This window comes from Onychomys torridus, chromosome 12 (assembly GCF_903995425.1).
Source record: "Onychomys torridus chromosome 12, mOncTor1.1, whole genome shotgun sequence".
NCBI lineage: Eukaryota > Metazoa > Chordata > Mammalia > Rodentia > Cricetidae > Onychomys > Onychomys torridus.
In genome coordinates this window covers 70,890,650-71,179,007 of record NC_050454.1, presented here as the reverse complement: position 1 = coordinate 71,179,007, position 288,358 = coordinate 70,890,650, and the positions used below count along the sequence as shown (strand labels likewise).

General features: G+C 47.4%; 6 protein-coding genes and 1 pseudogene across 24 annotated transcripts in view; 2 read left to right on the top strand and 5 right to left on the bottom strand.

Moving 5' to 3' along the window:
* Cldn14 (claudin 14) overlaps nt 1-13,041 on the top strand; it is an 87,788-nt gene extending 74,747 nt beyond the window's left edge. For 3 of the 4 annotated variants that reach the window (XM_036204191.1, XM_036204193.1, XM_036204192.1), the window contains one exon: nt 11,700-13,041. In XM_036204191.1, coding sequence (XP_036060084.1) covers nt 11,781-12,500 — 720 coding nt within the window. In that variant the 5' untranslated portion in view covers nt 11,700-11,780 and the 3' untranslated portion in view covers nt 12,501-13,041. The remainder of the gene's footprint in view (nt 1-11,699) is intronic. The other variant, XM_036204190.1, reaches the window with a different exon arrangement.
* A 12,287-nt stretch (nt 13,042-25,328) lies between these two features.
* Nucleotides 25,329-46,438, bottom strand: Chaf1b (chromatin assembly factor 1 subunit B). 3 transcript variants are annotated; one of them, XM_036203163.1, is made up of 14 exons: nt 46,378-46,438; nt 45,733-45,919; nt 45,031-45,163; nt 43,262-43,379; nt 42,199-42,302; nt 39,248-39,344; nt 37,100-37,184; nt 36,574-36,667; nt 33,432-33,501; nt 33,262-33,353; nt 30,992-31,154; nt 29,314-29,745; nt 26,253-26,347; nt 25,329-25,535 (listed from the first exon to the last, which is right to left on the bottom strand). In XM_036203163.1, the coding sequence occupies exons 2-14, from the start codon at nt 45,856-45,858 to the stop codon at nt 25,423-25,425; spliced, it is 1,722 nt and encodes a 573-aa protein (XP_036059056.1). In that variant the 5' UTR covers nt 45,859-45,919; nt 46,378-46,438; the 3' UTR covers nt 25,329-25,422. The 3 variants fall into 3 exon arrangements, with proteins under 3 accessions (XP_036059056.1, XP_036059058.1, XP_036059059.1); XM_036203165.1 differs by lacking the exon at nt 26,253-26,347 and having other exon boundaries at nt 25,437-25,535; XM_036203166.1 differs by lacking the exons at nt 25,329-25,535; nt 26,253-26,347 and adding an exon at nt 28,441-29,072.
* Nucleotides 46,439-62,282: 15,844 nt separating this feature from the next.
* On the bottom strand, nt 62,283-106,683 carry Morc3 (MORC family CW-type zinc finger 3). 5 transcript variants are annotated; one of them, XM_036203653.1, is made up of 17 exons: nt 106,529-106,683; nt 99,072-99,144; nt 96,858-96,990; nt 95,436-95,650; nt 93,562-93,709; nt 91,672-91,819; nt 85,517-85,645; nt 84,816-84,935; nt 84,031-84,128; nt 77,680-77,784; nt 75,473-75,595; nt 75,292-75,366; nt 73,508-73,553; nt 71,386-71,549; nt 66,688-67,570; nt 64,793-64,950; nt 62,283-63,447 (listed from the first exon to the last, which is right to left on the bottom strand). In XM_036203653.1, the coding sequence occupies exons 1-17, from the start codon at nt 106,565-106,567 to the stop codon at nt 63,294-63,296; spliced, it is 2,811 nt and encodes a 936-aa protein (XP_036059546.1). In that variant the 5' UTR covers nt 106,568-106,683; the 3' UTR covers nt 62,283-63,293. The 5 variants fall into 5 exon arrangements, with proteins under 5 accessions (XP_036059546.1, XP_036059542.1, XP_036059543.1 ...); XM_036203649.1 differs by having other exon boundaries at nt 73,508-73,550; nt 106,529-106,672; XM_036203650.1 differs by lacking the exon at nt 106,529-106,683 and adding an exon at nt 104,929-105,459.
* Nucleotides 106,684-125,779: 19,096 nt separating this feature from the next.
* On the bottom strand, nt 125,780-232,558 carry Dop1b (DOP1 leucine zipper like protein B). 9 transcript variants are annotated; one of them, XM_036203367.1, is made up of 39 exons: nt 232,388-232,556; nt 231,853-231,946; nt 228,884-229,048; nt 207,683-207,864; nt 206,865-207,035; nt 200,276-200,465; nt 198,673-198,771; nt 197,887-198,010; nt 196,247-196,356; nt 195,610-195,724; nt 191,360-191,480; nt 189,512-189,631; nt 186,319-186,421; nt 185,492-185,683; nt 183,409-184,081; nt 181,949-182,220; nt 181,425-181,577; nt 180,275-180,375; nt 179,520-179,710; nt 171,951-173,580; nt 170,765-170,876; nt 169,096-169,284; nt 167,825-167,947; nt 167,279-167,413; nt 163,424-163,479; nt 162,430-162,465; nt 161,820-161,924; nt 161,667-161,733; nt 147,814-147,958; nt 135,879-135,961; nt 135,262-135,371; nt 135,013-135,159; nt 133,505-133,566; nt 131,959-132,087; nt 129,784-129,920; nt 129,195-129,250; nt 128,458-128,616; nt 126,967-127,096; nt 125,780-126,286 (listed from the first exon to the last, which is right to left on the bottom strand). In XM_036203367.1, the coding sequence occupies exons 3-39, from the start codon at nt 229,019-229,021 to the stop codon at nt 126,035-126,037; spliced, it is 6,918 nt and encodes a 2,305-aa protein (XP_036059260.1). In that variant the 5' UTR covers nt 229,022-229,048; nt 231,853-231,946; nt 232,388-232,556; the 3' UTR covers nt 125,780-126,034. The 9 variants fall into 9 exon arrangements, with proteins under 9 accessions (XP_036059260.1, XP_036059262.1, XP_036059261.1 ...); XM_036203369.1 differs by having other exon boundaries at nt 135,879-135,958; XM_036203368.1 differs by lacking the exon at nt 232,388-232,556 and adding an exon at nt 232,072-232,148.
* A 5,128-nt stretch (nt 232,559-237,686) lies between these two features.
* Nucleotides 237,687-244,489, bottom strand: LOC118594326 (carbonyl reductase [NADPH] 3). The gene is made up of 3 exons (XM_036204195.1): nt 244,037-244,489; nt 242,556-242,663; nt 237,687-238,178 (listed from the first exon to the last, which is right to left on the bottom strand). Exons 1-3 carry the CDS (start codon nt 244,482-244,484, stop codon nt 237,742-237,744), a joined length of 993 nt encoding a protein of 330 aa, XP_036060088.1. The 5' UTR covers nt 244,485-244,489; the 3' UTR covers nt 237,687-237,741.
* Nucleotides 244,490-255,576: 11,087 nt separating this feature from the next.
* LOC118593879 lies at nt 255,577-262,694 on the top strand (annotated as a pseudogene).
* A 15,365-nt stretch (nt 262,695-278,059) lies between these two features.
* LOC118594075 (carbonyl reductase [NADPH] 1-like) lies at nt 278,060-282,394 on the bottom strand. 2 transcript variants are annotated; one of them, XM_036203864.1, is made up of 3 exons: nt 282,055-282,394; nt 280,506-280,613; nt 278,060-278,608 (listed from the first exon to the last, which is right to left on the bottom strand). In XM_036203864.1, exons 1-3 carry the CDS (start codon nt 282,392-282,394, stop codon nt 278,172-278,174), a joined length of 885 nt encoding a protein of 294 aa, XP_036059757.1. In that variant the 3' UTR covers nt 278,060-278,171. The 2 variants fall into 2 exon arrangements, with proteins under 2 accessions (XP_036059757.1, XP_036059758.1); XM_036203865.1 differs by having other exon boundaries at nt 278,061-278,608; nt 282,115-282,394.
* Nucleotides 282,395-288,358: the final 5,964 nt, after the last annotated feature.

Below are 288,358 nucleotides of genomic sequence, written 5' to 3'. Positions count from 1 at the left end.
GTCTCCACCCCAGGGATGTTTAGAACAGTGAAGTTCGTAGAGACAGTGGGATGGTCAGCACTGACACAGAAACAGGGGGAGGGGAGTTGCTTAATGACTCCAAATGTTCATTGGCGGTCACAAAAACATTTTGGAGGGCCGGGCAGTGGTGGTGCATGCCTTTAATCCCAGCACTCAGGAGGCAGAGGCAGGTGGGTCTCTGTGAGTTTGAGGCCAGCCTGAGCTACAGAGTGAGTTCCAGGACAGGCTCCAAAGCTACACAGAGAACCCGTGTCTCAAAAAACCAAACCAAACAAACAAAAACCCACACATTTTGGAGATAGAAGTTGGCATACCCTCAGTGCCCAATGTGAGTGACTCTATACACTTAGCGGCAGAACTATGCTCTTAGATGATTCTGTGAGCTGAGGATCCCAGAATAAAGAAGAGCCACACCTGGATCAAAGTTTCTGTGAGGATGAGTAACTGGTCAGAAGTTCATGACTGAGGGAGTTAGAATCTTACAGCTCCAGAGCCAAATTATTATTATTATTATTATTATTATTATTATTATTATTATTATATTTTTAGTTTATTTTGATGTGTAGTAGTGTGTGTCTGAGTGTGTGTATGTGTGCATGAGTGTGGAGACAAGAAGAGGTGTCAGACCCCCTGAAGCCACTCAACTTGGGTGCTGATGTCTAATCTCAGGTCCTCTGCAAGAGCAGCAAGTGTTCCTAACCACTGAGCTGTCTTTCCAGACTTCCTGGGACCATTTTCCATCCCCTTGAGATTCCTTCACTGGTTCCTCTCCACCTGACCTAACGTGTTTTCCCATCACATATCGTTCCCTGAGAGCTGGAGAGATGGCTCAGTGGTCAAAACATGTGCTGCTCCAGCAGAGGACCAGAGCTGAGCTCCCAGCATCCAGCTCAGGTAGTTCACAACTTTCTCTTACTTCAGTGCCAAAGATTTACCACGCTATTCTGGCCTTCAAAGATATCCGCACTCATGTTCACACACACACACACACACACACACACACACACACACACACACACACACACACTTTAAATATAAAGTAAGATCTTTTAAAAACAAAATAAATTACTTACTACTTTTATCTTCTCTCTGCTCAGGACTTCCTAAGAATGTTCAGTGAGTGCTGAGAAATCAACACGTTCTCTAAAGGGCGGGGATGGAATGTAGGCCGTAGAGTGCTTGTCTGGCACACAGGAAGCCCTGAGTTCCCTCTGGAACACCAAATAAACAATGCACAGTGTTGCACACCTCTAATCAGCATTCAGAAGGCTGAAGGAGGAGAATTCAGTTTGAGGCTAACCTTGGCTACACAGCGAGCCCCTCCTCCCCGTCCCCCCTCAACTCAGGGGAAAAAAGTCCCTTCAGAACATTTGCATCTTATTGTCAGCGCTGGCACCCAGCAGACACCAGTGTTCTTCAGATGCCCCGTCTCGGCCTCGGCCTACCTCCAGGGAGGCCCATTTTCCATGACTCCATCTCAGCTCATGGGAAGTCTTTCCATGGGACGGAGGGTGCAGATGGGTCAGAAACTGTCAGGCCTGAGGAGACTCAGTGAAGCCTGTGGCCCAAGCACAAGGACCTGAGTTGCATCCCTAGGGTCTCCACAAAGAGCTGGGCACCGTGGAAAACCCAGAACCTCAGGGCTGGGGAGGCAGAAACAGGCAGATCCCAGGGGCTCCCTGGCCAACCAGTCCAGCCAGTCATCAAGTGCTGCCACGTATAGTGAGAGACCCTGCCTCAAAGCATAAGGCAGAGAGTGGAAAAGGAGACACTGGATGTCAGCCTCTCATCTCCACATGTACATACATACACACATACATTCAAACAGACAGACACACACACACAGATACACACAGAGACAGACACACACACACTCAAACACAGACACAGAGAGACAGACAAGACACACACACACAGATGCACACAGAGACAGACACACACACACTCAAACACAGACACACAGAGAGACAGACAGACACACACACACTCAAACACAGGCACACACACACAGAGACAGACAGGCACACACAGAGAGACACACACAAACACAGACACACACACACAAATAAAAAAATAAAATGAGACACAAAACTTTTAAAGATGAAACAGACTCTAAGCTGCTGCAAGCTCACACTACCACCCGCCAGGTGCTCCCTTCCTGTCTACACCATTGTTGCTTGGGATGAAGGGACCAGGCTGAGCCATGCCCAGGACCATCTGCCCAGCAGAGATTTTTCACAGCATCCTCTCTAACATGACTGATGAGTGCCGAGGGAGGTTCCTGAACACTTAGATTGATTACCGTAGAGGAGCTAATGGAATCAACCAGAAACTCAGTGGTTCTCAGCATACCTTGACATCCCAGAATCACACCCTGGACTCCTGAAGGGTCTGGAGCCATTCCTAGCCGGGCCAGGTCTCTGCACCACCTTGGAGGTCTCAAGGCCAACATCTCCCACCTCTCAAGAAGGCTGTCTTCTCCCTTCGGCTCTTACCTTCAACTCCCATTGTACCGCCCCTCATTCAGCACGATGCCCCACTGACCTACCTACTCAGTACCGTTTCCTACCTACAGACATCACCTGAATCAGCCACTAGGCTAAAAACAACCAGAAAAGGAAGTTGCTCCTTCCTCAGAATTCACTGGCCCTTTTCAGTATTGGGAAACCAAATTGCTCAATAGGGGAAAAAAGTCCAAAGACGTGGGGACAACTGTCAGGTGGACAGTTCAGAGTACATGTCACTGTGGCCGCAGTTGGCATGCAGGGGACCTTTTTACTCATTGACAGGAGTCTGGTGACTTTTCGAGAAGCCGACAAATAAAGCCAGAGCCGGGAGGTCAAAAAAGGGTGACAGAGCAGTGGAGCGGGGGACACGTCACCTGCCGGCCACAGAGACCCATTAGTCGGCCATGTGTAGATGTCTCGGGTGTTCTTGTTCCAAATGCAGATATGACATTTCCGGTTCATCTTGAATGCCTGCTTCAGCAAGGCCACCTGGTAGGATGCACCAGATAGTTAATGTTAACCAAAGGGCATGTGTGCCCACGTAGGCTGTACTCAGAGACCGTAATTGACCAGACAACTGTCTCTCAAACACCCTGGCCTTGAAGCTTCCGGCTGGTGAATGAGGCAAAGCTGGAAGACCTGCCGTGTGCCTGTGGTATCCCTGTCGCTATCTGAGTCAGAGCCAGCTGTGTTCCAGAGCAGCGAGGTGGATGAGACTCAAGGTCTTCTGTGAGTGAGTTGGAGTGACGGGCGTTGGCGGTCATTTCTCTCAAAAGCTGGGCCCCTCCCTCAGGTGTGTGGTGGGTGAGTTGGAGGCAGGTCAGTGACCTGGAGAAAGGGAGCATTCTCCAGGTGAAAGAGTCATTGTGGTCCTTGGGCCTGGGTGTCTCTGGGAACCATAAGACACTAGGACTGGGGGCAGCCAAGATGTTGAGGACCCAGGGAGAGCAGGAATCTGGTTCCACAGTATCTGGGCAAAGCTCTCTCTTCATTGCTGGACCTCAGTTTGGGAGCAAGGACTGAATCCGTGGGATGTTCAGGACCTTGTGTCAGCTTGGGAGCTTTACCATGACTGTTTCCTCCTCCTGCTCTGACTCCCTGTGGAGAGAGTCAGCTCTGTTCAGAACTGCTACCTGAGAGCATCCTCCTCCTCCTCCTCCTCCTCCTCCTCCTCCTCCTCCTCCTCCTCTTCCTCCTCCTCCTCACAGGAACCTCTCTGTGACCCCCAAGCACACACACATACACTTGGGAGAAGGAGAAATGAATCGGTTCGGTTCCTCTGTCTGTCTGTCTATCATCTATCTATCTACCACCTATCATCTCTCTGTGTGTGAATGTGAGGATGTGTGTGTTTGAGTGTGTGTGTGTGCACATCCATGGGGAGGCAAGGAACTATCCACCTTATTGTTTGAGGCAGGGTCTCTCATTAACCTGGAGCTCACCAATTAGTCTAAGCTGACTGGCTAGAGAGCCCCAGGGACCCACCACCTCCCCAATGCTGGGTCTTTAAGCTCTGAACTTCTTGCCTGGCTATTTTAATGTGAGTTCCAGGCATCAAACTCAGGTCCTCAAGCTTGCACAGCAAACACTTGACTGAACCATCTCTCCAGGCTTTTTGGCAGTCTCTTAAGAAGGATTTAAAAAATGGCGTAAAGTGGAAAGATTCTGTGCTAGTTTATATAAAATCCTCCACTCCCTTGAGCCCCACATCCTTAGCAGCTGTCTTCCCAAGTCAGGTGACAGAACTCTGGACAAGGTAGAAAAGGAAGCAGGATTAGCATCCTGAGAGGGTCTCCAAACTAGAGATATCTGGGGTTCTGGCTTTTAATTCCCATGGAGAGCTTTCCATTTTTGAAGGTTTAAATCCTTTAGGTACTAGGTTTGGATTTGAAGTTGGTAAACTAGAGCATCACCCACAATGGCGGACCCGAGGTCCCCATCTGGGTCTGAGGCTGCCTGTGGGCTCAATGCTAACTTGTGCCTCTCTCTGGCTGGCCCCTGATCCTTAACAATGATTGAACTGGGCATTCAGGTTTTCCCTGTATTATCTCGGCATCTTCTTCACAGCTTAGGAAGCCTCTGCCTCGAGGTGGGTGGCGATGAGTCAGGCTGAGCAGTTGGCCTCCAACGACTCAGGCTGGGAGGCAGTGCTGGCCTCTGCCCTTATCCGGATCCCTGTGATCCACCAATCTTGGAACACTTCTTGTATTTTACATACTAATCTGTGCAGTGAGATCGATGCCTCATGAGGCATCTGTGGAGAAAACTACACAGGCAAAGAAAAACAAGTTCATCTTTGGGAGCCATGAAAACATTACCGATCTAGTGACTTTTCTCGTTGCGGTAACAAAAGCAGTTCACGGCAGAGAGGGGTTTACAGTTCGAGGCAAAAAAGCCATCACCTCAGGGACATGAGGCAAAGATGAGTGCTGCTCCCTTTCACATTCAGACAGTGCTCCCAGCCCCTGGAACAGTGCTCCCAAAGTTCACTATGAATCTTCCTCCTCCAATTAACCTAAACCGAGAGACTCCTTTGCAGAGACATGCAGAGTTTGTTTCTAATATTGGCTCTGGTGCTGTCGATTGGACAATAGTAACCATCTCAATTACTAACAAGTATTTCCTGTTGCCCACCTTTTAAAATAGTTATTTATTCAGGCAGGACACGCATGTGGAAGTTACAGGACAACTTTTGGGAGTCAGTTCTCACCTTTCATATTGAGGCAGGTCTCTCTTGTCCCCGATGAGACACTGTGTACTCCTGGACAGCTGGATCAGGGCGCTTCTCCTGCCTCCACCTCCCATCTAGTCATAAAAGTACTGGGATTGCAGATATAGGGTTCCAAATCCAGACTCTGTGTGGGTTCCAAGCGTAGAACTCTGGTCCTCCGACTTACGCAGCTAATGTTTCTCTAAGCCATCTCTCTAACCCTGATTTGGGTGTGTGCATGTAGATAAAAAAAATCAATGAAGTTTAATATGTTCATGTTGTTTGTTTGTTTGTTTGTTTGTTTTAATTGTTTTCTTGTCTACATCAGACCAGATCTCCTGTAGTACAGAAATAGATCAAAGTCAAGCTTGTACCAAGGCCGTCCTGAGTTTCAGACAGTGGATCTTGCCAGCTCAGGAGTGATTCTTGGCCCTTTCAACCCAAGCATTCCTCCGTCTGCCTGATGTGCGTATTTCTTATTCAGGCAGCGAGTCCCCACACTGTTTGCCAAGACCATGAGCTTTCGGGGGGCTCAGCCAACAGCAACAGCAAGAGGGGAGCTCCCGCCAGGGCCATGTGATGGCACTGCCGAGTCTGAACAGGCAGTCCGATGGCTGCCCCTGCATCTTGCTGTTGAGTGACTATAAAGAGAGGAAGAGAGGAGGAGGGTTGCCAGCTTCACTCCCAGTGGGTGGGCCATCATGGTATCCCACAGCTTCTCCAGGGCAAGAGAGACATGAAAACTGTGACAGGGAGCCCCGGGTCTGTGTCCACTGACCGCTCCCGGCCACCGGAGGCCGGCGACAGCTTTGTCCCAAAAAGCTTCCGGTGCCGTCCAATGGACAATAGGAACCATCACGATTACTAACAAGTATTTCCTGTTTTCCACTGTTTAAAGTATTTATTTATTTAGACAGGACGTGAATGTGGGGGTCAGAGGACAACTTTCGGGAGTCAGTCTCATCTTTCACCCTGTTTAGGCGGGTCTCTCTCATCTCCCAGGCTGTGCTGTGATCTCCTGGACAGCTGGATAAGGGAGCTTGGACTATATTGACGGAGGTATCCAGGCTACACTTAAGGAGAAAATAAGCCCATGAAGCCATATTTTTTATACCACAGAACACTGTGAGAGAGTCCCTGCTCCTTTCAAACTCCCAACCAGATGTTCTCGGCTGTGTAATAAGAGGAAAACCCCAACACACGCCCAAGGAGCCAGCCACCCTGTGAAATGTTCACTCAGCTGTGAGCACTGCCGGTTACTGCCGCCATCTTGAAATTCCCAGTCATTTCTGAACAAGGATCTGTGTTTTCATTTGTAATGGGTTCAGCTTGAAAGCAGGCAAAGGTAACACCTAGCACCCAGTATGCCTCAGAGAAAGTGCATGCCTTGATCACTGTGTACACATGAAAGGCAAGCCAGAAAAGCCACATGCTACCTTCTCTCTGGGTCCTTGAATTCTACAGGGAAATCTACAATCTGAAATCTCATCAGTGACTCAGTTAACTTTAAACTTCTAAACATGTAAAAGGTATAGACAGGGCTGGATGTAGCTCAGTTTGTAGAGTGCTTGCCTGGTATGCATGAAGCTCTGGGTTTGGTCCCCAGGACTCTACAAACTGGGTGTGGTGGTACACACCTGTAATACCCAAACTCAGAAAGTAGAGGCAGGAAGATCAGAGATTCAAGGACATCTTTGGCTACAAATCAAATTTAAGGCCAGCCTGGGTTATGTGAGACTGTCACAAAATGAATCAGTTAATTAATTTAGTTAACTGAAAAGTCCACATATTGAAGTAGCATCGGCTAGTAGAATGCCTGTTCCAACCTTCTGCACCATAAGCCAGGCCTGGTTGTGCCTGTCTGAAATCCCAGCACTGGGCATCGGGCAGCCTCAAGAGTGTCAGAGTCCATCCTTGGCTGCATGTAAATTTGAGGCCAACCTGAGCTACGTGAGACCCTCACCAAAAGAAAGAAAGAGAGAGAGAAAGGAAGGAAGGAAGGAAGGAAGGAAGGAAGGAAGGAAGGAAGGAAGGAAGGAAGGAAGGAAAAAGGAAAGAAAGGGAGAGAGAGAGGAAGGAAGGAAGGAAGGAAGGAAGGAAGGAAGGAAGGAAGGAAGGAAAAAGGAAAGAAAGGGAGAGAGAGAGGAGGGATGGAGGGAGGAAGGAAGGAAGGAAAGAAGAAATCCCGTATTGCTTTAAATGTTAACTTCACCCAAAACACTGTAACAAGGGCACAAATGATACCTTGGACCAGATATCTAGACATCCAGAGAACTAACACCACGGCCACAACCCTGCATCATCCCATCACCCTGTCTTCACTAGCCATTGTCTGGTTGCCCAAGGCCATCAGTCTCAACGTCTGTCTCTCACCCTGTCAGCCTCACCCACCTGGTCACAGCTCTTCCAGCATCTCAGCCAAGTGTCACAGTCTTCTCCTCTTTGGTCTGCCTGCTCAGCCCAGTCACTTAATGACTTTGAACTTGAACTTTCCCACCCTTCAATGAGAATAACAAAATGCACATTGCAGATGCTTAAGAACCCACCACCGGTGGAAACACAAGGTCCGAGGACCAGGGACACTGGGCACTTTCACCTGAGGAGTCCCTAACCCGGACTCAACATGCAATCTCAGAGAACGAGATAGAAACAGCTTCCACGGTGTTTCATTTAACATCGGTAAATCTTTGCTTTACATTTTCATTTGCACATTTGTAACTGTGGCCATATGTCCCCAGTTCAATGTTCAAACGAATAACTTTCAGAAGTTCACAAAATCCACAGGCCAGCTGTGTTGTCTTACCCTTGGAGGCTTCCAACCCGGCTGTGACAGAATCCTGTGGCTTGGTTTGGGGTTTTCTCTTCCCTCCCTCCCTCCCACTCAGCTGTATGTCTGTCTTGATCTTGGTCCTAACTGAAGGGGGCCCCACTGAGCTCTAGTACATTTCTTTTTTTTCTTTTTCCTGTTTTTTTTTTTAAGCTGAGAATTGAACCCAGGGCCTTGTGCTTCCTAGGCAAGTGCTCTACCACTGAGCTAAATCCCCAACCCTGCTCTATTACATTTCTAAGGTAAAGCCTGGTCAACCACTGAGTCACCTTATCCACACCTGGCCCACACCCCAAATTTGGGTTTTTATGATCTATGAAACCAAGACATGTTGATTTAAGGAAAACTGACAGTGATTCAGACACTGTCAAAGGGGGTTGTGATGGGACTGGAAAGATGGCTTCCTGGTAAAAAGCACCTACTGTCCTTCACCGTATCGGGTGAATCATACTGTATTAACTCCAGTTCCAGGGGATCCGACCCCCTCTGACCTCCATGGGCAACACACACACACACACACACACACACACACCACGGTGCAGGCACACATGCGTACACATAATTAATAATTAATTTTTTCAAAAGAAAGGAGAAAGAAAAGCAGACAACCAACCTAAGAAGGACAGCCAGCCAGTGGTTGGGTGCAGGCAGCAAGCTGAACACATACCTTAGCCTCAAACTCTTCCTAGGTTAAATTATTATTATTACTGTTATCATTATTATTATTATTATTATTATTTAATGTGGAGAAGCCTAGTCATTTGATCCCTGTGTGGGTCACTTAGACAAAGCCTGTCTTTGAACTTCATATCTACAGGAGATTTTCCAGATCTTTCTCCTCGTTTTCTGTCTTCCACATTTAGGGACACGAAGGCAGATGCTGCTTTGTTTAATGTAGTGACCAACTCAAAGCCACCAGATTTTTCAGCACTCTGCCCTGGAGGAGGCTCACTCTTGTATTCAGACTTGGGTGTGTTTTTCTCTAACTTCCTGGGCTAAGTAGACAGCGCTGGGGGGGGGGTAGCTGGAGGGAGGATGAGTAACTGGGGTTAGTGGGGAGTAGTTGGAAGAAGGGGGAGTAGCTGAGGAGGAGGATTAGCTGGAGGAAGGGGAGTATCTGGGGGAGGGGGAGTAACTGGAGGGAGGGAGAGGAGCTGGGGACACTTAACGAACAGAAATTGATTCTAGAAGTCTGGGACCCAGGCTTCTCAGGGGTGCTCCTCCTGAGGGCTGTGAGGGGCAGCCTGTCCTAAAACTGTCCAAGCTTCTGCTGGCTGCTGGATCTGGAACATTCTGGGCTTCTAGATGCATCACTCCAAACTCTGCATCAATCTATGCACCATGTTTTCTCTTAGACTTCCGGTGTCTTCTATCTTCTCATAAAGACACTCATCTTGGCCTGGAGAGATGGCTCAGCGGTTAAGAGGGCTTTGCTCTTATAAGGCAGGTTTTTGAAAAATGAAAAATAACCTCGCATATCTATGCAACTAGGGAAAAAACAGCTATAAAAACAGGTTTTTTTTTAAACTGAAATTCAGTTATTTCATCCTAAAAGGTTGACGATCTACATTCTTAAAAATTATTCATCTAGTATGTTATACATGTATGTATGTGCACATATGTGGGAGGACGTGCAGATAGACATCAGGGGACAACGTTTGGATCCCAGGGATCAAACTCAGGTCCCTCAGGCTAGGCAGCAAGCGCCTCTACCCACTGAGCCAGTTTGCCAGCCCTAATCTGTATTTGTAAAGAATTTGAATAGTGGGATGATGCCTCCTGGGAAACGCTTAGAATTCCTGTGATCCAGGTGACTTTCGGGGCTTTACACCTAATCTGGTGGCTCTTGCAGCTTACCAAAGTAGAAATGACCTCTGAGGTCCTGCACCCCGAATTGGTTTTCATCTGACCACCATGAGCTTTCCAGTTTAGAAAGGACGTTTTCTTTACTCGAGTGTGCAGACATGGGGTTAAGCTACATCGTGTCATTTCTGTGTGACTGGGGAAGACAGCTCCCACAGGTGTCCCGAGTGAGCACAGTAGGCTCGATCATGTCGTTTAGCTCTGCTTGCGTAATTACCTGCCTGTGATTCTCCCAGACCTCGGGAACGGCCTAGAAAATCCTGTCAGTTTAAACCATCAGTGCCTGCAAGGCTTACAGGAAACTTGAAGTTATAGAAAGTGTGGAGCTGTAACAACTGTCTCTAAAACTCTTTAGGGTGCAGGGAAGCCTCCTGAAATACACACACACACACACACACACACACACACACACACACACACACACACTCACACACACACACATGCAAGACCCCATGCCTTCACCTTGTCAGATGCCGTGCTGCCCACCTGGCCCACTGAGGGCTTTCAGAACCTTTGTCTTGGACCTGCATCTCTCCTGCAAATGTTTCCACAGGCCTGTGGGGAAAACAGTAGCCCATAGGGAACTCCAAGTCAGGCTGGGTGAGCCAGTGCACACAGCTCCAGCAGCAGGCAGGGCCTTCCTAGGCAAACAGCAGTGCGGGGGAGTAGCCTTCCGCTGCAGCCCGGGAGGAGAGTCACGTGCCTTCCAAGGAGTTTCAGTTACCACGTTCTCTACAGAATGGACAGCCTTAAAGTGAGGATCGAGGCCAGCAGCCGCTGCTGCTACTATGGGAGAGAGAGGGGAGCTGGAGGTGGGGGGAGGGGGCTCATTAACACGTCTTAAATTAGAAAATCCTTTAATTAAAAATAGCAACCTACTGATTTCTAAAATTAGCCCTCCTTGCTTTCCATAAATACACACTGAGACCTCCCCAGACTGGTCCACTCACCAAGCCTGTGGGCTCAGGCCGGCAAGCTTTCCTTATGGTCCTTAATGAGTAACTTCACAAGAAAGGGTTGGATAGGCTCTAGAATTCAGGGTCAGGGGTCAGCCAGGGAGCCCAGTGTAGTGCCACCTGGAGCAGCTGAGGACCGACCTGACTCCTGCTTTAGGGAATTCCCCACCCTGGGCTGCTTGTTAGCAAGGCAGAGCTGGGCCGAAGCTGGGCGGGTGGGGGCTATACCCTGTTACAGAACCTAAGCTCCTGGCCACCTGGGAATCCTGTCCCTGGGCAGGAGTCAGCAACCTTGATGTCACATCAGCTCTGAATTCCAAAGCAGCCTCTGGGGTGCCTGAGAAAGTCACCGCCTTAGAGACACAGCCACCCAAGGCTGTTCTTCCAGTCAAAACCGGTACACCTTGACGCGTGCCAGTCGGTCCAAGCTGTGTGGATAACATTTGTCATCTCTAATTATTGACCACACAGTAGGAAGGTCCAGGTGTAACAGAATCACCAGAGGGTAGACAAAAGGCAGAACTTCCTCGATGTGTTTCCCATGAGTAGGTCCCAGGAGGCATTCAGAATGGGGGCTCCCAAGTGCAATTCCCTGGGGGTCTCCAGGAAGCACAGGCTGCTGGGACCTGCATCTCTCTCTTCCAGATCTGTGGTCCACCCTGTGAAGTCCCCCAAACCATTTTATTTTTAGGATATGTTAATTATCATACCAACTGCCTATGGAAAAGTATTTGGGCGACAGAAATAAGTACATTGAGATAATATTTAACCCAGTTCCCTTTTCTCACCCTCCCTCTCCTCCTCGGCTTTATTAGGCCTCCTGCGGGCACCTAAGGACCAGACCCACCCCTGGGGACCTGGGCGCTGCCCGGCGTGGCTAGCGGGAGCCCTTGGCCATGGCCAGCACAGCCGTCCAGCTCCTGGGCTTCCTGCTTAGCTTCCTGGGCATGGTGGGAACGCTCATCACCACTATCCTGCCACACTGGCGGAGGACGGCCCACGTGGGCACCAACATCCTGACTGCCGTGTCCTACCTGAAGGGGCTGTGGATGGAGTGTGTGTGGCACAGCACCGGCATCTACCAGTGCCAGATCTACCGCTCGCTGCTGGCGCTGCCCCGGGACCTGCAGGCAGCCCGGGCACTCATGGTCATCTCCTGCCTGCTGTCGGGCATGGCCTCCGCCTGCGCTGTGGTGGGCATGAAGTGCACTCGCTGTGCCAAGGGCACACCCGCCAAGACCACCTTCGCGGTGCTGGGGGGCGCGCTCTTCCTGCTGGCCGGCCTGCTGTGCATGGTGGCCGTGTCCTGGACCACGAACGATGTGGTGCAGAATTTCTACAACCCGCTGCTGCCCAGCGGCATGAAGTTCGAGCTCGGCCAGGCCCTGTACCTGGGCTTCATCTCCTCATCCCTGTCTCTCATCGGGGGCACCCTACTCTGCTTGTCCTGCCAGGATGAGGCCCCCTACAGGCCCTACCAGGCCCAGTCCAGGGCTGGGGCCACCACCACGGCCACTGCCCCTGCCTACCGCCCACCAGCAGCCTACAAGGACAACCGCGCCCCCTCGGTGACCTCAGCCTCGCACAGTGGGTACAGGTTGAATGATTACGTGTGAGTTCCTTCCCAGGCCTCCGCCAGGGCTGCTGGGCCCCGAGGGACCGCTGACGGATGCAGGGGGTCGCAGGGATCCACGTGCATGTGTGGAAGTGAGCCCAGAACACAGGGAAGGGTGCTCTTCAAAGCAAAGACTTCTAAAAAGTGCTGTTTTTGTATTTATTCTGTGTATTTATGTGAGTGGTCTCATAAGCGCTCAATAAAGAGTGACTTGGAAGCTCGGCCCGTGGGGTTGGTTTGCGGGCCCAGGAACAAGCAAGCCCCTTGGAGGCGGGTCTGTGAGGGGGACAGCAGTAGGTCCTGCATCAGGTATGGAAAACCTCATCTGAGCCCTAGGGATTTGGAGCACCCTGGTTATGCAGCCACACTCAGGATGAGGACCCCTGAGCCTGACACTGGAGCGCTAGCCTCCACTAGTGCATGATGGGAAAATCTGAGAAAACCGATCGCTGAGCCCCACCCCCAGGAAGTCACAGAGCAAAAGTAAAGAGGTTGCTGTCTACCTGCAAAGCATTCTCATTTTAAAATAATGTATTGGTGTGTGTGTGTGTGTGTGTGTGTGTGTGTGTGTGAGTGAGAGAGAGAGAGAGAGAGAGAGAGAGAGACAGAGAGACAGAGAGACAGAGAGACAGAGAGACAGAGAGACAGAGGAAGAGAGAGAGGAAGAGAGAGAAAGAGAGAGAAAGAGAGTCTGTTTCTGCCACCGTGTGGGACTTGGGATCAAACTCAGGTCACTGAGCCTGCCCAAACACCTCTCCGCACTGAGTGATCTTGCTGGCCCAATAGTTCCCACTTTAGTGAGCTAAAAAGCGAAGGGTGTCTGGTGCCTCCACTATGCATTGGCCAGAAGTTCAGTTAGGAGTGCTTGGCCCCCAGAACTTAGTTGAATTTACTAGACTCTTTTCTGGGGTGATCAGTCCTAGTTGTCATGACAACAGGTTCTAGAGGGCTTCTTCAACTAGGAAAAAAAAAAAAAAAAAAACTCCTAGAAAGTTGGGTGGGGCTTGAAAGCTTCCAGAGCCCTACTGTCTGTCCTTTCTGGTTTCAGTCACATGACCAGAGAGCTGAATAATGTCTCCCCCAAGCTCCCTCCCACAGCCTAACCGTGGTTCTAGGCTCCCCTCCTTGCTCGGCCTCAGCCTCGGCCCCAGGCTTTGAGTGTGGAGGAAAGATCCACAAGAGAACTACAATGGAACAGGGGAGCTCAGTGGCTCTGCCTGGGGAGACCCTGGACCATGATCACAAAGGTGAGAATAAATATCCAAACGGGAGGTGAGAGGGGGCTCCCTACCCAAGTCCTAGACTCAGACAGGCCTCAGGGAACTTCCTCACCCCTGGATTAGCTACTTTTCTAATAATAAACATACCTGCCAGTGACTGGGGATGAGGCTCCATTGGAGAGTGTTTGCCTAGCATGCACCAGGCCCTGGGTTTGGTCCCCAGCACCCCATAAAACTGTGTGTGGGGATGTCCCAGAAATTAGAAGAGGAGATGGAAAGATGAGAAGTTCTTGACTACACAGCCTGTCAAGGCCAGTCTGGGCTGCATGAGACCCTGTCTCAGAAATGAAAAACAAACAAACTGCCTGTTAAGATGCAACTCAGGGCAATGTGCTTATTGTGGCTACGGTCTAAGCGTCCAGTCCATCACGGCAGCGGGATGGTGATGCAGCTGGTTACATGGAATCCAGTCAGGAAGCCGTGAGGGAGGAATCCTGGTGCTCAGCTGGCTTTTTCCTGCTCTCAGTCCGGTGCCCACAGGACAGTGCTGCCTATGTTTAAGGCAGTTTTCCTTCCTCTGTTAACCGGTCTTGAAAGTTCCTCACAGACATGTTAATCTCCTAGGGCAGTGCTTCTCAACCATCCTAAAGCTGCAACCCTTTAATACAGTTCCTCATGTCGTGCTGACCCCAACATGGCAATATTCATTCCTACTTCATAGCTCTGCTTTTGCTGCTGTTACGGATTGTAATGTAAATATCTGCTACGTGACCCCATAGGGGTCATGACTGGCAGGTTGAGCATCACTGTTCTAGTCAAGTTGACAACCAAACACTCCCTGACGTCAAGCTTTGTCCTGATATTGCGGGGCTCTCTAGACCCTCAGGTCCCCAAATGTCGGGGAGAACCCAGCTGCTGTTTCTAGGCAGGCAGAGGCTCCTAGGGGTGGTCAGAGCTGAGGAACCTCTTTGTTTCTTGCAGCCAGTCCGACCTACAAACTCTGTCCATGAGCCTCACAGGGATCTCCTGGTGTCTCAGGGTCTCTATGGCTGTGACAAGACATCATGACCAAAAGCACGTTGGGGAGGAAAGGGTTTATTGGGCATACACTTCCACATTGTAATCCATCACTGAAGGAAGCCAGGACAGGAACCCAAGCAGGGCAGGAACCTGGAGACAGGCACTGACGCAGAGGCCATGGAGGGGTCCTGCTTACATGCCTGCTTTCTTATAGAACCCAGGACCACCAGCTTAGGATGACACCACCCACAATGGACTGGGCTGTCCCCTATCAATCACTAATTACAAAAATGCCTTACAGCCAGGTCTTTTGGAGGCATTTTCTCCATTGAGGTTTGTAGTGGGTAGCCATTCCAGCCTTGGCCTGGAAGTTCCAACCCCCACTGAGGCTTCGGTAATGGTCACGCCTACAAGGCAGGGCTGAGAGAGGACGCTGAAGACCCAGGATCGAGAGGAGAGGCTTCTCTTGGTTCCAGGACCCTGGACGCTGGAGGTAGACCGAGCAGAGTTCTCCAGAGAACACCGCCAGACTGCGCCATACCTTTGTCAGACCCTGCAACCTATCCCTTCATTTGTAAGTTACCCCACAAAAATAAACCTCCCCTTTAACTACGTGGAGTGGCCTTAATAATTCCACCAATAGAGGTTCCCTCCTTTCCAGTGACTCCAGCCTGTGTCAAGTTGACATTAAACTAGCCAGCACACCTGGCAACATGAGGTAGCTAGTCAGATAAGAGTAAGTTTGGAGGTCCCTGGGGATGGGCCCTCCCTCATAATCAGCAGCTTGTAAAATGAGGAACTCCACAGAAGGAGAGCTGTGTATACAACTACGTGATTACTGCAGAAGTAAAGGGGGGCTGGGGAGATCTGAGTTTGTCTCTGGCCTTGGGTAGAGATACAGTGATTCTCAACCACCTGGTCACTAAGGATGTGGCTCAGTTGGTAACATGCTTGCCCAGCATGCATGAGGCCCTTAGTCCTAGCCCCAACATAGCTGAGGGTCACCGTGTATGGTAACACTCACCTGTCACCCCAGAATTTGGGAGGAGGCAGGAAGAGCGAGGCATTTACTCTCACTCTGGAGAGCTCAGCACTTGCCGTTCTTACAGAGGATCTGGATTCTGTTCCCGACACCCACATCATGGCACACAACCATCCGTAACTCCATTCTAGAAAACCAACACCCTCCTCTGATCTCAGAGAACACCAGGCACTCATACAAGCGTGCAGATAAAACACCATAAAACAGATAAATCTAAAAAGAAAAAAGAAAGGCTATCCTTGATTACACAGCAAGTTCAAGGCCAGCCTCAGTTGCAAACGATAAAACATAAATAAAATTCTTTGAAAAATGCAAAAATAAATAATAAAAAAAACGAAAACTCCTTGGATGATTATTAGATTACTATACAGCCAGAAGCACTCTAGTAAAGAAAAACATGCTATAGTCCCTTTCTTAAGAGTTCATCTAAATGGGTCTCTCAGTCACCCAGGCAGGAAACCAGACCTCAAGCAAGCTGCCTGACCTAGAAATGTTCAGGACAGGAGAAGGTGGGCTGGAGAGACGGCTCAGCAGATCAGAGCACTTGCTGCCCCAAAAGAAGTTTGGACCCCAACACCTACATCAGGCAGTTCATACCAGCCTGCAACCACAGCTCACACATGCACGTACGCACATGCACATGCACATAGAATAATAAGTCTAAAAATAAAAAAAAACCGTAGAAAGTGGATTTGAACCAGCACTTGAATCTGGATGATGAGGCAGGGCTGTATGTCAGCACCAGCACAGGATCCCTCCAGCCTAATCACCATGGGAATCCTGACCAGCACATAGGTGGTTTGCGGCTGTATGCGGAGCTTCCCAGAACTATCATTCATAGATCATGGGGGTGGGGTGAGGGGTGGGGGTCCCGACTACATAAGATGAAAGGTGACATCAGGAGAAACAGAAAGTGACACGAGAGATCTACCCCAGACCTAACAGGAAGTGGGTCTGCCCTACACCTGGCCAACTAAACCTGGGAGTAGATCTGAGGAAGACTGGGTTTCCTCCTGCAGGTAACAGCATGTCCCAACACTTTCTCGTTTTTCATTCACCCCCAGGACAAGTGTCTCTGCCCCTCTAAGCCTCTTACAATTAAGGCTATCACCATGGAGTAGATGCCACGCCATGGGTAGATTCCACCTCCTGCTCAAACCTTCAGGACTAGGTCTTAACCAAGATTGACTCCTTTGAGGCACCACACAAGACCTCAAGTGTCAGAATGAAAAGGAAAGATGAGTCAGCCTCAGACGTGTTCCAGGAACCCATTGTTACAATGTGGTATGAGTTACAGCGCTGCCCCTGTGGACTGAGAAACGCTACATTTGGTTCTCTCTGAACTTGGCTCTGATCCTGAGAGGTCCTAGTCAGCCAAGCTTTCTGGGTCCTCCCTCCTCAGTTCAGGCTGCCTAGGGGCCCTGGCAAGAAAGAGCCTAGTTTCAGAAGTGAGAGACCAGCCTATATATGCACAGGCCCTGATATCTCCTCCACCTACCCTGAGGAGAGACACTGGAGTCTTCCACCTCTGGATCCCTGGAGAAAACACCCTTTTCTCAGTGGATCTCGAGGAAGCCATATCCTCCCATGGGTCTGTGCCCTCGTGTACTGGCATCTGCCTCCCCTCTCCTGGACCTCATAATGCTCTCATGGGTTGGGGCTTTTGAAATCTAAGACCTCTGACATCTCCCTGAAACATCCTAACTTCACGTTGGCTGCAGTGACCTCAGTGGTAAGATGATAAAACTAAAGCAGTCCAGAATTTGTACAACAGGCATTTACCTTAGTGATAAACCAGAGACAGAACCAGGCTTTTGACCTTCAAACTGGGTGCCTGGGTCACAGCTCCAGGTCAGGTTCCTCTGGCTGGGGTTGGCATGTTCCACAGACTGAGGCGGGAAAGAGAACACAGCCTGAGTTTGAACCCCAGAAACCCACAAGGTGGAAGGAGAGGACTCCTGAAAGCTATCCTCTGTTTCAGGGGTCATGTGTTACCTGAAACCCTTACACACACACACACACACACACACACACACACACACACACACACACTTGCACACGCGGACGTGGAATGGCCAAATGGTCCCCATGGGGGAGAGGAGAAAATGAGTATGGTATGACCGCTGAACTGAACGGGTTTATCTGAGACTTGAGGTCTGTTTCTAGCTGTACCACAGGAGCTCAGGGCATGGCTCAGCTGATACAGTGCTAGCCTAGCATACATGAAGTCCTAGGTTCAATCCCCAGCACCCCCTATACCGGGCATTGTGGTACATACCCAGTACTCGGGAGGTGGAGGCAGGAGGGTCAAGAGTTCGAGGTTCAGAAGTTCAGTCATCCTTTGGCTATGACTGGAGTCTGAGTGAGGCTTGGGATACCGGAGACCCTGCCTCAGAAAATACATAAATAAAGGTCTTAGAGTCCTCAGACTTTCTCTCCTTAAGAGAAAGGAAAAGAGAAAGAAAGCGGGACAGAGATAGAGACAAAGGAAAACATTGTAATCTGAATTTTAAAAAAACAACAGTCTCTTACTGGGCAGCTGTCCAAAGGAAAACATAGAACTTCATCTAGTAAATTATTTTAAAATACACCAACAGGCTCTGCAGGTGCGTGGAAGGGGAAGGCATTAGTAAACCGCCCATTTCCTGCCGGAGAGGGGCCAATGGAGGTCACCCCATAAATCACACCCCCCCAGGCTAATCACCTGCCTCTTCCTCAAGTCTCCTCCTGCTCAGCCAGCCTCACACAGGCAGGTAGGCAGCCCAGCACAGGTCTACCTTAATTCCGCTCTTCGGAGGGCCTTTCTACTGAAATGCTCACCACCTTCCCCGGCGGCTGGCAAGCCTGGCAAATGATTAACTGGCTGGAGTGCTCCCTCTGCCAGGGCAGCCTACCAGCTCCTGCCCAGGGCATCAGCTGCCTCCAGCTTTGGGGGGTCTGGAAATTCTTTAGTCATCTCAGGCATTTTTCCAACATAAGGCATTTGCATAGACTTCTCATCTAGCCTAGTAACTAGAAAGAAAAACAAGAAAGGTTTTGGTCCAGTAGCTTCAACAGGTGTCTGAGGAAGTGGAGGCTTGCCTTGGGTGGGTGTCCCATGACCTTGTCAATCATGAGCTGCATGAGCAAGGGGGCCCTGGGAAGTGACGTGGGAATGGGAAGCCTAGGGGCTGTCCTTGGGGGTGCTCCACCCAGACCCTCCCTCCTGTACTTACAGCCACACACCTTTGGTTTCTGTCTCTTTTTAGTTTTTGTTTTTGAGACAAAGTCTTGCTATGTAGCCCAGGCTAACTTTAAACTAAATCCTCCTGCCTCCGTGTTCCCAGTGCTGGGATTAATAGGCCTCCACCATCTCACCCAATGATCTCACATGTTTTTATTTTTACAAAATCAAAGCTGATTAAAGCCGGGATGAAACAGCAATGAATAAAATGTAAAAGATGAAAAAATCAAGTGTGGACAAGGAGGAGCAGCCACAGCTTACAGCTGTGGAGATGAACTAGGGTGATGACCTTGGAGGCAGTGATAGGGTGTGTTCATCCCAGTGGCCTCTGTGGTGGACACTTAGAATCAGGATGGGTTTTGTTGAGCTCTGTGCTCACAGCTCACAGTGCTGGCCCATTTTCCTCATCAGTCCATGGACTCTGCTGTCATGGTTACATTTTTATTCCCACGGCCTTGTGCATTGTAGTTGACCAACAAGCCATCTGAGGCTGAATGTAGCTAAATGGCTTTGTGCTGGGCAAAAAGGACCACAGCAAGTAGAAAATAGGCCTCTATTGCCACAGGTTACTCCATGGCGGGCCGTCAGGTAAGGTCAAGCCTGAAGCAGAGATGGAAGGAAGCAGAGATACAAGTAATGCATTTTTAAAGATTTATTTTACTTTTAATGTGTGTGTGTGTGCGCACGCAAGTGCAGTTACATGCAGAAGCCATAGAGGGCGTCAGATCCCCTGGAGCTGGAGTTACAAGGGGTTGAGAGCTGCTTGGCATGGAGCTAGGAACTGAATTCAGTTCCTCTGCGGGAGCAACGTTCATTCTTAACTGCTAAGCTCCCCCTCCAGTCCCCAAATCCCCACAAATCCCAAAAAGTGAAATAGAAACTACAGGCACAACCATTTTGAAATAAATAAAACTGAAAGTAATAATGTTGAAGCAAAAAAGAAATTAAAGCTCAACCTATTGGAAATGTAGAAGCAAAAGTCTCAGCCTCTCTCTCTCTCTCCCTCTCTCTCTCTCTCTCTCTCTCTCACTTTAAAGAGGTGCTCAAATACAGTGACAGCCTATCTAGGAAGTTACAATAGCAAGGTTACTGTATGAAATCCCTACCAGGTGGGCAAAGCTGAGGCAGACTGGTAATCATAGGTGTGAACGCTTCACCAACTACACATCAAACACTCTGGGGGCAGCATGAAAGTTCCTACAAAAACAAAAACAAAAAACCCAAAAAACCTCAGGAAGAAGAGGAAGGAAAGACTGATGATGAACCCAACATTTACTGACTTCTGAAGGGCAAAGTAGAAAGTCGAGACCAGTGTGTTTAGAAGGCGGGTGCTGAGGAGAGCGTAAATAACAGTTAGCAGCGAAAGCCAGCAAGGCGGCCCAAGGAGGAGAGGGGCTGCCAAGTGTGAAACAAGAGCTTAGCCCACGCCTACAAGCTGTCCACTGACCCACACACGCACTGTGGCACGTGCCTGCCCACACATGTGCACTATGCACACGCATACTAAAAAAGGGGGGAAAAATGTAACTAAAAACGCTAAATTTAAAAAAAAATACACATGGCGCTGGAGAGATGGCTCAGTGGTTAAGAGTACTCTTCCAGAGGTCCTGAGTTCAATTCCCAGCAACCACCCGTTGTGAGATCTGGTGCCCTCTTCTGGCCTGCAAGGATACATGCAGACAGAACACTGTATACTTAATAATAAATAAATAAATAAATAAATAAATAAATAAATAAATAAATAAATAATCTTAAAAACAATACACACACAAGAGCTGAGCAGCGGTGGCACAGGCCTTTAATCCCAGCACTGGGAAGTCCACGGAACGCCAGGGTTCTAGTAATACTGTACCACTCTTCCCACCCACTGAAAAGTCAAACATACTTTTACTGGGCATATTTATATGTGACCTTTGTTTCAATATTTTATTAAATTTTACATCAGCAGTTGTAACAAACTGACCTGTTTGGGGACTATATTTGTAAGGGCATGTGTATGCGTATGTGTGTGTGTGAAGAGAGGGAGCAGAGCTTGATTTAATTAGCTTAGTGTGCTGACCAGAAGGGATTAATACACTGAGTTATGCAGAGGAGAAATCAAAGTAAATTATGATTAATGACTTCAGGCCATAGGGCCCAGCTAGCGCTGGAGAAATAAAAGAGCCTGGAGACACAGAAGGCCCCAGGAGCAAGTGCTCAGACTGCCGTGGGAGCCACCACACAGTCCCACAGCTGTGACTTTGAACCACCCAGAGAGGTGTGTGTGGTGTGCAGCCAGCTGCAGCAGCTGAAACTAATTCCCACTGTGCTGGACAGCTTTCTGTCAACCCGACATGAGCTAGTCATCTGAGGAGGGAGCTCGTTTAAGAAAATGCCTTCAGGGGCTGGAGAGATGGCTCAGAGGTTAAGAACACTGGCTGCTCTTCCAGAGGTCCTGAGTTCAATTCCCAGCAACCACATGGTGGCTCACACCATCTGTAATGAGATCTGGCGCCCTCTTCTGGCCTGCAGGGGCACATGCAAACAAAACACTGTATGCATAATAAATAAATCTTTTAAAAAAGAAGAAAATGCCTCCATGAGATCGGATTTGCACAAGTCTGTAGGGCATTTTCTTAGTGATTGGTGGAGGAGGACCATGGCGGTCCTGGGTTCTATAAGAAAGCAGGCTGAGCAAGCCAGTAAGCAGCACCCCTTCATGGCCTCTGCATCTGCTCCTGCCTCCAGGTTCCTGCCCTGTTTGAGTTCCTGGCCCTGACTCTCCTCAATTCACCCTTGGTTGTGGAGCTGGGCCATAAACAGACTGAGGAGTGCTGCTCTGAGGAACAGCCTTTGCAATCAAAGGTGGGCAGGTCCACCCACTCCATCCACACCGTTTGTCTTAGCTCAGCAATGTTGTCCTGGGAACCCGGGTCGCAGTCGCATGGCCCCAGCGGTTGAGTAGAGGCAAGCCAAGCCAAAGGGAGGATGGAGACAAGTCTGGCAGCCTGGGACTCAGGAGGGTAGAGGTGGTTCAGGTCCTTCATTTGGGGCTGGGACACTTGCCTAGCAGGGCCTGAGTATTACATGGGTCTGTGGCTAGCTGGACTGTTTCTTCCATTTGTCCAGCTGCCAGAAAACGGGGGCCCCAGATAAACCCAGAGTGCTGGCCTTAGAAGAAAAAGGAGCTTCATGGGCAGGGGCCAAAAGCACAGGCCCTGTTTTGTCCCCCCTGCCAGGTGGCTCCATGGCTCTGCCTCCTGGTTTCCTCCACCCAGGGAAGTGCAGGGGTTGGCAGCTTCTAGGTCTGAAGGCCCCCTCTCTCTCTAAGGGTGCTTAGCCTGGAAGAGAAAGCCCACAGGAAGTGGAGTTGTCTTGAGTGCCGGGGAGGAGTGTGGACTGCTGTGTAGGTCTCGGCAAATGCAAGCTGAACTGGGGTTTGACTCAGCAGAGGGTACGGCCACCTGAGGGCCCCCGTGGAGAAGCACCCAGCCCCTCAGCGGTGAGCTCCTTGTTGCCAGCCGGAAGCTGAGGCTGGGTAAGAATCAGCAGCAGGGACAGATAAACCACCAGAGCTTTTGATTAAATGTGTTTGCTCATCGGGAAGGAACGGCCTCCATCTTTGAGGCAGTCAACTCTAGTGTCCAGTCTTTTCGTTCTGAAGGTGAGGAAGGACATCTGGATGGAGGGATTCTACTCAACATCTGGGAGGTAAATTAGCCAGACTCAGGCTGCAGACTGCTCTGGTCTAGGCCTGTTCAACTCACTGAGGCACACACGCTTGATCTCAGTTCCCACTGCTGTCCCGAGTTGGTGGCTAATTTTCTGAGTCAACTCTGAGAGTGTTTTAGATGCAATTAAAAGTTAAATCCCTGGATTTAGAGGTCAATGGCACACGCTGCTTGTGCACAGGACCCAGGTTCCGTCCCCAGTTCCCCACAAGATAGCTGATGACTGCACTGGGGGTCAGATGCCCTCTCCCGGCCTTCCTGGTCACCAGGTACCCATGCAGTGCATACACACACGTTCAGGCAAAACACTCATACACATCAAATATTCTTAAAAAGTTTAATTTCTCAAGTCTGAGCGTAGCGAGAGGTCCCGAAGAGCATCGCATCTGGCTTGAATTCTCAAGTGTTAGCATCTGGGCTTTGAACTACCATTTCTGATTGTTACTTTTTGTTGGTTTGAAGTGTTGATTTTTTTTTTTTTTTTTTTTTTTTGGACAAGGTTTCTCTGTGCTAACAGCGCTGCCTGTCCTGGATCTCACTTTGTAGACCAGGCTGGCCTTGAACTCACAGAGATCTACCTGCCTCTTTCTCTTGAGTCCTAGGATTAAAGGTGTGCAGCTTTGAAGTGTTTGATTCTTATCTGGGTTCTTCCTAAAGGACTCAGAGCCTTTTCAAAACTTAGTTATGGGAGGACTTGGAAAAGCAAGATGCCTCACTGCTGAGAATTGTTAGGGCATCTGGCGCCTTCACACAGCCTCAGAGGTTTTGATCTGGGGAAACTGAGTTGCTAAGAGGTATAAACAGCATGTAACAATAAAAGAAGTTTTTCAAAGTAACTGTCAGTCCACCAGCTGATTCCCCTGCTAAACCTAAACTTCGCCTTGGAGTGACCCTTATTCCCTCACGGACCCACACAAACCAGAACGCGGACACTGAGTAAGCAGCCTGTCTTCCCCAGAGCAGTGGAACTACACCAACACCTGAGGCTGAACTCCCCCTCTAGGCACGAGAGGAGCCTGCAGCAGCAGGCCTGCTTCCTGCCATCCTCCCCAGTCCACGGCCACCCTCCCAGGTCCATGTGACCCTCCCCGGTCCACAGCCACCCTCCCTGGTCCACGTGACCCTCCCTGGTCCATGGCCACCATCCCTGGTCCATGGCCACCCTCCCTGGTCCATGTGCACCCTTCCCACCAGCTCTGTTCTCTGGAGATCCGGGAGTGTCTGGGCAGCTACATCTGCACGTCTGTTACGGGTTTCCTGAGGTCAAGTCCCACCTGCCTTTCTGAAGTGTATCCTCCAGCTCCCCAGAGGGTAGCCCTCAACGCTGGCTGCCCTGGAGCCTCTGGGGGTGAGTGCTAACTGTTCCTGGCTCACCCACAGAGGCTGACTCTAATGACCAAACCACACGGGGGTTGATTTTATCCTGCTTTCTGAGCAAAGCAGGCTGGGATCCAATGGTGATGACACTACTCTAGGGTGGATAGGCAGGGGTGGGGTGGGGTGGGAAATAAGAGAGAAGAGGGGAATTTCTAGGGAAGGGGAGACCAGGGAAGGGGCGCTGCCAGGACCTTCCTCTTCTCCTCTCCTCCAAATTCATGTCTTCCCCAAGGTCTGACTTGACCAGAGGCCGAGTTACCTAGAGCAAATCCCACTTGAGATGCCTTTTGAGGACAACATCTGAGGACACCAAGTCAGTTGAGTATTCAGAAATAAGTTCCCCTGGGTGATCAGTGCTAAGTACTCCTTACCACATCTTTACAGACTCTTCAGAGCCCAGGTTCTGCTGGTGAGCACGGTACATTCCATGCAGGACATGAGAGGCCACACTGAAGAGATCGCCTCCTCAACCACCACTCAGGCTGCTGAGAGGGCTCAGCAGATAAAGGAGCCTGCTGCCAGGCCTGGAGACCCGAGTTCAGTTCTCAGGACCCACTGTCAAAAGAAGAGACCCGGCCCCAGATTGTTCTCTGACCTGGGCATGTGCACAGGGATCATACGTGCACACACATGCACACACGCACAAACAAAGCAGAGGAAGCACAAATGAACCAATGAGCACTCACACATTTCACTTTTTCACTCATAATTCTCTTGCATGTGTGTCCAGCTCTGGCCACCAGGCCTTAAGCTGACAAGGCCAGGCCGGACAGCCCTCAAGGCCTCCGAGCAGATTCAGTGAGCGAGTGACCTCCAGTGGCCACTGGGAGCACTGCACGCTTCCACTGGAATTTCTCATTTGTGGTCCAGGTGGCCAGCCCTTCCTGTCTCTTCTCCTCTACAAATGTGCAAAGTCCCTCAAGTGAAGGGACCCAGGTGCAGATCACATTTCCTAGTCTCAGAAACTCATCAAAGAGGCGTCAGCCACATGGCGGCGCACGCCTTTAATCCCTGCACTCGGGAGGCAGAGGAAGGCAGATCTCTGAGTTCAAGGCTAGCCTGGTCTACAGAGTGAGTTCCAGGACAGCCAGGGCTGTACCCTCTCAAAAAACAAAACAAAACAAACAAAAAAGAGAGGTACTGGCCTCACTCCACAGAGTCCCCATAGAAAGGGACGACAGAAGAAAGGTACACAGGCTGCTGGAGCAAAGTCGGCACACACATTTCTCTATGGGAATCAATTCACGGGTATTTATTCCGCTCCAATATCACTGTAACCAGCCTCAGCTCTTGGGCCTTGTGCACACACGGGTGCCAGGCCCCGGCAGGCCTCAAGAAGACTTGGGAGCCTCATCAGGACCCAGGGTTTGGGCACCTCCTTCATGTTCCTGAAGTCTGGGCCTTTTCACTTCAGGAGGCTCGTCCTGGGGCTCTCCAGGCATCTCTGAAAAGTTAACAGACATAAGGTTAGCAAGCAGTGAGGGCCAGTCAGGTCAGGTAACAGGAAATACAGAGTCAAGATGAAGGGTGAATGGCCTGCGAGATCCAGTACCACAAGGAACAGAGCTACACCAAGGTGACTGCGTGTCAAGACAGCACACATCTGCAACAGGATGTGACAGTGCAGTTAAAACTGCAGATGTAAAAGGTGGCAATCAGGTGGGGACTGGAGAGGTGGCTCAGCAGTTAAGAGCATTGAGTGTTAGTATCCGAGTTCAATTCCCAGCACCCACATGGCAGTTCATAACTGTCCGTAATTCCAGTCCGAGGGGATCTGACGCCCCTATACATTCCTGCAGACAAAACCCAAAGTACATTAAATAAATAAATAAATAAATAAACAAACAAACAAACAAACAAACAAACAAATAAATCCTTAAAAAGAAAAGGTGGCATGAGGACGTTATTAAGCCCCCTACAGTACTCTCATCTGCCCCAGATGTCAGCTGGCATGAAGTGGAGAGAACCATCCCCTAGAAGCCGCTACCATTCAGTGCAAGGATCACTTTACTCTGGTAAGGAAAACGCCACCACGTCCAAAGGATGGTCGCGACAGGACACTGGCCTTCTCAGAGCTTATCTTTATAAAGTCAGGTGTTAACCTCCAAAAGAACACATCCTATCGATGAAATGCCCGCCAAAGCCGGAACAACCCTCTTACCTGGCTCCATCTCTTCTGTGGAGGAGGGGGCAGTCTGGCTGGTGGGCAGTGGATTTGGCGCAGCGTCTGCTTTTAGCGGTGTTAAGTTTATTCTCCTTAATTAGAAAAAGTAAAGGGGGGGGGGCTGTTCCTTAGTGTCAGAGAAACTGTTTAGGTATAAAGCTAAGTTTCAAAACCATCGAAGAAAATACATAGATTTTCCCCCAGAGCACATCCAGCAGGGTCTTAAATGCTGTGACATGCTGCCATGCCCAGTGTGGACAGTGTTCTCGTGGGAGGCTCTGCCACCACAGTGCATACTCAACCGTCACCATAACCAATCACCCAAGTTCCAAAAGCTGAGCTCTGCTGGTAGGAGTCTAGCTCACACCTTGCAGAATGTGAACCCAAAACACACATGATCCTTTTTTAAATTTGGAGTTTTGCTTCCCAATAACTAGTGTTTTCTTTTTAAAGTTAAAACTGCAGGGAACTTGGTAAATGGATCAGAAGACATCAAGAGAAGCAATTTAACACCAAAAATATCTCAAAGAATGCCTTCCCATACCTAAAAGAATCAGAGTATTAAAAACACATTTTGTGCCCTATGGTGGCGGCAGTGTATACCTTTAATCCCAGCACTCAGGGAGGCAGAGGCAGGCAGATCACTGAGTTCGAGGCCAGCCTGGTCTACACAGCAAGTTCCAGGACAGCTAGGGATACATGGTAAAATCATGTTTCAAAACACCGAGAAGAAAAAAAAAAATCCCCCACATTGTGGGGTTGGAGACGGTTTAGCGATGAGGCGTGTTTGCTGCTCTGCCAGAGGACCCACATACAGTTCCCAGGACTGTCGAGGATGTCTAGAGGACCTGACACCGTTTTCTAGCCTCCAAGGGCACCTGTGTGCACACGAGTATGTGCACTCATGCGCACGTGCACCGTTTTTTAAAATGCATTCTTACTCTATACAAAATAGATTTCAAAAGAGCCAAACATTATATTTGAGTTGTATTATGAATTCACTAATAGTCAGAGAAACACAGCAAGAGACTGGGAGGCAAGGAGTGGGAATCCAACCTAGCAGCCCACACCTCACTGAGTCCTCCTAGAGGATGAGAAGGAAGAGAGACGGGCGGAGTGGGCAGTGAAGTGTCAGGGGATAACTGGGCATCAGAGATGGAGAAGGAAAACCGAGGCTGGCACCTCCTAGTGCAGAAGGATGTGGGCAGCAGCTGTCTGCAGCAGGAAATGCTGGCACAAATGCATGCTAGCAGATGGCTGTGGCCAGGACATCACCTGGGAGGCCCCAGCCCCCCGACGCCCACAGCCAAGCAGCTCAGGCAGATGCGCACACAGGAGTTCTACTCAGCCCTGACGGAGGAGGGAACCCCCATTTGTGTCAGTGGCTAAGCCTGGAGGACTTGCTGAGTACAAGACCAGGATCTCCCCCAGATGAGGGATCAGAAGGGTTGCGCTCATGGATTTTTCTTGGGGGTAGGGATGGGGGACTGAGACAGGGTCTCGTATGTACTCAAGCTGGTCTGGAACTTACTATGTGGTCCAGGATGCCCCAGACTCAGTCTTTCTGCCTCAGCCTCCCATGGACTGATCTCATATAGATAAACTGGAAGTATGATGGAGGCTGGGGAAGGAGAGGGATGAGGGAGGCTCAGCAGCCGGCAGTGTCACTGCTAGACAAAGAGTAAGTTTCGGTGGCCCAGCGCACAGCAGAGGGACACAGTTAATAATGCGGATGTGCTTAAGAGCAGAGTCTCAAAAGGCTACGTGCTTGCTTAGGGATGGAAATGCTAAATGGTCCAACTTGACCCATACACAACGTACACGCATACCAAAATATCATTGTGTGCTGGGTGTTGGTGGCTCACGCCTTAATCCCGGCACTCATAAGGCAGGGGCAGGCCTCTGAGTTTCAGGCCAGCCTGGTCTACAGAGCAAATTCCAGCACAGCCAGGGCTACGCAGAGAAACCCTGTCTGGAAAAAAAAAACAAACTCAACGTGTCTAATGCACTAATCAAAATTAAATCAGGAGCTGGGAATGTAGTTCACTTGGTAGGGTACTTGTCTAGCATGGACAGAGTCCCCAGCAGTACATAAGACTAGATGACCCCAGCACTCAGGGGACAGGGCAGGAGGATTGCAGAAAGTTCCAGGCCAGCCTGGGCTCCATGAGACCCTGCTTCCATTTTAAATAAATAAAGACTTGAAGTTTACAAGGAACGCACCTGTGATGGTGCGGACCTGCAAAGGCCCCAGTAGAAGGTCCCTGGGCTGTGGTGTTATGGGAGGGGGGTCCAAGGGACGCTGTTGGGTCACTGAGGGCGCCCTGGAAGGGGTACAGGGACACCGGTTCCTTCTTTCCTGCTCTATCCTCTTGGCCTCCATGAGGTGAGCAGCTCCCCCCGCAACACGTACCCCCCACCATCCCGTAGTGACGCGGCCCAGAACTAAGAGGCATTCACTGTGGACCGATTCCTCAGAGCCCGTGAGCCAATCAAGGCTTTCCTTCTCCTCAGTGACTGGTTCAGGCAGTTAGTGAGTGCCAGAGAGCTCCGCGATGCAGCACTCCGGTCATTTCCTACATGATGGGGTGCCTGGTGCCGCTGGCTGAGAAGAGGGCACTTCCTGTCCTTGTACGCTTATAACCTAAGCGGAAACAAACCCCTGCCAGAGAACACTACCGGGGCGGGGGTCACAAGACCAGGACGACAGAAGACGCATTCAAATGGGTCTCAGCAAGATTCTAGCGTCACCAGGAGTAGGTATCCAGGGCCTCCCCCAGGAAGCGGGCACGAAGATCTCAAAGGGCAGAGTGTGCTCTGGAAACATGACAGCAGAGTCAGGAGATAAGGCAAGAAGACAGAAGAAAAGACCCAGGACCCGCCGGCAGGGGAGGCAGGCCACCTGGCGCACATCACAGATGGTACCATGGGCAGAGGCTGGGCTTTACCCCTAGGTAGGACATACAGGTCCAGAAGGAGGGAAGTGGCCCCCTTCAGTATGTGCTGTGCTGGGGCTCATTTCCCAACGACAGTTTCCTTTTTTGTCAAATGCTCTTACCGGGGAGTGGTCTTGCCCCAGGACTGCAGCGTGTTCAGTGTGACCCTCCGGGGTTGGGGGGCTTTTGTGTTTTGACTAGCAGGCTGCAGGGTCTTCTCCTCAGAAGGTCGTGGCAAAGAGCTTTTGCCAGCCGGAGTGGCTGAGGGACTGTCCTTGATGGCAGACGGAGCTGGAGACTGTGTGGTTGGTGAGGGGGTGGTACAGGGGCTGCTGGGGTCTTGGATTCTGCCCGTGGGGGTTCCTTCGACTGATCTGGACCCTGGTGAAGATCCCTGGTGTGTCTGGCTCTTGGTTTTCTTTGCTGTATCAGGAGTTCTTATGCTCAAAACTGGCTTCTCCTTCAAAGGTATGCCAAGTTCACCCTTCTCGAAGGTCACAAACGAGCAATAACCATCCGTGGAGGAAATGGCCAGGAAGGTCCCATCACTGGACCTGTGTTCCCAGAACAAGGAAGAAGTCAGTTACTGACGTCTACAGATCATGCTCACACTTCCACGACCAGGTAGGAAACGGAAGTCGGAGCCGATCACAAGTTGTGTTTGTTTGAGGGACCACACAACAGACGGTTTGAACAATCTCTTCAGGCACGCAGCGTCCTTTCCCAATCCCACCTCCTCCCCGGAGCCACTGTGATCTATGTGAGGTATCTTTTCTTTTCTCAACATGAAGAATAAACTTAGGACGGGGAGACAGCTCAGTCAGTAAAGGCGCTTGCTGTTCAAGTGATGATGAGCTGCTCCTGGGAGCTACGTGAGGAGGCAGGAGAGAACCAACCCCACAGAGCTGACCTCTGACCTCCATATGTGAGCTGTGGCACACCCCCCACACACACACAAAATAAAAAAATCTTATATAAAGAAATTTAAAGCAAAACAAAGGTCCTACAGAGGTAGTTCGGTTGGTAGAGTTCTTGCCTAGTGTGTTTGAGGCCCTGGGTTCAGTACCAGGCATGAACTGGGCTTGTGGGTAAATGCCTCTCATCCCAGCCCAAGAGAAAGGGAAGCTGGAGGGTCAGGATTTCAAGGTCATCCTCAGGCACTGAATAGTTAGGCCACCCGAAGCTACATGGCACTGGGGGAGAGACAGGAAATAGAGATGAGCGGCCAGGCTCGCTGGGGTACAGAGAGAGCCCAAGGCAATGGAGTCTGCAGGGAGCTAAGGCATCCGAGGAAGGGCAGCGTCACGTGATACTGGCAGGTGCGGGCTCTGACCAGTAAGTCCCCAGGGCTTCCCCTCAGCTTACTGGGATTTGACTGACCCCACAGGGCTATGTGCACGGCATCAGAACTCACTGCTGGGAAGAGAGATGGCTCAACATGTCAGTGTCTGTGCGCAAGCCCGATGACCTCAGTCCAGATGCCTGGAACCGTGTGGAAGGAGAGAACAGACTCCTGCAAGCTGTTCTCTGATCAGATGCATGCTATGTTCATGTATGCGCATGCGTGCACACACACACATGCATATGCATACACACGCATACACACACACACACACACACACACACACACACACACGCATGCATACACACACACACACACACACACACACACACACACACACACCCCAGGAACAAAACAGAAACTGGTGAACAAAACCAAATTGGAGATCTGTGGAGACAAAACACTCCCTCACAGAGAAGCCCCACCTCCTCCACATCCTCTGTCTGTTAGCTACTCACCAGGAAATGTCACTCAGGGTGTGGTAATGGATGTTAGACACGTAGCCAAATGGGAAAGGCTGCTGAGTGTCATAGAGCAACACGGAGTCCTCGGAGGCCACCGCAAACACCATCCGGTAGGGCAGGCTCACCAGCTCGGGGCTGGGCTCCTCTGAGGCTTTCTCTGTAGGGAGAGGACAAGCTGACTGAGGTGCAGAAATGGAGTTCCCAAAGGAGAGTGAGTCCCCCCAAGATTCTGCCATGTCACTAGGAGCTAGTTTACTATAAGCTGTACAGGCGAGTTCAGTCCCTGGGCTGGCAAGACGGATCAGTGGGTAAAGGCAGCTGCTACCAGGCCCGCCAATGTGAGTGTGATCCCCAGGACCCACATGAAGGAAGGAGAGAGCTGACTCCTTCAAGTTGTCCTCTGACCTGCACACACACAGTGAGGCACACAACCCTCAACAACACACCTGCACATAATAATAAAATAAATTTCAATAAAAAAATTCAGGCCAGGTGTTGGTCCTGAACACCTTTAATCCCAGCACTTGGGAGGCAGAGGCAGGCGGAGCTCTGTGAGTTCCAGGCCAGCCTGGTCTACAGAGCAAGTTCCAGGACAGCCAGGGCTGTTATACAGAGAAACTGTCTCAACAAACAAAACCAAACAAAAAGAGAATTCAGCTCCTTCCATTTATGTGAGAAAGAATAAGAGGCCCAATCAGGAACCAAGGGTTTCTGATTGTTGAGAACCTTCTAAGAAGTGCAGCTTTCTGTTAGGAGAACGGTTTCTTTCATTTAGAGAGTTTATAGAGTTCATGAATTGTTTCCTTTAGCAAGTGATTGTTTGTCTCTTTGGGGGGAGGGTGTGACAGGAGTGTGTTCGTGTGTGCACGTGAGCACAAGCCTCACTCTCTAGCCCAGGCTGACCTATAACCCCCATACAGGCCAAGCAAACTTCAAACTCATGGCAGGACTCTGGGCCTGCCTCCCAGTGCTGAGATAACAGGTGTGAATAACCATGCCTGCTCAAGTCATGTTTTAAAGCTCTATGCAGTTAGCAATGTCATTTACATTAAGGTAAAAAAGTTTAAAGTTGGGCTGGAGAGATGGCTCAGAGGTTAAGAGCACTGCCTGCTCATCCAGAGGTCCTGAGTTCAATTCCCAGCAACCACATGGTGGCTCACAACCATCTGTAATGAGATCTGGCGCCCTCTTCTGGTGAACTGGAATATATGCAGATAGAACACTGTACACATAATAAATAAATCTTAAGAAAACAGGGACCAGAATACTTTCCCCACTCTACTAGACTAAGACACTGGCCAGCAGGTGGTGAGGGACAGTGACCCCAAGAGTGAGCAAGTACACAGAGTCCACAGTCACCTCCAATGGCTGCAGGGCAAGCCCAGGGAAGGCACAGACCCCAGGCCCGGCTTCGGAGATTCTCAGCTGAAAGCCTGGACCTCAGAGCTCAGGAAGACCAAGACAGCTGGAAAGCTCCAGGCTACAAGTGAGTTGTCAGCTCAGTGCGGACTGGAGCAGGCCAGCGGAGACACTTCTTGAGACTGAGGAAGAGCCTCGGCGGTGTGTGCTTCACACAGGCCCAGGAGAACCTCACAGTCACTGGGCATCAGTTAGTGTGCAAAAGGCTTTGCCTTAGGGTGCAGAGTGTGTTGTGAACCAAATGCTGCCTGGTCCTATTTAAGAACCTTAAAAGCAACAGCCCAAAGGATCAAAATGTTTCTAAGCAATATTAACTTCATCCCTGAACAAACTTCAATACTTTAATACTCTGGGACACCTAAAACTGGGTGTGGTGGTGCATGTGAGACCCCAGTGTCCAGGGCTATGAGTCTGAAACCAACCTGGACTACACAAGATCCAAAACAACAAAAAGCCTAGTAGAAAAACAAAATGAAACTAGTTCATACTAATGTATTTTTTAACGTTGCTGTAGACAAGAAGGCGTACTCTTGACAATGAGAATAAAGGCACACTATGCATTATGGGACACTACACAGGAATATGCGTATGTCCAAAAGGTTATGGGAAGGACTCTTGATGTCTTCACAGCAAATGTCAACATCAATGAGACACATCCTGATTTCAACATTACATTGTACACACACTGAAACATCATAGGGTGCCCACATAAATACACCATTTTTACATGTAAAAGGAACAAAATTAAAAATCTGACCAAATCCGCACAGCTTTCTCCACAAGACAGCCACCGAGTCCCCACCCCAGGGAAAGCACACACCCCACACACTGTGGTTCTGATGTACCTGTTTCCGCCACTGGCCTCAGTTCGAAGTAGACAGGACAGCAGCGGACAGCGAGCGTTGCTTTCCCAGGGCACGGAAGGTGGGCAATGGGCCTGCAAGGTGGACCACAGGTTAGCAATGGGCACCGCTGCTCGGCAAGGCAAAACCGAGACAGTTCCTCAGCCGCGTACCTTTTCAGATGTTTTCTGGAGAACACATACGTTGTGTTTGTCACATTTTCACCAGATTCCATACATCCAGCTGGGGAGCAGGGGGAGGGAAGAGTCATGGTTACACTGTTTCCCAGCAAAAGATCCCAAGCCTTCCCACCTGGCTTGCAAAATATTCTTCCCCTCCAGTGGCAAACTGACAATGTTTCTGTGACAGAAACACACACAAATGTTCCCTTTGTCTGGTCCCACTCAGCTCCAGTTCCACTTGCCTGTCACCTCCACCTGAGGGAGGAAGCCCAGGGCAGGAAGACCGTGGAGTCAGGAGCGTTCACTTGTAAACCCTGTGCTTGAGAACAGAGGCAGGGCCAGCAGGAAAGAGTCCACCAACGCTGCCCATCGGACTCTAACCTATGAGACCCACCGAATCCATCCTCCTCCTCCTGGCCAACCATCCCCCCAACACCAGCAGCCTCTAGAGAAACAAGCACCACCTACACCAGTTGGAAGAGCAGACCCACTCTGCTGACCAATCCCCCTACCCCAGCTTCCTCCCCGTGAACAGCCCTCTCCAGCAACATCAGCAGACTATAGGCACAGGCAGCACCCACACCAGCTGGAAGAACAGGCCCCAGAGGCACAGATAAAGCCCATATCAGCCAGAAGAACTGGACGATATGCGGGATCTATACACCCAAACCCCACAAACCTCACCAGAGACAGCCCTACTGGACCTGACAACCGCCAATCACCAGAACCCTTGGCCATTCACGCCAAAAGATAATAAAGGAAATAGACCAAAAAGGAACAAGAGACCCAACCAACAAAGACATCACAAGAACCAACACCTGTACCTGTAACTATCCCAAACCCAGACGGGTAAACCGCAGTGTAAGAATACATTTAAATCAACATAAAGAGCAATGTGGAAGCTGGGCAGTGGTGGCACACACCTTTAATCCCAGCACTCGGGAGGCAGAGTCAGGCGGATCTCTGTGAGTTCGAGGCCAGTCTGGTCTACAGAGCAAGTTCCAGGACAAGCACCAAAACTACACAGAGAAACCCTGTCTTGAAAAAAAAAAAAAAAAAAAACAGAGAGAGAGAGAGAGAGAGAGCGCGCAATGTGGCACCATCAGAAACTAGTGGTTCTACAACAGCAAGACCCGAATATCCCAACGTGGATGAGGCAGAAGAAAACAATCTTAAAAGTAACTTTATGAAGATGACAGAGGCCCTTAAAGAGGACATGAAAAATTCCCTTGAAGAAATTGAGGAAAAGACAAACAAAAGATTGGAAGAAATCAATAAATCCCTTAAAGAAAGCCAAGAGGGCAGAGACAGACCCAGCTGCCGGCACCCCACCTCAGAGCTCCTAGGTCTGTTCCCGGAATTCAGACCTTGGCCGTCCATCTCTCCAAGCCAACCCTTGGGTTGTCTGGAGACCTAGCCCATGCTGCAACCTGCAGCCTCTTGCAGAGCCTGACTGTCACGTGGTATCAAACGTATAAGCATACTATACGACATGTAACCGACCATTCCAGAACTACAAGGGACGCGTTACTCTTGCTTTTGCGCTTCGCTAGTCCCTGTCCACCTCTCCTCACTACCCCACTGTGACAAACCAATGCTGGTTCTGTCTCCCTGGGCACATCCAACAGCTCACCACAGCTCAGGCACACACACTCCCACAGGATGGTCTTTTCACTCTATCTGTTGTAAGAAGCAGAGATTTACACTGCTTGTTCCTGTCAACAACTCATTAAGTCGACACACAGGGCACTGAGGCCTTTTTTGGTCATGCTTCAATACTTACTGGTAGAAAACTACCATCTTCTGTTGAGAGGTACTGATTTGGGGGCTTTAGATATTTTGGCATCCCAGGTTAGTCTAGAACTCACTACACAGCCAAGGATGACCCTGAACTCCTGGTTCTCCTACCTCCACCTCCCAACACTAAGTGATGAATTACAGCCAAGTGCCACCACATGGAGCTGACATACATGCCTAGAGATTCCTATGCCCTTTCCTTGCTGAGGAACTGTGTCTCAGATGTAAAACAGGGATTGGATGGCATTAACTGTTACCAGGCTGCATTTGAAACACACTAACGAGCCCCATTCCCAGCATACCCACATCCTGCACGGCAGTAACGGGAACTGTTACTTTCTTCAATCTGAAGAGAGTAGCAACGTCTACGCTGTCACCACAGTTCAGTTCTGCCTTTGCCTGTTTCTGGGAGTCAGAACCCGTTCTTGGAGGCAACTGGACCCTTCCTTCATCACTCTATCTACCTATTTACGGTGCTAAGGACTGCCCTCAGAGCCTCACACACGTTAGACCAGCACTTAACCAATGAGTTACAGCCAGTCCTCAGTTTTCCTTAGGGCTGTCTCCGTTTGTGTTTTGTTTTCTTGCCAACTGAGAGGGCTGCTGCATAGGATACATTGTATCAAAAGCATCAGAGGCCACTTCTATCGTGTGTCACTGACATGGCCGGTTACACAGTTACCATATGAAAGCTAAACCTTCAGAGCCAGGCCTGGCGGTGCACACCGATAACCCCAGCAATCAGGAAACAGATGGGGGGGGGGGGTCAGAAATTAAGATCATCCTCAGCTACATAACAAGTCCAGGGCTAACCTGAGCTACACAAGACCATGACACAAGACAAAACAAAACAAGTTCTGGGATACAGATGTAGCTCAGTTGGTAGAATGCTTGCCTAGTATGCTTGAGGTCCTGGGTTCAAGTCCCAGTACTGTTTAAACCATGCGTGTTGGTGCATGCCTGTCATCCCAGCTGCCCGGGGTGGAGAAAGGGAGGTGGAGTTCTAGGTTACCCCTAGATACACAGTGAATTCCAGGTCTGCCTGGGATGTGTGGAACAAACAAACAAAAATTAGGACAGACAGATGGGAATGTGTAAGAGCTAAAACTCTTCTAAGTAAAATTCATCTTAAGAGGAAACACCGCTCCAAGCCTCTCAACTCCCAAACTTTTGTGAACATCAAAACCATGACAACATGCAAGGGCCAGGGTGGCAGGGTCTGAAGTCCCGAAGGACACTGTGCAGACAGTCCGCTCTGCTCACGCTTGCCAGAGCTGAAGTGTCGCAGTGGGAACACAGACGTCCCCATGCTGCCATCACGTGTTGTCAGACACACCTGGAGTGAGAAGCAAAGATCCGTCTGGAGTAAAACTGAGTCTGCGGAAGAATGACTTCATGCTGTCGTCATGAAACATGCGGAAGCTTCTTGCCTGTGGCACACAGAGCCTGAAGTCATTCCAAAACATCTCACGCTCCACAAGGGCTCACCACCTAGAGCTAGCATGCTGAGAACTGAGGTACACCAGTCAGGAATGACTACCCAGAAACACAGAATTAAATCATCCATGAGAACTGGTCGGCCAAGGAGACAGTCCAAGAGGAAGCCTCATTAGCTGGTTCACAGGTCCGCAAGGGTTAGGAGTCCCCAGACCTCAAAGTATGGTTGAAAGGGAATGGTGAAATATTCTATGCTGGGCTGGCAAAATGGCTTGGGGTAAAAGGTACTTGCTGCCAAGCCTGTTGACCAGAGTTCCATCCCCAGGATCCACACAGTGGACTCAGAGAACTGACTTCTGACCTTCCTAAGCCCACTGGGACATGTGCCCACACACAGATGAAATTATAATAAAAGTACTTCCTACCTCTCCTTCAGGCCCTAGTCCAGATAGCATCTTTGAAACGTTGAAGGCCACCCGTTTCTTCTGAGTGCTATAGACTCGCAGCACCCTGAAGAAAGAGAAGTCTGAGTCGACTGGACACAGGAACTGGATCTCTAACAACTTACTGCCCGTCCGTGCCTGCCACACAGCTTCCGCTGAACCGTCATGGACAACTAGACTTCACTGAGGGATTCGGAAGGAAGCACGTAAGTATGCCACCGTGGGGAAATGGGACACACGTTTATTTTCACTTCGTTTCCCTTACTTATCTCTCACTGAATGAACAGTGCTGCTCCCCACATGAGGAAGGTGAAGCCGCAGTTCTGAACCACGATGTCTCGCCCAATGTCAGCACATGTGACTAGAGTGAGGTCTGTTCTTCGTGGACAGTCTGTCTGCAGAGATTTCTAGCGTAAGGAGTACCAGACATGTGATTCCAGCACATGGACAGCTGAGGCAGGAGGCTCACCATGAACTCAAAGCCAGCCTGGGCTACAGAGGGAGACACTGGAAGCTGAGGCGGGAGGGTCAGAAAGACATGGTTGTGCTCCTCTCGCCCTCTAAAAGAGCAAGGATGGAAAACGCCAGTGAATGAATCTTGCTCCCAAGTTACATTGTTGCCACTAATCAAATTGTTCTCCCTCACCCACCTCAAGGAGACATCAGAAAATGAACGCATTCTGAACAGGAGTGTGGTAGTTTGAACGGAATTAGCCCCCATGATCTCACAGGGAGTGGCACTATTAGGAGGTGTGGCTTTGTTGGAGTGGGTGGGGCCTTTTGGAGGAAGTGTGTCACTTTGGAGGTGGGCTCTGAGGTTTCTTATGCTCAGCATACTGCCCAATGAGTCAGTTTAGTTCCTGTTGCCTGCAAGATGCAGGATACTCAGCTATCTCTAGCACCATGTCCGCCTGCATGCTGCCATGCTCCCTACATAATGAACTGAACCTCTGAAACTGTAAGCGAGCCACCACAAATAAGTTTCCTCTCTAAGAGTTGCCGTGGTCATGGTGTCTATTCCCAGCAATAGAAACCCTAACTAAGACAGGGAGCATCTACAATAAACAGACATATTGTCCTTATTTTCAGGGCCATATTAAACTCAGTGTTTAAATTAAAAGCAGCTGAGGACTGGGGCTGTAGCTCCATTGCCCAAATGCTTGCCCAGCATGCCTGATGCCTGTCTTCAGACCCCAGCACTGCATAGCCCTGGGCACTGTAGAGCAAGCTGAAATCCTAGCACTCAGGAGGGGGAACAAGAGGGTGTGAAGTTCCAAGACAGCCTTGGCTATGCAGAAAGTTTGAGGCCAGCCTGGGCTACATGAAACACTGCCTCAAAAAACAAACAAACAAAAATAAATAAATAAAGGGCTGGCGAGGTGGCACAGTGGTTAAGAACACTGGCTGCTCTTCCAGAGGACCCAGGTTCAATTCCCAGCAGCTACACAGTGGCTCACAGCCGTCTGTAACCCCAGTTCCAGAGAATTTGTCTCCTGTTTTCTGACCTCTGTGGGCACACATGCAGCCAAACATTCATACACATAAAAGTAAAACAAATAAATCTAAAAAAACAGTATATAAAAGCCACTATAGCAGTAAACATGATCAGCGTCAAGTGTGGGGTGCTTGCCTAGCATCAACAGGTTCTGTTTGATCCCCAGCACCTTACTAGATGTCTCCTTGAAATCAAGTGGGGTTCAGTTTAGTTGATGCTAAAACGTCCTTCCTAATGGGGTGGGGAGACGGCTCGGCGACTAAGAGCGTGCATGGCTCTTGTAAGGGACCCCAGTTTGTTCCCAGCACCGACAGTTCCCAACTGCTTGTAACTCCAGTTTCAGGATCCACTGCCATCCTCTGGCCTCCAAGAGCACCAGGCACACACATGGTGCACGGACACACATGCGGGCACACACACATGCGGGCACACACACAAGCTCCTTCTACATTAATTCCCCCAGCCAATAAAGATTCAACGCTGTCAGCTCTGCATAAGGCACCTGGCCTAATTGGTCTCTAATTCCTGTCTTGTCAGAAAAAGCAAAACAAAAACAAAAGCCCAAACCAGACTGTCAATCCCCTTAGTGAGGCCTTGATAAACTCTCTGCAAAACCTTTCCTGTTACTTACACACCTGTCACAACTCAGGGTCGCAACGTATTGGCCCAAAGGGTCCCAGGTAACTCCTTGTACGTAGCTTTTATGTTCGTTGAAAATGGAAATCTTCTGTCCTACAAAGAAGCACACAAAAGCATTACCAAGACGCCCAAGAAGTGCACTGCATGAACTAAGACTTCCACTCTACCACCCAGTTCCAGTCCTCTCTTCCACAGACAGTCCAGAGAGGCTGTGTTCCAAATCCTGTGTCAGGCTTGAGGGGCCCAAAGATCACGCCACACAGCCCCACCCTCCAATCACAGCAGTCAGAGTAAGGGAGCGGGCATCTACAGCAAGCGTAAGGCTATGTGGGTCAGTGTGAGAATCAAGAGACCTGAGTTCAGTCCTCTGGGCTGGGTAAGAGGGGACGGGGACAAGAGCATCCCTCACCCTGTCACAGCTGAACTGCTAATGGTGGAGAGAGGGGTCAGGAACAAGGGGAGGGGGAGAAGGAGCCACAGTACAGAGAGCTCTGTAGGTCAGGAACAAGCCGGGAGGACCCACAGCTGGAACTGACCTGTGTTTCCAAGAGGAAGCTGAAGCCAGATGTGCACACCAGTAACCACTTGGGAAAAGGAGGGTAGGGGGATCCAGGGTCCAAGGCTAGCCTTGGTTACAAAGAGTTTCAAGACACCCTGGGCTACCTGAGACCCTGCCTCGAAAAATTCAAACAAACAAACCAATAGACTGAAGTTTAGAAAATGGGACAGGAAGAGTCAAAAGCTAGGTCATATACATAGACGGGTGGAGGGGGCTGGAGCTGGGCAGGCTAGCATGGACACTCAGTGGGCAAGCCAGCAGCACAGAGCTTTACAGGATGAAAGGAAAACAGTGAGGACACTCAGTGGGCAAGCCAGCAGCACAGAGCTTTACAGGATGAAAGGAAAACAGTGATTAAGCTATAACTACTGACTAGCCCCCAAATTACTAGTATACTTCACTCAAACTATGCAATATTTAATAATTTAAGTTACTGTGGGAGTCCACAGAGGTTTCCTAGTGAGATCTGAGCTTGCTTTACCAGCAGGGCTGCCTAAGAGAACGACGGACCACGGGCCTGAGTACTTGGAAGGGTCTACGCTTGGCTGTATCGAGCAAGGGGGAGGTCTTTTGCTCCACCCCTGGGCATGGTGATAAAAAGCCCTTTGGAATAAAGTTCTGGGCGGTGGGTTCAGACCCAGGCCCTCCCGAGGCTGTCCTGGTTTCTGTCTTTCCTCTCGTTGTCTAGGTCTCTCTTTCTAAATATTTCCCACTTCTCCCTCCTCAAGAGTTCCCTGGGGTAAAAGTGGGAGCAGATCTGCCACCAGTTACCATTCAAAGGTTTTAGCCATTTGAAAGCAAACAAAAGAGCAAGCCCAAGGCCCTGGGTTCAATACATGAGAGGGGTGGGAAAGAAAACCTCCTCCAAAAAGTGGTCTACAGGTTGGGGATTTAGCTCAGTGGTAGAGCGCTGGGTTCGATCCTCAGCTCCAAAAAAAAAAAAGAGTGGTCTACCCTTCATTTCCCCAACTCCTTCAGCTCCTTCCCATCCTCTCATCCACCCCAACTTCCTCATTGCCATCTCACTTCCACACCCACCACCCACCAGCACCGCTAACCCAGTGCCTATGACCCACCCAGCACAGGGTCATGCTTCAGCCTAATTCATTCTCTCTCTCTCTCTCTCCCCCTCCCTCCCTCCCTCCCTCCCTCCCTCCCTCCCTCTGAGACAGGGTTTCTCTGTGTCGCCTAGGCTGTCCTGGAACTCACAGACTAGGCTGGCCTTGAACTCACAGAGATCCGCCCGCCTTGGCCTCTCAAAAGCCGGGATTAAAGGCTTGCGACAGCACCGCCTGGCTGCTTCAGCCTAATTCTAATTGTGCTGTCCTCCTTCCTCAATCGTAGGGATTGAAAAGAGCACTCAAGGGGGCCTGTGTAGATCGAAAGTCAAGAGAGGAACATGAGGACAGGCCTGCCAAGTGCAAGGGTTTGAAAAACAGGCCTGAGGCCAGGGCTGGGAAAGAGAGATGGGACACAACACAGATGCCAGCTGGGGTTTGTCCCCAAGGGTGAAAGGGGAGTAAGGGGGTCAGAGGGACAGGCTCTGATGATTTAGGATCATACTGGGGACAAGCTAGACAGAGGACAGCAGGCCAGAGGGAGCATGGTTGTTCAGTAACACTGGCCCCAGTTGGTGGAACTGTTTGGGAAGGATTAGGAGGTGTGGCCTTGTTGGAGGAGACGTGTCACTGGGGCTGGATTTTAAGGCTTTAAACGGCTGTGCCATTTCCAGCTAGCTCGACCTTCCCTCTCTGCTTCACGGCTGTGGAGTAAGATGTAAGCTCTCCAATGTGGCTCAAGTGCTGTGCCTGCCTGTCGCTGTACTTCCCGCCATGACGGACGTGGACTCTGACCCTCTGAAACCATGAACACCAAATTAAACACTTTCTTTTATAAGTCGTCTTGGTCTTGGTGTCTTATCCCAGCAACAGATAGGGGATAACAAACCAGAGGGAGAGAACTCTGGGACCTGGGGCGGGGGGAAGAGGGAGGTACCTCTCAAGTAATAGCTCTGGTAAACAGGATGCAAGAGAGGGACACATCATTGAGGTTGACACTGACAGAAGAAGTGATGGAGGTCTGGGATGAGGCCTTGCTTCCTGCCTCTACCAAAACTGCTCCCCGCTCAGCACCCCTAACCTAACATTTCCCACCTCCTCATAACAGCAAAGGTATACCAGTCGGTCTAGAGCTCAGCAGGTCGGAGCACTTCCTGCTCTTACACAGGACCCCAGGTCAGTGGTTCCTAGTACCCAGACTGGGAGCCTCACAACTGCCTACAACTCTATTTCCAGGGGATCAGCCAACCTAGCCTGGACTCCACAACACTGCACACATAGGCACATACACACATACACATAATTTTAATAAAATAAATATCTCACTCACCTTTGCTGACATCCCATATGATAACTGTGTTATCCACAGAAGCAGAGGCCATCAAGTTCCCATCAGTTGCCCAGCAAATGTCATACACATCTTCTAAGTGGCCCCTAAAGCCCAAAGACAGAAGAAACAACATTATTTCTACGGAAGAGAAAAGCTCTCAAAAAGTTCAAAGTCAGGGGCCATTCGTTCAAATGAGATTCTAGAAAGTCGGTGGGGATGGTCAGCCCTGGCTACAAACGTGTTTTCAAGGATAGCTGTATTTAAAATAAGTCAAAGGGCCTCAAAGGCCTATGTGGATAATCCCAGCACTGGGAACTTCGGTCAACAGGATGTAATTCAGCCTGGGTACACAGCTAGGCTGCCTAGCTCAAAAACACCAGTTGCGGGGTTGGGGATTTAGCTCAGTGGTAGAGCGCTTGCCTAGCAAGTGCAAGGCCCTGGGTTCAGTCCTCAGCTCTGGAAAAAAAAAAAAAAAAAAAGACAAAACAAAACAAAAAACACCAGTTGGTGGTGGTGGTGTTTTTTTTTTTTTAACCAAGGAAAATCTCATAATAGAAGGAAAAATCTATTTTTATCTGTTTTTAATCCTTTATTATCTTATGAAGTAGGCAAAAGTTTTAAGTTAGGCACATGAACATTTTTGTTTTGTTTTTTTGAGACAGGGCTTCTCTTGTGCAGCCCTGGCTGTCCCGAAACTCACTCTGTAAAACAGGCTGGCCTTGAACTTAGAGATCTGCCTGCCTCTGCCTAAAGGTGTGTGCCACCACCATCCAGCAGGTACACAAAGGCTGTAAAGAAGAGTCACTCCAGCTGGAACTTAAGCACACTTGCTGCTCTTTCAGAGAAATCAAATTTGGTTCTCAGCACCAACGAGTACCATGGTATCCCCTGTAACTCCAGTTCCAAGGGACCCGACGTCCTCTTCTGACCTGTGCAGGTACCCACACACAATGGCATGCACTCTCACGCGTACACATAAATAATCATAAATTCTAAAAAGTAATAAAAAGAGATCTTTAATTTAAAAAAAAGGAAGGATAACTCCCACAGCCCCTCCCCTTACCTCAGGGTTTTTACCACAGTCCAGTGCTCCTTATTCAGCTGAGCCTCATCCTCATCCTGAAAGGCGGTCTGCTCTGGCTCCTTGCTATCATTCACCTTCCACAGCAGAATGACGGCGTCTGTGGAGTGAATCGCCACAGCATGAACAAGGCTTCCCACGCCATGCCTCCTCCATCTCTGGAGTTTTAGGGTGTCTGTAAGTTTTATGTTGCTCAGTGGACACTCCAGCCATGAAGTCATTCACTTCTAAGAATATGGACAGACTGCATGATGGTATGTATGTGCCTGTAATCCAGCCTTGGGGAGTCTAAGCCAGGAGGATCAGGCATTCAAGGCTAGCCTTGGCTACATGGTGAGTTTAAAGCTAGCCTGGGCTACAAGAGACCCTATCTTAGAAAAACACAAGAATTTGAACAGGATAAGTAAATTTGCCTTCGTCACTGAAGCAAAACAAAAACAAAACCAATTCATAATAGACCCGACTTAGGATCATCATACATATAGGCGTCCTGGGCCAGCTAAAGACCACTTCAAAGTAACCGACTGCATCGAGAAACCAGAGAAACACTTACAGACAGCTGATCAGAACGAGGAAAAGTAAGGGTTTGCAAACCACTGTGCTGCATACCCATCTCACAGGTTCCCTGTGAGGACTGGATGGGGCAATCCGCAGAAAGCCAACATGGTGGCTCGGACCCGGACACATCCCAAACCTTAGACAGACACCAGCAATGGTCTGAACCTGACTTTTCCCTGCTGACTATAGGCTCGCCATATAACCTACCATGTGATCCTTTCAGCATGTCCAGGAAGGCGATGGGATGAGTGAGCAGGAAATAAGAAACAAAAGCAGCTCACTCAGAGCCACCTGGAATCCCACCTCACAAGCTCATCATGGAGCCTGCTGGAGAGGAGGCAGGCCTGGGAAGATCAATACTCTCCATGAGGGCACTAGAGGGAGATTTTGGTCTTCAAGGCTAAGGGGCTTTGTAAAAGGGGAACTGTCCAGGGCCAGTTCAGAGGAGACAGCCTATAGTCTCCTCAATGCTGTTCCACGCACCACTTTCCTGTAAACGTGTATATGCATGTACACTGTATGCGTGTGCACAGACACACACCCACACATTCTGGGCGTCATGACACAGAATTCCATCATGACTCTTTTTCCAAACAAAAACCATGATTTGCTTTACCCTCTGTGTCCTCTAGAGTATTGAATATATGGTATAAAGATTACTCTTTCTGTGTCCTTTTTTCCATCATACCACAGTCAGACAGTACAAATCAATCTACCCCAAACAGGCACAAATTAGGGAAGATTATACAGAGGTGCAGGCCCACACCCAGCACCGTAGACAGGCTCAGCACCATCCCCGGGCCAATGACAGTGTCACTGCGTGTCAACTCTTCCTACCACACCCAACCAGCCTGCAGGGGACAAAGGCGGAAGGAGCTATTTTCAGACGTATCTTCTGAGTGTAATGCTGTGTCCTCCATCGTCAGGCGCTGATACAGTCCAAAAATGTTACTTATTAAATCATTTGAAAGGCATGCAGGGAGGGTCAATGACACCCGAAATGGAAGACACAACTATCTCAGGTCTCATTATTTGACTTTCTTTCCTTGACAGATATTTATCCCAGGCTGGCCCTTCAATTCTCAGTCACCCTGTCTCAGCCTCCAAGATGCTATGGTTGCAGGCCCACGTCACCTCCAGCTCAGAAGTCACTATTAAGTGTCAGGTGAAGGGCTATTAAGTACAGTACTTACCATCTCCTCCAGATGCTAAGATCTCCCCAGTGGGAGAAAAACGTACGACATTGACAGCTTTGGTGTGCCGAGCAAGATTGGAGAGAAATTCCACAATAGCCTTGCCATCTGGCCCCTTCTCCACCTTCCAGATCTGTTGACAGCAAAATATTCACAAGAGAAAGACACTAGCCACCTCCTCTTTCCCTCTCTCTAGACATCTATCTGTTTTCTGGTAGAAAATGCAATTTCCTTTGTGAAACTTGGCAAATTGAAGGAAGTGTTAGCAAAAATGTAAGCCAGCAGTCCCAGGCCCTGCGATCTTCCCTTCCAGTTCTTTCTAGAGGAAATGGGCACGGCACAGGAACTCCACTCAGTATTTTGACAATGTCTCACCTAGCCCAGGCAGGCCTCAAACTCACTATCGCTGAGGAGAATCTCCAACTTCGGATCCTCCATCCTGTACCTCACAGGTGCTGGGAGTTCATGCCAGCAACAGAGTTCATTATTCTAAGGGACTGGGAACCCACTTGTAACAAAGTAGAGAATGTTAATTAAGAAAGCCAATCTCGCCAGCACTCCTTGCTTATCCCAGACCTGAGAACTTAGCATTCTGGGCTAGGTGGCAAACCGACTTGAGGTGCTGGCTTCAGTTTCAAATAAAGGAATGAAACCCTGGACTCCACATAGGACTTCCCTGTATCCTCCCACCGGCCCATTTACCCTGACGGCGGTGTCCACGCCCGCGGAAGCCAGCCTGTGGATCCTCCAGGCGGCACCATGCTGGAAGTCCAGGCTGTACACTGGCTCCTTGTTGTGCCAGGCGATTTCACACGTGATCACTTTCATCCTCCCAAGTCCCCACCGGGCAAAGGGAGGCTGGAAACGTTAGCCGAGTTAAACAGCGACCCTGGAACAGCAAGGCGAACCAGGTAAACTGCACTGCAACGCAAGCTCCTACCGACGCGGGCATCTGCGAGCCTCAGCTAAAACGCTCACACCGGCACTGACTTCCACTACTTTACCGTTCCGGAAAAAGAAACCAAATACCCCAGATGGAGGCGAGGCGGGGGGTACAGCGCATCCCGCCGAGGTGGGGTCCAGGGACTGGTAACCGGGTACGGGCAGTCACCCTGGGCAGCGGCCTTCCGGGAGCGGGGCTGGTGGGGAGGGGCGCGGGTTCGGGCGGCACAGCGGGGCCTGGCGGGAGGCGCGCGGGTCCGGGTCCGTTCGGGACTGCGGCCTGGGACGGACCGGCCTCCGCCTGTGCCCGCGCCCGCACCGTGATCCCACCCCGCAGTCCCGGCGAGCAGCTGCAGCCCGACCCGGTTCAGAGGCACCGAAACCCGGGATCAGCAAGGAATTTACCTGCAGGGACGCGGTCCGCAAGGAGCCGCCACCACCCGCGGCTTCCCGCGCGCCGAAGACCACGCCTCCTAGAGGGCGGAGCTACGGACGCTCCTCCTCGAGTGGGCGGGGCTGTCTCCGAGCAAGGGCTCCTGCTGGGCGGGGGTCCTAGGGCGTCCCTCCCCCTCGTGGGCGGGGCTGTCGCGACACGGAGGTTTCCGGTGGGCGGGGCTCTGGACGCCCCTCCTTCCCGTGGGCGGAGCTGTCGAAGCCCGTGGCTCTTGCTGGGCGGGACCCGGAATTCTTTCCCCGCGCCTCCCGAGACCGGGCTGGACCTACTTTGGAGGTGCAAACTCTACATTTTCGCGGTGTTTTTCCAGGCGTCGCCGCCGCCTGCTCAGCCGACCCGGGGCTGCCCGCGGGGAATTTACAGTCTGGAAGAAAAGCCAGGCTAGCGACGCAGCCCAGCCTACAGTGGCCGGTTCCATCACCAGACCTGGACTGTGATCCCAGCACTCAGGGGGACCCTAAACTCAAGGTTATCCCCAGCTATATAGAGAGTTCCAGGCCAGCCCGGTCTACTTCAGACTAAACAAAAACAAAAGATAACACTTATTATAGGACAGATGGGAAACTGGGACTCATCCAATAGCACCAGATAACATCCACCCACGTATTTGAGAGCTGTCACTCCCCACCAAAGATCCCAGAGTGCCTCTGGGGTTCCAACTGTCAGTAAAATAGAAACTGTTTTCTGCCCTCTCCTAGTGATGTGAGCCTGGCATAGTTATGATATTAATCCAGCCCTCAAGAAGTAGAGGCAGAAAGAGGACCAGGAGTTCAAGGCCATGATGATTACATGCCAAGTTTGAGGCCAGCCTGGGCTACATGAATGTAGGAAATCAAGTTGTAACTCCCACTCCAATTATTTAATGGTTAATTCATCCTCTGTGGTCTTTCTTAATAATTTCACATACTTTTAAATAGCAAGACTCTTTGTCTCCTTTGGTCCTGACTTCTTATAGGCCAGCATATGAAAATTACATTTTTTATAAAGAATGAATTTCAAGAGCTGGAGAGATGACTCAGTGGTTATCTTCAAAGCACTTCTGCTTTGAGAGAGGGCCAGGGTTCAGTTCCCAGCACCCACATGGTGGCTCACAACTATCTTAAATTCCAGTTGCAGGTGATCCAACTCTCTTCTGACCTCCAAGGGCACCAGGCACATGCATGGTGCACATACATACATACAGACAAAACTCATACACATAAAATTTAGAAATCTAAAACGAATTAAATTATAATCGACCTCTGACAGAACAATATTTACATTTTCAGTTATTATTTATTCTAAGACAGGGTCTCTTGTATCCCCACAAACAGTATAGCTCTCAAACACATGATATAGCCAGAGAATGACCTTAAACATCTGATCCTCCTGCCTCTACCTCCAGAATGCTGGGGTTACAGGCCTGAACACTCACCATGGCTGGTTTATGCTGGGAATCAAACCTCGCCTTGTTACCTGAGCTGAACTACATCCCCAGCCCCAAGTTATACCTTTAACAGTAGAAATACAGAATAAGTTTTACAACAAAGCAAAACATACAAGATAGAAAGGACCAGCAGTAAAAACCCAACTGTCCACTCTTTATTTGTTTTTGTTTTGTTGTTTTTTGAGACAGGGTTTTTCTGTGTAGCTTTGGCTGTCCTGGAATTCACTCTGTAGACCAGGCTGGCCTCAAACTCACAGAGATCCACCTGCCTCTGCCTCCCGAGTGCTGGGATTAAAGGTGTGTGCCACCACCGCCCAGCCTTTAACTATCCATTCTTGATACAGCGTGTGGAACTTTGTGACAAAAAGCTACATCATCTTAACCTACTTATTCAAACCACCAAAACATTTCTCAGTGCTGTTTGCATAAGAATTCATTCAGCAGCATCAGTAAACCCAAGCCGTTTTCACCCACTTTTTGATGTGAGACGCTTGGTTTCCTGGTTTGCAATCGAGGAATATGTTCTTAGAACTGTGTAAAGACACCACTTCGTTATCAGGAACCTGGAGCTCTGAAAAGCCCAAAGCCTTCATCCACTTGAGTCTCCATGCAAAAGTGGTTTCTCAGCTGCTAGTTCTGCAAATATGCCTGTGCTCCAAATTTCAACTGCAGTAGTGTGCCCAGCCTATCCTGGCAATACTATACCATAGTGTTACTGCTTCATATGCTCTCTCTCTCTCTCTCTCTCTCTCTCTCTCTCTCTCTCTCTCTCTCATATAGGTATTCCAGGAGCTCTGCCAAAAGCAAGATGTGCCCACTTGTGTAACAGTGGTACCATTGCTATGGGGGCAACCAACACCAAAAGATGTGCCCATATTTTAGTTACATTGCTATTGCTAGGAAGAGACAGCATGACCAAGGCAATATATATGCTATTAGGGCTTACAGTTCCAGAGGGTGAGTCCCTGATCATCATGGCAGGCAGTATGGCAACAGGCAGCCAGGCAGCCAGGCACACAGGTACACAGGCAGACAGTCAGACAGGCACACATGCAGACGGTCAGACAGGCAGACAGTCAAACAGGCAGACAGGCAGACAGGCAGACTGGCAGACAGGCCCACAGGCACACAGGCAGACAGGCAGACAGGCAGACTGGCAGACAGGCACACAGGCACACAGGCACACAGGCAGACTGGCAGACAGGCACACAGGCACACAGGCACACAGGCAGACTGGCAGACAGGCACACAGGCACACAGGCACACAGGCACACAGGCACACAGGCACACAGGCACACAGGCAGACAGGCAGACAGGCACACAGGCACACAGGCACACAGGCACACAGGCACGCAGGCACACAGGCAGACTGGCAGACAGGCACACAGGCACGCAGGCACACAGGCACACAGGCATGCAGGCACACAGGCACACAGGCACGCAGGCAGACTGGCAGACAGGCACACAGGCACACAGGCACACAGGCACGCAGGCACACAGGCACGCAGGCACGCAGGCAGACTGGCAGACTGGCAGACAGGCACACAGGCACACAGGCAGACTGGCAGACAGGCATGGTGCTGTAGCAGAAGCTGAGAGCTTACAACTGATTGATCCACAAGCATGGGGCTGAGAGAAAACTGAGAATGGTGTGGGCTCTTGAATACTGTTGAGCTGAATTGACGGTGAAAAGCTGCCTTCTAAATATTTGTTTGTACCCAGACTAATACTACTCTCAGCCTTAGGGAAGCCTCTCTTTCTAATGAGTGGGTGGTGAATGCAGATTCATGCCTTTACAAGGGGTTCAGAAGTAGTGGTGGATGAGTAAGCTTTATGCGGAGGGTATGTTTCAGAGGTGGAGTGTGAGAGTTAGATGGTGGGCAGAAGGGCTGTAAAATGTCATCTCCTAGGCATGACAGAGACACTGCGGTCACAAACTGCACTAAGTATGCACAAGGATAGGCCAGTCAGTAGTCAAGCATGCACAGGGTGGAGGCAAGGCCCCCCTCACTGATAAACTACTTGCTACTGTCAGGGAAAGACAAGAGCATTGTGGATGATGTCCGCCCCACAAGACTCCAGTGGATAGTCCCAATCCAATGGTCACACAGATGGCCCTGGTTAACCTAACTTCACAAAGTAAAACCAAAAATGTGATCCCAGGAAAGGAAGGGGTAGGGATGAGGAGGAGTGGATCAGGACAGCAGAAAGACAGAAGGAAATTGGAATATATTATACACATGTACAAAACTGTCAACAAAATTAGTTACAAAAGCCCTGGTGAGGCCAAGATCAAAAGGTTTTATTTGTCATCAGTGGAGCGTGTTAAGTCTCTGTAAAGAACTCTTCTGGAGTGACAAAACACACACCCCTGGAGTGGCACAAGATTTGCTCTCCTCTGTGTCTGTGCACACCATTGTGTGTGCATTTATGTGGAGGTTAAAGTCCTTGAAGTAGTGACCACTTTTTTTTTTCAAGACAGGTTCTCTCATTAGCTGGAACTCAGGAAGGCTAGGCTGACTGGCCAGAAAGCCCCATGTAATCTGCCTGAACTCCCAAGGACTAGATGTCACAGCCCATCTGGATCTTTTTAAAAGGGATCTGAGCATCGAACTCAGGTCATGTCCTTGTGCAAACACCGTGTCAACTATTACTCTAGCCCTGGTACAAATGATTCACGTCACGTGAAGAGTGACCTGCCATGGCAGGAGGGAAGGGTGTGATTAGTTCATTTCATGAAGCCCATGGAAAGGAATGCAGGATAATGTGAGAAATCCACAGAGTCTATTTAATGAGCAAGGGAATTTATTAGAGGGTAATACAGCACGGGTATTTATCATAGGGTCCAGGAAAGCCAAGCTATGTCCCACACTGATCTTCTTCCAAGATCTGCCTTGTCAGTCCCAGCACATATGTGCATCCCAGGTCTTAAAGGTCCCTGGTGGCCACACCCCAGGGGCATGTACTTCAAGGTCATAGGCAGGTGTAGCAGTTACCTGATGCCTCACTAGGGATGGTGCTTCAAGGTCATACCTAGAACAGCTACCCACTACATCTCTGCCTTTTGTCTAAACAAAAAAATTCTAATCTAACACAAAACTGGAATGGATTGTCAAGTATTGTCCGGGAGAAATAAGGAGTAATGATCTAAACAAAAATGGATCTACAACCAACAAAAACAATATCAACAAGGGACACATACTAAAATCCAGAGATTTCCAGAACATAGGGAAATAGCATGTTACAGAGATTATTCCAAAACCTGTCCTATCCTGAAGAATCTGAATCTAGTGCTTACTATGTTCTGGGTAAGATACAAGAAAATTGTAGCTGTAACTATTAGTCTTCAACATCATTGAAGACCTGAGAAGGAATATAATAATACCTGAGAAAATGAGAAATGCACACAAGCTAATTTAGAAAATCTTGTGAGAATAGACAGAGACAGCTGGCAGCCTGGGGCACCCAATTTGGCTACAGGCCTAGAATATCTGACAGACCATTTTCAGAAGCAGGAATTTTGAAAGACCATCTTATCCTGTCTTGACAGAGTTTGGTAGTCGCTTTTCCTCGTGTCCCACTCATCCAGAAAGGAGAGCATTTGTACTGTCAGCAGTTGAGGCAAGGGCCATTCTTTGCCCAGGAGGCCATTTTGTGCCAAGAAGACAAATTTTCAAACGGAAATGTCTTAGAAACCCAACATTCTCTCAGAATCAGATCAGTACTGCCAGGAGCAATCATGTCTCACATCAACAGAATTCTAAGTTATCAAAACATTTAAATGCCATATTCTCTAGGTCTATGAAATGTTTGAAGATTACCTATCCAGTTGAACTAAGTATCTGTAAATCTAGACAACCTAACTAACATAACTATAGAAATTACAAGCATAGGTGACTATAAATCTGTAAACCTTATCTACCTAAATTACCTAAGGACCAAGGCTTCATATAAACAAGGTAAACATTCTGTAAACAGATGTACAGTAAAGGACAATGACCTCAAAATTGTGATGATACACAAAATATCTTAAATAGAGGTAGAAATGTATAGTGCAATATGCAATATGAGAGCAATATCCTTAATATGTATCAATATACAAATTATCCTAAATAGAGGTAGAACATACATACAGTGTGACAAATATAATTTTACATTTGTATAAATATACAAAATATTTCAAACAGGAGTAGGAATATATGTACAATATGACGAATATAGTTTTGTATTTGTATCAATATAGAAATTATCTTAAATAGGAATATAAAAAATAATTTACATTTGTATCAATATACAAGAATCCATAACAGTGCAAATTATCTAAGGCTGATGTTTTGCTAAATTAATGTATTAGTATATACAATAATCTACCTTAATATCTTCCATTCCTCTTTTTCTTTACTTAAGGAGAATATTTAGTCTAATTTTTATTTTTCCACCCCAACCCTATAACCATTATCCATAACCTAGAAAAAAAAATGAAACCTTTGGGAGAGGGGGCATCATTTTTTTAGAATTGTTTCCTCTTGTTAGGAGGCAACCATATCTCTGGGTTCCTATAAGAAAGCTCAGATAGTTAGGTCTCAACAGGATGAGCTGTAGAGTCTGCAGCCAGTCTCTGAGTCATGGGTGAGGTTGTCTGAGATTCTGGCTAGAAGTGTAGTATGATGGGCCATCTCACCTTGGAACTGTCCTGGAGAGTTTTCAGCCCAAAGTTGATCATTGAGTAATGTTCATTGGTACCATGGCATCATTCTGAACTGGGTAAAGTTGTTGTTGTGGGGCCCCATCTTCCTTCTGGAGACATAAGAGTTTGCTATTGGAAAGACTTACTTTTCACTGTGGAAAACTTGAACATTATTAATATCAAAATGGAAAGTTTGGATATACTCTGGATAGAGAAAGGATTCTCTGAAAGCAAGGACAAGCATGGAAAGAAATAGAATCTTGACAACAATGGCCCTAGATTATTGGTTTTCTTCTGTCTCACACCAATTGGCTCTTCCTATATGAGACAGGAATCCCCAAATTTTTCTTTGAGCAACATGCTTGGGTTTAGAGAAGCCAGCTTTGTTTATTATTGAATCAGGACCATAACTATTCTAGAGTTAAAGAGATAATGATGTTAGGCAGTTAGATATTACCCTGAAGTATATATTGGTACCAATAGGTCTTTCTTTTTTGCTGTAGATGTCTAGGTGTCCAAGGCCTTACGATTTTCAGAAGATGGATATTCCTATTATCTTGTAAAGACAAAATAGAAAACCCTGCCCCAACCCTTGTTTGTTAAGTTTTTCTTACAGCTTGTAAAATTGTCACATCGGTGGATGAGCTATTACTACTCTTCATCTGTTCAAATCAAATTTTTATTAATTTGGTTGGTATCTATAGTTTTTCTTCTCCTGTAGAAACAAAAGCAAAACCACTTCCCCAACATAGAACATATCCTGGTGTCCATCCCGAGGTTAACATGTCTTTGAAGTAAACCAGTTGGTTTAGGAGTTTTGTCTGTCGTCCAATGTCTCTCTGCAGCTGTTGTTCCTTTCTCATCAGCATTGAGACAATTCAAGGTTAATAAAGTTACGTAATCTATTTTAGGGGTCATGTTATCTTTTTCTGTTTATTTAACATATCCTTTAAAGTTTGATTAGATCTTTCTATGACTGCTTGGCCTGTGGGATTGTGTGGTATACCTGTAACATGCTTTATATTGTAATAAGCAAAAAACTGCCTCGTTATATTTGAGACATATGCTGGGGCATTGTCAGTCTTAATTTGTACAGGTTCCCATGATAGCCACAATTTCCAATAGGTGTGTAATCAGCCTTTTCAGAACTCTTAGGAGTTGCCCATTGCAATCCTGAATAGGTGTCAATGGTATGGTGTACATGTTTTAATCTTTTAAATTCTGTAAAATGAAATATCTCCATCTGTCAAATTTCATTTCTTTGTATACCTTTTGGATTGCTTCCTGCAGGTAATGGAGTTTGGTTATAGAAGGAACAAGTAGGATGTATTTTTATAATTTCTTTGGCTTGTTGCCAAGTGATGGGAAAGTTCTTCAAACCCTTGCTATTTACATTGTTTTTCTAATGAAATTCTGAGGCTTCTAGCATATTATCTATTAATAGCTGATCAATCTCATTATTACCTTGTGCTAGAGGATCTGGCAGATCCGTATTGGATCTGATGTATGTTACATATATAGGATGTTCCCTATTTCTGATGACTTCCTATAATTGTATAAATTGTGAAGTTAATCCTGTATTATTATGAATAAATTTAGCAGTTTCAATATGTAAAACTACTCTCTCTCTCTGTATATTGAGAGTCAGTGACTATATTGAGGGGGTCTGTGAAGTCCTTTAGTATTATAAGAATGACATACAGTTCTGCCTTTTGTACAGAATTGTAGGGGCTTTGAACCATTTTACTTGTCTCCTGATTTATATTCTGCCTTTCCTGATTCACTTGTATCAGTATAGAATGTGGGGACTCTAGAGATTGGCTTTTGCCATATAATGTGAGGAAGGACCCATTCAGTTCTTGTTATGAATTCTATTCTCTTGCTTTTGAGATAACAATTGTTAATCTCTCCCAAAAAAGTTACTGCAGGCTCTTTGTCAGTATTCACTATCTTTCCATAAAGAGGAAATCTCTTCATTTGTTAAAGGCATTGGAATTTTGCTGGGTCCATTCCTGTCAATTTATGAAGTCTTAATTTTCCTTTTAGAATCAAATCAGAGATCTTTTCTATATACGTCTTTAACTTCTTACTCGGTTTACATGGTAGAAATATATATTCCAATATAATATCTTCCCTTTACATCAAAATACCTATGGGGGAATGTATAGAGGGGATTATGATCAGAATGCAGTTAAGTTCTGGATTCATACAACCCACATGTGCCTCTTGTATTTTCTTTTCTACTAAAGCCAATTCCTTCTTAGCTTCAGCTGATAATTCTCTTGGATTAAGTCCTTGTCCCATTTTAGGGTATTGGCTAAATTTGCTAGTCCATCTTTAGGTATTCCAATGATAGCCCATAAGTTGGAAATGCTTCCTAACAATTTTTGAAAATCATTGAGAGTCTGCAATCGATCTCTCATGAGTTATACCTTTTGGGGGTATAATTATTTGGAGATCTATGTTAAATCCTAAGTCATTAATAGAATTTCCTCTTTGTATCTTTTTAGAAGTAATTTGTAGTCCCCAGTGAGGCAAATTTTTTTTAATTTCTTTAAACATATTCTCTAAGGTACCTAACTTTGGATCAGCTAATAAGATATCATCCATATAATGATAAATTATGAACTGTGGAAATTTCACATGAATTATTTTCAATGGTTTTTTTTTTGCATAAAATATTGGCACAGGATGGGACTATTTAACATTCCCTGTGGGAGGACCTTCCATTGATATCTCTTGACTGGCTGAGAATTGGTATTATTAGGTACTGTTAAGGCAAATTTTCTCTATCCTTTTCTTGTAGAGGAATGGTAAAGAAACATTCTTTTAAGTCAATAAGTATAATAGGCCGTTCTTTGGGTAATAGAGTAGGCAAGAGCATCCCATTCTGTAGGGAGCCCATAGGCTGAATTACTTTATGGCTCTCAGATCTGTCAGCATTCTCCATTTACCAAATTTATTTTTAATAACAAATACAGGAGAATTCCAAGGGCTGGTAGATTCTTCAGTGTGTTGAACATTTAACTGCTCCTGAACCAACTGTTCTAAGCTTGTAGTTTCTCCTGTGTCAAAGGCCATTGTCCAATCCAGACAGGTTTATCAGTTAGCCATTTTAAAGGTAAGGCCATTGGTACTTCTGAGTGTTCAACAGCAGTTGTGCTGTTTATGTACAGCCTGAATGGTTTTTTTTTAATAGTATCTATAATATTATTCTCAGAAACATGAATTGGTCTGTATTCCTTTTCAGAGAGTATAGGAATTCTAACCTGGGTATTCCACTGCTGTAACAATCTCGGCCCCAAAGATTCACCACTACGTTTGCCACATATGGCTTCGCCCTTCCTCTCTGTCCTTCTGGCCCTATGCATTCAACCCATCTTGAACTTTGTTTTACCTGAGATAGGGTTCCGATCTTTAGAAACTGGACATCTCTCCCTTGAATTAGCCAATTTGGATGCCATGATTTTGGTGTAATTATAATCATGTCCACACTTGGGTCTACCAGGCCTTCCAGAACATCATCATTAATTTGTACTCTAAGCTTTGGTCTTTGTTCATTTATGGAAGTCAGCCAAAATATTTGCTTTATGGTGTGTTTTTGGAGTTTTTGATCCATCTATCAGAGCTGTTCTGTCTTCCAGTGCAGTATCGTTCTTTACATTAGACACTCGGTTATTTAATTGTCCTGGAGAGGAATTTCCTCCACTGACTGGAAATTTTTGTACCACGTTCCATGTGGGACCTGTGAGAGGCCCTCTGAGGCATTTCCCACTGGTAAAGGGTTGCCTCGTACATATATTGTTGATCTGCATTCATTGATCCAATGTCGGCCTTTGCCATGTCTTCTGCATAATCCAGAGGGTTGGGGTCTCCTGTTTGAGTTATTTCTAGAAGCATTTCTTCTAGGAGCATCCTGTGTACAATTTCTTCTCATATGACCTGGTGTACCACAGTTAAAACATTTAGTACCGTGAAGCCTCCTACTACCTCTGGACATCATCTCTCCTATCCAAGCCTCATTATTATAGTTGAGACTTAACACTGTTTATATATTGAATCCATTCCTCCAAAGGTGCTGACCTGACTTTTAAAGGTGTAAGTATTCATTTGCATTCTGTATTAGCATTATCAAAAGCCAAGGATTAATACTTGTCTTAATCCTTGGTCTGATATCACCTTGTTTACAGCCATGGTCAGACTTTGTAAAAAAAAATCAGTAAATGGTCCTTTTGGCCCTTGGAAAACCTTCGTATGTAGCTCAGTTGGTTTCCCTGGTTCTGGAATTTTTTCCCAAGCATTTAAAGCTGCTGTACAGCATATAAAGATACTGTATGCTCATCAAAGGTAGCTTGTACATTTATGTGGTGATATTGTGTTCCCCAATATATTGTGCACCCTAATAAATTTATCTGGGGTCAGAGAACAGAACACCCACTAGACAGACATAGAGGCCAGAAAATGGTGGCACACACACCTTTAATCCTATCACTTGGGAGGCAGAGATCCATCTGGATCTCTGTGAGTTCAAAGCCACACTGGAAACACCCAGGCATGATGACTCATGCCTTTAATCCCATGAAGTGATGGCAGAAAGCAGAAAGGTATATAAGGTGTGAAAACCAGCAACTAGAGCTGGTTAAGCTTTTAGGCTTTTGAGTAGCAGTTCAGCTGAGATCCATTCAGATGAGGAAAGAGGCTTCCAGTCTGAGGAATTGGCAAGGGGAGGTGGCTGTGGCTTGTTCTGCTTCTCTGATCTTCCAGCATTCACGCCAATAACTGGCACTGGGTTTGCTTTTATTAACATGACCTTTTAAGATTTGTGCTACACATTTATATCAGTGAAATAGCCCTCACCAAGAATTTGAACTTGGGAGATCTCAAAGCCTCAGATCTTACCTTGTTATTCAAAGACTTTAGCCTCTTCTCTCGACCAGCTTTTCCATTGTAATTGCTGGCTGTATTCTAAAACAGCTGAGATTAACTTATTCCAATCATCTGGTATGATTCTATTTGTAGAAGACCATGTGTTTAACATGTTTTAAATATGTTGAATGTATGCCATAGGTGACCACCATTTTCTTAATGTTTTTAAATCCCTTATATGAATAGATTGCCAGATATATTCTTCAATGCCTCAGGATGTTTATTTATCATCTCCTGGCTTCTCACATATGGTGACTGGATAAGCCATTTTATAAGGGCCACCTGGCAATGTTATTACTTGTATGGCTTTTCCCTTCTGCTTGTTAGTTTCTTTGTAATCTTTACTGAGGGACCCTTCCAAACCTTGAAATCGATTCACTACCACCTGTTGCAGTGTTTGATTCTCCTGTTGTAAAGGATTCTAGAGATTTCATGGAATCATGCAATTTTATATGTCCATCAGAAACATACGATTCCAGACTTTATTCTATCAGCTAGCGATGATCTTTCCTCCTTATAAATTATCTGAATGGCATTAAGATTGCTCTGAAAAGTTATCGTTTTATCCATTAAGTATTCATATTTATCATCAAAAGAATTAAATCTGGTTGTCCAGTTATTATTAATCTACTGAAGTTCTTATAGTAAGTTAGCAGATTACACAGAAAGAATCCACTTTCTTAAATCCTCATTAGTATTCTGTAAAGCCTTTTAAGTTCTTGTGGTAGATTAGCAAGTTCCATAGAAAGAATCTATTTAAGTCATTATTACCAGGCTGAGTCTATTTAATGAGCGAGGGAATTTATTAGGGGGTAACTCACTACAGCACAGGTATTTATCAGAGTCTGAGAAAGTCAAGCTATGTCTCACACTGATCTTCCAAGATCTGCCTAGTCAGTCCCAACATCCAAACTACAAGCAAGCTAAGAGAGCACCACATATGTGCATCCCAGGTCTTAAGAGTCCGGAAGTGTTATGCCCTGGGAAGAGGACATGTACATGAAGGACACAGGCAGATGATGTAGCTGTTACCTGCTGCCTCACTGGGGCAGTTCTTCAAGGTCATTAGCTAGAATAGCTACCCACTACAGCAGTAGACACAACCTGCTGGTATGTTAAGTATGTACTTTTTTTTTTTTCCTGTTTTTTTGAGACAGTTTCTCTGTGTAATCCTGGCTGTCCTGGAACTTGCTCTGTAGACCAGGTTGGCCTCAAACTCAGAGATCCACCTACTTCTGCCTCCCAAGTGCTGGGATTAAAGGCGTGCACTACCACCACCTGGCATGTAAGCACATCCTGAATGTAGACTTTATTCGGTGTTTTTCCAGTAGACAAATTCCAGAGTTTCAGTAATAGCTATCTTTGGTTTTCATGGCCACTTTGCCCAGGCTTTGTGTCTACCCCTCTTACATACAACCCCTGTGCTGGTTTGACTAGGAATGGCCCCCATAGACTCATGTGTTTGAACACTTGGCCCACAGGGAGTGCACTATGCGTACGTGTGGCCTTGTTGGAGGAAGTATGTCACTGTGGAGGAGGGCTGTGAGGTCTCAGATGCTCAAGCTCCACCCAGGGTGGCAGGGTGGCAGGGTGGCAGGGTGGCACACTCTCCTGCTGCTGCCTGCGGATCAGGATGTAGAACTCTCAGCTGTCTCTCCAGCACCGTGTCTGCCAGCATGATGCCATGTTTCCTGCCATGATGATCGACTAAACCTCTGAACTGTAAACTAGTCCCAATTAAATGCTTTCCTTTATAAGAGTTGCTGTGGTTATGGTGTCTCTTCACAGCACTAGAAACCGTAACTGACAACCCCCTAGTATCACCTACAATTTTCCCATTTTATAGTCTTAATTATCAACATGTTACAAAAGATCTTGGTTTACTGTTTAGTGGGGTTGCACTGGCAGTCAACTTGACTGTGCAATAGTTCCTTTCAAGAGCCCTAAAATTAACATTGTAACCGAGAACCTTAATTCCGAGAAGCAATGGATATGGTTACACTTTCTTTTCCACTAAGCTGACATTCATGGTTTTGGGGAACTGTGGTTCAGTGCCCAAAAGACAATTTCAGGATCTAGGAATGCACTGAGACTCTCTTAAAAGAATTCATGCATGAAATAAAGTAACTAGTACTTTCTGATAAAGCCACCTGGATTTTATCGGAGTGTTTATGGACACATCAGTACAAGCTTTCAGATTCGTTACAGCAGCAAAATAACCCAACGTCAAAGGGCAGGCAGAGAAAAAGGTCAACACTCCCAACCTAAGGCAAAGTGCAACTGTCCTTTTTTATACACGTCCATTACTAAAAATCAGTAGTATGTACAAATCTTGGGGGGCAGAAGAGGAACAACTCATACACTTACTGCACAAAGGAATATAAATCCCTGCAACAGTTCTTTGAAAAACAGTAAAATGTACATTCTCCAACCCTATCAATATTTCCTGCGAAGAACTTACACTCCAGATATACTTGAAAAGGTAATTTGGTATTTATTCACTTGCATGGTATTTTTGACACATTAAAAGACAAATAACATATGCATGGCCCTGTTTCCAATCCCTACACAGCAAAAGGAAACCACAAATGAAGACTTGGAGCACATTCCTCTCAGAGAATGCAGCTAAGCCCCCTAGCTGTCAGCAGTGCAATGCAGCCTGCCTTGAACCCTTCTCAAGAAGTGGTGCTGAAATGTTACCAGCATCTTGCTAAGTACCACTGTGTAAGTTGAGACATAAATTCAGTAAGTATATGAATGTTTCTATGTATGCAGCTATTTCTGGAAGGCCATCCTCAATGGAGTATGGCTTCAGACGATGAGGAGGCAGTCTTCACGATATCATCATTCCATCACACTTCCCACTGGAGTATGACTCACTCTCTTTTCTTGCTTGATTGTTCAATTCACAACCCCCTTGAGTACAGTGCTTATGGGTACACATCCATGAGCTACAGAATACAGGCTCATCACCAGTGGCAGCTGAAATTAATTGGGCAAGTATTTTTTTTTTTTAAATGCTTTTATTGCTGGCCTAGTAGCACACACCTATAATCCCAGGACTCGGGAGGCAGAGGCACGTAGGCTGCCTACCACGGGTTCTAAACCAGACTGTTTTACGGAATGAGTTCTAGGTCAATCAGGGACATACAACAAAAACAAAAAAAATTGTTATTGGGCCTAGCCCCCAAAGACTGTTTAATAATGGGGTGCAAACAACTTTGGGAGCTCTAAAAACTCGCCATATGACCTCCCTGAGGTGGCCCAGTGCAGATCACTTTTAGGTGTGTCCGACAAAGCCGTAACAGCTATACACATGGGCAGCACAAGACTGTTGCTGCAACACTGCTCCTTCTGCTACTCAACTGTATGCTTCCTGTGACTTCACGGATGACGACCTTGTGTCAGTGTCAGGAGGAACAGGCCTGGAACATTCACGGACAGAAGTGTGAAAATCAAAACATCTGAGATGATGGGTGGTGTCACAGAGGAAGCAGGCACAGAAGGAATCTGGAGTCCAACCCAAGGACACAGGGATATATGCACACCACTCCTATTCTGCGTGGTCTCAACTTTTACTCAGTCTGCAGCCTTAGCTGACTAAAGCGGGTTCTGTTTGTGAGAGACTCTATATTACTCTGGCTATCTTGCTTACAGCTGTGTATATTGCTCTGTATAAATAAAGTGCTGACTGGCCAGTAGCCAGGCAGGAAGTATAGGCGGGACAAGCAGGGAAGAGAATTCTGGGAACAGGAAGCCTGAGTCAGGAGATGCTACCAGGTGCCACCATGAGTACCAACATGTAAGATACTGGTAAGCCACAAGCCATGTGGCAAGGTATAGATTTACAGAAATGGGCTAATTCAAGATGTAAGAACTAGATAGCTAGAATCCTGAGCCATTCGGCCAAACAGTTTAAATAATGTAAGTGTCTGTATGTTTATTTTATAGGTGGGCTATGGGACTGGCTGGGGCTTGGCTGGACTGGAGAGAAAAACTCTAGCTACAGTTTCTGTTTTGGATTGCGCGTCAGAACAGAAAGATTGTTCATCTAATCCTGTGCACCAGTGAAGCCCAGTATTTCTCTTTATCTCCATCTTTCAGCCTCTTTTGCTAAAGGGTGAAATATATGAAAACACTACAAAGAACAAGTTTTATAAGCAAATTATTTTAGGAAGCCTATGATTGATTTCTCATGAAGTCACATCATAGCCATATAAAATACATATTCAGGGGTACAGCCAACCAAAAGAAAGATGGCATCTTCCAAGAACCCTGTACACACCTCAAGCATTCACAAAGCTTCTATGACCTACATAGGTACTGTCACTCAGGCAAGATGAATGGATTACACAAAAACTCCCATTTTGGGCTGGGAATGTGGCTCAGTGATAGGAGTACAGAGCTCCAGATTCATCCCTAGGACTGTGACAGTCTTCCTGAGCACACAACTCTCACCCTCCAAAAGCAGTGAGCCTGGCATTACAGAAGGGAAAGTCTCATAAGAGCATAGCTCATAATTAATACAGTAAACCAAGTCAACTGAGGGCCCAGTGGGTATGTGCTTAAATATCTGAATTAACACTGATTCTTCAAAAGCATGTGAGGATCTGTCATTACATACACTTAGCACAAGAGAAAATCAGCTTGACACCAAAAATAACTATCACCTTTATCAAGTAAATAAAAACAAAAACTTCATTTATTTGCAATATCCAGAAGGTAATATACATAAAGACTCAATGTTGTATACAACAGATGTGTAACTAACCACACACACAAAATGAATATGTACTGAATTTTCAGAAACAAAAGTTAAAATAAATAGCAACAATAAAACTTTGGAAAAAATAACACATTTCAGTTGTGGAAAATATGATTCTTAATTATATACAGTTCATATGTAATAAAAGGCCATCTCCTCTTTTCAGATTGCACAAAACTTGGGACCAGTAATAGCATGTTTTATGGCATGTGACACTGTAATTGCAGGCCCGTTTGTGATTAACTCCAGGATAAAAACATGTACATTCATAATATAGTAGAAGATATGCAGTACTGTTTGAGAAAGACAGCCTTCTCAGCTCACGTTGACCTGCAGTAACCCTACAGAGGCCATACAGGAAATTTCACAAAAAGAAATCTCAAATAATTATTGTGCCCACTTCATGCTGAATCAACAGCCAAAAATGGGCTTCTAAGTAAACATGGTTGTCACTGGATATTTTTAACACTTTAAAGATCTTTCGTTGTCCTGGAAAACATTTGACTTGAAGACTAGCAATCTCAGCACAAGAAAAAGCCAGGCGAAATGAAGCTAGCTTTGGCTTTCCTTTCTTCTCTATGCAGAATGATCTCCAACAGGAGTTTGCAGAGAAAAGCACTAGCCTCAGCTCCCTTGCAAGCAGTCCTCATCAGGAGGGTCACTACATTATTGAGAATATTACTTATGCTCATTTAAAAGAAACAACAGTAGCAACATATCCATTTACATTATGGCACAGCCCTCAACTTTGAGAAAAATACATTTTAGGGAGCCAGAAAAATTGCACAAACCGTAGGAACAACCTGAAAACCTCCTGGTGAAAAACACCAGTCTCTAGGCAATAAAAAAATACATGTGGGCTCAATACAAATATTTACATTCAGAACAGAAGCTAGGGTAGCTACTAAGTTGCTCGATACCAGCCAGTCACAGGTTATTTCAAGAGTGTCCACAGGAGCTGTGACTCTAGAATATGCATAGAATACCGTGGAGATGCGGTCCTCCAGTCTGCTGCCTGTCCAACTCAACTTCATCGTGAAAGCTGTAACCACGTGTCTGCACCTTAAGTACTGCTGATCTCGCTCATCTGCTCCACCACTTGTCCTAGAATCTCATCCACTACATCAACGTCATAGTTGACCTGCTGAAGATCCAGATCAGGCACAATCATGGCTAGCAGCTGTCCTACATTGACTCGAAGAGAACGAAGTTTGAGGCTGCAAACACAAGCGTTAACTGATTAGATGAACACTGCAATATAAATGACTTCTCTTATAGGACTTAAAAGTGAAAATACAAAATCCTCTGTGGAATGATACAGAATAAAAAGAACAGTAGAAACTCCCTCAAAAACTGGATTTAGGGGCTGGAGAGATGGCTCAGTGCTTAAGAGCACTTGCCTGTTCTTCCAGAGGTCCCGAGTTCAACTCCCAGCAACCACATGGTGGCTCACAACCATCTCTAGTGGGATCTGATGCCCTCTTCTGGCATAAAGTTGTACATGCAGATAAAGCACTCATATACATAAATAAATAAAAATACCTTTAAAAAAATAATTTAAAAACAAAACAAAACTGGATTTAATTCAATAACCAATTGATTCATCAGATGCTAGGCTAACTCCAAGTAGAAGTGTTCCATTAAACTAGAGGCCCGTGAGATAGCCTGGACTAGGAAACACACAAATCAGATGTTATTTCCAATTTGCTGTCACCTAAGAAGACAGCAGCAATATGTGAGAACACTAAGAACTAAAACACTGAGCTTTGAATTTCACCTTCCCCTTGTAGGAAAATAACCTGAATTATACTTTAATCATGTTAGGAAAAAACTTTGTGGTCAAATAAGTATCCAAAACCGTGTTTTGAATACCATTAAGCGGGCTTTGTTCATCTGTGAGATTTCTCTAACGTGTGTCCCAGCAGGTTAACTGTCAAGCTGGTATAGCCTAGGTCATCTGAGCAGCTTCAACAGTCGGGCTGGTCTGCACGAGTGTCTAAGGACAAGAGACAGGATGCAAGCCAGCAGCAGCCTTCTGCCTCAAGCCCCTGCTCTGATCCCCTCGTGGAGGGACTGCAACCTGGAAGCTGAAGCAAAACACTCTTTACTCCCCAAGCTGCTTTTGGTCATAGAAGAAGCCAACTGAGATCGGGGGATAATTCATTTATTGTTTAGACTTGTAGCTCATACACAGAACCCTGAACCCACATAGTAAATAGCTGAGATCCTGTATCAAAAAGAACAAAACTCACCACCACCACCTAAAGCTAAACAAAAGCCCAAACCTGAATACCCAGCTTCTAATAGAGTCCTATGTCATGATCATGGTGAAATTCAGCCCAGTGTTCACTTTTTTTTTTTTTAACCAAATAACCCAAACCATTTCCTATCCCTTAATTTAGCAACTTGAAGCAGTGGCCCCTCTCTTAACCTTCCGTATCAGAAGTTCTGCCAGGACCACAATGTGTGTCAGTGACTATAGAGAAGAGTGCCTACAGAGCGTGTGTGAGCAGAGGTAACTAGTGAGCGGACAGCCCCCACTCTGCAAACAAGCTCCAATACCTTTCCCCATCCACACAACTGACGGATTCCTCAGCATTGCTTGAAGTTGAAACATCTGCTCCTGCCGGCTGACTTGTGGACTTCAACTGTTCAATTTCAGTTTTGAGTTCTTCACACTGAGAATGAACATGTGATTTCTCTATTTCCAATAACTGAACCTGACAAGAAATACATTTTATAAGCATAAAATTTTAAAAATACAGACCAAGTGCAAGTCTAATCATCCTGATAAAATTACCAGCTGCTGAACATTCCAGCAATGTTCTTTTCTTTGTTCTTTTCTTTCTTTCTTTCTTTCTTTCTTATTTATTTATTTTATTTTTCGAGACAGGGTTTCTCTGTGTATTTTGGTGCCTGTCCAGGATCTCACTCTGTAGCCCAGGCTGGCCTCGAACTTGTGGCTCTGCCTCTGAGTGCTGGGATTAAAGGTGTGTGACCCACTGGTGGCGGCTATCTGTAGTCTCTGGGGCTGGGGATACAGGGTCTTGCCCTGATAGGAAACCTATCACTGAGCTACATTCTAGTGCTCAGTAACTTTTCATTAAACAAGTTTCGTTTGCTTAAAGTGTTATTACCATTTGACACACTGTAAGTGGACCCTAGAAGAGTGAAACACAAAATGTTAATGCTGTTGTTTGAAAAGGCTCTCATTTCACCCACGTGATATTATTAACTACAATAAGAGCGTATTAACTTACTAGTTTTATCATTTAACACAATAATAACCTATCATTCAGAGTGCACACAGGCTGGAGAGATGGCTCACTGGTAAAGAGCACTGGCTGCTCTTCCAGAGAATCCCACAACTACTGGCAGTTCCTTGGGGGGGGGGGACCCCACACCCTCCATGCACCAGGCACCCACAAGGTACAACATATACATAGAGAAGAAAACTCCTACACACATAAAATAATAAAGTAAAACTTAAAAAGTTAACGCTACATTGGATGTGGTAGCATTTAGAAGGGAGAGACAGGTGAATCTCTGAGTTTGAGGCCAGTCTGGTCTACTCATCAATTTCCAGGACTGCCAGGGCTACACAGTAAGACCCTATCTTAAGATAAAATACTCTGCAAATCTGAAGTAGGACATATGCACAGGTTATCATTCATATCCTGATAGCTAGTGCTTTTCTTTTTCCTCCGAAGACAACACCTTCAGTAACTGCATTTTCCAGGCACCAATTAGCCCGGCAGAATATAGACACTGCTTTCCTGCGATGGCTGGACCCGAGGAGCCGTCTGGATCACACCGCACACTAAGGAGTGAACCAGCACCGTACAAGGAGCCTGTGTCTGGACTGTAGAGTTACCATTTTGTTTGGACTTGTCACTCACCACCATCACTAACCATTGGCCCCGTTTTCTGGTCCTCTCAAACCTCTTTCTTTGCAGGGAGGAGGGATGGATGGCCAAGGAGGGGGACACGGTCTTATGTAGCCCAGGCTAGCCTCAAACTTACCAGGTAGTGAGGATGACCTCGAACTCCTGATCTCTGACTCCATATCCCAAGTGCTGGGACTACAGGTCTTTATCACAGCTGGTTTAACACACAGCATTAATGTATTTTACTTACTTGTTACTGGCATGTGTGTGGAAGCCTGAGGCAGACATTACTCTCGACTCTTATTTACTGAGGCAGCATCTCTTGACCCTAGAGCTTGCCGACCCTAGATAAACAGCCACACCCACTGGGCTTATATGGAGGTGGTGGGATCCGAACTTCAGTTCCCATGCTTATAAGGCAAGGGCTTTATTCACTGAACCATCTTGTCAGTCCCTATTTTAGACATCTCTAAGAATCAAAAATGCGTCTCCGTATCCCTGTGGCCATGAGGAGGCCGGCCTCTCCCCAGTTAAAGAGCCCGTGATGGCTGGTGACTAGCTGGCACTCACCTCACTTTTGTACTGGTCCCTCTCGACAATGCACTTGTCCAGCTGTCTGAACACGTCATCCAGCTGCACAGCCATCTCATCCATCTCGCTCTTGCTCTCACCACCGGAGCACTGGCTGCACTCAGTCTTCACATGCTGCAGAGTGCTGCACTGTTTCTTCAGCCTTTCAATCTCTTCCAAAGCTTGCTGATACTGGGACCCTACATGGTCTGGGCTTTCCGATTTCCCATTGACACTCTCAAGTACAAACACAGCGTCGGTTTCAGTGGACTGGTGGCAAGTCTCCTTCTTCACACACTTGTCATTCATCTCCAGTATCCTCTGCTGTAACACTTTTATTTCATCAGTGTACATGTCACACTGTCTCTTGTAATTATCTCTTTCTTGTGTGACTGAAAGCAGCTCACTCCTCAGTTCCTGTAACTGACGGCCAGCATCATCCACTGACCTATCCAAGGTCTCCTGCACCTTGGCTTCAGCATTTACACAGGAGGACAGTGTCACTGGATCACTCGGCACACCCATCTGGTCTTCCACACTTTCCTCCTTTTTAACAATTAAACCTGGCGCGTCAGTCTGCGTGGAGACAGCAGTGCCCTGGTCACCCCTGGAGGTGGAGGTGCTTGTTGCACTGGCCTGGGCACAAGGTTCAGGACTGCCTACAAGTTCAACCTGCATAGCACTTTGTTCAGCGTGGCTCTGCTCCGGCTTCACTTCAATGTCGTGATCTACTGCAGGTTTGGGAGTACTATTTTCTTCTAAGATGATGACATCTTCATCATCATCATCTTTGTAAGATTTTGAATTTTCAAATGGAGGATTACTTAATCTCCGAGTCTTTGCATTCAGAATTGATGAACGAGTACTAAGTCTCCGTTTCAAGCTGGAAGAAATTATAGACATAAAATGTAAGTTTGTAAAACATGGGCATGACAGGATATAACTTTCCCTGTTTCTGTATCAAAATATATGACAAAAGCAATTTAACATGGGAAGGGCTCATCTGGCTCACAGTGTGAGGACACACAGTCACCTCGGGAAGGGAACCATGGCAGCAGGAGGTTCAATGGGGATGGAAACAACAGGCAGAACATAGGGCCAGCATACACCCTCACATCTATCCCCAGTGAGGTACGATTTTTCAGTTTCAATCTTCTAAACCAGCTCCACTAAGGACTCCGTGCTCAAAGGCCTTGAGTGATCATCCCAACAAGGCACTGTAACAACTCTCTCATTATTGTGAAATTTAAGAAATGCCCAGGTTCTTTTTTCAATTATCATACTATTCAGTCCTAATGTTGAATTAATGATACAAATTACTTTCTCTTTTACTATTAGGAAATAATTGACTATTGAGATGTCGAGATCTCTCTCTCTCTCTCTCTGTTTTTTTGTTTTGTTTGTTTGTGTGTTTTTCCCTTCAAGGCAGGGTTTCTCTGTCTATCAGCCCTGGCTGTCCTGGAACTCACTGTGTAGACGAGACTGGCCTCGAACTCATGGCAGATCCACTTGCCTCTGCCTCTTGAGTGCTAGCATTAAAGGTGTGAGCCACCACTGCTGAGCTCTTTTGGGTTTCTAAGACAGGGTTTCTCTGTGTAGCCCTGGAACTCATTCTGTAGACCAGACTAGCCTGAATTTGGGCCTGCCCTCCTCCCAGGTGCTGAGATTAAAGGCGTGCCCACCACCGCCCACCAATGATCTGTTTCAAGTACCAACTGTCTATGCTGACAAGCATCTCTTCACAGGCAGTTTCTAATCACTACAATAAATACAAGCCCTAAGTCAGAGCCCTTCTTGACACTGTGAGGGAGTGGCAACAACGTTTTCAAATGCCACCATTTCCCTAAACAGTGGGCACAGCCCAACAGAGTGAGTCTCTATTATTGTGTGTCGAGAGCTAGTCTGGTCCAAGGTTTTCACTGAAATACTGCAAAGGAATGTAGTTCCTTGTCTAAAAATCAGGAATGAGCTTGGTAGAGCCAGTAATGGCCTGGGGCCAGGCAGGGCCTTAGGGGACTGTGGATGCTGAGAACCCAAGTCTTCCTGCTGTACAGGGCTATGGCCATCAGTCCTCAGGCTGCTGGGTGCAATCTGTTCCCTTGTGTAATACTGTCGGACTAGCTTCCTATTGATGCTGCCCCAGCGCATGACAGTTTCTGCTGTCCCGCTCTCCCTTGCAGGAAAACCTGTACATGCGATGTTGTACTGAGCTACGTGCCTGGTTGGCATACGACATAGCCCGTGCCAGACCTCCTGACCTCAGCTTTCCTATCTTCTTCACCTTCTCATCTGCTGCCCATCTCCCACTTAGGACCCCATCATTGAAGGATGACCTGTTGGCCCAAGTCAATTTCATGTAAGATGATTCCCCCAAATTGGAAATTGTCTTGAGGCTGGGGAGATAGCTTAGGAGGTAAGAGTACTTGCTGTTTAAGAATGAGGACCTGATGCTGGATGGTGATGGCACATGCCTTTAATCCCAGCACTTGGGAGGCAGAGGCAGGCAGATCTCTGTGCGTTCAAGGGCAGCCTGGGCTACAAAGCAAGTCCCAAGACAGCCAGAGCTGTTACACAGAGAAACCCTGTCTTGAAAAACTAAAAAAGAAAGAACAAATGAAGACCTGAGTCCACATCCCCAGCACCCAAGGGAAGAAGCTGAGCAGGTCCTGCAACCCCAACACTGAGCACTAGAGGGTGGAGACAGAGAGACTAGGGACTCAGTGATACTGTAAGACTCCTGAATCAGCCTTCAGGCACTTATGAGGAATTACCAGAGTTAGGTTCAATGCTGTGGCAAGGATTGCCTCACAGCGATGGGTGTACCTGGGCTTGGCTATTAGACTGCACAGAAAGGAGAAAGCTAGCCGAGCACTAGCATTCACTGCACCTGAGTCCCGACTCCAGATGCCCTGTGACAACATGCAACAAGTCCCTGCTGCCACAGCTCCCCTGATGATGGACTGTACCCCAGGCTGAGCCACAATGAACCTTCCCCAGTTGTCTTTTTAATTTTAAAAATTGTGTGTGTGTGTGTGTGTGTGTGTGTGTGTGTGTGTGTGTGTGTCTAAATGTTAGACCTGTATGTCAGACCCCCTGGGAATCCTAACGGACAGGCGGCTAGTGCTCTTACTCGCTGAACCATCTCTCTAGGCCCCTTAGGTGGCTTTTGTCAGGGTGTTTTATTACAAGGACAGAATAAATAACTAAGATGGTCACTGGCCATTATAAAGGCAGTGATTGTATACTACATACTGTTCACAGGCCCCAGACTGACACAACTGACACCACGTCAGAGGCGCCATTCTGAACACCCGCCAAAACAGAACAGAAGATCTACTCCACCACAGACTAGGTCCACAGGTCCAGGAAAGATCTACTCCACCACAGACTAGGTCCACAGGTCCAGGAAAGATCTACTCCACCACAGACTAGGTCCACAGGTCCAGGAAAGATCTACTCCACCACAGACTAGGTCCACAGGTCCCAGGAAAGATCTACTCCACCACAGACTAGGTCCACCAAGGTCCAGGAAAGATCTACCTCACACCACAGACTAGGTCCAACAGGTCCAGGGAAAGATCTACTTCCACCACAGACTAGTTACAGGTCCAGGAAAGATCTACTCCAACCAACAGACTAGGTCGCACACAGGTCCAGGAAAAGATCTACTCCACCACAGACTAGGTCCACAGGTCCAGGAAAGATCTACTTCACCACAGACTAGGTCCACAGGTCCAGGAAAGATCTACTCCCCACGCAACAGACTAGTCCCACAAGGTCAAGGAGGAGATCTACTCCACACAGACTAGGTCCACAGGTCCAGGAAAGATCTACTCCACCACAGACTAGGTCCACAGGTCCAGGAAAGATCTACTCCAACTAGGTCAGGTCCAGGATCTACCACCACAGACTAGGTCCACAGGTCCAGGAAAGATCTACTCCACCACAGACTAGGTCCACAGGTCCAGGAAAGATCTACTCCACCACAGACTAGGTCCACAGGTCCAGGAAAGATCTACTCCACCACAGACTAGGTCCACAGGTCCAGGAAAGATCTACTCCACCACAGACTACTCCACAGGTCCAGGGAAGATCTACTCCACCACAGACTAGGTCCACAGGTCCAGGGAAAGTCCCCATATGCACTACCCTTGCTTTTTTGCTTCTGCAGTTCTGCTTCTTGCTAACTAACTTGCTAACTCAAGTGTGTCAACCAGGGTGTGGTTTCTGTGGCTTGTGCACAATAGGGGGTGCTCAAACAATTAAACTGTAGCCCTAGGTCTCCCGTGCTTCTTGCTTTGAGATGGGGTGTATAAAAACCTAGAACTCTTACTCTGTAGCTCCAAGTAGACTTTAGTTACCCAAGGAGCTAGGATTATAGGCCTCTGCCACCAACCCAACAAGAGGTAGAGATCAGATCAAATCACACATCCACAACCATGTGCCTGTAAAATCTTGCTGTCCCCACCCTCCAAAACAACAGTCTTACATAGGCTGGCCTCAACTCTCCACAGGCAAACATGAACTTCCTGAGTGCTGAGATTACCAGTATGTGCTATTATACCTCTCAGTTAATGTTTTTTAGCTAACATAACTATGTAGTTGAAGACAATAGGGAAAATCCTTGAGAATTTTCACATTCATGTGAACTCTAATTTCTTAGAATTGCATTATTGCTGTACAAGAGACACCACTAACCTGCTGCTCTCAGGTTCAGACTGAGGTGAAACAAGGTGGTTACTTATAAGCCTTGTTGTAAAGGGACTCCCAACTTCTGGAAGATGTGGTCTTGGAAGATTCTCCTTCATAGGAGAAAAGCTCTGACTTGAAACACTTGTTGGATACAATAACTCAGGATTAATCTGTTGGAGGAAAAAACAAAAAGGACCTTAAAGGAACTATTTTAATGTAATAGTTACCAAACACAAGATACATACAATCTATTTTCCTTTTACCCTGGGAGATACTGAGACTCATCCTAAGCGTGTGGATCTCTTTTTAAAAAAAAGATTTATTTATTATTTATACAGTGTTCTGCCTACATGTATGTCTTCGAGCCAGAAGAGGGCACCAGATTTCACTAAGTATGGCTGTGAGCCACCATGTGGTTGCTTGGAAATGAACTCAGAGCGACCTCTGGAAGAACAGCCAGTGCTCTTAACCGTTGAGCCATCTCTCCAGCCCCACATGTGGATTTCTTTTGCTAATTAGAAATGGGTAAATAGACCAGTAAACTAATCCAGCCTGCTATGAGGGTAGCACGGTTTCACATCTTATTATCGTTTGTATATGTGCACGTATATGGTTGTGTGTGCATGTGTGCACATGTGGACTTAAGCTTGTGGAGGGCAGAGGCCAATGCTGGCTGTCTTCCTCACTCTCCAATTCATGTTTTGACACAGGGTCTCACTGAACCTAAAGCTTGCCCATTTGGCAGGAATCGCTGGCCAAAAACTTCCCGGGCACCTGTCGTCTCAGCCTTCCAAGCATGGGATTACACTCACTCACTGCAAGCAGTTTCTACCTGGGTGCTAGGCACCTGAGCCCCAGCTCCTCACACTTGCACAGTGTGCACTTGGCAGACTGAGCCACCTCCAGACTCCAGTGTGACATTAAAGGAGATAAATAAATAAACATACAAGACAGACTGTAAGTGGCCACAAAGGCAAAAGAGATTTGATAGGCTGTGAACCTAACATACACACAGCTTAAAAATAGAACAAAAATATTCTTTTGAAAAACTGAAATAAAAGTGAAAATAATCATACAGTACTTTCAAAACCCAAAGTCATCCCACTGTTCTTTCTCCCACAGTCCTGTACTCCCCACACCACACTAGAAAGCACTGCAATGCAAGTAAACCTGGGGGTGTATGTTTACTTTACAAGGTAGAACAAAAACTTCCTGTCCAAGAAATATTTACATTCATCCAAAATATCCCACCCACCCATAGCTTATCAAACTGTCTGGCCTCCACCTCACAACTCCCTTGTCAGCCTCCCCCACATACAGCTCTCTAATAACAAGATTCTTTGAAATCCAATCCCTGCTGCCCTTATACAAAGTGGTGGAGCCACCCACTGGAGCCAAGTCAACCTACAGGAGCCACACCCTTAAAAAAACTGACTCCTGGGACTGGAGAGATAGCTCAGCAGTTAAGAGCACTGGCTGCTCTTACAGAGGACCCTGGTTCAATTCACAGCCCCCACACGGCAGCTCACAACTGTCTGTAACTCCAGTTCAAGGAGATATGACACCCTCACATGGACTGCACATAAAAATTAAAAGGAGTTTAAAAAAGAAAGGAAGACATAAGGAAAACTGGCTCCCCTAGTGCCATCAATGGCTGTTAGTGCCCCTCCCTTCAAGTGGGAAGCTGACTAGTCTGACCGTGTGCTGACAGTCACAAAGCTCTCCATCACTCTCTCCTCCTGGCCCTCTGGTCCTCATCATCTTCCCACCACCTCTTCCCTGATGTTTCCTGAACTTGGGGGAATGAGGATGAGATCCATGTCCCATTATGGTTGTGCACTCCACAGACATTTATTCTCTTCATTTCAGCAATTCTGAGTGCCTGACAGGATTCTGACAGGCTACCTTACCTCGGTAATACACCACTAGATATTAACAGGACAGTCTGAAGACACTGCTGGCTAGGAACATTAGGGGGAAGAGCAAGAATGGGCACCAGAAAGAGAGTGTGTGAGTGCAACCAGTTCCTTTCAAGTGGGTATAAAAGTCCAAAACTTTAGAATTCAGCATCAGTTAAACCAAGTACTTCTAAAAATTAAGACAGATATAAAATGGAAGGATTCGTTACCTGAGGGATCATTTCCAGGTGTCTGATCCTATATTTCTCCTTGCTGCTTTAAAAGATGAAAAATGAACATCTTGATATTTAGCCTATTAATATTTCCACGATCCTATTTTCAAATGATGTATCTATTTCACTACCAAGTTACTCAAAATATCTACAATAAACTTAGCTTTGATTTCATTATGATCATTGGTGAACATTTAGACTATGGAGTACTCCCCACCCCATACACATTCTCTCCTTTAATTAAAACAAAACAAAAACAAAAATAACTTAGTAACAACTAATGTCTGCCTGAGCCACAGATCATAAAAAAGGACATTAAAGGCTTTAAAGTGGTTTCATTACTTCCAAAACCACTCTAAAATTATGTAAATACTAGCAGACTACAGAGGGTGGTGCTGTGGTGACTCAGCAAGGCGCCTGCTAAGCAAACCTGAGAAACCAAGCCTGAATGCCCTAGACTCCAAGTACAAGGTGGGCATGGCATACATCTAACCCCAGTGCTGCAGAGGTGGGGCCTGGAGGGGCCCTGTCATTCACTGGCAGGCCAGTCAAGCTAAAAAAAAAAAAAAACCAGGATGGGAGAGCCTGGTGCAATGGTGCACACCTTTAATCTCAGTACTTGGGTGGTAGAGGCAGGAGGATTTCTGTGAGTTTGAGGAAAGCCTGGTCTACACAGAAAGTTCTAGGCCAGATGGGGTTACATAGTAACACCCTGTCTCAAAACAAAAACACAAACCAACAAAGAGAGCAAATGAAGGAGATAGCTGACACTGACATGTGGTCTCCATACATACATACAAAAGGTTCTTAGCCTTCTATGTTCAGTGCATTATGGAACTGCTCCATATCTCATCTCCACTTCCTGTTCACCCCTAGTCACACTGCTTGAGCCGTACAAATGACTGTACCCACATACTACACTCTGACCACCCGGCAGACTGGTTATAGAAATGACCTCCTTCAAGAAACTTCCTGGTCCACACCATACCTGCCGTCCCTGGCCAAGCCAGAACTCCCCTTTGAGCTCCTAACACAGGACTGTGCCCTTTACAGACAGACTTCACTTGTTTTAATGTATGTATGTTCTGGTGCATGTATGCCTGCGTACCACATGTGCACTGCCCTAGGAGGTCAGAAAGAGGATGCTAGGTCCTCTAAGACTGGAGTTTCAGGTGGCTATGAGCTCCCACGTAGGTGCTAGGAGTCAAATCTGGGTCCTCTGGGAGAACAGCTTTTTAACCTGGGAGCCATCTCTCTGGACCCAGGCTCTTCAACTTCTCAGTGTTAACGTACATGTCACCTTTTCTGTCGAGACGTAGCTCCTAACAGGAGTGTTTCTGCACAGCTCATCCAATATAGCCCCAAGTCAAATTCTTCTTCGAGGAGGATGTGCAGCTAGACCACCAGCAAAGCGGGTCCTCAGAGCACCCGCTGACACACGCAGCCTGCTGGACTCACCAACCTTCAATCACACCTGTCCCGGGCAGTTCAGACAGAGACACTGCAGGCACACCAGTGCTCTTCACAGGGATCACGGCTCACCACACTCTACAACACTGCAGACACACCAGTGCCCTTCACGGGGATCACGGCTCACCACACTCGACAACACTGCAGACACACCAGTGCCCTTCACAGGGATCAAGGCTCACCACACTCTACAACACTGCAGACACACCAGTGCCCTTCACGGGGATCAAGGCTCACCACACTCGACAACACTGCAGACACACCAGTGCTCTTCACAGGGATCAAGGCTCACCACACTCGACAACACTCACGTCTTTTTGTAGGTTTTCTCGTAAGTGGGATGTACCAAGTCCTCATCTTCAGGTTCTTCTGGAACTTCACAATTTCTAAAAGGATGAAGATGACAGGATAGTAACCCACCAGCAGTCCTGCCCACACCCTCCACCAGAGCTTTCTGCCTCTCCAGAAGGGGCATTGCCGTCTGTTTGGTACCTGAACTGTGGGTCAGGGTTATTGTAGCAGTACCATTTTTCTGGAAGCTGATCTATTCCATCTGGTAATTTTCGCCACTTTAGACAAGAATCACACTGAACCCATGTCTGATCAGGGCGCTTCCTTTAACAAAACAAGAACAAAATATTAAAATGGAATTATAAACTCAAGTATTCCATTATTTTCTACATTGTTTCCACACTAAATATTTCCTTGTCTCCAATCCTGAAAACTGTGTGATCAAACTGTATTTAATGTATAATTAAGTTTTTAAATGTTGGCGACTTTGAAGAGGTTAAGGTCACACACCAATTTTAATAGAACGAATATTTCTTTACTCCTAGCCCTCGGAAGGCAGAAGAATGTCAGTAAGTTCTAGGCCACCCAGGGCTATAGTGAGGCTCCGGCTTGGGGGCTGAGAGGGGAGGTGCTGATAATGCGTACTTTTAACCCCAGCACTTGGTAGGCAGCAGAGGAAGGCAGATCTGAGTTGAGGCCAGCCTGGTCTACAGACCAAGTTCCAGGACAGCCAGAGCTACCTAGAGAAACCCTGTCTTGAAAGACGTGGGGGAAAGTGAGGGAGAAGGGGAGGGGGGTTGTCTTAAGAAGAGGTATATACAGCCAGCTAGAGAACTCATTGGATAAGAGCACGTGCTTCTTTCTAGGGGATAAGAGCATGTGTGCTTCTTTCTAGGGGACCCAAAGTACAAGTCTCAGCACACACTTTTAACTCACAATCATCTGTGACTCCAGTTCCAGGGCATCCAACAGCGAGGTGGACACCAGACACTCATGAGGTACACAGGCATGCAAACAAAACAACCATATACTTAGGTAAAAAAATTTTTTAAAAATTATGAAGACTCATTTTACACAAGACTTTCTCTTTGTTTGAGACAGGGTTTCAACTCTAGACTAACTTCAAACTCTGTAGACCAGGGTGACCTCAACTCAGAGATCCACCTACCTCAGCCTTCCAAATACTGAAATTAAAAGTGTACGTCACCATGCCCAGTTGGCTTCAAATTCTTCACCTTCTAGTCTCTGATCACTGAGTGCTGGATCACACAGCTGACTCAACAATAACATTTTCTTTGCTGTGAACGTTTGTGTGCATGTATGCTTGTGTGTGCACATGTGCTCGTGGAAGGCAGAGGTCAACCTCCAACCATCCTATTTTTTGAGGCAGTTCTCTCGTGGGCCATGTAGGCAAGGATTACAAGTGCATGTTCCCATGCCCAGCTGTCACACCTGGGTTCTAGAATCAAACTCAGATCCTCATACTTGCCAGCAAGCACTGTATTGCCTCAGCTATTTCTAGCCCCTCACCAATAACTTTCCAATGCAGGTTTTAAATAGTGGGTAGAAGCAGAGCATGGGGCACATGCCTTTCATCCCAGCACTTGGGAGGCAAATTTGAAGCCAAAGTAAGCTTTGCTGCAGTCCACCAGAGCTGAACTACAGCTCACTGGCATGCTTGCCTAGCAGTGGGCCCAGGGTGAGGCTCAGAGGCAGAACAGGCACTCTGTATAAACAAGGCCTCCTTAGCGTAAAACATCAAATGAACTCAATGTTTATAAAATTAAGCAATTAAACTAACCCTTGTTCCCTCAGATTCCTAGGATCCAAATCCTGGCAAGGTCTTCATGCTCCCAAAGGTCCAGGCCCGGGACCTTTCTATTGTTGCCTATCGCTGCATAGGGATTTTACTCACTGTTCATTTGTAGAATTATTAGTATGTGCTACATGTCCTAATGAGCACACGCCAGGCATTATACTGTACAATTCTTTTTCTTTTTTTTTAAACTTTATTGTTTCATTTTATGTGTATGAGAGTTTTGCCTGCATGTATATCGATGCACCAGGTGAGTAGTTGCCACAAGAGGGTATAGGAGTCCCTGGGACTGAGTTAGACTGTTGCTGAACCACCAGGTAGGTGGTGCTGGGAGTCAAAGCTGGGTCCTCTGAAACAGCTCTTAACACTGAGAAATCTCCAGTTCCAGGTCCTTCAACGCCCTCCCCAACCAGGAATACAAGTGGTGCACAAAAACATACATGCAGGCAAAACATACATACACATAAAATAAATAAATAGATATCTACTCACTAGTGTGGAGTGTTTATTTACTTCCTTATGTGAGCCCTACACTTGTGCAAAGCCACAGACGCACCGTCACCTTTCAAAGGGCCTAGCATTCAGTACTTACTGTATGTCTTCAACTGGCAAATTTAGAGGGTATTCTGCATTTTTTTTCACTTTCATTTCATTCCAGTAATCATTCAGCTTTTCTCCTAATGCTAGTATTGTAAGCCTTAAAAAATAAATCATAACATTAATTCAAGAAAAAATAAAACATCAATTTAAGATCAATTTTAAAAAGTAAAAATAATCTAACGATTATAACAATATTGTGAGCAGAAACAAAAACCTCCAATTGTATGACTAATAAATAACATTCAAGTATGACACCTTTCTTTCTGCAAAGATCGTTGTAAATTCCTAGATTATTGGTGGGGGGGTATGCAAAAAGTGAGGGAAAGGGACAGGGAGGACTGGAGGCACAGCTCAGCAATAGTGTACATATCTAACATGTATGAAGCACCCAGAAGAAAGAGCAGTAGATACTAGGACCCACCACTGCTGAGATGCATGCTATTGTCTTATTTGGGGTTTCTATTGCTGCGACAAAACAACATGACCAAAAAGCAAGTTGGGGAGGAAAGGGTTTATTTGGCTTATACTTCCAGATCATAGTCCTTCATTGGAGGAAGTCAGGACAGTAACTCAGGAATTGCTGGAGGCAGGAGCTGATGCAGAGGCCATGGAGGGTGCTGCTTACTGACTTGCTTCCCATGCTTGCTCAGCCTGCTTTCTTATAGAACCCAGGACCACCAGCCCAGGGATGGTACTACCCACCATGGATGAGCCCTCGCTCACTGATCACTAAATGAGAAAATGCCTTACAGCTGGGTCTCAAGGAGGCATTTCCTCAACTGAGGCTCCTTCCTCTCTGATGACTCTAGCTTGTGTCAAATTCACACACAACTAGCCAGTTCAGCTGTCAAGCAATATACTGAGAGAACCAGAAGCCCCTTGCATTTCAATGCCAACGAATAAAGCCACTGCTTCACAGCTTTTTCTTCCTTTCTTTTTTTCCTAGTTTTTCATCCAGAAATTCACTATGTAGACCAGGCTGACCATGAACTCAAAGATAACACCTACCCCTGCTTCTGAGAACTATCCCCCATGTAACTTATTCCCACTTAATGCCCAGCCGGAGGCTTTGTTTTGATCCCTCAGGAAGGGCTTCTATCAAAGGACACACAGATGCCCTAAGGGCAGCTCATCTTCCTTCCTAATATCACACCTGTCTATACTTTTATCATCAGTTACATAACTCAAGCTATTGAACTACATTTATTTCTCCTTAGTGGGAAGAAGGCTTCGAAGGGCGTATATTAATAAACAATTTCACTCAGCAGACTACTGGTTTTCAAAAATAGCCAATAATCTCCACAGCTATCAAGTGATTTAAGAATGCCAACCCTGTTACATTTGTCAACATCTACCAGGTCCAGGCCCTTTTCATTTTTTAATTTTTGTCTATGCTACCAATGTTTTTGGTCCTACATAAATAACCTGCCTAATTGGGATGGGATGGAATCAGTGGTAGAACACCTGCCCAGCAAGCTTGAGCCCTTAAACTCTATCTCCAGGACTGCCACAAACTAACATTTTTAGAGACAATCACTTTCCTACTATGCTATAACCTAGGAAATAAACTGTATGCTCAGATGCACAAAAGGCCATCTAGTTTTAGGCCATCTGTCCATCATGCTACCAAAATAGACTTCTTAGTTACTACAAGTTTAGTGCAATCTAGCAATGATTAAGGGAATACTGTGAAGAGAAGAAAATCCCAACAATGAAAAAGCTGGGCATGGTGGTGCATGCCTTTAATCCCAATACCGGGCAAGTAGATCTTTCTGAGTTCTAGTCCAGCCTGGTCTACAAAGAGTTTTGGGACAGCAAGGGCTAAAACAGAGAAACCCTGTCTCAAAAAAACAAAACAAAACAAAAACAAAAAGCCAAAACAAACAAATAAACAAAACCCAAACCAAAACACACCAATAATGCATAAACATTCAAAATTAGTCCATATGCTTTCTTCTTGTAGGGACTTACTGGACAGAATATAAAGCAGAATATAAACGCACATGTGTTTCAAGAAATCATCTTCAATTCCATTCCACAATGTTTTATGGTTTAATTTATAGGTCTCTCTACTCTCAGATAACAGACTCTTCACAAAGGTGATATTTTTTCCCTTACTCCATTACTACTATTATTTTATTTTTGAGCTAGAGTCTCACACCTCATTCTGCAGACCAGAGGAGTCTTGCATTCAATTCTCCTGCCTCAGCTTCCCTATTACTTGGATTATAGGTGTGAGTCACCAGCCCAGCTAATTGTTACTGTTCTTTCCAGTCTCTTAATATTTGAATTAAATTACTGATATTAATGTGTGTATCACGACACATATGTGGGTATAGAAGTTGAAGTCAGAGGACCAGGAGTGTTGTCCTCCCACCTTTCAAACTCGGGTTGCCAGGCTTGTGCAGCCAGCACCCCCTCCCCCGCCAACCATTATGCCAGCCACTAGTCCTTCACTTCATTTACCTTCCTTGAATTATTACGTCAGCTATTGCCCTTGGAACAATGGTGAACAGCTAATATTCCCATTCATTCTCACTCTTAGAGGAAACCTACCACTAAGTTGGTTTAGAAATGTTACTCACTTCCTTTATAAATTCTCTCAGCTTAGCATGCCCTTCAATTGATGGTTATAAGTGGTTCCTTTAAAAACCTCACAAATGGGGGCTGATTATGGTGTACACCTTAGACCCCAGCAACTTAGGAGGCCAAGGCAGGCAGATCTCTGAGTTTGAGGCCAGCACCAAAATCAGATGGCTTACAACCTCCTATAACTTCAGCTCCAAGGGATTCAACCTTCTTTTGGACTCCGTGGACATCTGCATTCACATGTGCAGAGATCCACACAGACACACATATGTATACATATTTAGAAAATAAAAAGGAGAGAAGGCCCACACTACAGAACTTTAAAACAGTGAGCAACTCATATAGAAAAGGGGCTGGTCTTCTCTTCCATCTCAGAATATTTATCATCTATCCCAAAGTGAGCAAAATATACAATTCTGCAAAACTCAAGTCCAAGTGGATCAAAGACCTCAACATAATCCAATTACACTAAAGTTAATAAAAGAGAAAGTAGGAAGTACTCTTGAACGCATTGGCACCGGAGATCACCTCCTAAATATAACACCAGCAGCACAAACACTGAGCACAACAATTAATAAATGGCACCTCTTGAAACTGAGAGGGCAGTTTTTGAAACTTTTGCAGGGCAAAAGACACAGTCAATAAGACAAAAAGACAGCCTACAGAATGGGAAAAAAATCTTCACCAACCCCACATCTGACAGAGGATTGATCTCCACAGTATATAAAGAACTCAAGAAAATAGACATCAAAATACCGAACAATCTAATTTAAAAACGGGCTAAAGAGCTAAACAGAGAATTCACAAAACAAGAATCACAAATGGCTGAAAGACATTTAAAGAAATGCTCAACATCCTTAATCATCAGAGAAATGCAAATAAAATGATTCTGAGATATCACCTTACACCTGTAAGAACGGCTAAGATCAAAAACACTAATGACAGTCAATGTTGGAGAGGATGCGGAGCAAAGGGAACACTGCTCCACTGTTGGTGGGAATGCAAACTTGTACAACCACCGTAGAAGTCAGTATGGTGGTTTCTCAGAAAATTGAGAATTGATCTACCTCAAGACCCAGCCATACCACTCTTGGGCATATACCCAAGGAATGCTCAACCATGTTCACAGCAGCACTATTTGTAATAACCAGAACCTGGAAACAACCTAGATGCCCATCAACTGAAGAATGGATTAAGAAAATGTGGCACATATACACAATGGAGTACTACGCAGCAGAGAAAAACAATGACAGCATGAAATTTGCAGGCAAATGGATGGAACTAGAAAAAATCATCCTGAGTGAGGTAACCCAAACCCAGAAGGACAAACATGGTATGTACTCACTCATAAGTGGATTCTAGATATAAAACAAAGAACAATCAGACTGCAACCCACAGAGCCATGGAGGCTATATATATGGCATAGGGACGCTAGGATGACTGTAGTTTATAATAAGATTTGGTTTTACTCAATTACTGAGCAACCCTCAATGAAATATTACACTATTAAGAATCTATACTGTATCAAGCTGATAACAGAAAAATAAATAAATTAATTAAAAAAATAAAAGAAAAATTTTAACGATTAAAAAAACAAACAAATACATTTTGCTAAAGCAAAAAGGGGAAACTAGGGGCTCATCATTCCACTCCACATTCTATTCTTTCCCTTGTTTTATATATTTTAAATTTTTTATTGGTGGATTCTGCTGGAGTAACCACTGCAGATAAGCACTGAAGGGCTCCTATTGTAAATCACCCTCTGGAGCGATGGAAGGATCTTTCTACTGACACTTGGAGGAGACCTGATCTGGTGCTGGTGTGGGCCCAGGGTTCTGTTTATGTCTTTCCTCAGGACAATGAAATTCCTCATTGGGTTTCTGAGCGCTGAGTGCGCCCTGTGGCTGCAGCTAAATCCTATTGGGCCTTAGTGAAAAAGTCTCCCCTTCCAATGCCAATGGGGATTGAGAGCCCAATATGGCCAGCTTTGGCAAGCATTAACGTAAGCCTAGGAACTGTAGCCATGCGGTTCGATTCTCCAGAAGGTAATGTTATGTTTGAGAACATGTCACCCAGACACCTTGGAGATCAAGGATAACCCTGAAGATCACTGACCTCCATTTATTAACAGTAGCATGCCAGCTAAGCCTTTTCATTTTCACAATCCTATTCAAGCTGGAGTAGTATCTACTTTTCAGGAGTGGCTCTGTGCAACACTTTTTGGCCTCCTGAAATTCACTTAGCCCCCTTTGAAGATACCTTAAAATTTGTAAGCCTGAATATAGCCATTATGAGACCATTAAGGCCATTCTGCTCCTTGTGAGCTGCCTGCTTTTTCTTTATGGTTCTTAGTTGTTCTTTTGCAGAGCTGCCAGCTTAAGTCGTGCTGGGATCAAGAAAAATGGGCCTTGGCGGTTGTGTTCCTGGAGTTGTGTCCATGCCAGTGGATGCCACACGCTCGAGAAGAGAATTTGACATCGCTGCTGCCGTTGTTGCTGTTATAACAGTGACAACCACTGCTACTACTGTTTCTGGGATTGCCATTTCATAATTGGTTACTACAGCTAGCACAGTGGAGACCCTGGCAGCAAAAGTAGCTACCACAGTTAGTTAACCTTTCATTCTATTGGACATGACAAATTTAAATCAATAGTTATATACATTTCGATGGCTTTTAAAATTATAAACTTACAAACTCAAGTTCCATTTGCTTTTAGGATACCATCTTACAAGGACTCCAATTTGCAGTTAGGCTCATTAAGGAAGGGAATGGCTCAGTTGCTTTTAGCCTACCGGCTATGGGTGGGTGATCTCTTCTGTGTTGAACACATAGATTGCAAGCCCAGCTCTCACATGATTGAGCCTGTATGATAATGAGTATTCAGAGACTGGTAATGCCTGGGGTGGGGGGGCACTCACCAACCTAAGACAGAGCGCCTGTGTGGCCTGGACAGGTGTCTCCATGATGGGTAAGGTGACCTGCTGACGTCCCATGCAACCTAAGTCAGAAGCTCATTTTTTTAGTAAAAGGGGGGGACCTGTAGGTCCCTGGCCCCCATATTGGGTAACTGTTGCCTTGCTTGCTGACCTTGACCTTGATATTCTCCCTATGCTAATTCCCTGAGAGATTCCACCCTCCTGAATGCTTGAAGGAAGTTCCTTATCTATGTGTCTTGCATATTGTGTGTTAACAGCTTAGATGCAAGATTGTAAAACATTGGAGCGAACTTCTGCCCTCCGGGGTTCTCCCATTGTGCTGTAAGCCTGTATTTAAGGCCTCCTCCCTCCTTCAATCTGGCATGCAAAAAAAAAAAAAAAAAAAAGGAAAGAAAAGAAATTGAAGACAGCGATGTTCTAAACCAGGAAGTGGTGATGGGGTGATGGTGTCATGGACCTATGAGGATGCCGGACTAAAGGCTATCAAACTGTGCAAACAGGAAAATTGTATACTATGTGAATTATCTGTCAATAAAGATCTTATTTTAAAAAATACAATTCTGTATCTCAACGTGATACAGAAAACAGACCAAATCTCTGCCTGTGGGTATTGTGGTACCTACCTGTAATTGCAGCACTTGGGAGGTGTAGGAAGGACTGTCAAAAGTTCAAGGCAGACTAGACTACATAGCTAGTTCAAGGCCAGTCTACACAGGTCTACCCCATCTCAAATATGTCCTCTGGCTAAAGGGGTGAATATTCCAGCCATCTCAGGAACATGTTTCCTCAGAACGTTAGTATATAAATGGCAACATACCTGTACTCATTAGTGTAGTCAAAATCTTGCTTATTATGAGTTGGCTTAAGGAAATTACATTCTATAATTCCAACCACTCCAACGCCCATGTTGTTTGCCTGAAATATAATGAAACAGCATTTCAGACATAACACATGTTTACTATATCCTTCAACAAAGATTTACAGCATAAACTACTTTCTTATACTTTATATGACTCCCCTAAAATTTTCTGGTATGTGCTTAGTGTTTTTTATAAGTTAATCACTGGATATATCAGAGCTTCTTCCACACCCACTCCTGGCAGGTGTCCGTCCAGATAACTGTGTGCAAACTGACAGAAGGGAAGGACCACACTGAATTCAAATTCAGTGCAGGACTTTCACAAGCACAGCCACAGGGGAGCACAGTCCTGGTGTCGGTCTGGGGCACACTACTTACTAGTCCCAACCCCCAAATCTATAAGGTAAAGTAAATCCTCCGTCTTCTCCTATAGGACGGAGAACCAAATGACAGTGACCACAGCCAATGACGGGCTAATGCTGCTTTAACAGACTGATATCCAGCCAGCTGTGGTGCACACACCTTTAATCCCAGCAATCGGGAGGCAGAGGCTGGTGGGTCTCTGTGAGTTCAAGGGCAGCCTGGTCTACACAATGAGTTTCAGGACAGCCAGGACTAATAGAGGGGCCCTGTCTCAAAAAGCAAACACCCCTTCCCACCTCCAAAAGACTGACACCTAAAAAGTCATGAGCAAAAACAAATTATTCTTTTGCTATAATAATTTTTTCCAATATAAACCTTACCTTTAACTGACATCCCACTTTCTCGTAAGCCTTGATGAGTCTGTTTTTGTGATACATCATTATCCCATAATGATCTTTATTTCTGCAGTTGAACCCAAAAGTAATTCTCACTGTTCTAGTCTTAAAACATTAAGGAAAATTCTGAGCATTAACAGTTCATTCCCTTGCAATGACTCTTTCTGCATTACTAATAAATCCTGACATACAGGGACTGGATAGCCGGGTCTTCTTCCATGGGATGCGGGTTTGATTCTCAGCATCTACAAAGCGCCTTACAACCATCTCAGTCCCAGAGGATCTCAGACGCCACTGGCCTCCTTGAGCACCATGCTCCCACGTGGTACAGATACACACGCAGGCAAAACATTCATACATATAGAATGAAAATATATAAATCTATTAAAAATAAGTAAGTCCCAAAGTACACACAGAAAGCAAATCTGGAGAACTTCTGTGGGGAGGGCTAGTGAGATGGAGCAGCGGATAAAGAGGCTGGCCAAAAGCCTGGCAAAGGGACTTCCATCCCTGGGACTCCAGGGTGAAAGGAGGAGGACTCCTGCAAGCTGTCCTCTCACCTCCATGCACCCACTTACGAGCATACAAATGAATGTAACTTCTTAACATCACAGGAACAGAGAGGGAAGGAACAACTGACACTGACTAGGCATCCCTGTCTGCACAGCCTCAGACAGGAAGGATACTAGAAATTTAGGCCGGTACACATCACGTTCAATGTAGGCAAGGCTCTTGGAGACCAACTGTGTCTTCACTTTCTGTCCACGCAGGATGATCTGCATTCGTGGCTTTAGGTATAAAATACTGCAGTAAGCCTGGAAAGAAACAAAGCAAAATCTGTCTTTTCAAAAGAATTATTCACAGATGTGTTGAGTGTTACTCAGCTATGAAAGTGGTAACGAACACCTTAATTCCTCACTAAAGCAATACGGACTATAGAGGTGGGGTATAGTTCAGGAAAAAGGTATGCACTGGGTTCCACTCAAGTATCAAACAATGAAAACAACACGAAATGACATTAGTTATTCTGATTTCAAAAGAAAATTTTTTGAGACAGGGTCTCAAAATAGCAAAACTGTAATAGGAATTTCTAAAAATGGTCTTTTAATAAAAATTCTGGATCAGATATTGGGGTAAATGCTCAAAGATTAGAGAGACAAAGAACAAGCCACAGCCACATCTCACCCCTAGGACTCCTCAGCCTGAAAAGCCTCTAGTTCCTGTCTCCTCACACCTTATATATCTTTTTCCGCTCAGACATTAAAGGCCTGTGTGCTTCCCAAGTATCAGGATTAAAGGTGTGTGCCACCACTGCCTGGCTCTGTCTCTCTCCTAGACTGAGTCAATCTCATGTAGTCCAGGGTGGCTTTGAACTCACAGAGATCCAGACAGATCTCTGTCTCCCAAGCACTAGAATTAGAGGTGTGTGCCACCACTGCTTGGCATCTATGCTTAATCTAGTGGCTTATTCTGTCCTTCAATCTTCAGGCAAATTTTATTAGAGTACACAAAATATCGCCATTTTCCCTTTTTAGTATAAAATAATAGGTTATAACCAATATACGAAAAACTATATATAATAAACATAAGTATATACAGTATATATAGTAAAGAATTACATTAAAAATGCCCAGTCCATAATCATTTGACAAATTCAGAAAAAATATTCCATTTTTATCCTATCCTAACTTGAATTACCAACCAAAAACTATCCTTTTTTTTTTTTTTCGGTTTTTTGAGACAGGGTTTCTCTGTGTAGCTTTGTGCCTTTCCTGGATCTCGTTCTGTAGACCAGGCTGGCCTTGAACTCACAGAGATCCGCCTGGCTCTGCCTCCCGAGTGCTGAGATTAAAGGCGTGTGCCACCACCGCCCAGCCCCCAAAACTGTCTTTTGATGTCTTTCAAACTTATACACTTTATATCTCTGTAGTGAGTTTCTTTTCTGAATTTGTTAACAAGGCAAACTATAACTATCTAGTCTTCAACTCGCCCAGAGACCCAAGAAGGCAACAATATTAACTGAGTAAGCAGGAAGTGCAAACAAGCGACTTCCAAAAAATGTGAGAAATGACAGCAACAGCTGGCTGCCTGGACAGTCACCCAAGCTTCCTCTGCAATGCTTCATCTTCTGCCTACAGGCCTGGCATATCTGACAGACTCATTTGTGAAGTCGGATTTTCTGAAGGGCCTTCCTACCTTGTCTTGGCAAGGTTTGGCAGTCCTTTCTTTTGTGTCCTGCTTGTCCATTTTGGACAGCATACTATCAACAGTTGAGGTAAGGGCATTTTCTTGCCCAGTGGCTAACTTTTGCCACAAAGAAAGTAAATTCCATAAGGAGTTTCTTCAATGCCCATCATCTTTTCTGAAGTAGACTGGTGCTGCCAGGAGCAGACATATCTCATTGTCATTAAAACAAAAACAAAAAACAAAACAAAACTATCTATTCAAACATCTTAAATGCTATTATTCTGTAGATCTCTGAAGTGTTTAAATATGACCTGGCTATCTAAAATATGTTTGACCTTGAAAACATACCTATTATTACTACAAGTCCGGTTGTAATAACTAACTACTAACTTTCATTTCTTTATATCCTAATTAGTTGGTAATAACAACTTACAAGGATTAGCAATTTGCATTACATTGTTAAATGAAATGTATAGGTACAATACCTAGAACAAGATTAGAAGTGTATGTTCAGTATATTCTAACAATTTACCTCAAATTTCTATCAATATACAAAATTTGTATACAATATACAAAAACCCAATCCAATGAAAAATATGTAAAACTAGTAGTTGCTTTTTAAAAGTAAATTCAATAAACTACCTTTTTATCTTATATCTATATCCTCCTGGGCTGGAGGGATAGCTCAGCCATTAAAGGTTAGGTTCACAAACAAAAGTATCTATATCGTCCCTCTTTGCTTTTCAGAGTAGGTTCAATAATCTACCCTTTTATCCTATTATTTTTTGTTTTTGTTTTTTGTTGTTTTTCAAGACAGAGTTTCTCTGTAGTTTTGGAGCCTGTTCTGGAACTCACTCTGTAGACCAGGCTGGCCTCGAACTCACAGAAATCCACCTGGCTCTGCCTCTCAAGTGCTGGGATTACAGGCGTGCGCCACCACCGCCCGGCTTCTTCTATTATTTCTGTATCTTTTTTGTTTAGGTAGATTCAATAACCTATCTTTTATCTTATATCTATATCCTCTTTTTTTCTTTTCAGAGTAGATTGAATATCCTTTTATTCTATCATTTCTATTTTTTTAGAGTAGGTTCAATAATCCATTTTTATCCTATCATTTCTATATAATAATTTCTACATCAGTAAGCTACCCAGAACTCAACATGTAGCTGAAGACGGCTTTGAACACCTGCTTCTTCTGCTCTACCTCTTTGAGGAACATCTCAGGTGTGCACCAGCATACTATAAACTCCAACACTCAGAGCCCAAGCAGGAGGATCTCCACTTCCTGGCTACACAGTGAGATCTTTCTCCAAAATGAACTCTACTGTCAGAACACAGTCCAGGAATGGAGCCGTGTGAGGAAAGTTCTTCATGCTTGTCAGAACACTTAAAGTCTGTGACTTCGGTTTCTTCAGGAGAAACTGGTTTTGGAACTGCCTTCATGCCCCTCCCATGCAGGGAGAGGAGCGAGCTGACTTCAGATGACTCATCATTGCTTGCTGCTGCTATTCAATTAAATGTTTAAACTATCCTTTTATGCCTCTATGGAAAAATGTTTTTGCCACATGTGGCTTGTCCTTGTAATTGTATACAGCATGAACTCATAAGAACTTTTTGTTTTTTTGAGACAGGGTTTTTCTGTGTAGTTCTGCCTGTCCTGGAACTCACTCTGTAGCCCAGGCCGGCCTCAAACTCAGAGATCCGCCTGCCTCTGCCTCCTAAGTGCTGGGATTAAAGGTGTACTAACCCTCAGAATATAAACTGTCTGAGGCTCTGAATAAAGTTGGCTATTGCATGAGACTTTAGTCTCTTCATTTATCTCTCCCTTCTCCCAGGTCCCATCACTTCCAGAGCAGTGACACTCAGTGACACTAAGACCAGTGAAATACATATAGATACTGACACATTACTGAATCAAAGTTGTTAAATGCTATGTACAAATATCATTTAAAGTGGTTTTTTTTTGGTTGTTGTTGTTGTTGTTGTTTTTTCCAAGACAGCATTTCTCTGTGTAGCCCAGGCTGGCCTTGAACTCAGAGAGATCCGCCTGCCTCTGCCTCCTGAGTGCTGGGATTAAAGGTGTGTACCACCGCCTAGCTTTATTTAAAGTTTTCAAAAATGTTCACATATACCTGACTGAAATACGCAGGAAAGAGGGTCTAAATTTCAAGATGTCAAAGAGGAGGGCCAGGATGAGAAAATAAAGCTGACAACAGCTCATGCCAGCAGGTTTACTAAGCATCCCAGCATCCCACATACTGTCACTGGGAAAATGGGACCAAGTCAGCTGGAGACTAACCAAGTGTTGTGCAAAGGGAACACAGGGTATCTCAAGTGTGTCACAGACCAGCAGACATGTCTCTGAGACTAAGAGCCACAGCCCTTCAGGGGTAAAAGTTGGGTTCCCACAAAACCTTGACTTCCTAGAGGCCACGTCCCTAGCCCCAAATCAGACCTTGCCGAGCTGATCCTAGGCAAGGACACAGTATTATTCCCTTTGTCCTTTCATCGGATCTCTCAGAAGGCCTTGGATTGGCTTGGTCCCAACAGGAACCAGGGGTGAAGGCTCACACCCATACCAACCCTGTGAAGTAGAAGGGAGGAGAATCAGAGCTCAAGGTCAGCTTTACTACAGAGCAAGTTTGAGGCCAGCATGCAGAGACGCTGCTTCAAAAGAGCAAAGGGGAGGAGAGGGGTGGAAATGAACAAAAGACACTGCATACATGTACATATTCTCATATTCTCAAAGAATTATTGGGGGAAGGCGGTTTTTGAGACAGGGTTTCTCTTTGTAGCCTTGGCTGTCCTGGAACTTGCTCTGCAGCCAGGCTGGCCTTGAAGTCACAGAGATCTGCCTGCCTTTGCCTCCCAAGTGCTGGGATTATAGTCATATACCACCACTGCCTGGCCAAAGAATAATTTTTTTTTTTTAGTTTAAATGGATGAGAAAAAAATGCAAAGGTACCAAACAGGACATTTTCTGACCCTGACTTTTCATTATTGGCATTATAATTTAAAGACAAACTAAAACAATTTATTAGGAAAAAAGTAACAAGCGATCTGGAATTCAAATAAGAGAATGTTGTCAGCTTGGCAAGTGTTTTTCTCGGGAAGCCTGGACTCCAGCTTATTTCCATGTAGCTGTTAATGACTGTGTACATTCACCCTCTGCCTCTATGTCTCTCCAGTGGTGGGTCCCCAAACTGTGCTAACACGCCCAGCTCAATGCATGTTTTCATTCCTTTTCTTTTTGAGAGGAAGATTTTTGAAATGGATTCTCACTCTCAAGTCCAGGCTAGCCTTGAACTAAGAGCAATCCTCTTGCCTGAGCTTCCAGAGTGATAAAGAGATAGATGTGAGCCACCTCGCCCAGTTTGTCTTCATTTAACACGAGCAACCTAAGCTTGGCATAATGGCACATGCCTATGATCTCAGCAATTAAAAAGCTGAAACAGGAAGATTGAGATGTATGGTCAGTCCAGACTATCCAGGAAACAAATAAAACCTTAGAACACTGAACAACAACCATTACATGCTAAAAACACGTTCTTCTGTCTCCCCATTACTGTAAGAAATCTCTGAACAAAATGTGTTGAATAATTCAGGACAAATGAAAGACTCAATAAAAAAGTAAAATCTGAACATTTCTTACTTTTCCCCTGGCTCCTGATTTCAAGGACATGGCATGATGTCTTTTCTAAACCATCCTTCTGAAAGTGCTACTGTAGGGTATCTGCACCGTGAGAAAAGTAACTAATACACTTAATCATACAAACATACCCTACTTCTGCAGTCAAATCTCAAGAGATACTTACTACAAATGTTACTACTGCATAGATCTGGTCAATAATGTATTGTTTTAGAAGACAAGTCAAAGTGTGTTAGGTTGTATCCTACAACATTACATTTTTTAAAAAAGATTTATTTTTATTTATACAAGTGTTCTACCTGCATGTATGCAGGCAGGCCAGAAGAGGGCACCAGATCTAACTACAGATGGTTGTGAGGCACCATGTGGTGGCTGGGAATTGAACTCAGGACCTCTGGAAGAGCAGGCCACTGCTCTTAACCTCTGAGCCATCTCTCCAGTCCAACATTACATTTTTAAAACACTGATTTGGTGTTCTGTGACTTGGATCCATCAGTATGGTAATCTAAGATGTACTGTTTTGCCAACTCCAATGAACTCAGTGCAGAGTGGAGAAGCAAAAGCACCGTATGAACTGATGTCTTCAAAATTGGAACAAGGTTTTCTTCCTCCCTGCCCTCTCTGAGACTGTCTCCTGTGACCCAGGCTAGCCTCCAACTCTCTCTGTAGGCAAGGATGACCTTGAATCCTAACCCTTTGGCCTTTACTTCCTCTGTTCTAGGATCACAGGTATGCAGTACCACACCCAGCTTATATGGTACTAAGGGTCAAACCCAGGGCCCTGTGCATGCGAGGCAAGCACTTACCAACTAAGCAATACACCAACCCACCTATTAAAAAAGGGTTTTCACAGCAAATAAAACAACCAGTTCCCAAATGAGCAGTTTAGTATGTTGACTCATGCCTACCACACTTCCAATAGAGACAACCCAAGTGGCTCATGCAAGCCTGCTAAGAGCTCAGTGCTTTCTGACTGCTCATTTCCAGCAACAGCTGAGTACATACCCTTAAGGAGTAGTCACTCTCAGGGGCAATTTGGTCCATCCTTTCTTGTTTCTTATACCCTTTCTTCCCTGCAATGTCATCTAAATCCTCAGGAATTCTGATGTCATATTTATCCTTTTCAAAATCAAATTCTGTTGCATTTTTGTAACTGTAAGAAAAGAATTCAGAAAGAAGCAAAATGTAAGTTCACATCAAGAAAAATAAGCCAATACTAAATGGTAAGAAAAAACAAATAAACAAGCAAACAAACAGTAGGATAGGGGTCAGAGGTCAAGTACAAAGCAATCCCAGACAAAGAAAAAGCTAACTCAGAAAAAGCACATTAACCAGGAGCTGCTGGGCAGAGCATAACATGGTATAGTGTCCCTGGAGAAAGCCTAACAATACAGAAACTACATTCCTGGGCACTCCCAAGGACACCACACTGACTTTACAGCAGTGTCTCTGATGGTGTCATGCTATACACAACACACATGCTTCTGAACAGGTGAGGTGGTGAACAACTGGACCTGAACTCACATGGAGTGTCAGTGTGAAAAGCAGCCAACTACTGTGCTGGTAAATACAAGAGCTGGAGACACCTGAGGACCAAGGGTTTCACACTAGTTAACCTTATGTCGCTTTGTGAAGGGACACGATCAAGCAAAGGTCAGAGGCTGCTTGACTAGAGAAGCGCAGCAGAGGAAGCGAGTGTGGCCACAGCAGTGTGGGTGCTGCGCTGAGCCAAGTGCCCTGCACTGCACTACAGGGGACATGAGAGCCAGACGGCACATGCATTACCAGTTACTGAAAACCAGAGAGCTGACAGAGAAGAAGAGGACTAACCAGAAAGAGGACAAGGTGAAGGCAAGCAGAGAGATGCAGTGCATCAGGAAAACAAATGCTAAAACGCTTTAGTTTAACACCATTTGTGCTTTGTTTCCACGGTTCAATTTCTTACAGACTTCTAACAACTATTAATTGATATTTAAAGCTCTTGACTGTAAAGGAGTGTATCCAAAGACAAAGAAGGACTAATTTTAATTTTAAAATTTATTTCATTTATGTATTGAGTGTATGAGAGAGATTTAAAGATTTAAGAACAACTTTCGAGAGTTCACTCTTCCCTCTTCCACAAGATCTGGGGGACTGCAGGCGTGGCTGCAAGCTTACCTTTACCCATTGAACCATCTCACAAACTCAAGAACTACAAATTTTTAGCAAGGCAAAATTTTGCTGGATTGTTAGCTCATGCAATCTATTCTTCCTAGCTAGTATTTCATCTTTTTTTCTTTCTTTTTTAAAGGTAGTTTTTGTTTCTGAGCCTAGGAATGGAATAATAGAGACATAATACAATTAAAAACTAATGATAGCCAGGTGGATCATTGTGAGTTTGAGGCCAGCCTGGTCTACAGAGTGAGATCCAGGACAGGCACCAAAACTACACAGAGAAACACCCTGTCTCAAAAACCAAAAACAAACAAACAAACAAACAAAACCTAATGATAGGACCAGGAAATTTTTAGAGCAATTTGAAGTAACTCTTTGAAGCTAAAGTGGGTTCCATAAGACATCCTCAGAAAACACAAATTACAGGGCTGGACAGATGGCTCAGAGGTCAAGAGCACTAGCTGTTCTTCCAGAGGACCCGAGTTCAACTGCCAGCAACCACGTGGTGGCTCACAACCATCTATAATGAGGTCTGGCACCCTCTTCTGGCGTTCAGGCACACATGCAGGGAGAACACTGCATTCATAATAAATAAAATTGGGGGGGGGGGAGAGAAACCACAAATCAGGAAGTATACCATTCATTTCTAGTCTGTGTAACAAAGCTAAACATAATGCAACCAATTCTGTGCATGGACTTTACTTCCCAAATGGTCAACTACCAACAGAGGTCTACAATTACCTTCTAAGATTCCAAATGATGATCCTTGTCCCCTTCTTACCCATAATAGCATCAAGTTCTGCCACTAATTTCTGTTCCGTAGAAAACAAAGAATGTTCCAGAATTGCTGCTAGGCTTGCTTTTGATTCTGCTAAATTAATCATCTGACGTATGTCCTTAGTTAAAGATTGAAATCAACAACAAAATTTATACAATTATAATATAGAAGCAAACTTTAACAAACTCAAAGTAACCAATCCATAAATTATTTATAACTCTTAAAAAAGCAATGTAATTTCAAATGAACACAAGGAAAGATGAAATGTGAGCATGTCCCAGGGCTCAGTGGAATCTACCGATAAACCCAGCTGGGTGAGGTAAGGAAGGAGGTTGAGTTCTAGGCAACTCACTTCAACTGTAAAAGGGGGAGGAAAAGAGAGCAAACTCATTATTTCTAACTAACTCAGTGATTTATGTCAATAAGTTCCTAAAATCATCCTGCTTTTCACTATTAGGGAAACTTTCAAGCCAGGCCAACAGTCTTTCTCATTAATCTACAATAAGCTTGAAAAAAGGAACTATATATAAGGTAGGCAAAGTGGCTCGTACTTGTAATCCCTGCTGCCTAAGAGGTGGAGTCCAGTCGTTCTCTACCACTTACTGAAGCTCCTAAGAACAAGGAGCGCTATGGAGTAAGCTTGCCCTTCTGTGGTCCCACAGATCACACCCAGGTCCTCTACTACTAAGCTTCACCTGCAGCCCTGGAAAACAATCAACAGACTAGGCATGGCAGCACCTGCACCTTCAATCCCAGCATGCAGGAAGCAGAGGGAGGGAGGCAATCGCTATGACTTTTCAGGACCAGCCAGGGCTACCTAGTGAGACTGTTTCAAACCAACCAACCAACAATCAAACAACTACAACCATAACCTCACTATGTTGAAGATTCCACAGCAAATTTCCAGTAAAGAAAAAAACAAATGCTGGGCTTCAGGCACAGGGTAAAAGTACATACAGACAAGAAATAAGATATATATGATTTTAAAAAACAAGAATTAGGGAGCTGGAGAGTTAGTTCAGTGGTTAAGGGCACTTGTTGCTCTTGTAGAGAGGGTTCGATTCCCAGTACCCACATTGCAGCTCACAGCCATTTGTAACTGCAGTACCAGGGGAACCAACACCCTCTTTTGACCTCTGCAGAAACCACAAATGCACATGGTGCATATCCACTTTGCAGACAAAACAATACATACATAAAATAATTTTAAAAAGAATAACAAAATTTTGCATGGGTGTACTGGCTGGTTTTATATGTAAACTTGACACAAGCTAGAGTCATCAGAGAGGAAGGAACCTCAGTTGAGGAAACACCTCCATGAGACCCAGCTGTAAGGCATTTTCTCAATTAGTGATCAAGGGGGGAGGGCCCAGCCCATGGTGGACAGTGCCACCTCTGGGCTGCTGGTCCTGGATTCTTTAAGAAAGCAGGCTGAGCAAGCATGGGAAGCAAGTCAGTAAGCAGCAACACCCCTCCACATCCTCTGCATCACCTCCTGCCTCCAGGTTCCAGCCCTGCTTGAGTTCCTGTCCTGACTTCCTCCAATGAAGGACTATGATCTGGAAGTATAAGTCAAATAAACCCTTTCCTCCCCAACTTGCTCTTTGGTCAAGGTGTTTTGTCATAGCCATAGAAACCCCAACTAGGACAATGGTATGGACAGCTTTTGGTTGGATGGGATGGAAAGACCAGCAGTTTGGAGGCAAGCCTGGCTAACATGGAAGGACCCTTTCTAAAACAAAAGACAGGGCAAGACAAGAATCAAGGAAGATAAAAAGGAGTGTTCCAGACATTTTTAAGTTTCTCTGCAGCATTAATTCCAAAATCCAAAGGATATGGTGTTTGTTGAATGTCACTATAGGGACAACAACATGTTCCGCCTTTATGATTTCCAAATAGGTCTGAGACAAGAACCCCACACTCATGGTTTCTCCATTCTTGGTAAAGACTATTGCATCTCTGCCCAGTCTCATGGAACCCGACTTGAATCCATTCCCGTACAGTCCAACCGGGACGTGACCGTTCACGGTGACTTTGTCACTGAAGCCGAAGCTATGAAGAGAAGAAAGATTAAACAATAAACATTCATTTTTAAAAATTCAGTGAGTATAAATACCTTTAGAAAATTTAATAAATATAATACCAAATAAAAAAGCCTGGATTCAAATGTCGATTCCACCCACCCTGGGAGTATACTTTTGAGTGAATGACTCTGACCTACCTTGATGTGTTTCCACATCTTGAGAATGGGTTTCAGGTACTTAACCAGCTCATCACCTGGAATGTACAGCTAAATGTCTGGATTGTAACAGGAGGTCTACAAACCTTCAGATTTCAGGCCACAGATCACTTCCTCTAGATAGGAACAATTCTCTTGTTCTGAACAAGGCTTTGTGGCATGATTAATGATGGGGTCAATTTGACTTTTTGTCAGCATAAGAAACATTTAAGAGACAACTGTAGCCATAAGTTTCTCTAGTCCGCCCGGCCCCAGAAGTCTCGAAGCCACTTATAAAATAATCACTGAGAGGCTTAATATTAATTGCAAATTACATGGACTATGGCTCAGGCTTCTTGCTAGCCAGCTCTTATAACGTAACTCAACCCACTACTATTACTCTATGTATCATTATGTGTGCTGTGGCTTTACCTGCATCCTACAGTTGGTGGGCTGGCGTCTCCCCCACTCTCCTTCCTCCTCCCACTGTCTCTCTAGGATTTTCCCACCTGGCTCCATCCTGCCCTGCCATAGGCCAATGCAGCTTTCTTTATTAGCCAATGGGAGCAAGACATATTCATGGCATCCCACAGCAGACAACAGAAGGCTTCTGCTTCTGAATTCTCCCTCTGCTCTGTACTGTTAGTTCTGTACCCAGTGCAGACACTTCACCGAGGCCACATGAGTATTTTATGTCCCTTCATTCTCCCAAGCTCTTTAAAGACACTCCTTGATTCCCACAGGAAACTCTATTAGGTAAGCCTACTTCACACCAAAGTAAAAACAGCTACTACCTGTGTGCTCCGACCCTAAAGGAAGGCTGGGGTTGCGGGGAAGGCAGACACGGGGAAGGTGACAGGCACGGTGGGAGTGCCTACTACTAATCTAGCTGTCGGAAATAATGAAAGACTGATCACACTGTGGAGATGGCATTGCGTGTTAAAAACAAACTTCAGGGCATGAATGGTGTTTTGTCTGACACAAGTGAATTTTCAAATGGGCAGACGCCATCACTTCCCCAAATATAACTCGTGGACACACCTCAGCATTTTATGTAACTTATCTGCAGTCATCCCGTTGCCATTATCAGTGAAGGTCAAGCATATACGGTCATTTATCACTGTTTTATCAATCCAGATCTGTTTAGCATTCACATCAGGATCATAAGCATTATCTGGAAGACAAAGGATTTTGAGAAGTTCTGATTCTGCACTTCTAATGAAGAAGTCGTTCATTAGAACAATGTTGTAGCAAGTACTAGAATACCATTATTACTTTAAAAGCTAGTTACTTCCTAAGGTTTGAAAACACACAACTAAACTGCCTCCATTGACTGCATCATAATTAGTTCTCCCCAGCCCTTCACAGCATGCAGGGAATGAAGGCTAGCAACTACCATACTGAGGTGTGAGACACCATGCTCCCAAAGACCTAGAACCAGCCTGGCTATTTATCCTAAGGAAACAGAACTGAGGGCAGAGCACTGGAGTTGACACAGAAGCTAACTAACAGTTCAGAATGAGAAGGCAGTATCCCTTTTGTCTAAGCTACATACAAACGGAAGATTCACCTCCTACAAGTATCTACCATTGGGATCCGTGTGAAGTTTCTTCCATCTGTACAACTCCATCACTGTGCACTTCTCACTTTAACCCTAACATCTTGCTTATATACCCATTTCTCAGAACAGGCACAATAAAAAACTATGTTAAAAATGAAAAATATTTAACTTGCCAGTAATAAAATCAATTTGTGACTTATCCAAGACCCATGTGAATAATTTCCAATTGGAATATACTTAGAAGTATTTATTGGAAATAATGGCTTTCTGGATTTTTGGGCCCTTTTCCTCATACTGGGCTGCCTTATCCAGCCTTAATACAGGGGGAAGTGCCCTGTCTTACTGCAACTTGATATGCCATGTTTGGTTGCTATCCATAGGAAACCTGCCCTCTTCTGAATAGAAACTGAGGAGTGGATAGGAAAGGGAGGTGGGGTAAGGTCTGGGAAGGGAGGAGGGAAGGAAAACTTTGGTCGGGATGTAAAAATAATAATAATAAAAATCTAACCGGGCAGTGGTGGTGCACCCCTTTAATCCGAGCATTTGGAAGGCAGAAGCAGGTGAACCTCGAGAGTTCGAGGCCACCCTGGGTCTACAGAGTGAGTTCCAGGACAGGTTCAAGCTACACAGAGAAACCCAGTCTCAAAAAACAGAAAAACAAAATTAAAAATAAGAAGAAGAAGAAGAAGAAGAAGAAGAATTAAAAAATGGCTTTTAATCTAGTGTTCTATAAAGGATCTTACAATTACTCTCTTCCAACCACTTCAGGAAAGATAAAATAGTATTTCATTAAGAACTTAACTTGTTCATGCCACAGGGAACACAACTGTTAGGCATGGGTATCTCTGCCAGGCTGCCGTTTAAAAACACAACACTTGCAGTCTTGTAGAGTGGGGAGAGAAGATAAAATCAACTGACTGCTTGTTGGCCCTGATGTTAGAAACCCTTAGTAGTGTACCAAAGGAAAGGGGCTCCTGCGAGCTGGGCAGGGTGCTCATCCTGCAAGTCCAGCACTAGAGAAACTGAGGACCAAGACTTACTTACTGTGAGTTCCAGGCCAGCCTAGAGACCCCTCCTTAACAAACAAATACTCAGAAATCCCTCCTCCTCCCGTATCTCAGGTAGGACCTTCCTTTGATAAAGACCCCATTGTAAAATATACAAAGAAAACTCCTGAGAACAATATTTCCCCCTTTAAAACATAAGCCTACATTGAAAACAAAAAACAAACAAACAAACAAAAACTATGCTTGCTCATGTAATGTCCTAAGAAGAAAATCATGACCTCATGATACAAATCTGAATACTACATATATACTGCTTCATGCTCAGTAGATAAAGGCATATTCCTGGACCTCATCATTCCCTTGGAGGAAATAGGAAACTATCATAAATTTAACATATTAATTCTAACACATGAAAGATGAATCCACTCTATTATGTTACACACACTGTGAAGCATATTCTTATTTTTTACTTTCATAATTAGTAAAAATATTTGTAAACTTAGCACATATGGAAACACCTGGTAGTATGGGGAAGGTGAGGAGTGATTCACGTGCTATGAACTTAAACAACTGTTAAGTCAGCTTTTACACCAATGTTATTTAGGATAATTTTAACAAGTATAGTTTCAGAAGTTATTAAGTTATAATTACATTAGCAGATAGCATATGAAATATCAATTTACATACCTATTAATTCAGCAACTGCACTGAATGGCCAAGTATGACTAGTAGAATTTGTATGTAAAAACTTCGGGCAAAGCTGAAACAAACCAACAGTTCATATAATTTAATGTATCCTTAATTATGAGCACAAGATCCAATATACATTGTCTCTGTGTTAAACAACACTGAGACCAAATAAAAAATGACTTAATTGCTTGCTCCAAAGAGATAAAACCTTAAAGCTTCCTGGAAGCCTGGGGAAATAACTCAATAGCTCACCCATCAAGAACTTGTCTCCTTATGCCCACAATGCCATAGCTTTCCCAATTCCCTTTGTAAGACCTGTTTTTAAATGACCCAGCTGAGACCCTAAAGTCTGACAAACACCATTTCCTAAACCTCCCTACTTTGAGGTAAGACTTTGCCAAGAGGTGTTTGCTCATTCATTAGTGTCCTGATTGGTCTAATAACCTTACTAAGTAACCACTGCTGGCAGCCTCACAGAGACTTAGTATTTGACACTCTGAGTTGGTTGTATTATCTATTCCAAGTTTATTGAAGTTGAACATTGGCCTGGTATGTATCCATGACTTCTTCAAATAACAAACAACTGCAATTTCCAAGTGTTAAAGTATGACTTTACTCTTAATAACAGATATGAAGGAGAGAAAGGCCAATCAACCCTATACTATAGGAAGTTTAATTTCTTGAGCAATTTAGGCACACTGATGCACACACATAATCACTTAATTTAAACACTTTATTTTTAAAGGGCAGGGCTGGAAAGATGGCTCAGTAGTTGAAGGTACTCACTACTCTTCCAAAGGTCATGAGTTCAATTCCCAGCATCCACATGGCAGCTCACAAATGTGGAATGCCATCCTCTGGCGTGCATATGTACATGCAGACAAATTACTCAAATACAAAAAAATAAAATAAAATAAAATCAGGCTGGAGAGATGGCTCAGCGGTTAAGAGCACTGACTGCTCTTCCAGAGGTCCTGAGTTCAATTCCCAGCAACCACATGGTGGCTCACAATCATCTGTAATGAGATCTGGTGCCCTCTTCTGGCCTGCAGGGACACATGCAGACAGATCACTGCATACATAATAAATAAATAAATCTTTAAAAAAATAAACTAAACTAAAATAAAATCATTAGCTGGGCTTGGTGGTACATGCCGTTAATCCCAGCACTTAGGAGGCAGAGGCAGGCGGCTCTCTATGAGTGAGTTCAAGGCCAGCCTGGTCTACAGAGTGAGTTTCAGGACAGCCAGAGCTACACTGAGCTACTCTGTTGGGAGTTGGGGGGAGTTGTGTATTCTAGGATAGCCTAGAACTCACCTTAAACTTCTGCTCCTCTTGCCTCTACTTCCCCAACACATGAGGCTGGGGATATAGCTCAGTACGTAGACCACTAGACCACTTGCCTAACACGCATCAAGTTCTAGGCTTAACCCCCAGCACCTCATAAAACTGTGCATGGTAACCAAGAGCCTGTAATTCCATCCATCACCTGAGAATCATGATATCAGAAATTTAAGGTCATTTAAGTTGGGAGGCTAGCATGGGCTATTGAAGATCTATCTCAAGAAAAACAAACAAATAAAAACCTAGGCAACAAAAGACATCAGGTCCCTACAGGATAACCTGAGCCAGCTGTGGACTCCAAGGACAACCAAAACGAGATTCACACTAGCAAGTCAGCAAGCAACTTACAGTCAAACCCTATAAATACAGTGCCAAGATCACTCACAGGGAAAAGGCCTTTTCAACAAATGGTACTGGGAAAACCAAATTCCTAAATTACAACACATATAGGAATTAAGTTAAAATTGATCAAAACCCTAAAATAACAGATAAAACTGCTAGACTTTAGAAGAGAAAAGCTTCATGACTTTAGATTTGGAAATCATTTCTTGAATGTAACAAAAACGTATATAAACCAAACTATATCAAAATTTAGAACTATACATCTAAGAACAGTGGCAACATGAAAAAATATAGCTCTCACCTCAAAGGGGTAAGAGACAGTTCATTGTAGAGCCAAATCTAAGTGACCATGGCTGGAACACAGGTTTAGGTTACCTAGAACCTATGGCCCAGTATGGGAATGTTTTGATGAGATAGTTACAGTAGCAGAACAAGGCAGACACATGTCAAGACCTTTGGGTCTATCAGGCTCCAGACACAGTAAAGCTAGGAAAGAAAACACTGCTTTCAGCACTAGCTGCTCTGGACAGCAGTCCTTGACCCTTTGGCTGGATGGAAACCAAGGGTCTATTGGTACATTTCAAGTGATTTACCTAATGGCCCAAAGCCACAGAGGAGGGCAATACATGGCTATTAAGGGGGCCAGAGGTGTCCTAAGGGTAACTTGGCTCTGAACTTGCAGCATCCCAACCTCTCCACACCACAGCTGTTAATTGGCCTCCGTAGCACCCCTCCCCCAGTAACCCAACTAACAGTGAAAACCGGAAAGGGGGGGCATACACTAGGAGCAGAGGTCTTGCTTAACAGGTACACGCATCTTGGATTTTGAAGGGGTTAAACTCTCCCACTTTCACAACTGAACTCAGGTTCCAGTTCTTGAGAAGGGCAAACAGGTGTCTTCTCTAACAAAGGACCCTTTATCAACAAGACCCTTACATTCAGGGCCAAGGGAGAGAATGAACACAGAGTGTCTAAGTCAGCCTCACAGTGTCTCGAGGACAAACCTATCAGTCCCCTTCTGAGTCACATCCAAGCTTGTGCAGATGTGTCCAAAAGTGGTAAGACTAAACCTCAGCTAATTAAAAATATACTAATGTTAACTGCTGCTTACTTACCCAATTATGTAGCTGACCCTGAAACTCCCCTTAGCTGTGCTTAAAAGGAGCCTACAAAAATAAGCAAGTTGTCAGGACCAAAACAAAACCAGGGAAAGCCATACAGGGAGGGAATATCCATGAAAACATTTGCCAGGTAACAGAAACCATCACAAAAGACTGCTGAAACCACAGCCTCATATATAGATGAAAATAGTCCTGCGATGTCACCTGTCTAGAAACTCACCATCACCCTGTGCTGACAGGATCCTTGGCTCCTGGTTCTTGCAGCCAAGGACAATTGTTCAAAACAAAACCCTTTCCCGTTTCCTTTTAGCATGCTTGTCTTCCTTGGCCTCCCTACATCCGTGATGGTTACTATATTCCTCTTGCAATTCCCTGCTACTGCAATCTGCTGTTCTGGAGAGACATTCTGTTATTTAGGCTGACACTTGGTGGGAATGTAAAATGTACAGCTGCTATAGAACAGTGTGACAGTTCCTCAAAAACTTAAAACACAATCCTGTTATGGGTAAAGTTATCACACTCATCATTCGGACTGGAATCTTGGGTACAAAGGAAGTAACTTGTCCAAAGCTACACATCTAACCATGTCAGAAGTGAGGTCATGAGGGCAGGCCCAGCCTATGCTGTTAATCACTAAGTGAGGGCTTACTAAGGGAGTGAGTCTTCACAGTCCTGTGGAAAGGTTAAAGGAAGGACCCCAGGACAGGACTATCCAGTCAAGGACTCCCCACTGATAAATGCTGGGTGCGTCTGAAAAGGGATGAACCCAGGGTCTCAAGAACACTCTATTTGGCAACACTGCCAATTTTAAGGAATTTGGTTTTCTTGCTTCCTCCTTTCATTCAATCGTTACTTTTGAGACAGGGTTTCCCAATGCTACTCTGACTGGCCTGGGCTCATCTATGTGGATGAAGCTATCCTGACACTCAAGAGTTCACAGAACTTGCCTCTACCTCCTGCATGCTGGGTTACAGGTACAGGGCAAGTTTTCTTGTTTGTTTGTCTTTATGTATACTAGGGATGGGGTCTAGAGTCTTGCCAGGCCAAGTGCTCTACCATTAAGCTATATCTCCAGTCCTATCTCCAGTCCTCTTATATTTTGAGACAGGGTCTCACTAAGTTGTCTGTCCAGGCTGGCTTTGAACTTGTGATTCCCCTGCCTCAGTCTCTTGAGTAACTAGAACTATAAAAACACACTACCAGTCCCAGCATCAATTCAATCTTTTTTGTGTTCTGGGTGTGCATGAGTGTCCATGAATGTGAAGGCCAGAGGTTGACAATTATGCTCACCTTATTTGTGAGACAGTCTTCCACTAACCTGGAGCTCACCAGTCTGGCTAGCGCTCAAGGTACCTCCCTGACATTATAGATAGATTATGGACACTTACTGGGGGCTGGGGATCTGATCTCAGGACTTCATGCTTCCCGTGTACTTTACTAAACTCAGCCATTCCCCTAGCCCTTCACGCCCATTTTGAAGAGTAAGAGAATGCAATATGTAATGAGGTGGGGAGGGTGGGAACTCGATCCAGAACCAGTTAAACATCTAATTCACCTTTTTCTCCTGATCATGACTCTAGCTGGGAGTACTCTGGGAAAGATAGCTGTGGCTTATCTTTCTTATTTAGGAAAAGGGTCAAGAAACATGGTCAAGCTGGCCTGGAACTCTTGATCCTCCTGCCTCAGCCTTCTTAGTAGTAGGTTTATATGTAGCTGGAATTTTCTTTGGGCACCAACCAGCTCCCAAAGAGACACAGAGACCTATTTGAAAACCTCAGCCTTATCTTAGGCTTGTCCCACTAGCTCTTTTAACTTAATTTAACCTGTTTCTCCTCATCTACATTTTGCCTTGGAGCCTTTTACCTTTCTTTCATTCTGTGTGTCCTACTTCCCTGCTTCCTCCCTGTCTAGTTGACTGGCCCCTGGCATCTTGTCTCCTTTTCTTTCTTCCTCAAGTCTAAATTCTTCCTCCTACTTAACTCTCCCTGCCCAGAAGTTCTGTCTACACCTCCTCCCTCTTTACTGGCTGTTCAACTTTTTATTAGACCAATCAGGTGCTTTAGGCAGGCAAGGTAAAACAGCAACACATCTTTACATATTTAAACAAATATTCTACAACACTTATATGTGTGTGCAACTACACCTGGTCACTTGGATGTGACTTTTAAAAGAAATATCACTTGTCTTTATTTTTCGTACTGGGGTAGCACCAAGGGCCTAGCACATGCTAAGTGTGTGTCATTACACTAGGCTATATCCCTGACCCAGAATAGAGGTTTCAAACTCTGTAGTAGAACTAATATCTGAGGCTAACTGGTGTGAATGGAAGCTCCCTGAAGCTTCATCTGCATTCAAAATCCTGTACATGTCTGGCTAACTACACCGTGATTGAGAAATGGAATGTTGTAAAGCAGCCAAAATTCCCTTGAACTATCTTTAGTGCCCGCCTCTCAAGTGCTAGGGATTGAACTTGGGCCTGACACATGGAATGTAGGTACTGTCCCACTGAAATACAGCCCCAGTCTGTTTTCCCTTCTATTTTGAGAATGCTGTCCAGGCTGGCCTTGAACCACTCCGTAGCCCAGGCAGGCCTAATTTATACTCTCCCTTCCTCAGCCTCCAGAGTAGATGAGAATACAATCTGTGCCACAAGGCCTGACTTTTCAATCCCTCTTAGAGCTCTCTACCGGCAACCCTGTGTCTGACCTAACATTCTCAGTAGGTGAAACTCTCAATGTATTTTGTTAAGCATAGCAGAGATCTCCCTGCTCTGCTACCTGACACTCTAGCCAATTACGTGGCAAATGTACTCATCTATGACTTTTGTTTTTAGAAGCTTCCATAAGACTGGGGATACAGCGACAGAACACTTTCCTGGCAAACAGAAGACCCTTGTTGGATAACCCCTAACACCCACCACCACCACCACCACCACCACCACCAAGACCTTGGTTACCCAAAACTGACACAGAATAATTTCTTCCTTTAAAAAAAAAAAAAAAAAGATTTATTTATTTTATGTATGAGTGCTCTATCTGCATGTACACCTTTATGCCAGAAGAGGGCATCAGATCCCATTATAGCCGGTTGTTAGCCATCATGAGGTTGCTGGGTCCTCTGGAAGAACAGCCAGTGGTCTTAACTGCTGAGCTATCTCTCCAGCCCTGCCACAGAATAATTTCTATTATTTCCCTGGGAACAAGAACTCTTTGGGCTCTAGAATGGTGAATGTTATTACTCTGTCCAGATTCACCCAGTTGGGGAGAAGAACTAAGAATGCATAAAGAAAGGATAAAGTTACTCTTTTAACTACTAAACACCATTCATTAAACAAACTATTTAACTAAAGGTCCTTGACCTGGAATATGTAAACAAGTCTCTCAAGAGAAAGAATGACCGAACTCATTGCTAAGAGCACCTACTGCCCTTACAGAGGATCAGGGTTCCGTTCCCAGCACCTCACAGGTAACTCACTCCCTCAGTAAGTGAAGGGATCTGAATCCCTCTTCTCATCTCCAGGCACACAGGAGGGTAACATGCATGCACACATGCAGGCAAACCACTCACACACATAAAATAAATAAATGTGGAAAAAATTGGGCAAACTGTATGAACAGGCAATTTAAAACAGAAACGCAACAAAAGAGGTGAAGAACACTCAACCTCACAAATAGGCAGAGGCAACATTTCATGCACACTCGGACTATCACATCCCATATGAAGAACACCGCCAAATGAATGAACGTGGAGCAGACGCATTCTCCGAGTGCCAGCGAGGAACTACGGAAGGTGCCCCCGGAAATCCTGACGCTCAGCAATGAAATCTAGTAACACCGAGTACCTTTTCGCGTTTGTCTGAGGCAGGGCTTCCCCGTGTCCCCTAAGCTGTCCTAGAATTGGCTCGCTTCGGTCGCCCGAGCTGGGGGTACAGGTATGCCACACCACAGCCCCCACACCCCAAAGCCAGCAGCCACCCTCCAAACCCCGGCCTCCTCGGCTGAGGAAGTACTCTCCCTGCCCAGAGCCTCGGGGCCTGCAGAGGTAAAAACTTTGCAGGACTCATCAGGTGAGGGAGCCACGCCCACCATGTTTTGGATCTGAAAGTGCAAGTCCTTTAGTGTGACCCCTCCCGACCGCTTCAGAGGGGTTTGTCAGAATCCGCCACGGCCAGCAGCGGAGGCAGAGGGGCAGACCCGGGCAGCGAAGAGGAGACCAGAGGCCCTGGGCCTCGGGGCCAGGCCCGCGCGACACGGACCCGAGCGGGGACAGCGTCTGCACCGACTGCCGCCCCCGACGAGGCTGTGCGGCTGTGCGGCTCCGCGCCTGCGGGCTGCTCGGGGCCGGGCGGGCCGGCGGGGGAGGGCGCGGCTCCGACAACAGCTGGCGGCGGCCGCGGAGCCCGAGAAGAGGAAGCCGCCCGCAGCGGGCTGGGACGGCAGCCCGGCCCGAGCCGCCCGGCGCGCACCCATCGCCTCACGGCCGCTCCTCGGAGCGCAGCGACATGGCGGCGGCTCTGCGGCCGCGCCGCGACCCCCGTGGCCGCCGCGCCGGGCCCTCGAGTCGCCGCCGCCCACTGCCACCCTCCTCGCGGGCCCGCCCGCCCGCCCTCCTGGGACCCGGCCCGCTCCTCCCCTCGCGGCTGCTCACCGCGCTGAGGCGGATCCCGCTGGGTGACTGCGCCGCCATCTTGAGAGAGCTACAAAGCCAGGACCGGCCTCGGCCGCAACCCGACTGGGAGGCTGAGAGTCCGCCGCGGGGCTCGAGGTCCCGCCCACTTCCGGGGCGGGCCGAGCGCACGAGGCCCCGCCCACTCACTTCCGCCTCGGGCCAAGCCGAATGGGGAAATGTAGGCAGTATTGCCGGACTCGGTCCAGACCAGCTGCGCGCGCAGCCGCTTCCCCCCCTCCAAAACTCAGGTGTAAGGCGCATGCGTGCAACAAGCGGGCACAAACTGCTGCTAGCTGGACCTGGAGGCTGGATGGAGATTGGCGCGAAGAATGATGTGTGTGGAGAAGCTAGATAAACTCGGATGAGAATCGCACTGCAAAATTGTAACCCATGTCCATTAGTAAGGATGTTATTGAAACCTTACAAGACAAAACAAAGAAAACAATTGCTTTTTGGATTTGCCTGAAAATGATCAGCTTTTATCCTGGTGGTTGTTATGCCCAGAGTTCGGGGACCCCAGAAAGACCACAGGAGACGAATCCATTTGCAAAAGCAAAGAGCCTTTATTCAAGCTCAAGCTTGGGCTCTCGGTCTGTCTGATATAGTCGTGATAGCAGAGAGCTCCGAGCCTGGTGGGGTTTTTATCATAGCATAGGTTGGGGTGAGGGGATTTTCATGGTTCAGGACCCTGATTGGCTGACATTCATCTAGGGGTATCTTGGTGAAAGAGGGTAGGCATGTGCTGGGCTCAGGGACATTTGGTGATCTTATCTGTAATGATCAGAAATCCTGAGTTTGGAATGTTAGGTATTTTCCCCTTGGATGCTCATTGGCCTGTTCTGGGGTGGTGCCAGTTTATGACTTTTCCTGGAACTGGGTTTTGCCTTACAGTAAATAGAAACTTAGGTCTACTCTCTGACTGTTTTATTTTTTTGTTTGTTTGTTTGTTTGTTTTGAGTGTCTGGGATTCTGTCCCTTTCTTTCTTTCTTTCTTTCTTTCTTTCTTTCTTTCTTTTAGATTTATTTATTTATTATGTACACAGAAGAGGGCACTAGATCTCATTACAGATGGTTGTGAGCCACCATGTGGTTGCTGGGAATTGAACTCAGGACCTCTGGAAGAGCAGTCGGTGCTCTTAACCTCTGAGCCATCTCTCCAGCCCTCTGACTGGTTTTTATTGAGCCTGTCTTGGCAGCAGTATAGTAAAGCTGCCCTGGGCCCACATTAGTCATAGCACACGGACACGCTAATTTATCGTGTATGGAGCCCAGTATTGCACTGAGTTAGATGTAGAAATGAAGCAAGCAAGGGCTGTCAAATAGTACAAGACAGAGTTGAGAAGTTTGCAAGAATATTTACTGCAACCTTATGAAAGTTATGCATTTTTAATAGGTTTTTCTGTTAACGGGATAATAGGTTTCTCTGCCAATGCAGTAAGCCAGACCAAGCTGAATTGAAAAAGTAAAAGAGCAGGTTTATTTGAGCAAAGCAACTCCCGGGTGACTCCTCCAGCCGCAGAGATTGGGGCCAGAGAAGTCACGCATGAAGGGTAAAAGAGCTAGCCAAAAAAACACACCTGGACCCTGAAGCCAGAGCCAAAGAAACACACTTTAGCCCTGAAACCAGAGCCAGTGCAAGAAACACACTCTGCCCCTGACCAACTCAGTACAAAAATCAACCAATCCCAGAGCAGGAAAACCAGCCAATCCCTGAACAGGAAAACCAGCCAATCCCTGAGCATGAAATCAACCAATCTCTGAGCACAAAATCCAGCCAATCTCTGAGTTTGTCCAAGCTCAAGAATTGAGATCCAACCAATTCCCACCCTGGAAATCTCCACCTGGAAAAACTCCACCCCTAAAAAGCCCTATATGAGCCCTGTGCCTCTTCAGTTTGCTGCTGCTTTTTCCCATGCTGGCGGAGGCAGCCACCCTCCTGGATTCTTCCCTCCTAATAAATCTCTTGAATGAAGTCTAGGTGAGAGCTTCTTTTGCCAAAATGGAGCATAGCTGAGCAGAACTGCAACACTTTCGCTGGGGAAACCCTCCCTTGCAGGGGCAGAGGTGTTACATTGGGGAAACCTTTCCCTGGAGCAGGGCTGCTGCGTTTACGGTGACTTTGTGGTACTCGTTACCTTCCGACTGCCAGGATCCCTTTCCATTGGAGCTGCAATGCTTACAATGCAGCAGAACTAAAGCAGGGAGCTCATATACCCTGTAGGTGAGGGGGGATGACGTGTCCTCCACAGGCTGGGTTTGTGCCCAAGTATGGTCAAAAGCTGACCGCTTTAGGCAGGGACTTGGGCCACAGGCAACTTCAGGGGAGGAGCTGCTGCAGCCACCAAGAATGCAGAACTGGGCTTTTTAGTGCCCTTTCTTTGTTGGAGATTCTCTGAGAGGGTGGGGTTTGGAGAGAGAGAATAATGAAACTTTTGGGATTCAAGCAGGAGTGAGCTGGAGATTCTAGCCAAATAATTTTATTTGTAAAAGTTCAAGTAATACAGAAGCATAAAATTTACCCAGTTCCTCTTGTGCAGATAAATTCTTCTTTATTCCGGACCCGCTGTCTATTAACACTGCCTGCCTGAGACCAGAAGAAGCCATTAGATGCCCTGGAACTGGAGTTACAGGTGTTTTGCGAGCTGCCACTTGGGGGTTGGGAACCAAAACCAGTCTCTGGAAAAGTAGCCAGTGCTCTTAACCAGTAAGCATCTCTCCATTCATGGATTCTATTCATTTTAAGAATGTGATATTCGGGCCGGAGAGATTGTTCAGTGGTTAAGAGCACTGACTACTCTTCCACAGGTCCCAAGTTCAATTCCCAGCACCCACATGATGGCTCACAACCATCTGTAATGAGATCTGATGCCCTCATCTGGCCTGCAGGGACACATGCAGGTGGAACACTATATACGTAATAAATAAATAAATCTTTGAAAAAAAAAAAGAAAGAAAATTATATATGTATATATAAAAAAATGTGGTGTTTTTGCATCTAGTGAAGAATTGGCGGACTCTGGCTGTCCCTTGTTCGCCATCCTAATCCTATCTTCTTTCTTCATGGAAGAGGTCACATGTACCTTACAAGAAGTTTCGATGTAGTCATGCTTTAAACCCAAGTTAATAGTCCAGAGAGGATGATTGGAATAAACATGAGTCTGGGGGAGCCAGCTGTGGCTTGGCCCTACAGATAGCGTAGAGGTCACCAGGCTTCTAACCACATCCATTCCTAGCCTTCTGAATGAAAAGCAGACTATTCACCTCTTCCTTTGAAGAGACAACCCTGCATGTTTGATTGGTTTCATCTCAACATAATGTGGGTGTTGGGGTCTAGGCACAGCCAGCAGTGCTGACCTATGTCTGGCTGAGAATGGTAAAGGTTCTGATAAACTTTCCAGCATCCTGAACACTGAGGGGCTGGCTCTGCTGATTCCTGAACCTCTGTTCCCTGAAGTTATTAAAGGAATTCCTGGGGAAATGGAGTTCAGGGCTTGCCACCTTAGGGGGTTCATATTCTGGGGGAACCAAGATGGGCCAGTTTGGGCCAATGAGTCAGAGGACCCCAAGTAGTTTTTGTTTTTGTTTTTTCTGGGCCTGTGAAGGGATCACCATGCTCCCAGGAAGAACTGGTTTCACAACTGAGCACAATGGTATTTGCCTCAAGGAGCTGTCAGCTGTGTAGACATAGTACTGAATAGATGGGAGTTCCAGCTCTTCATCAGTGGGCTCGCAGCCCCAGAGCTGTGTTTCTCCCCAGGAGTAAGCAAACCATCCATCCCCTGGTAGCCTCTGGATGTAATATTTTACAGAAATCTACCTGGAAGGCTAGTTGGGTCTCAGAGAACAGATTGGCCATGAGCTCCTGGGCCCAGTCTTTCTGAATTCCCATACCCAAGTTCCTGGCTTTGGGCCTTTCCCACAGGGAGACAAAAAGGACAACCATAATTATAGGGCCCATATCAGTCTCATTTTCAGGGGGTCAGATGACCTGATAATAATCTACCTGTGATTGCCTTCTGTAGCCTCCTTCAGCAAGGTGTGGTAGATCTATGGAGTGACATTGGTAACCTTCAGTACTGTGGAAGTGGTGGTGACCACAGGGTATGGATTGTACCATGCTGGCTGCAGACTTTGGGTCAGGACTTCTTTACCCATACAAAGTCTTCAGGCTGGAACTTGTGGGCAGACTGAAATATAGGCAAAAAGGCATGGCCTCTCGAACTGTCTGGTGAGTAGCCCTTTGGGTCTGTTGCAGGGCCTATAAGGACTTGAGGAAGAAGTGGATAGTAATTTCTGATTTATTAATATTTCAGGGCGGGGGAGGTCTCCTAAACATGATTTCTAATGAGGTGAAAACACCTGGATATGGGCAGCACTTGGTGCTTAGGACAAAAGGTGAGAGGCTGGTCCAATTTTCACTGGTCTCAAGGACATACTTAAAGTCTCCTTTAAGGGCCAGAGAGATGGCTCAGAGGTTAAGAGCACTGCTTGCTCTTGCAAAGGTCCTGAGTTCAATTCCCAGCAACTACATGATGGCTCACAACCATCTGTAATGAGATCTGGCACCTTCTTCTGGCCTGTGGGGATATGTGCAGACAGAACACTGTATACATAATAAATAAATAAATCTTTTTTTTTTAAAAAGTCCCCTTTAAGGTCTCATTTGCTACGGGATGTCTTTCTGTATGCTGTGAATATATGTTGTTCCTATTGGTTAAAAAATAAGCTACTTTAGCCTATGGCAAGGCAGCTTGGAGGCAGGCAGGAAATCCAAGCAGAAATACAGGAAAGAGAAAGGCAGGATGGGAGAGACGCCCAACCATGGTCCAAGGAACAACATGTAATGGGAGACAGGTAAAGCCACAGAGCATGTGGCAATACATAGATTAATAGAAATGGGTTAATTTAAAATGAAAGAGCTAGCTAGCAAGAAGCCTGCCATAGACCATGCAGTTGATAATTAATATAAGCCTCTGAATGATTATTTTATAAGTGGCTGTGGGATCTCAGGGCCGGGCAGGACACAGGAAAACTTCCAACTACACCCATTCATCTTTTCTATCTGTCCTGAGCTCTGTGGCCTACAGGCATGATGCAGTTTCCAATCAACAATTAGGAACGCTGCCAGATTTGGCCATGAAGACCAGGCCATTGTCAGACACCCTGGGAAAGGGGCAATCCAAATCTAGGGATGAACTCTTTTTTTTTTTGTGAGCTGAGGATTGAGCCCAGGTCCTTGCGCTTGCTAGGCGAGCGCTCTACCACTGAGCTAAATCCCCAACCCATAGGGATGAACTCTTGAAGGACCATCTTGGTGACCATTGAGGCTGTTCCCGATTAGGATGGGAAAGACTTCCACCTATCCAGAGAAGGTGTCGATGAAAACTTACCAATACTAAGGAGGAACAGTTTCTGCCCCAAGTCAGTTGGTCAGCTTCTTTTGTTAACATGACTGTAGTGGCAACTGCCAGCAAAACAAAAACAAAAACAAAAACAAAACAAAACAAAAAAAAAACCCCAGCCAAATAGCAGAAACAGGATGAAGTATTTTGGCTAGATGGCCACAGTCTCGGGCTCCTGGGTGCGCAGTAGACCGAGCCCTGGTCCTATCAGCCCTGACCCAGGCCTTCCTTCTTTACTGTTTTAATTGGGGCCTGCTAGGACAGCGCTGACAGCCTAGATCTGGGACCTGAGCCAGAGAAAGAAACACTCTGTCCCCAAACCCAGAACCAAGGAAACGTACCCTGACTCTGAAACCAGTACCAAAGAAACACTCTTTGTCCCTAGAATCAGAGTCAGTGAAAGAAATGTGCCCTGGCCTTACAATTAGAGCCAAAAAGCTAAGAAAGGCCAGTGAAAGAAACACAGTTTGGCTTTGAGATCAGGGCCATCTCTGCCCCTAACCCACAAAACTGACCAATCCCTGAGCAGAAAAAAACTAACCAATCCCTGAGCAGAAAAATCTAACCAACCCTTGGACAGAAAATCTCCCTGGAGAAACTCCGCCCATAAGAAAACCCTATATAAACCACCTGCCTGTTCAGTTGTTGATTGTGCTTTCCCACTCTGGCAGAGGCAGCCACTCTCCTGGACTCCTCCTTCCCAAATACATCTCTTTCTCAAAAGAGTTTTGGGTGCAAAGAACCTTGCTGAGATGTCCCTTAAGGAACTAAGCAGAAAAACCCTTGCAGAGATATTCCCTTAGGAGGCTGAGCAAGGTGGAGTTGAACAGAAGAACCTTGCTGAGATGTCCCTTAGAGGACTAAGCTAGGTGGTGCAGAAAAGGTAACAACTTTTTGCTGGAGCCAGAGGAGATTGCTACATTTCTGCAGGGGTTTTCCCTTTAGCAGAGTGAAGCAAAAGAAGCAACATCTTGGGCTGGAGAAGAAGCAGAGCTTTGCTACGAAGCCCCCTGAAGTGGGGACTGAGCAAAGCTCAGCTGTAGCAACTCTCCAGGAGAGGAGCAGGATTACTCTGTCCTGTGGGGAGACCATCCCCTACCACACCAGGTATAGCCTGACTCCCGAACAATCAGGATACCTTTCCCTCCAGAGCTGAGCTGTCCCGTTGCAGCTCCAGCTGACAGAGCTATTCTAGCAGCTCCAGGTGTCTGGGATACTTTTCCTCTAGGGCTAAACTGTCCCATCGCAGCTCCAGTGGCCAGAGCTGTCCTAGAAGCTCAAGTTGCCACCTGACTCCCAAACAGTCAGGATACCTTTCCCCCAGAGTTGCAACATACTCGCCTACCGGAGGTGCTCCCAGAGTTGAGAGCACCATTTTGGGGAGCAGAGCGAGGACATGGACTGAGACAGAAGGTGATAAAGCAGTCTGAGTCACGGGTGAGCATGCTGGGAGGAGCTGAAGGAGGAGTTTCTAGGTGATGTCGGAAGGGAGTGGGGGCCTGAGCTATAAGAGAATCACTCCCTAACACACACACTGGCAGGCCAAGGGGCACTACTTTCTCCTCCCTGGTGTGTCCAGGGGCTACAATGAGACATACAGAATGGGGATGTCAATTTCCTCCCGCAGGGCAGAGAGAACAGGTGGAGGTTTGGGGCTTCTCTGGGTAACTAGGTAAGGATTTGGTCCCGGACAAGGCAGCACAGGTCTTGAGTCAGGGAGATGGGTCTTGCGCAGATCGAGCCAGTGCTCAGTACATCCATCCTGGTCTGTAAGCTCCTCCTGGAAGTGTTTCAACACACACCTCAACAGTGTCTTGGTAGTGCTCACTCCCCCTTCCGTTTTAGATCTGTTTCTCCAACCAACAGATGCAACAGAGACACATAGACAGACAACAATAAAGACAGCCATGGGTGACCACCACAGACTGAAACAGGGTGATCTCATGCAGATCCCAGACAGGAATTAGGGCTTTGTCCTGTCCAATGCAGAAGGTACCATAAGCAGACTTCCCTCTAGAGGGGACAATCCAGGTGACTTTCTGTAGTTTCTTGTTTAGGGTGAAGGCATTGGGAACCTCTGTGTCTATAGGAGCAGAGACAAGAGTGTTAGTTATTCGGTGGCGCTCTTACCCTGCAAGGAAATGTCCCGAAACACGACAAATCCACTAACAAGAGTTTTATTAAGATAGGAAAGGAAGAGACAGGTGTGAACAGGCCTGTGGAAAACACATGAGAAAGAGCGTGAGACCGGGGAACATGGTGCCAGCTTATAGGCTTATAAAGGGTGGGCAGCGCCAGCGTACACGGACTTATGTGGCTACTCCACACATGCACATAGATCACATGGTTGCACTTCAGGCTTTATGCAACCACGTAAAGCCACAGGGGCCTGGTCACGTGAGACGTTTTGACCTGGAAATGGCTATTTTGAACCGGAAATAGTTAGGCTGAAGTGTCTATGTCTGCTGGGCATGCCCAACTGTGGGGGCATGTTGTGAATTCATATTAAAGAGAAGTCCCTGGGGTCCTGGAATGTCTTAGAATGCACACCCCCTAGGAACTGTATATTCCCCAATGTTGTTGACCCAGGGGATCCAAGACCCCCAGCATCCTGATGTTTCAGTCTCTGGAATCTTGCTGGCATCTCCAAACTGCTGTGAGGTAAGCCCACCAGAGAGCACACAGAGATACTCTGAAAGCTGAATAGAAAGTCTGTAATCTACACAGGGTCAGCATCTACACAGGGAATTTGCCCAAATCACACATCCCCTTTGTGTGGTTGACACACATCAGTAAGAACAATTAGCAAGAAGCAGAATTACAGCCAGGCGGTGATGGCGCACACCTTTAATTCCAGCACTCGGGAGGCAGAGGCAGGCGGATCTCTGTGAGTTCAAGGCCAGCCTGGTCTACAGAGCAAGATCCAGGACAGGCACTAAAACTACACAGAAAAACCCGTCTCAAAAAGAAACGAACAAAACAAACAAACAAACAAACAAACAAACAAAAGGCTTCCCCAATAAATGTGTTCCAGCTCTGCTTTGGGTGAAGGTTTCCCCCAAAATCACACCACATAACAAACCTCACACAAGAGCTTTATTGGGAGGGAAAAGCAGCAGAGGACTGAGCAGAAGACAGGGTTTATATATATGGGTTTCTTGGGGGAGAGTGCTTTCCAGGGTGACCTGAGATTGGTGGGATTTTCGTCACCTGATCTTGGAGTAGGCTTAGGGATTGGTGGGATTATGAGGTCAGAGTCTGTGGCAAACTCAGGGATGGGATTGGTGGGATTTCATGCTCAGGGATTGGTGGGATTCTGTGGCCTGATCTTGAGGCAAGCTCAGCGATTGGTGGGATTCTGTTTCTTGGTCCTGGTTTTGGTCTTGCAGGTCAAGTCTGGGTCATGGTGGTTTTTCTTGGCACTTATTACACTAAGTTGTGGGGGCCTGTTACAATTATGTAGATTAGCATCTGTGTGTACACTTTGAAAGCATCTTGGCGTGTTCACCTGGTTAATGGTTTATTCTGAGTTAATCTTACATCTAGATATCACCCACATTGGTGGCTAAGAAGGAATGTAAGACTCAGTGGACTTGATGTTTGCAACTGCCCCCCCCCCATACACCACATATATACTCTCTCTCTCTCTCTCTCTCTCTCTCTCTCTCTCTCTCTCACACACACACACACACACACACACACACACACACACACAGTGGTGGGGGCAGAAGTTGAGGTGGAAAGAGACAGGGAATCTGACCCACCAGAGGAGAGGAAAAGGACAAACTTGCCTTATTGACATTGTTCTGGTTCTCTATAAAATTGCTAATGATTTAAAAAAAAAAAATGGAGAAGAGATGTTGCTCTGACTTCCCAGACTGACTCTGGATGAAGCTCAAATTTGGTTCCTGGTTTGTGTTTATGGGATGGGCAGTGGTGGCTGCGTGGCATTCAACAACTTCTCTTTAACAATATTTGTCCTGAATGTTCATTGGTCTCCTTTGTCCCATTGAGCTGTAAAAAAGGACTTGGTAGTGTCAGAGGCAGAGAAGAAGCATCCCAACCCCCACCCCGTTCCCATCCCCCCACTCCCATCCCCCACCCACCCCATTCCCACCTCCACCCCTGGGCTGCCAGGCATGGCATTCTGAGTTCTTTTCATCCACAGAACCTTTCTTTCACTGCAGAAAAGAGAATGACAAGCAGTATGAAACAGAGTCAGAGTTCATGGCACAGATTAAGCATCGGAGTTAATATAAAGAGAGGCCCTTTGGTGTAAGGATTCTGTCATCAGCCTGGGAGGGCGGCCCAGCCTAAAAAGCGGGTGGGCCCTCTGTATGCCTCCCTTTTTCCCTTTCTGCTCTCTTCCCTCTGCACGGTCTCTCTGTTTCTCTGGTCCTCTCTCTTCCAATAAAGCTCTAAAAAGGTAACTATGGTTCGTGACTCTCCTCCGTTAGCATGGCTGCCACCAGCCACAAGCAGCACCGATTTAACCAACATTTGGAAAGGATTAATATATACTCAAGTGTGAGTATGGGCTTCTCAAGGGAGAGTCACATCTTTTATATGGATTCTGTGGCTTTTTTCCTCCCCACCCTGCCACCAGACAGGGTTTCTCTGTGTAGTTCTGGCTGTCCTGTAGACAGCTCTGTCTCTGGCTCACCCTGTAGACCAGGCTGGTTTCGATCTCACAGAGATCCTCTTGCCTCTGCCTCCCAAGTGCTGGAATTTAAGGTTCACACTATCACTGCCTGGCTAAGGATCCTGTAGCTTCTCTTCCTAAATTCTATTGTCTAAGGAGCATAATTCACAATAAGTTTGAAAAGATTAAATAAAGCTTAAATACAAGCATCTGGCCGAGTTTACTTGTTTTCCTCACTAGGAGGTTCCTTTGTCAATGAAATTGTGCCCTGGCTCCCTGGAGTGTGTAGCTTGAGCTATTGTGTCAACAGGCTGAAACTCAAGGTTACAAACATTCTGACCCAAAGCGGAGCCATGTGAGGAGAGGGGGAACACAGTGCAGCAGCCAGGAGGCCCAACTACAGTGGGGTACCCAAAACAATTGGAAAATATGGGGAAGGGCAGCTCAGCCCTGTGTGCTGGAGAAGTTTGGGGAGGGAGAGGGGTCTGCAAGCCAGTAGGACCCTGTAGGGTCTGAGGGTGCAAGGGAGAACCTGGAACTAGGTTGGCTTTGATATGTTAAGTAGGCATCTCAGCCTTTTGTCCCCGGTTTGTGACTTAACTCTCTTCATTTGCTATGTTTGAGTTGTCTTTGGGAAAACACACAGTACCTCTGCAGATAATTGGCTTTATGGTGGTGCTGGAATTTCTTGACACTCAGCAGGGAACACAACTGAATTCCAGGCTTAATAGCTTCTTCCTGTTCCCCTTCATTTCCTTCCTTGCCAGGGGAAGGCCTCCTCTGTGCTGTGGCCCCAGGACAGGCTGGTTTCCAGGAAGTTGTGGGTGGGTGGGACAGCTCAAGAAACCAGTACTAACCGGCTTTCACTGCAGGCTGCCTCTTTCCTGTTCCGGATTTCTTAACAGGCTAACAGTCAAGGGAGTCTGAGGGACTTTGGTTTCGATTCCTGGCCTCAGCTCTGCTGCCTTGGAAATGTTAACAGAACAGGAAGAATCGAAACCGTGCACGTGAGGTGCTGGGCACCCTGCCCGGTCCCTGAAGCAGGGATCATTTTATGCTTGTACACACAGTCTTTACTCAACTGACACCCTGAAGTTCTTTGTCTCCTAAACTCTGGACCATCAGAAGAACACCAAGAATGTTGTCATCTATGCCTATTACCCTTGTCCAACACCACCCCTACCAATGTATCTCAGTGTAGCGACTGTTTGGGTCAATTTCACTCTTTCTGGGAGGAGAATGGAACCATAGAAGTGAACTTCATGGTGGGTACAGAAACTCATTCATTGAGGAGAAAGAAAATACCAAACTGAGGCACAGATAGACTGGAGATTTGGCTCAGTTGGTCGAGTGCTTGCTTAGCTCTGGGTTTGAGCACCCACACTGCAAAGGCTGGACAGCAGTGCACATACCTGTAATCCCAGCATGTAAGGTAGAGGCAGGAAGATCAGGAGTTCAAAATCATCCTCAGTGACAGAGACATTTTGAGGTCACCCTGAGATAGATGAGACTCTATCAAAAAACAAAGACAAGAAACAGAGGCATGGGGTGTCTGCCAGATGAGGACATGGGCGTGGAAGCTGCTGTGGAATAATCCTTTTGTACACTGTGAAGATGTGTTGCTCTCATTTGCTTAATTGAGAGCCAGCTGGCCAATAGCTAGGCAGAAAGAGGTTAGACAGGAGAGGGGGACAGAGAACTTGGGGAAGAAGGGCACAGTAACCAGCCAGACACAGAGGGGCAGGACTTGTAGAAAATGAGGCCACTAGCCATGAGCCATGTGACAGCATGTAAATTAATAGAAATGGGTTAATTTAAGTTGTGAGAGCTAGTTAGTAACAAGCCTTAGCTATCGTCAGAGCATTTATAATTAGTAAGTCTCTGAGTTGTTTATTGTGGAACCAGTGGTCCTGACCAAAAACGCCGCCTACAGGAAGCTGAGTCAAACTCAGTCAACCCGAATCCACATGCTGCCACATATGCCTTTGCAACATCGAAGAGGTATGCTCACATCACCTTGTGATGCTTTCTTCTTGGGTACCTTGGATAAACCTACTTAGTAAGATCCTAGTTAATTCAGATTGTTATATCTGGTATTTGCAGAAATCAGTAAGATATTCTAGATACCTGCTAGGTCTCAGGCCCTCTGTATGTCTAAAAATGAGCTTAAGCTAGACTATAGGGTTTCAGTGTTTGGCAGGAACTTGTGAAATGGGCTTTTTATCCCCAAGAGTTTCTCTCCTAAGCTACTCAGTCCCTTTATAAGTCCCCATGCCCAAGCCCTCTGACTACCTTCTCTCTCTCTGCATCTTCTCTCTCTTCTGCTTCCCTAGCCCTGGCCATGTACAGTGCTTTTTGCTCTCTATTCTCTAGAGTCTTCCATATGCCTCTGGATAGTTCCTCTCTCTTGTCCACAATAAAAACCCTCCCCCTAATGGAGAGGTCATGTCTGTGGTTACTTTGCCGCGCCCCCTCGCATACAATATCAAGAAGAAAAATGGTGCTTGTCTCAGGGTTTCTATTGCTGTGATGAAACACCATGACCCAAAAGCAAGTTGTAGAAGAAAGGGTTTATTTACTCTTCCACATCATTTATCATCACAGGAACTCAGGACAGGAACTCAAACAGGGCAGGAACCTGGAGGTAGGAGCAGATGCAGAGGCCATTGAGGGGAGCTGGTTACTGACTTGCTCTTCATGGCTTGCTCAGCCTGCTTTTTTTTTTTTTTTTTAAACTTTTTAAAAATTTATTTGTTGTGTCTTTCACATCATGTGTTATGCCCAGATCACAAGGACCCCTTGAGAGACCACCATGGAGACCGTATCCTGCATGTGAGTGAGTGTTCACAGTGGGGAGTGCAGAGAGCCTGAGCCATGCGGGCTTATTTTCATAGCAGAGATTGGGTGAGATTTCCAAGGTTCAGGACCCTGATTGGCTGACATTTGTCTAAGGGTAACTTGGTAAAAGGGGAATAGGTGTGTGTTAGGCTCAGGGATGATCTTATTTAATCATATCTAAAACTTGGAATGTTTGGAATGTCAGATACTTCCCCTTAGATGCAGGCCCATTCCTGGGCGGTACCAGGGTGGTGTATGGCTTTTCCTGGATCCGGGTGTTGTCTGCCAGTAAGCCTGTCGTGGCAGCTGTGTGGTCAAGCTGTTTTGGTCACCCCCCCCCCCCCTCCCCCCCGCCATGCATCCCAATCCCACCCATCTCTGGTCCCCTTGCATCCACTCTTGCCCCTGCAACCTCCCCCACAAAATAAAACAAAATCAAATTTAAGATTAAAAAAAAAAGGGGGAGAAAAATTTAAAAAAAAGGAAGAAAAAGAAAAAAAAAGGGGAAAATCTCTTCATGGAAGCTGTAGTGTGACACAGTAAGTCACACAGTAAACCCCTTTATCCGTACAATGTTCATCACAAAGAATCACTGGTCTGGTTTGAAGCCCCTAGTCTCTGCTACATCATCAACACTGAGCCTAGCCCTCACTGGGACTCTTCCTGGACACCCTGTATCCTGGAGGTCCTGCAGCCCTGGGTTTACAGGACCCCTGTTCCCCCTCCACCCCTCAGAAGATCACAGATGGGGTGGATGTTGGATTGGGCCAACACTTCACCTTGGTTCTTGGCTTCGGCAGTTACAGAGTCGGTCAGTCCTTCAGCTCTCCCCCATCTTCACCGTCAGGGTGAGCTCTCCTGCACTGCCCTGGCTAATTCACCCCTTGCTGCAGTGAGCAAGGGTGGGGCCAGTTCTGCTTTCCCATCCCATACCTACACTTTCAGGGCGAGCTCTACTGAGTTGCCCAGGAGTGGCTGATAAGGGGCAGTAATGACCCCAGGGCCAACTCTCCCATCTGGGGTAGGGTATACCTTTCCCCAGCCCATGCCACCAAATGACAGATGAGTAATGGGGACAGCACTCCCATCTGCCTAGGGCTCAATGTGCTTTCTTCTAAAACCCAGGATTTCACCATGGGCTGGGCCCTCCCCCATCAATCACTAGTTAAGACAGTGCCTTACAGCTGGATCATATGGAGGCATTTCCTCTTCTCAGATGACTTTAGCTTGTATCAAGTTGACACAAAACTACCAGCACAGTGCTAAATTTTTAAATCTCCATATAGATGTTAAGAGTTGAAATTCATGGTCAAATAGAAACTGATGATGTAAAGAAAATACTGATTTGTTTTTTCCTTTTCTTATACTTATTGTGTGTATACATATGTGTTTATGTATGTACCTATGTGTGTGCACACATATGTGAGGTCAGATGACAGCTTTTGGGAGTCTGCTCTCTTCCGCCTGGGTGCTAGAGAGTAAACTCAACAAGATGTGCTTGGTGGCAAGCATGTCCACCAGCTGAACTATCTCATTGGCCCCAGGTTTTTCTTTTTTTTAATGTGTGTAAGTGTTTTCCTGCATGTATATCTGTGCATCACATGTGTGCAGTGCCCAAGGAGACTAGGGAATGGTGCCAGATCCCTTGGAACTAGAGTTACAACCATATGTGTGTTGGGAAATGAACCTAGGTTCTCTGCAAAAGCAGTGTCTTAGTTAGGGTTTTTATTGCTGTGAAGAGACACCATGACCACAGCAATTGTTATAAAGAAAACATTTAGTTGGGTGTGTTAGGATTCTGTACATGTGCAGCTAGGGGTCCTGTGTCTTACGTCTTACATCATCGGTGGGTGTTGGTGACTACATACCTGCTGTGTGGTCACACAATCCCTGCCTTAAGAAGCCGGAGGTGGACCCTCACGCTCTGTGTTCTCTCTCTGCTCCCGCCATCTTCCTTTTTGTCCAGGCCTGGCTCTCCCCCTCCTATCCCCTCTTTCTTTCTAATAAAGCTCTTTATAACTCTGGTAGTTGTCGTGGCCCGTGACTTTTCCACCAGTAACCAGCGCTGTTTATCATAACCATCAGGGTGGCTTACAGTTTCAGAGGTGCAGCCCACTGTAGTCATGATGGGGAGCGTGGTGGCATGCAGTCAGATGTAGTGCTGGAGGAGCTAAGAGTCCTTACATCTTATAGACAACAGGAAGTCAACTGACTGTCACAGAGTGAAGCTTGAGAAAAAGACCTCAAAGCCCACCCCCACAGTGACACACTTCCTCCAAGGCCACACCTCCTAACAGTGCCACTCCCTTTGGGGGCCATTTCCTTTCAAGCCACCACAAGCATCCAGTGCTCTTAACTGCTGAGCTGTCTCTCTCACCCCTCCCAGTTTTCTTTGAAAACAGGTTTTCTCAGGTATTCTGCCTCGCCCTCACAAGTGCTGGGGTATAAGGGTAAGTCATCAGGTCGGTTGGTTTTCCCTCTTTTCCTCTGAGACAAGGTCTTGCTGTAGCCAAAGCCAGTCTGAAACTCCTGACACATCTCAGGCTGGCAGTGATCCTCCTGCTGTAGACTCCAGTGTGCTGGGATTACAGGCGTGAACTCCCACCCGAGATTTTTGTCCTATGTTTTGACTCTCATGTGACACTGATTATTAGACAGGGTGTGGCTACTTCCTCATACTGTGAATTGTTAGTACCTACAAGTACAAGCAAGTGTGAGTCACAGAACTTCCAAGTACAAGCAAGTATGAGTCACAGAACTTCCAAGTACAAGCAAGTATGAGTCACACAACTTCCAAGTACAAGCAAGTGTGAGTCACAGAACTTCCAAGTACAAGCAAGTGTGAGTCACAGAACTTCCAAGTACAAGTAAGTAAGTGTGAGTCATAGAACTTACAAGGTTACACAGATAGACTTTAGTGCCTTGAACACAATCCCCATGTAATATCCAACAGGTATTTGTGTGTGACTACCCATATACCTAGATTTTTTTTTTTTTTTTTTAACTGAAGGAGGGAGGAGTTCTTAAATACAGGCTTACAGCACAATGGGAGAACCCCGGAGGGCAGAAGTGCGCTCCAATGTTTTATAATCTTGCATCTAAGCTGTTAACGCCCAATATGCAGGACACACATACAAGGAACTCCCCTTAAGCATTCAGGAGGGTGGAATCTCTCAGGGAATTAGCATAAGGAGGATATCAAGGTCAAGGTCAGCAAGCAAGGCAACAGTTACCCAAAACAGGGGCCAGGGATCTACAGGTTCCCCCCCCCCCCTTTTACTAAAAAATGAGCTTCTGACTTAGGTTACAGGTCACCTTACCCGTCATAGAGACACCTGCCCAGGCCACACAGGCACTCTGTCTTAGGTTGGTGAGCCCCCCCATCCCCCAGGCATTACCAGTCTCTGAATACTCATTATCATACAGGCTCAATCATGTGAGAGCTGCAGAGTTAACTCTTGCCAAAGATCTCTTAAGTAGCTCTGGGCTTGCAATCTATGTGTTCAACACAGAAGAGATCAAAAGAAGTCTTAACCCACCCATAGCCGGGAGGCTAAAAGCAACTGAGCCATTCCCTTCCTTAACGAGCCTAACTGCAAATTGGAGTCCTTGTAAGATGGTATCCTAAAAGCAAATGGAACTTGAGTTTGTAAATTTATAACTTTCAAGGCCAATTGAAATGTATATAACTATTGATTTCAATTTGTCATGCCCAATAGAATGAAAGATTAATTAACTGTGGTAGCTACTTTTGCTGCCAGGGTCTCCACTGTGCTAGCTGTAGTAACCAATTATGAAATGGCAATCCCAGAAACAGTAGTAGTGGTGGTCACTGTTATGACAGCAACAATGGCAGCAGCGATGTCAAATCTAGATGTATTTTTAAAATATACTTTTCAGCCCTTGTTTAGGCAGACCAGGCCCTGTGAGCCTCCCCTCCCCCCGTGCTGTGTTGAGACCAAGGACATAAATTGCTTTTGTGTTGTACAAGCAGTGAAATGCTAAGAGAGGGTTAAGACGGCTCAGTGGGTAAAGTACCTGCTGCCACACCTGATGTCTGGAGTTCAGTCCCAAGAACCTACATGATAAAAGGGAACTTTCACAAGTGACCTCTAACTGCCCCCCAACATGTAGTTAGAATTAAAACAAATAATTAAACAACAACAACAACAACAACTCACACTTCAAAAACAACACAAGCCGGGTGGTGGTGGCACACCTGTAATCCCAGCACTCGGGAGGCAGAGGCAAGCGGATCTTTGTGAGTTTGAGGCCAGCCTGGTCTACAGAGTGAGATCTAGGAAAGGCACAAAGCTACACAGAGAAACCCTGTCTCAAAAAACCAAAAGAAAAAAAAACCCACACACACAAAAAAACAAACGAAAAAACCCCCAACACCACAAACAGAGAAGAGCAGTTGTAATCACATTCAGAATTCCCAGCGTGTAGTAGGCATAGGCTCTGAGAGCGCGTGCCTCATGAGGCTTGGAGAGTAGAGTACACAGTGCTCCTGCCTAAAAAGTGTCGCCAAGCAGGCACGTCTGGAAGGCACATGGCACTCACTGGCAGAGTCAGACGTGGCTCCAAGCCAGGATGTAAGTAGGGTAGCTGGCAGAAAACAGTGAGGCTTGGGAGAGTGAGATCCGATGCCGCCAAGCCAAAGGGATTATTTTACTGCACAGCAGTGTCTGCAGAGCGGGGTGGCAAAGAGATTCCAGGCTGGAGAAAGCAAAGGGAAGAGGCCAAAGAGTCAGCAGTCCCGACTGTTCTGGGCCGTCAGGGTAAGACTTGGAGAGTACCAGATGTGGCACTAACTAGGGTCATGACTGTGGGGGTCTGAAAACCATATGCTTCTTGTGCAATTGGACAGTGCAAGTGTGAATTTAACACGCCCAAAGAGATCTATCTACCCAAGTGCTCCGACAGGCTAGTATTGTTGTTGAGAGCAGGTCTCAGTATCCAGGCCAGCCTTCAACTTGTTGTGGAACTGAGGATGAAGAACCTCTGATCCTCACGCCTCCAAGCCCCCGGTGCTGCAGTTATAGGTTGCAATTACCTACTCTGTGGATGCCAGGCAAGCACTCTACCAACACAGCTATATCTCCAACCCTGGGCTATTACTGGTTTTGAAGAGCCCAGGAATATGAAAAAAAATTGTATGCTTGTAACCTATACACATATTTCTGAATGTATTAGGACTGATAGCTGCTTTGGTCCTTGCCTTGCATTCTCCCAGTTAGAGGAAAGGCAATTTAAATGACCCCACGGCTATGTAAACATTTTAAACTAACACCCTTAATCAGTAGTAGTAAATCCTGGATCCCCTCCATTTCAGAGGTACCTGGAGAGTGCTAGTTCAAGACACCGAGATGCCCGAAATGGCATAAATCCCAAAATGTCCTCTCTGCCCTGTGTATAATCTTTGGCTATAAAAAGGAGCTTGTAGCCCTTCCTCGGGGCTACAGAGTCAAATCATTCTCTGTAGTCCTGACTAGTTAGAATTTCTTCCCGCTGTGTTTTTGAATAAATATTGCTTCTGGTTTTTAGACTTCAGTGTTCTGCTCCCTGTTATGGTTGAACAATTCCAGGACCCAACAGTTTCAATATTTTTTCACACCCCAACCAAAGTTTCCCCGCGCCCACCCCCATCCAGTCCTCTGTTTCTCTTCAGATACAGGTGGGCCTTCTAGGGATGCCAGCCAGCATGGTATATCAAGCTACAGCGAGACTAGGCATCTCCTCTTCTAGTAAGGCTGGGTGAGACAAGCCCAGCTCCCACTGTCAGGAGCCACGAGAAGACCAAGTCCCACAACTGGAACATATATGTAGAAGGCCTATGGCTTTTTTTTTTTTTTTTTCAAGTTTCAAACTGCAGTACTAAAGTAAGTGCTTTAAAGGTGATTGTGTGAAATGTTAAAATTACACTTTTGATAACCATTAAGAAAACAACAAACCCCAAACACCCTTTAACTCCTTTAAATTAAGTGTCTATGTGTGTGTGCATATGCGTATACGTGTGTGTGTGTGTGTGTGTGTGTGTGTGAGATATATGGAGGTCAGAGGACAACTTTTCAGGAATTGCATCTTTCCTTCCACACTGAACTTGGGTCACTAGGCTTAGCAACAGGCTCCTGTACCTACAAAACCATCTTGTCAGCCCCTCTTCTGTTTAATCTTTCTACTACACTTTGTTTATTATCTTGTGTGTACATGTAGGGAGGTCATAGGACAATTTGGGGGGAATCATTCTCTTGTCATCCATCTTGGTCCCGAGGACTTCACCTGCTGAGCACCCTGCCAGCCTAACAACTTGCTGAAAGTTTTAGAGAAACAACATAGAACAAGGCCTTTCACGTGACAATCACGTGTGGGTAGATTATATATTAACTTTATTTCCATTACATAAAGTGAGGAGGAAACACAGACTGAGACTGAAACATATTACAAGGCTTTTAAGGGAGGCATGTTCGGCTGCTGAACAGAAAATACCTGAATGGGCTTTCAGGGCTATGGTGGAGTTCATTCAAATCCCCAGCTCCCATCTTCAGACTATCCCGTCCTCATCAGGGACAGAGAGAAGGATGAAGAAGCCCTCCTGGGGTGCTAACACTCTGGATGTTCCAGGAAGTCATGCTCCACACACTCCTCCAGCTGCTGTAGGACCCTTGGGCTCTCTGCGACAGGAAACTCCGGCACAGAGGTTCCCGGAGCATCAGAGGGCAGGTGGCTTTGGGTTTTGAAAGCACAGTTTAACGTCTTGAAGAACGGCATCAATTGCCTGACGCTGGATATGGAATGTTGACGCAGGAGGGGAAACTCACTCTCCCTGGTGATCTCATCAGAGCTGCCAATTTCCTGCAGAGACCCAGAGCCGGGGAAGTGACCTTGGCTAGCACTGAGATGCCTGTGCACACCTGCGGCAGGCTGTCAGCTCCTGGCCAGTGCTAATAATAGAGGCAGAGCCTCACGTTCTCATCTTTCATCCTTTCTGTCGGGGTTTCGGCCTAAGCCCAGTCCAATGCCAGGCTCCTGCCATTCTTCCTAGCAGGCTCCTCCTTTTCTTAGAGTCAAAACCACAGAGCAACACGGGAAGAAAATCAACTTCTACATCACCGGCACCCAGGAAGCTTTATTTCCCGCAAGAAAATAGGGGTGGAACTTATAACCATCCCAAGCTTTAAAATGAAGAGGAATGGCTTCGTAGTCCTTAGAAGTCGAGAGACACTGAGGACTCTGTCACTGCTTAGTCAGGCCGCCTCTGCTGGGAATTGTTTTTTTTTTTTTTTTTTTTTGAGACAGGGTCTCTTATTGCCCAGGCTGGTCTTGAACTCACTATGTGCCGAAGATGACCCTCCCACTTCTGATCCTTCTACGTCTACTTCTCAAGTGCTAAGATTACTGGTATATACCACTCCACCCAGTTTACATAGCGCCGCGGCTGGAACCCAGGGCACTGTGTATGCCAGGCAAGCACTCTCCGACTGAGCTACATCTCCGGCCCTGTGAATGCTGTCTTTCAAAAGGAAAGCACTTACCCCGTATTTTGACTTTAGAAGTTCTAGAATCCTGACAGTGTGAGGTCTGCATTCTTGGTGATTCTCTTCTAGCTCTAACAGGAAGGCAGGGTGCTCAGTGTCCACTTCTGGAACAAACGCCCATCTGTAACTGCAGGGCACAAACAAGGCCAGGTATGCTGAAGCTGAGCTCATGCAAACTGTCTATAGTAGTTTGAGTGAAATAATTTACATCCCCCAACTCAGTGGCTTAATACTTTCATAGACTGCATTGTATAGCAATTAACACAATTGCTTTCTGTTCTATTAGCCCTAGAAGAAATCCTGTTTCCCTCACCATTATTGCCCAGTCTCTAGGACGAAGACCTAGGTAACCCACTAACCTACCTGCAGGAGTGGAATCAGACATGCTCCTCAGGGGACAGCCTCTGTCACTGGCCTATTCTCAAGTGTCAGCCATGGTGGAGCAGACACCAGCATCTCCTTGCTTTTTATTGCTGACTGATGTCTCATTACATGGAGAGACCACATTTGTCTGTCCATCTGTCACTGATGGACACACAGGCTGTCTCCAGCCTTTGGAGACCATACATAATGCCAGTGTCCACAGCGTCCATGGGAATGCCCTTCTTTCCATGGCCTCTTGTTTTAGTCTTGCAGCTAAATGGAATAGCAGAGAAGTTTCCTCAGATCCGATGTGGCCACGCACAGCCCTCTACAGACACCGCACAGAGCAGAGGGTGGCAACGCCTTGGCCTCTACTAACAGGCACCTACTGCTCAAGACTATGGTTTCTGTGAGGCTCCCTTGAGGTCCCCACCAGCTGGGGACCAGTGTAGTTCCACTGCCGAAACACTGTGCCCACCACCCCACATCTGTGCCCCCAGCAGCCACTGCTCTTCTCCCTTGTTCCTAGGGTGGTGTACTTTCTAGAATATCATACAAATGGAATGACACTGTGTGTGGCCTTTTCAGCCTGCTTCTTCCATTTGATAATCGCCAGTGAAGAGGATGCACACGTGTTTTTACCCATGACTCCTCTCTTCGTGGGGGCAAGCTAGAGAGCAGTAGCCTTTGAGGGCGGGCATGAAACTCAAAGCAGGAACAGCTGTATTAAGCCTGTGGGAAATGCGTGCCAAAGAGGCCAAGTGACCCGGAGAGGCCGCGCTCCAAATAGAACCTCCACACCTAACTGCAAAAGACAACTCGCGCTATACAAATGCAGGGAGGGTCAGCACCCGTGACCCGTTTCGGAAGCATTCAGTAGCAAAAGCCACCTCAGCAGACATAAAAATACTCATCTGTCACAGAGCCACATTTGCAAGCCTGACTGTGAGCCAAGTCATGAAACCACAGCTGTTTGGCGGAAATCTGAAACCTGGGCTGTAGTGGGCTCACGAGCTGCTGGGGTGCTGTGGCTTCTCACACACTCACTGCACATGAAAGGAAAGTGAAGTGCTGCATGGCAGGGAAAACCAGACTTCAAAGGGTGTGTGGTCCCATCTGACTTACATCTGAAACAATGGCATCTTGTCAGGTGGGAAAGAGAGCGCCGTGTCCAGGAATTTGCAAGCAGAGAGGTACATGATGAGATCACTGGAGGACACAGCCCCGCCCGAAGGCCCGTTCCCATCGGCAACTGGGACTTTCATTCTGTTTTTGTTGCTGTTTCTATAAATTAAAAAAGAAATGTTCATTATACATTTATCCACATTTTCTGCTCTTCATTTACTTGGGAAAAGTCCTTAGACACATTTCCCTGGAAATAAATCTTCTGAATATGGGCTCAGTGATGCATGCTTGTTGGGGATGTATGTGCGGGAGCACTCACTCAAGGTTAATTTCAGTTACAGAGCCAGTTTGAAGACAACTGACCATATATGAGACCCTGTCTGAAAAACAGGAGGCAGCTAGAGAGTTGGCTCAGCATTTAAGAGCCCTTGCTGCTCCTCCAGAGGACCCCCCTTCAATTCCCAGCACCCACACCAGGAAGCTCACCACTGCCTTTATCTCCAGTTCCAGGGGATATGACACCCTCTACCAGCCTTCTCAGACGTTTCATGGACATGGTGCATATACACACACAAAGGCACACATGTGCATACGCAAAATAAATACATCTTGAATAGAGAGGGGGTGAAGTCTTCACGCTAGCTAGCCCCATTACAAGTATTCCCAGAAGACGGTAGGTGGTGTGACAGCCTACACTGTCTCCTCCCAGCATGCAGTGCGGAGCTCCCATGGCTTACCTCAACGACTCATCTTCCTCTTTTAGATCTTCTTCAAGTTGTATGAATGTCTGGATCTTAAGAAGAAAATGTATATTTAAGTCACTATGTGAGAGAGATCACATTTACCTAATGTGATCTATAAAAAACTATAAAAAATCTATAAAAAACCAGCAGGCAGGGCCTGGGTTTAATCTTTAATCTCAGCACTTGGAAGGCAGAGGCAGGTTGGATCTCTAAGTTTGGGGCCAGCCTGGTCTACAGAGTGAGTTCCAGGACAGCCAGAGCTACACAGAGAAACCCTGTCTCCAAACCAAAGCAAACCAAAACAAAAACCTAGCAGATGGGGCCCAGGAAGAGCCTAGAGAGCAGGGAGGCCCTTGGCTGGATCACCACAAACCAACAAGCGGAAAACTAGCAAATAATATCATAATGTGCGTAGGTCACAGAATAAAACATTCTCTATTCAGCTGAGAGATAACTATGTGCTATCGACATGATTACAAACAACTTTCAGGTAAGTCAGGTGCCCACAGAGTGGTATCTTGTACGACAACAGAAAGCATTTTAAAAGCGCCATCTTGCCCAAGACTGACACGGGTGCACTCACCAGCTCAGAGACCATGATTGGCCACAGTGAGGTCAGATGCTGGGGAGATATTCTTAGCAGGAGAACTCTGAAAAAAAGAAACATCTGAGCAGCGACTGTGGATGTCTGTCCAACTCTGAGGTTGTCTGTCAGGCGCTCTGAGGAAAGAGATTGTAGAGAAGTCACACAAATATGCATGCAGGTTGGGGTTTCTTGTTAGCTAAAAAAGAAGAAGAAAACTGTAACCACTTTGATATTGTGATGACACCCCAGTATAAGAGAGGAATCCTATCGGGACATGCAGGCACACACCTGTACTCCTGGGCAGAGGCACAGTGCAAAGCCAGTCTGCTCTATGTAATGAGTTCTATGCTAGTCAGGGTTATAGAGTGACCTCTACTCCCTGTCTGTGAAGAAGAAAAAAAACAAAAGCGGGGCAGGTGGAGGATGTAGCTTAGTTGGTTCAGGCTTGCCTAGTATGCATGGAGCCCGTGGTTTTCTCCTTAGCACTACATAAACTGGGCGTGGTAGCTCACACCTGTCATCCATAGAGAGTTTGAGGCCAGCCTGGACTATATGAGACTCCTGAGATAGATGGGGAGGCAAAAAGTATGTGTTTGTGCCACAAACACCCAACAGGGTCCTGTTACATAGCCCGGGTTATCCTCTAACACAGCGAGCCTGCCTTAGCCACCACGCGCGTCTGTTCCATCGACCCTCATGATAATCACCATCTGATCACAGTTGTTGGCTAGGGTCCTCACGCCATGCACCTCACCTCACCCTCATGTGGCAGGTGCGTCTGCAGCACTGTAGCCTGGACCGCACGCCTTCCCATTTCCCCGTCACTATAGCAACGCTGTCACTCTGAGCCAGGTGTGTGGTCAGCTCTGCCCTATGTGCACTATGCACAAGGATATCCTTCAGCACGAGAGCCCAGGCCTGCCCCGTTAGGACAGTGGTCCCTCATGAAGAGGCTGCACACCACAGCCAGGAGAGACTGGGTGATCCCTGAAACTCTCTCTTGGACAGATGTGAGCTGCCTAGCAGCAGCCTCCGCCTTACGGCTCTAACTAGAACATGGCTCCTCCACACCCCTGTCATGTATACTATGTTAAATTAAATCACATGATACGAAACTTCCCATCAGCCCCCACAAGAACTTATAAAAGTCTGCTTTTTCCTTTGTTTTGGGAATTTGTTCAGGGGGTTTATTCCAAAGAGGCTCATTCCTCTGCCTGCCCTCAACACCCTCTCATTGCATGGCCCCCATCTCTCATTTCTCACTCCTTTGAGAAAAGATTTTTTATTAATTTTAACGCTGTGTATGTGTGTATATTCACATGAGTGTAGGTGTCCAAAGAGGCCAGAAAGAGGGTGCCGATACCCTTTGGAGCTGGGGTTATATAGGCAGGTGTCAGCTCCTCACTTAAGTGCTGGGAGTTGAGCTCGGTTCCGTATAAGAGCAGACTGTTCTCTTAGGTGCCAAGCCCTCTCTCTAGCTGCCACATTGTAACTGTAACTTTACACATATGGTGCACATGTGTGGGTATGTATGTGATGATATATGAGGTTCACACCATCACACTGCCTGGTTCTCATTCCCCTTCAGTAGAATGAATGACTTCTCAGAGCTGTTTGCTGGAACTCTGCTCACCCCTGCTTGAGAAAGGCTGCTGTGTACTTTTATTTGCTTTTTGGGACAATACAATGACTATTGCTTACTGAATAATGCAGGCATATATATGCAGACTCATTATATCTAGCCCCACCAGGGTGATACAATATAGGAGCCATTCTGTTTCCTAAATAGGAACCTACAGTTGGATGGTTACTGATGCCTAAGCAAAGCCTGGCTCCTACACACCCTTGCAATTCTTTAGCCCTTTGGGCCTCACCTACATGTCATGGGAGATAGGGAAGAGGAGGAGGCGTCAGACTGGAAGGATTGGGGTGCAGCACCCCTCCCCACAAAGGTGGAGGCTTTATGGTAATGAGGCCCATGTGAGTGGGTTCAGCAGCCATGTGAAAGGACAAGCTTGTCCCTTTTGTGCTTGATCTCAGGACGCATGTGGTAAGAAGGCCTAGACTCTCCAGCTCCAGGACTGTGAGCAGAGACACTTTTGTTCACCGTGAAATACCCAGCTCTGGGTCTTCTGCTGCACAGCTTGGAGCAGCCGAAGGCGGGTGGCTTACCTTGTATCAGAGGAAGGTACAGGTGGTACTGGTCAAGCTCGCCACTGAAGACAGCAAAAGCCTGGCGCTTCAGCAGCATGGCCTTCTGCTCAAAACTGGAGAAAAGCTTTAAGGAACTGCTCTGCATGTCTGCAATAAACACATCACAGTCAACTCATGGGAGACAATCATTCAATCTGTGAAGCTCCCTTCCTCCCTTCAAAAAGTCTGGATCTCCTTTGAGAACATATAGAAATCAGTCCTGCACACATTTGAAACAAAACAAAACACAAAGCACTGCCTACCTCAGCTACAAATGGCGGTTCGTATCTATAATCTTATCACCTGAGAGGCTGAAACAGGAGGATTGCCAAGAGTTTGTGGCTAGAGTTGGAGTGGTGGCGCACGCCTTTAGTCCCAGCCCTCCGGAGGCAGAGGCAGGTGGATCTCTGTGAGTTCGAGGCCAGCCTGGTCTACAGAGCTAGTCCAGGATAGCTAAGGCTGTTACAAAGAGACACCCTGTCACAAAAAAACTAAAAAATAAACAAAAAGAAGTTTGAAGCCAGCCTGGACTACATAATGATGAGTTCCAGGATAGTTCTCTAGGCCACAGATCTAGACCCTTTCTCAACAAAACAAAATGCCCAAACCCAAATGATAATACCACCAAACCTAACCCTACCCCCAGTAAAGAAACCAAAATGGTTGTTCTGAGGGTGAAAGGCAAACGTTTATTCCAAACTGCCAAGCCTGTCTCCTGGGACAGCAAGAAGGAGTGGGGAAAGACTTCCGGGTGAGAGGGCGGGTGGGGAGAATGACTGACTGAGGGATCCTAGGGGCTAGCATCGACCCTGACGAGTTAGTAAGCACCACAGCCCCAGTTAGTGGAAGAGCACATGTCCCTCTTGCCAGAGGGGAGGAGAAGGGCTCTCTTTGTAGCAGCAGGAACTTTCTTCAAGCCCCTGAGGGAATGGGGGCTTTTGTCTAAAGGCTGGACCTTGGAAAAAAACAAACAATTCATGACACACTATGTCAGGGAATCAGGAGAGGCCTGGGGTGGGTATGGCAGTGCTGGCCTGTCACGTCGGCATTTGGAGGCCGAGGAAGGAGGACTGAGAGCATGAAGCCAGCCAGGGATACCAAGAGAGACCTGCCTGAGAAATCAGAGATCTGCCTTCTAAACTAGGCTGACTTCAGATCTTCTACGACAGGTGTCAGGCTGTGGCCCAAGCCTTCAGCAGCATCTCTGCTGGAAACTGTGAAACACAGGCACTCAAGGCCTGCCAACAGACTGGGAGACTCACTTAGTCCTCTCCAAATCTACACACCCCATCAGCTGTCACTCAGCACCACAGAAGCTTTTGTGAAGGGGCACGGTGGTGCACGCTTTAATCCCAGCACTGGGGAGGCAGAGCTACACAGACCTCTTTGAGTTAAGAACCAAGTTCCAGAACAGCTAGGGTTACATAGAGGGTCCACCCCCACCTGTCTCAAAAAAAGTTTGACATGGCAAAAGCTGATTATGAGGGGACCAGCCCTGAAGTGTGACAATTAATTTGAAACTTACTCATTAAATCCTTAAACATTGTTTTCTCATGAGTCAGAAGATGGTCTATAATGGACTTCCAGCTGGATATGAAAAAGAAGCAAAATTAGTTAAATATGCAATTAAATGACAATTTGATTAAAAGCATCAAGAAAATAACATGCCTTTTAAAGAGCTATTAAAACTGCTCTGCAGAGCTGGAGAGGGGCCTCGGTCAGCAATAGCACACACTGTGAGGCCTGGGACCCAGGCTCAGACCTCAGCAGCTACAGAAAAGCCAGGCCTGGACATCCACAGCAGCAACCCCAGCATTGTGGGCTGTAGGGGGGCCACTGGGGTTTATCAGCTGCTAGCCCTGTTCAAGGTTCAGTGAGAGACCCTGTCTAAAATAAATAAGGTGCACCGGCTGGTGGTGGCGTCGCACACCTTTAATCCCAGCACTCGGGAGGCAGAGGCAGGCGGATCTCTGTGAGTTCGAGGCCAGCCTGGTCTACAGAGGGAGATCCAGGGCAGGCTCCAAAACTACACAGAGAAACCCTGTCTCTCGAAGAAAAAAAATGGTGGAGAATGACTGAGGAAGACACCTGAAGTGAACCTCTAGCACATGTAACCACACTCACCCAGAAATGTAGATAGATTTTTCTTTGGGTCACCAGTTCACAAAAGCAAAAAAAAAACAAAACAAAACAAAACAAAAAACAAAAAACAAAAAGAACAAAAAAAAAACCAAACCAAAACCACAACTTGGAGACTTAACCCACATCGTTTAATCTATGTTCTTTTATGTGGCTCAGTTACCTTTACTCTGTCCTCCCCAATCTGCTTCCTCTCCACTTGGCTGGCGACTCTACCCTCTTCTTCCCAGAGCTCTCTGTCCAGAAGTCCTGCCTACACCTCTCCTGCCTAGCTGCTGGCTGTTCAGCTTTTCATTAAACCAATCACAGTGACATATCTTCACACAGTGTAATCAAATATCTTGCAACATAGAAGTGTACGTACACAGGTACACACACACACACACACACACACACACACACACACACACACACACAGAACTTGGAGTGCATGGGCCAGGAAGCAAGGCAGAAATCTTGCCAGGGACACCATGGGCTCTACTATCTCATGACTAAGATGAACAGGGACAGACCAGGCACCCCCAGAGCCTCCCACCATGCTCCTTACGAATGACAGGCTCTCTCAATCTAGTGTAGTGTTTCTTTGGATGAAAAGCCTCCTCAGGATTTTGAAGGATTTAACATCTTTTCAGCAAACATAGGAGGAACGTGAGCACCCATGACAGGGACGTCCTAGGAGGGGACACTGTCGGTCTGCTTTCATTTCAGCAATGCGAATCATGCAAACCCAAGCACTGAAGACACAGAGCACATGTTTTTTCAGACAGGGTTTCTCTGTGTAGCCCTGGCTGGCCCGAACTCAGAGCCTGCCTCTGCCTCCCTAATGCTGGGATTAAAGCCACGCGCCACCACTGCCTGGTCAGAGCACATGTTTATGGGAAGAGCATTTCTTACTGAAGGCAGGAAGTATCCATCTGAAAGAAAGTGGGGTCCAGATACAGTTCCAGCACTTCCTTCTTCCACGCCCGTTTAGTATAGGCATAACCGCTCAGGGAGCTCAGCAGCTGGGCGCCGGCTCGGAAGCTGGGAGCGTTGTATGCACTAAGGGAAGAGGAGGGCCAGGGTCAACGACTGTCCAGGAACACCACTGGATTCATTTCTCAAAGGACACCTCTCTGTATGTGGGCGGGACGATGCCGTCACCTGTGATTGCGCAGGTAGGGAAACACGTAGTAGAGCAAACGGGAGATCAGTGGTACTGCTTTCTCTTTCTCGTCACTTCGATACACCATGTCCAGGAGGGAAGCCAGAACCTAAAAGAACGAGGCCGTCTGGAGTGGTAAACAAGAGCGCCACACTACAACCCGATGTCTCTTCTAATTTGATCTAGAATGTCCCCCCATGTGTTAAAGACTTGGTTGCCAGCCTACGGCACCACTGAGAGAGGCAGAGACTTTAAGAGGTGAGGTCTAGGGGCAGGAGAGAGGTCACTGGCACCATGCCCTCGCTTCCTGAAAACCAGGAAGCTATGCGCCTCCACACACTCCCACCATGAGGCTGTGCCTCACCACAGCCCAGAGCAACACGGCCAACCGACCGGACTGAAGCCTCTACCATCTTGAGCCAAACAGACCTTCCCTTCCTTTAAAATGAGTTTCTCAGGTATTTTTTTGTGGCAGGTACAGAAAGCTGACTGACTCAGGTCTGGTCTTCAGAACTCATGTAGAGGAGTTCTGGCATCCAGAATGAATACATGCCTTCAAAATGACTGAAGAGGGCAAGCGTTTCCACAAGGGACCCCAAGTCAGGCCCGTATTTACCTCTGCCAAGAGAGAGAGCGCTTGCACGCTGTACACGGAGGGGGCGGAAGCGGATACCATTGCCGAAGCCTCAGCCGCATCTGCTGAGGGAAAGAGCATTTGTTTAGCTCCGAGGCCCAGTCCATACTTCCTTCCTCAGGTACTTTCACTCTGACTGCAGAAACCAACTTCAGGGTTTGCATCACATTCCAGTTCACCCACGCAGAATGTCTAAGTCAGGTTTCTATTTATTTCTGTGACAAGGATCACAACCAAAAGCAAGCTGGGGAGGAAAAGGTCACTTCAGCTTACAGTTGTTATCCTCCAGGGAAGGAAGTCAGGGCAGGAGCCTAGAGGCAGGACCTGAAGCAGAGACTACAGAGGAGTGATGCCCACTGGCTTGCCCAGCCCGCTTCTTCTCCAGTTTAAGGCCACAGGCCAGGGATGGCACGGCCCCATTATTCTGGGCCCTCCTACATCAGTCACTAATTAAGAATGTGTCCTACAGACTTGTCTACAGGCAATCTGATAGAGGCATTTTCTCAATGAGGTTCCTCTTCCTAGATAACTCTAGCTTGTGTGAAGTCATACAACCTCATCAGGACAAAGAATGTAGGCATTTGGATCAAATACACCAGCACCAGCTCACTATCTCCAAGTCCTTTTGGGTGACCAGCCAGCACTGTGGTCTCGATGCCCAGAGTCCATGGTGCAACACGGGCTTTGCTCCCAGTCTACTGATGTCCTTGTCCCAGAACTGACAAGCCCCGGTGCCCAGTTCTGAGCACACGTGACCTTCTCTTGAGCTTCCACACAGCCTCTGCCCCTGTGGGTTGTCCTCCCTGTTTGGGAGCTGCTCTGGGACGCACTTCTTCATCTCCATACCCATCTAGCAAGTGTCCTGTACTCTCCTGCTTCTCTCTCCCTCAGAAGAGCCCACCCAGGAAGCGGAAATGCTGGCCAAGCCCACTGAGCATTGGTGTGATGATGATTTGTCCCCTCTGGAACTACTATGCAGTCAGTGAAATTCCAACCTGAATTTGCTGAAAGCAGACTAATACCGAACGAAGTTAAAAGAGGCCTTCTAAAATGAATATCCATGTATCAATTTTGGTTGATAAACAATGCCGCTTGTTATCTGGGGCAGTTGGTGTTGGTTGCAGCCAGTGACTCAATCCCTCATAAAACTCAGTTAAAGATGTCTCTGACGTACCCCATTCCTTCCCCTACCTGATGTTTTCTGTGCTGTTCAATAAATACAAAGCAAAGTCCTCTGTTAAACAGACACACAATCACACAACAGCCAGACATAGGCACACTCAGACCCAGGGATGGAGTCACAGGACAGCATTCGGGCAAGCACACATTCAGACAGACACCGGACAGAAGACACAGGGAGCATGAAGCAGTATTCAAATCTGGATTCACTCTTGCTTCAGTGACTCCAGGGGAAGTGCTTTTAAAGCGGTATTAGTGACTCAGAGTTGAACTGATGTGTCTCATGTACTCAGCACAGGAGACCTCCCTGCTCATTTTATACATTGTTCTTAAGTAGTCACCTTGCTGTACAGTAGCTCTTTTGAATGTACCCTTCCTACTTGAATAAAATAAAATGTCCTGACTAACATCCCCCCTCCCTTATACAATCTACTTGCCAACCTTAACGATAGATTATGCATTAAAAATCTTTTTTGAGAATTTTATGTATGAGTACTGTACTCACACCATTTCTACCCTCTGTGGTGGCTCCTTAATGAAGGCTACTACAGAAAGTCAAAACTGGTCAAAATACAAAGAAGTGTCCATGGGGGGCACGGTCCCAGCCACTACATCTATAATGGAACTGCTACACCTAAGGCTCAATGAACGAGGCAGAAGAGGAGGTGGAAAGACTTAAGAGCCAGAGGACCAGACACCTGCGGCTTGGTAGTGGCTGAGAGATGTAGGAGGGAGGGTCACCCATAGAACCTCGACAATATGACTGCCTGAATAAACCTGCACCAACACACTGTGGACATGATAATGGGGGGGGGGGTTCCTCAAGGCCCTGCCCCTAGATGAAGACCTACAGGCAATCAATGGCATAGAGAGGGAGAATTGGGGGAGCCCACAAAGGCTTCCTAGTGAGATCTGAGCTCGCTTTACCCAGCAGGGCTCCATAAGGGGCTGGACTGACCGAGAGTGTGGTTACCAGGTGTTTGGAAGGATCAGCACTTGGCTGTGCTAGGGGGAGGTCTTTTTCTCTACTCCTTGGCATTCCTATAAACAGCCCTTTAGAAGAAACAGAAGGGGCTGGTGGGTTTTGATCCAGGCCCTCCCAAGACTATGCTGCTTTTTTTTTTTTTGTTTTTTTTTGTTTTGGTTTTTTGAGACAGAGTTTCTCTGTGTAGCTTTGCGCCTTTCCTGGAACTCACTCTGTAGCCCAGGCTGGCCTCAAACTCACAGAGATCCACCTGCTTCTGCCTCCCGAGTGCTGGGATTAAAGGCGTGCGTTACCACTGCCCATCTCTATCCTACATTTCTATCTGTCTCTCTCCCATCTATTTTTCTATCTAGATCTCTTATCCCTCGCTCCTCAAGAATACCTGGGGAAAAAAGTGGGAGCTGGTCCCCACAGAGAATCAATCTTCTCCAGGGACAAGCCATCAGCTAGGTTATCCAGTCGCAAGTGCTCAGCTCCAAACACATACACATAGGACCAACAACCAAGTAGGGTGTTCATAAAACAGTAATTATAGAAGAAGGTGTTGTGAGCTTGAGAAGGAGTAAGGGGGTGTAGCTGGAGAGGGGGAAGGAGAGGGAGGGATGGATATGATGTAAATGCAGTACTCCGATACGAAATTCTCAAAAAATGAAAACATTTAAATTTTATAAAGATGGATAAATGCGTTTTATGAGGGACTGGATTAGTTGCCATGAGAACAGGTTGTTAAACAGCAAGGCTAAACTAGGTTGGGCAACTGCTCCTGGGTAGATGCTTGCCCAGCATGTGTGAGGCCTGGGACTCAACCAGAACTGTAAAAAAAAAAAAAAAAGAAAAGAAAAGAAAGAAACGAAACCAAGGTGATGATAGTACTGCCTGCCTGTCATCCCAACACGAAGAGAGTGGAGGCAGATGGACTGGGAGTTCAGAAAGAAAGAATCTATTGGTACCAATGTACACAGGGTAAGATATCACTGTCTAACATCTATATCTCTATCAATCTAGAATAGTTGTGTTTCCAATTTAACTATAAACCAAGCTGGCTTTGGAGATGGAATTGGCTCACTCCTTCTCTAAACCCAAGCATATTGATAAAAGAAAAGGTTGAGAGATTCTTCAGTCCCATATCAGAAGAGCCCTCTGGTGTGAGACAGAAGGAAACCAATTATAAGGGACCATTATCTTCAAGATTCTAATTCTCTCCATGCTTATTCTTGATTTCTTGGAATCCTTTCTTACATGTCATGACATCTTTAAATCTAAACCTTCCATTCTGATAAAAAATAAGTTTTTTTCCAGTATCAATCTCTGAAGTCTCCAGAAGGAAGATGGGGCCCCAACAACAACAACTCTACCCGATCCAGAATGATGCCATGGTAATCATCATCATACTACACTTCTTGCCAGAATTTCAGACAATCTTACCCATTACTCTGAGAGTTGCTGCAGAATCTACAGTTAGTCTAACTGAGATTTAACTATCTGAGCTTTCTCACAATACCCAGAGATACCATCGCCCCCTAAACAACAGGAAGCAATTCTAAGAAAACGACGCCCCTTATCCCTAAGGTTTCATATTTCTCAGGGTTATGGATAATGGTTCTAGGGTTGGGGTGGAAGAAACTGTTAAACTCAGTACTCTCCTTAAGGAAAGAAAATATGTTTAAAAAAAAAAAAAGGAAAAGAAGAAATGGAATGGATAGGTATAAGATATTATGGTAGACTACCATATACATTAGTAAACAAATTTAGTAATATAACAGCCTTTGCACTGTTATGAATTCTTATATGTTGATACAAATATAAACCCTTTATATTCCTATTTAAGATAATTTGTATATTGATACAAATACAGAACTATGTTTGTTATATTGTACACATATTTTTACTCTTATTTGAAATATTTGTATATTGATACAAATGTGAATTTATGTCTGTCATACTGTATGTATGTTCTACTTCTGTTTAAGATATTCTGTATACTTATATATATTTAGGATTATTATCATATTGCATATTGCACTATACATTCCTACCTCTGTTAAAGATATTTTGTGTATTGTCACAATTTAAAGTCATTGTCCTTTTACTGTACATTTGCTTACAAACTGTTTGCCTTGTTTACATGAAGCCTTAGTCCTTAGGTTGTTTAGGTAGATAAGACTTATAGAGTTATTGTCACCTATGCTTGTCATCTCTATAATTATGTTAGTTAGGTTATCCAGATTTATAAATACATAGGTCAGATGGACAGGTAATCCTCAAACACTTCATGGACCTAGAGAATATGGCATTTAAATAACTTAGAATTCTGTTGACGTGAGACACAATTGCTCCTGGCAGCACCAATTTGATCCCGAGAGAATGTTGGGCTTCTAAGACATTTCCCATTTGGAAGTTTGTCTTCTTGGCACAAAATGGCCTACTGGGCAAAGAACTGCCCTTGCCTCAACTGCTAACAGTACAAATGCTCTCCTTTCTGGACAAGTGGGACACAAGGAAAGCAACCACTATACTTTGCCAAGACAGGGTAAGATGGTCTTTCAGAATTCCTGCTTCTGAAAATGGTCTGTCAGATACTCTAGGCATGTAGCCAATTTGAATGCACCAAGGACGCTGAGAAACATTAGATGACTGTCCAGGCTGCTAGCTGTCTCTGTCTACTCTTGCGAGACTCCCGAAAGTTGCTTGCGTCCCTCTTCCATTTCTCAGGTATTATTATATTCCTTCTCAGGTCTTTGATGAGGTTGGAGATTAGCAGTTATAGTTACAACTTAGTATATATACATATATAATATCTTAGATAGAATATATTATGTATTAGACTCAGGTTCTTTAGAATAGGACACCTTTTGGAATGATCTTTGTAACATGCCACCTACCCACGCTCTAGACTTCCCTGGATTTTACTATGTGTTTTTTGCTTGATATTGTTTGCACTTATTATAATTCCAACTTATCTAAGTCATTATCCCTCATTACTCCTGGACAATATTTGATAACCATCTCTTTGTGTATAGTCTTGTATTAGGTTAGAACTTTCTTATTTAGACAAAAGGGGGAGATGTAGTGGATAGCCATCCCAGCATTGGCCTGGAAGTTCCAACCCCCAATTGAGGCTTCGGTAATGGTCGCACCCACAAGGCAGGGCGGAGAAGGATCGGAAGGGGAGGTACGCTTGGTTCCGGGACGCGGGACGCTGGAGGGAGCCGGAGCAGAATTCTCCAGAGAACACCGCCGGACTGCACTATACCTTTGCCAGACCCTGCAACCTACCCCTTCATTGTAAGTTACCCCACAAAATAAACCTCCCTTTTAACTACGTGGAGTGGCCTAAATAATTTCACCAATATGTGAGGCTAGGCTGGATTGTGTGAGAGTCTGCCTCAACAGCAACAAAGTCCCTAAATCAAAAACAAAACAAGCAAGCAAGTGAGCAGCTGGAAGCCATCAAGAAGCCAGCAGCAAGCCACAACATTCTAGAGTCCTTACTGCTAACTGGCGAGATCCTGAGACCCAGCTTTGAGGGGTCCTGAGCATCAGTCCTCCTACCTCTCCCCTGCCTCTTCTCTGCTGGCCCCACCCAATGCTGCCCCCCCCCCCACCATCCTGACCCTGGCCAGACAGGTTTCCAGACGTCATCCTTCGGATCCCTGCTCTACCACCCTACTTCAGTTACTCCCCCCAGAATCTATTACTGTGCGGGCTGTTTTCTCAGCTGGTGACTTCTTGCTCACCCTTGAGGGTCATTTTCTCTTCTCCTGACATCTCACGTGTAATGCTAACTGGCCTCTCCCATTCTTCTCCAAGCCAGAAATCGCAACTGTCCTTGACTGCATTTTCAGACATCTCACCTCCAGATCAATGGCAAACCTCGCTGGTCCTGAGCTTAGATCACTTCTCTCAACTAGCTTAGCTGCCAGTCAGCACTTTTTTTTGTGTGTGTGCAAACCACTCTGAAATTCTTTTGACGGGACTACTGGTTTCTGCTCTTGCACAATGTACCCAGCCGTGACAAGTCAAAGTGGAGGTTCCTGATGATGGAGTATGGTCGCATGACTGCTCTGACTAATGGGGCCAGGGCTCTATGCCAAGCGACAGCCTTCAGTCTCTATCTCATTTCTGAACAATTCCATCAAGACACTGTTCCTCGCTTTGAGAGACTAGGAGTTAGGCAGACTCCCTGGTGGGCAGAATGATAGGGAGAGGGGCCATGGCTAGGAATAAAGGTGGTGAATTTCCAAGATGGCTGGCTTCTTCCTCACCCTCCTGATTAAAACAAAAGCCTGGCAGCTTCTGTCTCCCACCAGCAGGCTGCTTGCTGATGGACTAGGCAGTCCACACAACAGCTGCGGACCAATCAACCAGCCGTCTGTCTTCAAACCGACCAGGCCTAGTGCAAGGGAGGAAAGCTCTTCAGAGGTTTTTAAACCCTCAGATGAGGCTTGTCCTTCAGCTTTCCAAGCCCCCCTCTGCTGTGCGAGGTTTTCTCTCTGCTGTGTGCGTGTCCCCCCCAGACGCCTTCAACAGCTGATTCTCTCTGCTGTGTGCATGTCCCCCCCAGACACCTTCAACAGCTGATTCTCTTTGCTGTGTCCAAGTTCCCCCCCTGCCACCTTCAACAGCTGATTCTCTCTGCTGTGTGCATGTCCCCCCCTGCCACCTTCAACAGCTGATTCTCTCTGCTGTGTGCATGTCCCCCCCGCCACCTTCAACAGCTGATTCTCTCTGCTGTGTGCATGTCCCCCCCAGACACCTTCAACAGCTGATTCTCTTTGCTGTGTCCAAGTTCCCCCCCCTGCCACCTTCAACAGCTGATTCTCTCTGCTGTGTGCATGTCCCCCCCTGCCACCTTCAACAGCTGATTCTCTCTGCTGTGTGCATGTCCCCCCCCCCCCGCCACCTTCAACAGCTGATTCTCTCTGCTGTGTGCATGTCCCCCCCAGACACCTTCAACAGCTGATTCTCTTTGCTGTGTGCATGTCCCCCCCTGCCACCTTCAACAGCTGATTCTCTCTGGTGTACTTGAGAGCTCTCTGCTGCTGCTGCCTGTTGTACTTCAGATTTTTCTTGCTTTATACCCTTTAACTGGTAAAGAAGACAACCCCTATCAAGACCCCTAGACTGTATCAACTGGGGCTGGAGAGACAGCTCAGTGGTTAGAGCACTGGCTGCTGTAGCAGAGGAGCCGTCAATTCCCAGCACCCACACAGCAGCTCACAACCATCTGTAACTACAGCTCTAGGGGATCCAACACTCTCTTGCTTCTGTGGGCACTTGGCATACATGTGGTGCACAGACACACGTGCAGACAAAACCTACAACACATAACTGCTGTGGGATATCTTTCTGTATGCTGTGAGTATGTGTTGCTCTGATTGGTTGATAAATAAAGCTACATTGTCCTATGGCAAGGCAGCTTAGAGGCAAGTGGGAAATCTAAGCAGAGATACAGAGAGAAGAAAGGAGAGGAGGGGGGAATGCCAGCTGCCGCCCAAGGAACAAGATGCCAGCAGACTGGTAATGCCGTGGACACGTGGCAACTTAACTTATAGAAATGGGTTAAGTTATAAGAGCTAACTAGAAAGACAGCCTGCCATAGACCATACAATTGGTAATATTAAGCCTCTGAATGATTATTTTATACGCAGCTATGGGACCAGAGAAACCTTCCAGCTACACATAACAGACAGACAGACAAACGACACTTGTCCTCCAGTACGGGTGTCTCAACTTAATGCAAGGGTGCCCCTGAGCACCTGCACACCCATAGCAGCACAAACACGTCAGGTGGAGGGGCGCCTCACTGCAGAGAGCTTCCTATGGACAACACGACCCCGGCATCTGCCTGTCACCACAGCAACAGATGCAGCCCGAAGCCGAAGTGCTGAGTGCTGCTGTGGACTTCGCTGAGTAAGGCTTGTGGAGAAGCTGGGAGTGGGTCACAGTACTGCCATCAGGTGGAGCGGAGTGCCTGGACAGCAGTCGGGCACCCAAAGAAACAGCCACGGCAAAGCAGGGGTGCATGGTCGGGGTGGGGGTGGGGCGCTCTTTCCCCACCACCACAGTCCTAACCCCAGCACCGGCTGGGAAAGCATGGCTGTTGGCTGGCAGCAGCAGGGGAGGGGCTGGATGAGAGCTCAGCCAGCAAGCGCTTGTGCAGCCGTGAGGCCCAGTTGGACTCCCAGAACCGTGGTGAGAAAAGCTGGGCACCGCGTCTGGCTCGTGTGGCCACAGTGCTGGGGAGGCAGAGACAGGTGGCTCTCCGAAGCCCAGGGGCCTGCCAACTTGTCCAATCAGCAAGTTCAGGCTCCAGGGAGAATACCTGTCTCAAAAAATAAGGCAGGGGACCACTTCTGAAGAAGACTGAGGTCGACCTCTTGCCACACCCACACCACCACCAGACCACGTCACCACCGTCACCACCGTCGTCACCACCGTCGTCACCACCACCACCACTACCACCACTTCCACCACCACCTCCACCTCCACCACCACACACTAGCAGAGCCACCCAGTTACAGCACTATCACTAGGGACAAAGCATTACTATTTCTCAGCTATCCAGCAGCTGGATAGGACTAATGGGCTGAGCGGCCAGGTCTGTCCCTCCTCGTTCTGAGAATTCCTATTTGGGTGGCAAGACATACCAAGTGGCTCCACTCCCTTCAAACAAAAGATTTTTATTTTTGTTTTTAATTACATGGATAAGTGTGTCGCTAATGAGAATTTGTGCATGTGAGTGTGGTGCGGAGTTGGTCAGAAGAGGGCATCAGATCCCCTGGCACTGGAGTTACAGGCAGTTGTGAGCAGCCAGACAGGGATGCTGGGAACAAAATATAGGCCCTCTGCAGGTGCAGAAAGCACTCCTAACTTCTGGCCAATCTCTCTGGCCACAGGCTCCAGGCCTTTCAGTCCCGCCCTGAGTCAGCCTGTGATTCAGAAAGAGCCACCCAGAGTCTGCAGACTTGACTCCACTTAAGCACTGGGCTTGGATGTGCCCGGAACCTGCTACTGAGCAGAACTTCTCACCTGTGAGGTTTTCGTTTGTGTTTTGGTTTCTCATACACCAAGACTCACTTCTACGTCCTCAGCTCCCTGTGCCCACCTCTGCAGAACACCAACCTGCACACCCCAAGCAGTTTCTCAGTGCTGAGGCTTGGGGGTGATTTGAGTGTCCCTCAGGGCTTTATGTGTTCAACTGAATCCCCAGCTATGAGGTGTTCAGAGGATGAAGAAGTAAGCCAACTATGGTATCCTGAGGTGAGGCCTTCTGGTGTGACTAGGGCTACATCAGGTCATAGGGTGACATCAACTTACTTCAGAACTGTACCAGCAGGGAGGATGCCACCAAATGTGACCCCATAGGCTGTGCCCCCAGAACCACAAGCCCAAATCAAACTCCCTTCCTTGGAACAGCTACTGGCAACAGAAAATGGACTAGCACACCTGCCTGGAAAGACCAGCCACACAATACAACTCAGGGACAGACATCTCCCTGTCCCTCAACCATAGGGGGCCATGCCCTAAGATCTGCAAGGGCAACCCACACTGTGGCTCCAACAGCATTTATTTTCCTTGGGGCTCTTGACTTCTGCCCTGGGAAGCACTGGTTACAGCAGCAGCCCCAGCACGTCTCAGCCTTTGGCCAACATCAAGCGTGCACAAGGCCATGGAAGCCTAGGAATGAGCTGGGATCACACATGCTGGCTGATTGCTGGGTGTTCTTTCCACACACCTCCGCCCCCTACAAAGGCAAACCACATGTTCTCTGTTTCTATCACCAGGATCTTGTATAATTAGCTTGTATAATTGGATGTTACTCTGGAGACTCCCATCTAGGTTCAGAAGTTGACTATGGCAGCCTGTGTCCGTGGCATCCCAGAGATTATCAGACTTTCTCGCTGGGATCCCCAGGGGCCACACTGGACTCCTATAAGTGCCTTGCTCAGCCATGGCTGGGGAAGGGAGCCAAGGAGGAGACCCACAACAGGACAGTGTGACTTTGGAGCACTCAGTCCTAAATGGTGATATCTCAACCAAACCCCGCCACGCAGGGCTCAGGGCTCAGTGCCCAAGAGGAGGCAGGGGTGGAGAGGCCAGAGGGGATGGATGGATGACTCCAAGGAAGTGGTGTCTCCCAGACACAACAGAGTGACACACATATAAAGTCACACAGACTGTGGCAGCACAGGGCCTACACAGGCCCAAGCCAGACAGTCTCAGTTGTGAGAGGAGGAAGTGGACACAATTCCCACCCCTCACCAGAAGCTTCTCCAATTGACATCAGCTCACCAAGGGAAAGCTAGTTTTCTCCAGTGGAGTCTCCCTGGGTATATTAACCGCACTTAAGGGAGGCCCACACCCATGAGCAGGTGGTCAGCACAAAGTGCACTCAACAGTAGTGCTGTCTCATATGGCTTTGCCTGAGCTTTTGTTTTTTCCTGACCCTTGCTTGTATATTATTGTTTACTACAACTTTTGTTTTTATGGTTTTTGTGGATCCGTATATGCTTGTGTGTGTTTCTTATGCTTTTTCTTTTTCATTCTGCTTTCTTGTTTGTTTGCCTGTTTGTTTTCTAAAGAGAGAGAGAGAGAGAGACAGAGAGAGAGACAGAGACAGAGACCATGGAGTTGGCTGGGGTGGGGAGAATCTGGGAGGAGTTGAGGGAAGGGAAACCATGATCAGAATGTACTATCTGAAAAAATTATTTTCAATTATATATATGCATAAATATATATGTGTATACACACACACACACACTCACATAAAACAGGCATGAACAGGTGCAGTCACTTGGCCCACAAGGGCATGGATTCGGGGCATGGATGGGGTGAGAGCCTGGACCCATGAACAGGTTAAGAAGGCAGTGTGCTTGTTTATGTGCTTAAAGTGGGTTTTCATTTTCCAGTGCCAATGATAGCTGATGGGTACAAATGGCGCACATTGGCGATTACAACCTGATGTTTCAATGTATGTCAAAACTGTGAGGTAACTGTAGTCAGGCAATTAACCTCACTCCCATTCCCACAGATCCTGTGTACTTCCCTTTGTGCACACGAAGAAGACCGAACACTGTTGGGAGGAGGTCAAAAGAATGACCCATGGTGAACAACGCCTTGGGGAACCGTGAGAGAGGCTCCAGGAAAGGCGGAGGGTGTTTATCTCAGGTGCATTTTGTTCCCTGGATTGTTCTTGGACATGATTTCGTGCCTCTCACAACAAACATTTACATCCAGTTTACAAGACATGTTTACTCTTGTTGGCTGTCAGATCACAGCTATAGAACCCAATCTGATGAAAGGGTGTGCTGGGTGCTGTCCTCAGGGCACCCTGAATCTGGATATGGCCTTCTGCCTCGCTTTCCTGCTCTCCCAGATGTAATCTACAGAGCGTGCCAGGCAACTGTGTTTAACTGATCTGTCCTGAGAAAGTTCTGGGAAAGGACGGCTCTGCCCGTATTTGGCATGTGCTTCCTGGCATTTATTTACATGTTTTTCTCTAGCCAAGAACCTTCCTTGATCATCGCTTTCTTTGTTTCATTCATGTATAAAGCACACTGAAACTGAAGTACAATTGTCTACAGCGTTACACTGTAGTCTGCCCCATTTTTTCAGGTCCTCAGACCCCAGGTCTCTCTGACAAAGAACTGCACAGGTCAATGAAAGGCCAAAGAACACCTTTTTCTCAAAAAACCAGAACTCGGGCCCCTGGCTGAGGCAAGCATTTCTTCCGAACCCTCCTCCACATACCGTGAACATCGTCTTCAGCATCAGACTCTTCCAGAGAGACCTGAGGCTGGGCTCTCACCTCCAGGTTTCTGCTCAGCCAGCTGGTTTGTTCCAAGGAGGAGCCAGCAATGGTCCCTACTGCTTCCAGGATTTTCTGCGTGATTTCCTGGAGAGCCAACAGAAGCAAAATGGGATTTAGTTAAGAAGAAGGAAAGCTAACGTCCAGTAAAAACAGGATACAGGCTACCATCGGGAACCACTGAGGCAACGTTAGACTTTTTCAATTATTAGACTTAATAAAAGACTCTCTACCTAAAAGATACCAAATAAAACAGTGTGATTCTGACTGGCCACACTCCAAGTCTTCACTCAGCGCCTGGGGCTAATGGCTGCTGTTCTCTCCCAGCCGGCAGACATAAGAAACAGAGCTCAAAGTCAGCAGGACTGATAGGAAAGCTGTAGCTGCACCTTTACTAAGCTGCTGCAACAGCCCTACCACGCTCGGCCAAAAGGGGACATGGAGTCACTCACGCTGAAACCCTCCTCACTGGCATGGTGGTGACCCCCCCTCTGCCTTAATCCTCACGCGGAAGCAAAGCAACATGGACCAACTGCATTCTGCTCCTATCGGGTCTCCCCTTGCGCTCCTGACAGGGAGAGCCTCTGGGGCCATTTTAGCCTTCAGTTTTGTTTTCCTGGGTCTTTCTCTGTCGGCAGAACCAGCGTTCTCTGCTTGGTACGCTGGGACACTTACTCTCTAGTTCATGGGATGAAGTATTGCCTTATTCTAGAACCACAATAAAGCCAGTCAAGATCTTTCTAAATCACGCTGTGTGCAGTAGCGCATGCCTGAAATCTCAACACTCGGTAGGCAGAGAGGAGCATTTGGCTGGTGCTACACAGGGAGACTCTATCTCAAACAACGCTGTTCTTCAGATAAATGGCTCTAGGTTTGTTATTTGCATGAGAAATACAGCTTTCAAGAATATAAGAAACAAAATTAAGTAAATAAAGTTGGCTAGACTGGGATGAAGTGAGCAGCCATTTACAATTAGGAGCACTGTCAGACGAGAGTCTGGTCAGGTTCTAGGCAAGAGCATGGTGCAAACATGAGGACCTGAGTTCGAATCTCCAGTACCAACATGGAGGGCTGGGCATGGTTGAAAGCATGCCTGTGACCCCAGCACTGCTGGCCTTGCTGGAGGCCAGTCTAACTCCAGGCTCAGTGAGAGGCTCTGTCTTAAGGGAGTAAGGCAGAGAGCAGCTGAGGAAGACAGCCAATGTCCTTCTTTGGCCTTAGCATGTGTGTACATGGTGGAACACACATGTGCATACACCATACACACAGACACACACAGACACAAAAAACAAGCAAAAAACTACCCTAATAAATTATTTAAAAAGGAGATACACACACACAATGTCTGCATTACAACTGGTGTAACCCAGTTGTTAGAGGATGGCATGAAGTGCCCTGGTTTTGATCCCCAGCACTGCACAAAGCGAGATATGGCACACACCAGCAATCCTAGCACTAGAGAGGTGGAGGCAGGAGGATCATGAGTTTAAGGTCTTCCTCAGCTACAGAGAGTTCAAGGCTAGGCTGGGATCCATGAGACCTTGTCAAAAAAGAAGAGTCTGGTCAGTAGCTAGATTCACAGGATGCCTGAACAGGTTCCGACCACTATCACCACGTGTCACCAAAGAAGAATATCAGTGTTCTCTGACATCTGAGAATGTAACAACCCTAGTGTGACGTGAAGATCCAGATTCCTCAGGACTGATGCAAACCCTGACAGTGGACGGCTGGGACGATGCAGACCCATGGCTGCTGGCTCTTGGGTTGTTTACACTTCCCTCGACAGCCATTTTGCCATGGCTGTCTGATCCAGTATCTTTATGGATGTCAGGGAACGTGAACTTAGAGGAACACTAGTTTCTACTTGTCCAGAAGTTCAGCCATCATCAGTGGCGTCTGAAACCCACAGCGAAGATCTCTCACCTCTACTCAGACACAGAAGTTTGGTGAAAGGGAGGCACCGGGGTCCTCACCTGGCTTGCCTTTCCTGCTGACAGGAAATTTCAACACCACTGTTGAAACCAGAATCGCCTGAAGAGACAATACATGTTATGCTAAAGATATCTCAAACAAGGATGTCAGGGATGGTACATAAACTGTGTTTACTCATGTTGGGCCAAAATGACCTATGACCTGGAGTTCCAGTTCTCTCGTGAGTGAAAGTTCCTGAAGAGAAGCTGTGTCTGCCATGAACAGAACTCCAGGGAGGAGTCTGTGTCTGCAGAGACTGATGGACTGATGGGACTTTCAGTTCTGTGGAGACACTGGAATTTTCCTTTATCTTGGGCTAGTTTTAGCTTCTGGAATGGCCATTCCTTGCCCAACTCTGTATCTGAACTAACAGCTTGTGATGATAAATAAAGACCTCTTAGGAGCTATTAGCTCAGCAGAACACTGGCTTCCACCAATCCAGGAGCTAAGGGTGTCATCAGACAGCGTCCTGGGTCTATAGAATAGCTCCTCCATCTCCTTGTACCTGCCTCTCTGGTACCCACCCATGTATTTTAAAGTTGTTTTCATTTATGACTTTCTTTGTTCTGTAAATCTGTAAAACCTTCATGACACTGCTTCTGAATTGGAACATGGGATTTGGGGTAACCTAAACCTGTGTTCCGGGGCCATGTCATTCAATTGCTCCTGTGGTGATATCATGTTCCCCAAAATATTGTGCACCCTAATAAACTTATCTGGGGTCAGAGAACAAAACAGCCACTAGATAGACATAGAGGCCAGAAAATGGTGGCACACACACCTTTAATCCTATCACTTGGGAGGCAGAGATCCATCTGGATCTCTGTGAGTTTAAAGCCAACCTGGAAACAGCCAGGCATGGTAACAAGAGCCTTTAATCTCAGGAAGTGATGGCAGGAAGCAGAGAGGTATATAAGGTGTGAGGACCAGGAACTAGAGCTGGTTAAGCTTTTAGGTTTTGAGAAGCAGTTCAGCTGAGATCCATTTGGATGAGGACACAGAGGCTTCCAGCCTGAGGAAACAGGACCAGCTGAGGAACTGGCAAGGTGAGGAAACTGTGGCCTGTTCTGCTTCTCTGATCTTCCAGCGTTCACCCCAATACCTGGCTTCATGTTTGATTTTATTAATAAGACCCTTTAAGATTCCTGCTACAGACTCCAGTATACATGATCCCTTGTTCTCTTTAGGATGAGAGCTGTGCTTTTTCACACTGAAACTTCTCATTGCTAAGCCTGGACAGCACCCCTCATAAACCCACCACACAACTTTGCTTATAAAAAGAAATTCTTTGACCTTCATGTATAAATCACTCTGAGGATGTCCCTTGGAAGCCACAGCATGTACACAGCTGTTGTGAGGACAATAAACAAGACCCACCTCTGAGAAGCTCTTACCCACACTTACCTTCCCTGAGAGTCCCTTTCTCCCCTGAGCCTTGCACTTAGAATCTGCATTGCAATTTCTCTTAATAAGCTACAATAATATGTTACCCTGGTTTGTCCTAAAATCTTTCTGTGTAGAAGCCAAGAATCCTGGCTTGCCCGGACGCAGGTTCCAGGGAAACAAAATTCCTCAGACTAAGCTGGTGACAGTGGAGCTGTGCCTCAGTCCCCAATGCTAACACTTCCACCAATGTATCTGAAAATGCCTCGAGTCTTGGATCTCTGAGTTCTGTAACCATAAAAACTTCATGATGCCATCTCTCCGCTGGAACATGATATTGAGGACAACCCGAAACTGCTCCCAGGCCACAGTCACTCTACTCAGCTCACTCCCTCTGAGGTGAGAGAGGTGCTCTGTGTGACCCTGCAGCACTGTACAAGGGTCACAGGCCTGCACCTGTGAACACAGCTGCACTACCTGTAAGAACACATCTGTCGTAGAGGTGAGAGCCAGGTACCCCTGGCAGTCAGCTGGTGGGTAACTTGGGTTCGCCCAAGGTAATGACCAAAAGGAAAGGCCATAGCAGGGACTGCGGTTGAGAGGCGACTCCAGGAGTCTGCTGAGCGATGGGTGTGACACTGACGTACTTCCTGGTATACAGTTCTGAAAATTCTTGACAGCGATGAACCAGCCTGCCTCCATCTTGGGCTTAGTAGCCATCTTACAGTAAAGACAAACTAGGTTCATTCCTGTTTACGACTGACCTCTGTTTCTCAAGATTGGGCTAGGCCTGTAACCTTAACTACAAATGGTTGGTTCTGTACCTCCTGTTCCAGGAAAGGGTAACCATGTCTTTGTTTCAGAAAGTTATTATAACCATCTTGCAGCACTATCTTTGTTTCAAAAGGTTCTCATGACTGCCTTGTTGGGACTACCCTGCAGTCATGTCTGTCTCAGGAGGCCGTTATGACTAACTTGTTATGCTCATGCTCTGTTCCTGGAACCCTGCCTATTTTGCCCACCAAACCCCCATTTGGAAACTGCTTACTGCTGAGCCTGTAGAAACCTTGTCTCCCTTACATCTGATGCTGACCTCTCAATCCCCACCTTAGGGGAGGCAGCCCGTGTACATTAATTTAAAAAAAATCTTGCTTTAATTAATTTGGCCATGAAGGTTTGGGTTGGTGGTCTTTCTCATCGAATCTTTGGGGTTAATAGCTAGCACTCCCCAACATCCTTAAAATACAAGATGTTAAATGTCCTTCTGAATGTTAATAATCTGACCAGTGTCTGGGAGTCCCTAGAGGGCTTCAGGGTAGGGGCTGCCATGCAAAGATCAAGGCGGGAAGAGACGGTTGAAACTTCCAGCCCTGCCCCTCAACCTCTGGGGGTGGGTCCGAGAGTTGAACTGACCACTGACAGCCAGTACCTCCGTTCCTTCATTCGGGGCTTCCACAGCCCTGCAAGGCCTGGGTGGGGGCCTGCAGACTGACAGCGGGGTTCCTGGAGGACCGTGTTGAGCAGTGGCTCTTCATCTCTGGTGTCCTTGGTGACAAGCTGCAACTGTGCTTCCAAGCTGTCCAGTTACAGGCGGGATTGGGAACCCTAACCTACAGTCCAATGAGACGTTTAGACGAAGTCACCCGGGGCCGGGCAAAGTGGCACAGCTTATGATCTCAGCACTCAGGAAGTTGAAGTGAGAGGGCTGCCCAGAGAATGAGTCTAGCCTGGGCTACGTAGGGAGACTCAGTTTCAAAGAAACAGAACAATAACACCACCACCACCAGCCCCCCTCCCCCACAACCTGTGATTAGCTTGTGATTAGCATCTAAGGGACAATCACTGGTAATGAGCCCCACAGGGTGACAATTAAGGATGGAGAACACTGGTCACTGCATCCCTCTCTCTCCATCTTGACCCTCTCTGGCTCTGCATGAACCTCTTCATTTTCTTGCAACATGACAGTGGATAAACATCTTCATGACATGGGCCTCAAAGTATCACTAAGCAGCACCAACTGTAATACTGTCTCACCAGAACCAGTCTGTGCCCCTCAAGTGAGGACAGCAATATGAGCTGAGGATCGAACCCAGGGCCTTGCGCTTGCTAGGCAAGCACTCTAGCACTGAGCTAAATGCCCAATCTAGCAATATCTTTTTTTTTTTTCCCCTGGAACTCACTCTGTAGACAAGGCTGGCCTCAAACTCACAGAGATCTGCCTGGCTCTGCCTCCCGAGTGCTGGGATTAAAGGTGTGCGCCTGGCTAGCAATATCTTCTTGAAGATCGCCCACAGAACTCATACTGATGCCACGGCCAGACCACACCTTAGCCAGGACTGCCGTGACCATCTCTTGCCCCTGCCTCAATTATTTGCTCTACATAAACCTAAAGTGCCTGTCAGGGCTCCAGGGATGGACTTGGGGCCACCAGAGCCTTTGCCTGCCCTTTTGGCTGGTGTACTGGGACCGGTGGCTGAGCCTAGCTCAACTGGGGATTCTAGTAGTTTCTTTTCCCTTTGCTGTGTCCATGCATCTGACAAGAAATAAGGCAAGGGGGAGGGGCTTTCTGGCTAACAGCTTGAAGGGATGGCTCGTGGGGAGGACATGGTAGCCTGTGGAGGCTAGCTGGATGTTCCCCCCCTTCATCTCAGGAAGCAGAGAGTGAACCCAAAGATGATGTCAGTAACACACTTCTCCAGAGAGACTCCCACTCCACAATCTTCCCAAACAGTGCCACTAACCAGGACCTTGATTTTGGCATACACGCCTGGGGAGGGCTGCGCAAGGGCTTTCCCGGCTTGCACAAGGCCCCGGATCCATCCCTCCTCCCCCACCCTGCAAAGAAAACAACCAACAGAGTAAGAACCAGTTATGCCACAGTGCTGTGATGGAGCCCTAAAAACTGGGAACCGTCTTTAAAAACCGTCCTTCCTAGTTTTGGCTTCCTATAGTTATATGATGTCTAGAGAGAAAGTGGGCTGCCTCTGGAGTGCTGGGCCTCACCTCCCAGACCCTGGCTGTGCCAACAGACTCATCTCAGTAACTGGGGCTGTAACCAGGGCTGGCAGCTCGACTTCCAGGTGTGTCTGCTGGCCGTGGCTCCGTCCTTTCTAGAAGGTACATCACTGCTTTGGGCAAACCAGAGACAACTAAGAATTTCTCTCCACCTATTTTAACCAAAAGTATCCATACATCCACTTTCCTATTTATATAAATATATTAATTACTTTGTGGGCAAGTGTTCTAACCCAAAGCCAGGCCTTGTGGCAGGAGCCTCTAGGTAGACCTCAGTAACCATGAATGGACAATTCTTGATGGTGTCACATGGATGTGTTATTTCTAGAGTTGATGCTGATGGATCACTGGCCTGGGAAAAAGAGTGTCAGGAGGTAGACAGGATGAACTGCCTAGCAAATCAGACAAGCCCATCTGCCTAGAAGATTCCCAGGTCAGCCAAGCAGCCTGGAGAAGCCAGAGACCAGCTGAGCTGCCTGGAGAAGCCAGCGACCGGCCAAGCTGCCTGGAGAAGCCAGCGACCGGCCAAGAGGCCTGGAAGAGTCTCACATCAATTGGGCTGCCAGGAAAAAGATACTCAACAACCCTGGATCTGCCTGCAGGCTGTCAGTGTGCTCCAGGTTCCCAGCTGTCACCCATGCTGGGGTGGGCTCCAGTGATGCAGCTGTCTCTGAGTGATCTCTGCTCCTGTAACCCCTCACCCATATGCCTGTACGTAACCCCAATAACACTCATTAGTTCAGCAAGTGGGACTTCGGTGGGTCCCTTCTCTTGGTCTGTCATTGTTCCTGTCTGGGGCTAGAGGATGCTTGCTCATGTTTCTCAGGAACAGCATCACAGGACAGATACAGACTGAATTCTAGAGGGTTCTAATTAAGTGCTATATACTTATCAGAATTTTTAAACTCAAGAAATTTTTGTTTTTTCTTTTCTTTTTTAAATTAATTAATTTTTTTATGTATATGACTGCTTTATCTGCACGTATGATAAAATTCCTGGCCACTCCCCCAGCTACATGACCGCACATGTGCGATCCAGTAGCCAAGCAAGAGGCTTAGTCATCCCAGGGCCTTACTTCCTACATAATCCATGTACGTGATCATGTAATCTATGCGCATGCATGGCACAGCTAAGCCCATATGCACATGTGCAAGGGGAATCTATAAAATCAAGTTCCATCTAATCCCTTCTCTCTTCTCCTGCACAATCATTTCCCATAGGCCTAAGCACCCCCTTCTGTCTCCTTCCCCTAATAAACTCTTACAGTGGGTTTTGTCATACCTTGTGGCTTTTCTTCAACAGTAAACAGCACCGCTTAATGACTAACACAGCGCCACATAATAACTAACAATGTACACCTGCAATCCAGAAGAGGGTACCACTGAACTCAGGACCTCTGGAAGAGCAGCCAATACACTTTGATAGGAATTCCAACCACGCCCCCATGGTCGTGCATGCCCAGTGGGACACTTAGTCATCTCCACCTAGTCATTTCTGGGTCATACGTCCTACGTAACCCATGCCCCATGGCTACATGGTCACATAATCACATGGACGTGACCACATGATCTACGTGCATGCGTGGGCCTGTGTGTGCAGGTGTGTCCAATGTTCCCCCACTCTCTTTCTCACACATGTCCTTCCACAGGCCTGAACACAGCTATCTCTTTCTCCTTGTCTTGATAAAACCCTTGTTAGCGGATTCTGTCGTGTATCGTGACTTTTCCTTGGGGGTAAGAGCGCCACTAAAAAACCATCACACTTAACCTCTGAGCCATCTCTCCAGCCCCGTTCTTTCTTTTTCTTGTCCCTTGCCTGAAGTGGACACAAATCCGTCAACAGTGGATTAAAAAGCACCACCAGCACACACGTATGTCATCACTAAAGCCCTCTAGGAATTATAAAAGTTCTAAACTGCACTGGGAGAGCCATAAACCACTGGTTTTATAGAAATGATTGAAGTCTAATTAAGATGGCTATAAAAGGGGCACTATTCATATTCTAAGAACAAAACTTAATGCACATACAGAAAACCAGCATCTAGGACTTCATGCTTGGAACAAAGTTTTTGCAGACACATCATGGTTATGGGGCAGAGGGAGCAGGTGTCTTCGTGGTATAACCATTAAGTTGTCCACACTCCAACAAGCAACTTCCCACCTGCTCCTGCAGGCAGCCCTCATCAAGCTCAAGGAGAGGCACCCAGAGGGGAGCAGGAGGGCACCTGGGGGAGGGGGCTCAGGAGGCTGACAGGGTAAGTGCTGCAAGCTGCAGAAACTATGGAATCCAGCTTCCATCACAAAAGCTGCTACTTGGAAAGGTCAAGGGCTCTTCAGAAGGTCAAGCCATGGCTTAAGTCTTGGTGATATTTTAGCATATATATATATAAAGGCCGGTTCCTGTAATAATTTTCTTGTGTGCTATGCATGGTTCCAAGAACTACTAACAGTGCATTTACCTGAAATTCTTCTCTAGCATCATAGGTATAGCAGACCCTCCTTTCTCTCACAGCCCAAGTGCATTCCAGAGCAACTGACTCAGAACAAAAGGTTTTTTTTTTTGTTTTTTTTTTGGTTTTTTTTTTTGCATACCAGGTGCTTTGGGACAGGTTTCCCAGCTCTGAGCAGTCACCTGCCCTGCTAGTATATGGCGGCATAGGAAAATAGAGGCAGTTTTATTTTAGTGACTTATAGACTTTCACCTGACCACCTGTAAGATTGTAGTTTAAGCACATTTATGATAGACTTGTAACGTTTCACCCAACCACTTACAAGAATATATTTTGAGCATATAAATTCCCTTTCTGACTTTTTCCAGGCCTAATCTGACCCCACCTCCTCTATTCACTCCCCTTTTGGGTTGCAAATGAAGCTGGCTATCACTGCTCTTGTGGGGAGCTTGGATAGGGGTGGGGGTCGGGAGAAGCAAGATGGAGAAGAATGAGGGTGAAGATGGAGATGCAAAGGGTTGGAGTTGGGTGAGGACAGAAGGGACAGAGAGGAGCTAACTATGAGAATAGAATTGAAGCTGTGTAGACAGAATTTGACCTCAGAGGAACAGACAGGAAAGAGCTTGGTGTATTTTCCCACAGATTACCCCCCCCCCCTCCCCTGCCATCAGTCACATCTCTTCTGAGCCCCTGGTGTTAGGATCCTGTACGTGTGCAGCTCAGAGTCTTCTGTCTTACGTCATCAGCAGACTCTTGTGACTACGTGGTCACACAATCTGCACCTTAAAAAAGGCAGACACGGACCCCCCTCTCTGTGTTCTCACCCTGCTTTCTGCTCTGCTCCCTCCCCCACCAGGCCTGGCTCTCCCCTCTTCTCCCCTCCCCACCTTTCCCTAATAAAGTTCTAAAAGCACCACTGGGTCTGCTGTGACCGTGACCTTTCCACGTGGTAACCAGCACCGCTTACTATCACTAGGTGCTGTGACTCGGATAGGAAATTCTGCACATTCAGCCCTGTTCACTCACTTGTTTTTTAAATGGAGCTGAGGACCGAACCCAGGGCATTGCCCTTGCTAGGCAAGCACTCTACCACTGAGCTAAATCCCCAACCCCTCACTCACTTTTTTTGTTTTTTCAAGACAGGGTTTCCCTGTGTAGCTTTGCACCTTTTCCTGGAACTCACTTGGTAGCCCAGGCTGGCCTTGAACTCACAGAGATCCGCCTGGCTCTGCCTCCCGAGTGCTGGGATTAAAGGCATGCGCCACCACCGCCTGGCTTAGATCACTTTTTATAATAAGCAAAAAGTCTAGAATGTTAGGATCCTGTACATGGGCAGGTTGGGTCTTGCGTCTTACATCATCAGTGGGCGCTGGTGACTATGTACCCACCACGTGGTCACGCAATCCCTGCCTTAAAAAGCTGGATGTGGACCCCCACCCTCTCTCTCTGCTCTTTTTCTGTTCCCTCTCTGGTCCATGCCCTCTGCTCCCTCTCCTGCTTCCCTCCCCACCAGGCCTGGCTCTCCCCTCTTAACACCTCCTCCCACCTGTCCCTCCTCATAAAGCTCTAAAAGTACTACTGGGTTCTGTCGTGACCATGACTGTGACCTTTCCACGTGGTAACCAACGCCGCTTACTATCACCTGGAAGGAAATTAAAGAGGCTGGATGGACCTCAACAATTTCTGAAAGATAATGAGGAATGAATGTGATCAAAACACATGCGTGAAACTGTCAAAGAATAAATTAGAAAAAGATAAAAACTGGCCCACTCTTAATAAAAGTCACAAAAACAAGTGGATTTAAATTAAAGAACAAAAGTTTTTACACTGCAAGATAGGCTCTTGTGGGCTTCACTGTTTCTACTGTTTCTTTCCTTAGAGAATTAAATCTTAAGAGAATAACTATATTTAAGCATGTGTCTGTTTTAAGGCTGGCTTTAACACCCCCGCCCCCCTCCAGGTCTCATGTAGAACAGGCTGGCTGGTCTTGCCCCAAGAATAACCATAAACTCCCAATCCTCTGCCTCTGCCTCCTGAGGTCCTCCTCCTGAGAGCCAGGGTGTTCCCGTGCCTCTGGCATAGCAGGCTAAAGGTATTTTCTTAACTGTACTGTTTGTGGTCACCTAGAAGCTAAATTGCAAGGAACACTTAACAAGTCATCACGTATATGTGTATGTTCTTAATTTTGAGTAATTTTTTTATCTATGTGTACACAGCTCTGTGTGGGTGGATGCTGACAGAGGCCAGAAAAGGGTACCAGATCCCCTGGGGGATGGAGAGTTGATGGTCTGCTCCCTGTTAATTCCAGGACCCAACAATAGCTCAGTAGTCCTGGTTAATCCTCAGCATCACAAAAACAGACTCGGAAATAGCCCTAGGCATGGTGGCACAGGCCTATGGTCCAAGCATGGGAGACTGAGGCAAGAGGACCATTTTTCAAAAACCAGGGGCTAGGAGAAAAGAGAACCAGATTAGATATCCATCAAGAGACAAATGGGCTGGGTGGTGGCACATGCCTTTAATCCCAGCACACAGGAGGCAGAGGCAGGCGGATCTCTGTGAGTTCGAGGCCAGCCTGGTCTACAGAGAGAGATCCAGGACAGGCTGTTAGGATTCTGCCACTCCTCCAGCTATATGACCGCACACCTGCAGTTCAGTAGCTAAGTAAGGGGTCTTATGTCTTACATCATCTGTGTGCTTCATGATTATGTAATGCACCCAGCAGCGTGGTCATGCAATCTGTGAGTTATATAGCTCCATAAGCCCACATGTCCATGTGCAGGGAAATCCTTAAAGAGCTGGACACAGACTCCTCCCCTCTCTTCTGCTCTCTCCTCCTCCCTGCTCCCTAGGTGTCTTCCACAGGCCTGGCCACTCTCTTCTGTCCTCCCTGCCTCCTAATAAAGCTCTGATATTGGGTTTTGTCGTGCCTCTGACCTTTCCTCACAGAGTAAAAGTGCCGTATTTAAAACCAACACAGGCACCAAAACTACACGGAGAAACCCTGTCTTGAAAAACAAGGCCAAAACAAAACAAAAAAAGAGACAAATGAATAAAGAAAAATGTGGTACATTAGAATTTCGTGGACATGTGTACAATGGGATTTTATGTAGCCATAAGGAAAAAGGGAAATGACAACATTTGCAGGAAGATGGATACAACTGGAAGTCATTATGTTAAGCAAAATAAACTCAGAAAACAAATACTGGAAGTTTCCTATATGTATGTGTGCACACTATGTGTACGTGTGTGTAGGGAGGGAGTGTCATGAAACCAGAAATGGGACTGTGAGACAGGTAGACAAGATCTTACGCAAGGTGGAAGATGGTGAGGATGATGGGACACACACAGTACAAAAGAAGGGTGGTGGTGGTGGTGGTGAGGAACCGGGCGGAGGAGGAGGGAGCGCGGGGGAAGATGAACAAACCAGAACGAAATCTAACGACACAGATGTACAAAGATGCAACCATTACCTTGCACATTAACCTGAGATTGATGATGATGATAATAATAATAACAACAACAACGACAACGACAACGACGACGACGATGATGAAAGCCTAGAGCTGGGATGCAGCTTGGTGGCAGAACACTTTTTTTTTTTTTTGAGCTGAGGACTGAACCTAGGGCCTTGAGCTTGCTAGGCACTGAGCTAAATCCCCAACCCAGAACACTTTTCTAGGTCTTACATGTGCAAAGCCCTGGGTTTGATCCCTAGTACTGTGGGAGAATAGGAAAAAAAGCAAAGGAAGAGAGGAGGGGGAGAAGGGAGGGAAGGGAGAGAGAGAACACAGGAGGCTATGTTTGCCTTCTGGCAGACACTGTCAGTTAACAGGGACTTGGGCATTCTCGGATTTCGGCGTCTTATGTGTAAGTGTGGCAGGGGCAGTGCAGAAGCTCCTCCATTTTGGATTCTTACCCAGGCCATTTCAGATTTACTAGAATGTGATCTCCTTGATGGAGGATCTTGTGGAAAATTATCCATCTCTGTTCTAGGACCTGAGGCCAAGATGTCCCTGCTAACTTATCTTAGCTCCTGTAAACTGCAAGCTTGTGCAAACCTCCCCCTGCAGCTAGAGAGTGAGATACTAGGATGTGGTTTTCCCTTTGAAAGCCCCTTGGTCTAAATGCTCGGGGCTACACTTTGGTCCTGAATACCTGAGTGTAGTCCTGGCTGATTGTAATAAAGACTTTCAGATGGCTATGAACTGGTGGGTTCCCTGTAACATTTGGTTTTGGAGTTGAGGAATACTGTACATATGTGTTTAAACTGAAGCCTTTGATAAAAAACAAAAATAGCCATAGACTTAATAACTGTAGAATAGTGGTGTTTTCACTATATTATGACTTTTTTTTTTTTGAAGTGGAGTCTCACTGAGTAGCCATGGGATTTCCTGGAACTCATAGCAATCCCCTTGCCTCAGCATCCCAATTTTAGCATTCTGACCCTCAAGTGCTGGGATCACAGGCAAGCCACCATATCTGGGTAAGCTTCACTGTTTCTAGTATTTCTGAATTTTCTTATGAACACATAATTACTTTTTTTTTTTTCTTTTTTCTATATAAGAGTCCTGGAACTCACTCTGTAGACCAGGCTGGCCTTGAACTCAGAGATCTGCCTGCCTCTCCTGGAATTAAGGTGCGCCACCACCGCCTGGCCACATTGCTTTTATATTGGGGCAAAGAGCGTTTTAAGGAAAGTACCTTGGGATGAGAAACATCAATGTTTCACAGACATCAGCATACAGGCAAGCATGATGGTGCCTCACAGACTCCCCAGCAGGCAGCTCCAACACACCATGCCTTTCAGAGAAAACCCCAGCCCAAGCCTGCTTGAACTCTTCACTAATGGGAGAGACTCAAACATAGGCGAAGCTAGGCTGAGATTCTGTGTACAGGTTCTTTGCAACAGTGGCATCCTGAAGAGGCACAGCACTGCAGGCCTTGCGACCTTTTCAAACACTCCCACATACATACCTGGAGGTCCTTTTGGTCCTTCTTGCTTTCCAGGTTGGGTGTCCTTGTTACAAAGTCATTCAGCATGCTGTTGGGAGACAATCAGCTTCCAGTCAGATTGTTACAGGAATCAAGTGTGTTCCTATAGCAAACACTGTATCGTGGAGACTCTACCTGAGAAGCAGAAAATATCCAGGGGGGGCCAGGTTCAGCTGCACAGACTCCTTCAGGACACCCAAGAGTGAGGGGAAGTTCTCCTGCAAGTCTGGTATCGAGAGTCTGTTTGAAAAGCAAAAACACAATCTCAGTGTGGGAAATAGAAGCATGTTTACTCAGAAACACATTTTCAATGCACGAGAGCAGATGGGCGAACAGCAGATCTGACTGGCCAACACTGGCCTGTTTTTAGTTTCCACAGTCTGTGCAAGCTTGGTTTCAGCACTGGGGAAAGCGTGTGCAGTTAGGAACCTGGAATTCAGCTTCTGGCACGCGGGGGTACTCGGGGTTCATTGTCTGTAAAATCAAAGTCTCAACCAGCTGGGCGGCTTTCATCTCTGCCTGCGCTTGCCCAGCTCTGAGGGCAGCATGCATCACCAGTGGTAAGGATGCAGCATAAAGGAAGGTGACACCCGCCAGTGACCACTGCCCAGGGCCGCTCTCAGGTCAGGCCTCTCCAGCAGCGAGGAGGGTGATGACGTCACCACTACACAGCCGGGCACCGCAGCACAGTTTGCCAAAGCTCAGATGCAGTCAGGAGGCCACATCTCCACACGCTGGTACCTACCTCACCACCTCTGGCTCCACTTTGGTGGCTCCTCCTCTGCAGCAGAAGGATGATAAAAACCTACCCTGAATCTGCTGGGCATCTCAGAGCACAGAAGCCACTGAGGTAAGTTGGTGTCACAATAGCCCTGGCTATCCCAAGGAGTGGCGTGCCTAGCTCAGAGGACTGCAAAGACTCTCCTGAGTGAAGATTGACAGCTAGTTTGAATTTAATCATCAACCCAGTGACTGCTGGGATTACAGTCCTCAGTTTACCTTTCTGAGATGTAGACTGTGAGGAGTGGGAATAGCTGAGTTATTAACTGTGTGAACCAAGGGAACTAACTGCACTGGGTTGTCAGAATATTTACTGTGAACCCCCCCCTCCCCTCCCCTCCCCTCCCCTGCCCTCCCCTCCCCCCCAACTACCATCAACAGGCTCACATGTTTCAAACACATGGGTTCCAGATGGTGGCGCCGTTTTGGGAGGCTGTGGAATTTGGGGGGTAGGAGGCATGGCGAGCTGAGGTGTGTGTCCCCTCCATCCCTCACTTACTCCAGCACAGATAGCCCTATCCAAGCTGTACCAGGGACAGAGCTACAGAGGCCCAGCTAAGTGCTCTTTGCATGCTGGGGAAATCCCCCCCCCCCCAGCTTCAGTCCCGACTGGGATTCAGTTGAGTAAAGCAAACCAGAAGTCACCCAGCATAAACCACACAAGGCCTAAGCACAGCACACAAAACCATTTCTTCTCTTTCTAGAAGAGAGAGGCCTTTACACTTTCCTAGCTGAGGGTCCCTAAAGTCATACAAATCTATCCCTTTTGGAGCTTGAAAGGCCTCCTGCACAGCTGAAGTGCAGAAATGGGTTTTAACGATGGCAGGCTCAGCTCTTCAGAGAAAGAAGGGTACAGTTACTGAGGCCACACCCTTGTCCTGGGAGAAGAACTCAAGGCCCGCTGCTCCTCCTGGCCTCATAGTGGTGCCTGCTGCAGGCGTGCTGGAGGAGACGCCTACCTCTGGATGAAAGCGTAGCAGAAATGCAGCACAGGAATGTCCACCAGGGGCGATTTCTGAAAAGGAAGAGCACAGCAGTCACTCAGGCTGGTAGGAAGGCGGGCTGCCAAAGAACTCAACACAAATCTCAACAAGTCTGCAGCTACTACGGTTGGAATGTTACACGCACCAGTTGCCCAAATGGAAGTGCTACTCAGGAGTCTGTGGGAACTTCAGGAGGTGAGTGAGACGGCTCACTAGGGGAGGGGAGGTGACAGCAAACTCTGAAAGTCACATCCTGGCCTAGGCCTCCCTTGTCTCTTTTCCTGGTCTGCTGTGACATCAACAGTCTCCACACATTCCTCCTGCTACCAAGAGCTGAGCAGTCTGTCATACCTTCCCTACCATAATGGATGGAGCCTTCTGAAGCCACAAGCCAGATATGTACGTCTTTGCTTCCTCAAGCTGTCTGTCCTGTGGTCAGGCGACGTGAAACCACTACTAATAAAACGGAGCTTTGAGCCCAGGAGTCGCTCCTGTAAAACACTAGGACACAGACAGCTGTGCTGCTGTGCAGCTGGAACATCCAGCTCACTCCTGCTTTATCCCGAAAGCCCCACTCCTCTCTCTCCAAACCCCACCCTCTCAGAGAATCTCCAACAAAGAAAAAGGCACCAAAAGCCCAGTTCTGCATTCTTGGTGGCTGCAGCAGCTCCTCCCCTGAAGTTGCCCGTGGCCCAAGTCCCCGCCTAAAGCGGTCAGCTTTTGACCATACTTGGGCACAAACCCAGCTTGTGGAGGACACATCATCACCCCTCACCTACAGGCTATATGAGCTCCCTGCTTTATAGTTCAGGAGTGTGACTTCTCCGGCCCTGATCTCTGGGATTGAAGTACTCACCCAGGAGTTGCTTTGCTCAAATAAACCTGTTCTTTTACTTTTTCATTTCAGCCTGATCTAGCTTACTGTGTCAGTGGAGAAACCTATTATTGTGATACAGAAAGCTTATTGCCTGTGCAGCTCCAACTTCCCTGCACAGGAAATTGGGGAGAATGTGGACCATGATAAACACACAGAATGACCCTAGACAAGAGAAGTGCCCGCTCCTCAGTGTAGGAGCTTGCTCTGCCTACCTCAGACTTCTTTAAATCCCAAGTAGCTGGAATTATATAAAAATGGTCCCAAAATACTTTTTTCTTAGAAAGCTAATTATGGAAGTTGAATTAAAATAACCAGAGAACCATCAACTTCAGCCAGACAGATAAAACCTAGTTTCTTTTTTACACTCTCCAAATAAGAAGTACACTTTTCTATAGACTTTCAAGTAACCTGAAGAAACACAACCCAAAGAGGTCCCACTGTCTGCATAGTGTGTGTGCCTCTCCAAGACAGTGCCCTGTGCATCCATGGCAGCGGAGCTAGCCTGACAAGGACCCCGTAGCATGCATTCTAATTTGTCTTTTCTTTTTTTAAAGATTTATTTATTATATATACAGTATTCTGCCTACATGCCAAAAGAGGGCACCAGATTTAATTATAGGTGGTTGTGAGCCACCATGTCGTTGCTGGGAATTGAACTCAGGACCTTTGGAAGAGCAAGAAAGTGCTCTTAACCTCTGAGCCATCTCTCCAGACCCCCCCCCCCCTTTTGGGGTTTTTTGAGGCAGGGTTTCTCTGTGTAGTTTTGGCGCCTGTCCTGGATCTTACTCTGTAGACCAGGCTGGCCTTGAACTCATAGAGATCCGCCTGGCTCTGCCTCCCAAGTGCTGGGATTAAAGGCATGTGCCACCACTGCCCGGCCTCCAGTTATTTTTCAACCTAGAATCTAGACAAACTGAAACAACACATTCAGTCTACTCTGCTTCCAGTTCATGTGTGTACAGTTCGTGTGTGTGCAATCCGTGTGTGTGCTGTTAGCATTCAGACATTACCTGTCTGGCTCCTTGGGAATCTTGCAGTAAGCAAGTAGTATCTTGGCCAGCTCAGGATCCTGACAACATCATCCTATGGAGCCCTGTTTAGTCCATTTACGCATGCACCCAGGCTCTTTGAAGAGGTAGGCCCCACCTCTCTCTCTCCCCCTCTCTCCCCACGAGGTCGCGTCTGCACCTCCTCTCTCTCCTTTCCTGTCTTTTTCTCTTCTCTTCTTCTCCCTCTTCTCTCCTCGGCTCCCCTCTTTCCCCTCTCCCCAATAAAACTCTCCACATGAGTGTGATCTGCACGGTGCGTCTCTCTCTGGCTCCCACCTGCTGTCATGACCACCGAGCACCATTTTGAAAATACAACACCTGCAGTGTGTGTGTGTGTGTGTGTGTGTGTGTGTGTGTGTGTGTGTAGAGCATAACTAGAAAAGGTCTTGATAAGGACTCCATAAATGGTTAGGCGGAGCCTCGCCAGAAGAACTGGAGCGTCACGGTTCATCCTGCCACCCCTGAGAACTGAAGCTCTCGTCTCTTGGAGCACCCTCAGATGGACACTGTCCCAGAAGGACCTCCAGAATGCTGCAGATAAGGAGGCCAAGCCATCTAGGGCCATCTTTAGGTCCTCTGATAGGCCCTTTCGCCAGGCTGGATCAGATCTGCTAGCCTTGGGCTCCGGTAGCACTGACTGTCCTCAGTCTCTAACCGTACAGCTGCCAGCTTCACAGAGGCCACGTCCGATCCCGGGAGCACAGAAGTCCTGGCTTGCCGCAGCCCCTCCTGGAGACCACAGCAACGAACCTGGAAACACACTGCTTCGTGGACTCTTCCTCCTGTAACTATACACTCACGTAACCTTTCCCACAGCCAGACATGTCCTTCAGGAAAATTTAACTATGTCTTCCTCACATGGTCACTCACATTCGGCTCAAACTATCTTTGTATCTCTCTTCAGGCAGAGGTGATTTACGGCCATACCCTGAAGCCTCTGTTTCAGACAGTATCTTCCTTCCCTGACTGCCTGAATAAGCTCTGTCTCCGACTGTCTTCAACTTGGCCTGGACAACTTTCTCAGCCAGGGATTGACTCTGTACTGTAAGAGCTGCAGTCGTCAATACCAACTGTTTTCTTTAACACCCTCGCTCACACAAGACACTTGAGTCAACGCTGGCCAAAGCTGCTGCGTCACTCAGTGGCCGCAGAGAAAGCTCAAGGTCGCCAGGAGAGTCTGGTTTGTCCCTGCTGGTCTCTGCGCCCAGCGCCTTACCGGCTTTCCTACAGTTTTTCTTCCTAAGAGCCCAGGACTATTAACACACCCGAGGTCCCTGAGTGTGTGTCGGAAATGCCTTTCTCAGGGACACGTGGTCCTTCCGAAGTAGGGCACAGGAAAGCCTGACCTATATTTCTTAGGCCTAACTGACTGCCATGGACATGGAGAGCAAGTCCAGATGGCCTGATCCCACACACGCCCTGCGGCCTGTTCCGCTGTGGCATCCCACCTCCCTGAGCCCATGCTCCTGCCCTTACCTAGTCTCTCCTTTCGTCACCACTGCGCACGGGAACTGAGCCTGGCACCTCCCCTGCCAAGGTGGCTGCTGAGTCGCATGTGCCCGCACCCCCGACAGTCTGCCTTTGTTTACTCCACACCTCTCAGGCTGTGGGGCTCTGAGGGCAGGTGCCATTTCCTCTTTCTAAAAACTGTTCCACGCAGTACACAGAAGGTGCCAAGAACTGAGCACCAGGAGGTGTTATGTGGCAGTGTGTGTGGCAGCAGGGGACAGGCAAGCTAACCTCGGGTAGCTCCCAGCTCTAAACAACACCGGGACCCTGTAGGCCGCCTCCAAACACAGTGACAGAATCCTGTGGTAGCCTCTGGACCACAATTTATAGGAAGCAGCACCAGGAAGGACTCCGGAACTCCTGGAGATTTCCGGGGTGTGCTCCCCGGCGGCTCACCTCATCCCCTTTGATCTGCAGTGGCCTCTTCACTACCTCCTTCACCAGCTGTAGCACCGAGTCTGTCTGCAGGGTGCTGAGAGCACAAACCAGGTCGACAAGGGTGTTCTGGGATGCGCTGGCCACGGGGACAATCTGCCCAGAAGAGAAGAATTCCTTGAAAGCTTATAGGAGAAAATAAAAATGAAATGGCACATACACAGCCTTCCACAGCGGCTATGGCTGGACAAAGGAATTTGCTTTCCCCATAGTATGTATGGAGGTATGTACATGTGCGAATGCATGTGTGTGTGTGTGTGTGTGTGTGTGTGTGTGTGTGTGTGTAGACCCAAAGTTGATGTTGACTGTCCTCCACAATCAGTCTGTGCCTTTTAAATTTCATTTTCATGTCATTTATCATGTGAGTGCATAGGTGTAGGAACACACATGCCACAGTGAACATGAAGAAGTTGGAGGACAGTCTGTGGAAATCAGTTGTCCCTTCTACCACATGGGTCACATGTGCGTGTGCACCGAGCCCTCCCACCTCCCTCCATTTTCATCTACCTTCGTCTTGCTGTGGCGCCGAGCTTGCTTTTTGCTCCACACGGTAGCAACTGCAGCGATCAGCTGAACCCCGAGATGGGCTGTCAAGGGGTTCAGCAAGTCTAAAATTTTCTGTCTTATGATCTGGTAAACAGAAAAGCAAGAAGTTAGTTGCAAATAAAAAGATCTTCACAGAGCAGTAGCAAGCCCTCACCTGATGCACACTTAGCTGCCATCTATGGAAAGAACTGACTCAGAATTCCAGCGGTGTGTTTCACAGCTGAGGGGACTGGGACAGAGGATGGGGCAAAGGACCTTGCAAGAGCTGGGAAGGAGATGGGACAGACACCCCTGCAGAGGGAAGCACAGTGTGGCCAGGAAGGAGCACCTCTGGAGCTGATGGGAACACCGAAGATGCCAGCCCCGCTGAGCACTGGTGAGCCTGAAGCCTGGGGTACCCGACTCCTGTGCGAGGTAATTCTGAGCCACCACAAACTGTGACATAACAGGTCAGTCAGTTCAAGTGCCTGCAGCCCTCTGAGGAGGAGATGTGAAAACTAACAGAGTCAATGTTTTGGGGTTGGTATGTTTAATAAGATAAACTCCCAAAAGCACACTGAGAGCCCACACTGGAGTGTCCCAGCCTCAGACGCACGTCTAAGAGATGGGCCGTGTTTAAAAGCAGGACCCCCTAGACACTCAGGTGAGGACTAACTCTAGCAGGCTTTAGTTTTATCTATAATGCATTTTCAACAAAGGCTGAATCACCCCCACTCCTCTGTTCTGTATAAAGATAAAAATATTTGATTTTGTGAGAAAGAGTCTCATGTAAAGGAGGTTGCAAGCTCTGTTTGTAGCTGAGGCTAGCCCTGAACTCCTGGCTTTCCTGCTTCCACTCTCAAATGCTGAAAATTATAGGCATGTGCCATAATATTATCTTAAGGGGAGATTTCTCCATTTGATTTGAACTGTGGGTCCCACTAAGTATTTTTTTATGATTTGTGTATATAATTCCATACATACACATTTTTCTTTCTGTGTTTATTGAGACAAGGTCTGGCTATTTAGCCCTAACTGGAACTCGCTGTGCATATCCAGCTGGCCTCAAACCTGCAGCAATATCACCCTTCTGAGTGCTGGGAACACAGGCGGGTGCTGCCACGCCTGGCATCCAGAGACAAAAGGAATGATGAAGCCAGAGAAGGAATCAGCATAGTGGTGTGCCAGTGTGCCACTGTGAGCCCAGCTCAGGAGGCGGAGGCAGGTGCAGACCGTCTAGAAAGGCCGCTCACCTTGGTGGTTTTAAAGTAAACGGAGGAGGATCCTTTTGTGGCTCCCAGGAGATCCACTGGTCTCTTCTGACTTTCCTCCTTTCTGAGAACATTCCAGATGAGAGCCATGGTGTTCACAATTCGAGGCAGCTCCTCCAAAATGGCGTTCTTGGCGTTCCTCAAGTTGATCGGGTCACTGATGGCAGCAGTCTGAAAGTTCAAATGGGGGCAGGAGGCTCACTGCACCAGCCAAGTCCCCTCTCCCCTAGGGATGGCGTCACTGCTGGGAGTTCGGGTGGACGACCATGTGGTGGTCTGGAAGCGACATTTATCCCGGGATGTGTGGAGCTCATGCTTGTTTTCAGAGAGCGAGCTGACATGTAACACTTTAAACAATAAACTTTTTTTTTTGACAGGGTCTCTATTATGTAGCCCTGGCTGTCCTAGAACTCACTAGGTAGACCAGGTGGGCCTCAAATTCAGAGATCCACTTGCCTCTGCCTCCCAAGTGCAGAGAATAAAGGTATAGTCACTACATCTGGCTTAAACTTTGTCAAATCAACCAACAGTAGGTGTACTTTAAGATTGTGTTTTGTTTTGTTTTGTTTTTTGAGACAGGGTTTCTGCGTAGTTTTGGAGTCTGTCTTGGAACTCTCTCTGTAGACCAGGTTGACCTCAGTCTCACAGAGATTGATCTGGCTCTGCCTCCGGAGTGTTGGGATTAAAGGCATGTGCCACCACCACCGTGTTTTGGTTTTTAAGAGAGGGTCTCATGTAGCCCAGACTCAACTCAAACTTGCTACTTAGCCAGAGCGGACCCCGAGTTCCTGATCCTCCTGCCTGCACCCGTGAGTGCTGGCAGCGTTACAGGTATGTACCGCCAGGCCCAGCTTTTGTCCTGAGACTTAGCTAGACAGGGTAGAGCAGCCTCCTCAGATTTCACAAGCACCGGACTATCATCACATCAGGAGGTAAACAAATACTTAGACTAAGGTGAGTGCATGGCAAGGGAGATGGTTCAGTGAGTACAAAGAGTGTTCACTGTGCAAGCATGAGAACCTGAGTTCAAATCCCAAGCCTCCACATAAGTTGGACATAGCTGTATATGCCTGTAACTTCAGTATTGAAGAGGGGAAACAGGCAGATGCTGGGGGCTCACCAACCAGCTGGCCAGCCTAGCAGGCACTTAAAGTTCAGTCAGACACCTTGTCTTAGGCAAAAAGGCAGAGAACACTAGAGGAAGACACCCAAGACTTCCTCCGGCCTCCATACGCATGTACACAGAGGCTCATGAATCTGCTCATATATGCAACACACACACACACACACACACACACACACACACACACACACACAGAGTCATTATAAGCCTAAAATCAAACAATCGGCTTTACATTTTATCCCCACTGCCAGCTGATTGAACAATGGGCAACAGCTGAAGGAACTCACCCATATTTGTGAGCATATATACCTCTGTGTGTGCACATTTGCATAGTTTGCATATCTTTGCATAATGCATACACTTGTAGAACTCACACACATATATATTCATACTCACATTTGCATCTCTTACATATATTTGCATGACATTTGCATCATTCATTACTATTATAGACTCGACAAAGTCACAACCCACTAAAAACAAACAATACAAGCAATGTGCCTCAAATTCAGGGGAAAGAAAACATACCTTTTTGTGCTGGGTGGGCTGTTCCAAAAGACAAAAATGGCTAATGGTTGTTAGACCTTCCAGAAGAGTGAGCGGGTAATCTGGAGAAATGTTTTCCTTCTTTGAGGTTGTGCTGTGGCAAAGAAATGAGAAACTGTTAAATAAAATAATTGGGTGGCGGGTGTGGAGACTGCGGGGAGGAGGAGGGCAGCAAGACCGCTCAGTGGGTGATGACCTGAGTTTGATTTCTGGAACGCACGCACGCTCGCACGCATGTGCACGTGTGCACACACACACAACTGGTCAATAAATATTAGAAAAATATTTAAAAATGAGACACTGAATTGTGATAGGGATCCTGTAGTGTAGCTCTTCACGGCTGATGGCTTCTGGCAGGGGTGGGGGTGGGGAAGAACTCAGTTTTCTTCAGGGCTGCCCCCTGGGACTTGGACCATGCCCCAGTGCGTATATATGGCAACACAAATTGGACTAGGTATTTTCTTTTCTTCTTTTCTTTGGGGGAGATCACAATGGGGGGGTGGGGACCTGGAAGATGGGGAATGAATGGGATCAGGATGCATTATGTGAAACTCCCAAATAATCAATAAAACTATTACGTTGGGGGAAAAAAATGAGACTCTGGTTTTGAGACTTTAAAAGATCATGAAACCATGAAGGTTTTCAGTTTGACACGTAAACACGGGAAGCAGAGAGGTCACTATGCTTGATGAACTGGGGCTCCCAAAACAAAATGTCCAGGCATCTTTGGTGTTCTTTTACGTTTATGAAGTCACTGTGGAAGAATGGTCTGAGGTGTTTTGGACTGACTCTGAAGCTGCTCCTAGTTTTGTTTATTTCTATTTTGCAAAACTAACAGACTCAACTGACTGGCAGCTCCGAGATGGCCTGGGTAGCTGTGTGGGGTTATTTAATTTCACTTTGAGACAGGGTATCATGTAACTCAAGGATGGCCTTGAGTGCTGCTTTTATGCGGTGCTGGGGACTGAGCCCACGGGTTTATAAATGCTGCCAGGCAAGCGCTCTACCAGACTGTGTGGGGATAACGCCAGGGGATCCAAACCTACATGCTCCTGTTGACAATGCTCGCCAGCCTTCTCAGGGGGTTGGACTACCTTTCAGTCGGTAGCTTTGGCACAACAGACATTCCTTACAAAATCTGCCAGTAAGAGCATCAACATCAGCATACCTGACGGACAGCTTGACAGACTCGCTTTCATACTGCTTGACCAGCTCGTCCAGGTTTTTGCAGATCTGGATAACAAAGGGTGTCACTGTCCAGCCCAGAGACTTTCCAAAGTAAGGCAGGGAATGTGTGACCAAGCTCACCCAGGCGGGGTGCATGCCATAGCCGTAGGCAGGCTGCAGGCCCCTCACCACAGCTGAGACCAGCAGGCCCTGGGAGGTGAGCGGGTGGGGCTGCACGTACTGCATGGCGCCGATGGCCTGCTGAAAGTTCAGGGCCCTCTGCCACTCCCGGGACAGGGCCGGCTGACTCTGGGCGTCCTCCTGACCCTGGCCCAGGTGGTGCTCCAGCACGATGAGCGCCTGCAGAAGCTTGAGCAGCTCGATCTGCAGCGGGTGCTCGCTCCAAATCTGGTCCTGTCCCAGGTTGATGAGGCTCTCCTCAAAGAGGCCGTCCTCCATCAGGCCCCTGCCTCGGTCAGCGGTGGCCAGGCCATAGCGCTTCTGGCTGGTGTACATGGATGCCGACAGCGAGAGCAGGACAAACTCCTGGACCTTGCATCTCTGCAGCAGGCTGTGGATAAACTCCACGTTCTTCCCTTCCGAGGACTTGGCCACCGAGACCAGCTGCGTGGTTATCCTGATCAGAACCTCCACGCTCTTGACCTGCACGTCGCGGTTGCCGAGGACATCCCTGTGGCAGACCTTCAGGTGGCAGGGGTAGTAGGACCGCAGGAAGCTCAGGCAGAGGTAGGTAAGGAGCTCGATCAGCAGGGAGTGGGGGCACACGTTGGGGGCCTGGGTCTGTAGCTTGCCATAAAAACTCTGGCCAATGAGAGCCTCCTGATGGCGCGCCAGGAGGTTGGAGATGAGATTGAGGTGCGCGGTGGAGCTGGTGTCTATGCCGGTCCTGGACACAGCCTCAATGAACTCCTTGGGGTTGGTCTTAAGCACGGCCTCCAGCACGGAGAAGGCGTAGAGGACCCTCTGGGAGTCGTAGGGTTGCAGGTAGAGCAAGATGTGTTTGAACAAGGCCTCCAGCGTCTCCTGCTTCTCCCTCTGCTGCTTCAACAGCCTCGACGTGGTGATGGCCTGGAGCTCCACGTCGGCCTCCTCGTCACTGGAAAGCGACTCAGAAGCCTGTGTCTTGTCTGAGTCTGCTCGCACTAGGCTTAACTTGGCGCTGGACTTGAGGCTTTCTGGCTGGAAGGCCGCCAGCAAGGCTGCTCGCTTCGAGTACGCCCTGCCCGCGACTGGTATGGGTGCACAGCAGTTCTCCTCGTGGCTCAGGTCCTGCAGGTCGTGGGAGGGAGATGAGAAAGTGGACGTGTTTTCACTGTCAGTCTGGCCAGAGCTCGTGTCTGCAGACTCTGTGTGCTCGCTGCTGTCCTGGCCACCAGAGGCCACCCTGTCGGGAAGGTCCATGCAGTCGGGCGCGTCTTCCTCGCTCAGATCGCTTCTTGGTGGGCATCTCTCTGGCTCCTTCTCTACCTCAGCCCAGATGGCTTCACGATCCACTGTGGTGAACTGGCCGAGAGGCAAGCGCTCCTCGGAGGCACCCTCTTGCAGCTCGGTCACCCCACACGCCTCTTTGAATGTGGGCTTCTTCCTGGTAAACCAACGATGGAAATCCTCTAGAAATCACAAAACGACAGACGACTTTAGACCAGAATGGCTAGGATGACCAATGAGCTCTGAGGTGATTGTAGGCCTAGAACAGACAATGCACACTGGGCCTGCACCCAGGTCTAGATTACGTCACAGGTAAAACAGACATAGCAACATAAACACGTTCAGCTGAGAGGGGTAGCACAGTCGAAAGAGAGCCATCTTAGAGTGCAGAAGGCCCTGGGTTCGAGTCCCAGCACCGCATAAAGCTGGGTGCTGGTGCACACAGGTGCATCAGCTCTTTAGAATATTCAGGAGACTATGAAACTTAGTTCTACTATCATGGGTATGTTATAACAGCTTTCGGGTTTGTTTTTATTTTGTGACAAAGTCTCACTGTACAGCTCTGTTCGTCCTCAACAACAGTCCCCCGAGGGCCGGGGTCTGTGTTATGGGCCACTGTATCTGTTGAACACATCATTTTTGTTTTTATTGTAATTTTTGAGAGAAGGCACTTTGAGGAAAAAATACGAATGATTTTGTTCCAGAAATTTCCTCTTTGGAAATGCATTCCACAGAAAATCAGCATATTCCAAAGCTGTGAGGACAGGGTGTGTGCTGAAGGGAGCTGGTTAGGAACACGCTTGTGACAGACCACGGCTGGACTGTTGAAGTGTGTACCTGTATGCACAGATATGAGGCACGTACAGGACAAGTGGAAGGGAAGAGCCAGCTGCAGAACAGCTGGACAACATGTGTCTACTTGGAGCATATCCATGATGCACAGCTGTGGGGCATGGGCAAGCTGCCAACAGTACCCAGCTCATCAATGGGCATTGTTGGTAATGCCTTTACCTCTGAATTTCTGTGGGGTGTTTTTCATGTGTGTGTGTGTGTGTGTGTGTGTGTGTGTGTGTGTGTGTGTGTTTGGTGTTTCTTTGTGTCTATGTATGCTCAGATGTGTGTGGGGACATTCATGTGGGCATGTGTGGAGGCCTGAGGCTGACATCTAGAGGCTTCCTCTATTGATTTTCAACTTATGTACAGAGGCAGGGTCTCTCAGAGGAAGTCAGAGCTCCCAGACACAGCTAGGAAGCTTGCTATGGGGAGCTTGTCTCTGTTTTCTGCGTGCTGGAATTACAGGAGGACCATTGTGTCCATCCAGCATTTATGTGGGTGCTAAGGATTCTAATTCAGGTCCTCACTTTATCCACTGAGCCAGCTCCCCAGTTCCATACCAAGCTGTTTTGTTCTTGTTATAGTTTTAAGTGGGAATTTGCTTTAAGTAGCTCAGATTGGCCTCAAGATGCTGATCCTCCTGCCCCAGCCTACCAAGTGCTGGAATTATAGGGATGAGCCACTATATCTAGCCACTATCTAATTTTTAAAATAAACACTTCTGTAATGAGGAAATATACAGCACTTTTAAATATCAACCCATTTTTTTCTTTCTTTTTTTTTCTTTCTTTCTCGTATGAGTACTCTGTCTGCATGTATGCCTGCACACCAGAAGAGGGCATCAGATCCTATTATAGGTGGTTGTGAGCCACCATGTGGGTGCTGGGAATTGAACTCAGGACCTCTGGAAGAGCAGCTAGTGCTCTTAACCTCTGAGCCATCTGTCCAGCCCTCAACCCTCTTTTTAAGAAAGGTGAAAATCAAGACTTTGATACTATGAAAATTCTTGGCTAAGTAGCTTTCAACAGGTCTATGCCATGAACACAAGCAAGATCAGGAGAGGAAGGAAAAGTAGAAGCCAGAGGTGGATAGTCTGTGAGTGCACAGCCCACAGCGCAGCAGAGACAGGCGGGACCGGCAGGGACTTCTCCTTTGTTCATTCTCTTGCATTAGTACGGAGCAGGCAGCATCCGCACCAGGCAGAAAATAGGAAGTAGTGAGGCCGTGCAGAGACAAAATCCAAAGGCCTGGAGTAGGGGAATTTTTAAAAAGGAGGTGGTGGGGCGGGGGCTGGCTGGCAAGATAGCTCTCTTGCCACAAAGCCTGAGGACCAGAGTTTGATCCTTGGGACTCGTGTGGTGAAAAGAAAGAACCAATTCCTGCAAGCTGACCTCTGACCTCTGCACATGTTCCATGGCATTCATGTGTCCATGCAAATATATGTGTGGGACACACACACACACACACACACACACACACACACAACTGTAAAACAAAAGACAAAAGAAATACTAAAGTGTAGAGCTGGTGTGCAGAGCGTCATGAAGGTGCTTGGCTTATATTTCTCTAAGTGTCCCTTTCTTAGGATGTGGAATAACTCAGTCTCCTCTCTGAGAAGGTGGCCAGCCCCCCAGCCCCCAACATCAGCAGTTACAGGTTCTGGGAAGAACCTTGTACAGGGCAGCCCATTTCCTTTTTCTCCATCTACCTCAAGGTGGCGCTGTTTCTCTCTGTAAGATTAGCACAAACATAAAGGACTGTGGTGATATATTGTTACCCTAATAAAATTTACCTGAAGATCAGAGGACAGAACAAGCCACTAGATTAAACATAAAGGCCAGGCAGTGGTGGCACACACCTTTAATCCTAGCACTCAGGAGGCATAGAACCATCTGGATTTCTGGGTTCAAAGCCACCTTGAACTACATGAGATTGACTCAGTCTAGGAGAGAGACAGAGCCTGGCAGTGGGGGCGCACACCTTTAATCCCAGTACTGGGAAGCACACAGGCCTTTAATGCCAGGAAGTGACGGCAGGCCGGAGAACGGCATACAAGGCGGGAGGAGATGGGAACTAAAGCCTTTTCAGCAGAAGCGCCCCTTTCAGCCGGAGGCAGTTTTAGCTGGAGCCTTTTGGGTGAGGACTCAGAGAATTTCAGTCAGAGGATTCGTAGAATTGGTAAAGTGAGAGGTGGCTGCGGCTTGTTCCTTTGTCTCTCTGATCTTTCAGCATTCACCCCGATATCTGGTCCCAGGTGTTTTATTTTAAGACCTTTAGAAATTCGAGCAACAAAGGACAACTGACGAGACCCCACACAAACTGGCATTTTTAGTCACCCAAAACTATCCCAGGTTGTTAAGAGGAAAATGCAAACTCCCCGCATCATACCAGAAGAAAGAGCCATCTCCTGACGTGGGACAGGAGAAAACCAAATTAATTAAGGGACTATTCTATTACTAATCTCAATTCTTTGATTCTATTCTGATTCTTTAAACTTTTCTTAAAGTATGAATTTTATATCAAAATTCATAAGATATATATATATTTTAAACTTTGTTAAGATAATAATGGTCATATAGAGTACTAATTAATTCTAGAGAAAAGGCTTCCATTAGCTGCCTATACATGTCTTTGTGTTCGAGTCTCTTTTCAGTTTTCTGCAGGAAATCATGGCCAGGCCTAACATCAACTGAAATCTCCAGGAAGAAGATGGGGCCCCACAACGACAATTCCACGTGGAAAATAATATCACTAAGCTGACAAACATCATCTACAGATCAGCTTTGGACTACAAAATGCTTAGAGCAATTCTGAGATGGCTAGCTGAGATGATCCAGTTTCAAAGACTGCTTGAATAAGGACTTGAGATAAACCCTGAACTTTGGCATTATGGATAACAAAGAATATAGTTATCTTTCCTAGAATTTGTCAATTAACCCAAAATTCTTCTTTTCAGAATAAAGATACCTTCGCCCATACCCAGCAGGAAGCAATTTTAAGAATACAACGCCCACGTTCCCAAAGGGGTGGTGTGGGGTGGGTGGTTTTTTGGTCTTTTTATGGGTATTGGTTCTGGGATAGTATTCATTGTTTAGGAGGGTTGGTTACAAGTTGTTGTTAAGGGTTAGGAAAAGGGCTAGGCAAAAGGTGCTTATTAAAAAAAAAAAAGAAAGAAAAAGACAATTACTAGTTTTAAATACTTTACATTCAATTGGATTGTTTTATATTGTATACAAATTATTATTGAGATTGAGATTGTTAGAAAATACTATACACGTATTTCTAATCTTGCTCGAGATATTGTATTTATACCATTCATTTAACAATGTAATGCAATTTGCTAATCCTTGAATGTTAGTATTACCAACTATTAGGATATATAGAAATGAAAATTAGTGGTTAGACATTACAATTGAACTTGTAGTCATATTAGGTGTGTTTTCAAGATCAAACATATATTTTAGATAGACAAGTCATCTTCAAACCCTTCAGAGTTCTACAGAATATGGCATTTAAAATGTTTTAATAACTTAAGAATTTTTCTTTTTTGCTATGACTATGAGACATGTCGGCTCCTGGCAATACCAATCTACTTCAGAGAAGATACGGGCATTGAAGATACTTCATATGGAATTTATCTTCAACTTGGCAAAAATAGCCATTTGGGCTAGAAACTGTTCTTGCCTGGACTGCTTGATCAACTGGATATGCAGGACCCATAGAAAAGTGACTACTGAACTTTGCTTGACAAAATGGTCCTTCAGGTTCCTGCTTCGCAGAGGAAACTGCCAGACGTTCTACAGGACACTGAGAGAAGTGACCGAGAGACTCTAGCCCTGTGGGCTGAAGACAAATGCCCCAACTTTACAAAGGAACATTAGGTGACTGTTTAGGCTGCCAGCTGTCTCTGTCTACCCTGCAAGACTCCCGAAAGTTGCTTGCATCCTTCTCCCGGTTCTCAGGTAATATTATATCCTTCTGAGGTCTTTGATATGGCTGAAGGCTAGATAGTTACAATTTCCTCAGTTATGATAAAAGATAAGTTAGATATAAAACCTTAGACTCACAAATATAAGATAGATAGGATATCTTCTTTAATGTTGTAACTGTAATTCTTGCTTGATAATTGTTTTGTTATTTGTAATTTTACTATGTAAAAGTTAAAACCTTCCTTTTTAAAAAAATAAAAAAAGAAAAGGGGAAGTGCTGTGGATATCACTCTGTATAAATAAAATGCTGTTTGGCCAGTGGCCAGGCAGGAAGTATAGGCGGGACAAGAGAGAAGAGAATTCTGGGAAGTGGAAGGCTGGGGAGGAGAGACACAGCCAGCCATCGCCATGACAGAAAAGACATAAGGTACCGGAAAGCCACGAGCCACGTGGCAAAGTATAGATTAATAGAAATGGGTTAATTTAAGATAGAAGAAGTAGATAACAAGAAGCCTGCCATGGCCATACAGTTTGTAAACAATATAAATTTCTGTGTGTTTACTTGGTTGGTTCTGAGCGTCTATGGTCCTGGCGGGTGAGAGAGATTTGTCCTGACTGTGGGCCAGGTTGGGGTGCAGACCTATAATACAGAGTGCCACCGGGCAACCTCACTTAACAATGGTGCTCACATCCAGGCACCATACCTCTGCTAAGCAAGTGGGGGAGGGGAATTAGCTTTTGCGATGCTGGCAAGGATGTTCTATCTGTACTAGAGACACATGTGGATTATTTTCTCCGGTGAAATAATCAAGAATCCCTGGACTTATTTAAAAAAGGGCTACTCACTTGACAAGTATGTATTGTGGCAGAAGGGAATGTGGTTTTTTAATTGTGTACGTACAACCACGAAATAGTTAAAACATCACATACCTCACGTCACCGTTTCTTTTGTAGTGAGAACATTTGGAATCTACTCCCACTGAGGTGAGAGCAGAGACAGCTGGCTGCCAGAGGCTGGGTGGGGAAGGCAAGGGGAAGTGCTGGGTATGAAGCATGTATGGGTATGAGGATATGAGGGTTGCTACTAAGAGTGAGTTTTTGTGTCCTGTTGCACAGCAAGGTGACCACAGCTAATAATAACATATTGCATATTTCAACTATTTCCTTTGAATAACAAAATACTGACTTTTCAGTGAAAACAGCAACAACCCACACCTCTAGTTCAGAGCGCCAGATCCCATGGTGCTTGCATTTTCAAAGTCCCCGTAAGTTTACAAGGTACAGTAGTCACACTGTTAGGCAGCGTAGACCTCAGCCTGCTGGCCTCCCTCCCCACGGGCACTCTGCAGGCTGCTCACCGGCTGAGTTCTCCTGCTTGAGGCAGTGGATGGAGGTCCTCTGGGTTTTGGGCTGGAGCAGCAGCAGGAGCATGGGTTCGAGGATGCGTGCCACATCTCCGAGGGAGAGTGCGCGCACCAGCCAGCCCTGGGCCGCAGCACTGATGGCACCGTCTGTGCAAGCCAGGCTATCCAGGACGACAAACAAGGACCTAGGGGTGGAGAGCCGCCACTGAGTCCCTGCTGCTGCCCCTGCGAGCCAGGCATCATCCTACACTGAGACCCTGTTGTTGACCACGGACACCCCGGAAGCTTCATCATGCTGGCCTAACAGACCAGGTGAGTGACGGGCTGTGTGCCTAGCTACATGCCGTGCTTTTAGAGACAGCGCGGGCACATGGCGAAAACACAGCAGAGTAGAATAATATACCGAAGGATGCGACATCCTAAGCATGTAGTTGATGCTGTAACAAGAAGTGGCTGCCTGAGGTCTAGACCATTGGCAGCCCCCAGGATGGCCTCTTACCAGGGCAAGCTGATTCTGAGGCAGGGTGGGTTCCTCATCCCCATCACATGAAAAACTTCAGAGTCTCACACTTCTGGGCTAAATGAAATCACAGGACTCTGGATGCCATGTCCTGTGCAGCATGGACTGAGGTCACAAGTGCGGGGTCAGAGCTCCAATGTGTGGTCTTGTCTCTCCCTCCCGAGCCCTGCACAAGCCTGGGGTCCCCACATGGCTGAGGACGGTCGATCACGATGGAGAACGGCCTCACCTGTCAAAGGAGCGGTTGTGGGATGTCACGCGGCTGCCCTGGATCTCCCGTGTCAGGTGCCAGATCACAGAAAATCGAAACAGAGCCTCCAGCCTTGTTCCCTTTTCAGGAAATAAATGGGAGGAACTTGGTCTCATGATTCTTAGCAGTCACTGTAAGGCTTTTATCTGTGTAGTTATTTGTGGTGCTTGGGGTGGAGCCCTGGAATACTCCAAGCAATTACTCTACCTAGCCTTCTTTCAACTTTTTTGTTTTGATTCTGACACAGGGTCTCACTTAGTTGTATAGGCTGGCCTTGAGCCTGGAATCCTCTTGCCCCAGCCTCCCCTGAAGGGATCACTGGCCTGTCACACCAGGCTCAGTGCCTTATTCTGGCCTCAAGAGGCACCAGAAAGACATAGAGTGCATACATATGTGCATGCAAGAAAAACATACACATATAAAATTAAGTATTTCTTTTTTAAGAATTATTTATTTATTATGGATACATTGCTCTGCCTGATGTATGCCTTTACACCAGAAGAGGGCGCCAGATCTCATTACAGGTGGTTGTGAGCCACCATGTGGGTGCTGGGAATTGAACTCAGGAACTCTGGAAGAGCAGTCAGCTCTTAACCTCTGAGCCATCTCTCCAGGCCCCAGCCAGTGCTTTTAACCACTGAGCCACCTCTCCAGCCCAAATAAATCTTTTAAAAAGAGATTTGGCATCACAGTGTCCAGAATCACACCCAAGTCCTATGGTCCAAGGAAAACACAGAACACAGTTCCTTTGTGTACCCTGGAAACATCAGGCCCATGGGCCTTTAAAAAACAAGACAATCAACTGGCAGATAATTCTCAGAAGTCCAGTAACTGTCTACGACTAAGCCTTACAAACAGCTCCAAAGCCTTCCAATCCCAGCTTCCAGGGAGTCGGGGCAAGCGTCCACAGTGAGTCTCAACATGAACACACTGCATTTTTCAAGACCCTAACAGGATTGCCTCCATCTGCTGGAATCTTCCAGCCCTGGGCTCCCAGATCACCTCTGCTCATCAGGACACCCGCTAGCCTGGAAGAGACGTCGCCAGGGTCTGCCCTGCGCACGTAAAGTGGGCGGACTCAGCAGCCGGTCGGCCATAGCCTAGAGGATGATAGAGGTGCAAGGCTCACCTTGTCAGGGTCCAGCAGGGCATGGCAGATGATGTCCTCACAGATGTTGGCCGTCGGAGCCAGGCAGTGCAGGCGGTAGAAGAGCTCAACGCAGGTGATGTGGTGTTCGCGGGTCTCCTTGTTCAGCTGATTCCAGAGCGCACGAGCCACCCTCTGCGGGGAAGGAGCCGGGGTGACTGGAGCTCAGGAACGCCTCTCCTCCTCGGGGGGAGCCTGGCCCTCGAGTGCAGGCTTCTATTTATAGCTGCTAAGTGAGACCCGTCGGCACCCACACCATGCCACCAAGGCACAGGACCAAGCAGAGACCCACCAGCAGCTGTCTGGGTGAAGGCTACACGCCGAGAGAGGCTTCTGCCCCGTAACTGCTAAGGGGCACAAACCGCCAGGGCTGCATCTGGAGACAGACCAGACACTCCAGGTCCCCCAACCCTCTGGTTGCCGCTGGACCTTCCCAGCCCTGGGGCCAGCCTGGTCCGAGGAAGAGGCCCACTGACCTACACACACATGTTCCCCGTGAGAAATACCTGATAGAAGTCTGTTTTCTCTGCAATGACCTTCAGGATCCCGGGAGCAATGGGAGGGACCGTCACCATCTGTAACTTGCCAAAAAATGGGTTGTTCCCAGAGGTTTTGTAGCGCTTCACCTTGTCTTCGATGACAAGCGCCAGGGACTGGGAGTGGTTGATCACTTCCAGCAGGGTGGCGATGGCTATGTTCTGGAGGGAACAGTCGCTCACGCAGCAGCAGATGGTCATCAGGGATTTCAGCCAGGACGGAAAGCTGCAGTCGCCGGCCCCTGGGAGGACAGCAGACAGGGATGAGAAGCAAGCGGGTGACAGTGGTTCCCGCTCAGGGGCCACAGGACCCACTCTGGACAGTGACAGGGGTCACCGGGACAGCAGTGCGCTCATCTGTAGGTGACCTACAGGGTGAGACTTACTTGAAAAGAAGGTCTTCCTAGAGACACTGGGGTGAAGAGGAGCCCCACCAGGGTGGGCCTCTGTTATGGTTTGCAACTGAACTGTCCCAAGAGGCTGGTGTTGGAACAGCTGATCCCCAGCTGGTGGCGCTGTTCTGGAACGTTTTGAAGCCTGCGTGTTGGAGGCAGGTCAGTAGGATGTGGCCTGTTAAGGCCTGCCAATGTCTCTATTGTCTTTCTCCCTGCTTCCTGATCAGCCAGGATGTAAGGGGTGGCCACCTCATGTCTCCATCACCCTAGGTCAGCTGTCCCAGCCGGCCCTTCCCTGTTACCAGAGACAAACTCCTGAAACCCTCAGCTAAAATGAACCTCTCTTCCTCAGGTTGCCTCCATCAGATAACGGCTCACAGCAGCAACAACAAGATTAACTAACAGGTCCCTCGTCACCGTGCCTGGCGCCCTCTCTAAGACAGGCTGAGGTGATGGAGCTATGCTCCAAGGATCACTTGCCACAGGGGCAGCCTGCAAGACACAAGGGTTTGCTCCCACCGCAGACAGATGGAGTACAGGTTTGCTGAGGACTTGCTCTGAGGCTTCTAGTCTCTAGAACTATGAGACAGGAAGTTTCTGCTGTTTAAGCTGCTCTGCTTTGTGATGGGCGGCTACGTCTCTAACAACACTGGGTACCTTGCATGAGTGAGATCTCCCAGTGGCCAGACAGGTTTACAGACAAAGCCCAGAGAACCTGCTCGCCAAGTGAGGCCACAGGAGTCATACACGAAGCCAGCAAGCTACCACTGGTGCAGCTAGTTAGGAACAAGAAAGGAAAGAGTGTGGCTGGTACAACCCCCCCTAGCCAAAGGCTGGGTGTCCAACGTGCTTTGATCCCAAGTTTTCAGACTTGGGGGTGTTTGCCGAGTGTCCTGAGTGATCTTCCCTAATCTGAACTGACCATAAATCGCGTGTCAGTGGGAGGCTGTCCCTGCCCCCTTCTTGGTGGACATCAGGCCTCTATCACAGGATTCCCAACTGGCCGGCCCTGCCCTGGGAGGGTGGCTCTCTCACCTGGCGTCTGGAAGAGCATGTCACACAGCTGCTCAGTCTCCTCCTCAGACAGGTAGACGGGGAAGGTGGCGCAGTCCAGCAGCAGGTGGCAGGCGGCAGCGAAGGCCTCTCTGCAGTCCTCCTTAGGACCCACCAACTCCATGACCACCTGGTCAATGTCCCACTCTGTTTTTCGACATGGGCTGCTGGGCACAGATGATGGCGACTCTGAACTTTTTGTCTTAAAGGGAGACCCACGCGCCGTGAACAAGTCCGAAAGCATTTGTTTAAACTGGGGCACAGTGATGGGTTTGGGCTCCCAGGAGCCCTTCCTGCCAGAGTGGCTGACGCTCTGTGTCTGGCCCTTGTTGCTCTTCCCTGGGGGCTCCTCGGGTTTGCTTTCCTCTCCAGACACTGCCAGGGATGCTGCAAAGATGTTCTTGCTGGCGAAGTTGGCGATGAGCTCCTGGATGCAAAGGAACGTCCTCTGCATGCTCCCGTCCTTCTTCCAAATGTCGTCTCTGTCAGCAGACACCCGAGGCACCCTTAGGTGCTCAGAGAGTTCTGGCGATGAGGCGCTGAGCCCGATTCCACTGTCTTCAGATTTCAGTGGGGGGAAGGAAGCCTCCTCATCACCTGCAACTACAACCTTTGTTTCCAAAATGATGTCACTGTTTTCTCCTTTTACTGGACTCTGTGAAACATAAAGAAAGTCTGTATCCCATCCCTTACAGCTCTTCCGCTGCGTTTAAACCTGGATGATGGCGGTAACCACAGCAGCTAGGTTTCCAGACCTGAAGTTGTTTCTCTAGATTCTTGCCTTCCCTGCCCTACAGACACCTCCCCCCGCCCCCAGTAATGGCCAGCAGGAAGGACACTTAGGACCACCTGTCATTCTTTAACTGACCACTCACTGGTCACTTCTAGCAATGGTCAGCTGGGCTGAAATCAGGAGCTTTCTAATCTTCCCAGCCACGTTCCAGTGAAAACTAAGAAAGGGATGTCACCCTGCCACATGGGCCTGAGCTCTCCTCAGAGGCCCAGCATGCAGTCCACCTGTCAGTCTACAGCATTACCAATTCATCCGAGAACTCTCACCCCTAAAGAACAATCTGCCTCAGTTTCCCCCTGAGCCCTAAACCTGTAACTGTTCAGCTGGTTTGGCAACACTTCTCACAATTTCAAAGGAGCAATCATGCCTTTCAGTCACAGCCCACTGACTAAACTGTATCCTTCAGAGACACAGGCACCCACCTACACACTGTGTGAGGATGCTGTCTGCAAAGCTTCTCAACAGTGAAAACCAAGGGAAGCTAGACAGTGGATCATGGGTACAGTTACTGGACAAATCCACATCACAGAGGGCCATGCAGAAATTATCACGCACACAAGGGTGCTCCCATGGTACAGTCTGAGAGAAAACAGACAAAGTGACCACACAGAGTGGGTTATGATGAACTGTGCCCCCAGACAGGTGCTCAAGCCCTAAACTCCAGAGCCTGGAGTGGTGTCTTATTCAGGGAGAAGGTCTTAGCAGATCATAAGTGGGAGGCATCTGAGTAGCCTAAATCCAAACAGGCTGTTGTCTTGATAAAAAGGGGGAATTTAGGCACAGACTGTACACAGAACGCCATGTGCATGTGGATGCAAAGAAGGGGTGGGGTGGAGGTGGTAAGATTCTGACAAGCCTGAAGTACCACAGATGGCCAGCAAGCCCAGCAGAAGCTTGCAAAGGGGTCTGGAGCAGCTTCTTTTATTTATGCTGGGAGAAAACAACCCGGAGCTCCAAACTGAGAAAACTGATTTCTGTTATTTAAGCCACACTGCCAACTCAGGGCGTACTCTATCTGCATTTTAAGTGAGTCACATCACATGCAGACAAACTCGCAGTGAGAGGGCTGCCTGTGGTTATTAGCACTGTCTAGCCATTCATGGTGGCTATGGGGCATGGGAGGGGGTGAAATGAAGGAGATCAGCTACTCTAAACCTTACAAGTGTCCTGAACACAGTGGCTACACATTTCCCTGTACATATTGTTTTCCAAACCATTGTTTACCTCCCACTACTCAGAGCACCACAAGCGCCCAGTCCCTGGGGCACATACCGAGTTCCCACTGGTGGGCTCCATGTCTAGGTAGGAGGGAGGCATCTGGACTTTGCTCAGCACCTTGAAACATGTCTTCAAGGCGTGTGTGAGCTCAGCTGAGCTCAGGGCGTCCACCTCCTCAGCAAGAGGCTGCAGCAGGCAGCCAAGCAACTGTGGGAGGTACTGAGTCTGCACCTCTGAGTAGAGTTCCTGCAACACAGAAGGGCCAGTCACTCCCCACCTCTGGCCATGCCAGGGGAGCAAGAGCCTCAGACAGCACCTTAGACCATTTAGATTTGAGAGTCAGCATCACATCAGCCCCAAGGATGTCATCCTCTCCTTTCCGCTGGCACCACCTTCTCTTGGATAAAGTACTAACTAACACTGTCTGCCACATGCATCATACGTGTTCACTGTCACCTTGAAAACTGTCCATCATCTGGTCTCCATACTTTGGCTTAGCCCATTACCAGGCCCAGAATTTACAATCCCTTTAACTAAAACAGTAAAAATGAGCCGGGCGGTGCACACCTTTAGTCCCTGAACTCTGGAGGCAGAGGCAGGCAGGTCTCTGTGAGTTCGAGGCCAGCCTGTTCTACAAAGTGAGTTCCGTGACAGCCAAGGCTGTTACACAGAGAAACCCTGTCTCAAAAAACAAAAACAAACAAACAAAAAACCAACAATAGCTGGGTTTTTGCCATAGCTCAGCGGCAAGCATGTGCTTGGGAGGCAGGAGGCCCTGGGATTGGTCCTACCATGAGAAAGGAAGGTAAGATTATAGGGGCTACACTCTGACAAGCCAGTAGAAACAGCAGAGTGTGTAGGAGAGCATCGAGTGTACCTACCAAGGGAATCACATCCAGCAGGAACACGAGGAGGGTGCAGAGCTCTGAGACACTGGGAGGAGGGCCGACGGCTTCTCCAACAGCCACAGTCTGCTTCGCTGGTCTACGTCAACACAGGACAGGAGGTTAGTCCTCTCCCACAGTCCCTGCAAACACCTTCTCTTGCTGGTTTACCAAGACGGTCTCTCTGGGTAGCTCTGGCTGCTCTAGAACTCACTCTGTAGACCAGGCTGGCCTTGAACTCAGAGATCCACCTGCCCCTGCCTCCTAAGTGCTGGGATTTAAAAGCCTTTTGTTTTTGAAACAAGACCTCACTAGAGTAGCCCTGACTAGCTTCAACGTCATTGGAATTACAGGTATGTGCCAGCATGACCAGCTCAATTTCAAACACCTTATGGTGTCCAGCAATTATTCTGTTTCAAACACAGTGGAAGACAGCTTCTGGGGGTGTCACACCTCAGTTTTGGTGACAGATTGCCTAATGTGGAGAAGTACTGGTGAGTGTCCTGCTTGAGTGCCTCTGGAACAAATTCTTCTGACTTAATTTTCATCTGTTCAGGTGTGGACTCATCATCCAACAGATACACAGTGATGTCACTATGTATGGCTGCAAGTCCCTAGTGCCAAACCAAAGACAGGTTTCCAGGGGAACTGGCCTATGTTACACAACACGGGCCGGGCCAGGGGCTGTTTTTTACTGTTGGTTTGTTTTTTCTGTTTGTGTTTGAAACAAGGTCTCACTACACAACCCTGCTGACCTGGAACTTGGTATGTAGACCAGGCTGGCCTCGAACTCACAGAAATCCTCCAGCTTCTACCCCCTTAGCACTGGGGTCAAGGGTGTACGCTATCACACCCAGCTTATGTTTTCCTTTTTGAGGTCCCTGAGAGACCCTCACGAGATGTCTTCTGGAGACTGCAGCCCCACTGACTAACCCATGCCAGGTGCTCATCCCCAGAATCAGCGTTCGTGTCTAAACAAGCAATGGTCAAGCAATTGGTAGTCTGGATAAGACAGGCTCTCATGGTCTCGGGCACTGGAGCACTCGGTCCCCAGTTGGTGGCGCTGTTTGGGGAGGTTTAGGAGCTGCCGCCCAGCTGGGGAGAACATCCTGCAGGTGGGTCTTCACTCTACTCCCTGTTTGAGTTCTACGTGTGAGCACTCAGTTTTCCGGTGCTGCCAGCATGGCTGCCACGCCTCCTGGCCAGGATGCTTTCTCACCCTCTGGAGCTACGACCCGAAATAAACTCTCCCATAGCTGCTTTTGGTCATGGTGTTTTATATCACAACAACAGAAAGTTAACTAATTCTTGAGGACCTGAGTTTGAGTCCCCAGAACCCAGGTAAAACCCAGATGTAGCAAGGTATACATATAGTCCAATGTCCCCACAGGGAGAAGGGAGGTGGAGACAGGAGGATTTTACAGACACTCATGGGCCACACAAACACCTGGTCCTCATGCACACAAATAAACACACCATACTGATAATATAACTAACCCAGGCCAGTGTTACAGCCTGTGATGCCAAATACTTAGGAGGCAGCAGCAGGAGGGCAGCAAGTTCAAGGCGAGCCTGGGCAAGTCATTGAGACTGTCTCAAAAACTACAGCAAGCAACAAAACAGGAGGCGCACACCCTTAACCCCAGCACTCAGAAAGGCAGAGCCAGGGGGATTTCTGTGAGTTCAAGGCCAGCCTGGGCTACATTGTCCATTCCAGTCACAGCTACATAGTGAGACCCTGTTCCAAAACAAACAAAACAAGGACAGGCATGTGTGGTGATATTTTATTTGTGCTCTAACAAATAAAGCTTGCCTGGGGATCAAAGGAAAAAGCCAGCCACTATATTAAACATAGAGGACAGACAGTGGTGGCACACACCCTATATCCTATCACTCAGGAGACAGAGATCCAGACATCTCTGTGAGTTCACGGCCACACTGGGAACAGAGCCAGGCGTGGTGGCACATGCCTTTAATCCCAACACTAGTTAATCACGGAGGTCTGGAGGTCTGTACAGACAGACAGGAAGTGGGGGAGCTGGGCAGAAAGAGGAAGTCATGTAGCTGGGCAGAGAGAAGCAGTAAGACGGCAGGGCACAGAAAGGTATACAGGTGTGAGTATGCAGGAAGTGGCTCTCTCCAGGGCTGAGGATTTCCCATTGGTAAGACTTGTAGCTGTGGCTTGCTCTACCCCTCTCTCAGCTTCCACCCCAATATCTGGCTCCAGGTTTTTTATTAATAAGACCATTTAGCAATTCGTGGTACAGGAATGTGGTTTAGTGGCAGAGTGGCTTTGAGGTACATTTGTTTAACACGCACAACCCTTGAATCTGATCCCGACACTGAAAAGAAAGAAGAAAACAGTCAAGCTGCCGCAGCCTACTCTATCCTCCATGTCACCGCTGCTGCTGACTGGGGCCAGTGACAGTCAACTCAGGACGGTTTCAGGGAGGCAGAGGAGCAGAGGAGCCGCTGAGAAGTCAGGCATGGCTGGCATCGGATTCTGGCGGCTACTGATCTGCTGTGTGGGACAAGACCCTTTACATCAAGACCCTTTACGTCTCTGGGTTCTAGCTATCTCACAGATCCACGGCATGAAAACAAAATGCCTGCTTCTCAAATGGCTGCCCAAAGAATTCACCTCAGGCTTTGTAGCCACAGGACATGCATGGCCAAAGTTTACATGGGAAGTTTCCTTCACAGTTCCAGGCCCCTATAGGATGGGGTGGGAGTTGTGAGCCCACGAAGTATTCAGTGCTGGATTAACAGTGGCACAAAGCTCATCATAGTAGCTTAAACCACGAACACTGAACCATTTCATGGTAATTTCCCTAAGCACTTAAGAAGACTGGAGAGTCTAAGTTCAGCACCAGACCCCTGCACCTACGCCAGGGGAGGCAGACGGGGCTTGCAGGAGAAACTGCATTGACGTATGCAAGAGAACACTGGCAGGGGGCTTTCTAAAGTTAGAATTTAGTGAATAATAAAGTGGCCCAGGGTCCCGAAACACAGACACAGTCTCCGTCCTATCAGAGTCCTACATGACAACCAGCCTGTGTCCACTGGCCTCTGAAGCTCAGGAGAGACCACTGAGAGTCACTCCGGGTGAGACTGTGGCCCTCCACACAGCCCCAGAGCCGGCCACCTGCTCCCCTGCCCACACATCATCCTCATCAGCACACTCACTCACCTAAAGCACTCCTCGAAACACCGCGCCATGTAGTCCCACAGGAAGTCTGTGCTGAGCGAGGAGACCAGCAGATTGACTGTCTTCACAATCTCGGAGGCGTGTCTGTTTTCTTTGATTGTGCTGTAAAAGAGAGAAGGCGACTAATCACACCGGTGGAGGATCCGAATTACAGAAGGTGGTGCTGAAGAAGCCTCTGACAACCGGATCAAGACACAAAGGCTGCTGTCTCAATTACAGGAAAGGATTTCCACAACGCCTCCCTCAATAATAGCTTTTCCAACGGTTTTCACCTCTCCTTTGACAGTTTCATACATACATACAATGCACCATGGTCAAGCCTACCCCAACTCCTACCTCCAGCCCCGAACTTGTCCCCTCTCACCTTCTTTTCCTAAACAACCCACTGAGTCAATTATCAGTGCCTGCGTGAGCATGGGCAAGCTGCCAGCAGCCACACCCCTGAAGAAAAGGACTCCCTGCTAAACAGTGTTCTTACTGATGGATCTCTTAGACACGGACGTAAGGGTTATTGTGGAAAGAGCATGGTGTTGAGCACTGGTACCCAGCCCCACCCTCACCCCACCCAACTGTAGGTTCAGCAGAGAGATTTGGCTACAGTTTTACCTATTTACTTACTATGATGCTGGATGTCAAACCCAGGACCTTGGACATACTAGACAGGTGTTCTACACCAAGCTACACACCCAGCTCATCGCTAACAGTTTTAAATGTGTGCAGGTCAGTAAAGCCCTCGAGGGAACACTACAGAAATCCTTACATAGGATTAGCTCAGTGGTAAAGCGCTTGCCTGGCAAGCGCAAGGCCCTGGGTTTGGTCCTCAGCTCTGAAAAAAAAAAAAAATCCTTACATAAGTATACAAAGATACATGACCAGCTAAAAACATGGAAAACATTGAAACCACCTGAAAGGTGATGTTAGTCAGTAAGGGACTGGTCTTTCCATCAGGATTCACTTAATGACAAGTTCCTGAAGAGGAAGCTCAGGTAATCACATTCCAGAGAAAAACAGTGAGAGCCGGTCACAGCTGTACCTAACGACACCATGCAGCTCCAGCTATGGGCTGGGCTGGGGTGATGTGTTTAAGCATGCAGGAAGGAGGTCTGAAAAGAAGTGGAGACCTTTTTCCTCGAAGGTGGTAGGATTATGGAGAATAATATTTTTGTTGTTTTTTGATAGCTTCAAACATCATGGTATTCCAAATAAACATCTATTGCTTTCATATTTTTAAAAAAATCCTCTTATTTTTTGAGAGAGGAAAAAACCACCACAACAGAGTCCTAAGGACATTTACAACAAACCAGAAAAATATAAGAATTAAATTTAGTATACATAGGCAAAAAGCAAGTGCTTAACAGTGACGTGTAAAGAGTTGGCTTTATTTATTTATGCAAAGACAAGGGCTCAAGTGGTCCAGGCTGGCTCTAAACTATGTAGCCAAGGATGACCTTGAACTGATGATTCAATAGCATCTCGACCCTGTCCTCAGTGTCAAGCCTTGGCCTCTCCTCCACCTCCACCTCTGAGGACTGTGATGCTCATTTCTGAACTCCCTCCCTCCCATTCCAGTTCCCTTCTCCCTGGGCCTCACCACCTGTGCACTACAGATCCAGTTGCCTTTGCTCAATGACGTTCAAGCGTGATCAGAAATACCCCTTATTGCAGGCTAGGAGGGGACCAGACAAAGCTCTCCCCACATTCCCAAGGAGGAGCTGACCATGGGGCTCTGACCTGTGGCCTGCCTTCCACCCCTCAGCACTTGATGATTCATACTGAAGAACAGAGGAGGACCATGGAGGAGGAGATATCGAAGCGAGACTGTGCTCATACCTTATTAGCAGATTCCCACTCTGAGTGTAGCTAAGTTTAAGGTCAGAGCCAAGGACATCATGGCAATAAGCATAAAAGGCTCTGATGACTTCCAGAAACAAATTCTCAACCACTTGAGGTCCTGAAATCAATAGAAACCAGTGTTAGAAAAGAACTAATAATATAGTTAAACGTTTGTTTGTTTTGAGACATGGCCCAGGCTAACCTCGAACTCTCCACTTAGCCAAAGATTACTGTGAACTTCTGGTCTTGCTGTCTCTACCTCCTGAGTGCTAGGAAAAACCTGCTTTTGCACCATGCCCAGTGTAGTTGGAGGCTGGATGCTGTCTCCTGATGCTGGCCAGGCACTCTACCAACTGAGCTACACGCCCAACCCTTAACCATCAAATTTTAAACTAATAGTACCAAGACACACATAAAACACATGGAGTAACTCCACACATGTAGATTTTTTAAGATGTATAGGTGGGGCTGGAGAGATGGCTTAGAGGTTAAGAGCACCGACTGCTCTTCCAGAGGTCTTGAGTTCAATTCCCAGCACCCACATGGTGGCTCACAACCATCTGTAATGAGATATGGCGCCCTCTTCTATATACATAGTAAATAAATAAATCTTTAAAGAAAAGATGTAAAGGTATAGGAAAACAGCTGGACTACACAGCACACTAGGTCACACACTGTTGCATCTGGGCACAGACTGACGCCTTCCCACAGCCACACAAGCAGGGACTGTGCTGCCGTCGCTGACTAGACAAGGTGACAGGTCACAGCAGGCTCCAGCAGGTTGTCCAAGCCAGCTTCCCCTGGGTGGAGGCGGTTGAACACCACGTGTTCCAAACCTGTGGACTGCTTGGCCAAACGCCACTCCGTAGAAATACCACAGGAGACAACTTCCCTGCCTTCCACTCTTGCAATCAAGAGCAAGAGGACCCAACATGTGTCCTGAAAAGCTGGACGAGAGCCACGGAACTGCACCACCCCGTGTCAGCGCCGAGTCCTGGCCCACGGGGTCATGTGGAGGGGCGAGTTTTCAAAGCGACTGGTCCTGGGCATATCCGGAGGGATGAAAGCACACCCACTCAGTGAGGGGAAACTCTGCCTTTTTGGAGTGCATATGGCGACAGTACACTTTTCTTATGTACAGTTGTTTTTCAGCGCTATGACCAAACCTGTGGCCTCACGGAGCAAATGTTCTAACACTGAGCTACACTCTGAGCCCCGAATTAATCTTTGATGCTTTTCACAGACTCACAATGTGCCTCTGAGAGAACTTTTTTTTATAATTTATTTTTATTTTATGTGCATTGATATTCTGCCTACATGTATGCTTGTGTGAGGGTGTCGGATCCCCTGGATCTGGAGTTACAGACAGCTGTGAGCTGCCACGGAGGTGCTGGGAATTGAACCTGGGTCCTGAGAGAGCAGCCAGTGCTCCCCACTGCTGAGCAGTCTCTCCAGCCCATAATAGAACTATTTTTGTAAGCTTCGTGTGTGTTTTATCTGCTGGAGGGGCCAAAGGCTGCCTCCCACAGGCAGTTTCACAGCCTCTCTCATGGAGAAGACACAGCTAGAGCCCACCTGTTAAAAGAGCGCAGGACCGAGTGACCGCCTTGTGCTGTTGCTGTTTCTATATAACCGACTCTTATCGACCTACACGTACGTCCTCAGACAACCACGTCGGCAGAAGAGCAAACTCAACAACTGGTCAGCATGAAAGTGAACACTCACTCTCTTCTAAGGCTAAGTCCTATTTCTCCTTTGAATGTCTCCCTGAGTCACACAGCAAGCACCCAACACGCTGATACCACTCGATCCACTTCTTAGGCTAAAACACGACTTTTCTGAGATGGAGTTTACTTCCAGCTACAGAGAAATCTTATGAGCCATTGCTGGTGGCTGGAGGCGGGAGGGAGGACAAGAGAATCTGAAAGCACAGGTACTTTAGGAACAAAGGCTCACACTGTGGGCTGGTTAAAGCCAATGGGGATTGTGAGGCTCAGCAAAGATCCTATTTGTAAGATAGCAAGCATCTCCGGGCAGCTGTGTTCAGCACACGAGGCCAGCGGTGCTTCCTGAAAGGGAGGCTCGGGCGCTGGGTGACCTCGGGGAAATGAATCACCTTCGGACTCTCCTTTTGTAAAGTGGGTATCACAAGAGGTCCTACCTCACACATGAGGCATGCAAGTCACCCGAACAAATAACTGATGAGAAAAAAAACGTAGGCAGGACCTGTCCAGACGGCTCAGTGGGGAGCCCTCTGCTACCAAGCCTAGCGAGCCGAGTTTGACTCTGAGGACCCACATGGTAGAGAGCTGACTCCTCAAAGTTGTCCTCTGACCTTAACATGTACACTGTGTCATGCACAAGAACACGAGAGAGTACACATGCATGCACAGTACATAACACATGTACTCGTTTTTTTAGAAAACTGCAGTGTGGTCGTGTGCCTATAATCCCAGGACTTTGGAGGCAGAGGCAGGAGATGACAGATTCAGGGCCACCTGGTTACATACCAAGTTCTAGTCCAGCCTGGAGGGTACAGCCAGACGGTCTCAAAAACCTCAAAGCACAAAGAAGACCAGCGTCCCAGTAGCTGGGGTGTCCTTTCCATCCAGCTGCCTGGAGCTCACATCCCGGCTACACAGCAGACACTTCCCACACTATCCCGGCCACACAGCAGACACTTCCCACACTATCCCGGCCACACAGCAGACACTTCTTCCCACACTATCCCGGCCACACAGCAGACACTTCTCACACTATCCCGGCCACACAGCAGACACTTCCCACACTATCCCGGCCACACAGCAGACACTTCTTCCCACACTATCCCGGCCACACAGCAGACACTTCTTCCCACACTATCCCGGCCACACAGCAGACACTTCTTCCCACACTATCCTGGCCACACAGCAGACACTTCTTCTTACACCATCCAGGCCACACAGCAGACACTTCTTCCCACACTATCCCGGCCACACAGCAGACACTTCTTCCCACACTATCCCGGCCACACAGCAGACACTTCTTCTTACACTATCCCGGCCACACAGCAGACACCACTTCTTACACCATCCAGGCCACACAGCAGACACTCAGAGCCGAACTCTGAACTGAGGACTGGAGGGCCTCATGACCTAAGAATGAATGTCCTTGGCTTTGTTCTGGCCAGAAGGCGCACATACCCTGGCCTCTTAGTACCCTTGAGCTTGCAATGCAGTACGGGGTGGGGGAGGGGAGTCTCCATCCTGTTATAGGGCTCAGGTGACTAGACATCAGATCTGATATGAAGGGCTAACAGAGGGAGAGGTAACTTTCCTCAACAGATTCTTGGGGATCACAGTATGTATGCAAGAGGGGCCAGGGGTCACAGTGTGTGTGCAAGAGGGGTCAGTGTGTGTGCAAGAGGGGTCAGGGGCTACAGTGTGTGTGCAAGAGGGGTCAGGGGCTACAGTGTGTGTGCAAGAGGGGTCAGGGGCTACAGTGTGTTTGTGAGAGGGGTCAGGGGTCATAGTGAGTTTGTGAGAGGGGTCAGGGGTCATAGTGTGTGTGTAAGAGGGTTCAGGGGTTACAGTATGTAAGAGGGGTCAGAGGTCACAGTGTGTAAGGGGTGTCAGGGGTCACAGTGTGTAAGAGGAGTCAGGGGTCATAGTGTAAGAGGGGCCAGGGGTCATAGTATGTGTAAAAGAGGGGTCAAGGGTCACAGTGTGAGTAAGAAGGGTCAGGGGTCAGTGTGTGCATAAGAGGGGTCAGAGTTCACAGTGTGTGCATAAGAGGGGTCAGGGTCACAGTATGTAAGGGGGATAAGGGGTCACAGTGTGTAAGAGGGGTCAGAGTGTGTAAGCTGGGTCAGGGACCACAGTGTGTGTGTGTGTGTGTGTGTGTGTGTGTGTGTGTGTGTGTGTGTAAGAGGGCCCTCTAAACACAGAGTCTAACTCAACCTTTTCCATTTTATGCTGAAATGTTCTCATTTCACAGAGCAGCAGCTTGCTCATGGTCACAGGAGTATGGGGTCCCTTACGGGTTATAAACCAAGGCTCTTTAGTAGTTATGACAATGGAGTGAACGGATTCGCTCTGCAGGACCCACACACACCCACAGCAGGAGCCTGAATGACTTCATCTACTGTGCAAAGCAGAACACCAAACCATATGCTTTCAAGACTCTACTATGCTGACCACATCTGTGTTTAAACTCCCCAAAACATGTGATCTACATCTGTCCAGCGGCAGTGGCTTTTCCCACACTACCTATTTCTGGCTTGTCCAGCAGACTGACGAGGATGCGGAAAGGCTTCAGGTAGGCATGCTGGCGCTCTTCTAGGTCAGCGTCTGAGAACTTCTGATGTAGTATCTCAGCAAGAGCCTGTGTTGGTTCACAAAGGCACACATTAGGATACAGTGTGTGGGAGGGTACAGCATTAGTGGCTCTCTTAATTGCTGGACACTGAGGGAGAAAGAGGTCCAGCCCCAGCCCGTAACACACGCAAGTCAGTCCTTCAAGGGCCATACTTGGTGCCCACTTGGAGGTCTCACAAAGAAATGCATTGAAGAACTACGATAAGGAGCTGGGGCCAGTGTCAGTGGGTGGAGTGCCTGCCTAGCATGCGTGCCGTCCTGGGTTCAATCTCTGGCACCAAATAAACCAGACCCAATGGCGTACACCTGTAATCACAGCACGCAGGAGACAGAGGCAGGAGGATTAGAAGTTCACGGTCATCCTAGGCTACACAGTGAGTTTGAGGCCAATCTGGGAAACATGAGATTTTGGCTTACAACAAACAAACACCCAAAACAAAACACAAAAACAGAAAGAAAGAAAGAAAAAAGACTGTAATGAGAAATGTCCTGATTGTGGTCAAATTTCCATTTTCAGAAATGTTCTTACCTCAACTAAAAGATCCTTGGAGTATTTATCAAAAAAATATGAGGACTGGTCTCCGTAAGAATTTGAAATGACAGATTCCGGCACAGTGGTATTTCCTTTAATGTCAGAACCTATGAAGAATAAACACAGGCTGTAAAAGGCTTTGTGTTCCACAGGGGTGCCGCATTGTGCAAACTCCTCATGCCACAGTATTTTAATGGATACAACTCTTTCAACAGAAAAGCAAAGGCAGGTCTAGTCCCTTTTCCCTGCTCCACGGAGGTACACGTACGAGGCAAGTGTCCTACAACTGAGCCCCATATCCTCTGACAGTGATGTCCTGGTTAAGATCAGGCAGGGAGAATTCATCCCCGTGGGCATCAGTCAGTTTGTGCCAATCAATCACTATCCCTCTTCTGCAGTAGGTTATAAGGACTGGAACAAAGATCATTTCACCTCACAGTTTGTCCAGCACTACTTGACGTCAAGGCAGACTGCCTGACCCACTGTCTGCACGCCCTTATTTGGGGCTCTGGATTAGTTAGTGGGATCTTCAGGGCAAAGAAGAACAATCTCATGGTATAAGCAAAACCCTGAGGTCCCAGGTCACAGCTAAGCAAGGCCTTGTTACATAGAATGCCATGTTCTTTCTTTTATTGGTTTTTCAAGACAGAGTTTCTCTGTGAGGCCCTGGATGTCCTGGAATTCATTCTGTAGACCAGACTAGCCTCAAATAAGAGATCCACCTGCCTCTGCCTCCTGAGTGCTGGGATTAAAGGCGTGCACCACCACTGCCTGGCTAGGGGCTGGAGACCTGCTTTGATGGGTAAGAGACATCCGGCTCTTGCTCAGACCTGAGTTAAGCTCCCCGAACCCATATTAGGAGGCTCGTGACAGCCTGTACCTCCAGCTCCAGGGAATTTGGTAGCTTCCTCTGGCCCCTGCAGGCCCTGCACACTAACATGCACAAATACCCTACACACACACACACACACACACACACACACACACACACACACACTTTTTTTTTTAAATCTAAATTTTCCAAAGTGAGCTGGAGGTATATGAAGCCCTGGATTTTTGGTCCCCAGAACTATATACACTGGTCTTGGAGGTGTAAGCCTGTAATCCCAGCACTGTAATCTGTACAGAGCACACACAACAGGCTCCTGCCGCCTCCGCCTCCTTTCTTTTTCTGTACTGAAGAACTGGACCTGGGCTTGTACATGCCAGGGAAGCCCCTCCTATTAGGCTACAGCCCTTTCCTAGCTTAACTTGGTTTTGAGATAGGGTCTTGCTATGTCTCGGCCTGGGCTTAAACTCTTACTGTCCTGCCTCAGCCCCCTTGTCCTTTGGTTAATACAAATGTCCCATCACATCTGGGTTTATAACAAGTTTCTCATGAACTATCATTTAGCTATAGATTTTTGGTCCTTCTAGCTCTTAAAATGGAACTCAGCTGGAATTTTAAAACCCCACTTACTTCTCTTTTGAAAAAAAGTTGCAGATAATCACAGTTCCTCTAGGAAGCCGGCCTCAACTGAGCAAGGCTGTGTTAGGCATGGCTGCCTTTCCACAGCTCATGATTCAGAAACATCACTCCAGGAACCACTTATTCCACAAACCAGCGCTGAGGCGCACACTCACACACTGCTCAGTACCTAGTAACCAGGCGTAGAGTCTTCTATTGAGAGACATGTCCCTTCTCAGTAGGGTCTGGGTGGCAGCAGAGAGAATGTGTACAACATCGCGTCTGAGCAGGGGGATGGCTCTCTCCTCAGGGTCCTAGGAGAAGGAGGAAGAAAGCATTACCTTAAGGGAATGCTGAGGAGGCTTCTGCCTTTTGACATGTTCCACCCCCAGAAGACAGCTGTCCAGAGGCTGGCTGTCCCCACGAAGCCCACCAAAGACTCCAGTCCATCGCTGCTTGCTTGGCAGCCAGTTCCTAGAACTGAGAGTCTATCATGGAGAGACTAAGATGCGGAAGCTAAGGAAACGTCACCAGAGTCACAAGGTCCTTCCCAGTAATATGTAAGCAGCATAACTAACTGCTGGGGAGAGGAGACTCTGCCGTGAAGGCTGGGAGTCTCACAGGGGGATCCAGAGGATTTTCTCTGAGTCTCAGCGCGGCCAGGGGAGGCCCTTCCATGATGATAATGCAGCTGCCTCTGAGTCACCAAACAAAGCCATTGTTTCACCAAGCTGGGTCTAGGGGGCATCATTCTCTGGTCTGTCGTTGGTGCCCTGTCTGGCATAAAGAGCCATCTGTTCACCTCTTCCCAGGACAAGTCACACAAGGCCCACAGAATGAAGAAGGGCATCCATGGGCTGAGGTGAGTGGAGACTGCCAAGTGGCTGATCTCCGTGACTGAAGTCCTGTGGATGCAAACACCTGCCCTTTGCCTTGGAAGTAACAGGAAGTGTCCAGGAGGGCAGACATGACTCACCAGACAGGTATAAAATGGGAAGAAAAACAGGATGATTTCCAGGTTATTTCTTTGTACAAGAACATTAGCGTCTAGCAGTGATGCACACAGTGATTTCACCTGGAAAAAGAACAACAACAACAACAATAACAACAACAACAACAACTCTTCGTGCTGTTCTGCAGAGACCCAGTGCCTCTGCCGGCTGCTCTTGTGAGGCCACCAAATTAGGTAACCTCTGCTGGGAGTCTTGACGTGACATTAGTCCACACAGGAGGTCGGCGGTAGGGGCAGGGCTGCACACTCTGGGGACTATGAGGCTGCATGAGGTGAAGAAGACCCACAGCTGTAGACCTACCTCACCTGAGAGCTGCGGGGAACTGACTGTACACCCAGTTCGAGATCTTAAATTCTGGGATCCCACACAGGATCCAACAGGGTCCTCACATAAAACGAAAGGAAGACAGAATCCAGTGGATCCCAAGTCAAGGCAGCACCTACTCAGTGTCCTCTCTGAATACAGACAGGGGTGCAGAGGCACCGATGCTGAGAGCCATGAGCCTTGTGGGAAGCTATGAGGTTATGAGGCGTGGGGGCCGAGAGTCTGAGGAGAGAGCAGGAGAGCGGTCAGCGGGGAGCAGACGAGGAAGCTCCTGAATTGGGACTGTGTAAGCCACATATCACAGCAGCACAAGACAGGTGTAAAGCCTGTCTTTACACGAGCAATCCCTGGGCAACTGACGAAGACTGGGCGAAAGTGGGCGGAGGTAGTCAGTGGGAAAACTGTCGGCCCAGGGGGCTCAGGCAGCAGAGACAGGGCCGTGGAAAAGGAGAGAACAAGCAGGCCACACCCATGGGGCAGGAAAGAGGGGGACACACATATGCAGGGACCTCCTACATCTCAGTCAAGCATGCGGGGGTGGGGGGTAGGGGGGTGGGGGGCAGTTCTATCGTGTAATCCCCAGAAAGAACTATGGGAAAGTTCTACCACTCCTCTGCAGACAGGAATTCCTGCTAGCACAGACTTTGTAACCATTGATTTAATCTGGAAACATTAAGTTCAAAGTGCTGGTTCCGGACTAGGTGGTGACAGACAGCATGCCATCAAGCACAGGGTCACAGGTGGGGAACGATAAAGGTCTGCGTGTTCCCGTACCCATCTCATGAGCAGGGTTGGGGTTACCAGGGAAGGTGGGCTCCCCTGAAGAGCTTGGAGAAGAAGGAAGCTGGGGAACCTGACATTTAGGTGTGAGGGCAGCCTAGGAGGACCAGGGCACAAAGAACAGGGCTGGAGTCACCAGGACACCAGAGCAGGGGAGGAAACAAGACCAGAGAGGGGCACAGCAGACTCCTGGCAGCGCGGCTTCAGGCACCTGTGAGCACAGCCACGGGTCACCGAGGAGCTACGCTGCCAGGCCAGGAGAGCAGGCTCAGTGGGTCAAGGGAGTGCGCTGCTGTCCCACAGGACAGGACCCACATGCTCCCAGGGCTTCAGCGTCTTCTTCGGGCCTCTGTAGGTGCCCATCCATCCTAATACCACCCCCCTCTCTCTCACCACTCACAAATAAGAATTCTCCCTGATGGAAAAGCCATGCCCACATCTCCGGGGGAGCCAGGCACCTACCGCGAGCTGGTAATCAGTACCCAGCATGTACTTCTGCTCCTTGCCAGGTGAGTCCCTGCTGATGTGGCTCACCACAAACAACGAGGCAGGGAGGCGGATGGAAGGGCTTGTCAGGACGCTGCCCCACAGGGCGGTATAGAACACCTCCCGGCCCACCACCAGAGACAGTCTCAGGAGCAGGGCATCGGTTCTGTTGGGGAAAGACAACACGGTTACAGGGTTTCCCCACGTTCTGCACTGTGGAAGGGCCAGGGAACCCCATCTTCCTGTCACTCCAGACTGTGTCATCTCTGAGCTGGCACACGTCCCGCCCACCTGCTGTCATGTGCCACACTGATGTGGCACACAGGCCACCTCTCGGTTCTGGGGGTGGAATTCCGGTTGCTGGGCTTGGTGACAAGCACCTTTAACCACTGAACCATTGTCCCCTTTACTACATTTTTATTTACGTCTGTATGTCTACGTGTATGTATGTGCATGTGTTTGCAGGTGCCTGTGGAGGCCAGAGGAGGGTACTGGATGCTCTGGAGATGGAGTTAAAGGAGGCTGTAAGCCACCCAGCATAGAAGGTGGGAACCAAACTCCAGGCCTCTTAAGGCAGCAAGTGCTCTTAACTGATGAGCCATCCCTCCAGCCCCACACATTTAATTAATGCATTCATGTGTGTTTTGCGTGTGTAGTGTGTATACCTGTGTGCAGTATGTATGTGGCATGTGCTTGTGTGCTTGCATGCATGAGCAACAGGCACGGACAGTTTGGAGGACAATCCGGAAAAGCTGACCTCTTCTCCCACCATGTGGGTCCTGGATATCAGACTCTGGACACCAGGCTCGGTAGCAGCCACTCTAACTGCTGGACCATCTGCCAGCCCCCTTTATTTTTAGACAGGGTGTCTCTGGTATCCCAGCTGGCCTCCCGCCTCAGCCTCCTGAGTGCTGGGAATCACAGGTGACAGTCTCCAGGCTTGCCACGCCTCTTCACTTCATCTTCCCGTGACGCAGAGTCAGCAGCCCATGACGAGTGTCACCATCAGTGGGTCAGGGCCTGTTTCCATGGGTGCTAAGGCGAGGCTCTGTTCTGTGGTGCTGGCACTGAAAGCCGTATGTGGGCTGGTGACAGGCCTGCCAGTGACCCAGCAGAGAGGGTTCACCCCCTGGTTGACTCATCACCTGCAAGGACTCCGTTTCTCATGTTTCCTACCTGCAGAGCATTGGGAGGAAAGAAGGCCAGGAGCCGCTCAGTGTAAAGAGCAGCTCAGCCCTTCCGTGTTCAAATCCTGGCTATGGGGCCTGGGACAGGACTGACCTCAGCACGAACCCACACTCAGCCAGGAGAGAGAGCCAAGAGTCTCTGCCTCGGGAAGATGGTGCAAGAGCGGACTGGGAGTGTGTGTGTAAAATCAGCACAGGGCAACAGTGGGTATGCGGGCTACACTGCTGGACAGTAACCCTAGTTCCCCAGGTCCTTCATGGTCTCCAGTGCCAGGTGAGGAACACTACACACCAATCACCTTCATGAAGCTTGCTTTTTGATTTTAAAAGCAAATAAACAAAAGGAAAGGGAAAAATACTTCCTGCAAATATATACTACAGTTATATATTAAAACTGACTTTGTTCTTAAAAATGAGTCTGGGAGATTAATACAGAGACTCACAACTGGTCAAAGGGTAGGGAATAAAGGGCTGCAGTGTGTTGTGCTCCTAACAGAGCACCTGGGTCACCCTCTTCCCCTGAGGCTCAGGGCTGGGGAGACCAGGAGCCAGGGCCCGGAGGAGTGCTGGGGCACAGTGTCTGCTGGACGTGACGTGGCCGGCGAACTCACAAACTCACCACACCTGTGGCCACTTACACAAGACCAGCCAAGATTGGGTCCCTCAACAGTCCATCAAGAGAAGGCAGGGGCTGGCGAGGCCCCACCCCTCCCTGAGGAGGTCACTTTTCCTAGGTTGAGGATGCTCTTTGGGAAGCCCTGTTCACATTCAGTGGGTCACACACAGCAAAGACATGAAAGTAGGAGCCTTGCTGGGGAGAGCATGATGGGCTTGGGGCCTGAGAAGGTCAGGGGGCATGAGGAGGAAATTCGTTATAGAAATTTATGAAACTGCCAAAGAATAAAAAGTTAATGGAAGTTTTAAACGCTCCTAAACCTTACTGCCTCATAAAATATCTTAGGAGAACAGGTCTGAGGAGGTGAAAGTCAAGCCGGGGGGGGGGGGGGGTGGGGGAGGGGTGGGGTGGGTTAGGCAAAGTACACAGGAGGGTTTTGTGGCTGAAGGTATTGATTGGTCCTCTATTAAAAGCTGAGCAAACACACAGAGCTTGGCTTTGCTCAGTTCTGGGCCGCTCAGTTCACACTGGGCGGAAGCACTGCTCAGAGGCTGCATTATGTGGTAAACTGGACAGATGAGTCAGTGTGTGCCCTGCTGGGCAGCCTCTGGGCCGGGCAGATGAGATGCTCCTATGTGAGGAAGAGACTCCTCACCCAGGAATTACTTCAGGAACTCCCTGCCCTCGACCCACTGTGAGCACTAGAACATACATGCACATGCTCTTTTGTTCAGAACAGACCACCCCGGAGTGTAAGCCACAGTATGAGCTGCCAGCCGCTTGCACAGCCCCCCAAGGAAGGCTCCACCATCAAAGCCAGGAGACTCTCTACTGATCCAAGACTCAGGACGCTGGCTGGTTTTCTGTACTGAAGAAATGCAACTGTATATCTCGTCACACTGTTCTCATTTCAAAAGAAAGGCCAGGACTGGTTGGCAGCTTTGGGAGGCAGAGCCAGGCGGATCTCTGTGAGTTTGAGGCCAGCCTGGTCTACAGAGTGAGTTCCAGGACAGCCAGGGCCACATAACAGAGAAACCCTGTCTCAAAAGAAAAAAAAAAAAAAAAAAAGAAAACAAAACAAGGGGCTGGAGAGATGGCTCAGAGGTTAAGAGCACTGACTGCTCTTTCAGCGGTCCCTGGTTCAATTCCCAGCAACCACATGGCGGCTCACAACTGTCTGTAACTCCAGTTCTAGGGGACCGGACATCCTCACACAGACATTTATGCAGGCAAAATACCAATGCACATTAAAACAACAACAACAAACACAAATAAAAAAAGGTCACAAAGAGTAACTCTGACATAACTATACTCTGGAAAAGCAAAATGACTAGGTGAAAAACTAGGAACTATCATGATAGAATGACTCCAATTGCCTCTGTGATTAGGATCTAAAAATCAGTGTGCAGTTTAGGATACAGAACCCTAAACTTTCTTCAAAGCCAACTGACAGCAACCATCACCATCATAACCCCTCAAGCCCACGGCATCTCCATTCTTCCTCATTCTCCGACTGCTGCTGCCCTCTCCTTCCTCCAGATACAAGCTCCATCATGTGACACCGACCTTCACAGAGTCTGAAGGAAGTGCACAGCCTGCCTAGGGTGGTACCACAGCCCCAAGCACCTCACAACCTCCGCTCTGCCACTATGTGCCCAATGGACAGACAGGAGGCTTGGTGTCGCTGGACCACATAGCTTGGTGTGGCCCTTTGAAACTGAACAAGCAACACAAATAAATATGCACGGATATCATCAGGTATTCAAATCAGCATTTCTCACAACCCTGCAATCCCAGCTATGGGACATGGAGGCCAGGGAGAGGCTCCCAGGAGCCTTGGGATTTAAGACCCACGGGGGAAACATAACAAAACCCACTCTCGAAAGCCAAAACAGATAAAGCAGAGTGTCTTAACCTAACACTACTGACTTGGGGCTGGCACTTTGTCCCAGGAGAGCTTGTGAACCTAGGATGCCCGTGGCACTGTAAGCCTCTGACAGCTACACACCAGCAGCCAACCCTCCCCCAACCTCCCACCAGAAAGTTCCAGGTCCTGCCGAGCAGAGCAGCATCACTCTGCAGATGAAGAGCCACTCACTGATTGTGCTGTTGTTGAGATAGGGTCTCACTATGTACTTGGGGCTTTCTTCAATCTCAGGGTGATCCTCCTGCCTCTGCCTCCTGAACGATGGGATTAAGTGTATGTACCCAAGAGCCACTGATGTAACTGGCCATTTCTAGTTAAGCTGTGTCTCCTTTTCTTTCCTTTCTTCTTTCCTTCCCTGTGGATTTCTGAGGCAGGGCCCAAGCTGATCTGGAAGATGCTATGCATCCTGGCTGGTTCGGCCTCGGCCCCTCTGGGGCTGGGACCCCAGTGTATGTCACTACACCTGCTCTAGCTTTCACTTTCTCACAGCCCCCAAGGCATTCCCTCTCTTCTCCTTGAAAGGAGTCTGGTGAGGATTCCCCGTTTTAATCTCATTTTCTTAGTGCAGCAGAGCACAGGCGTGTTTACCTTCAAAGGGCTCCGGGACAGGAATAGGTAATAAATATGCTGGCCTCCAAAGGTCAGAAAGCCAGAACAGTGACACTGTCACACATGGGCCAAGAGTCCCGTTAGTTAGCGTGCACTGAGAAGTGCAAACAGGGGAAGTTTCCACCTACATGAAAGCTTCATCCTCACAGCTGGGCCCAGCCCAGCCCTTCCCAATATCTCCCAACATTGACACTGTGACCCTGGTCCCTCCTCTTCCTGTCTATGCATGAGAATTATGTGCTAGGGTATTTCGCTCTATTCCTAAGGGCTCAGGAGTCCATCTCTTTCTCAGATTAAAACAGAAACAGCAGAAAACCATCTTCTACTGCCAGGCTCACTCACTGTGCCTGTAACACACTCAGGGATCACATAAACCTTGACCAGCATCTGCCTTGGAGGCTGGTCACCACATCTGGGCATGGGAGCCAGGCTTGGTTTCCAGTGACAGCTAAATCTACTCAGTGATCCATGTGGCTACCCAGCTCTTGGTTCAATGTCAAGAAATCACAACGTTGGGGGAAAATACCAATATTAAACAACACTATCAACTGTTCAAACAAAGCCTCATTCCTCAACCAAAAGAGCAAACAGAACTCCAACTTCAATGTGTTTCTAATGTGAGTAACAGATTTGAAAAACCTTTGGGGAACTAAGTAATGTGTCCACCTGTTAGAGAATGTAAAAACTCAAATATGCATACACAAACACACACAGACACTCATAGGCATGCACGCACGCACGCATGCACATACCTGTTGTCAGAACATGAACACACCAGAACTTGCAGGAAGTCAGGTGATGCCCGCCCTGCTACCTCCAGAGTCACCATGACTACCGAGTCCATACATTCCCAGGGCTCACCATGTGTGCTAGCCACCACATGTGGCAAGGAGACAGATTCTTCCTCCAGAGGTGTGATTATAATGGTGGGCTCTCCACAGGGGAAATCAGGCCTGAGCTGTGAAAGCCTCAGGCAGTCCACACTAACCCTCTAGTAGGCTTGTCCAATCCAAGTATAGATGCAAATGAAATGCAGCCTGGGCCACTGTCACTGGCTACCATACTCCAAGCTACTCCATTCCAGGTTTTCTGGAGCTTAGGGGAACACTCCAAGTATGGCTGGGATTCACTTCCTGAGTCTACAAGGGGCCCCAGGTACCGCCCCAATGCATGCCAGGGTGATGTGGCTGAGGCCTGGGAACAGCAAGGCAAGAGGGGCCGGTGCCAGCACATGGGGTGTGCACAGGCACAGTCAGCAGCCATGACAGACAGACCAGAACATGGGCCCTAGCACCAGAAGCTAACCATTGCACCATCTCTCAGCACAGTCAATGTAGACAGCAATTCTTTAAGATGCTTAGAAGAAATTTAGAAAGGGCTTTGTGCACACCACAAACTTTCTCCAGCTTCTGAGCGTCACCAGAACCCTGTGAGAAACTGAAGTGCTTTAAGGACTTCTTCAGGTCCTGCTGAAAGCCGGGAAGAGATTCTGCTCGGGTCCAATGTGGCAGCACACACCTATGATCCTAGCACTTGGGAAGTAGGGAACTGAGGCAGGAGGATTGCAGTTAGATACCAGTTGGGGCTACATAATGTAGCAAAACCTCTGTATCAAAAAAAGTAATAAAAGGAAGGGCCAGGGGACCCTGCTCTGCACACTACGGATTCATCTCTCTAAGTCCCGCCTGTTGAAGCACCAGGCTTTGCCTGATTATTTAGACATTGGAAGGGCAGTTCTGGATTCTGAACCACGTGGATTCTACTCCCAGTTTCTTGCTCCCTGTGGCGGCACTGGGAACCCTGCCCATCTTCCCTCTCCCACCTGTGAATGGAGGTAGCCATGAAGGGATGCATCCTCCACCTGTGACAATGTGGACAACTCCCTAACGGACAGGATATAATGGGTGCCCTGCACGAGAGCACTACTCTTAACAACTAGGCCTCTTCTCAAGGTCAGAGTCTCATATACTCTCTCTAGCCTTCGACTTCCCTCTAGTAAAGTGCCACCGGGAGCTTCTCGGGAGCGTGGGGACTCTGTTAAGTGGTGAGCAGAGAAATGTGAGCTAATCCTGCCTTCTCTGCACCTTCCTGCCCCATCATGTGTGTGTGTGTGTGTGTGTGTGTGTGTGTGTGTGTTGTTGTTGTTGTTGTTGTTGTTGTTTCTGCAGTGGGAGGTCCCAGACCCGGACAGGTAAAGCCAGCATCCCAGACATGCTGTCCACCAACCTGTCATAGATCTCGGAGCCCTCTTCCAGGCCAGGTAGCAGGCCCACGAGGAAGGCCTGGAGACTGGGCAGGAGCAGCTTTTGCAGCGGGAGGAAGTACTTCTCGTACAGGCCCAGCAGCACAGGCCGCACGGACATGGCGGCGTAGGCCAGCAGGGGAAACAGGCCGCAGCTTTGAGGAAGATAAGAAGAGCAGTCAGACACCTTGTCACAAATCGCAGGGGTCAGCTGCAGAGGGGAGGTTTGGGGTTTGCTTTTGTTTACTTTCGGTGGCTGGGGATGAAACCCAGGGCCCTGCCCAGGCAAAGGCCGAGCTCCACCCTAGCCCCAGAGGGGAACTGTAAGGAGCAAGCAGAGCCATTTAACTGGTGATAGATGCATGTTGGACATGAGGTCATCACATGACACCATTAAGTCAAAGGCAGGCAGCGAAGCTATATGCACATTCCGCTCCCTACACATAACCCATGGAGCCTGGATGTAGGTCTTTCTGAAGGTGACCCGTCTCCTGGTCGTGGCTGGATGACCAGATACTGTGTGGTTTTCTCCCCTATGCATATTTTGCTTATCATTTTCCTTTAAAAATTTTTTTGAGGTAGGATTTCATGCAGCTAAGAGTGACCTTGAACTGCTCTTCCTGCCCTCACCTCCCCAGTGCTGGAATTAGGAGCATGCACCACTTCACCTGGCTTGTCAGAGCTGGAGGCAAGCACTCTACCCACTGAGTGACACCCCAGCCCTTGATAGCCATCTTCCACCTGTGAACTGGAACACTCTTGACCTGGTGATGACAGTCCTGGAGCGGGAAGTGGCTGTTACCTGTACAAGAACAAGTCCTTGGCCAGCCATTTGGTCCCCACAATCTTAAAGATGATCTCGTAGGTCTCAAGGGCTTTGAGGTGCACACCACTGGGCAGGGCGGGATGCAAACACTGCGCTAGCCTCTTGCTGATAAGGAGTCTTCGCGGCAGCAGGGAATACTTGAGGTTGCTCTGGAGAGCCTGGGAGACGAGAAAGACAACGGAGATAAGTGGCAGCTGTGCCATCCACAGAGGGAGGCTGCTCTGTGGAGGCCGGAACTCAGCACGGGCTGAGAGACAGACACACGGAGAGGGGTCACGGGGACTGTGTGTGGAGGTGCCACAGAGACGCACAAGCCAGGCCACTGCTGGAAGGGAGGCAGACTGCTTGGGGACACCGTGGTACCCAAAGACAGATGAGGGCTAGATGCACCTACATCCCAGGAGGCCAGCGGTCCCACAGAAATGAAGGAGGATACTGGGCTGTAACCAGCATAGACAACATTGTCTCCCCATGAGGAGTCTGTTGTGTGCATGGAAGCCCTGGCTGTTTGCTTAGGGAGAGTTTTGGGTGGAGCTCATACAAGGGGGAAGGGCAATTTCTGGCACAGTCCATTAGGGACTGTGCTGAGAACATCTGAGTTCCATAGGAAGAACACACTGCAACCCCACTAAGATGGGCACAACAGTGCCCCCAAGCAAGTGGACACAGAACCCAGGACAAGGGTTCTTCATACAGTAGTTTCCAGAGCTGGGGATACAGCTCACAGCGAGGGTATTTGCTTGATGTGTGCAAGGCCCTGAATACTGAAAGCAAACAAGAAAATCTGCTCTTCCTAAGATCCAGAAGCAGAGGCAGAGTACCATGGCTGGGAGATTTCCGGAGACTCTGTCTTATAATACCATCGCTACGGTCTATCGACCCACACCTCAGGTTATTTGCACACACATACCGGTATTGAGAGCATACAGGGTAAACTCCAGGTTTCCTGAGAACACTCAAAGGCCTCCAGAGCATGGCTGTAGTCTGCTAGGCCTACCTCATTTCCACTTTCTTTTTCTTTGTGTGTATGTATTTGCACATGTGTGGAGGTCAAAGATCAGCACTGGGTGTTTTCCTCAATAATTTTCTACCTTTAAAAAACTATTTACTTAGTGTGTGTGAGGTCACAAGACAACTTGTCGGAAGTAGTTCTCTTCGTCCACCACGTGGGCTCCAGGGACATCAAATTCAGGCTGCCAGCCCTCCGCCTTATTTCCTGAGATGGCGCTCTCACTGAATCTGGAGCCTGCTGATTCACTAGGCCGGCTGGCCAGCCAGGCCCTGGATCACCCATGTCCACCTCCCTGGCACGAGGATTACATGTGCGCATTGCTGTGCCCGCTTATTTATATGGGTTTGGGAGACTGCCCCCAGGACCTCATGTTTGCACTGCAAGCCCTTTACCAACAGAACCACCTCAGCATCCTGTTACTCACTTCTTAACGCCCAGCTCCACGTCTGGTCACAACGCAGAGCAGTCTTTGCTTTCTGCCTACACTTTGCAGCGAGCCACCCCCACTCCCCAACCCCACCCCCGCCCCATCTACCTTGCTCACTCTTTCCCATGTGTGACTTGGCTCAGGCCTCCTCTGAGGGAGGCAGCAGAGTCCCCAGACAGGGCACTTCCTGCTGAAACTCTGGGCAAGGACTATCTCGTCCGCCTCTGCAGTCCTCAGCATCCCAGCTGTACTTGACACCAAGCAGGTGGTCTGGGACCCTTGCTGCACCAGCCATGCCCCAGCCCTGAGGCAGGATGCTGGCCATGGGCCATGTGCCCTGGGAGCCATGACAGTTTCTACTATAAACAGACTGCTTCCATCTCTAAAACAACCCAGGTTAGGTGAGAGGTGAAGGAAAGAAGAGAAGGAAAATATTTTTCATCAGAAGTCTGTAATCTACATGACCTCTCAAATTTAATACAACTGCATCTTTAAGAAAAGATAGATAAACTGGAGATTATCAAGACATCTTTTTTTTTTCTTTGTTTGTTTTGTCTTTGTTTTTTGAGATAGGGTCTCACCGTGTAGCCTTGGCTGTGGAACTCACTCTGTAGACTATCAAGAAGGATTTTAGAGGGCTGGGGCTAGGGCTCAGCTGGTAGAGTGTTTGCCTAGCATGCATGGGGTCCTGGGTTCAATCCCCAGCAATGTGCAAACCAGGCATGGTAACATACTCAGGTGGTAGGACAGATCAAGATAATCCTAGACTACACAGAGTTCAAGGCCAGTTCAAGGCCAGCCTGGGATACACGAGATCCTATCTCCAGGGGAGAAAAGTATCTTAAGGCATGACTTAAGAAGGGTCTAACACTGTAAAAGGAAGAGAAGTCCAGCAAAACAAAAATAAAAACAAAAACAAACAAATAAACAAAAAAACCAACTGTGTGTCTATGTGAAAACAGAAAAGAACTGAGGCAGCCATTTAAGTCACAAGCTGTGACAGAGGCCGGGAATGATGGCCGGGAACCACGGACGGATGAAGGAGATAGCAAACAGATGTGGGCACTGAGCGGGACACAGCACATTTTATGTGGGACTTTTCAAACACACAGAAGAACAGGCAGACATGGCAGGTGGCTGTCACCCTGCTTGGCAGATCAACGGATGGCCAGCCCTAAAGACTCACACTTAGACGTTCTCTGGGACTAGTGGCCGACTGAACAGCAGTGACTCCTCAGGGGAGGAGCTGTCCTCACTGTCTCCCTGTTTCTGACAACATGGTTTCTCTGGTCAAGGCCACACCGAGTCTCAGGTGTGTTCAGTGTGTTCCAAGGACTGCTGTCTGTGGTATCACCGAGGTGCTCTGCACCAATGTGGACAACTGGGATTCATGAGCATGTGCACAGAACAGGATGGCCATGTAATGTATGAAAACCAATAAGGTCAATAGAATTATCTGAGTCCTTTCTAGTACAGGCTCCAAAAGCCAACTTGAAGATCTTCAGGCACTCACTCCTGACTTTAGGGCCATGATCCATGACCCGAGGAAGCCACTCCCGGTGTAGGACCCTGCACATCACCAGCTGAAAGAGGAAGAAGCCACACTGAGGAACCACTAGGATTTGGGGGCCTGTTTCATTGCTGACCTTCCCTATCTTGACTGATGTACCTCTTCTAATAGGTCCTCCTTATCCACAAGGGCCTGAGACACCCGTGGATGCCTGAGACCATACGACAGTATCAAGCTGTGTATACCATATTTTCCTATACATACACCATCCAGATAGCAATCACCTGACAAATTAGGCACTGTAAAAAGCAAACAACAAAGCTGGATGGTGCTGGCGCACACCTTTAATCCCAGCATTCGGAAGGCAGAAGCAGGAGGATCTCTGTAGCTGAAGTTTTCTCAGGTCCTGCTCAGCCCCACAGATCCCACAGCTGCTTATAAAATAATCAATCAGAAGCTTATATTAATTAAAACTTCTCGGCCATTAGCTCAGGCCTACCACTGACTAGCTCTTACATTTAAACTCAACTCATTTCTGTTAATCTATATGTTGCCACGTTTTTCATGGCTTTACCTGTGTGTTGTTACATGTTGCTCCCTGAATAGTGAGCTGGCATCTCCTGACTCAGCCTTCCTCTTCCCAAAATTCTCCTTGTCTGTTTATCCCTCCTATACTTCCTGCCTGACTACTGGCCAATCAGCTTTTTATTTATCAACCAATCAGAGCAACACATTCACAGCACACAGAACATCCCACAGCAGATCTCCGTGAGACTGAGGCTAGCCTGATCTACAAAGCAAGTTCCAGGGCAGCCTGGGCTACACAAAGAAACCCTGTCTCAAAAAACAAACAGCTGGTCAGGTGGTGGTAGTGCATGCCTTTAATCCCAGCACTCAGGAGGCAGAGCCAGGCGGATCTCTGTGACTTTGAGGCTGGTCTGGTCTACAGAGTGAGCTCCAGGAAAGGTGCAAAGCCACACAGAGAAACCCTGTCTTGAAAAACAAACAAACAAACAAACAAACAAACAAACAAAAACTACCACCACCGCCACCAAAAATAAACCACACACACACACACACACACACACACACACACACACACCTGATAGCAATGTAATAGCACCATGTAAAATAAGTATGGTAAAATGTCTTTGGTGGTGTGCTCACACTTCCTGTGACGAGGTCATTAATAGCTTTTCCCGCTGATGCAGTAAGCCAGGCCAAGTCAAACTGAACAGGTATATTGAGGAAAGCAACTCACAGGCAGGTTCACTTGTCTCAGAGAACGAGGCCAGAGAAGTCCTGTGCCTGAACTAAGGAAGGAGATTTTAAAGACTGTAGGCCCGAGGGGTGATGGCATGTCTGCCACAAGCTGGGTTTGTGCCCAGGTATGGTCAAAGGCCGAGCACTTAGGTGGGGACTTGGGCAGCTGGCATCATCAGGGGAGGAAGTTGCAACAGTCGTCAGGAATTCGGAACTGGGCTTTCTGGCACCTTTCCTTTGTTCGAAACTCTCTGAGAGGGCCAGCTTTGGAGATTGGGGGGTGTGGGGGAATGGGGCTTTCTGGACCATGCGGGGAGAGCCAGAGGCCTGTAACAGTAGCAGAGTCCTGTGTGGTGAATGAAGATGTGACCCAGGCATAGCGAGTCAGGGTGAGGGTCACTCCAACATGGCACCGTGACATCCCCACAGCCAGCAAGCTGGATCAAGGACAGTCCACATGCTGAAGATACTTAACATCATCAAACTATATACCTGAAAAGGGTGAGGGTGGATTCAGGCTGTGCCTGCCTCCTGTCTCAGCTACTTTGTGGGCTGATGTGGGAAGACTGCTGGAGCCCAGAAGCTTGAGGCTTTGAAGACAGCCTGCACAACACAGCAACACTCTGTCTCAGAAGTGTAAAATGTTCACGTTTATATTATGTCATGACGATTTTAAAATGGAAAGATTCTGTACTTCAGCCTCTTGCCAGCTGAGGTTTTGGAAACAGGGTCTTGCTATGTAGTGCAGAGCTGGTCTCAAACACAAAGTACTTCTCTGGCCTCAGTTTCCCAAGGCTTTGAAAACAGCCTGAGTGACAGAAAGAAGGTTAGAATGGCGACTTCTATACTGTGTATGTGTTATGACAATTAAGAAGGAAGATACCCCATGTCTCACAGCAACAGAGGAGGTGGGGGCTAAGAGCTGTCTTGACAGTTATTTTTGACACCAGATGCTAAGCATGTGCCACTGTGCTTAGCTAGCCGTCACCACTCTCTGCCAATAACGTGCTTCAACGCCCACCGCACATGTGTCTGACATCACGACCCGTCAAACCTGGCTGAAAAAAACGTGAAGACACAAAGTATGTGGGAATTAAAAAGGAAGCTCTAGCCACAGAGTTAACTCTTGGGCTATCTTCCTACCTCCCATGCAGCAGGATGAGGCAATACCCTGCCTGCACATCCCATCTTAGAGACTTTGCCTCCACACTAACACAGGGTCATTTGGGAAGAGCTAGCCTCTTTTCCCAGTCCTTACCCCCTGTCCTCATCCCTCACACATGCTGGCATCCCGGCCCAGGTGGGGAGGGCCAACCACTGTGCTGCTGTTTCCAGCCCCTGTAAGAATGCTGCTGTGGAATAGACTTCTCAGTGAGAAGGCCTTAGAAATACTCCCAGAGCAGGTCAGAGTGGTGTAGAATATTCCTTTGTGTTTGGTCTAATAAGGAAGCTGACTGGCCAATAGCGGGACAGGATAAGCTTGGGGGAAAGCCAAATAGAGAATGCTGGGAAGAAGAAGTAGAGTCAGAGGAGCTGCCAGCAGACACAGAGAGAAGCAAGATGGGCATGCTGTACAGAGAAAAGGTACCAAACCACATGGCAAAGCAAAGATAAGAAATATGGGTTAATTTAAATGTAAGAGTTAGCTAGTAACAAGCCTTAGCTATTGGCCAAGAATTTATTATTTATGTTAAGTCTCTCAGTGGCTATTAGTGTCAGGCTGCGGAGACACAGAAAAACTCTGCCTACAAATGGCGCCCAAACATCTAGTACCTACATCCACATAAGACCTGAGAAAGCTTAAGGTTCTAAACACACAAAAATAGAGCCAAATGTGGTTTCCTAGTCTTGCATCTCTCATGCCAGCTGCAGCACAGAGACACATATCCTGGCCGCTGCTAGCATGCCATGAGCTAAGCCGCATGGAGGGTTCCAGCAGTCTCTCACACTACAGAGGCATCTCCCAGCTGCTGCCTACCGACTTGAGCTGCCAGCATGAGCTCCGCCAACTCACTTCATAGAAGGTTTGGGGTTTTGCTCATGCAGACAGCAAAGATTACAGATACACAGTAAAGACAGATACAGGCAGAAAAAAAAAACAAAAAACCTTTAAAATGGGATATAGTGTGTTTAAAAATGTACAAAGCTTGGGAGAGAAAAGAAAAAAGTTATAGACAGTCATAAAAAAGAAATACAGTTTTAAAAATAATAAAGTCCTTAAAAAGGGGGTAAAGTAATATAAAGGGAAAAAGCCATGTAAAGATGGGAAATACACAGAGTCTGGATCCTATATGTTATTGAGTTGTCTTTGAATATTTTGGCTGCTAAGACACACTGAATTATAAAAGCTGCTTGATTAAACTACTCTATCTAATTTTAAAATGTCTTGACTTCAAATGGAAGTCAAAAGATATGTTACTTTGGGGAAGAAGTTCTGCTTAGGGTATTACATTTATGCAGCTCATTTTAAAATGTAGTATATAATTAAGAAATACAGATAAATAGTCATCTATAATAGTCAAACTTATAGTCATGTTAGGTATGTTTTCAAGGTTATACACAGATATATTTAGATAGATAGATGGTCTTTAAACACTTCAAAGACCTACAGAATAGGGCATTTAATATGTTTAATAACCTAGGGCTTTTAATGACAGTGAGATACGTCTGCTCCTGGCAGCACTGATCTACTTCAGAGAGGATGAGGGGCATCGAAGAACTCCATATGGATTTTTTGTTTTCTTTTTCTTTCCTTCCTTCTTTCTTTCTTTTTTTTTTTTTTTTTTTTCTGAGACAGGGTTTCTCTGTGTAGGGTTGGTGGCTGTCCTGGATCTTGCTCTGTAGATCAGGCTGGCCTCAAAGTCACAGAGATCCGCCTGGCTCTGCCTCCCAAGTGCTGGAATTAAAGGTGTGTGCCACCACCGCCTGTATCTGACAGAAATGTCTGTCAGATACACTAAGCCTGTAGGCCAAAGCTGGACTCCCCGATGTTACAGAAGAACCTAGGGTGACTGTCCAGACAGTCAGATGTCCCTGTCGTTAGGTAACATTTCACCCTTCTGGGGTCTTTGATGAAGCTGAAGACTAGACAGTCATAGCTAAAGTTTTCCTTAGTTATGATAAAAGGTAAATTAGATATAAAACTTTAGAGTCACAAAGATAAGATAAATAATAGAGTATTTTCTCTAAATATGCCAAATACAAATGGACTGTGGCTGCAGAGACACAGAGAAACTCCGCCTGCACAGTGGAGGTTTGTTTTCAGGAAACTGGAGGCCCAGACTGGTTGGTCATGAGCCTGACACACACAGTTCATGACAAAAGTCTACTAGTACAGGACAGACTCAGAGAGGCAGGCGAGCTGGCAGGGAAATCAGTCATGGTTTCCAAATCGTTTTCAGTCAGCTCCATGGAAAGGAAAAACAAGGATTAAACAGGAAATTAAGCTTCCCTATTCATTTCACTCAGGAGCTATATAATCCTGAAAGAATCCCTGAAAGTACAATTAGGGTATAATTACATATTCCTGACCTCATTGCATCCACAGACGCAGCAGACTGACCTTAAAACAAAGTACCAGGGCCGTAGGCGTAATGTCCCTAAGTAGTGTCTGCTCAGCGTGCAGAAGCCCTGGGTTGGATCCCTAGTCCCCAATAAGTAAATGAAACAAGAATAACATGTAAGTTTGAGAAAAAGAGCTGAATTACAACAGCCTAGCTTCATGACTAGAAGCCAAGAAAGACCTGTGTTCCACCCCCAGGGTTTCTCTGTGCCTCACTTTAGTTCCTTCTGACATAACACAGTCGGACAGCACAATCTTCTCCAAGATGCAACTGGATCTGGAAGTGTAGACCATGAGCTCACAAGGTGAGCTTAAAAGGGGGTAAGATAGCCAGGCAGTGGTGGCGCATGCCTTTAATCCCAGCACTCGGGAGGCAGAGCCAGGCAGATCTCTGTGAGTTCCGAGGCCAGCCTGGTCTACAGAGCAAGATCCAGGACAGCTACAAAGAGAAACCCTGTCTCGAACCCGCCCCCCCCCCCAAAAAAAAAGAAAGAAAGAAAATAAAAGGCTTGGGGGAGGGTAAAGTATGTTTTATGTTATGTGTATTTTAACCACTAATTAAAAAAAATAGTTTAAACATGTTTAAACTTAACAGTGTGAGCATGGGTTTGATTTTTTAAAAAGATTTATTTATTCATTATGTACACAGAAGAGGGCACCAGATCTCACCATGTGGTTGCTGGGAATTGAACTCAGGACCTCTGGAAGAGCAGTTGGTGCTCTTAACCTCTGAGCCATCTCTCCAGCCCTGGGTTTGATTTTAAAATGCTTTATTTAGCTAGTAAATGTATCCTCTTCAAATTTCCAGAAGTGGGGAGGTAGGAGTGTGGGAGTGGGAGGTGGTTCAGTGGGGAAAAGTATCCACTGTACAAGGGTGAGGACCTGGGCGCGGCACAATCCAAACTGCCCTTGCAAGGGACACATGCCATCTATAGGAAATGTAAGCAAGCCGGTTTAACATACGCCTCCTGTCAAGCCAATGAGGCACAACAACCATCTAGTACAATACTCTACGCCTTCCTCTGGAAGTCTGTAACCTTTATGAGGATGCCTGTTTTACAAAGCAACAACCATGCCGTAGATGTCACAGTGAGTCAGGCTGGCCAGGTGTATCAAGCTTCAGTGCTCAGTTACACCTTTGCCAAGGGACACCAACAATGCCCTTTAGACCAAACGGGACGGGAACAGATATTGAGTAACAACAAATTGGCCAGGACTTCCCACATTAAGTCACACTGCGGACTGACAGCAGGAAGTGTCATGCCTCACTTGAGATGACAGTGACATGGGACACACTGGAGAAATGGGTTTCCTGCCTTCCCTGAGAGCCACAGCTGGAGTCGGGACCCCCAGCAAGACTGGCCAGTGTTTAACTAGGGGGGACACTGCTCAGCTTCTGGGCAAACAAGAAGCTTCCTTCTCTAAAGGTTTCAGGCTGAACAGCACCGACCTGCATTTGAACTCTAACCCAGCAAGCCCGGATGAGTCAGCTCTCCATGCAGCTCCCAACACCCACCTACCTGGCACAGGACAGAAACCTGTGTAGGTTAATTCAACTGTTCGTCCCCTGTAGAGAGGTACATTAGAAAGCTAAGGTTTTCTTTTTAAAACTTCTTAAGCCAGGGATGGTGGCATATGCCATTAGTTCCAGCACTCAGGAGACAGAGGCAAGTGGATCCCTGAGTTCAAGGCTAGCCTGGTCTACATAGCAAGTTCCAAGACAGCCAGGGTCTTACCGAGTAACCTTGTCTCAAAAAACCAAACCCAATGTTTGTTTGTGTTTGTGTGTGTGTGTGTGTGTGTGTATGATAGATGAATAAATAAAATTAAGTCAGATGCAGGGGCTCAGGCCTATAATCCTAGCATTTTCAAGGCAGAGGCAGGAGGTTGTAATTCAAGGTCATTTGTTCTTGCTAGTATCAGCCAGTGCTTTCTGGGCTGCTACTGGGGTGGTGAGTAGCAGCAGGCTGATGATTTGGACTAGGAGAGTCACAAAGGCACAGGCAGGAAGGTGAAGGGACCTGACTGTTGCAGGGCAGGCCCAGAGGCCAAGTGCAGCCAGCAGGCGGTGGACAGGTGCAGACAGCATGTTATCATTCAGCCAGAGTGGGCTCTGTCAAGAGGAAATGCCCGGAAAAGAGCTCAGGAAGCCACCGTAAGGCTAAGAGTCTGCACCTAACCTGGCGGGCTGGGTCTGAGTCAGGGATCCTCCCCTCATTGGCTGCCAGCCTGTCACAGGCTACCTGAGTGCCCCAAGGCTGTATTCTCACACAGAAAATGTGCTGCCACCTACTCACTGGCCGGTCATGTAGGTTAAACACTGAAAGGAGCTGAGACACACAGCATCCACCCCACTTCTGCAGTGCCTTAACATGTAGTGTGCAGACATGCATACACACATGCAACCTGCACATGCATACACATACTTCTGCATGTGTACATGCACACACAGGTGCCCTCTACGTATGCACACACTCCACACATGTATACCTGTGTGTATTATACATGTATTCCTTCCCTGTGTGTGTGTCTCATGTGTGTGTGTGTGTGTGTGTGTGTGTGTGTGTGTGTGTGTGTGTAAGATTCCTTCCCTGTGTGTGTGGCTCACACATGTGTGTGGAACCTCAGGCTAATGTCAGGGGTTTCCTCAGTCACCTTCCACCCTATCTACTGGGACAAGGTCTCTCACTGAATTCGGAGCTCACAGATTCAGCTGGACGGGCTGAGCAGCAGGCTCGGGGCCATTTGTGTCCCCACCTCCTCAGCCCAGGGTTACAGGCATTTATTGTTTCACATGGGTTCTAGGGATCTCAGCTCAGGTCCTCAACAGCAAGCCTTTATAGCCAGAGCCACCCTCTCCCACCTTTTAGGAGTCCTTAACTTCTCCCTGGAGCCCCAGCCCCAGCAACACCTCTCCTTCACTGTTCCCCTTCGGGCAGCACAGTGGGGCTCTACGCTCAGCCCCATTCTGCACCTTTCAAGGACACACAAACACTTCCACTGTCAATTGTCAAATGTGTCTGCGTGGCCACAGGGCAACCAGGAGCCAGCTCGGATGAGGTTAAAAGATAGACCTGGTTGGGACACATTTGGCTTTATGGACACAGACTATCCAGCCATATGATTTTAAATAAAGAAAACAAAATGTAACTTATAAAACCAAAAATCCAGGGCAGCCCCCCCCCCCGTGGGGGGGCATTCAGAAATACCTGGAAACATTTATGACATTTTCTATTTGGGGGCAGAGGAGGGATGAGGCTATGCTGGCATGTAGTGGTCAAGAGGCCAGGACGCTAACAAACATCTCACAGTGCACAGAACAGCACCCACCTCCATCCCAGATGCCCCTGAACCGTGGCCGAGACACTCCCATACAGAGGAGCAGGGTTCCATCTCTGGCTTACAAATATAAAGAACAACATAACAAAAATAGCTCACTCTCAATGGGACAACAAAAGCAAACATGTTTGTTCCTTTTCTATCTGCCTAGCAGAGGAAATCCCTTTCAGAAGCTGGCCTGCAGCCTTCCTCCCACGTCTCAGGGGTCCCACAAATCACAAGGCCACATCTAAAGTAAACTGCGTCATGGAAAATGAAATCAGCAGGATTAAATCTGAGAACCAGAGCATCACGCCTCCAGCTACCTCAGAGCTCACTCCCACGTGATCTCTCCACATAACAGGGGTCTTTTTAACGAGAGAGAGAGAAGGGACTGGCTACTGGGTGGGCAGCCACATGCCTGCCTCACATTCAGAAGTAAGGAGTCTGAACTGAACCCAGTTGCTCCCTCTGAGCATGCTCGGTGCTCCTGCCTCCTGGCAACCCAATTAGACTATCTGCCAGCATGCCAAGGCACTGAGACGTCTAGCTGGGGAGTCACCAGAAGCAAGGATCTTTCACTTGCATAAAAAGTAACACTTTTGTATCATTCATATACACACATTTTAATGGCTTATTTTATTTAAAAAAAATAGCATATATGTGTCCATGTGTGGGTATGTACATGTGAGTGCAGGTGATTTCGAGGCCCAGAGACATTGGCTCCTCTGGAGTTGGAGTGACAGGCAGTTGTGAGCTGCCTGGTGTGAGTGCCAGGGACTGAACAAGAACAGCAAGTACTCTCAATGCTGAGCCACCGCTCCAGCCCAACACTTCACATATTGATCAGCTAGTGAAATGACGCACACAGTAACTAAGGGACAAATTGATTCTTAATGACACAAGCAACAGAGGGTGGGCCCGGGTGAGGCAGTGAGAGACACCAGAGGCCCTTCCTTCCCTCAGGATCACCACCTAATGAGATCACCGCCCATTCTCCCACAGTAAAGGCTTGTTGGGCCATTCGTTCAGCCAGGGGACATTTTTCAGTGTGCCTGGAAGATGTGAGTGGAAGGAACATGGACCATTAAAATTTAACAAACGTGTTGGGGCTGGAGAAATGCCCAGTGGCTAAGAACTTGTTCTGTTTTACAGAGGACCTGAGTTCTGCTCCCAGCATCCCTGCTGGGCAGCTCATTACTGCTGGTAACTTGAGCTCCAAGGGATCCGACACTTCTCTGGAGCCACCTGCACTTACACGCATGTACGAGCGGGTGCACACATGTGTGCACATAAGCAGGACTGAGAGAGCTATGTAGAAACTATCCACTGGCTTTTCCCTCCCTTCACTTTATCCTGGGAACATTCTCCTCTAGACTACTGGTCTACCTCATCTGAAGGCCACATAAGCCATTCTACTGTAACATCATGACTGACTTCAAGGTGCTCCCTAACTGACACAGTTACTTCCCACTATTTGTTACCATACCCAAGAATAAAGGCCCTTACAATTGCCTTTGTGTTTTATGTCCATGGGATTAAAATACACTTATAGTGGCCCATGTTAACATTCTAACTGTTTATCATGTGAAAAATGCAAATGAACTTTTACTCTATTCCCTCTGAATAGTGGCTCAAGTCTGCTCACACCAAGGGTTGAGGACAGGGAAGGGCAGTAGCTCTCACACATGAGCAGGATGTAGAATGGTGCACCCCCTCCCTACCCAGCCCCCCACCCCCACCCTACCCCCACCCCCAGCAAACTGCTTGTGGCCTCTACAGACATTAAACATGCAGCCAGAGAGGTGGTTCAGCAGTTAAGAGCACTTGCTGCACAATCCTGAGGACCAGGGTCTGGAGCTCAGCACCCCCATTAATGAGCCTGTGACTCCATGGGATCCTAGCCTGCTTCTGACCTCCACTCAAGCACAGGTACATGCACACACACAAATAAGTAAGTAAATAATAAATAAATCTTTAACAAATTAAAACAGGGGCTGAAGAGATGGTTCAGTGGTTAAGAACACTGGCTGCTTTTCCCAAGAACCCAGGTTCAGTTCCCAGGATCCACATGGTAGGTCACAACTCTGTGACTCCAGTTTCAGGGGCTTCTCACATAGACACACAAATAAATCATTTAAAAATAAAAACACATACCCACTGGAAGAAAGTCAACCGTCTTCAACAGGAAATAGATCTACAAACGGTATACCCATGGACCTTCCTATCTGCAGCTTCCTTAGCCTTCAGGAGAGCTTTGCTAACTGCAAGAGGCCAGAGCAGAAGGATAAGGGGTATGTCCCTCTATACAAAGTTTAGAGTAGCTCACTTTTAGGACCGTTTTAGGTAGCCCAGGCTAACCTTGCGCTCACTATGTAGTTGGAGGCTGTCTCCTGCATCTAGCACCCAGCTGCTGGGACTACAAGCCTTTTCCACCACACCTAGCTCTGTTTACACAAAACTTTTTAAAATGCAAATTCCTTTACAGTGACAGAGAGGAAAGAGACAGTTGTCTGGTGATGTGGATAGGAGGGAACTTCTGGAGGTGACAGACACCCACTCTTGATGGTGGTGATGGTCTCATAGGGCTGCATGCATGTCAAACCCCATAGAATCCCACTGAAGATGTGTGGGGCTGGTGTTGTGGCTCAGTGGTAGAGTCTCTGTGAGGACCTGGGTTTGCAGAACTGTGTTCAGGCTACCATGTGTCAATACATCTTGGCTGGAGGTATGGGGACTCCTAAGAAGGACAGAAAAGAAAGCCTATAATGGATTCAAATACCAGCTTGCAGGTTGGTGTTCACGTCCGAACAGTTGCCTGGACTGAAAGGCAGCCAAGTTTAACTCGCCCTTCTGTTTCAGTCTGATTAGGCTACTTTTACAAAATACTACACACAAAATACATTTCAAACATGAATGTACTTCCCACAGTACCAGAGGCCGTGAGCAAGGGGTGGCTGACTCTACTCTTCCTGGCTGGCAGATTACTGCCTTCCGGCTGTGTCTTTGCATGGGATGCTTGGAGAGAGCAGACAAGCAGGGAGGTGTCTTTTTCCCCTCTTTCAAGGCCACAGTCCTATCCGGTAAGGGCCCATCCTATGACCTCATTTAACTTAAATTGCCTACTAGTAACACTTTCTCCAGAGTCACGTGGGGGTTGACTCTTCAACATACTGCTGCTGTCCATGTGGTGAGAGTTCAAGCTTCACTTTCTAGGCAGACCAATGAAACGGGTCACTATCTCTTTCCTGGACCCTGAACTCCATTCTGCTGGATGACACACTGCTGTTGTTTGGTTATTGGTTACAGAAGAGTTAACTGTCTGTGTGAACCTGGCTGACTTCCATCCCTCCAGCAGACTGGAAAGGATGAACTACAAACAAATTCGTTCACTCAAACACAAAATAAGTCAGCTATCCTGGTCCAGTGGGTATGTATTTTATTGGAAAGTGTAACCGACTCACTCCTCTGCAGACAGAAAGCTCTTCTCAAAAAACAGCCTCAACCTTGTCTTGTTTGAGAAGCTCACACTGGGCAGCTGAGTCAGCAATGCCCTTGGAGTCTCAGCAAGGGCCCAGCAATCTGGGATAAGGGCCATGATGTCATCTGAACCCCTGAACTGGGCACAACACGCCAGAATTCAGCAGCTGCTGCCACATGCTGGAACCAGGGGTTTGAGCTGACCACTATCAGTGGAGAACATCAGACGGTTACCAGCAAGTAGCTAAACCATAGCCCCAGACAGGGGTCACATGCCAGCAATGGACAAGAGACAGCCCCGGCATCTTATAGCTGGGAGGGACGTCGCATCACCCCCCTTCTCAGGGCCCAGGCAGCGGGAGTGAGGAGGACTAGCTTAGCTGCTCAGGGTTGGGAAGAGATGCTGAACACTGTGGGGATCCTCACACACATCTGTAGGACACCCCAGTGTTGCCCCTCCTTGAAGGAGTGGGTGCAGGGTGAAGCACTGTATCCAGGACTCAAGTCATCAGCAAGGCTGCCTGGAGAGCAGCGGAGCCTGCCCAGGACGTCCCCAGGGTCACCGGCACTCAGGCACTACACAGGCATGGGTCTCCCTCCACAAGGCTCCTGGGCAGTGAAAAGGTTTGAAGAAAGAACGCGTAGCCTCCATTGGTGAGGAAGCCCATCTGAGCTTCTGCGAGGAGGGAGCTTTTGAACTATGACATGGACAGACGTCTGGATTTCACTGTCAGAGCTACCAATCGCTGTCTCAAGTCCTAAGACCCAATACCTTCCGGCGGCCCTGCACATGGAAAGCCTTCGAAGGTAATTAGGACAGAGGGAGGCAGTGGGGTGCACCTTTCCAGGGAGTGTCACTGGTGTCCTTATGGGACCCGACAGAAGACGGGGAAAATGAAATGGGGGCATGGGAAGGAAAAGGAGCCCCCACCTCAGACGGAGAATTTTGACTAAGTTCACTGTGAAGGTGGCCTAACCAGGAATACTCTTCTTCTTCCATGGAGGCATCATACTTAATGCCAGAGTGTTCACAGCCTTGGATTAAACGTTACTCCTTTTCAAGGGTAAAACCCCAAACTTCCTGAGAATCTCACCAACAAAATTAGAGAGCTTGCTTCTGGCCAAACATGTCTTAACGCCTGTGTCTTACTATCGAAAGGATCCCTTGAACTCCTGCGACCTCAATCCTGTCCAACACACCTCAGGAACCACCCTCAGATCCCATTTCCTAAGAAGGAAAAGAAAAAGAACTCCTTAGAAACCCGTGGAACCCTCTAACTTCAAAATCCCACATGCGGCCATCGCCAAGACACCTGGACATAGCCTTCTCTTGAGAAGCTTGCCAACTCATTCATGGGTGCAAACTGTCTTCTTAAGCGCCCCTCTTGCTTTCTCTAATGCCCGGCTGAAATCACTTCAAAACTTTTTCTTAAGCCCTGCCCAGCTACACACACACACACACACACACACACACACACACACACACATACACACACACACCACATACACACACACACCACATACACACACACCACACACCACACACACACAGACTCATCCTGAAATTCTCTTCTGCCCTAAAGCCAGGAGTCCTGGCTTCCCCGGAGCAGAGGTCCCAGGAGAACTCTGGTTCCACTGTCTACAAAACTTAAAGAGAGGACAGTCAGGACATAGTGACGCCAGGGGCCATCCAGGCTGTGACATGGATGCCCTTTACCACCTCCACCACCTCTATCACTATCACTACCACCACGACCACCTCCTCCACCACCACTACCTCCTCCTCCTCCTCCTCCTCCTCCTCCTCCTCCTCCTCCTCGACCTCCACCTCCACCTCCACCTCCACCTCCACCACCACCTCCACCTCCACCTCCACCTCCACCTCCACCACCACCTCCACCTCCACCTCCACCTCCCCAGGACATCTGATGGTCTGTCAGGTGCTGCCACAGTTATTCGTTTTGCTAACCAATCCCTGTCCAGCAGCTGTCTTCCTGTCCAACTGCTCCTTTCCCTCTCTAGAAAAACCCTGTTGGCCCCCACAACTGAAGGACTTAATCCTCGGAGTCCCCCTTTTCTCTGTCTCTAAACCAGCAATACTTTACTGTGCCTCGGACAGCCTCCCTGCCCGCTCACTCAGGCCTCTGCTCAAATGCCATGTTAGCAGAAAGCCATCTCTGTCTAAAAACCGTCACCATTCCCCTCCCCCCACATCCCACATTGAATTTCCCCTCCTAGTGCTCAGGACTCGACGGCACACTGGTTGCTGTCCCACCAATAAAGCCTCATATTCCACGTGAACCGGGGTTCTGTGTTACTGCCACAGCCTGGCACCCAGATGTTCGGTCTACTGCGGCATCTGGCATCCTCTGCCAAACCTGCTCCAACAAATACGGCTCACAGAGTGACTTAAACTGTGTTCTGTAACGGAGAGTAGCTGAAGCCACTGTCCACTCACACTGGCTTCTCATGAGAGCTGATGATAATTGGCCCCCATGTCCCAGCTGCTTTGATAGTCTGCTGGCCTATGGTGTTCCCTAGACAGCACGGTGTACTTATCCATACATGCCTGTCTGTGTCCAAGTCCCCTCCTTTTTCCGCAGAACTGGGGCGGCGGGGGGGGGGGGGGGCGCTGAGCCCGGGGCCTAACACACAGTGGGCAAGTGTCCTACCATTAAGCCAGAGCCCTCTGGCCCTCTTTCTAATTTATCAGGTCAAAGTCTCACAAACTTGCCCAGCATGGCATCAGACTCTCTCTATAGTCCAGGCGGCCTTTAGACCTGCTGTCCTCCTGCCTCAGCCTCCTGAGTAGCTGGGATTACAAGCCTGAGCCACCAGGCCTGGCTCAAATGTCCCCTTTCTGTGATGGTGCTCACCTTTATTTCCATTCTTGGGAGGTAGAGGCAGGTGGACCTCTATGAGTTCGAAGGCAGCCTGGTTTCTATAGCAAGTTTTAGGCTAGCCAGGGATACATAGTGAGACTTTGTCTCAAAAAGACAAACAAACAAACAAAAAAACAAGAAAACATGCCCCTTTATCATAAGGATACCTAACACAGTGGGTTCCAGCCACCAATAATAACTCCACTTCAGCTCAATCAGCTCTGTAAAGAGCTTATTTATTTGCAGATACAGTTACGTTCTGAGGACCCAGAGTGAGGATTTTGATAAGTACAGTTGAACACACAGCAGCCACTAACGGCTACTTGATCTGAATGAGTTAGTTAATAGCTACTGGCAAAGAAATCACACTGGCCTCACCCGGGCAATGGAGTGGGGCTCCTTGGCCATGAGAAGGCACAACCCACCCTCCATACATAAACTGCATAGACTTCGGCAAGAAGACATAGGAAAAGACTAACAATAGCATAGCTCTGGGAGTCAGGCACGTGGGCTGAGCCTGTGCAGGGGTGTGGTCAGAGCTGGGTGTCAACTTACTTTACAAGTACCTTTTTATTTTATTCTATGCTGCAATACTGGGGATTGAACCTACACCTCACACGGTAGGCAAGAGATCCACCACAGAGCTGTCCTTGAAACCCTCCTCTTTTTATTTTGAGACAGGGTCTCACCTTGCTCAGGCTAGCCTTGAACTCCCTCTGTAGCCCAGTCAGGCTTTGTATTTGCCAGACTCCTTTCTCAGCCTCCCAATAGCAAGAATGGCAGGCCGGCACCACCAGGCCTGGGGTGTGGTACAGGTACTATACAATATGGCACAGCAAGTCCTTAACACATAGTGAGTTCTCAGTGAACATCAGTCACGGAAGGCAGAGCTGAGGATAGTCTTACTCTGGCACCCTTGTCCCACTGAAGTCTTGCAAATCCTTCAGGCTGGACGCTCTGACCCATTGCCTAATTACAGCAGCAGAGAACAAAGGGCTGGGGCTGCAGCTTAGCTGCCACACACCTTCAACCCCATCACCACAGACACGGATGCGCCATTGCGGGGGTGGGGGTGGAGGGTAGGCAGAGAGGCTAATTCCAGGCTGCCTGTGAAACATAGGACCTTGTTTTGGGTGGGGGTGGTGGAGGGGAGGGTGGTGGCGGTGATGTTAAGCAATACTGCCCAAACAACAGGGTGGGATAACTTGGGTAAAATCTGTAGAAGTAACCCTTTAAATCAAACCTTTATCCAGTACAATACCACAAACAGGGGTCTTGAGCTGCACTCAGTCCTTCCCAGAATGGAGGAATGACTCAGTTTCTACCATTTGCTGAGGACAGTCGGTGGAGATAGAAATGAGACAAGTCCAGTAGGATGATGGGACCTGCCACTCCAGCTCCATTCCACTCAGGGCTGCTACCTGGGCCTGGTGTGCTTACGGAGGAACCCTTCCACACCTCCATGGCCTGTCTCAGAATCTGCTCCCCCTTGCTGGGGTCACTCTCTTTTCCCACAACAACAGGACAAGCAACAACAGGAACAATCGCTACAGGTTGTGCTTAGGAATCAAGCCCTCCAAAGCACCCGAGACACTGTCCATCCAGCACCCATGGCGTCCCTGGACACCAGGACTATAGCAGGAAGAGAGGGGCCCCAGGGTGCCTTAGCTGCACCCACAGCCATAGATTAGCTCTCCAGGATTCTGTTCTCTCACCTGAAATGCATCTGAGAACGTCAGCCCTCTCCTGTAGGAGAGTCTGTTAAAGAAACACATTTCTTTCAGACTGCTATCCAAGCATTAGCTCTACTAGATGTGATGGTTAATACTGTCAACTGTGTGCGTTTCTACAGTAAGATAACTAAGGTGGGAAGACCCACCCTCCCTAAATGTAGGTGGTTCCACTCCTCAGGCTGAGGTCCTGGACTGAACGAGAAAGGGAACTGAGTTGGTGTTCATCTCTCTGCTTCTAAAATGCAGATGCCATGTGACCAGCTCCTCAAGCTCTTGTTACCATGACATCTCACACACACACACACACACACACACACACACACACACACACACACCCCTCAGTGTTCTTTCTGTCTTTCCTTTGTTTTGACACAGCCACAACAGCTCAGGCTGGCTTTGAACTCATACTGTACTTGCGGCAGCAGCCTTCAGCTCCTGGTCTTCTCCACTTCCCCGTGCTAGGCGCACAGTGCTTAGACACCTGGTAAGTCAGGACTGAGCAGTAAAGCATCTGGCAGCACTCAACTGTGCCTGGGTCTCCTGCTGTGCACCACCTCCCCTACTCCCCATTAACCTGCCTCTGAGAGTGGACAAGTGTTTACCTCCCCCCCGCCCCGCCCCCCAGTATTCCTGGGCTGGGGCTGTCCAAGCAAGGAACCTCAGGCTTCAGTATCGCCTAAAAAAACCTCGGGAGTATAAATTTGTCTATCCTATTGAGCAGTTACCTGCCAGTGACATTTCCAAGTAGATTTGCCTTGCAGGAAACCAGGCCTTTCCTGGCCAATGAGCTGCAACCTCCTATCTCTCACCAAGCCCGACAGCCATCTGCCAGGCTAGGCTGCTTGCCCCACCCCCACCCTATGCTGGGAATTGAGCCCAGGGCCTTAGGCAAGCCAGGCAAGCGCTTTGGGAGCTGCTTTCTGGCCCCAGAGTGAGGGTGTTAAGGGCATACATGAGGAGGGGGACACACAGCTGCCTAGGCAGTGAGTGTCCCAGGCTCAGTCATTCATTCTGGACCCCACCCCTTACCCCTTTCCTGGAAAATAAAGGGAGGCACTCTCTCACTTCTGTGGGGTTTTTGGGGCTCCCTGACCTGTAGAATAGAGATGGAGGGGGGATCCTCCAGCTTCCACCTGACACTCATGCTCCAACCCGAGTGCTGGCCAGACAGCCTGAGAGAGTTCTCTGCTGTGCACCACAAGGGCCACAGCGTGCCTAAGAATCCCTGGGTGTCTTCCCTTTGGGCAGGACAGGAAAGTCATACAGCTGGAGCCCCATTTGATCCGCCTGGATCTTCCCAGACCATAACCCTTTCTCCACACCCAAACACATATACACACATACACTCACTCTCACACACTCATATACTCACATGCACGCCCACTCACATACAATCTCACACAATTAGTTTGCTTTCTATTCTTCTAGAAGTTACCAGTCAGCAACAAAAGGGCCTAAAAAGTAGAGCACAAAAGAAACAGAAAAATCCTCAGCAGACACAGAATATTCTTTCAATAACTAGGCTGACAAATTTAAATGGTCAGTACATAGACTTATTGAGAAAAGGCTACCCACAGGTTAAGTGTGGTGGCGCACACCTTTAATCCCAGCACTGGGAAGGCAGGAGCAGGTGGATCTCTAAGTTTGAGGCCAGCTTATTCTACAGAGTTTCCAGGACAGCCAGGGCTACACAGAGAAACCTTGTCTCAAAAAACCAAAGAAAAGGAAAAAAAAAAAAGAAAAAAGAAAAGGCCATTCCACTGTATCAATGCTATAAAAACCCAACACAATCAATTCTGTGCTCAGCAGATGCTGGAAGAGTTCTATGTGGTGACCTGTGCTAAGCATGCTAAGTCTGAGGTACAGAATCTCTGGCTGTTCTTTCTTTTCTGTTTTTCTAGATGTTCTAACCTTCACAAATTCCTTACCATGATAAAAAGACAACTCCGTCCCCACCTCCACACCTTCCAAACAGGCAAGGTCCCAGTACCTTGTTGAGTTTGCCAAGTGAAGAGATAAGATCCGCCCATTCACTGGAGGACTCGAAGTTTCTTAAAGCCTTTTCGATCACTGAGGAGTAACTTCTGTATCTGTAATCGCTTAGCAGCTCTTGCTCCTCTGGGTCCATCGTACATTCTCACACTGATGGAGGGATCTAAAGGTGAAATCAGAAAAGCACATGAAGGAGCCGCTCCCAGGCAGAAATCCTTCCCAACTCAGAGTTACGAACGAGAGACCTGTGTCCACAAACTCACTAGGCAATCCAATTCAAATATTTAGCAAGGCTCCTAGGCCAGGCACTATGTAAATAAAGATAAAGAGTTCCCCCCTCGTGGATTCAGAGGGACACAAGTGCACTGGGCAGAAGGAGGATGCTAGGGCCTGTCTAACAGACAGAATTAATTCTAGGAGAGAAACTAGCAAGACTACACCATACTGTTGGCTGGTAATTCTGAACGCAAAAGGCCCCTCCCATCACAAGCCTAAGGGAGAACTTTCAACCCGAAGGGTCCACTTAGCAGTTAAATCATCTACAACTAGACGAGGGTACTGGAAATATTCTCCACAAAAACCAGTAAGAGAGCCGGCTTGATGGCTCAGTAGGGAAAAGTACTTATTATAGGAGCCTGGCAACCTGACTCTGGGCTAGACGTGGTGAGCATGCCTATAATCACAGCACTAGGCAGTGAGGCAAGAGCATTAGGAGTTCAAGGTTATCCTCAGAGACACAGTGATTTCAAGAACAACCTAAGACACATGAGATCCTGGGGCTCATGACAGATGGAGACAGACAGACACAGGTAGACTTGGGGGAAGGGGGCATGAGATGCTGCAGGGTGCAGGGGAGAGAAAGAAAGTAGAAGCTTAGTGGAAACGTCCAGCCAAGCAAGATCATATATTGTATGACTTCATCTGTATGAAATACCCAAGGTGTGCAAGTCTTTTGTGATGGTAAGCAGGTTAGTGGTTGCCTGCGGCAGACCAGAAACAGACAACGATAGGGTCATTTGAGGTCACTGAAATGTGGTTATGACGATCACTACTCAACTCTGTAAATCTACTGAAAATCGCTGAATTATACACTTGGCGAATTTTGCAGTCTGTAAATTATACCCAAATTAACACTTTTTTAAAGCTAACCTAAACTGAATTCCATCCCTCAGCACACTCTTCCCTCATCTTCCCATTGTGTAGAAGGTGGCCCCTCTGTGGCCAGACATGCTCCTCTAGACTCTTCCTTCCCTTGGCCTGCCACACTCAACCCAAGTCCTGCTGGTTCTGCCTTGTCCTTCTGTCCCGAGATGCAAGCCCCCTGCCCCCTGCAGGTGTCCAGAGTCTCCCACTCACTCTCATTCTCCCCCCCACCCATGTTCTCACACAGCACTCCCTACACTAACGCCAGTCTACAAGGCTCCCCTTTCTGCTCCCTTCACACCGTACAGAGCAAGACAGACTCATCCTACCACAGCGCCTCTGCGCTACACTACGCAAATGAATCCGCAAAATCCACTCTCAGGAGGACCTGTAAGCTTTTTCTGAAATAACAAGCTTAACACTTTCTAAAAACAGAGTGAAAAGGTACCAAACTGAGGCAGCGACTTATTTTACCAAGTCAAGTCTATGAAGTTCCTATAACAATAAGTCTATAGCTGAGCACCCCACCCCCCATTTTTCTCTAAGGAATTTCCAGTCTGAACTCCAGCATAACTGCAGTCCTGAATTATCCTATGGACAGACAGCTTGTTTATTAAGTGTCCCAGAACCAGGGAAGGACACTTGAGCGGGACTAACTGAGGAATTACTTAAATGGTTGCAGCTGAATTTGGCATACGGTGACCGAGGGTGGACTGGAGCCAGGAAAGCGCTGAGGATCTGAATTCCACCCCCAGATGTAGTGGGTTACACTCTTGGGATCCAGGCACCGGGGCTCTCTGTCCAGAAGCCCAACACAACCTGAGCTCCAGGCTTAAGGAGAGACTTTGCCTCAAAATAAAATGGATGGCCTTCCTGAGAAATGAAACCCACAAGTTTGCTACACACACACACACACACACACACACACACACACACACACACACACGGAGTCAGGCTGGACAAGAAGAAAGAGAAGAGGAAGTCTAACTCTCGGCAGACTTGTCTTCAAAGTCCACAGGTGTGGACTCTTGTGTTACCAGGAAGAAAGCCACCACTGATAAGATCAGTGTTCAGGACACGAGTGCCTGGCTGCTCCTGGCAAGGAGGCTCTCAGCCACGGATGAAGGCTGCAGGTGCAGTTCTCTGTTATGGTCTGATGCTGGAAGAAAGTGCTAGCTGGGAATAACAGTACAGCGAAGAAGCTTAGAAGTTATTCATGCAAGCTGTTGAAACACCTTCAAAATATGGGGCATGGGGAATTACAAAACTACACAGAGTCGGTGTCTGCTCAATATATCTCTCACTTATGAAATACACTGGAGTTCCATGAGGGACATGCCAGCCGAGGGATGGGAATATGAGGAATTAGTGGTATATGTAGGATTCAGGCTCAGTTCAGAGGAGGGAATCTCTGTTATACCAGTGCAAAGAATGGCCAGGTCAACCTCTATCCTGCTCTGCATGCAAGCTATCCTGGACACCTTTGTGAGATGCTAAAACTGATAGTGCTAAGTAAGATATATATATATATATATATATATATATATATATATATATATATATATATATATATATATATAAAATATATGTGCTACGATGTGATATACAAAGGAACAGGTGTATGCACCTGTGCATCCGAGTCATTAAACTTAAAACAGAAAGCGTCAGAAGAGCTCTCTCACATCACCATTCCTAATTTCTTAGCTCAAATGAAAACCCCAAACCATCTGCTAGATCCGGAAGTCGATTGTAAATACGCTCACAAGGAAGGAGTCGGATGAACACGGTAAAAACCGAGAACCAGCAAGCAGCCTTCCCATTTACCTGTAGATGATGTCCCTGCGTCTACAGCACATCAACCCTCTTCACCAACTGGCCCAGTTTTGACTTCGTCCTTTCAGAGAGAGATCAAATGGCACTAGAAAAAAAAAAAAGCAGACACCTGACACCTCACAGCAATAGCTTTTAAATGTGGGGTGTCCTCAACAAACAACCCTAGACAGGTCTCCCGCGAGGGAGATCGCTGTCACCCATGTCACCCACCGGGTGAGAACCTCCTGGGCGGCTAATCCTCAGGCGCAGAGCCAGGCTGGCTGGTGCACAAGCACGGAAGCTGGGACCCCGTGGGGAACCGGGCAGCCCTGCCCCACCAAGGCTGAGCTTCTAGAACCGCCCTGGGCCGGCTAGGCGGAGAGGGGTGGCCAGCCGACCTCCACCTGCTCGCAGGGACCCTGCCCAGGCGCAGAAGGCCGGGGCTGAAGCCCACACCCACGCGCGGCCGTACCCGCAGTGCAGCAGACGCGCCGCCGCCCGAGCCCTGCGCATCCGCCGCTCCCGGGCCCGCGGGGACGAGACTTACCGGCGGCCGTGGACCTCGGCGGCGGGCGTGTGGCGAGCCTGTCGGCTGCGGGAGACAGCGGCTCTGCGAAACCGCTGCGAGCGGAGGAAGCGCAGGACCTCAGCCCAGCCTCCGTCGCCACTCCCCGGGGGACCCGGCGGCTGGGGGCGGGGCCGGAAGGCGGGGTCTCGGGAGCGGGGCGGGACCTCGGGACGGGGCGGGACCAGGAGGCAGGCCCTCGGCGAGGGGCGGGGTCCTCGGGGTGACTGGGCGGGGACCATGGTGAGCGGGGGGGGGGGGGCGTGACCTTGGCGCGTGAGCGGGGGCGGAGGGGCGGGGCCTCGACCTGATAATGGTGCCTCTACCCCCTCGTGGGCGGGAATCTAGGCGCGTGGGCGGGCCTTGATGGTGGGTGGGTGTGGCCTATGCGGGATGAGGCGGGGCCCTGACCGCCTAGGGCGGAGACCGAAGGCGGGGTGGGAGGAGGTTGGGCAGGGTGGGCGGGGCCTCGCGTCTCAAAGGCGGGGCTCTGGGGTGCCTAGAGACCCCGCTGACGGCTGGAGGGCGGGGCCTGGGGGGGTCAGAGGCCTGTGTGGGCGAGGTCTAGACTACGCATCAGAGCGGCCCAGGGCTGCCCGTGGTGGGCGTGGCCTCGCGGTGCAGTCCGGGCAAGCCTCCCACGGACGGGCAGGTAGCCCTGGGCTTTCCTGACACAACCAAAGGACAGAGGACGTCAGTCAGGGCCTGCCCCGAGTCGTCCGCCCCTGCTTCTTTGTCCCACGGAGGGCTGTTCCCAGGCTTTGCGTCAGGGCCACACCCACATCCTCCACCGCGGGGAGGAGGCAGGAAGAATCCCAAGCTCGGGGAGCGGGAGGCTGGGACACTCCGGGTTAAGGTGGCTCTCCATCCTCGAACGTTAACATCTCCGGGTTCACCCAACCGGGCCTGACGGCTACGGATCAAGAAGAGTGGTGGGGTCTGGGAGCTCGCAGGGCTCACCCTGACATTGACCCTGTCTGGATCCCTGCAGCTGCAGCTCCCAGCCAGCGGCAACAGCGCTGCCTACTGTCTAAGATTGTCAGTTCAGTGGTGGCCTTCCCCTTTTGTCTGTCCCTCGGTTTTAGAGCTGCTCTGGGGCAGTCCATGAAAGTTTAGAAGGAGCCTTCTGTGCTGGCTTGGTTTTATGTCAGCTTGACACAAGCCGGAGTCATCTGAGAGGAGGGAACCTCAACTGAGAAAATGCCTCCATCAGATCCAGCTGTAAGGCATTTTCTCAGTTAGTGATTGATGGGGGAGGGCCCAGCCTATTGTGGGTGGGGTCAGCTCTGGGCAGGTGGTCCTGGGTTATTTGAGAAAACAGCTGAGGGGGTGGGGATTTAACTCAGTGGTAGAGCGCTTGCTTGGCAAGCACAAGCCCTGGGTTCGGGCCTCAGCTCAAAAAAAAAGGGGGGGGGGGTGGGGCTGGGTTGCGAACGTTTATTCCATCTATTTGCTGGATACAAGGCCCTAGCCTTCTAGTGATGGGTTTTAGGAATGGTTTTAAAATGGAAGGAGTGGGAAAGCAAAGACTTGAGCCAATTTAACAGGGAAATGTTGATTTCAGGAAAATTACTTCCTAGCGAAGATTTGATGAACTCTCTCGTCTTAGAAGTTGTACAAAGCAGGGAAACGATTGGTAGTGTTTGTCTTTTCTTTCTTCTTTTTTTTCTTGGCTTTTTGAGACAAGGTTTCTCCGTGTAGGCCTGGCTGGTCTGGAACTAGCTCTGTAGATCAGGCTGGCCTTGAATTCACAGAGATCCACCTGGCCCTGCCTCAATTGAGGAATTGCCTCCATTAGACTGACCTGTGGGCACATCTGTATGGTGTTAATGATTGATGTGGGCGGCCCAGCTCACAGTGGGTGAAGCCACCTCTGAGCAGGTAAAATTAAAAAGCAGACTGAGAGAGCCATGTGGGGCAAGCCCAATAAGAATCATTCCTTCTGCCGGGCGGTGGTGGCTCACGCCTTTAATCTCAGCATTCGGGAGGCAGAGGCAGGAGGATCTCTGTGAGTTCGAGGCCAGCCTGGTCTACAGAGCAAGATTCAGGACAGCCAAGGCTACACAGAGAAACCCTGTCTCAAAAAACCAAAATAATAATTATCATAATGATGATGATGATAATGAATCATCCTTTTCTATGTAGAAAGATGTATCCAATCTGAGGCCATAATGACCAAATAGGTTAGAGATTAGCTAGATGAGGTGTATCTTCACCTAGGAGGAGGCACAGGGTCTTAGTGCTCACAGATAAGCATAAGGGAGCCGGGAATGTCAGCACACAGGGTTGTTCCTTCAAGAGAAGGAACCTAATATCTGTCATCTGCCCAGAAAGCTAGAGTAGACATGCTTTTTAGCCTTTGCTCTGTCTGTGTGCATAGAGACGTCTCCAGCTCAGGACATGCCCCCAGACCTTTATGGTAAATTTATTTTTCTCAGTCAATCTATAGAACCTCTCTTTATGGGCTTTTCAATGTAGTCATATCTGATCTGCATTTAGCTTACTTTGTTCCTCAAGGAGATTTATGTATGATTTGTTCTGCACATGGGATTGAGTTAATTATCACCAGAATAATTTTCACAAAATTGTGCTGTGCTTAAATATGCCTAAAATAAAGCATACAGGGTCAAAACACCAGAGTTTTGAACGTGGCTATTGAGTGTTGAGGTAAATTACTGTAGCTTGTCTTTCTACAGCCGGTGAAGGTCACAGAGACCCTGAAATCTCCCTCAAGTTTTATATCACCAAAGTTACCCATGTGTCTTAGGGTAACTTCTATTGCTGTGAAGAGACACCATGACCACAGCAACTCTTATAAAGGAAAGCATTTGAGGTGACAGTTTACAGTTTCAGAGGTTTAGTCCGTTATTATCATGGTGGGACATGGTGGTGTCAGGCAGACATGCTGGAGTGGGAGTTGAGAGTCCTACATCTTGATCCAAGGGCAACAGGAAGTGAACTAAGACACTGGGTGTGGCTTGATCATGAGACCTCAAAGCCTGCTTCCATAGTGACACACTTCCTCCAGAAGACCACACCTACTACAACAAGGCCACACCTCCTAATAGTGCCACTCCCTATGGGGGTCATTTTCTTTCAAACCACCACACCATGGCTTCTAACAGAAACCAGATGTGCCCGGTGTCAGGTACCAAAGGACTTTATTCAGACAGTCCTGGATATATCTTGTTCTCCACAGCTGTGTGATCCAGGACAAGTGAATTAAGGTCTCTAAGATTCTATATCTTCATTTGAAAACTAAGAGTAAATGTAGGGTATGGTAGCTCATGCCTGTAATTCATCACACTCGAGAGGCTGGAACAGGGCTCTGATACAAGTTTGGGCAACACAGCTCTAAGCCTGGACTACAGAGCAAGCCCCTGCTGTGGGAGGTCTTTCTGTACACTGTGAATATATGTTACTCTCACTGGTTGATGAATAAAGCTCTTTGGCCAGTGGCGAGGCAGAATAAGGTTAGGTGGTACAGTCAAAGTGAAGACAGAGATGAAGAAGGGTGAAGTCAGGAGAGACACGGCAGACACCAGAGGAGCAAGATGCCAGAGCACTGGTAAGCCATGGGCCACTTTGCGATACAAAGGTTAATAGGAATGGGTTAACTTAAATGTAAGAGCTAGCCGGTAATAAGCCTGAGCCATTTTAGCCAAACATTTATAAGTAATATAAGCCTCTGAGTGATTATTTGAAAACGGCTGTGGCCTGGGACCAGGCGGAACAGAAAAAAAAAATCTGTTTACAGTGCCCATCTTAAAAAAAAACTCCCAAAATTGGGCTGGCAAGATGACTCAGAAGGTAAGAGCACTTGTCATACAAACCTGAAGACCTCAGATCCCTGGCAACCATGGTGGAGAGAACCAATGCTTGAACGTTGTTCTCTGGCCTCCACACACATACTGTGACATGCAGATGTCATGACTTTACTCATAACATGGCATTAACACACACACACACACATCCATATTAATAAACAGTTAAAGAACACAAATATAATAGTATATATATGTAGCAATGTCACCGACACTTCCTTTTTTGTATGCTACACCCTCCCCCCTAAAAAAACCAAACAAAAAAACCAAAACACAACAAACTGAAGGAACAAAAAGGAAAATGATAGTGTCATCAACAACAGTGCCTTACCACACTGGTCACATAGAGCCATGTTGGAAAACACCAGCATGACACACAGGCTAGTTAGCAAATGCTGCATCTTTAGGTCATGATTTTGCTCTCCTTTGGATTCTAAGCCTGATTATCATTTTCTCTAAGCACATGAGAGTATCTTGCAGCATCTCCTGGATGCCCATGCTCGAAGGAACTCTCAGGCAAGGGAAGAGACATCTTGGGAAGGGGACTAGTCCCCACACCACTTTGTAAATGCTCCTCTTAAGGGTTGACCTATTTTTTTTCCCTCTTTCTATGGCCTGCCTGGGTCTGTGCCTCTGACCACATGGTTGGGGTGTGGCCATTCTGAGCTCTAAGCCAGTTCAACCAGTCCTGCTTTTATTAGTTGGAGACCAAGTCACCTACACTTGTCACTCAACCATGAGGATGGGGGGGGGGGGGATGGACAGCATATCCACCCGGTGTTCTGTGTCCTGCAGCTGACCAGAGTCTCCTAAGCCTCACAGCTCCATCCTGGAAGCTGGGATTGGCTGGAGAGGAAGCAGAAACAGAAAAGAGGCAGTTGATTTCTCCACTTCCTGTAAAGTTGGGAGCTTCCTCGTTACGTCCCCACCAGCAGCAGGACCCTGGAGGCTCGCTGCAGGGGGACACTTGGCTGTGGAAGCTCCTCAGAAGCTCCCTGAGACCATTAGTAATGTAGGGGCTACAGCCTGGCTGAATGGATGTTGGAGTTAGTGAAATAAAAGCAGGCTGAGGGGCTGGAGAGATGGCTTGGTTGTTAGGAGTGCTTGTTGCTCTTGAAGGGGTCCTTCACAAGCACCTGTTACTTCAGTAACTCCAGTTCCAGGGGATCCAACACCCTCTTCAGGCCTCTATGGGCACCAGGCATGCACATGGTACACACATACACCACACACACATCCACACACTTGCACATATTTACATAAAATAAAAACAAACCTTTTTTTTTTTTTTTTTAAATTTGAAAAACAAAGCAGGCACAATTAACTGGATGAAAAAAGTCAAGGACCAAAAAGAGTCTGGACATAGCAAATTGTTCAGATTTAGATTGTGGAACCGCACAGGTATAAACGGACCTTCTTCCTTCTCAGTGTGCAAAGAGAATCAAAGTACATCAGCCTCCATTCATGCCTCTCACCAGCATTTATTAAACCATTAACTCCCAGAGCAGATGTTCACCACGTTTGCACGACTTTGTCACGGACTAGCTGGCCCTGAGGCTCAGTGGCATCTGGAGGCAGGAGGGCCAAGTAGACAGGGGTTTCAGCCCCCTCCTCCACGGTCCTGGTGCCCTGGTCCCCCGCCATGTCGGTCTTCACCCATCCCGGGCAGCAGGCATTCAGCAGAATCCTGTCTGCTTTCCTCTTGTCATCCAGCTGCCGGGCCAGGATTCTTGAAAGGACTGTCACCCCCAGCTTGGACACCCCGTAAGCTGAGTTTGGCCAACCTTCCCTCTCGTGGACTTCATTTTTCGTGTCCTCCACAAACTTTTTCATGAGGTCGACCAAGTCCCCCTCTGTGAGTGTGTCACATCGGAACCTTTCCTGAAGCTCTTCACTGCAGTTTTCAAGGGCCTGGGACCCCTGCAGACTGCTGATGTTCACCACTCTCCCTGCAACAGACAACACGGGAAGAGCATGGCATCACAAAGGACACGCTGCGGGCCCACGAGGATTGTGCCCACCACAGTCACAATGCAGTTTGGGTTTAATTGCTGATAAAAATAGAAAGTGGAGCCTCCAAGACAAGAAAGGCACTTGCCTCCAAGCTTGATGACCTGAGTTCCATTCTGAGGCCCCACAGTAGAAAGAGATGAGTGATTCCTGTGGTTTTCCCTCTGACATCCACACATTCACACATTCACACACACACACACACACACACACACACACACACACACACACGTATATGCATGAATGGACACCCCAAATAAATTAAACAAAAAATAAAAATAGAAAGCAAGTCTAGAAGACATACAATTCGTGTGTGTGTGTGTGTGTGTGTGTGTGTGTGTGTGTGTGTGTGTGTATTCCAAGGGGACAAACACATCTCTATCACTAAGCTTTCCTTCACAACAATTCTATTCTACTATTGCTGGAGTTGCTGATTTAAGTTTCATAAAAATTAGTAAAATGCATTCTTAGCATAGAATTTCCAACTGCTTTTTGAAATGGGCCCAACATACTTCCACCATTTTGTAATATGTATTTATGTGAAGAGGTGTTCTTGGCACTAATGGTTATAAAATCAAAATACCGATTGACTTTGGGAAATGTTGAAGATATGCTGCATCCTACAGCATCAAATGTTCAACTAAGATCTAAACTTCTATGTAAATAAAGAAGCACATGCATCTCATTAGTATGCAAATTGGCCTTAATCTTAAATGGTAAAATTCTGTGTATGTGTGTGTGTGTGTGTGTGTGTGTGTTCTTTTTGAGACAAGACTTCTCCGTGTTGCTTTGGCTGGCCTTGAGCTCACAGAGATCCACTTGCCTCTGCCTCCAGAGTGCTGGGATTAAAGGCATGCCCTACTACCACCTGGCTTCATATCTACCCCCACCCTTCATAGAGTCTCATGTAGCTTAGGTTGGCTTCAAACTCTCTTTAAATAGTTGAGGGTTAGGGTTAGACATTAGAGTTAGGCCAGATCCTCTTGCCTCCACCTCTGGAATACAGGCATATGCCACCATATCCAGTATATACATTACTAGGAATTGAACCTAGGACCTTGTGCATGCTAGGAAAGCACTCTACCAACTGAGCCACATCCCCAGCTCTAAATGAATTATTTTAAAATAAATGCCTTGATGGTTCATTATCAGAAAATGTTGGTTTATATATACCTATTTCATATTCTTGGTGTTGCATTAAATTTCCCTCAGAGTATAAAGGTCATGGATGGAAAAGGTTTAAGAGGCCTTGCTTTAAAGATGATGGTTGTTAGGTCTATATGAGATCTGTGGCAGCTGGGGACCACCCAAAAGGGAACTAAAATACTGAATCAGGGAAGGAGTCCTCAGGATAACATCTGTTTTATGTTTTCACAGCAAAGACACAGAGCACATGTGGGACCCAGGGGCCACCCACAGCCCCATAGTTTAAAAACAAAAACAAAAACAAAAAAAACCACCCTGGAAACACATCCTACTCAAAGGCCAGGACCAGCCTCCTAAAAGCTTGCTCAATCAGGATGGGATGCCCTATGCAAATTGGCATTTCTTCCTGTGTCTGCTACCTGCCTTTCCCTTTGTTCAGAACGATGACTCCCATCCAGGTCGAGCAGACACCCTTTAGCTGCCATTGTGTTTTTGTATTTTAAGCAGCTGTCATAACAGGAAAGCTTCACTTATACCCCCACACGACCTCCCCCAATCCCCCGCACCCCCAGTCCAGACCCAGCAGACTTACTGCTACTATCCCAAGTCATCATGTAGGCAGCTCTGTAAAAACCCCTCTTCCGTCAACACACAACTCCACCTCCTTACCACCTGCACCCAAGGGACCCTGCCCTTCTCCTTCAGGATTAAAGTTCGCAGTTCCCTAAGTTTGCACAGTTGGCTAGGGCTGTGGGCAGCCCTCCGTCCCTGATCTCCAAGTGCCTAAACCAGAATCGGGCCATGTCTGGGGGTGACTAGCCTAGTGATAACCACATCCACACAGGAGGGAGGCCCGTTCCCCACCCTGGTCCTGATTTCATTAATCTAAGTTAACAATAACATGCTAATTAACCAATTCATGACTATGAATTGATATTCACGTTGACGAAAATTCACAGCTACTAAAGAGGCATTTGGATTCATAATATAATCCCAGCACGTAGGGTGCTGAGGCAGGAGGACTGCTGTGAGTTCAAGGCCAGCCTGGGCTACACAGTTTCAGGTCTGCAAAGACTACATAGAAGGGAGGAAGGCAGGAAGGGAGGGAGGGAGGGAGAGAGGGAGGGCAGAGAAGAAAGCAAGCAATGATTGTCAGAGCTGCTGGACGCCTTCGAGGAATTCTAATCCTCATGATGGGGAGTTGTCTGCTGTCCTCTTTGATCTGAGGGTACGTGCGTGGGAGGTGCTGGGGTTGATCAAAGGTCAGCCTCATAACCAGATGTGTGTGTGTGTCTCCATACATCCAGAAACACTGCCCACCTCTTTTTAGAGAGAACAGGCAAGTAGCTCCCTCTCATGGCTTATTTGTTGCTTAAGTTATTTTTGTCTTGAGGCAAGTAAGCAAGACCCATGTTCCTTAAAAGTAACGTGCTAAAAGCTAGATAGAAAGTAAGAGCCATGATAGTTAGCATTGTGTCCCTCGGTGACCACACCTTTAGCAAAGTCAAATATTCTTTCTATACTATAAGTCAGATTTCCCTTTGGGAAGAAGATCACCAACTTATTAAAGACATGGTTCCTCTTGTTCTTGCATCCTGGGTTAACCCCAAGCCCCGCTCTCCACAGGACTTTCCTTTATCTTTCAAAATAGTCTGCTTCACATTTGATGCTATATACATATATTTTTTTTCAATAAAGGGTTTCTTTATAGCCTTGGGTGTCCAGGAACTCACTCTGTAGACCAGGCTGGCCTCAAACTCTCAGAGATCCACCTGCCTCTGCCTCCTGAGTGTGTGCACCACCACTGCCTGGCTGATGCTATGATTCTTACTTCAATAGAATGAATTATATTTGATCAGGTGGTGTAGGTCATGTTGACCTCTAGAATCTCAGGCTCCTGAGTTTGGGAACTGCAGGTGTGGAGTTCCTGTAGACTTTCTATGATCTTGTCCTCTAAGGAAATGATGGAGGAGTGGTCTTGCAGGTTGGGAGTGAACAGGTGGGTGGGCAGGAATTCAAGTTCATCTCTTACCACACTTTTCAGATGGAAAATTTCTTACAGATAAACTGATGTGGTAGTGCACCCCTAGAATCCAAGCGTTCAGGAAGCAAGGTAGGAGGGGGCATCAGAAGTTCAAGGCCAGCCTGGTCTACATAGGATAGACAAGACTATAGAGTGAAATCCTGTTTCAACCCAACCACCACCAAACCAGCCAGCCAAACAAAAACAGAGAAAGAAAAGTTCTTGTATCTTGAGTTAATTCTCATTCAAAATGTTTTAGATTTACTTATGTGTATGTATGAGTGTTTTGCCTGCATGTATGTATGTGCACCATATGCATGCCTTGTGCCCAAGGAAGACAGAAGAGGGTGTTGGATCCTCTGGAACTAGTTACTGATGGCTGTGAGCTATGTGGGTGATGGGAACCATGGGAACAGAACCCACGTCTTCTGCAAGAACAAGTGTTCTTAACTGTGGAACCATTTCTCTAGGTCTGAAAATTACACTTAAAAAACAATAGCCACAGGGTTTTCCCCCAGTATCACAGCTAATCTTGGCAAAAGAAAATCCTCAGAGAAGCTGCCCATTTCCCACACTTAGTTAATTAATGTTAATTAATCTCTGTATCCCAACTCAGCTCCAGGATCTGTGGATGAGATAGTCCTCATGAGTATATCACCAGTACTGGTATAAATATTAGAGGGAAAATTAATAATCTCTTGAACACTCATAGGCTGGAGGTAGGTAGTTTCCCATCAAAGAGCATTTCTTTTGGATTTGCTCAGTCAGTTTTATCTAGAATAAAAGTTTTCACATAAGTTTTTTGAAATTTTACACAAGAAGAAAGGAATAGAAGGAATGTCATAATGCTAGACAAGTCAGGGGTGGGTCCATCCTTGCAACATCTGGGGAGGATTCTCAGACATCAGAGACCTTTGGGGACAGACCACATCCCGTGTCAGAGGGTTGAGCTCATGATCTGTCCCACCAAGTTCTGACAACCACAGCTTAAAGGCTCCAGCGAGAAGCCAGACACTTTGAGAAAATAAGGCAGTTCTCTATCCCCAGCTCAGGAACAAACAGCAGCCCTGGGTGATTCCTGTAGGTGGCCCTGTCTGAGGGACCTGAGGCTGCTTCCTGAGGGACATCAGTCCCACGCTGGACTTACCATGTGGTTTCATTATGGGCAGTAACTCAGTGCAGACATTTCTGGTGGCGAAAAAGTTTGTTTTCAGTGTCGTCTCAGCTTGAAGGTCGAAGGGTGTTGGATCATCCACTTTGAAAAGCGTAAGAGAAAAAAAAAGGAATTACATTTCTCTCTGAAACTCTTGTGAGAAGGTGGATCCCATCATATAACAATTAAAGGAGAAGTAAGCTAAATTTAGAACAGTCTTGCTAGGCATGGTGATGCTCACATCTGCAAACACACACACACACACACACAATCTTACAATCTTTAAACTAGACGTTAATAGTTCTAAAGCTATTGGGAGCTTAGGGTAAGAACTTTCTGGTCTGCACCCCAAGTTTCTCATCAGCAGTGTTCACGTCACACCTCAAGAACACCTAGTTGGGCTTTTCCCCATCTCAAGCTTAAATACACATAGGGGGTTCCTGGGGACTGGGTGAAATGCAGGCTCTGATGCGGCAGGTGTGGACAACTGGAGCTTAGATATGCATATGCATTACATCGCTCACACTTCCAGAAGCAGGAGCTTCCAGGGCCGTAGTTCACAAATCCCTCCTCCATCAGTGGCTCAAGGTTGCTGGGGTGGTGAACTTGAGTTTGCTAATGCAGGTTGGTGGGAGGTATCCTTCCGTCTCAAGCAAGGCACCAAAGCACCGGTGGCTGCTCAGGACCAACAGGATAGAGACCTCTGCTACACAATTGTCTCCGCCCCTTGTCAGTCCCGGCTCACTTCTCCCAGCGTTTTAAGTGAAGCTGGCCTGTTTGTTTTTGCTCCTAGCACGTGACAAATAGATAATTTTACTAATTGAGCATTTGTTAGAGTAAAAGATCTTGATTTTCTCCCCCCTTAAGGAAGATGCTTTTCAAAAGCACACTTGCATGTTTGATAACAAACCGTAGCTCCCAGGAGGAGGGAAGCGGGGTTCACTTCCTTTTTGCTAGAGCCTCTCAAAAGGCTCCAATAAAGCCCGTAGGAAACCCACTATCGTGCCAGCGCGCGCTAATTGTGTCTGGGCGACGCATTTCCTGTCCTCAGCAGATGTCCCCTGGCATCTATGAATGCGCCCTTGTTTCGCGTGAAGCGAAAGCGCCAACCGCTTTTGGAAACCCATTTTCTGAGAAAAGCCTTCGTGCGTGGGACAGAAAGCTGATGAGCTTGGCAAGGCGTGGCCCACTCCCAGAAGGCCGGTTTTCTTGCAAACAGGCGCAGCTGAAAGTTCCAAAGAGGGCCTCAGGCAGCTCACAGGCCAGCACAGGCCGCCGACCGACTGGGCAGGCAGGGCGTGGAGTGGGGCGCCCGGGCAGGCCCGCATCCGTGTCACCGCACGCGGGAACCCGCCTCGCAGGGTGTGAGCCGGGCGCACCCAGAGGGGATGGCGCAGCCCTCCCGGATCACCAACGCTCGCTGCCCAGCACCCTCGTAGAACCCCGGGCACCTCCTCCTGGAACCCCGCACCTACTTCTAAAGGCGATGCCCGCGTTGTTGACCAGCACGTTAAGTCCCCCGTACTCCTTGCGCAGAAAGTCGCGCAGGGCGCGGATGCTCTGCAGGTCATCGATGTCCAGTTGGTGGAAGCGCGGGCTCAGGCCCTCCGCCTGCAGCTGCTGCACCGCCGCCTTGCCCCGCGCCTCGTCCCGCGCCGTGAGCACCACGTCCCCCGAGAACTTCCGACAGAGGTCACGCGTGATGGCGAAGCCGATGCCCTTGTTACCCCCGGTCACCAGCGCCACGCGGCTGCAGGACGACATCTCGGAGGGACACGCGGACCACCGGCTTGCTGGGCCGGCTGGGCAGCGAGCCACGCGTGGCCAGAACCGTGGCGCAGGACTAAGTTCTGGGACCCAGCGCGGCGACTGCTCGAGAACAAGGCCCTGGGAGTCGGTCCCTCCCCTCCGAGGAGGGGCCATCTGTTCCCGAAGGGTCCGCCTCCTCCCGCACGCCCGCCGGAGCAGGGATACCGGCTCGGAGCAGAGCGTGGGTCAGGGACCTGCTCCCGAAGGAACCGTAAGGGGTCAGCAGGACTCGTGGCCGTCGGATTAAAGCACCTATTTTGGGGGGAAAAAAACCAAAAGGAGGAAAACAAGTGCTACGTAATTTCTTGAGCTGGAGCTCGTGGGCTGGAGCCCGTCGTTTTCTGCAAAATGTAAATGCTTGCTCCTGCGGAACTCGCACTTGAGATTACTTAACACAGAACTACCGCGGAGCCGATGCCCGGCTGCTTGCTTTAGAGAACAGAGCCTGGGAGTAGGTTTAACAGGTGTGGGCGAGCTCTGCGCGTCTGGAGGTCTCGGCGCGCCCCCACGTGGGAAAGCAGGCTCGTGTTTACAGGACCGTTTACAGGAGCCAGCAGCGCCAGGCCGTTGGTTTTACTCAAGTGCACAGGAGTGTGTAGATGGTTAATAAGTTCGGGTCTAGGTCGACGCGAATCCTCTCTCAAGGTGACTCTGAATTCAGGAACAAAATTCCAGGCGCGCCAATGTGTGGGCATGAAATTAGACCTCCTCCCATCTTTAATGGCATCCCAGGCTGTGATGATCCCAGCAATTGGCTAGCGATTCAGGGTTTAAGGACAACTACGTCCTCACGGTGATTCAGCTTTTCCCAAGCCGATCCTGTCGAACTGCCCTGGCCTCCTGTTCCCGACTTCACCTTCTCTTTCACAAGAACCCCGAGGTCAGAAAGATGAGCTCCGCGGGGGCCTAGGGTGTCTGAGATGGTTAACTGGAGAGGGCCTAGACTCATCCAGGAGACAGACCTCTGGGCATGTGAGGGACTTTCTCCATTAGGCTGACTGCGGTGGGAAGGCCCATCCTTATCGCGGGCAGGATGGGATGATGTGCTGAGGCTGTGGAGCTGGCTCAGTGGGTAAAGGTCATGAGGCCCAGAGTTCAAATCCCCAAGGTCCACATAAATGTGGGGCAGGGTGGCTGGTCTGTAATCCCAGCCTTTGGGATTCCCGAAGCAAGATGATTAGCCAAGTTGGCAAGGTCTGAGTTCAAGTGAGAGACCCTGCCTCACAAACTCTGGAAGGCGTTTGATGTCAGCCTCTGGCCTCTGCGCTCATAGGCACCCCACCCCCCACACATGGTAAGCACATACATGTGCATACACACATACACATGCAAAGAGAAACGACATGAGATGAGCCAGAGTGTCCATCTCTCTCAGCTCCCTGACTACAGACAGTTCCACCATCTGTCTTATACATATGTCCTTACAATCTCACAATGGACAGGACCCTCAAACCGTGAGCCAAAATAAACCCTTCCTCCCTCCCTCCCTCCCTCCCTTCCTTCCTTCTTCCATCCTTCCCTTCCTTCATCCTTCTCTTTCTTTCCTTCCTTCCTTCCTTCCTTCCTTCCCCTTTCTTTCCTTCTTCAGGGTGGTGGTGGTGGTGGTGGGGCAGGGTTTCTCTGCTTAGCCCTGACTGTCCTGGAATTTACTTTTTAGACCAGGTCCTCCTCTGGTCCCAAACTGACAGGGATCCAACAGTGGGATTTGGAGTGTTGTTCAGTGACAGCACACTTGCACAGCACACCCTCGTGAGTGAAAGTTCCTGAAGAGAAGCTGTGTGTGCCATGAACAGAACTCCAGGGAGAGTCTGTGTCTGCAGAGACTGACGGACTGATGGGACTTTCAGTTCTGTGGAGACACTGCAATTTTACTTTATCTTGGGCTGGTTTTAGCTTCTGAAATGGCCATTCCTTGCCCAACTCCATATCTAAACCAACACCTCATGATAATAATTGAAGACCTCTTAGGAGCTATTAGCTCAGCAGAACACTGGCTTCCACCAATCCAGGAGCTAAGGGTGTCATCAGACAGTGTCCTGGGCCTATAGCTCCTCCATCTCCTTGTAACCTGCCTCTCTGGTGTGCCCACCCATGTATTTTAAAGTTGTCTTGATTTATGACTTTCTTTGTTCTGTAAAACTGTAAAACCTTCATGAAACTGCTTCCATGTTGGACCAAGGAACTTGGGATAACCTAAACCTGTGTTCCCGGGCCATGGTCCCTCAATGCCTTCAGAATAAACTGTTTTGTTATGGAAATTATTTTAACTATGTAAAGATGTATTACATTTGTTTATGTTGCATTTATTTAATGATGTAAGGATGTGTGTTTAATTATGTAAAGATGTGTTGCATCTGTTTCACCTTGCCTGCCTAAGGCACCTGATGGGTCTAATAAAGAAAGAGCTCAATGGCCAATAGCTAGACAGAGAGAGGTTAGGTGGGACTTGGGGGTGGGGGGGAGACACAGAGAGGCCTCAGGGAAGAAGATAGGCAATAGCGGCCAGCCTGAACACAGTAAGACATACAGGAGGAGAGGTAAAAGCTTTGACTCACATGGCAACAAGTAAATTAATAGAAATGGGTTAGTTTAAGTTATAATAGTTAAGCTATAGGCTGAACTTTTTTATTATTATAATTAATAGTAAGTCTCTGTGTCATGATTTGGGGGCTGGCAGTCCAAAAAAGCCTGCTACACTGTCTCTTACTCCTTTTAGGATGAGAACTAGAGGTTTTTATCTATCTATCTATCTATCTATCTATCTATCTATCTATCTTTTATTTATTATTTATTTATTTATTTAGTTAGTTAGTTAGTTTTTTGAGACAGAGTTTCTTAACAACCTGGCTGTTCTGGAACTCACTCTGTAGACCAGGCTGGCCTCAAACTGACAGAGATCCTCCTGCCTCTGCACTACTGCCTGGTTGAGACCTGTGGTTTTTATGTCAACACCAGGTACTGTGGGGTGGGGGGGGGATTTATGTTAGGTGCATACTCTGGGCCTAGTGAGATGGCTCAGTTGTGAACATCCAGTTCCATAGCAGCAGCAATGACTCCCAACATAGGAAGTTATTGGTTAGGACTCGGTTCTCACTCTAAGATCTTTTTGTTTTTGTTTTTCAAGAAAGGGTTTCTCTGTGTAGCCCTGGTTGTCCTGGAACTTGATTTGTAGACCAGGCTGGCCTGGAACTCAGAGATCTGACTGCCTCTGCCCCCAGAGTAATTAAAAGCATGCACCACCACCACCTGCTCACTCTTAAGATTATTAAACAAAGGGGAAATGCTGTGGGGTGTTCTGTATGTCAAATGTGTTGCTCTGATTGGTTAATAAATAAAACACTGATTGGCCAGTAGCCAGGCAGGAAGTATAGGTGGGACAAGCAAAGAAGAAAATTCTGGGAAGTGGAAGGCTGAGGCAGAGAGACTCTGCCAGTCACCGCCATGACAAGCAACATGTAAGATACCAGTAAGCCTCGAGCCACATGGCAAGGTATAGACTAATAGAAATGGGTTAATTTAAGATATAAAACCTAGATAACAAGAAGCCTGCTGTGGCCATACAGTTTATAAGAAATATAAGTCTCTGTGTGTTTACTCAGTTGGGTCTAAGTGGCTGCGGAACTGGCGGGTGAGAGAGATTTGTCCTGTCTGTGGGCCAGGCAGGACCAGGAAAACTCCAGCTACAGCGAAAGGCACTTGTCACCAAGCCTGATGACTTGAGTTTGATCCCTGGGGTTAACACGGTGGAGTGAAAGAACTGACTCTTAGAAGTGGTTCTTACACACACACACACACACACACACACACACACACACACACACAAAATAAATGTAATAACATTTTTTAAAGGAACAGAGTTCTATTTAATTATTTCATCCTTCCCTCTTTTCCTTCCCTTCCTAGATAAAATCTCTTGTTGCTTCCCCAGCTGACCTTGAGCTCAGCTGAGGATGACCTTGAACTGCCTGCACTTCCTGCTGGAATCAGGCCTGCATCACCTGGTTTGTTTCTGAGTTTTATTTTTCTGACACAACACCAATGCTTTTTTTTGTTTTGGAGGTAGGGTCTCACTGTCTTGACTGGTTTGTCTTGAACTTCTGGTTCCAGCAATCCTCCGGTCTCTGTCTCCAGAGGAGGCATGGGTTCCACAGACACATACCACTATCAGACTTTTCATCTGTCTGTCCTCTTAACATATCTGGCAAAGATACATGTTCGAAAGAAAATTTCCCAAGGAACCAACTTTTGCATTCCTTAATTCTCTTTTCTTTATTTCCCCTGATTATTTTGATTTCTACTTCCTGCTTTTTGCTTACTGTGGGTTTTATTTGCTTATTAGTCTCTTGAAGCGGAAGCCATGGTTGCTGGGTTGAGATGCTTCCTCTTTTAGTAGCATTCTTAAAAATTGCCTTGCTTTTGGGTTTGGGTGTTGGATCTATTTTTTTTTTTTTTTTTTTTTTTTTTGTGGCGCTGAGGATGGAACCCAGGCCTTGTGCTTGCTAGGCAAGCACTCTACCACTGAGCTAAATCCCCAACTCCTTTCGTGTTGGATCTAGAGCCAGAGCCCAGTGCAGAGTAGGTAAGCACTCTGCTGCTGAACTATACTATCAGCCCCCTTCCCATTTGCCTTTTGATGCCTTTTTTGACGAACGTTATTTAGAAAACTTTTTTTTTTTCAAACTATTTAGTTAGGGTTCTGGTTCTCTTGCTGTTGATGTCTAATAATTTCATTGAAAGCAGAGAATAAACTCTAATGGCATCTTTTAAAAAGAGTACACAACCTATAGACTGTCAAGGAAGGAGGATGAGGCGGGCGCGTGGGCTCACATCAGGAGTTCAAACCAGCCTTGGCAACAAAGCAACATTTTCTCCACCACCACCTCCACCATCCCCACCCCACCCCGCTGCCCACCCCCCCAGCCCTCCCCCACCCCCCACCCCCCCAGCCCTCCCCCACCCCCCCACCCTCCCCCTACTGTTGTGGATATTGCTCTGTGTAAATAAAATTCTGATTGGCCAGTGGCCAGGCAGGAAGTATAGGTGGGACAAGAGAGAAGAGAATTCTGGGAGGTGAAAGGCTGGGGAGAGACACTGCCAGCCGCTGCCATGAGAAGCAACATGTAAAGACACTGGTAAGCCACAAGCCATGTGGCAAAGTATAGACTAACAGAAATGGGTTAATTTAAGATAGAAGAAGTAGATAACAAAAAGCCTGCCATGGCCATACAGTTTGTAAGCAATATAAGTTTCTGTGTGTTTACTTGGTTGGGTCTGAGCATCTATGGGCCTGGCGGGTCCTGACTGTGGGCCAGGCAAAAAAACTCTAACTACACCCCCCCCCCCCACCCCCACCCCCACCCCCACCCTCCCCCAGCCCCTGGTTATGCTCTCCAGGATGCTCTGGAATCTGTCATCCTCCTGTCTTAGTCTTCCAAGTTCTGAGCTTACAAGTCTGTGCCATCCTGCCTGGGAAAACCTGTTTCTTAAAAAAGGAAAAAAAAAAAAAGTAAAGGCTGAGAAATACTGAAGAGTGTTTTATGTAATGATAATTATTTCAGAGAAATGTGAAAGTTAGCAGAGACATAATAATTGGAGAACAAAATGTGTGGGAAGACAAAGTTGTGGGTTCCAGGCGTCCCATGGAAACCTCCACTGGCTGGGTCCCTGTCTACTGGGAAGTGGAAGGCAAGCTGTGGGCACACACAGTCCTACCATGGCTCCTACCACGGACACAGTCATGTGCGTATTTCTTGTGGTTTAACAAAACATCCCTTTTGGTTACCATGACAACTATGTGTTTCATTAAGATGTTTCCGTACATGCGCACCACTCTGCTCATTTTCACCCCACACTCTCCTGACCCCACTCCCTTTTGCTCCTTCTTCCCCCACGTGTGTAGTCCCCATCCTACTTCCTGTCCTCCATATATCAACCTGGTCTCTGAGTAGAGAAAATGGGTGACGCTCTGGAACATGGCTTACTTCACTTAACACGATGCTCTTCCTCCAGCTCCGCTCATTTTCCTGTAAATGACATCATTTCATTCCTCATGGCTAAATAAAACTCTACTGTGTACAAATGCTACATTTTCTCTCTCTTTGCCTGTGTGTGGCCATCTAGGCTGGTTCCCTGTCGTGGCTATGGTGAGTAAGGCCTCAGTAAACATGGATGTCTAAGAATCTCTGCTGTAAGCTATGGTGATATTTTATTTGTACTGAAATGTGATTTTATTTGTATGTTAATAAATAAAGTTGCCTGGGGGTCAGAGCTAATAGCAAGCCACAGCAGAAGCTGGGTGGTGGTGGCTCATACCTTTAATCCTGATCACATGACAAGCAGATCTCTGTGTGTTCAAGGATACAGCCAGCATGGAGACACATGCCTTTAATCTCAATACCAACCATAGAAGACCTGGAGGTCTGTATAGACAGGCAGTGATGAGGAGGTCATGTGGTTGGGTTTACAACAAATGAGAAGGCAGAACAGAAAGTCAATAAAAAGACAGACACACAGGAAGTAGGCCGCTTGCTGAGGGGAAGGACAGCAGCGGCAGGAAGGGTAAGAAGGTGGTTTTAAGTATTAGCTCTTAGCTACTGCTCTGACCTCTTGGGCTTTTAACTCTGCATTTGGCTCTGTGTTTCTTATTTTATAAGACTGTTACATCTACAGTATGCTGACTAATACTTCTTCAGAAACAGTCCTAGTCACAATATAGCTGGGTCATATGATAATTCTGTATCAAGTGTATTTGAAGGAACTTCCTATTCTCTGGAGGGTTTTTAATTAATATGATGAACTTCTTGTCTCTGTTCTCATTGAGTCTATGACTACCCCCCCCCTCCCCGCACCCAGCCTCCCTCTGTCCCTGCCTTCCACAAGGTCTCATGTAGCCCGCTTAGACCTCATGAACTCAGGGATCACAGACACACTCCACCTTACCTGCTGTGCTTCTTAATCATAGAGTAAAAACTGAGCCCTAACCAACAGCCTGCTGTATTGAGGCTCTCTTGAGACTCTTGCTGCATATCTGTGGAACTGGTGCCCACAGCTAGTCCTTCACCTGCACCATTCAGTCGAGGTTAGGTACAGGGCATGTTCAGGAGTGACGCTGCCTGCCCCTGGGGCTGCTCCTGTCTCTGCCATTTTCTGTGTGGCTCTGGGCAAGATTCCCAGTCTCTCAGTGCCTCAGTTTTGTTCACCTGTGATGATTGTAGTGCTGGGTTGAGTGATAGCTGTAAGTTTCTACTATAAACATGCTGGGGTGGGGTGGGGGGGGTTGTCTTCCAGGGGACCTGGTTTTTATTCCCTGCACCCACACTGTAGCTCACACTCACCTGTGACTTCATTCCCATGGGCTCCATTGCCTTCTTTTGGCCCATGTAAGCATCAGGCACGCACATGGTGCACAGACATACATGTAGGCCAAGCACCTATATACACAGAGAACATTTTAAAAAACTTAAAGGTAGATGCTGAATTCTTGGGTTATGTCTCCTTTAAGCTGTTTGTTGACAAAATTCTGATGCCATTAGACAACTTCCACGCTCCAAGAATAAGCAAGAAAAGGTTTGACTGGAAGGCTCCTTCTTTCACAGAATTATTCCAGAATCCATGTACTGAGTTGGTGTCCTAGTTAGGGCTACTCTTGCTGTGATGAAACACCATGACCAAAGCAACTTGGGGAGGAAAGGGTTTATTTGGCTTACGCTTCCATATCACTGGTTCTTATTGAAGTAAGTCAAGGCAGGAACCTGGATGCAGGAGCTGATGCAGAGGCCATGGAGGATTGCTACTTTCTGGCTTGCTCCTTATGGCTTGCCCAGTCTTCTTTCCTTCCCCTCCCTTCCCCTCCCTTCCCCTCCCTTCCCCTCCCTTTCCTTCCCTCCCTTCCCCTCCCTTCCCCTCCCCTTCCCCCCCTTCCCTTCCCTCCCCCCCCTTCCCCTCCCTTCCCCTCCCCTCCCTTCCCTTCCCTTCCCTTCCCTTCCCCCCCTTCCCCTCCCTTCCCCTCCCCTCCCTTCCCTTCCCTTTCCTTCCCCTCCCTTCCCCCCCTTCCCTTCCCTTCCCTTCCCCCTCCCTTCCCCTCCCTTTCCCTCCCTTCCCCCACTTCTCCTTCACTTTCTTCCTTGTTTTTTGAGATAGGGTTTCTTTGTGTAGCCTTGTGTCCTGGAACTCAACTCTGTAGATCAGGCTGGCCTGGAACTCACAGAGATCTACTGCCTCTGCTTCCCCAGTGCTGGGATTAAAAGTATGTGCCACCACTGCCTGGATCAATCTACTTTTTTGTAGAACCTAGGACCACCTGCTTAGGGGGTGGCCCCACCCACAGTGGCCTGGGCCCTCCTACATCAATACTAGTTAAGAAAATGCCCTACAGGCCAATTTTATGGGGGTATTTTTCTCAATTGAGGTTCCCTCCTCTCCAGTGACTCTAGCTTGTTGACATAAAACTCTCCAGCACAATTGGCAACTTCAGACATCATCAAATTGGTGCTGGAGACAAGTCCATCTACAGGGAGACATCTGAGGATGAGGATACCCCCTGAAGCATACAGTCCTGGGACCTCGTCTATGGCAAACGCTAACCAAACACAAATGCTTGCCAGGTTCTCATTTACGCTTCCAAGACAAGGCAGATGGATGGTGTTTGGGAAGATGAAAGCTGGCGGGAGCACCCTGTAAGCCACGGGGCACATGGTGTCCAGGAATGTCAAAGCCAGCAAGAAGGTCACCATTGCCAGCTGTGGACAAGGATAGCACTTTTCGTGGGGAGCCTAGACAGCCCCGAGTGAATATGTATTGTTTGATATGGGTATGGCCATGTCAGGATCCAAAGCCTCAGACTCCCGGGAACTAGGCAAAGCTCTCTTGCCAGCTCAGAGGGATGGCAAAACCCAGTGTGAATATTGGCAGTGTGTGCAAAGACTAGCAGCGATGGCTTCCTCCTCTGGGATGTGCACAGCTGGAGTCTGCTGAGACCACTGGCCTACAGAAACTCTTCCCTGTTAGGCCAGCTGACTCCTCCCTGTGCGGTAAGTCATAAACCCAGTGAGTTTCTGGTTGTTGAGTAGCAGGTATGTTCTGTCAGAGCAAGTGCCGCCCTCCTGATCCCAACTTTTCTGTCCGTGTGTCTGTCCTTCCTGCATTCCCTCGTTGCCCCAGTCAGATAAAGTTCCAACCGCACTGGGTGTGGTAACTGTTAACGAGAGTTCCTCTTAACCACCAGACCATTCCTTCTATAGGTCAGGAGATTGCCCTCCACCCCATCTGCTGCCAACGTCTCATAACCTTTGTGCTCTTGTGTTAATCTCAAAGATTCAAGGAGAAAGATCACCGGCCCAAATCATCATGGCCAAACTAATTAAAGCAAGCAATTAAAGCAAGCTTTTTTTTAAAAAAAATTCATGTACACAGACTGCCTCACCCCAAGGTGGGGTTCGAGAGGACATGAAGAAGACAAGGTTTTTATAATTCAGTGGAGGGTTTCCAAATGGAGGATTTGGCAGGTAAAACAGGTGAGGTTACAGGAGCAGAACATAGTATGTCATAATGACCTCCTGAAACAAAGACATGTGTTGTGGAATATTATTTTAAGGTGTGTTACATTTGTTTGTGCTATGGAACATTTGTTTAATGATGCAAAAGTGTTGCATTTTTTTATTATTATGTATATAGTGTTCTGCCAGAAGAGGGCATCAGATCTCATTACGGATGATTGTGAGCCACCATGTGGTTGCTGGGAGTTGAGTTCAGGACTCTGGAAGAGCAGTCAGTGCTCTTCACCTCTGAGCCATCTCTCCAGCCCCATGTGCTGCTTTCTTTTATATTTCATTTGTTTAATTCTGTGAAACTGTGTTACTCTGCCTGTCTGAAACACCTGATTGGTCTAATAAGGAGCTGAACAGCCAGTAGCAAGGCAGGCGAAGGATAGGTGGGGCTGGCAGGAAGAGAGCATAAATGGGAGGAGAAATCTAAGAGAGGAAGATGTGAGAAAAGAAGGGGCCAGCCATCCAGCCACACAGCCAGCCATGGAATAAGAAGGAAAGAAAAAACATACAGAAATAGAGAAAGGTAAAAGCCCAGGGGCAAAAGATAGATGGGATAATTTAAGGAAAGCTGGCTAGAAACAAGTCAAGCTACGGCTGCGCATTTATAAGTAAGAATTAAGTCTCCATGTGTGATTATTTGGGATCTGAGTGGTGGGATCTCAAAAGAGCCAATGGGGGGCGGGGGAACCATAAAAAACCCAAGTACAGACATAATTGCAAGGTATTTAAGACAAGGCAATCACAAAAACCTTTTGAAACGAAAGCAGTGCTGCAAGGTAGTTATAATAACTTTTTCTTTTGTTTTTTTTGAGACAGGCTTATATAGTAACTTTTTGAAACAAAGACATGGTTGTCCTTTCCTCAGATAGGAGGTACCAAACCATTTGTAGTTAAGGTTACAGTGGGGCCTAGCTCAACCCTTGAGAAACAGAGGTTCAGTCATAAACAGGAATGAACCTAGTTTGTCTTTCCTATAAGATGGCTACTAAGCCCAAGATGGAGGCAGGCTGATTCATCTTTTCTCCCTTGTCTATGTATCCCTTGATATGGTCTAAGCACTCTAATTATCCGGGGGTGGGGGAAGAAAATTTGTAATGCAGGGAAAGAAACATGGCCCATTTATAAATTATACCTGTTGGTTAGCACAGAACAAACTTTAAGTCCATATACTCTTGGTATGCCAATAGCATCTGCTTTGTCGTCTTTTCCAGGGAGTTTCCTTTGACCTAATATTCCAACCCTTTGTTGAGGGGCGATATACTCTCCTCTGTAACTACTTCCTGCTGAAATTAGGATATCCTCGTCAGGGCCCAGGAAGCTGGACTATTAGCAAAAGGCCAGGAGGGGATTAGGGCAATGGGGCATTCATCAGAAGCATCTGGTTCACTGGCCCAGCTGAAGAGTCGGGGAGCAATCACATCGACTGGACTGGTCCACATCAGGTTTTAGCAAGCCCAGGGCTTTCTGGCTTTGAAGGACTGGTTGTCCTTCTGGTTTTGAAGGCCTATCTGGGGCTGGTGTGGTATAGATCACCTTTGGAACAGCTTGTAGTCCACAGCTGATCTCTGGATGGTGTCTACCAGTGGAGTGGAACTCTGACCAGACAGATACAGACTAGGGACCAAAGTTAACATTATAGAACTTAAAGGAGAGCCGCTGACATGTGATACGACGCCTCGTATTTGCATGCTGCCCTTAGGGGCAACTCCTCTTCTAGTGCTAAAGACATTAAGAAGATACTAGAGAGCATGGGCCTCAAGGGAGCGTGGGCATCGAGGCAGATGATGACCGGCTCATCAAGGTCATCTGTGAGCTGAATGGAAAATGCATTGAGGATGTCATCACCCAGGGTGTTGGCAAAGTTGCCAGTGTGCCTGCTGGTGAGGCTGTGGCTGTTTCTGCTGCCCCTGGCTCTGCGGCTCCTGCTGCTGGTTCTGCCCCTGCTGCAGAGGAGAAGAATGTGCAAATAAAGCCTTTTTAGTTTAAAAAAAAAAAAGAACTTAAGGGAATCTTATATTTGGAGCTTCCCTCTCAGGAATAGGCAACAGGGAAGGACGCTTAAGCTGTTGATTGACAGGAGTACTTATCTGCAGCCTTTTTGGCCTGTGAGAGGTGGATCTAAGTCTTGAGACTTTCAACTCTCTGGAGCTTATACAACCATTCTTGTAAATCTGCATTGAAAGCCGCAGTGTAGAATCGGCAGACAGCAGGAAGAGAATGTCACACTGGGTGTGGCTTGAGAATCTGATAGCTCAAAGCCCACCCTGTAGTGACACACTTCCTCCAACAAGGCCACACCTCCAATAATGCCACTCCACTCCTTAAGATCTGTATTTAGAAGACAACCAGAGGAAATTTAAAATCTTCTTTTTGTGACTGATAATAGCAATCAGTGCTTAACCAGCTTATCAGAGCTTCACTGATTAAGGTTAAAACTCTGAGTTTTTAAAATCTTAGCATATCTGGGCGGTGGTGGCACACGCCTGTAATCCCAGCACTCGGGAGGCAGAGCCAGGCGGATCTCTGTGAGTTCGAGGCCAGCCTGGTCTACAGAGTGAGATCCAGGACAGGCACCAAAGCTACACAGAGAAACCCTGTCTCAAACCCCCTCCCCCCAAAATCTTAGCATAATAATAGCATAGAGTAACTTATATTTATATACCTTAAGTCATGTTTTAGGTCCTAGTCATACTTTGTTTAGATTTTTGTATCTTTAGATGTCTATAATTTAAATTACTTTTAGATCTTTATAATTTATATGATACTTAAACTTTTAAAATCTAATTATTTACCATTAGACACATGTAAGTGGTTGGTTACTGAGGGAAGTCTTTGCAAAGCAAGCTCCTTTAAATAGTAACAGTTACATGTGAAGCCAGTTTACCTTCTGCTATGAAGCCTGTTAGACAACCTGTCTATGAGTTTGCCTTTTTCGTCCAGAGACCTAACAGCTCCAGAAGAGCAAGTCCTGGTTTTTACGTTTGAAATGCATTGACCAGGGAGCAGCTGCTAAAGAGATGAAGCTACAGTTATCTGTCAGCACCACCAGAGACCTGAGAACGGAAGTACTATGCAAATGGCCTGTGCATCAATTACAATGACAGAGACTTATCCTAGGCTCCCAAGGTCTTGGTGGCTTCATTAGGGGAAAGGGTAGCCAGTCTTTGTCTGTCATATAGGACAGCGTTAAATTTTCAGTTGCTGTACAGGATGGCGTAGGCTTTTTGCTGTCAGACACGGGAGGTCCAAGAGGTTTTCCTGTGGATGAGGAACTTGTAAAAACTGACCCACTTTGACCAGGCAGAGCAGGGCAGCCAACCCAATAGTGTCCACAGTTTGGGCAAAGCCCTGGTGGCAGGGGCAGTTTTTCCCAGTGGTTAGCAATATTAATTTTGGTGGGGTCATCTGTGCCTCATCATCTTCTTTGGAGACCTTAGGGTCACCTCTAGGAGCTGGCATCTCTGTCTCTCATAGGAAGAGTTTTCCATTAAACATTTTCATTACTATATTCAGCATAACTCTGAAAATGTTTTTAGGGTCCACTAAGTATACCTGATTTTTAAATAAACTTTACTTGTTTTTAGCTACTAGGAGGCTAAATAAATCTTGTCTTTGTAAATGAATTATATTTGTAAAGAATTTGATCATTTATAAGGTGACTATTAAACTTCAAATTTTTATTATCTCTAACAGTTTATAACAAAGTAGTAGCTTTCATAACATTGGAATTTTACAGTTTTATCTATGTTAAGTTTAGTCTTAAAAAGATTACAATTCTTGAATTGAAGCTCTTTTAGTATAAATCTTAAATACAGTCCATCAGGAGACTGGCAACTTTATTTTCCTGGTCCTTTTATAGTGCACCATTGCAGAATATCACAGTTTTTTTTTAATGACTCAGTTTATCAAAATATAGCTAAAGCTTAACAAACTTAAGAAAGACAAGAAGGCTAGACATTCATTCTTAAGTCAGTCTCTGTTGGCCTGAATAAACCTTATAGAGAGACATTCTATAGGCTCTTTGCCAGATTGCTTAGGTCATTGTCTTGATGTACCATAAGACAGGAGTATCCCAGTTTCTAGTGTTTAGTGTTGGGTATTGTATGGAACAATCCTTTTTTGAAATGTGAATATGTATTGCTCTCATTGGTTAACAAAAAGCTGACAACAAGCTGGTAGCTGGTCAAGGAGTTAGGCAGGAAAGCCAACCTGAGAATGGTGGGAAGAAGGAGGGTGGAGTCAGGAGATGCCAGCAAGCTTCTGAGCAAGCAGGACCTGTAAAAAAATGAGGTAATAAGCCATGAGCCAGGTGGCAATACATAGATTAATAGAAATGGGTTAATTTAAGTGTAAGAGGTGGCTAGTAACAAGCCTGAGCTATGGGCCAAGCATTTATAATTCATATTCAGCCTCTGAGTTGGTTATTTGGGATTGGGAGGTCAGGATAGGAAACATCTGTTTACAGTTTATAGTTGTGGCCCTAACTTTAGTAGGTCAATGACATGCTGGTGTTTAGGATCCCAGTGTAACCTTGAGCCTTTCTCAGGGTGAGTCCTTAAGCATTTAAACCATGTTAGCAAGAATCATTAGCCAGAATTAGGACTGCAGGAGTTAAAAAAACAAGGTCAGTAAATTTGGAGACTTGCCCAGAACACTAGACTTTGATGGATTATGTCTTTGTTTTGAGATTACCCAATGTAGTTGTCTAATTACTAACCCTAGGTTCTAGTTTTAAGCCAACTTTTGTTACATATTTTATAGATTTTTAACCATATCCAATAAATCCATAAATCCTGAGGTACAGAAAGTTCATATAATACTCTTAAAATTTTTTGAGATAAGGTTTATCTTAGCAAAAGTTTTAGGCAGTTAAATGAAACCAATATTCTAACTTTTTAATAGCTGCATTGCCCTGGTCTTTTTTTTTTTTTTTTTTTTTTTTCTTGCCATAGGATGGAATCTTTCCAACTTCAGAGGTAGCTTTTCAATCCAGCAGAATAGCATAAAACAATGTTTCAACATGAACCATACCCAAATGACATTTGGATCCCTGCTAAGCTGAATTCAGTGACTGGAACTAAATTTTGAGCCTTGGCTATTGTACTGGCTGGTTTTGTGTGTCAACTTGACACAATCTAGAGTCATTAGAGAGGAAGGAGCCTCAGTTGAGGAAATGCCTCCTTGAGATCCAGCTGTAAGGCATTTTCTCATTTAGTGATCAATGAGGGAGGGCTCATCCATGGTGGGTAGGACCATCCCTGGGCTGGTGGTGGTCCTGGATTCTATAAGAAAGTAGGCTGAGCAAGCCAGGGGAAGCAAGCCAGTAAGCAGCACCCTCCATGGCCTCTGCATCAGCTCCTGCCTCCAGGATCCTCACCTGTTTGAGTTCCTGTCCTGACTTCCTTCAGTGATGAAGTGTAAGTAAGTAAACCCTTTCCTCCCCAACTTGCCTTTTTGTTCACGGCGTTTCATGGCAGCAATAGAAACCCCAAATAAGACAGTTTTCGAAGTGGCTATGGCAATAGGCAGTGGTGAACTGGGGCCTGTGAAGGGTGCACAAAGCTGCCAGGGTGGCATGCTAGGGGTGGCGGTGGCGGCATTGCTCTGGTTAGACCTCGTGGGAGTGGAGGCAGCTAGAGCGTGGTCCAACTCCCATGTGCCCCTGTAACTGGATGAGATTAATGGGGGCACCAAAGCTTACTCAAGAGATGGAGATGGCAAAAAACAAACACGGGCTAGAGGACCGTCCAGCTTGTTAGTCTTATGACCCATGCTGAGAAAGACAGTGTAAAACACAAGACAAGACACAGGGCAAAAGTAACAAGAGGGACAATGACAATAGCAATTGGGGTCATTTAGAGGGTCACCAGTTTGACCAAAGAAGTATTTATTTATTTATTTATTTATTTATTTATTTATTTATTTATATTTTTAACAATAGGAGACTTTTTTTCACTTGCTTCTCTGCACAACCAGGCACTGGGAACTCCCACAGAGGCTTCCTAAGCATTGACTTTCCCTGGTTCAGTTAGGTAGGGTCTCTTTGATTTCTCCATCTTAGCTCCTGGTAATGCCTGATGTCTAGCACTGTGTCTTCTTAGTAGCTTGGCCCCAGCATCATGGAACATCCTCAGGGTTCTTCAGCTCTGTTGGCAGCCTAGGCATTGAAATCTCGCCAGTGGCCACTCAGACGCTGGGTCTTGTTAGGATCCTGGAGATGTCCCACAAAAGACCACCATCCACATATGCAATCAGCAAGAACATTGATTACCAGCATGCTGGGGCCATCTATCCTACACAAAGACAAAATGATGATGATTCCCAGCGAAGCTCAAAGGCTCCTTTAAAGCACAGCTAAGGGGAGTTCCTAGGGTAGTTAGATCATCTCAGATGTGATTGGTTTAGTCAAGTGGCAATCATATTAGTATGTTCTAATTGGCTAGGGCTAGTCAGGGGCTGGTTAAGGCTTTTCCATTTTTGGACAGGCCTGGACAAGTCCCAGGCTTTGTTCTTATTTGGTTATTACCTTGGGCTGCTGTGGCTCAGGCCTGGTACCAGGCCTCCTCATCCTTGCTATCAGGGGTATTGAAGATCAATTGTCCTTTATTTGTGGCTCTTTCAGAAACTGCCTGCCCAGTTCCAAGAAGCAGGAACGGAGGCCTAGTTCTTAACTGAGTTATTAGGATGGCTGTCATGATGTTTGCCTGGCCCTCTCAGATCTCATTTTCTCAGCTCCCGGTCATCCCCAGGGTCCCAGTGTGGGTCAGAAAAAGAACTAGTGGCTCTGGGCAAACTCCCAAGTAACCAGATGGGTGCGGATGTGTTGCCCTGGACGGGGGAATACCGGATCTTGACAGACCTCCCCGTCCACTCCCAGCTCAGGATCCCACAGAATCAGAACATAACCGGGTCCGAAGATCATATCTGTGACTTATTAGAGGGGGCCTCTGTAAACTGGTGCTGCACACCTCCTAGAGAGCAGCTCTTCAGTCTGGAGGGCCTGAGGGAAGGGCCTGCCTTACAGATTTCTGAATTTGTGTTGAGGTCTTGATCTCACAGAGAACTCCAAAGGTTAATTCCAAACGTGTGAGGAGAAAGACCGCCTACCCAAACATCATGGCCAAATTAATTAAAGCAAGCAATTAATTAAAGCAAGCCTTTGTATTCATGTACATGGGCTGCCTCCCCCTAAAGTGAGGTTAAAGAGGAACTTGAGGGTTTTATAGGTCAGATGTAGGGGGTTTCCAAATGGGGGATTTGGCAAGCAAAATAGATGGGATTACAGGAGAGGAAGGACCTCTTGAAACAAAGACATGACTGCAAGGTAGTCGTAACAAGGTAGTCACAACAACAGTTAGTCATAATAAAGTGGTTGTAACAACCTTTGAAACAAAGTTAAGGTTGCAAGAGCATTATAATAACTCTTTGAAACAAAGGCATGGTTGCCCTTTCCCAGAACAGGGAATACAGAACCATTTGTAGTTAAGGTTACAGTGGGGCATAGCCCAAACTTGAGAGACAGAGTTGTTTTTTTTTTTTTTAAGATTTATTTATTTATTTATTATATATACAGTATTCTATCTGTATTTATTTATTATATATACAGTATTCTATCTGCATGTATGCCTGCAGGCCAGAAGAGGGCACCAGATCTCATTAGGTGGTTGTGAGTCACCAAGAGTCAGCAACCAGCTGGGAATTGAACTCAAGACCTCTGGAAGAGCAGTCAGTACTCTTAACCTCTGAGCCATCTCTCCAGCCCGAAATAGAGGTTTAATCATAAATTGGAATGAACCTAGTTTGCTGTTACTATAAAATGACTTTTACAAGCAAGATGGAGGCAGGCTGGCTCTTCATTCACTGCAGCTCTCAGGGTTTTCTGTTTTTCCTGTTCTGCTCTTAAGTGTAGCTGGATTGCAGAACTCAGTTCATAACTATGAATAAAAACTAAGTGAGAAAAATATGCTTATGGCAGTGTGGTCACATGAATGTCTAAACAGATGACATGACGGCTCTGTGGTGTGCATAAGGAAGGACAGAGAGGACAACCAGAGAGACATCTGCAAGAGTCCAGAGCAGAGCAAACAGTCGACTGAACATGGCCAGAGCTATCTGTGAAAGAGGGGAGGACAGCAGGAAATCGAAAGTAGAGAAAACAATGAGTCAGGAGAGAGAGAGAGCGAGAGCCATGTTGTATTCTGCAAAGGAAGAGGGACACCACCCCAGTGTGTCTGTTTGTTTATTGCCATTTATCAGTGCCCTCCCAGACAGGAGCTGGAGCAACCATGACTCATTCCCAGGCACAGGAGCGGGGCAGAGTGTCTGCAGCCTCACCCCTAGGACGCACCATGACTCCTGTCTTGTAAATGACAGGGCAGCTTGGAGGCAGGCTGGGGCAGGAATGGGGCTCATTACCCTATGGAAGCAAGGGGAAGGTCAGGTTCCTGAGTCTGTAGACCAGGTAAACAGACAGGACGGTGCCCCCCCCACCCCCGCGCCCCTCTTCACCATCCACCAGGCCTTTCTGGCTCTCCTTCTCAGGGGTAGACTGTAAGGTGAGCTAGAGTCAGAACAGCTGTGCTGTAAGTGCTGTGGCGATGACAAGGTCCTGGTCGTAGCTTGTTGCCCAACTGTAGCCCTACCTCCCAATCCCGTGGGCTCTGTGCCCCAGTGGAAAGGATGGGACCTGAATGGGTGGGACAAACTGGTATCCAGCTCTTCTCGAGGTTGCCAGGGCGACCGTCCCTTTGGTACCCTGGAATTGGTATATGGCTTTTAGACCCAGAGTGACCCAGGGGAGAGGTTGCTGCTGGCTCGGCTTAGAGGAAGATGCTTTATATACAAATGGTGAGTGGAGTTGTTTCTGTGTGGTATCCAGGAGAATCAGTTAACTAGACTGGATAAATTATAACTTGAGCATCATTAAAAATAAAACACTGGCCGGGCAGTGTCCCAGTACTCAGGGAGACAGAGGCAGGCGGATCTCTGTGAGTTCAAGGCCAGCCTGGTCTACAGAAGGAGTTCCAGGACAGTAAGGGCTACACAGAAAAAACCCTGTTTTGAAAAACAAAAAATCTAAAACAAACAAACAAACAAGCACCAAACAAAACGAAACCCTACTATTAACAAGGCTGTCTCAGTGATGGCTGTGAGCAGAACTCATGGGCAGACAGTGCCCTCTAGTGGCCGTCACCGTCCTTCACGCCAATATCAACTTCCTAAACTGTCTTAAGAAGGGATTGTCTGGTTGCCAGGCTCTATCTCCCTTCCCTCCCCTCCTCTTCCTCCTGCTTCTTGGGAACTAGGCAAGTGCTTTCTCACTGAGCTGCATCCCAGCCCTTCTGGGCAGCTTAAAATGATAGAATTTTATCCTCTTACGGTTCTAGCAGAGGCCCAAGATCAGTCTCTGCAGGCCTGTGCACTCTCAGGGATCGATGGTGAAGATCCTGCCCCCACTTTTTTTCCCCAGGTTACTCTTGAGGAGAGAGGGATAAGAGATTTAGATAAAAATACAGAGGGGAGAGAAACAGACAGAAGCACAGGATAGCCTCGGTGGTGGAAGGGGGGCTGGATCCTTACCCACCTGCCCAGAACTTTATTCCAAAGGGCTTTTTATCACAAAGCCAAGGGGAGGAACAAAGGACCTCCCCCTTGCTCGATACAGCCAAGTGCAGACCCTTCCAAACACCTGGCACCCAGGCCCATGGTCCAATCATCCTCTTATGCAGCCCTGCTGGTAAAGCAAGCTCAGCTCTCACTAGGACACTTAGGTGGGCTCCAACAGCACCCTGTTTTCCTTTTAAAAATTCAGGCCTCAAATTTACTATGTAGAAAAGAGTGCCCTTATTATACCTTAGATCCTCCTGTTTCCACCTCCCGAGAGCTGGTATGACAGACATGGGCTACCGTGCCTGTTTTGTGTGGTGTGGAAAATGGAACCCAGGGCTTTAAGAATGTTAAGTGGTCGGCCAACTGAGTTGTACCCCAGTCCCTCCTCTTTTGCTTTATGTTTTTGTGTTTTTGAGACAGGGTCTTATTGGATAGAGTTGGCTGGCCTGGAACTCACTGTGTAGCCCAGGCTGGCCTTGATCTGCAGTGGTCCTCACCCCTCAGCTTCTGGAGTACTGGGATTAGTGGCGTGCACTCACCACCATACTGAAAGGCCTCTCAGATCTGGGTTCCAGCGGGACACTGAGCGGATTGCTAGGGATGGACAACACATTAGCAGAAGAGTGGTTAACTTTGTGGACAGACAGACAGACAACATGGCAGAGGCACCGAGGGAAGTTCATTCTTCAGTGCCAGAAACAGAATGACAGGACCGCCAAAGGGGAGTCAGGGCCCATGTGGCAGAGTTGGGGTCCTTTCTTACGCCCTCTGATAAACTGGCAGGCGGCAGAGAAAAGGGCGGGCGGGGGCAGGATTGTGGCCACTATTACCTCCATGATGTAAACTCACTTCTCAGGGTGAGCGATCCTGGCACCTCCAAGTCCTTTGGCCATCAACTCACAGGCAATGATCCGAGCAGGGCAGGGTGGCGGGCAGAGTGTGAGAGGGAAGGGTCTGAGCAGCCGACTGGACTGGACTGGATTCAAACATTACATAGTTTTTGTTTGTGTTTTTAAAGACAGGGTTTCTCTGTGTAGTTTTAGTGCCTGTCCTGGAACTCACTCTGTAGACCAGGCTGGCCTGGAACTCACAGAGATCCACCTGCCTCTGCCTCCTGAGTGCTGGGATTAAAGGCGTGTGGCGGCGGCGGCGGCGGCACCACCGCGGCCACCACCACCCAGCAGAACATTACATTGTTACACGTACTTGGCTTAAAGTCTTAGTCCTTGGGCACTGGCGCTGTAACTCCAATTTCCCTTCATCTGTGTGACCACCCCCTTTCTGCTTCTTAGATGATACTGGCTGTTGAATTTAGGGCCCTCTGCAATCTAGTATGTCTTGTTGTTGTTGTTGTTTCTCTGTACAGCCCTGGCTGTCCTGACTAGACTAGCCTTGAACTCAGAGATCTGCCTGTCTTTGCCTCCTGAGTGCTGGGATTGAGGGTATGTGCCACCATTGTCCTGCTCAGTATATTTCATATTAGCTAATTACATCAGAAGAGTTCTTTTTGAAATGCAAAAATAACATTTATACTGTGTGATAAAACAGAGGGAAAGTGGTACACTTTAGGGCTTGTCAGTTGGTTTAACTAAATAAAAATCCAAAAAGTAAAAAATTAAAATAAAACCTGGACTGAACATTGTGGTGAGGCTGGACTCCAAAGACACAGTCACGGCACAGGAGGTATGGCTGTCCAAGGTGGGTGACTAGGAGCCAGCCTTTGAGAACTGCAGACAATTCTGTCTCCAATCCTGTCTCTCCCTGGTTGGTACCACTAGAGAAGATCCGCCTGCCGCAGACTCACTCACTCTGGCCACCATGCCTACCACGATGGACCTGGTTCCTCTTGAACCGGGAGCTAAAACCGGTTTCTCCTCCCTCATGTTACTTCTGCGACGAACAAAGTAACTGATACTGAAACTTGGTGTCAAGAGTGGATTGTTACAGTGATGAGCCTGACCTGTGTGGAGCCAGGCTTCTGGAACCAGTCTGTGAGGATGAAAGAATTTGGAGCTATGGGCTAAAGAAAACCTAGCATGCTGGAAGCAGAGACTAGTGGGCTCTTATGGTGAGGGTGTGGGCGGCAGGGTGCCATTAGAGACCAGTGTTCATAGCTTTTAGAGGGGAACCCGACACCATTGAGGGTTGTATCATTCATGTTACATTCAAGCAAAGGATTCTGTTTATGTCCTGACAATTTGAATGTGGCTTAATTCAACACTAACAGACTACTATTTGGTGGAGGGCATTTCCTGACATCATAGCGTTGGGGTTATACTGTGAGTGTTGCTCACTGTGTTCAGCCAGGTGTGTCATAAGAACCCAGAGCAAACGGTATAACAGAAAGACAGGAAAATGTCCATCTGGACTCAGGACTGAGCCATGTAGTGTGGAGGAGGGTTGGGTGTGGAGGAGGGGCTTATAATTACTAAAAAGATTTGTGATGTGGCAGGGCAAGGTGGTGCAGAGTTTCTTCATCTTGAACGCTTGCCATTTCAGGTTTAATTAGAATTTGACGTCCTTAATGAGGAATTCCACAGAAAATTACCCAACTCTATTCTAGGAAACAAGATGCTCCAGTTAACACACCATCTGCTAAATGGTTGGCACGGAACCTCCCCTTGCAGCAAACAACTTATCTTAGCTTCTGATCGACTGCCTGCACAACACCCTACCTCACAACAACTTTACTGGTGTAGAACCTCCCCTCCAGCTCCTGAGCAAGAGAACAGGATGCAGTTTTGCCTTTAAAAGCCCCTTGCTCTAAATGCTCAGGGCTACCCCTGGGTCCCAGACACCTGAGTGCAGTCCCAGCCCATTGGAATAAAGACTTTTAGAGTGGTCCTCTGTGGTGTGTAACAGTGCCACCAAAGAGAAGCCAAGTACAGAAAAGATGCCTTGGTGACAAGCCCTTACCCCTAGGAAGCTCCAGGTATAAACATGAAGACCCATCTGAAAACCTTGCATTAAAAAGGACAGTCCAGGGTGTAGCAGGAATCTTAAAGGGTCTTATTAATAAGAACAAACTCAGAGCCAGGTATTGGAGTGAACACTGAATGATCAGAGAAGCAGAACAAGCCACAGCTTCCTCACCTCACCAATTCCTAAGCTGATCCTGTTTCCTCAGACTGGAAGCTTCTGTGTCCTTGTCCAAATCGATCTCAGCTGAACTGCTGCTAAAAGCTTGCAAACTTAACTAGCCTAGTTCCTGGTCCTCACGCCTTATATACTCTTCTGCTTTCTGCCATCACTTTCTGGGATTAAAAGCTCACTTTCTGGGACTAAAGGTGTGTGTCACCATGCCTGGCTGTTTCCAGTGTGGCTTCAAACTCACAGAGATCCGAATGGATCTCTGCCTCCCAAGCGATAGGATTAAAGGTGTGTGTGTGCCTGTGTGCCACCATTTTCTGGCCTCTGTATCTAGTGGCTGTTCTGTTCTCTGACCCCAGATAAGTTTATTAGGATACACAATATTTTGGGGGAACACAATATCACCACAACAGGGAGGAGAGATGTTTCAGTTAGTGAAGGTACTTGCTGCCAAGACGGCAGCCCAAGTTCCATCCCCTGGACTCACATAGTGGAAGGAAAGAAGACATTGTCCTGTGGCCTCCACCAATGGTCCATGACAAGGGCTTAGAAGCATGCATGCGCGCACACACACACACACACACACACACACACACACACACACACCCTGCATGTGCACACACACCCCCACTCTAAATAAGTAAACAAATGTTATAGTAATTTAAAACATTTTCAAGAAGAGATCCTGAAAAGCTCGTACCTGAGCATAGCCTGCTGTGGTAGGGGCTCCTTGCCTTATCAGGACCACATAGGGAAGTGTTTTCTCATGTTAAGCTGCCCAGACTCTCAGAGGCAGCTGAAGCTATGGTAAGAGGGGGGGTCCAGATTTACCCACTGACAACAGCTTCAAACCTTGAAGGGTGCACTTACAGCAAGCAGCAGCCATCACAGCAACACTGTCTTGATATTCTGAGACCACAGTGGTCTGGTTTAGCCCCCATCTCTGTTCATGGCTGTGTGATCCAGACCCAGATGATCCCAGTGCCAGCATTGCACAGCTCTATAACACAGAGAGGAGTGCAGCATCTGCCTCAGGAATGGGCTTAAGTCATGGGATGCCACCTGAAAGTCAAGGTTATAGCATTATAGCTTGATAACTCTTCCATTACTGTTTTTTAAAAAGATACCGGAGCAATGGCTCAGTGGTTAAGAATGGTTACTGTTCTTGTGGAGGATCCAAGTTTGGTCACTAGCACCCGCTGTCAGGCAGCTCACAACCCCCTGACACTCCAGCTCCAAGGATCCAACACCTCTCTGGCCTGGGCAGGCACCTGCATTCATGTATACAAACTCACACACATGCACGTAATTCAAAATAAAAATACATCTTAAAAGTAGGGTAGGCATAATACAAATATTCACTGTTCCTTGAATTGTTTACTAGACATTTTTCCAGTCACATTCTCTTTCTTTCATGGTGATTTATTTGTCTAGTTTTTAAGTGGTAGGAATTAGACAGGCCAAGAAAGTCAGACAAGGGGCTGGAGAGATGGCTCAGCAGTTAAGAGCACTGGCTGCTCTTCCAGAGGTCCTGAGTTCAATTCCTAGCACCCACATGGTGGCTCACAACCATCTGTCATGAGATCTGGTGCTCTCTTTTGGTCTGCAGGCAAACATACAGGCAGAACATGGTATTCATAGAAAATAAATAAATCTTAAAAAAAAAAAAAGAAAGAAAGAAAAAAGAAAGTCAGACAATTTCTCAGACTTGTGAAATCCCTTCCTGAGAAACAAGTTCCTCTAGCTGGCAACAGGCTTCAGCCTGTTCCTTTTCTCAGCATGAACATCTTGGGGGGAATTCCAATTTTTTGGTGACCATTTTAATAATAATTATTATTATGGTTTTCTGAGACAGGATTTCTCTGTATAACAGCCCTGGCTGTCCTGGAACTCACTTTGTAGACAAGGTTGGCCTGGAACTCACAGAAATGCACCTGCCTCTGCCTCCCAAGTGCTGGGATTAATGGTGTGTGCCACCACGCCTGGCTAGTGACCATTATTTTAATAGTCTGAGGGCCAAAGAGAGAGCTGCCAGCATCTCTTCATGAGGTCTTCATTTCTGCCAGAACGGCATACACTCAGTGTCAACTCTGAACTGAGTCTCACAGTTAACTTGAGCTGCAGAAGTGAGGTTCAGAACCACAGACACTGTATAGGCTGGTCAGGGTTCAGAGGGACAAATGGACGGCAGGTCCTGATGGGTAAACAGGCAGACAGACAGAAGGAAATTCAGGTGGGCTGTGTCAGCAATGGAGACCAATTTAACCTGAGGGTCCTGGGACAACTGGGAGTGCTCTGCCTGTTGTTCTCTTCACACACACACACACACACACACACACACACACTCTCTCTCTCTCTCTCTCTCTCTCTCTCTCTCTCTCTCTCTCTCTCTCTCTCTCTCTCTCTCTCTCTCTCTCTCTCTCTCTCTCTCTCAGATGACACGTCAGTGGGGCTCTCACTGTTGCTGTATTAGGTATCTTCCTCTCTGAGGTTCAGGTAAGGATGTTGTTCCCTTTCTTCAGTAGGATATGTTTGATAAGTTCTAAGATCTGGTTTTCTCAATATAATTTTTAAATGTTCATGTATTCGTATTCTCCTAATTTAGGTTTTGATACATTTGAATGACAGTACCCTCTGGACTTTCAGGAGTAAGATCTGTCTCTTCAGTCCGACATGCCTGACAGATGGTGATGTGTATGTGCAGCTCAATGTGAGGCTGTGAAGGGTCAGTGACGGGTAGGACGACCCCTTGACCAGACCGCTTAGTGTGCTTTTCTCAGACCTTCTGTTGAAACCTAAAGCTCACGTTAGGACTCTGAAGAGGGACTTTGGGGTCAGTGGAGCCTTTTATTTTTTCCCAGTGTGCCATCTTGAATAAATATTCTTTCTCTGCTTTTCACTGTTCACAGAGTCAGTGTTCTGAGACCATCTTGACTACAGGGAGATGAATGTCATTCCAGCACTGACTTGTGGAGTAAACCCACACCTTCACTATCCACTGGTTTAAAACCATTGCTAGCTTTAAAGAGCATAGTTCCACGGTTGGTACAGGGAAGATTTAGAAGAAAATGTCACTCACGTGAGGTGTGGAGCTGCTCGCTTCCCTGGAGCAGACTGTGACAGTACATTTCTTTGTCTAGTTACCTTCCTGGCAGGTTCAGTGAACCTTGATGAAGGGTTAGAATACTGTGTCTCACCCCTGAGCAAGTTGTGGCTTGGCTGACTTTGTTATAAAAACAATTCACTCAGTGCCATCAAAGAGCCAAGAACAGGTGCAATCAGCTAATGAAGGATTCCCTTGGGGGTGAGGTCCAGTGTGGCCTGAGCAAAGCCAGTTCAGGCACCAAGTCTGTAAAACGGCAGCTGTCATGGACTAAGACTATAGATCTATAGATGGGGTCCTTTCTTTCCAAATCACTGCATATTAATGACACGGTCTGTTTCATTTAGATTTCTTCCACCTTTTCTTTTCATTTTTTCTTTCCTTTCCTTTCCTTTCCTTTTTTTTTTTTTTTTTTTTGAGCTGAGGATTGAACCCAGGGCCTTGCACTTGCTAGGCAAGCGCTCTACCGCTGAGCTAAATCCCCAAGATCTGACTTTCTTTCTCTTTTTTTTTCTTTCTTTCTTTCTTTCTTTCTTTCTTTCTTTCTTTCTTTCTTTCTTTCTTTCTTTTCCTTTTCTTTTTGAGACAAGGTCTTACTGCATAGCCCTGACTGGCCTGGAACTTATTAGGTAGACAAGGCTGGCTTTGAACTCACAGAGATTTACCTGCCAGGTCTCTGGAATGCTGAGATTAAAGGTACATGCCACCTGGCTTGTTATGTAGTTTTGATTTGATACAAAGAAACTGTATTGCTGGTAGTCACAGGAGAGAATGGTCAGGTCACGTGCAAAGATCAATCACCTGAGAATTAATCACCTGAGAATTAAAGCTGATTTTTCTTTTTTTTTTTAAAATTTTATTTAACTTTATTTTATGTGCATTGGTGGGAAGGTATCAGATCTCCTGGAACTGGAATTACAGACAGTTGTAAGCCACTATGTGGGTGCTGGGAATTGAACCCAGGTCCTTGGGAAGAACAGTCAGTGCTCTTAACCACTGAGCCATCTCTCCTAAAGCTTATTTTTGAATGGAAAGGTGCATTTTAAGTTCTGAGGATCACAGACACCAACCAGACCAGGATGCCCAGGAAACCCACCTATCTAAATAGAAGGATAAATAAAAACTTTCCATGATAGAAACTAGTTAAAAGAAGGCTAGCCACTGAGTTAGCCTTCCAGAGGATACTGGAAGGAATATTGTAAACTGAAGAGCAAGAAAAGGTCAAGAGGTTATAGGAGCAAAAGAAATGGTGTTGGGCCCAGCCCGCTACAAAAGCTCCCCTAACACATACACACACACACACACACACACACATCCAAACACACACACACACACACATCCAAACACACACCACACACACACACCCAAATACACACCTCACACACACCTCACACAATGCACCCCCCACACCACACACACACCTCACACATCCAAACACACACCACACACACACACCCAAACACACACCACACACACACACCCAAACACACATCTCTCTCACACTCACACACACACACCCAAACACACACCACACACACACCCAAACACACACCACACACACACATCCCCCTACACTCACACATCCCCCCACTCACACACACACCCCAAACACACACCACACACACACACCTCACACACATGCACCCCCACACCACACATACATATACCACACATACACACACACATCCCCCACACACTCACACACATCCCCTACACTCACTCACACACACACACCCTGCACACACAACACACATCCCCCCTCACACACACATACACCCTGCACACACACACACATCCCACACACTCACTCACACACACATACCCTGCACACAGCCTGCACACTCACACACACCCACACATCCTGCACCCCCCCCCACACACACACAAACACTGCAGGCCACTGCCATCAATCTCGGGTGCCTGCCAGAACTAGATTCTAAGACCCATTACTGCTGACTCAGCATGCTTTGGTTGTAGGACAGAGAAACTCATTTCTGAACTGGCCAGGAAGCTCTGTACCTACTGGAAAGGGCTAGAAGATGCGAGGCAGATGCCTAGGGAAGAAAAGATATTGGTGGATTATCAAGTAGTGAACCCTGCATGCTAACACTGCATGTCAGTTGGTACAACCATGGCAAGAAGGGTATGGGGTAACCGACTGCTTTTGGGTTGAATCTGAGGCCTGCTCTACAGGAGACCATTCATACCTAGTGTTAGCATTCAGGCAGTTATGCTGGCCTGCTTAGGGTCCTGACAGACTGTGTCATCAGCCATGGCACTACATAGTCCCTTGATGCATGTGCTAAACCCCCCAAGCTCTGCCCACCCCCCTTCGGCTGCTTCTCATCTCCAGAAGCTGCCCCTGTGCTCCCTTCTCTTTCCCCCTTTCTCCCCCTCTTCCTTACCCCCAAATAAACCTCCCAAGTGAGTTCTGTTGTGGGGTGTGACTTTCTGGTGCCCCTTGGCTCCAACCCACCAAGGTCTCCCTTCTGCCGTTTTTGACTGAACTGTGACACCCAGTACTGTAAAATTGGGCAAAAGACATACCTAGTGTGGTGGTTTGATTGAGGATGGCCCCATCAGCTTTGTATCCTTGGTCCCCAGTTTGGTGGAACTGTTTGGGAGGGGTTAGGAGGTGTGGCTTTGTTGGAGGTGTTACTGGGCATGGGCAGGCCTTGAGGTTTCACAATCCCACCCCGTTCCTTGTTGGCCTGCTCTCTTCCTCGAACTTGCAGAGAAGGATGTGCACCCTCAGCTACTGCTACAGAACCATGCCTGCCTGCTGCCACGCTCCCCACGGATGGCCATGGACTCACCCCCTGAAACTGCAACCTCCCCAATAAACTCTTTTATTTTTTCTCTCTGTGTAGCTTTGTGCCTTTTTCCTGGAACTCACTTGATAGCCCAGGCTGACCTCGAACTCACAGAGATCCGCCTGGCTTTGCCTCCCGAGTGCTGGGATTAAAGGCATGTGCCACCACCGCCCGGCTCCCCAAAAAACTCTTTTACTGGTTGCTTTAGCCATGGCATCTTGTCACAGTAATATGAAAGTGGCCTGAAAGATCACAAACCCTAGGAGGGGAACCCAGTAGTACTCTTGCCTCAATAAATGGATATGTTGTCAAATTGCCTATGTGACATGCGGCATTTATGTTTATACTGGTAGATTAGTGCTTCCTTCAACCTTGGCCAGAGAAGTTTCTCTCCGCAGTGGCCAACAGTTAGTGCTGACAATAAATGACTACTGAATGGTCAGCCCTAAATAAATCATGTATATCAACCTGCCTCCCACAGTCTCAGGAAACATCATGGAAGGGAGGGGAATGGAGGAGCTGTGAGCAGCGCTGTGAAATGCTGTCTCCTGGACATGCCATGGCCATAGTATTCATTCTCTGCGGCTATGGTCACAGGCATGACTTGTACAAGGTCAAGCCCAAAAGAACATAATATTCCAATAGGCAGCACTAGCTGAACCCAGTGAGCTCAGAAAAATAAATAAATAAAAGAATAAAAATGGGAAGGGAAAGTTGCTAGAGATGCTGGGGTAGACAGAATAGGGAGTTGTGATGGATATGATCACCACACATTTTTTTTTACATCTGTAAAATTATCAAGGAGTAAGTGAAAGATATTCTACTATAATAAAGAGTAAGTAAAATTCTAAAAAGAGAAAATTAACATCTATACACATGAAAGTGAAATGGAAAAATTAAGGCATAATGTCTCCCATCACTGAAGTCTTCCTAGTACTTCAAAACTTAACATTTCCTTTGAACACAGCATGAAGTTAAATGTATTTTCTAAAATGTGTTTCATGTTAGACTGAACTTTCTTAGTGTAACCTTACATAATCACTGGTCTGATTTTTGAGTTGATAACAAAATAAAAATATTAATTAAAAATCAATTAAAATGTATCAAAGACTTTAACATTAACACTTGAAACTTTGAAGCCATTAGAGAAAAACAGAAGGCACAGAGTCTAAGACATAGGGATGGGCAAGGGTTTTCTCCAATAGCCCAGGAAACAATATCAAGTATAAACATCCAAAAAAGAGCAAAAGAAACAACAGCAAAGGGAATTAATAGCTATAGTAGACAATGAACTCAAAAATTAAAAGCAAAAACAAAAAAACAAAAACAAAACAAAACAAAACAAAACAAAAAAAAGCCCAAATAAATGGGCAAATTAATTGAGGAGATAGTTCAATAAAAGCACAAATAACCAATAAATACACCAGTAGTTCAATAAAAGCACAAATAACCAATAAATACATCAAAAACTGTTTAATGTCCTTAGCCATCATAGAAATAGAAGTTAAACCTCATTGAGATTATTTTTCACCCTTGTCTAAAAACAACATTATTACTGAACTGATAAACCACCTTGCCCGAGTCAAAATGGCTACAATTAGCAAAATTATCTGGGTTCAGAAAGACATATCTCCCACATTTTCTCTTATTTGTAGTAGGTTCAAGATAAAATAAGAGATACAAGTATATGAAAGTGGGGACTGACTATATCACAGCACATGTTGCATGTGGCTGATAATGTCCTAACAAGACTCATTATTTTGGGTGCCAATTGAAACAAAAAGGAAAGTAAGACAAAATGATCTATTGCTACTGTTGTGGAATACTATTTTAATATGTGTTACTTTCGTTTATGCTGTGGAACATCTGTTTATTGATGCAAAGATGTGTTGCATTCTTTTGTGTTACATTTGTTTAACTCCGTAAAGCTGTGTTGCTTTGCCTGTCTAAAACACCTGATTGATCTAATGAAGAGCTGAATGGCCAATAGAAAGGCAGGAGAAAGAGACAACTGGGACTGTCAGGCAGAAAGAATAAATAGGAAGAGAAATCTGTAAAGAAAAGAAGGATTGATTGAGAAAGAGGAGGAGCGAAAGACTCCATGGGCCAGCTACTCAGCTACACAGCAAGCCATGAAGCAAGAAGTAAACAGAAGATATATAGACACAGAGAAAGGTAAAAGCCCAAAGGCAAAAGGTAGGTGGGATAAGTTAAGAGAAGCTGGCAAGAAACAAGCCAAGCTAAGGCTTGGCATTTATAAGTAATAATAAGTCTCCCTGTGTATTTATTTTGGAACTGGGTAGCAAGCCAGAGTTAAAAACAACCAACAACCAACAACATGCTCCTTGGCTCCTTCTGTCTCCACCTAGCCTTGAAACACATTTTCTTTTCCTTTGATCTAACCTTTGTATTGGTATACCCTTGAGATGGAGCTGGTTTGACTTGACAATCTGCAGAAATGGATAGGTATAGGGTAGGTTGAAGACAACCTGCAGAGCAGATATGTATCAGGTAGAAAGATGGCTTTGTATGTAAAGTGTTTGCCTCACAAATGTGAAGATCTGTGCTCAGATTCCAAGCATCCCTGTGAAAGCTGGATTTCAGGTGGGCGTCTGCAATCCCGGTGATGAATGAAGACAAGTACAGATTCCTGGAAGTGAATTGGCCAACTAGCCTGCAATACAGGGTGAAATTCTAGGCTAATAAAACCCTCATTCTAATTTAATTTATGTTGCTGTTATCAAATACTTGGATGAAAAGCAACTTAAGGGAGAACAAGGCTTTTTCAGCTCACAATTTCAGGTTACAATCCATCACCATGAGAAAAATCAAGGCAGAAACTTCAAATAGCTAGTTCTAACACATCCACAATGAAGGGGAGAGATGAATGTATACATGCTTATTTGCTTGTGCTCAGCCTGATTTCTGCACCTTCATGCAGTTCAGGACCCCCTGCCTAACATATGTTGACAGCTACCATGTCTTGGGTATTTCCTCGTCAAATAACTTAAGACCCGCTCCCCACCCCCGACACCACGCCAGGCCAGTGAGGACAGTCGCACCTTGGGTCTTTCCTCCCAGGTAATTCTGAGCTGTGTCAAGCTGACAACTGAAGCTGACCATCAAATGAAATTATAAAATTTGCAGATAAATTGATGGAACCAGAAAACAGAATACTGAGTGAGTGAGTCAAACCCAGGAAGACAAATGTTATACGTTCTCAGTCTGATGTGGATTTTAGCATAAACTCTTCAGATTTGCGTGTTTAACTTGTAGCGCCTGTAGAATACAGGAAGCTAGAAAAGGACTGTTGTTGGGAAAGAGGATGACAGTTCTTAAGGGAGAGGACAGACTAGAACACAAGCGGTAGACCGAGAAAGGGAGAGTAACGGGGAGGGACGATGTGGTTGATTGAGAATGGCCCCCATAGAATCATAAATTTGAATGCTTCGTCTCAGGAAGTGGCACTATTTGGAGATGTGTCCTTGTTGGGGGAGGTAGGTGTGGCCTCATGGAGGAAGTACGTCATTGGGGGTGGGCCTTGGAGTTTTCAGAAACCCAAGCCGGGCCCAGCAGCTCTCTCCTCCCGTTGCCTGAGGATCCAGGTACAGAACTCTCAACTTCTTTGGAACCGTGATGTCTGCCTGTGTGTCCCCATGGTTCCCATAAGGACGACAATGGACTAAACCTCTGAAACTCTAAGCAAGCCCCAGTTAAATGTTTTCCTTTATAAGAGTTGCCGTTTTTTATTGCCATCTTCACAGCAATCATACAGTGACGAAGACAGAGGTTAAGTGGGGAAAGGGACGAGAGTGGAGGTCAGAAGAGGGGGTGGAGGGAGGGATAACTCATAGTAAGGATATTTGAAAAAGCCACATGGGAACATACTTATAATTACATATTACATATATATGTAATAATTTAATTGGATTTAACCTATGCAGGGGATAATGCTCCTCCAAGAAGTCATAGGTTGCCAAATAAAAATTCCAATGCCAAGTAAGAGATAGCCCCCCCCTTGAGGTACAGGTTAGGGATCTCCTGAGACCATCAAACAACACAGGATATCTGCACTTCTCTTGGTTACCCACCAGAACTTAATGGTAAGACCTTATTGCTGAAGACACCACACGTGGTGTTTCTAGGACAGGGAGAAGTCATGTTAGTACAGACCAGGAAGTTTCTCCTTGTGGGCTAGTTCTTGCAATACTTTTATGGAGGGTGCTAGGTAGTCCGCTGGTAGAAAAAGTCATCAAGAGTCTCACCTCAGTGAATGACCAACATAGCAAGATATCCCCAAGGGTACACTAGTGATATGAATATCATGAGGGTAACCAACTGCTTTCTGATTGGACTTAAGGCAGTGGTTCTCAACCTTCCTAACACTATGACCCTTTAATATTGTTCTTCATGTTGTAGTGATCCCCAGCCATAGAATTATTTTGTTGCTACTTCATAACTGTAATTTTGCTACTGTTATGAATTGTAATATAAATATCTGATATTCAGGATATATGACCTGATATATGACCCCTGAGGAGGTCATGGCCCACAGATTGAGAATCACTGATTTAAGGCCTTTGTCACAGGTTTAGGACTGTAAATCTGGCCATGGTTGGGGAACTCACAGCTTACAAGGTTGAACCTATTACCATTATTTTGTTGAATGGACATAGTATGTAACTGCCTTCCAAATTTACACCTCTGTACCTGTAGATTAGTTTATTAAGCTCCCAGACTTCATCAGAGAAATTTGTGTGCAGTGGGTGATGGTTAATGAAGAAACTTATAATTGGTCAAAGTACAGATAATTAGTGTCTGTGGAGTGCTCACCAACAATTAGGGTAACTATATCACCCTTCTCACAGAGATTCAGGGGCCATTAAGACAAGGATGCAGAAAGATTATTAGAGCCAGAGGTTGGGGAGGACCAGAGCAAATCAGTATCTCCTCAACATGCTGGGACCACTGTACTCATGAACTCATGGCATCTGAGACCAGCTGCACAGAGTGGGTGGTACCCATGAGCCCCCACCCCTAACTGAGGGGCTAGTGACAGCTTCTAGGGGAGGAGAGTCATTTTTCTTTAAGGGTGTTACCCCCCTCCCCCAATCAACCAAGCTTGTGTAAACAGCAGCAGCAGAAAAAGGGAAGTGGGTAGGAAAGTGTGGGGAGTGAATCTGGGGGAGCAAGGGGGAGAAGCAGGGGTTGAATATGATCAAGATGCATTGCATGAATGTATGAAACTCTCAAAGAATTAATAAAAATATTAAAGCTATCACAACTTTATCTCAAAAATTAAAAAAAAAAAAGAGGAGGTCACCTGAGCACCTGCACCTGGGGTTTTCTCCTGCCATCTATGTGCATACCATGCCCACATGGGCATACCTACTGTGCACAGATACATGTCTAGCATAGCACACACACACACACACACACACACACACACACACACACACACACTAAATGAACACACATAAAGAACCATTTAGTTCATCTTGATTTTCATTCTTTATTTCCAAGAATTTCATTTTCTCTCTTTGAGGACGTCACAAAACTTCTTAGAATTAGAATTAGAGGTCTGTATCACTTTAGGATAGGATACAAAACCAAGGATTGTGGGAAGAGGTGAGAGTTGAGTTCACCACTGTTGAACTTTTTTCTCCTGAACAAACTGCCCGTGAGGTCCCTCTGCATCTGGCGGCAAAAGGGCCAAGTACACGGGGGTCTCTGCTCCTTCTTCTGGGCTTTTGGTGGCTTTTGGTCCTGCCATGTCGGTTCTCACCCACCCGGGGCAACAGGCATTGAGGAGGATCTTGTCCCCTCTCCTCTGCTCGCTGAGTTTCCGGGCGTGGATTCTGGACAGGACTGTCACCCCGATCTTGGTCACCGCATAGGCACTGTTCGGCCAGCCTTCTTTCTCATGCACTCCTTTTTTTGTGTCTTCCACAAACTTGTTCATGAGCCCCACCAGCTCCTCCTCGGTGATGGTCTCACTTCGAAACTTCTGCTGCAGCTCTGGGCTGCACTTTTTCAGGGCATCAAGACTTATTTTGCTCGATACATTCACCACTCTGCCTAAGACACACAACAGGAGTGACGAGTTCCAAGGAGCAAGGGGTTACATAGGAAATTCCCACTGGAGAGAATCCCAACAGTGTGAATTTATAAAAGAGCATACACAGATAGTTGCCATGGTAGCACAAAGTTGGGGCAGACTGAGCAGGCAAGTGGTATTAAAAGAGCTGCCCTCTGAGGTCTATGGAGCGCAGCCTGAAGAAGCACTGAAATAGTCTAGGAGGGTAACTGGGAGAAAGGATGGGGGTTTAAATTGCATATGTATGTTTTTAAAGTGGTTGCTTGTCTTTATTGGTGTCTGTCACAGAGACAAGTGTGTCATCTTGTGCACAGACTTAGCAGATATCTTTGATGCCTCCATTGCCCCTATGGTTGGTGATGAGGTGGGACTTTCCAGGTCTACTGTGAAGGGCTAATGTGGAAAAGAGTTCATACTGGTTACTTGTATCTATTTTATTTACTCTCTCATCACAACTAACCTGCCCCTGTGAAAAGAGGAGGGGGCTATCTGCAGTGGGATGGGAAGCCGGCAAAGAAAGCCACCTGAGAGAGGCCAGCTCACTGGCCAAATCATTTGTGGCATCAGAAGATTTTATAATGAAAGATATATGCTATTTTGTCATATGCAGGTCATTGGGGAGCTAAAAGGAGCCTGGAGGAAAGTGGAATCAGATTATAGTAATCAATATAAACCATGCTAAGGCTTGGGCTTCCCACTGAAGGATTTTGGGTGGGAAATAGCAAGTGAGACAGCATGAAAGGAAAGGAAAAGGCCCAGGTGAGTTTGTAACTGTGTGGATTGTCAGCAGAGGGCTTTTTGTAGAGCTGAGCTGACAGACCAGGATGCAGGAGAGTCCTAGGTGCAATACTCAGTTCTAACTCTGAGGTGAGGATACTCTGAGGGATAAAGCATGGTGATTCTCCCAAACTGGTTGGTTACTGAGATGATTTACGGAGAATTAGGGCTAGATTGAGGGATTATATGATGGGGAGGCAGAAAGGCAAGGGATGGATGGATGTCAGGAGAAGAGAATTCTGAGAGTGCTCAAGGCAGGGAGGAGAATTTTCTGGGTGGTGTGTCCAGTGGGTAGGTGTTGATGAAAGCTTCCAGTGGGCCTTGGGAACACAGGGGGCATGGGACAAATGGACTTTTGAACTGAGACTTGAGGGAAGTATGCAAATCATGTCACAGCGAGCTTCAGTGGGTGCTGAAGGAGATGACAGCATGGGGGCTCAGCAAGGTGGGCTGTGCAGCTGCAGCTGGAGTCGGAGGAGAAGCTAGACCTGAGATGCCAGGCAGACCCCAGGAGGGCAGACCCCCCAGGAGGGCAGACCCCAGGAGGGCAGACCCCAGGAGGGCAGATCCCAGGAGGTCGCAGATGCCAGGAGGGCAGACCCCAGGAGGGCAGATCCCAGGAGGGCAGACCCCAGGAGGGCAGACCCCAGGAGGGCAGATCCCAGGAGGGCAGACCCCCAGGGGGGCAGACCCCAGGAGGGCAGACCCCCAGGAGGGCAGACCCCCCAAGGAGGGCAGACCCTCCCAGGAGGGCAGACCCCAGGAGGGCAGATCCCAGGAGGGTAGACCCTCCCAGGAGGGCACAGACCTCAGGAGGGCAGACCCCAGGGGGCAGACCCCAGGAGGGCAGACTCCAGGAGGGCAGACCCCAGGAGGGAAGACCCCAGGAGGGCAGACCCCAGGAGGGCAGATCCCAGGAGGGTAGACCCCAGGAGGGCAGATCCCAGGAGGGCAGACCCTAGGTGGGCACAGACCTCAAGAGGGCAGACCCCAGGGTGCAGACTCCAGGAGGGTAGACCCCAGGAGGGCAGATCCCAGGAGGGCAGACCCTAGGTGGGCACAGACCTCAGGAGGGCAGAGCAGATCAACTACCAGACTCACCTTGGGGTTTTATTAGGGGGAGCAGCTCCATGCAGACAGCCCGGGTACCAAAAAAGTTTGTTTTCATTGTTGCTTCCGCTCGAATGTAAAAGTGGGTCAGATCAGTGCCTTTAGGGGAGAAAGCACAGCAACAGAGAGCAGCCATCAGTCAGAACTTGATACAAGGATGGAGTTGAAGTCTAGTTAGGTGAGTCCTGCTGTGGTGGGTTGAATGAGAATGGTCCCCACAGGCTCATATATTCAAATGCTTAGTTACCAGGGAGCGGACTTTTTTGGGAAGGATCATGGTATGTGGCCTTGTTGGACGAGGTGTGCCACTGGAAGTGGGATTTGAGGTTTCAAAATTCCACATCTGTAGTTGGACTTATATAAAAGCTTGGCTTTCATTTATTTACTTTCTGCCCTATGGCTTTATTACCTCAACTTTGTATGTCCATCCTGCTTGCTCTGCATCTCTTGGTATCTCTGCCTACTTTTTCCCAGTGTTCTCTATGTTCTGAAAATCCTGCCTAGCTATTGGCCTAGCTTTTTACTAAACCAACCAGAGTGACACATCTTCACAGTGTACAAAAAGATTATTCTACAACACACAATAGGTCTAGCCCCCTTCTCTCTGCTTGCTGCCTGCAGATCAGGATATAAAGCTCTCAGCTACTGCTCCAGCACCATGCCTGTCTGCTTCCCTACATGTTGATCATGGACCAACCCCTCTAAAATGTGAGTCCTCAGTTAAATATTTCATTTTATAAGTTGCCTTGGTCGTGATGTTGCTTCATAACAGAACAGTCACTAAGACACCTGTCAATAAGGAATGGTTGTGCCTCTGTGAGGTTCCTGTTTGATAATCCTGTATTTTATCACATGGGATCACTCCTGGTGCTGAGGTGAAGGCATCCTACAAGGGATCTTGGTACAAAAGACCCCTCCTCATTTCTTGCTTATTTCCAAATCAGTTAGAACTAAACCCAGCTGGCCTTAAGATCTAATCACAGACATTCCCTTGACATAAACCTGCAAAGGACCCCAGAGTCAAGCCAGATAACTGCTTGTCAGGTCCTTTGAGTGGAACCTTCTATATATTAGCCTGCTGTACCAGAACTATGTAAGTATGCCATCTTGGGTAAAATTATCTTGGGTAAAATTGGTCCCTGGACCATCCCTGAATTCCTATCCAGTGGCACCCTGAGCTAAAGTTTAACTGCCTGACTGTTGAACTGTTTTTCCTCAGTGTTTGTGAGCAACTTTGCTGTTGCAGATGTCCAGAGCTGCATATAAATGTCACATTGCATTGTTTGCCCTTAAAAATGCAAACCACCCAGCCATTGGGTTTACTTCCCACTAATCTGCTTGGGACAGTCCTGCCAGCATTGAACAAAGACTTCATTCAACTTACTCAGGCCTCTCAAGGATTTTTCTCCTCAGGCACCCTATAATACTGGAATATTTATTTGTTCTTGTTCCTCTCAAAGAATCTAGTGAGACCCCACAAGCCAAAGGCACCCCCACCCCCATCCCTCTGCACTACCAGGCAGGCCAAGAGCAGACAGACCTAGCTGGGTGTCCTTGAAGAAGTCATCAGTTCTTGGTGGCTTATTCTTGGGCCAGGTGCTAATGCCTGCATTGTTGACCAGCACGTCCAGTCCTCCATACTCCTCAAGCAGAAAGTCACGAAGGGCGCAAATGCTCTGTGGGTCGTCAATGTCCAGCTGGTGGAAGCGCGGGCTCAGACCCTCCGCCTGCAGCTGCTGCACTGCTGCCTGGCCCCGTGCCTGGTTCCGGGCTGTGAGCACCACATCCCCAGAGAATTTCTGACACAGGTCACGCGTGATGGCAAAGCCAATGCCCTTGTTAGCCCCAGTTACCAGAGCTACCTGGTTGCAAGATGACATAGTTGAGTGGGCAGTGAGAGATACCTTCTAGAAGAACTACCTCAGCCGAATCCCAGCTACAAAAGATGTTGGACTTAAGAGTCTGTGTGAACATCCGGAGCATCGTGTGCCTGGGGACCTTTGGCCCAGAGTCTAGAGGCCTGAGCAGTTTTGGGCACTGCCCTTGGCACAACTCAGTGGAGTTTTAGAGCAAACAAGACAAACAAGTCTCGGTTAATGATGGATGAAGTGTCCATTTCTCAGTAAGACATCTTAGTCTTGGAACTGGCCAATCGCCTTTATTGGTGAGTGTTAAACCAGGGATGGTACATATGTTGACACCGTGCATGGATTCCGTTTTATAATAACTTATCACAAGAGAAAGTGGATAGTTCATAACAGTCAGAATGTGGAACGTGTTGCTAGACAGTTGCTAGAGAGAAAGGTGAGGCCAGCTCCCAGAGGAGCCCTGGGTCCCAGCTTAGCGCTTTGTCTTGAAGGGCTTTTAGAAGGTCATGGTCGGACTGACCTGGAAAGGAAAATGCTGGACTTTGCCAAACAGCTCTGAGGTTCTTGGAAGCTACTCACCTGGCAGCCAGGACCTGTTCAGTTAGCCATGTGATTAGGTCTGACCTTTCACATCTGCTTTCTACCCTTAACTTTCTGAGGCTCCATCTTGCTTCAAGAAATGAGATCTGCCCTGGCCATTTGTTCCTCTTGGAGTTTATAACATTTCTCTGCAAGTGAAGTACATTTTTACGGCTAGTGTAGAATGAGCTCTAAGGAATGAGTGGGGAGCTGATGGTCCGCTGCTTGTATGAAACAAAACAAAACAAAACTGCTAGCTAATTCCTGGCTAGGTTTTTAAGAAATGGCAGGGAACATTTCTAAGTTGTCACAGGCTGACACACTGGGTACTAGAAAGCCATCATTGTCCCTGTAGGTCAGAATGGCAGCTTCCAAGGCACAGGGCAGCCCTGTAGAGTACTTTAGAGGAATCAAGGTACATTGTTTTGTTTAAATTTTAATAAAAATTCTATTAATATCTATTGCACGTGGAGCACATCCCCCTGATATTCCCTGCTTGGTCTAGTCCCACCCCTTAGTCACTCTCTTCCCTGCTCAGCTTCACTCCTCCTTCATGTCCTGTGTGCTTGCCTCTGTCTCTATGAAGTCTTGGATCTGCAAACAGGAAGAGGCATGTGATGTTTGTCTTTGTGAGGCTTAATTTGGTGCTTAATAGGATTACCTTCAGTTGCATCCATTTTCCTGTAAATGACAAAATTCTGCTTTTCTTTGTAGTTGGAAATTTCCAGTGTGTGTGTGTGTGTGTGTGTGTGTGTGTGTGTGTACATTCCTCCATTATTTGGATACCTAGGTTGCTGCCATAACTTAGCACTGTGAACTGTGCCTCCTTGGTAAGCACAGGTGTGTAAGTGTCTCTGCAGTAACTCTGAGTGCTCCAGGTAAACACCCAGGACTGCAGGTGCAGAGTAAGAGGATAGACTGTTTTTCCAGGGAAACCTGCTGTCATAGTTAGGGTTCTGTTGCTGTGGAGAGGCATCATCACCATAGCAACTCTTCTATAGGAAAACATTTACTTGGGGCTGGTATTGGTGGAAGTATTAATGCAGCTCCACGATGTTAAAAGGGAGGTTTATTTTGTGGGGTAACTCACAAGTAAAGGGATAGGTTACAGGATTCAGGAGAGGTGAAGTGCAGTCCAGCGGTGTTCTCTGGAGAACTGTCCTCAGTCTACCTCCAGCATCCAGGATCCAGGAATCTAGAGAGCTGGCACATCCAGATCTCAGGTCTTAAGGGCTCCTGTCTTGGTCCCATCTTGTAGGCGTGGCAGTTATGGGAAGCCTCAGTGGGGGTAGTACTTCCTGATCAAAGCTGGAAAAGCTACCCACTGTAGGCTGGCTTAGAGTTCAGAGGTTTAGTCCATGGCGAGAAGCATGGCGGCATGCAGGCAGACATGGTGCTGGGGAGGAGCTGAGAATTCTACATATGGATCCTCAGGGAGCAGGCTGAGAGAGTCCCTGGGCTTGGTTTGAGCATCTGAAACCTCAAAGTCCAACCCCAGTGACACACTTCCTCCAATAAGGCCACGCCTCTTAATAGTGCCACTCCCTATGAACTTCTGGGGGCCATTTTCATTCAGACCCCCACATTCTGTGCTGCTGTCAGTAGTAACTGGACTAGTTCATATCCCCACCAGCGTGGCTGCGGGCTCCTTCTGATGCTACTTGTTTTCCTTTAAAATTTATTTATTTTATGTGTGTGTGTGTGTGTGTGTGTGTGTGTATGTGTGTGTGTGTGTGCTTTACCTGCATGTCAGTATGTACACCATGTGCACACCTGGTGCCTGTGGAAGCCAGAGAGGGTGTCCTGTCTGTCACCTGCCCCTTAAGCTTGGGATATCTCTTCTTCCAAGGCCCAACCCAAGACTCAGAGGGGGAACTAAAGGACAGATTGCTAAAAGATGTCCCTACTGTCTGGGCTGAAAATAATTCTCCTGGTCTGGCCAAGCAGGTGCCCTAGGTAATAAATAGTACAAATGACTTCGAGGGTTATGCCAATCTGGGTTAAACAGTATCCTATTAGTTCAGAAGCCAGGGAAGGGATCAGTACCCTCATCAGATGCCTCCTTGAGGCAGGCATCTTCAATCCATGCCAGTTGTCCTGGAACACTCCTTTATCACTGGCTCAAAAACCAGGAACCCAAGACTGTGGACCTACACAGGACTTAAGGACTGAACAAGTGGATAGAAATTATTCACCCAGTTATCCCTGATACTTATACTCTGCCCAGCATGTGACCGCAAGCACAGAAGGTCGATTCTGGGATGGGTTTAAAAGGGGCATTTTCCCCCATCCCTCTGTCAAAACAAAGGCACCCCATCCTTGCATTTGAATGGGCCGACCCTGGACTGGGGATATAGGGCCAATGGACTTGGACTTGAGTATCTCAGGGATTCAAGATTTCCTCTGCTATCTTTGCATCTTTGATGAGGACCTTAACCAGGACTTAAGCTGTTTTTGCAGTGAGTACTCAAAGTCTACCCTACTCCAATATATGGATGGCTTCTTATTGGCTGCCAGCATAAAGAGGCTGTTTAGAGGCTACTCAAAGACCCCTAAGGTCTCTGGCTCAATTAGGCCCCTGGGTCTCCAAAAGGGAAGCTCAGCTTTGTACTTCACAGGTTACCTATTTGGGGTATGAACTGAAATAAGAGAAAAGACTATTGTCAAAGGCCTACATAGAGGCCACAGTGAGAATCCCTACCCCAACCACCAAGAAGCAAATTAGAGAATTCTTGGGGGAGGCTCAGATATTGCCGCCTCTGGATACTTTGCTGAGATTGCCGGGCCTGTGTATTCAGCCACTGTGGGAGACAATGTCCCCTTGGAATAAACTGAGGAAAATGATCAGGCTTTTAAGAACTTAAAGGAGGGGGGGCTGGAGAGATGGCTCACAGGTTAAGAGCACTGGCAGCTCTTCCAGAGGTCCTGAGTTCAATTCCCAGCAACCACATGGTAGCTCACAGCCATCTATAATGAAATCTGGTGCCCTCTTCTGGTCTGCAGACATACATGTGTAGCATGAATCTTAAATGGTCTTATTAATAAGAGCAAACCCAGAGCCATGTATTGGAGTGAATGCTGGAAGATCAGAGAAGCAGAACAAGCCACAGCTTCCTCACCTTGCCAGTTCCTCAGCTGATCCTGTTTCCTCAGACTGGAAGCCTCTGTGTCCTCATCCAAATGGGTCTCAGCTGAATTGCTACTCAAAAGCCTAAAAGCTTAACCAGCCAAATGCTTCTAGTTTCTGGTCCTCACGCCTTATATACCTTTCTGCTTTCTGCCATCACTCCCTGGGATTAAAAGCTCACTTTCTGGGACTAAAGGTGTGTGTCACCATGCCTGGCTGTTTCCAATGTGGCCTTGAACTCACAGAGATCCAGAGGGATTTCTGCCTCTGGAATGCTAGGATTAAAGGCATGTGCTAACACTGTCATTCTCTATGTTTAATATTGTGGCCGTTCTGTTCTCTGACCCCAGATAAGTTTATTAGGGTGCATAATATTTGGGGGAACACAATACCACCACATACATGCAGATAGAGCACTGTGTACATAATAAATAAGTTAAAAAAAAAAAGAACATGAAAGTGACTGGTGCAGGCCCTGCATGAACTCTCCCCGACATTACCAAGCCCCTCCCTCTTCACGTCCATGAAAGAAAAGACCTGGCTAAGTAAGGGAGTCCTGACCCAAACCCTGGGTCCTTGGAAAAGGCCAGTAGCCTATATTTCAAAAAGAGACTGGATCCAGGGGCCTCTGGATGGTCTCCTTGCCTGTGGGTCATAGCAGCTACTACAGTCCTTGGGAAAGAATCAGACAAACTTACATTGGGACGAAGTATAAGACCCCACATGCAGCACAGTCCTTGCTCGGGGATGAAACTAACTAACTGATGGATGTGACATGCTTATTTGACCCAATGCCAAACTCTCCTTCTAGACAAAGACAGACTGACATAATGAGCCTTTGGCCATCACCTCTGTCCCCCTGCTGCCGGACGATGACCCCGAGGTACCTGTCCATGACTGTCACCAGAACTGACAGATGTTCCTCTTATTAGCAGAGATGTGGATCTGTACACCGATGGCAGCAGTTTTGTCAAAGAAGGAATCAGGTATGCAGGGGGTGGTGGTGGTGGTGGTGGTTATAGGCCAACAAGGAGTCACTGGGGACAAGCCCTACCCAGGACACATCTGCTCAGAGGGCAGAAATAAGAGCACTCAGTCACTAAAATGGGCTGAAGGAAAGAAAATATTTATGTAGGTAGCTGATATGCTTTTGCTCATGTTCATGGACAAATATATAAACAAGGGGCCTTTAACATCAGAAGGAAAAAATCATCAAGAATAAACAGGAGATTGCTACACAGCTTTTGGAGAGCATCTGGCTACCTGCCTAAATGGCTATTACACATTGGCCAGGGCACCAATAAGACCCAGCCTACAGACCCAGGACAATAACTATGCAGATCAGGTTGTCAGGGATGCTGCTCTAGGGGGAAGCCAGACTATCCTGGAGTTGTTGGCCACCCATAAGCCCCTACTCCACCTTGATGAGGATGTCCCCAAATATAACTCATTGGAGATGGTCATCTTCTAGCCTGGGAACCCCAGGGAAAACAGCCATGGAGAAGGGGTCCTGCTGGATGGAAGGATTTGCATGCTAAAGTCACTGGACAGGAACTGGCTAATTTCCCTACATCACTCCATGTATTTGTCATCTAAAAAGATGTCAGGACCTACCTCCCCTCAAGTCTGGCTACCTATGCACTGAGAAATACTCCATAACATTTCGGATTGCTACTTGGCTTGCACCCAGGTATACATTAGAAGGACACGCTGCCTCCAGGACAGTGAGGTCAAGGTACTGTGCCTGGTGAGTTTTGGGAATCTAACTTCACCGAAGGCAAACCAGGACTATATGGATATAAATATCTGCTGGGCTTTGCTGACACTGTCTCAGGTTGAGTAGAGGCTTTTCCTTCCTGAACAAAACAGTCCAAGCAATAGGAAAAAGTCTCATAGTGGGAATCATTACCAGGTTTGGCCTCCCTTTGTCTCTAGGCTATGGCCAAATTATCTCAATTATTTTCAGACTCTTCACATGAACTGGAAATTATATTGTATCATCCTCAAAGTTCAGGATGGACATAAAGGATGAATAGAACTATAAAAGATATTAACTGAATACACTCGAGACTGGTGGTAACTAGGTTGATCTCTTGCTTTATGTCCTCCTGAGGCCCCCTTGTACCCTGCATTGAGAAAAGTTCACCCCATATGAGACAGTCTTTGGGCAACCACCTCCTGTCATCCCTTGGGTACACAGCGTGGAGGAGGGGGCTGTTGTCAGGTTATCTCACTCCAATCTCTGAATCCTTAGAAGGATTACAGTTCGC

Coding starts and splice junctions, on each gene's coding strand:
- Chaf1b (XM_036203163.1), bottom strand. CDS start 45,858: ATGAAAGTGATCACGTGTGAAATCGCCTGGCACAACAAGGAGCCAGTG. Junction 43,380..45,030: donor CTTAGCATCTGGAGGAGATG/GTAAGTACTGTA, acceptor TTCACTCCACAG/ACGCCGTCATTCTGCTGTGG. Junction 33,354..33,431: donor TCCAGAAAACATCTGAAAAG/GTACGCGGCTGA, acceptor TCCACCTTGCAG/GCCCATTGCCCACCTTCCGT.
- Morc3 (XM_036203653.1), bottom strand. CDS start 106,567: ATGGCGGCGCAGTCACCCAGCGGGATCCGCCTCAGCGCG. Junction 91,820..93,561: donor ATCATTTGGAATCTTAGAAG/GTAATTGTAGAC, acceptor CTTTTCTTACAG/TTACAAAAATGCAACAGAAT. Junction 84,129..84,815: donor AAGTGGGATGTCAGTTAAAG/GTAAGGTTTATA, acceptor ATTATATTTCAG/GCAAACAACATGGGCGTTGG.
- Dop1b (XM_036203367.1), bottom strand. CDS start 229,021: ATGGACCCAGAGGAGCAAGAGCTGCTAAGCGATTACAGATACAGAAGT. Junction 196,357..197,886: donor ACTCTACGCCTGGTTACTAG/GTACTGAGCAGT, acceptor TATTCTTCATAG/GTTCTGACATTAAAGGAAAT. Junction 189,632..191,359: donor AGTGGGAATCTGCTAATAAG/GTATGAGCACAG, acceptor TCTCTTTTACAG/CACAATCAAAGAAAACAGAC.
- LOC118594326 (XM_036204195.1), bottom strand. CDS start 244,484: ATGGCCCCTCCTCGGAGGGGAGGGACCGACTCCCAGGGCCTTGTTCTC. Junction 242,664..244,036: donor CGCGGGCATCGCCTTTAGAA/GTAGGTGCGGGG, acceptor CGCTTTTCAAAG/TGGATGATCCAACACCCTTC. Junction 238,179..242,555: donor GCCCATAATGAAACCACATG/GTAAGTCCAGCG, acceptor TGTCTGTTGCAG/GGAGAGTGGTGAACATCAGC.
- LOC118594075 (XM_036203864.1), bottom strand. CDS start 282,394: ATGTCATCTTGCAACCAGGTAGCTCTGGTAACTGGGGCTAACAAGGGC. Junction 280,614..282,054: donor CTTCAAGGACACCCAGCTAG/GTCTGTCTGCTC, acceptor TCTCCCCTAAAG/GCACTGATCTGACCCACTTT. Junction 278,609..280,505: donor CCCCCTAATAAAACCCCAAG/GTGAGTCTGGTA, acceptor TGTGTGTCTTAG/GCAGAGTGGTGAATGTATCG.